The 243,929-nt window shown below is 40.4% G+C and overlaps 1 protein-coding gene and 1 long non-coding RNA gene across 8 annotated transcripts; one reads left to right on the top strand and one right to left on the bottom strand.

The window, feature by feature from the left end:
- Positions 1 to 4,144: 4,144 nt before the first annotated feature.
- Positions 4,145 to 108,662, bottom strand: GRM3 (glutamate metabotropic receptor 3). Of its 4 annotated transcripts, none has more exons than XM_054631389.2 (7): positions 107,924 to 108,662; positions 69,651 to 69,758; positions 49,948 to 50,548; positions 36,231 to 37,086; positions 14,806 to 15,872; positions 11,129 to 11,303; positions 4,145 to 4,691 (listed from the first exon to the last, which is right to left on the bottom strand). In XM_054631389.2, exons 3-7 carry the CDS (start codon positions 50,443 to 50,445, stop codon positions 4,618 to 4,620), a joined length of 2,670 nt encoding a protein of 889 aa, XP_054487364.2. In that variant the 5' UTR covers positions 50,446 to 50,548; positions 69,651 to 69,758; positions 107,924 to 108,662; the 3' UTR covers positions 4,145 to 4,617. The 4 variants fall into 4 exon arrangements, with proteins under 4 accessions (XP_054487364.2, XP_077035313.1, XP_077035312.1 ...); XM_077179198.1 differs by having other exon boundaries at positions 69,657 to 69,758; XM_077179197.1 differs by having other exon boundaries at positions 69,661 to 69,758.
- A 385-nt stretch (positions 108,663 to 109,047) lies between these two features.
- LOC143694171 (uncharacterized) lies at positions 109,048 to 165,162 on the top strand. Of its 4 annotated transcripts, XR_013182502.1 has the most exons (7): positions 109,048 to 117,736; positions 117,879 to 118,015; positions 127,680 to 127,858; positions 130,398 to 130,507; positions 132,449 to 133,247; positions 156,881 to 157,624; positions 164,266 to 165,162. It is a non-coding gene; the product is annotated as an uncharacterized LOC143694171 (long non-coding RNA). The 4 variants fall into 4 exon arrangements; XR_013182503.1 differs by lacking the exon at positions 164,266 to 165,162 and having other exon boundaries at positions 130,401 to 130,507; positions 156,881 to 158,243; XR_013182501.1 differs by lacking the exon at positions 164,266 to 165,162 and having other exon boundaries at positions 156,881 to 158,243.
- Positions 165,163 to 243,929: the final 78,767 nt, after the last annotated feature.

Here is a 243,929-nt window from a genome sequence, read left to right as displayed (position 1 = left end):
GATGCTTCAGTGTAAGTGTAGAAGCAGCTACAATTCATGCTGGCACACCAGTGGGCATTTCCTCTTCAGCAAGGAATGCTGCTGGTTGGTCCATATCATGAAGCATGAAGGATTTAAATAACCATTCTAAATAATATTTGACAACTCTCTGAGAAGCACATTCCAGTCCCTCACCACCACCCTCAGAGTGTTTTCTCCTAGCATGTAATCTAAATATCCCTTGTTTTGGTTTAAAACCATCCACTCTTGTTCTGTTGCTGCCTGCCCATATAAAAAGTAACTTTTTTATAAGCCCCCCTTAGGTACTGGAAGGCTGCAATGAGGTGTCCCCAGACCCTTCTTTTCTCAGTGATAACCTCAAGAGAACTCTTGTGATGTTCTCCTTATCTTTGGTGGTGTTCTCTCTTAGTCTTTCCCCTTGTGTGCTTCATTCACTGAGTTCCCTTGTTTTTATTTCTTGTTGGAGACTTGGGAACTGTGCTGCTTTGGTGAGATCTGAGGGGAGAGGAATAGAAATAAAAGGAAGTCAGCTCATCCTAGAATATGCAGTGTGTGTCACAGTGTGCAGTGACATCCCCAGTCACCTGGCTGGGTGTGCCCACACTGAATTCATGCAGCAGGAACAAGGGAGACACAAGGATAGAGGGGATTATAGGCTGCCATTGTGTTTTGGTTATTCCTCAGGATACTGTACATTAGGAGCTCATCAGGCAGAATTCTCTAAGGTCCATGTACTGTGAGGCTGCTGCTGTAACAGCACCTAAAAGCCACAACAGGGTTTTGTGATGTGTATTTGCTACCCCATCCTTTTCCTCTTGAAGAACCAGCCCAGCCTGGTCCTGGCCTTTTCTTCTTGCAGCCAGAAAGCTCAGTTTTGCCTCTGTTTGTGTTGCTGAGAAGCTTTGAGGTGGCTCTGAATAAACAGAACCTTCTGCCCTTTGTCTTGCAGGCATTAATGAGTAGGCAATGGCACCATGGACATCAGACTATATGTGGTGATGAGTTAAGAGTTTGCTTTGGTCTCCCTTACTCTAATTGTACTAATTGGGTGAAAGATTGCAGTGGAAGTCTTAAACAGAGCTGAAATTTCTGGGTGTGGTCAGGGTATTTTGGACATATTTTTTCTGATTTCCAGAATTTGTTCCATTCTGGGGGAACATAATATATTTTAAATAGCTTTTGATTTTTCTATTTGAAAAGACAATTCATTTTTAAATTGGTTTGTCTATGAGTGAAACCATCTGTGTTCAATTAATTAAGGAAAAACAGTTGCTGGAAGAAAAAATAAAATATTTTGGTTTTCCACAGTAGACTTTGGTCTTGCTTTCAAAATTCAATGAAGATTTAAAAATCAAACAACTCTTCTAGAAAAACCAAACCAAACCACCAAAAACCACACCCAAACCCATGAACAAAGACAAAAAACCCCACAAACCTTGTTTATTTTAGATTGGCCTGCAATAAACTTTTGAGTCTTATTTTTCTACTCTGCTAATAAATAAAAAGTGATCAGTTGTTCACGAACCTTTCTGCAATTGTGATTTTTATCAGACAGCTGAGGTACTTGGAACTTATGACTTCTGAGTAAAAAACTGAAGTTTTCTTCAGCTTCCAGTTAGGCATTGCAGATGCTGGGTTAAGTTCTCATTCACAGCATTTCCTCTGATTTCAGCATTTTACTCCCTGGTGTGCAGGGCTCAGAGCAGTGTGATTACTCTCAAGGCTCACAGTCAGGGTGCTTGGGATGAACTGTGATGGGATCCCTTCTGCTTTGAGGTGAATTGCTCAAATCTTTAAAAATGATGGGAAAATAAAGATACTGGAAAGGGTTTGTACTCAAAATTAAAGTTTTACATAAATGGGTAAAAAAACTATAAACTGTTATAAATAGAGAAACTAAAATAGTGATGTGAGACAACAGCAAAGGAAAAAAAATGAAAATTCCCTTTCTCAAAAGGTTTCCATGCCTGTATGTTGTGGAAAACCCCTGCTTTGTCATTTTCCTTTTCTGTCCTGTTGAGTTTTGAAACTGGATTACTTCATCAGGCAATACCAAACAATCTGCATCTGTGGACATCCAATGGAAAGTAGTAAAAGGCTTTCAAGACAAAGCCAAATAAAATACAGGAATGTCAGGAACATTCAGTGGGGATGGAAGTCCAGAGCTCTGCATCTTTTGGTTGTTGGGTTTTTTTGTATGAAAACCCCACATGCAAGTGGCTTTCGAGCCAACTAAGTATTCATAGCAGGTGTTCAGAACGCAGACACTGGGTCATTTTCTCAGTAGTGCGATCAAAATGAAAGAAAACTCCAGCCCAGTGAGATCCTCACCTGCTATAAATTAACTTCAGTAATGTCAATTTTGATCCTGGGGCTGGAATTCATCTGACACAATGCCTTAATTTTCAGTGCAAGCTCTGTGATATGAGCAAGCTGTGCTCGCCTTTATTTGGAGAGCTTCATCCCTGCCTGAGAGAAGCCAGGGGAATTATGCCTACTTCCTTCCACTGAGTACAAAGGGAGAGGGGCTGACAATCTCAGATGTAGCCATTTACTTAGTCCTTGCAAACAGTGAGTGTTAGATGAGGTGCATTTGACCCTGGTTGTGGCTCTCCATAAAAATTGAGAAGAAACTCTCATTGGCCTGGGCATTTTTAAGAGCTCCATAAAGATGAGACGTCAGGATTATGGTCAGATATTCTGACTTTTTGTCACATGTGACCAGCCTCTTAGTCCACAAAAGAGCACACCAAAGTCAAAGTAATGTAGCTGCCCAACCTGAGGTGCTTTAAGAGGTCTGGATTGGAAAGGAAGACTCCCAGCCTGTGAAAACTTGATCCTGGGCCCTGCATCAAGGTGAGAATCAAGCCTGAAACATCAGGCATGCCAGAGGTTGTGGCAAGGAAGAAGCTGAACACAGAGCTCTGCAGGTAGGGTGGGCTGATCTATGGGCAAAGTCACAGGGATTCCTGTTCTGGACAGCTCCATGATGCAGAGGTTTAAATGGCTGCCTCTGTCATGGAAGTGTTGACATCAAGTGGTCTTTGCTGGTGGACATGTGGATGTTTAGAAAATACAAGCATCCATCTATAAGTAGAAATTTTAAGAACCTCCGTCTTTAATTTTTGCATTCCCCAAGTAACAGCCACCTCCTTTGCCAGTTCAGCCCTAAAGGAGTTGCAGCTTTCCAGAAATGTGCAAGGGCAGGAGAATTGGGCTCCAGAGAACATGTACATCCCACACCATGTGTCCATGGTCTCTGACTTTCAAGCCTCGCTGGTGTTGCCTTTGAAGTCAATGAGAATTTTGCTATTGACCTCATCTGGAATGAGATCAATGGGAACAAGCCCTTAGGTAAATACGCTCAGACACATTAATCAAAGGTGTGTTTGTTTCCTTAATGACTTTTTAGACCTGGCAGAAGGGAGGATTTCAGATTGTTTCAATAGAGTGAGGGCAGCTTTAAGAGTGCAGTTTCAAAAGCCAGATTTTAAGGTATTTTGCAATTGTCAAGTAGGTGGTATGTATGTCTTGAAGCATTTGGTTTCAATGTAAAGGTCACCCCAGAGACATGTGTAAATGTCTCCTGCATTTCTCTTTTTTGACTTTCTGGTCTCTGTGGTGCTCCAATTACCTTTCACAGCACTGTTGATGCAGACAAGCTGAACCAGCTTTGTTTTGGCTGGAGATATTAAACAGTCTTAGCTAATTTTCTGACAGATTTTCTTCCAACCTAATCTAAATTCTCTTTGTTTTTATATGCTACCAATCTATTCTGTGCATGACAGCATTTAGTTGTGCCAAATGTGTGAACCAGGAGTCAAAAATTTTTTGCTAGTATCTCATTAAGATGAAATTAGACATTTTCCCTTTTGAAAATTACCCTCTATTTTAATAACAGAAAATGAAATTGAGGAGCTTTAATAATGTGGGCGTTTTTTAAGAAGAGGGAATTTCTATGTGACTTTGAACAAGCATTAATCATAAGCACATATATTGTGATATGGATTTCATAACACAGGCACCCACCAACACACAAATACCTGTGTACACACACTCCAGAATTTTTATCCTTTTTACCTAACCTTCTCTCTAGAAAAATGTAATGACCTTGAGAGAGTAAGAAACAAAAATGAAACCATGCTGAAAAACTTTTATCTTTTTATTATTGGTGCCTTTACATTAATACTGCTGTTTTGTGCTGAGAAAACCAACCTGTTACACGTAAGGTAACTGTAATATACAACATAGAAATGCAGTCTAAGTTAATTACAACAAGGAGCTACAAAAAAAATTCGTAGGAAAGAAGTCACCTAACATTGCAACCGTGCTTGCAACAATCACTCCCTTACTGCAGGACTATGCACATTGTGAACCATGGTTATTTACATGTCCCTTACAACCGTTAACAACAGAAGGGCTAAAATCAGTCTAAAAAGTTCCAGAACGTCACTATATACTGTACAATCCTCAAAAATAATTTATTACACTGTTTCTAAAAAAAGGTACTAATTTTGCTTGGATGTCTTTCGTTTTCTGGTGTTCTCTGGAGTGCACAACATGTGCAAAATTTTACCTAACAGTCTAAAAACTCAAGAACTGAACCACGAGCCACAATCACAGAGACGAAGTGGTGGAGTCCAGAACTTCCCTCCCGTTGCACATGGTTGGCACGTACATACTGGCAGATGCTGGAAGAGAAAGAGAGGGCAAAATCAGCTGACTTCAGCACAGCAAAAAGGGGCAACACACAGGATTAGAATTTGTGCTGGTCTGGGCCATCTCACCCCATTTAACCAAGGTGTCTAATGAAAAGTCGCTTTGTGTCAGCAGCAGAGCTGATGGAGGTGCTGCTTGCACCTCTACATGGCAACTCAGACCTCAGGCTGAAGCATCCTCTGTAGAAATCTGATTTCACTTTGCTGCCCATTGGGACACAGAGTACAGAAGTGACTACACTTCTCCAAGAAGTGTTGGAATAAAATACATGATTTTTTATTTTTTCCCCGATGATTCTGTACCACTGGGTCTCACTTTGTAGCACTTTGCATGGTAGTGTGAATTAATACAGCTATAATGGTATCAAAATACCTCAGTAGAAAAAAGTGAACCTTTGGATTTTTTGTGTTTTATTGGCAAGAAATGCTAAGGTCTGATCCTTTGAGCTTTCACATAATTGGAGCGGACATTCATGAAGAAAATAGATGTAGTTTTAAATCCAGGATATCATCTACCATATTAGATTTCTGTGTCAATCGCCTTTTAATTAATAAGAAGAAGAATTCTAAGAACATACTAGGTGAAGTGAAGAAATGTTTTAATAACTGAATTTAAAAGCAAGATTATTTCTCACCTAATCCTGGAATAATTTCTGCCTATAATTCACTTCTAGGAGCTCTGGATCAGGATTCAGTAGGCATCCAGAGGTGAGGACCAGATTCTGATTAACTTGTATACATGGTATAGCATTTTACACATCAGTTTTTCATTGCTTTAGTGTTATTAGGTGGCAATTAAATCTGAGTATAACAATCTGTTTCCAAATGTATTTGTATTTTGAGCAGAGAATACATTACCCTATTCTGCTTAAGTCTTGTGGATTTTAATTTAAAAGCAAATTGTTTTGCCCATCTTTGTTAAAATTATCCATTGGGCATCAGGAACATGTTTTCAGATACCCTGTGACATCTCTGCTCAGGGCACCATAAAGCTGCTTTTTGAAAGATACATTAGGTTAATGGTAACAGTGACCCAGAGAAATGTGATGCCTTTGTCAAAGAAAACACATGGCAAGCCATGACTTAGTAAACTCAATCATCCAGTGTAAAAAGCAATTTATGCAGCTGACAAGGGCATGCTCAATCTTCCACATCTGCTGCTGGCTGCACTCTCAGTTGCACACTGGTTCTGTAAAAATGCCCAGTATAATTTTTAGGAAAATTTGTTCTTTCTTCAAATCAGCTGGTATTTTTCATTCTTTCATTGACTGAATAAATATTTCATGGAAAACCGAATTGCTTTAACAAAAGAAATTTAGAGGCATCTACTAATAACTAATTTAGGGGACTAACCTACTACTCAGAGGGCAGGACATCTTCCTGAAACAGGAGACCTAAGAACGAGCAGCTCTTCTGGATTAGGTCAGTGGAATTTGATCTTTCACCACATGGATGTGTGCTGTAAGTCACAAGGGTGGAGGAGCTGTTGTATGTAAAAGACCACAGGGCATCATGACTGTGATTTCTAAAAATGAATTTGTATTCTGTATTCTGGTTTTATACTCTGTTTCTAACTGTGTATAATGTGGCAGCACAATGAGCTAAACTTTTTTTTTAATTGTTATTTTTATTTTCTACTTTTTGTTAGAAAATAGAAAAAATCAGTTCTGCTCAGGAAACCTGATTCAAATCCCTGTTCTACTGCAGTTTGGCTACAGGCAAAAGCATTTTGTTTCCATGAACATCAGTCACTTAACCAGAAATTTTTTAGCTTCAGGCTTTTTCTTTTGAAGTCCAACACACTGACAAGCATGAATAGCTCAAATACTATGGTAACTGGGTCAGGAGGATATCAAAATTGGACAGAAATATATGGTAGGCGAGAAATGAGTGCCCTTGCCTTTTAAGTTTCCAGGCTTCCTGCACAGCATGAAGCTCTCTTGCAGTGCTGGGACGCAGTTATTAACTCTGCTGGGTGGAGTAAAGTGCTCACACCGAGCATCCAGCTCTCCTGAGACAGAACAAAAGACCTTGCTTTTCATTACAGACCTCAGCAGTGTTAATCACTGGCCCTGCAGGGCTCTGAGCTCCACTCCGTGTCTGATAGCAGCCACCAAGGGCTTTCCTGGAATACTGCTGCATATGCAAGAGACACTTCACCTTCATTCTGTGTTGAGACCAAGGACAAAAGTGTGACATCAGCCGAAGTTGATTTGGCTCAAGTTCATGCTTTTGATCTCTCTTTTCCTGGCTGTCCCTCATTTTGCTTAGATAATCCAAGGAGAAGAACCAGAGGTACAATGCAAGAGCCCAGCACTGCCATGGTGACCTTGCAGCTTTGCCTACACAGCCAGGAACAGGCAGATCAGAATTTGCTGCCTGTGTGCCACTTGGAGCCATAGAGCCAGAGAATCTCTTGTCTTGGAGGGACCCACAAGGGTCATTGAGTCCAATTCCCTTCTGTGCACAGGGCAACCTCAGGAACCACACCATGTGCCTGAGTGTGGGAACTCAGCACATCACTCCGGATGTCCAGAGTTGCCAAGAGAACCCTTGGGGGTCTTGGAAATCCTGGAATGTTGCCAAGAGTGTTTGGTGGCTTGATTTTGATCCATCCACAGAAGTGACAGCAGTTTGAGGACATGAGAATCACTTTAGAGTGAAGGGTGTAAAAGGGACACATTTATAGGGTGAAATATAAACTTTAAGGTTTTTAGTACAGGGGGTTATGGAGACAAGATGGAGGGATCAGGGCGTGTCTCGTCCTTCTTCTTTCTTCTTCTTGTCTTCCATCTTCTGTGGTGATGTTGGCACTTGGGGATTGGTTTATGGTGAAGGTGCACTTGCTAACATGGGTGAAGAGTATTGGAAAATAAAGGTAAATATCATGTACGTAGATTTTAGTATAAAAAGACATGACCGCCCCGTGGGTGGTCAGAGTGCCCTTGGCTGCCTTGCAGGTCAGACCTCTGTTGGGCAGACAGAAAATTTTGTAGATAAGAAACAATAAACAATCTGAAGATCGAAAAGCTGAAGAGTCCAGACTCGTCCTTTGAAACGCGTGCCACCCAAGAACCGCCCTACCCGTGTCGGGGCAGAGACAGACAGCCGGACCCGACACCTGAGAGCCTTGTCTCTACTCATGCTCACAGCTGGACAACTGTGAGTTAATCTCTGTTATAGCAGGGCTATTTTGGAGCCAGGCCCAGGAAAATAAATTCAGAGGCAATAAAATTGCCAGTCTGGCTATAAACAGTAGGTTCAATTCCCTTTGTGACCCCTGTGCAGGCCACCTGGAGGAGCTCAGCTCTGTAGGCAGCTCTCCATGTGGATGTAACTTGGATGAATGACATCTGCATGTAAAAGCTTAGTCTGAATCATGAAGGTGCTTATGAATTCAGGAAGGTGAGTTCTCCATGAAGTTTTATGGGTGTTGAAGCCCATAAAAGAGGAAAACAGGGGAACATCCCAATGGGGGAGGCACTGCTGGGGCAGCAGAACTTATGCAGCACATAATGGGAATTTTCAGAACCAAAACAATGTGTACAAATATATACATTTCAAAACATGTCATATACCCAAGCACACTCTTACCCTGCCTCTGTTTGGCTTAAATCTGTACCCTTTTTCTAGTTCAGACTTTGTCTATCAAAATGATCAAAGCTCAACACTAACACTTAGACTACCCAAAAGCATCATGAGTGCCACCTTTTCTCAGAGTGACCAGATTTCAGGAAGCTGTGCTAAAAACTGTCTGTGTGTCACTTGCTGTTCAAGAGCCACTGTGCTCATGGCATTCGTGATCAATGGAGTGAAGAGGTGGTGGCAGCCCTGAGATGCAATGGAGGTGGCAATCTGTGGAGAAAGGAAAAGCACTGACCTCTAGAGCTCTGATAATGTTTAAGGGATGGCTTTTCAAAATTACTAGAATGCCCTAGAGCTAATTCTGATGAGTTTTATATTAAGAAGTTTCTGAATGATGAAAATGCCATCGAGACCAAAATAAAAACAAGCTGACTGCCCCAGGAGTAATGAGAGGAATGTTTTAGAAAAAGATTAGAACCAATTTGGATAGAAACCTTTTTGGAGTTTTATAAAGGACTACATAGTTAATAAAAATGATGGAAATTTATTTTAAATAATTTTAAATTAATGGAAGGGAGTAAGGGAAGGTTTTTCATCTTGAAAATATTGTCACTGTGATAGACAGTGTTATTTTCCCAAATAATTGTCCTAAATGGAAACTGTGGGGCTGTTTCCCTTGTATGCGATGAACCTTTTAGCCCTACTTCCATGTCTTCCCATGATCTAAAAAGCCCAACAAGGTGAGCAGCCCTGATTCAATTAGATGGAAGCAGTAAATGTAAATAACTGCAGCAACCTTTCCAGACAATGAAGTTGTAAGAGATTGTAACTCTGGATTTTTATGCTTTTCTTAATATTCTCAAGCTGTTCACAAGCCTGATAGTGCAGGTTTTAATGTGAAGAAGAGAACTGAGGATGTCTCTCAGTTGCCTGCATGCTTACACACATGTTATTCAGCCATTAAAATAAAAGTATTAAATTCCAAAATGAAATCCAGAATCCAGTAGAAAGTATTTATGAATCAAAATTATTTCTGACTAAGCTCATTCCATAGCATGAGAGTGTTAAAAAACTTGGAAAGACCACTTACACAAAATTGATAAGGAATGAAAAGAATCTCATGGGACTTACCATTTCAGCAAGGGACCACACTCCTAAGAGTTTTTGGGAAATGATTGGTCTTTTGGGAGTCTTCAGCACTTCAGGCACTTGGTGCCATCTCATTAAATTTTCCAAAATAGCAAGGAGTGTTTGCTCTCTGGTGTCAGGACCGGATGCAGTCCTGGCTGATGGCACTGGGGACCTATAGAGCCAGATGGCTGATGTCTTGTTAGGGGACCCTGGGAATTCCTGCAGTGTGTTTTGGGATGGGAGAGCCAGGAATGGCTGGGATCCCTTCACTTACTAATCCTGCTAATGTGATACACAGCAGGGTGCCAAGTTGCTTCCATGCTCTGTTTGAAATCTGAAGTGCCAAATCTTTTGAGACAATTTTGAAATTTAAGTGACACTCAAAAACCTCAGGCTATTGTTATTGTGAACTTGCTGGAAAAGCCTTGCTCTGTGCCCCCCCTTTCCTCTATTTCTTATTCCCCTCCTCTTTATAGTTGTAGTGTGCTTTTCAATTGGATTTCCAGGGTGGACATGCTGTCCAGAGAGCTCTGTGGATGGGGTGCTGTGTGCTCCTATCTTTGATGAGTTAGTTAGTTAAGCTAGACAAAGAAAAAAATCCCAAACAAATATACAGGAGACCTTTTTTTTTCTTCTTTGTAATCCATAAAACTCTCTGAGCAACTCACCCAAAAAAGCAGTGACAGCCTCAAAACAAAATCACAGCTGTGAACCTGCTTGTGATGAAGAGAGTGAAGATGAAGGGAAGAAGGGAATCAGAGCAAATGAGTTGTCCTTGCAACAGAACACTGATTGCTTCTCCAGGCTGTGGCACTGACAAAGGCCATTGATCACGCTCTGCATACAGATGCAGTTTATGGCATCTCTTGGATGCAATTTCTGCAGACTTGGAGCCTTTCCTTATAATGCAGGTGATGAGCCATTGAGAGCACGCTGTGCTGTGGCCCAGATCCTGTCAGTGTGCTGCTCTGACAGGAATTCTCCAAGGCAATCTGCTCCTGTCACACTGCCAGAGCCACACTGGGACACGGGGTCTGCTCGGTGCGTGCATCAGGCTGGAGCCAGTGCCTGCAAAAACTTCCTGCTGGCTTCAGTGAGCTCCAGAGCAGGCTCTGAGCTGACCCCCATGCCAGGGGGATGAGTTTTCCTCTCCAGACACAAAGGAAATGATGCTTTCACAAGGTTACATTGTCGCCGCATTTCTCTTCACAGAGAAAAGCAAGGCACAATTCTTCCCAAGAATATTTCTGGGTTTCACATTCTCTGAACCTCAGAGAAAGAAAAACAATTCTTACCTCATTTGCTGTGCCTGTGTTTGTGCCAAAGTAGAATGCAATATGGAGATTGTTTACCCAGAGTGATGGTGTTCTTTCCTTGGCCCATCAGGGCCAAGTGTGTGTGTGTGTGTTGGTACTGTTGGGTGACAGTCATGAGATTCAGTGCAGGTGTGTGCAGAGTTGAGTGCTTGGCAGATTCAGTTTAGATGTAATGTAGTATAGTGTAATATAATATAGAATAATATAGTATAATAAATTAATTAATTAGCTTTCTGATAAGATGGAGTCCTCCTCATCATTCTCTCCCCTTTGTCAGGGCTTTCCCTGCAAATACTACAATATTACATAGTTGAGCCCCCCTTGTCTTTACCCAAACCCAGCACACCCCCACAGAAAGGTGGCAGATTTGTTACTTACACTGGGAGTAAGTGGTCCCGGTCCCACTGACACTGAACCTGTTGAGGTGGAGTCTGTGAGTGACCACGTTCTTCTGGGGCTGGAAAAGGATGATGTGCACTTTGGGTGCAAACAGGCAGCCCAGCACAACAAAGCCACTGAGACTCACAGAGATGCACATGGTGGTGGTTTGCACCTAGGAGAGTGGGCACAAAGCACTGGGTTTCAGTATGGAGAGCTCTGAAATGCCAAATATCAGAAACATTGCTACATAACAGCATGAACCACAGTTCTGGGGGTTTGCATTGGTGCAGGCTGGTGTGAGCCTCTGTTGCATCCTTATCATGCACAATCCCACTCTCATGGGAATGAGATGCTGATGCTGGTGGTGCCCTGTGTCTCTGCATGCCAAGGATTTAAGGTCATCGATTGTGTTCTCCCTTGTTTTAATACAGAAAGGATAGATCTGCTCTCTTTTTCTCCTACCCCTGATCTCTAACTTGATGAGAGAACCCTCTGTAGTGCTTGCCATGCAATATCTGAGCAATGTTGGCTGCAGTGGGAACCAGCTCACACAGAGTGTACATCGTGTGGGTTTACATTAGTTGTCTCATGCAAAGCATCCATCTGAAAACTAGTTTAGTCTCTAGCTCCAGTCCTAATCAGAGAACTTGAGTAAGCCCTTGCAGAAATATAGGTGTGATTTGGAGTAAACATAATGTCTGGTGACTGTTTTCAGACTGGGTCTGAAAGGTGTCCTGATTTTGAGACATCACTTTTTGGGCTCAGAAATGAATTGTTTGTAAAGCTGCAGGATTTTAGAATAGTTGCCTTGGGGCATTTGTTAGTGCAGCTTTGCTGGCACTGTCTATACTTTATCCTTTTTATTCAATAGTATAACTAGCTGCCAGTTTACTGCCTCATTTTCAGTTTATATTCTTTTCTTTCAAGCAGATTCCTTAATTAAGATGTTGAATTAAACTGCTTTAAACTCTTTTGCTTAATTTGAACAATTATACATCTATGGCTCATTTTTCCTTAGTTATACTCCAGCAGTTCTTTGAGATTAGCTTTCTTCCATGGGAATGCTTCTCATATCTCCTTGTCAGAAATAATTGGTGCAAATTGGAAAACAGAGTAGGGAATGGACATTGTTGCTTTTTATATATACTGAGCACAACTGGTGTTTTGTCATCAATTAGGATAATTAATGTGGTCATTTAATAATGGCTCTTTGCACACTGTGGAAGTTACAAGCACCATGGAATGTGCTCAGTTTTCACAGGGTGAGTGAATATGGAAGATCCAACAGAGCCTGCATGATAAAGGGATGCCTTAGCTTCACATTCTCCTTCACTTCTCTCCATTTTGTCCACAGATTTATGTTGTCAGGTCAGGTGGATGTTGAACAGGGTGCTGTATGGGTAAGACAAGAAAGGAGTTTTCTCATAAAACAAGAGTAAATGAAGCTACCTTTATTTTCCTTAGTTCCAAGTTACGTTTTTTTTCCACTGTCAAAGCCCTCGTCCCCCACCCTGCTTTTCCTAGTGTTTGTGCTGCCTGGAGCAGCTCAGCTATGCTGGCATAATTACACACTCAATCAATTAAATGATTTGGGTTAAAAATAGCTCCATCCCAGAGGGTTCCTTTTAATCCAGGTCACTCTGGTGGTTCAGTGTGTAACGCGGCCTCACAGACTGGGCTGGTGTGCTGGCAGAGTGGAGGGAATCCCACTAGACCATGAGTTATGCTAAGGCACATGGAGAACAGGAAGGGGTTTTGGGACAGCCAGCACAGCTTCACCAAGGGCTACAGAGATGGCATTTATCTGGAATTCTGTAAAGCCTTTGATAGGTGCCTCGCAGCACCATTCCCTCTAAACTGGACAGATATGGATTTGATGTTAGGTGAATAAGATATTGGTTGGATGGTGACATCCAGAGGACAATGGCCCCGGAGTCCTGATGGGCATCAGTGACAAGTGGTGTCCTTCAGGTGTCCATATTTGGACCAGTGTTAGGCAATATCACCATAAATTACATAGATGAAGGGATCAAGTGTATCCTCACCAAATTTGCAGAGTGGGGCTGTTTCTAAGGCTGTTTATTGTGATGCCACCAGGCTAGGGCTGTGTTAGGATGGCACAAGCTGATTGAGAGTCAACATGTGACACTTCATGGAAATTAAATATGGGCTTTTCAAAGGAACCCCAGAAGTGTAGACTTGTCATGAAAGTATCAAAAAGATGTTAAAAGCATTTTCTGCTCTTTTTGTAGTACTTGAGTTGGTTTGTTTGGAGCCTTGTATATAAATTCAATGCCTACAAGTGGTTTTGAAAACTCCACTCAGGAAATAAGGCTGTAAAATTCTGCTTGAACAATCAAGTCATGCTCCTCTTGGCCATTAATGTCTGTACTGCCCACTCATGTGACTGTCTGCACTGATATTTCCCTCCTCTTGTGTCTGTCTTCCTGATTGCTTTGGGTGTCCAGAGCTGCTCCCTAGTGCCTTCCTCAAACTTTTCCTTCATTAACTTCAATCCATGACTTGCTATTCTAACTTCTCCTGAGACTGAATAATCCCTTCCTCTCGTTTTGTTGCCTTGAAATTATTTATGGTCTGTGATCACGTCTCCCTGGGTTTACTCTTGTCTAGACTAAATATATTTAGCTCTTTTACTGTCACTCTGCATGTCTCACTGCATCATTTGTTACTTATCCTTGTTTTCTAGAGGTTTTCAGTACATTTCAGTACATTTCCAGATGCATAAAATAGTACTAAATATATTATTCCAGGGTGGCCACATCAAAAATATGTTAAGTGACATTATTAACTCCACAGTTTTATATGCTGTTTCATTTACACACTATTGGCAATAACATCCCCCTAAGGTAATCTACCTTTCTTCTGGGCAGAAAGTTGAACTAATTCTCTGCAAACTGCTGCAAGGGCCAACTCCCACAGTCACTTCTCACATCGTAATAACTGTGAGATTTCCAGTGGAGCAGATCTGAATCTTTTTTTGGAGACAATTTCCTTCTGTTCAAAAATACGATTTTATTGAACTTGATGCTTTGCAACACTATCTGACAATTTAAACAGTTTAGTGTTTCTAAAGTTTGCTTGTGAAGGCTGACCAATATTTGCTGCTCAGTGAGGTATGTGTTTTATAAAGTGCAGAAAGAATAAAAAGTTCTGTACTTAAATAGAATGTTTGTTGAACTTTTTTTAAACAATCCTGTTTCATAGGAAATTTTGAAATTTGATCCTTATATTTTTATTTGAAGGAAATACCATGTTTTAATAGCAGATTCTTTTGCAGGGGAGACTAGTTAATATAGATTTTATTTTAAGCTCAATTTCTGTCAAATAACTCATTATGACTAATTTTAGGTAATTTACTGGGTTTTTCTGCTAGGACTATGACTTCAGATAGTGATGAACCCAAATGAATGCTTGATCCATATGTTATGCCTCTATTGCAATCAGACTAACAGTATTAATCCCTTCCAGCTCTGACTGCACATACTATTTTTGAAATTATAGTATGGTGAGCCAAAATCTGGTAACATAGAAAGACAACTTGTTTGCAAGGGACCCAGGGGCAAAAGGAAGTGAGAAAAAGCCTTTAGTGAATGCTGACATGGTCCTCTAAAGTGCTGCATATGATTTATGGAAACAGATGTCCAAAGACTTACTCTGTAGTCACTGGATGTCACATAAAATATGGGGAGAAAGGCCAGCCAAATGATGCACGTTGTGTACATTGTGAAACCGATAAACTTGGCTTCGTTGAAGTTCTCTGGACATTTCCTGGTTTTGAAGGCATACACAGTGCATAAAACCACGAGGATGACATCATATGTCAAGGACATTAACATACTGGAATCTTTGACATTGCATTTCAGGATGACAGTCTCCCTCTTCTCGGGAAGCGTGTATCGCCGCGTGCCCGGCGCCTCCAGGATCAGCCACACGGACACCACCACCACCTGTACCAAGATGAGACTCAGGCAGATGAACACCTGAGAGCTGGGGCTGATGAACTTGGGCCTCTGAGCGCCGTTCTTCACGCCATCAAATATCCTGGCGATGCAGTTCGTTTTGGTCAGGAGGGCGGAGTAGCAGACGGCAAAGGAACTCCCCAGCCCCAAACGGCGGAGGGTGCAGATGGCTGGAGAGGGCTTGGCTATGAAGAAGAAAGTCATGCTGTAAGACAGGAAGACCCCAAAGAGCAAAATGTAGCACAGTTCACGGCCAGAGGCTTTGACCAGGGGCGTGTTGTTGTGCTTGATGAACACTCCAATGACCATGAAAGTGCAAATAAAGCCCAGGCAAGCGATGGTAACGGGACCTATTGCCCAAGCATCTTCCCACTTGATGTAGTCTTCTGGTAGGTCATAGCAGCCAGTCAGGTCAGCTGTGGGCCATTTTCCAGGCCCGCAGTCTGCACAAGTGAATTCATCAGCCAGGTACTCATAGGTTTCACAGGGAATACAAATCCAGCAGCAGACATCTCCTGGTTGCATGTTCTTCATCTCATTGGGAGCGCAGGGGTCGCTGCACTGGGAGACAGGGACAGAGTTCCTGGACCAGTGGATAGAGTCTACCTCCAGTGACAAAGTTTCTGCCCACTGACCAACCTTCACGTAGGAGTATCTGTCTCCAGTGAACTGGAAATTGAACACGTTGTATCGTCCTATCCCATCCCCATAGGCATCAAATTTGACCATACTGTCTGCATCATTGGGAGGGTTGAATGGAGCTGTGGGGAAAAACAAAAAAAAAGAAAGAAATAGAGAAATGTTATTACCAAAGCTACATATGATATTTTTTTCATCCCTCTGTCAAGCACAGGCACCTGACAGCTTAGAGAATACAATTCAGTTGTCAACAGGTAAGTCAAGAGGTTTGTGTCTGTCTCAGTTTTGAACTTGGAAGGAGAGCTCAGATAATGGAGCTCTATTTCACTTTACATTTATAAATCTAAGATGACCAATGTCCTCACTTTATTTTGTCTTGGATATGAAGCAGTCCCATAATTATTTCTCCCAGTATGCATCACTGCTGCCTCTCACATTTTCTCTTGAAAGAAAGAGGTCTGCTCCTGAGTCTCAGCATTTTTTGGTGAAACTTGGCTGCCATGATATAAGAAAAATTAAACAGTTGGATCATTAAATGACAGTTTTGATGCCAACAGTCTGGAATGCAGTTGAATAGAGGATTAATTTTAAGATGGTGGAGAAATAACTGTGAAATCCTCAACAATTCCTTACCATGTCTTTTTGTCTTCTCCCTGAGTTGTAGGAAGTTTTGAATCCCTTCTATTTTGCTTCATTTTTACCAGTTTCTGATATTTCTTGGATGGTCTGAGGTCCCCAGCACATGCTGCTTTGGTCCTGTATCTTGTTTGGGGAACAGATGACAAAACCACAAACTGGATCTGGGACCTTCAGTGAAATCAATATTGTAACACTTCTAACTGGTAAGCTCTGCAGAGTTTTGTTTTTCTTCCAGCTGAGGCTTACCCAGGGAATGAAGAAATATTAAAAATCTGGGAGGAAATTGCATTTACCACGTGATTTATTGGTCATTTGCTGTAGTATTAAAGGTAAAAAGCTTTACAGGCAGGAAGAAAAAGGATTCTTTTTTTACCATTGATGAACAATAAAGGTGATTTTGTTTCCCAGTGTCTTTGGCCATAGAAGTGGTTCCACTGTCATTGCTGGAATAAATCTCTTTCCCTGCCTCCGTGTCCATACTGTGCTTGAGCTTGAGCAATATTGTATAAGGGTGTAATGCCTTCCTCCACTTCGATCTCCAGATACTTTGGATTTCTTTTGGTAGATTTATTTAGCTTCTTTAAAACACTGAAGCCAACTTCTTTCACCTTTATTCCTGCAGAGCATTACCTTATTTTGCAGTACTCTGGCTAAGGTCAGTAAAAGGGGCACTGGGTGTTGGCACAGAAGCCCCAGCTGGAGGGTTGAAATTGTGATCTGCAGATCCTCAGGTGCTGCACTTGGAGGGCATTTCCCCCCAGATTTCTGATTATTGTAGGGAGAATTAGAATATAATTTACAGTCACCTATACTCTCTTTCTGAGTCAAGACTCTGCTTGTTCTCATCCCTGCCCTCTCCTGCTCCTCCCCACCTCAGCTGTGTCAGCCACAGTGGTGGAAAGCCTTGGTTTGCAGGATTACAGAGTCGTGGAATTGCAGAATAATTCAGGTAGGAAGGGACCACCCTCTGATCCAACCCTCCTGCTCAAGCAGGGCCATCCCAGAGCACATGGCACAGGATTCATCCAGACAGTTCTGGAATATCTCCAGTGAGGGAGGCTCCAAACCCTTTCAAAACCCCTCCAAACCCCAACCTGTGCCAGTGCTCAGTCACTGCATACAAAAGAAGTTCCTTCTCATGTTCACGTGTTCAGTTCTGCCTTTGCCTCTGTCTTATTGCCATTGAGAAGAGCCTGGCTGCCTTCAGACACCCACACACACTGATGAGGTTCCCTCTCAGATGTGTCTTTAAAGGCTGAACAAGCCCAACTCCCTCAGCCTTTCCCCATAAGACAGGTGATTCAGTACCCTCATCATCTTCATACCCCTCTGCTGGACTTGCCCCAGGAGCTCCATGTCTTCCTTGTACTGTACAAATTAGGACTGGGTAGCCCAGGAATCTGTAAGAAGTTTATTTTATCTCTTTTTTTTGGTCACTGTTGGAATCTAGTTGTAACACTGTAGTCCAACAAGACCTCTGAGAGCACAAAAATTAAGAGCAGCATAATCCTCCCCCAAATGGCCAGTCCTGCTGGAAGTGACATGCTCTAAATTAAACAGGTAGATAAATTCAAAATATAGGTCAATAAGAAGAACATGAAGCAGCTTTCCTCCCCTCCCTCCTCCTCCTCATCACAGGCATGCAAGCTCCCTCATCCAGGAGCAGCATTAAAATGAAATCATAATGCAGCACTTAACAGCTCCTCAATAATGTGCTGTCATTGCCAGTGTCTTATTTCATTATTCATAACACTTATAGAGATTGTAGAAGCTGTTAACACAGCAGCCCAGCTTTAAGAGCCAGTTTATTCACTTCAGTGTGATCCAGGCCAGGTCCTGAGGTGGGCTGAGAGCCTCTGACTGCTGCTGGCACCAGTGGGGCTGCAGGTCAGGAAGACAAAATGCAAAGCACTTCTTTGACATCTCCTGTCAAGTGCATAGCTTGAAGGCCACAAGCATCCCAGTGCAAGTTACCTGAGGGTCTGAAACACCAGCACTTTTCAGGAAAGAATTCCCTCTGTATAACATGTTTAACAACTTCTTGTAGAAGTTCTGAGAGAATATTTGTCATTTAAATAGAGAAAAGTATTTTCCTTAGATTTTGCAGGTAGGTTCACAAGGCAAAGCAGGTAATCTCACACAGAGCTAGCTTGAAGATCAAGTATAATTGCCCTCCATAAGGCTGTTCCCACGCTACAAGAAACAAAAGATTTTTGTAGGACAACATGTTCTAAGTTAACCAAAGCTTGCAGCTTGAAACATTCATTTTTAGTGGCTGCTGATAGAGGAAAATAAATCACCCTCTTTCAGATGGAAAGGATTAAATCATTTAACCAAACAATGATGTATTAAATTATAGTATGGTGAGCCAAAGCCTACAAATGAGCCCACTGGGTGGCAGCAATTAATATACCCACTGATTACAAATAAAATCACTAAGGCATTTTAACATATCATTTATCAATGTGTTCTAGATCCTGTAGGAACACTTCCAAAAAGCAATGTTTTCACAAAATATGATGCAATAATAATCATAAAATTAAGATGTTTATAGACAAGAAAGATGCTTATCACAAGAAGGCAGGATCTTATGTTTTAGAGTAAAAATAACAGTTTTTGCAAATTGGTTTTCCCAGAGATGATGTCAGGCTGTCATAAGTCACTCTGCAAATTCTTTTATATATCTCAGTTTTTAGACCTGAGAAACCTACAATTTTTATAGCAGGTAATTCTGGCAGGTCTATTTCAGAGTTGTAGCTCAGCTCTTTTACATTCATCCCTTGGGAGAGGACGGACAAGAGTCCCTGGATCTCATCAGCTGCTAGCTAAGAGGCTGAGGGACAATATGAACTTTGTTTCCTTTGAGCCTTTGAATCTTCTCCTTCCCTTGCACTCCATGAAATGAATTAATCCTGTTGTAAAGCAGTTATACAAGAGGAATTTTGTAGAAGAAGTTATCAAGGAAAATAAAGGATAATTAGAAAAGGCCTAAAGCAGTGATGCTTTGTGCTCCAGCTTGCAGCATTTCAGTGATGAAGGTGCAGCAGCAGTGACATTTATAAGAGCAGGAGGGCAGAAGGCAGAAACCTTTGGAACCCCAGTGCAGGCAGCTGAACTCTGCTCCTTGGAGAAATCCTACTGGAGGAGAGGATTCCACTATGCAAGGGGAGGACAAACTCCTTCAGCTTCAGATAAGGGAGGAATAACTGCAGATTTATGACTGTTTTAGTAGCAGATACAGATAAGAACATATAATAACATCATAGCTTTTATGTAGTGAATTATGTCATTTGTTTCCATCTTCCTAAGTGGGATCAATTTTTCCAACATTCATATAACTTGCAAAAATGTGATTATCTGACTGTTGGAAGCAGGTGAGTTGCTTTTATTTAGAAATCTTTAATATTTTTGATGTCAGTGATGTACAGCTCTTGGTGACATGAAAAATTTCAGAAAGAAAGTTCTGGATTGGAGATTTATTTTATTTTTGGGCCAAACCTTTATTTCAAGAGGCAATATGAGAAATATATTTAAGTACTTCTAATTCTGCACAATGCCTCAGTTGAGTGAAAAACACTCCAGGATTTTTAACAAGGAATGAATAGATGAGGAAAACAAAGCAGTTTTCATCCTAATTAGGCACTGGAAATCTTTTAGGAGGCTGAGCAGCCTAGGGAAAGATCTGTGTCATCTTAACTGGCTTGGAATCAGACTGGGTTTTGTTTGTCAGCAACATCTTTGGGCCAGGAAGGATATTTTGCATAGAGTCTCTCATGTGTCTGGCACAGATTTGAGTGTGTAGATGCTGTCCTGTAGAAAACACCCTCACTAACACTTCCTGGTGGGAATGACGACAGATATCCCTACATCTAAGAACATTCTTCATGTCCACTGAAACATGCCTCTGTTCTTTGTTTGCAGAGTGCATTCTACCCAAACAAGGCACAGATCACAGAGGCACAGCCCCCTAGCTAGGAGGCAATTCATTATTAGCAAGGCTTGATGAGAGCACTGCAGCTTTTCAGCTTGGCAGTTGGGAGATTTCATGTAAAGAGGTGTAAAAAGGGCCATTGGGTGCACTGAAGGCACCTTCTTCCACATCATCCTGGCCCCAAAGACTATGAGGAGATCCTAATTAAATAGAAATGGAGAAATAAAGAGGGAACAGGCTGGAGTTTCTAAAAAGTTGAGTAAAACCTCCTTAGTCTCACTAGGTGGTGCTGCAAAAGCTCCAAACTCCTGATTTAAGGTTGAAAAATAAGAAATTTTTTTCTGAAACAGAAAAATATAGCTATCTTTTAATCCTCCCCTACTCTTCCTGTTACGTATCAAGGGCAATGCCTTTTAAAAACACTTTAATGGAGAGCCTAGATAATAATATAACAGGATATGTTGTGTTTGTCCAACAGGCTCATCTGTGTGTAGGATGCCTTATCTTGAAAAGTATCAGAAAAGACCCTGAGAATGCACATTTCTTTTAATTCTCTTTTATTTTTAGCTCAATATGCCTTGTTGAGGTCAAAGTGACATATTTCTGCTTGGCTGAACATTTAGACCAAGCAACAGAGACCTGATGCACCCACTCCTGTTTCAGCTTCAGCACAGCACAGCTGGTTTCATACATGATTGACAGAAGGCACATTGAAATTTGGCAATTTAGAAGTTAGCATGGGGAAAGATCAGAGGGAAGTGTCACTAGATGTACCTCTCCACAATTAACAAAATACTACCTTCCACAGAGACCAGCACTTTTAACCTCTGCACCACTGCCTCTGGATGTGTTTGGGTCATAGGCAGCATTGCTTCTTCTCATTTAAGAAATGAATGAGACAAATGAGACAGGTTAGTCCACTAAAAATGTCATTTTCCTATCTGTGTCTACAGATTTTCCATTCAGGTCTATGGTTTCTCTCTTAGGCTAGACACTTGCTGTTGGGAGCTTTAAACTAGTTGTAGACCCCCACAACTTTTGCTCTTAGTCAGAGACAGAAATGTTTTTGTGGCAAAGATCTATCAAGATATATATGTGGATGAGTTAGTCATCCCAAACTTGTGTCCTATAAAAGAGAATGAGTATTGACAATTTCTAGGGTTCACTTTAGAGTAGTGTCTAGAATAGCCCAGCCAAACTTTTCTTTTTCTGTTGACCACCAGGAGTGTGACTATCTGAAATACCCCCACTATTTATGTATCTGAAGTCAAGTGAGATGAATAGCACCCAAGTCTGGGACAGAAAGGCTCACAGCTGGAGCACCCAGTGGGTGCAGCATGTCCAAGCTCTCTGCAGTGCCTGAGAGCCGGTGTCTCACAAGCTGCCTGCACAGCCTGCTGTGGGGCTATCAGAGAGAGCAGCCCATGAACATTTGCAAAATAAGGTAAGAAGGATCTGAAAAATGGGGATAATTCCTTCAGCTGGTCATTATCCTCATTACCCTCAGCCTGGCTGAGCACAGAGCTCCCAGGCTACCTTTCCTGTGAATTGCTTGCCTCAAGCAGTTTGCTTTACATTTCCAGGTATGTGTTGTCCTCTTGCTTGTGCAGCTCTCAGGCATAGGTGTGGTCTTTAGGATGTGGCAAGAATGAAATAGATGCTAAGTTACAAACCTTAAAGAAAACTATGAAATTGCCCTTACTCCTTTTAAGGAAATTTAAGGAATTAAAAAAAGGATTTCTTCTTAAAACATTTGGATTCCGAGACATAGAAGATAAAAGCATGTAAAAATTCTGCACTCATTGTATTTCTCCTTAAAAATACAAACAATCTCCCCTGAAATTAAGAATGTTTCTTGCAGTTTTTCAGTTTAACTTTTAAATAGAACAAATATGTATGGAAAAATCATCCAAGGTGTTTTTCTTTTTTTTTTTAATGTCTGCTAAGTTGATAATTAATATGAGTAATTCCTGAGATTCCAACGTAGAAATGCCTTTCAGTTGATACCATTCTTTTAATTTAAGTTTATCCACTTAAGGAAATGGTTGTCACAAGAGGCAAAATGCATGCAATGTAATTGAAACCAGCAATCAACTTGCAATTACAAAGGAAATTAAACCATGACTTCAAACTGCCTAACTCCCCCCTCAGGCCAGCTCCCTATTTTGTACACAGAAGCAAGGGGAACCCACTCCCATTATGAAGAATTATGGCCACTGTTTGGGGTGACAGCACAGCTCAGGAGCTGGAACTGTGAGTTCTGGGCTGGCCTTTGGTAGCTTCTGGAATGTTTTGACCCAGGGAAAATTTGAGTTGGCTGGTGAGTTCTCTGTGAGATGCTGAATATTAATGTTGCTCTCAGAGAACATGATTGATTTTTTTGATTGTGATTTTCTGCCAGTTCGGGGGTTATGGGTGCCCTGTATCTAATTTGAACATTTACATTCCCATGTAACCTCAGAGCTGGGTACTGGTGCCATGTCTTTTACCCCTCTCCTTCCAGTACATCCAAGGTGCAGCTGGAAGAGATTGAAGCTGTGTTTTAATTTTGCTAAAATTTACTTTTTGGACTAAATCTGGGACATGGTTATATCACAGGGGCATGAATGTTTCTCTTTTTGGAGGCACTGTTCCATGAAGTGCTAATTCCACCCCCAGACTGAATACAAAGCTATCTAAGGAAGTGTTAAATATCTAATAATATTTTTGCCCTTCTTTGTCAGCCTGAAGGAAATTTGAATAGATTTAGTTATTAAGATATTACAGGAAGTTGGTTAAAACATTCTCTCCTCTGTGGGGACTAAAGGATTAGAGACGTGTTTCCAGACACAGCTCTGAATAATTTAGTTAGATAGTTTGCCCTTAGAGATCAGAAGCAAACGAACCATGAAATAGACCCTCTGACTGTTATTTCCTAATTGACTTGATATGAAGACACTCCCAAATCAGGTGGACTGACATAGATTTAATTACTTATACTGCAATGCAATTATTTAGTAGTAGTAATATTGTATCTGTGACAGTCCAAGATACAAGAAATTTCCAGTGTCTGAGAAAGGCAGTATTTCTTATTTGTCTCACAGATGGAAGGAGTGTACAGGCTTTCAGGCCCAAGGTCACTCCATTAGGTCACCAGCACCATTGCTCAGTAAATTTGACCTCCATTTATTTAGAAGGAACAACTCTGCTCCGAGTTTAGTATATCAGGTTTTTATTTCCTGCTGGAAACACAATTTCCCTCTGCAAACAGCCTCATTACTATCCATTTGCAGAGTAATTGCTGAAAGCTTTTTGTTCACTTCTTTAGAAGTATAGAGTTCAGAAACAGAAGGTCTGATCGAGATGCAAGACAAGATATGACAAAGAGATGTTATGCCAAAAGCTTCTTTTTTTTGCAGATATGTGGGCAGTCTAATAAAGGTATTACCTCTTCTTACAAATCTTATGACTCTGCTATTATTTTTGTTAAGGAGCTACTGAAAACTCTCGGCAATCACCCTACAAATTGCTAATAATGAGGTAATTTGCAAAATGAAATTGTATTTGCAGTAGGAAAATAAAACCCTAAGTAGCGAATTCTAAGGAGTGCATGTATTTGAAATAATTGAAGCTCAAATTTATTGAACGTTTTGTGGAAAAAAAAAGGAGCTGTAGAATGCCTCAGGGCTGGAATAAAGACACAATACCATAGTGAAACACAGGAACCTTTAGGCTCAGACACATTATCCAGCTCAGTTATAGCATTTGGCACATCTGACATGCAGGTGGAGGACAAAGAACTGGAGTACAGCTGGAAAGGTGAATGTTTCACACATCACATGGTGTAAGATTCTGGAGTGGACCAGTTTTCTCTAGGAATATAATACGTGAATGAAAAAAAGTGACCTATATTTCATGATCAGAAGTTTAATTGGAGTGTCTATTTTGGGAATGCAGTTTTCTTACAGACCTCCTATGGAGAGTGGGAAGAAATTGGCACCTCCAAAGGTGGGCTCTGGCTAATGTGAGATGCCACCAGGGAGGTGGGTAACTTCCTCCATCAATAGTTCTCCAGTTAAACTACAAAAGTGTGTCAAGGAATACTTTATTTCTCCACCAATGGAGAAATAAAATGAGTATTTTCAGTAAGGCCCATCACACACATTAAATATGCTCATCTTCTCTTGTAAAGGTATGAGTCTGGATTTTATTTTGACTCTTTTCCATTTAATAAAGCAGTGACTGGAAATGCACATTTACCGAAATTGCAAGTTAATTCAGTATTCAACAGAGTCCATCTCAGCTGACCAAATGCTGAGTCAGCCAGAGAGGGGAAAGGGGGCTTCTCACAACAATGAATTTCAGTTAAAAGAGAGTCAGAAAAAGGATAACTCTTGGCTTTTAAGGTTATTCCTGAATATCACACACAAGCTGCCAAGGTAACACGTCATCTCTCACAACATCTTCAGTGTTCATTTGCATGTGTTATGCTACAACGCACAACCTGCCTGTCCTATTAATACTTGCAAATTCTTCTGTTCTCAGGGATAAAAGATAAAGCTGAGAGCACAGAATCATTTTTGCTAATGCTTTTCTCCACTGAATCAGTTCAGCAACAGCAATCACCGGACCTCAGGGGAAAATGTAAAATGAAAATGTTGATTTATTTGCCTGTTTTATGGTGGAAGCAGAGACATATTGATAGGATTAGACTGATAAAATGTTTCAGAGATCTAGAAAAGACATTAACAGTACTGCCTCAAACCTTCCTCTGACTTGAGATAATTTCTTCTCCAAAGAGCCTTTAAAGATGGGCTTTTTATTCTTTCAGTTACTGGAGCATTAACTAGCCATTAGCTATTTATTCAAATGGATGTGCAAATGTAATAGAGGAAGTTTAACAAACTTTTTCAGCACATTTTCATCAGTTCCCAATACCAGTTTCATAGCTTTTTTTAGCCACACTCTGGTAGACACAAATCCTAGTACAGCAGGCCAATCTTTGACACAAAGCTGATCACTCAGAGCAGTGATCAGCTGCTGCTTTCATCAGGGCAACAGAGAAATGTCATGGAAAAATTTTACTTTTACAGAAACCACAGGTAAAATTTATTATTTGGGGCATATGGTGTATAGTTATTTATGTCAAGGGAAGGAACCACAAAAGCACAACCTTTTGCTGTTACAGGCAATGATATAATTGCTGCTTAGACTAGGAAAGTCAAGCAAGCCCACCCCATAAATTTCTGCATATGATAAGGCATGCCCTGGTGTTTTGAAATAAATCTAAGACTTCTGTAAAAGTCAGAGCCACAGAGAAGGTGTTCCCCATGGGAAGAGAGCAGGACAATTCTGTAGCAGAAGCACACTGAAGCTTGAGGCTCCAGAGCTCCACACAAAGAGTTTAGCTACTGATCACTACACAAATTAAACCTTGGGAAGAAGGGAAGATGTTTTTTAAGGCATAATTATAGAAAGAAGAGCATGTTTGCAACATGTGCAAAACATCCTGTGAATGGTGAGTAAACAAATGCAGTAACAAGAAGGTACAAGGCCAGTAACAGCCTCTCCAAGAAAATGAACTGGGTCTGTCCCCTGATGGTGGATGCTGGGACTCACCAATGTTGCTAACTGAACATCAGGAGGTACCCCCTTCCCTTTGGTGTGTAAAGAGCACTGATTTTGGATTTGCTGCTCACTCTTTATAAATGCAGTCTCAACACTCATACATCAAGTTTTATTTCTTATTACAGAATTGGGTTAAGCAAAGTAAAATTTTAAAGAACAGTGGGTGAGTGCTCCTGTGAATGTGCATGTTCATGCCTCTCTGTGTGTTTTCCATACAAAAAATGTGGTTAAAATTGGATCACAGAATTAAAGTGATATCAGATGTAGCCCTTAGGAATCACATTCCACCCTGAAAATCCATATTCTCTCAGCTGCAGAATTACATGGGATTTCTGTAGCACATAAATTCTGTGTGAGGACTCTGTTCAAGCCTGGGCTTCCCTCAGCTTTCTCACACCAGCACTTTCTCTGTTTCCTCTGAGCACAGTGCTTTCCCTTCCCTGAATAAAACTATGGTGTTTTCTTCACTGAGCCTCATATTTCACCCAGAACACTGGTAAATATTTCTTATGTACAAAGGAGTAGTTGCCTTAGCTTATTCCATCAAATTGTCTGGAATCTGTGTATAGCAGCAAGTAGAAAAATGTACTGCATGAAACCTCCATTGAATTGAGGAATAATTGCAGATACACAATTAAAAAGGGAATATCTCCCAGCCTTCAGAAATAGTCTTGAATTTCTCTTGTAAGAAGTGTGCTGGATGTATATGTGTCATTATTCTAGAAGAGATGAGGTGATCAATATATTGCCAAGTAGAAAGATGGGCTTGTGCAAGATAAGCAAAACTCTAGGAGATGAAATTCAGATGCAAGACTGAGGGCAGGGGCCTTCAGATTGTGAGGTACAATAACCTCTGCTTTCCATCTACTGGGTGTTTGCAACAACCATTCCCATCCCCACAGCTTCTGGCTCTGAGCTGTTCTTCACATGCATTCAGGAAAGAGTGAGTTTTTGTGTGGAGACCCTACATCCCAAATTACTGATCTGGGTAATTTATTTACAAAATACATGCCTTAAGTTTAAGGATTTCTATTTAGAATCATGGTCCTTTTCTGATGTAGTGCTGTACCCCTTTTCATCCCAACAGTGAGCAGGTGAGCTGTCCATGGATGGAGCAAAAAGCAAAAGAGCAAATCAAAAGATTGCTCCTGTTGCCATGCTACAGCTGGAATTTCATGGGCATTTCTGTTAGATATGGGCATCTCTGTCTCTGATATCCCTGTGCAAGAATTGTTCCCCTTGCCTTGAAGAATTTTAATATTCTTTGTCTTCACTTGTTATATGCTCAGACAAATACACTTTCAAGGCAGGAAGAAGGAAACAAAAGGAAATGACTCACCCAGATAACAGCAATGAAATATATTTTTTACATTATATTCTATATCTGCTAACTAAATAACCATAAATATTGCAGTGATGTCAAGGCAGATATTCTCTGAGATGCTTTTAGAGGTGTTTAGAAACTTGGCTCTGACAAATGAGGAAATGAAAGTCATGCACATTTGTCTGTCAGGTCCATCCAGTTTGCAGCTGATGGGAGCCGTGTAGAAGGTCAGTTTGTGAAAAGCATGCATGTGTAAAAGGAGTTTCTGCTCCATGAAGATGTAAAGATGGCTGCTTTTTGAAAAAATGGGAAGAATTTCGGGAAAGATATGTTGGTGGAAAATGTAAACAATGGCTGTTGTGAGTTTGAGTTGAGTTTCTTTGCCCCTTTTCTTTGTCCCTGTATCACTGAATGGTGGGGGTCTATTGCACTGAGAATCAGAAATGGAAAAGACAAACTTGAAGGGAGTAGTTCAGGCTTTGCAGAAAGCTGAAATAGATTCACATGCTCATCTGGACTGCAGTTTACAAGTACAAATACAGCAGTTGGCTTGGGACAAGTTTGTCTGCAAACTTGCTATGTGGAATTGATGTAGGATTCAGGCCATGATCTGTGTCTAGATAGCAATGCCAGGCTGGGTTGAGTGTCAGGGTCTCATTCATGCAGCTCTACTGGTCTTGTCTCTGTTTCTGTTTGACCTGGAAATATCTTTGCACTGTGCTCTACTGGGTGAAGTAATTATCTTCCAGGGATGTTGTGAAATTAAGGTTATTTAAAGGAGAAAAGATACTTTTCTATAGATTATGCTTTCATTACTGCCCTTGTAATATAATTATTAGCTGCCAACAAGGATATGGGTTTTGTAAAAATAACAACATTTAGTTATCTTTGGGATTAGACATCTGAATTTGTGACTTTCTGTAGTTTTCATCACCACCTTTGGAAAAGATGAGTTTTCTTGGAGATTCACTGGAAGTCCAGGGCAAACCTAGATTACACAAAAGAGTAAAATGGAATCACCTTCTCATGTGTTGTCCTCATCCTCAACACTTCTGTGCTCATGTTCTGAGCCCAGCCTTTGCCTTTGTCAGCCCCCATTGGAGTATCTCTGCATGCAAGTGAGACTAACTGATACCAGGTGTGGAATTGACAAAGTGCTCCTCTGTAGCAGGTGGTAGAGAAGAGTCTGGTCTTTCCATGGGCTTTTCAGAGCCAAATTAGATGCAAAAATGTAAGGGATAGGAATCCTGAACCAAAGTTTTCTTTCTCACCTGCCATCTTCTTCTTCAAGGTCACAGAAAAAAGCACACCTGACATCTCTTTACTTATGTGTAAACATTTCTCCCAGGTAAATCTGCATGAAAAATAAGAATATAATTCCATGGTATGTCCTGGGTTGCCCTCCTACTGTAAAACCCAGTAGGATTTGGAAAGGGAATGTGCATAGTTGGGGGATGAAAAGGTTGTATGACATTTCCTGCTCCTCTGAGGACTTGCACTGACCCTTGGTGTTAGGGGTTCACATATCATTTGCTGGCAAAACAAAAGATAAAATAATAACTATTATAAAACAAGCAGCAGGCAAACACAGGAGCCTGTGATTTAGAGAAATTAGGTTACCAAGCCTTCTGTCTCCCAAATATGTGCTCTGAAAGCAAATCATTGCTGTTTGCCAGTCATGTGTTTCTCCACAAACACAGGGTGTCTAATCTCATCCTCATTTACACACTCCCATGGATGCTGTGAAATCTAGGGATTTGTGGCTGCCTAAAGGCTACATTAGTAATAGGAGATAAGCAGCTGACTATAAATTACATACAAGGCATAGACTATAGAATTTTATGTTCAGTATTTCATAGCTCAGCTGAAGTGGTGGGTTGTTTAAATATTCAAGTAGAGGAAACTGAGATGGAGATCCAGTTGCAATTTTAGGGATGCCAAAGTAGTTTCACCTAAATAAGCCACTATAACAAGTTTGGGGCTGTTGCTGGCCTGTGGTTTCTTCAGGCTTTCCAGGAATGACACCCAGCTGGGTAATGGCCAAAGGCAGCATCCTTCCAGAGACTTCCTGAGGACTGTGAGGAGAAGCTGTTGCTGCTCTGCATCCTGCTAATGCTGCCTTTCCCATCCTTCTGTCCATGGGAGCTCAGTGCCCACGTCAGGCAGAGAGCAGTGGCAGCCAGCAGTGGTGGCACCAGGCAAAAGTACCTTACCCCAGTTGGATGGGGAGCAATGGCCCAGCACACCTTGGCCTCAGCTGCTGGAGCTTATCTCAAGGGGTGAAAACACAATTTAACCTCTGCCCCTGCTCACTCAGGCTAATTACTGTGACTTAGTGACAAAGGAAAGCATGAAACAGCAGCTTTTTATCATGGTCTCTGGCTTGATAGCAGACAACATCAGCAGGTAGGTCACTGACCTGCCATCCTGGTGATAGAAGTTTTAATGGAAATTTTGTTTGGAACATGTGCCCTAGAGATGATGGCACCTGTGCCCCTCTGCCAGCCCAGGTATGCAGTTCACAGGGTGCAGTGAGTGACACACAACACACCCAGAGTGCAGACCAGTTGCTTGCCATCATGAGACCTCAAACCTAAACTAGATGTTGAAAAGGTTCTAGAGTATTTTAGTTTCAACCAGTTTACATCTATAAAGGCCTGAGCAAATTAGTCTGACTACACAGCTGCCTTACCTTTCAGGAAGTTAGCCTAGAGACCATCCAACCTGCTTCATTCTTTAATTTTATGATTTAATATATTATGAATCTATAGCACGCACAATCAAAATCTATAGAAATGCATATATATATATATATATATATATATATATATACTAATATACAAAAATATATTAGTATATACACATACTAAAATCTTCAGGACAACTAAGTAGAGATATTGGCTTACTTACTCTTGGAGGGTAAATTTACCCAAAGTAAAAGAACAGCAGATCTCATGAGGCCTCTAAAGAGAGGAGGAAAGAGAAAGTAGATGAGGCCATTAGGATTACCAGGCCATCAAAATCTCACTGCAGCTCTCTGTGTATTTACACCAATGTAACTCCAATAGAGAGAGAATATGAGAAAATACTGTAGAGGTTCAACTGTTCCTCTGCTCTGGAACAGCAAGTCTCAAGTGTGCTTTCAGAGACTGTCCCTTAGCTGCTTGCAAGGTTTTAAACACTGTGACACATTTGTGGTCCCAGGAAAAGGCAGTTATTTTTTCCTACAAACCCTAGACATCTTTTTCATGTGCATCTTTAATTAGTATCTGGGGGAATTCACTAATTTTCCTTGCTTTTATTAGCTACAAATTCATCATGTATTACACTTTTACAACTTTTATGATTAACAAGTGGATGCCTTCTGCCCATGTGAGCTTTGCCTTCATCTGAAGGAGTGTTCTGGTTTATTCTACAAACATCACCAGGAAGGCCATGAGGACCTCACTGCTGACTGAGTGCTGAAGGCAATGATGAGAAGGAGCTCCTTAGGTGAGATGATGGAGCAGCAGGGCCATCTGCTGCAGAGCCTGGGCTTTGAGCTCTGGCTTTAGCCCTCACAGATGCTCCCTGCTGTGAACTCATAGCCAGCCTTTGAAGTTTCTTCAGCTGTAATCTGCTGGTGATAGCAAATGCAGCATTCCTTTGGTCTGCTCTCCATGCAGCCTGGCTGAGCACTGAGTTTTGAAGTGCACTTTTGACAGTAAACATTTATGGCTAAATCCCAGAGCAGGGACCATGCAATGCTGCTGTGCTCAGAAGTAAAGTGACATCTGCTTGTTGCAGACCATGACTTCAGCTCTTTCTTACTTGGATGCAACAGATACGGTGGAAATGGTCTGTGAAATTGTGTTCCCACAACAGAAGTCACCAGTGTTCCAGAATAAATGAGAAGGTGAGTTTGTGCTTCTGGTTCATATTATTTCAGTGTTGACTGGGGCAGAGCGAGGAGGAAGAGAAAGAAAATAATGAACCACATAGAAATGTAAGATCAGGTAAGAATAGAAGTTTTGTCATAAAGTCCAGTGGAAGAAAGGGGACAAATCAGACCTGACTTACAACCCCTTTCTCATTTGGAGTAGTCATTCTGGTTAGCCAGGGGAGAGGACTTGCCCAGGATAAGCTATTTTTGATGATATAGGCTTTGCTGTAGAGGAGAGGGATTTCTGATCACAAGACAGAAACATCCATGACAGTGACTCTGGTAACTCAGGAGGGAGAAAAGGATAGGAAAAGACACTGAGTACTTTAAATACACATTGCCTAAAATTTTTAATGATTTTTTTTCCAAGTCCACTACCTTAGCCAAGTTCCTACAACCATTAGCTGTGCAGGTTCAGAAATCTGCATGAGACATGTGGACATGCATACGTGCCAAAATCCAACCCCCCTCTGCTCATATGCTCCCACACTAGACTGAGGGCAGGGTTAGTCCTGTTACAGCATCAGCTCTGCTGAATGGAGTAGGAAAAGCTGGAGCCAAGCCCTACACTCCTGGGTTATCCTGCACAGCCAGATAAGGAACCCTGGAGCTAATGCTGGTCTTTCATTATCATGGCTGCCCTTCCTCACCCTCCCCTTCCAGTCCAATGTCCTGGAGGAGCAGCTGCACCAGACAGAAACATGTAGGGCACAGCTGTGCAAGACCCTGCCACTGTTTTATCCCAAATGATGGACACCCCTCTCACGCTGTCCTGGCACTTGTCAAACGTGAGGCTTGCAGTAGTGCTGTGGGCAATGACAACACTGCTTTTCTGTGTCCTGCTGGTGGCTTAGACAAGCTAAATTAGTCAGCAAAGCTGTTTGCTGCACTGTCCCCTCCACCCTTGTGGGGGAGCAAGGCTTCTGGATGTGTGGGTTCATCCCTGGATTCATAACCCTCCCACGGGCCCCTCAGTGTGCTGCCCTTCACCAGGCAACTGCTGGGTATGGTGAGAAGTTGAGTTTACTCTGTGCTCTCTGCCAGGGAGACCTGTACTTTTGTTCAGCACTTCTTTGTTGTTCTGGTAATACAAGTTAACAGCCTCTTGAACTGGCATCTCTTTACCAGCAGAAAACCATCACGATTTAGAACATCAAGAGCTGCACTTGTGCCCTCAGGAGGGAATGTAGAGGATGGGAAGATCAAAAAGATGAACCAGCCTATATCTCTTTGAAAGGCCAAACAAACACTGAAATTGAGAGAGTGCATTTATCTAGGGGCTGGACTTTGCATTCTCACATCCTGCTGCTGGAAGCTGGAATTAGGCACAGGTGTCTCTCTTTCCTTTACTATAAAGATTCAGAATATCCCAACATTTGTCCTATATGTCTTACTGACTTGCAAGAAAATTATGTGCCTGATGTATCTCACAGACAATAAGGAGTGAAATCTCACCCTGTCTTCATCCCACATTGCAGTTCTGTGGAGTTATTTCGATTTAATGAAAAAGGAGAAATAAGTAGGAACCCAGAGATATTAGTGAAATTACCTGTCACACAGCATGTCAGCAGCAGTGGCAACACAAGGATGCACAAATCCTGCTAGTCCCCTACAACCACCCTGCTGTTAGCTGGTCCCTGAGTATTTCCCTGTAAATCACATTATTGCTGTTCCTGGGAGTCTCACTTCAGGCTTTCAGCTAAATGGCAAAGTGAAAATAAACCTTAATCACTCCATGCTCCATATGTAGTCAGTAGCAAGAGATGTAGGGGCAAATCATACCTCACATGGGCTGGAGCACTCTCTGTAAGTGCTGATCCCCTCCATCAACTGTAATCAAAGACTAATCAAAACTAATTTGAGTGTGAAGGGTAACTGTCTAAAATTGCTCCATCTCACACCAGTCATAGGAATGCACCCAATCATTTACTCAGACTGGTGTGTGTGAAATTCATGTGCCAGCAAACTGGGACAAGACATTCAGGGCCATTTGCTTGGCTTCTTCCACCATTTCTTTGCTTGATTTCTATGCTTCCAGGGCTTATGTGACCCCTGCCTTTTAGCAGAGGAGGCATTGCTTATATAGCTGCTTGTGTGTTTGCAAATATGGTTATCACTGCTCTGTTTCTTGCCTGCTTCCTTGTGGTGGGTCTGGATGGCTACCCAGGCTAAAGAAGAGAGAGGATCCACAGCCTGACTTGGTTGCAGTGCAGCTGCAGGCCTGGCAACTTCCATGCCACCCTCTCTCTGTTCTGGGAAAACACTCAGGTGTGGCATTCACATTCTCTGGACAAATCCCTTCGCCCAGGATTTTTCCCCTGGGAAGCTGAGAAGCCTCAGAGAAAAGGGAAAAACCTCTTATCTCATTTGCTTCTCCTGTGTTTTGCTTGTCTGGAATGTGTTTAGAGTTTGTTTACCCACAGGTGATTGTTTCATTGGATTCTGCTGTGAGTTGTTTTGACTCATTGGCCAATCAGGGCCAAGCTGTGTCGGGATGCTGGAGAGAGTCAGGAGTTTTCATTATTATCTTTTTAGCCTTCTGTAAGTATCCTTTCTGTATTCTTTAGTATTGTTTAGTAGAGCATTCTTTAATATAATATAGTATCATAAAATAATAAATTAGCCTTCTGAGAAAATGGAGTCAGACTCACCATTCCTTACTTCATTGGGGCACCCTGCAAATACAATACTCTGGTTTGGAGGTGGAAATATGAGAGCATCATTGATCAAAGGTACCATGCAACAAGGTCCTCATATTGCATTAACAACACACACAAAAATTTTCTTCAGCCAGGAAAGAGCAAAGAATAATTCTTGGTCCCATAAAAATCAATGACAAGACTTATATGTATTAAAATCTCACATATGTATTAACTCTTCTGAAAGGAGGAAGGGATGGAAGATTTGCTTAATAACTCACTACATAAAAATCATTCACCTGCTTTAGAAATAACTTATATTAAAAAAGGGATTCACATTATAATGGAAGAACTAATAATAAAGAAATAAGATGAGCAAATAATGTTGTAAGCTGTTAAAAAATGTATATGGAACAAAGCCATTGGAAAAGAACTTGACAGGTTTCTTAATGTTTTAGATTGGAAATGAAAATTAATGGGAAATAAAGCTCTTCAGAGTTTCAAAGATTTCCATGCTGATTTTTAATATAATTAATTTGGTTCAAAAAACAGCTTTCTGTTTTCAAAACTGAAAATTTACAGGCTTCAATTTTTTTTCCAGCTTGAACAGCTTCAATTCCCAATTCATAAAAAAATAAAAGCTATTTCGGTCAAAATCAAAGCTATTTTTCCTGGCTCTAGATAAATAAAAAATTTCCTGAGATTTTGGTGAAAGAAAATCGGGGTTATTTTGACTTTATATCTAGATGTTGAGTGGAAAAATGCTTGGGAGCTAAAAAATATCTGCATGTTCGAAAAATTATTAAGAATCCTATATTTAAACAAAGGTTGCTTAGTCTTAAAGCTGGACTCAATAGTGTTTTCATTTAAGCTCATAAAAACACCTGTAGTGTCAGAAAAATCTTCAAAATAATTGAAGTTGAAAAGATTGAAGTGCCTACTCATTTAGGTGGTCATTACAGTAGTGAAGTATTTCCCTGGCAGGGACAGAAGCACACCCTGCCTTCCCTCCTGATCAGCATGCCAGGAATCAGCTCCCATGAAGTGCTGTCTTCCTAAAACCAATTGATTTCAACAATTTAAAGACATTCAAGTATCTCTGAGGATAAGTGCAGGCAAGCAAGAAAAGAGCTTCTATGTTGTAAGTGCTGTGAGGAAGAGAAGGAGAAAGGATTATTCTTAATTTCTAGAGATCGAAACCCAAGAAGTTTGTTACATTCTGACTTGAGTGCTTGGCTACAGCAGCTGCATCCCACTGGGAGAAGCACCAGGGATGTGGTTGGTAAAATCTAGAAGTGATCTGGGTAAAAGGCTGAGAACACTTCTAAAGGAGGGGAAAGTTCAAGCTCCAATTTGACAGTTTTATGTAGTTTTCAGTGTTATTAGCATTGTACAATTACTGAAGGTCTCTTGGGATTGAGCATGCTGCATCCTACACATGTTTATGCTTCAATTCCTCTTGGAGCTGGTTCTCACTCAAAGCACAGCATGATGGCTCCTTACTATCAACTCAGGCAGTTGAGAATATCAGTTTCATTATACATAGAAATTCAAGCTCAACCTAGATCCTTCAGAAGAAACTCAGACATGAAGAAACAAAAAGACAGGGTGTTCTATGCTTTACTTCTTTCCTCTGTAGATCTATTTAGCTTTGCTGAGGTGTAATATTGTTATGGCATAGTATTAATAAAAAAGCTAAACTCAGCTTTATGTGGTGGCAAAACCACAGAGATGCCATGTGCTGTGCAGCCAGTCCCCATGAAGTTTGCTTGTATCATTCCAGATTGATCGCCCTCCTCCACATCTCCTGCACATGTTTAATGTAACTTTTTTATACTTTGCCATCAAGCCTGTAGTTCTGTAACGCATGTAATGGCACTACCCCATATATTTAAATAGCTTATATGCATCTGGTTCTATGACAGGAATTATTACTTTACTATTGCAAGGACATTGGCCAGGGTCCAGCAGTTATGTAAATTTGTAGCAAAGCTGGGGAGAGAAGGCCAAGTCTTGGCATGGGATTAGCAGGCGGCTGCCTGGTGTAGCAGGTGGTGAAGGGACCATTGGCTTTCAGACATGCCCAAACTGGCTGTGAAATAAATGGGTGTTGGTGTGTGGAATTTTAGAGGATGGAGTACAACACTGTGAAGAACAGCTGTTGCCACCTTCACCTCTTCTTTCTGCTGGAAGCAGGAGGAGCATCAGCCTATTTTCTTTAGGATTCTCATCAAGCTCCTCCTCCTTCTCCTTTCTGCCTTCTTGTGACAGGAGTGACCTTGCCTGTGCACCACCCTGGTCTGAACTGTGTAAATAGTTGCTACCAGGAATTTGTCTGGCTGTTACCATAACTGATGAACATTTCCTTAATTACACTGATTAATTACATTCTGTAGGTACCAAAAGAGGAGTTATTACCTGTAAAATTTACTTTCAGGAGATAATCTTTGTACAGCTTCCTGCCATCCAGATGCTTCATGGCATCACAGAGTTTGGTGGTGTTTGGGCAGAGAGTCCTCTGCATTTTATGCAAGGCATGAGCCATTGCATACACAGCATTCACAACAAACATGATCTTGGACTCTTGCTCGTAGTTGGAGCTGTTGATGGTGAAGTGCTTTTCACAAGCCTTTCTGTGCGGTTTCCGGTTCTGCAGGTTACACTGGAATTTTTGCTCCCAGAAGTCCTTGAACCAGGGGTTGCGCCTGTTGTTGTATGGGCTGAGACTTTGGAAGTACCTGTCGAACTCTTTAACAGGGTGGGAAGCGAGCTCCAAGGTGATGGCCCCGGAGGCGATGTGCTCGTTGCCCTTGACGATGCTCTCCTGCGCGCCCCAGCCGTCGCTGGCGATCCAGGTGAAGGACACGTTGAAGCGGTTGGCGGCCGCGATCAGCTCCCGGGAGTCGTCACCTCTCATGAAGAGCACCACCACCCTGGCGTTGGGCTTCTGTAGCAGCTCCCTGATCACACCATCATAGGACTTCCTGATGTTGGACCGCCCCACCTTCTCGGAGGTGGCGATGCAGATGTTGCGCAGGCGAGCTTCCTGCTCGAAGGCCTCGATGCCCGTCTCGCCGTAGTCTCCCTCGGAAGCCACCGTGGACACGTAAGTCCAGTTGAAGAACCGCAAGATTTCAGCCATGGCTTTGGCTTGGTAGAAGTCCGGGGGCACGGTCCGTGCGAAGTAATCGTAGCGGGATTTGTCGCTCAGCTTGGCGCTGGTGGAGGCGTAGCTGATCTGGGGGATCTGGAAGAGTCTGAGCAAATTTGCCACCTAGAGACAAAGCGGGGTGCACGGGTTATTAAAGAGGGGTATTTATAAAATGGAGCAGAAATATTTAGGGAAAGGCACTGACAGTGTTTTTTTAATGAGATGTTCTGGCGATCACAGATTGAGGGTGTTGATAGAGGATGTTGATAACAAACTCCAGGGAAAGCATTGCACTGAGCATATGCACAAAACCTGTTCTGATGCCCAGTTAATTCCCTGGGTCCTGCTGGGACTGTAATGGACCTTTATTTTCATGAAACCCAGCCTGTTTAAACAACAGATGATTAGACACAAATGGACAATATATTTCAGTTTCAGACTGTGTTCCTTACTAAGGCCTGGGGATTTGCCTGCCTTTGCTGCTCATAGTGGGATTCATCTTCTCCAAGATTCATTGTATTTGATGACCAAATGCACTAATAAGACATAAGTTTCTGTTTTGTAAAAATATCACAAATATACAGGCCTTTTGCAGAACTTTCTTACCTCAGTTATTCAAGGTAAATCCTCGCCTCTCCTATTTTTTTACTTATTTAAACATTTTTTCGGGCTGCAGACCAGCTGAGTTGGCACATTTGTTGCATGTTAGTACTCTTCAAGTATTTCACAATGCCACAGAACCACAGAATCACAGAATCATAGAATGGTCTTAATTGGAAGACACCCTCAAGGATCATTGAATCCAACTTATAAGTGAGCGGGCCATGTGGGAGCCAAACCCACGACCTTGGAATTACAAGCACCATGCTCTGTCCAACTGAGCTAATGTCATGTTGACCTACAGTTTTTAATAAAAAATAAAAATTTTTAATAACCTCTATTTGTCCTTCCAGTTTGATTTATGTGGTCCAAAGTCCTGCTTTTTTTTTTTATTATTTGGCTATGTCCAATACTTAAATATTTCCAAATCCACTCTGCTGCTTTCACAGAAGTGCAACTCTTGATCACATCTGGCAAGAAATGAGGAAAGGTTATGGCATTCTTTTCCTATTTTAGTTTCTTAAATGACAAAGAGAAGATTGGTGACTGGAAGTTCTGTCCAGTAAATAAAATTTGAAGCTAATCTTAGAGTACAGCCTGACAAAACCGTTTTAAAAGCATCCGTGTGCTTGAGATTTCTGCAGTAGTGTACTTGAGATTCCCAAGGGAAACTTACTAAAAGTTGCCCAATCCTTTAATTTTTTTAATCTTCCCCAGATGTTTCTTTGACCACAAATTGTCTGTAAGAATTCAAAAGCAAAGGAAAAGTTTTGAAAAAAATACTGTAGAAGAGGCAAATTTTGAAGGCTCAGATGTCAGTAGCAAATTAGACAGTCTGGTAAAAAAAGAAAAAACCCATAAAAAAACAAACAAGAATTTTATTGCTTTTCAGCAACCTGTATGACTTAGGATTTTATAGATTTAGATTCTGTCTTTTCTGTGCTGCAGACACTGAACTAGTGCCCTTGTAAACTGGTGTAATCTCATCTGGGCCAGACTCTGCTGTGAGCCATACATGTACAGGGACTTTCTGGACCACATGGAACTGAGGACCTCAGGAGGTTCTTATCCTCCTGCTCTTCTGGAACACCAGGAAAGAACAGGTGTCCTGGCATCTCAGCTGTAGCTGTTGAGTTGAAGTTGGTCTTCACAAAAAAAACCAAAAAACATTGGTAGTGGTTTATTTTATTTTAAGCCAAAAAACCCTTTCCTACAGCGCTTGGAAGGAGTACCCTGGGTTTTAGCTGACAGTGCAGTTGTGCCAGTGGGTACAGGCACAAGGCTGGCAAGTGCTGCAGCTGAACGAGTTCCTGTCCCACAGAAAGCAGCTGTTGTGTTCTCAACCTCCCTGCTGGATGGTAACAGTCATTAAACCGCCTTATACTGGAAGTGTGGGATTTAATTTGCATCTGGTGATGGAAATGAACAGCTTTAAAGCAACAGGATGGGCAGAGAGGCTTGTTCTGCCACCAAGGTACAATGGATGCTTTGAGCATGGTTCAGTCCCTGTGGCTTTGTAAGTTTGATTACATGCCCACATATCCACATGGTTTGGTTCACATGTCCTCTCTCAAGAGCACTCCGATTTGGTAATGAGAATGTACTCCATGTAGCTATTCTGGAACATTTCCTGCAGAACTGTGTGGGCTGGAATTGCTATTCTTGTCTCAGTTTATTCTAGCAGGAGTTATTTCATTTGTGCTAAAGCATAATGAAGATATGCACACATTCCATTCTGCATTTCCCCCCCTCAAATTTGCTAAAGAAAAAGTCAATTTTCAGCAGCTCAGGTAATGCTGGTCAGTGAGTGGACAAGCCTTCAGCTCACAGAAAGGTGCTCCTAACAAATATTGCAGCTTTATAGCTAGTTTTGTTTCTTTTTGCTTTTTCCTTTTTGTTTGTTTGTGCCCTTTAAAAAATTTTTAAATATTTTTTCTTTTAGTCTAAGCAGCAAAAGCATTCATAGAACTACTCTCCCAGTTTACATGGGGGCCCTCAGCTTTGGAGACCACTCCACTTCCAGGGTCCCTGCAAACACCTGTAATTCTCATTCCTGTGCTCTGGGAGAAGAAAGTTTTCATGTATTTACAGCTGTTTGCTGTAAAGCTCTTCATTACAAAGCTGTCCAGATGGTAGATTTTTCATGGACTAAAAATTAAAAAAATACAAGGAAGTCTGATTAATCATAAAGAATAGTGACTCAATCATCCCTGAGAACTATTACTGCTCATGGAGTTCAGTGAAGTTGTATCTGTTATTAATTCAGATCAGGACACTCTTCTTGAAATTCTCAAGTGGGGATTTTCTGGAATATTGTAACATTGTGATATTAGGGAATTATTTTTCAAAAAAGCTCAAGTCTCAGGCACTTAGCTGATGCAATTGATTTCAGAACAGTCCCTTTTTCCAGCCATTTTCATGTTGATCTGAGCATTTGATCATGAAAATATTATCCTGGTCAAGAGACTAAAAGAATCTAGCAGGTTCTGCAGAGGAGCGGATATCTAAGACTGTGTCAGCTCAGGGAAGTAGAGGACAGTGGGATGTAAAGAGAGTTATGTGCACTGAGATTGAGCCACCTGAGGCACACCTCCAGTGTAGCTCCACGCTGCCTTGGCATGTGTGGAACAGCTTCAAAATTGCAGTGCAGATCCAGCTTTTGCTTAGTGAAATAATTTATTCTGGCAAAGCTCCAGGGAGCAATTTAATCAAGCCGTGGTGCATGCAATTAGTGCCTGAAATCCATATGTTGGCACTTAAGCAGCAGTAGTAGCCAGGTTTTTTCACTGTCAAAACTGGTGGGTTTTGCAGACACCTTTGAAGAGAAGTCTGGATGTTCTGCATCTGCAAACTAAACCAGGCACTTAGCAGAGCTTGCTGTGAATAAAGCATGGGGATGGAGTCTGCATTCAGAGAGATGGGAAACCCTTATTTTCTCTCATGCTGCTGGGCTTATTAGTGCAGCCACTCTCCTGTGGTCAGGTGCCACTCCCCAGGCAAAGCTGGCTCTCACTCAGCTGCTGGGGTGGTGATTTGGTGGGTGATTTGTTGAGCATGGCAGTAAGTCCAGTGCCAGCCACAGGGACACACTGGCACCAGCAAATCCTGCAAATGGAGCGGCTGTGGCAGTGCCAGGGGGGACCAGTGTCCCTCTCCCTCTCTACATCTGTCACTTCTGCTTCTCTGAGCTGCAGAGACAGGATAAATGCTTGTGGGATATTGCCAATGTTGTTTAAAACAACATTGAAAATGGCTTCATAACAACCACCTGCAAGGAGCCGTGAATTAGCTACAGCTATCAAAGACATGAACCTGGTTTCTGGGTGTATTTGTGAACAAGAATCCTGCTGGTAAATGGGGACAGATAGGCAACACCTCTATGTCTCAGTAACCTTGATCTATCTTATGATTTTTTTGAATCTCATAAAACATTTTCTTTAACATTCATAAGATTTTAATTTTTGCTGGCAGTAGGATTTATTCTGATGTTTTTGTTAAAAATTTCCCTTTTTAATGGCCCTGAGATTATTACATGGATTTTTTTTTTTAATGTGTATGGGACTGGAAAACACAGAAAATATTTTGGAGAAAAGAAGGAAAGATAAATCTCAAAAGTGTTAGAACAAGTAGGGTGTTTTTACCACAACTCACAAGTGTGTATTGCACATTTGTTGGACAGAGAAGGCCCTTGTTAGATGACAGTGCTCTCTGCCCTTCTGAAATTTAACCATGCGAGAGTCTCATGGCACTTAACATGGCTTAATGAATCTAATTTCACAGAGCTCCTTTGAGACAGGGAAGAGCTACTCTGAACAGACAATAAATTAGGCTGTGGAACAGAATAACATTAAGGTAAAGGAGTTTTTTCTCTCCTGAGAAACTGGGAAAATTTCTGTCTCTCTGAGCTGCAATCTGTCCTAGTGGAGATTCTTTTGTTGCCTTTGGTCTCCTGAGAAAGTCTTTCTATTTCTGGGAATAAGTTGCAAGTCCAGATTCCCACAGCAAGACCATGGCAAAGCCATGTCCCAAGGTTTTTCATAATTTCATTGCTATAACACAGGGCTTGAGCTCTTGCTTTGAAAAAACATGGACTGCAGCTAGAGTATGTTTTATCCAGTTCCTAAATGATGGTAATCCACCTTGTTGCCTTTTTGTTACTATTTGGGCAGTTGGAAGTCAAACTGCGTCTAAAGCATTTGTAGCAATATATAATACAGGGTTTTTTTTTTTCCTGATTTAATTTTTTTTGTTTCTTAAATATAAAAATACACCAAAAGTTTGGCAGAAAGAGCTATTTTAGAAAGGCAGGAAAGAAACACTGGTTCTGAATGGGCTGTGATGTGGGTGTGTGGTAGGTGGCAGACATTAACCTAAGGTAGAGACTAAATGAGGCACCTCTCTAGCCAACAGTCTCCACTGGCCTGTGTAGTCTCCCCATGGTCTCAACTCCTGGAATGTACATTTTTTTCTCAGGTTAAAATCTACCCTTTTTCCAGTTTATGAGTATTTTCTTCTATCCTCTGGTCCTGCATCACGTTGATAATGACATTTATTATGTGTTCCTGAGAGCAAGCCTGAAAAGCTGATATTAGTTTCCCACCAAACCTTCTCCAGGCTAAACATGTGCAGTTACCTCAATTTCTTCATGTAGGGTTTGTGCTCCAGATTCTCCTCCCCATTATTATATTTGTATTTATTGAATCATCCTTTTACCTTTTACAAGGGACCCAAAATTAGAGGTAGCATCCTAGATGTGGTCCAATGAGAACAGAATAAACAGAAATATTTATTTCCATCTATGAACTGGCTGTGTTCTGCAGATACAGCCCAGCAGGCTCTGAGCTGCCAGACTGCATCACTGGCAATAAACATGAGCAATACTGAAAAGCTGGGCCCCACCATAATTTTCCCTCTTCTCTTGCGATTTAGTAGGCTCCTACCTGGGGACAGTGTGACCCTGAGTGACTCAGTCTGGACACTTCTGGCACACTCACATAATTTGGGAATGTGTGAGAGGAGGAGAGTTCAGTGATGCAAATGCAGCTGCTCACCTTGGACCCAAGAAAAAATTTACTCCAAGCTAATTTGTTTTCAAGGAGAAATGAGGACCTTAAGGGCCTCAGTGCTTTCAGAACTGAAAAACCTTTATCAGCCTGGAACATCATCTCTCCCTAGCCCATTTTTAAACTAAGGGTGCCATCTCTGGGATATCAGAATAAGCACTAATGAGGGCAGTGACTGCACAGGGGTTGTGTCAAAACCTGCAGCAAAAAGCACCAATTTGGCTTCAGCAGAACTCCAAGCACTGACCCCAGAAGGTCACTGGGAATGCCAATATCCCAGTTCTTTAAATTATTAAAGGTCACTTGTAAGGAACTCAACCAGATGCGGTGAGGTTATTTAGGACTCCCAGCCTGGCTTGTTCTCCTGTGGAATCACTGCAGGACTGAAGCAGTGGTTTCCATCAGCTTTCACACTCTTTGGTATTAAGAAGCCTGTTTCCTACTTTGTAGGTATTGTTCCTTAAAAAAATTGCTTCCAAAAAGTAACTCAGGAAAAGATTCACTATCAAACAAATAAAAAATGTCTGGCATTTTTTGTTAGCAGGAAGAAGGGTGAAGGAAACATTATTTTTAGTCTTGCTCTTCTCCTGAAAATGAGGAGCAATGAAGCTGGGAAAAATATAGCTAAATGTTTGCAGTGGACTCAGTAGCTGCCACACAGAGAGAAGCAGTGTTTGAACTGTGAAATAACTTCATCTGCAAAATGAACATCAGAAATAAGGAATACTGTCAGAATAGCAGCTAGGATTTCTGCACAGGGCTTGGGAATTTCTTTTTGTATTTGTGTCTGTCCTGTGCAATAAAAAGTAAACCGTGGAGGGCATGCAGAGAAATGTTGTGCTTTGAAGGAATTGTTTGGAAATCTTTTTTTTTCTTTTTTCCTGCAGGGGATGGCACAGTGAGCTGTCACACATGCACTCTCCCTCCACACAGCATTACTGTTGCAGTGAAGTAAGCTGAGCACCAAACCTCCACTCTGAAAAGAGACTTGTGCAGAAGATCTTGCTTTGCCTGAGAGTGCAACTCTTGTCTGGGACTTCATAAACCTGTCTGTGACTCGTGTCCCGTTTACACAGGACCAGAAAAGGTACTAAAACTGGGGCTGTTGGTTCTAAAAGAACATGGAATTGCTTCTGGAGTTAAAAGAGCTATCGGTGATAAATATGGTAATTTGAGACTTGTTAACTGATGAGTAAATCCTAGTCAGAAGGGGTAGAATGAATGCAGAGTAAGACATAGTCAGAAGGGGTAGAGTAAGTATAGGTGATGTCTAGGTGACCCTAGCTAATTCTTATTTTTGGTCACTTTCTCTTGTAGTGACATCCTTTCCCACGTGGAACAGTTTATTGCTCTCTACAACTCCCTGAAAGGAGATTACAGCAGGTGAGGGTTGGTCTCTTCTCCCCTAACAAGTGATAGGACTAAAGGAAAGGGTCTCAAGTTGAGCAAGGGGAAGTTTAGATTTGATACTAAGAAAAATTTCTTCACTGAATTGGTGGTCAGGCATTGGAGCAGGCTGCCCAGGGATGTGATGGATTCACCAGCTCTGGAAGTATTCACAAAACGTAGATGTGGCACTTGGGAACATGGTTTAATGTTGGGCTTGGCAGTGCTGGGTTAAAGGACCCACTCAATGATCTTAGAGGTCTTTTCCAACCTCAACAATTCTATGATTCTCTCATTGCATGGTAGAGCTCCTTCCTTCTTACCTGTGAGCTCAGTGGTTACTTATCTATCCCTGTAAAATCTTACAACTTCCCCTTAGCAAAAGGACAAAATGCACACACTTAAGAAATAAAAATTATAGCCCAAAACCAAATCAAAATGACTACAAAGTAATCAGTTACTGTGGGATTTTCAGAGAAGCCAGAGGGAGGTACCCATATTCCTTTGAAATCTCTAGGAAAGAAATGCTCAGTGTTCTTTGGGCATCTGAGAACCTCTGCTCAGTGGCTGCTCAGGTTCTGAATGTGGAATAGAAACAAAGAGAGGAACAAACAGCAAGGGTCTGGCTGAGAGGTGGTGGAAAGAGGGGAAGAACAGAGATAAAAGAGGAGAGAGTTTAAAGGAGGCACATGGAAGCTGGCAAGTGCATGTGTGGCTTTAATGCTGGTGGTAGGTGGTCCATCTCACAGAATGGATTTTTTAATAAGGATCTGGTTTACTTTCACAAGCACAAAATCACCAGAGGCTGTCAGTGCACAGCACAAATGGCTTGTGTGGCCTGGCAAACCTCTGAAATCCCCTGCACGTCTCCTGCCCATATCCCTGGGGGATCCATGCACAGTGGGACAGAGCCCCATGTGCTATGTTTTGTTTATTTTTTGGTTCATTTAAGGATTTTACACTATTTTCAGTGGTGATGGAAGTCAGAAGCTATTGTTAAGACTCTGGTTGAAAGATGGTTTATTCTTGGAGGAAGGAAATGGAGGTGATTAACTTTCAGGCTCTATGAGCCCTTGGCAGACTTTTGTGGCTAAGGAGAAATGACAGCCAGGAAAAGATTGCCAGTAAATGAGTACATATTTTGAATTTCATGCCAGATGGTCACTCACTCAGGAGTGGCTTTAGCTTTTGTGATAGCAGTAATGCACCGTTAAACCTGCCGCAGTGGTTTTGTTACAGTTTACTTGAGACACAGCAAGGAACTGAAGAGAAGACAGCAGGGCACTGGTTTCTGTTCTGCCATTTTTTCTAGATGAGGGTCTAAATTGGAAATAACTTTCATGGTCATGATCTGGAGGTCTTGTGGGTTGACAGCCAGGTGACAGCCAGTCAACAATCTTTATATCCATGTCAATATAATATACATAGACATTAAAAATCCAGCCCACCTAAAGGAATATTTTAATTTTTCTAAGAGCTGACCGCAGGGAATGCACCCTAGTCTTCATTTTCAGAAGAATCCAGTTTTCAGAAACAGGGAAGAACAAACCCAGCACTTGAATAAAGGTGTTCCTGCTTCCACATGCATATTCCTGAAAAGAGCTGATCTAAGTATCTCAAACATGGAATTGGGGTTGGCTATGCAGGTGCTCCTCTGCAAATGAATACTGCCTCTTTTTCTTATTATCTTTACTGTGTCAATCTCTCCAAGGAAAGTGTGTTTGAAAATTCTGTTGTAAACTAAGAAAGAGTGGATAACCTGGCTCAGATGAAAAACCACAAGCCCAAAAGAAAACTCTCCAAATTTGGAATTCTTCACTTCCTGATGCTAGATTCAACTCAAGTCAGAATTTTATTTCATGAAAACAGCTTTTTAAATTTTTTTAAACATGAGCTTTTCCATTGACTAAGAATCCTGGCTTGAGTTTTGAAGAATCAAATGCTGTGCAGATTGGGCTCACTGCTAATTTAAACACAACATCTAAAAACTAATTATCCAGATCATCATTAACGATAATAGCCTAGTCTGACCAGAAAATAATTAAGCATTCTGCATTCTCTTGTTGTTTTTAGTCTCTGCAAAAAGTGCCTATTGCACATACTGACTCAGTGGGGAAGGTGTTCATTGCTGATTTACCAGCAAAATCTTTTATTCCTTAGTGGAAGGGTAATGAAAGAAGTACAAATCTGACAGCAGGAGCATCATGAAGTGATTTGGCAGACAGCTGTCCAGAAAAAAGCAGGAGAGGGAGGGTGAAGGGAGGGGAAGAAAAAATATTGAAATATAAAGACAAATTCACAGGAGGGGGAAAAAAATGCCAGAAATAATTTTTGTCTGAAGAACTCAGCATGTTTTATTTTAAGACTAAGAAACTGCACTCTGGACTTTATGGTGTTTACAGCTCTCAGCTAAAGGAAAATGCTTGCCAGGGCTACAGCTGGAAGCATCCAGCACCCTGGATGCTGCCTGAAAACTCAGGCAAAGGGGGTGATGAACACCCCTGGTGAAATATTTTGACTTTCAGCAGTGGTGTGATCCCAGTTGTTACTGGAGCTACTCTGTCCAGGTGACTGGCTCTGAAATTGGTATGACACCAAAACGCTTGCTTTCAACACTTGAAAGTCCTTACAATTTCAGGCTTGAGTCTGCAGTGTCTATTATTCTTGACAGGGATTTTCTTTTGAAAGAGAACTTGTGACTGACTATCTTAACAGGATGGGCAACAGGAGTCAATGGCTTAATTATGTCTTCCTAGGCTTAATTACATTTTTTTCAGTGATGTAGGATCTAGAGGAAAGCTAGAAAAGAGAGGCTGAAGGAAGGCCAACACAGTTCATGTAAAGAGAAAATAAACAACTGAACACTTTTTTCTAGGAGAAAAAATGGAAGATGTTTGATGACAAGTTGAATGATTTGTGAAATTATTTGTTTTTCTGAAGGACTGTGCTAAGAAAGATCTCACGTTTGAAAAACTATTGACAAGTCTAGGGAAGATCATAGAGTAAAATTAACTATAAGCATTGTTCCATCATCCTCCTTAGGTTTTGAAAATTGGATGACCTCCAGATTTCCAAAGACCTATATTATCATTTTTTACATGTACTGATTGAGAAAATCTCTAATCAGCACTTCCAGTTTCCACTGGACAGCTGCTCCAAACCTAAGATTTTGGAATATGAAACATCTATATACACTCATCTATGTACACACATTTATATACATATATAAATAATGTATATTTGATGTGTGCTGCATCCAATCTACTGCCTCAGATATGGATTTAGTCTTAGATCAGTGATCACCAGAAATGGGCTTCAAAGGGACAGGCTGACAGATGTTGTGCAAGAGGCCACAGAGTACTTTAGAAATATGATCTGCCTCCCTCTGGGTGTCTGTGAGGGAATGAAATACCTGCACAATCTCCTCTGCTGTAACTACTTTTATAGATATGTCTTTTAGGCTACCTTATATCTTCATGTCCTTTGGACACACTTGAACTTGGGGTGGACAGAGGAATACACTGACCACAAACCAAAGGTACAGCAAAAAACCTCCCACTCCTCCACCAGTGGGATAGGGCAGTCATATGATGCTTCAAAATGCTTTGCCAGCCTTCAGACAGTTGTAGCTCTGGGAACTGCTGAACCACAGGAGGTATCTTACAGAATTTCTTCTTTTTGTTTCTAGTCACTTCTGGAACTCATTCAGCTTTTAGCATCCACAACAACCTACTATTTGCTGGTTTCATTTGATGTGCTCTTTGTGTGATTGGAAGAGACAATGAAAAATGATTTCCTTAACAGTTTGTGCTGCCCAAGGTTCTGTAGCTACCATTTTCCCCCTTCAGATGTCTCTTTTTCAGCCTGAAACTTGTTCTTTGTGCTCCAAGTGATCAGACCCACAAAACTGGTGAAGGATACATTCCTGCTCTGCTAGCTGGTCCACAGAGGGGAAAAAAAACCACTTCTACTACAAGAGATGGTTGAGGTTTTGCCCTGCAAAAACTGTTCTCTGCAGTTTGGGTAAGGATTTGCCCTTATATCCCCTATGAATACACAGATGAGTTACACACTGAAATACAAAAGGAAATAAAACACAATTTCTTTAAATTCTTTGTGTGCATGTCGTGTTCTTGCATGTCCTATGGGATCTGACCATGCTCCCAACTGATGGGATTTTATGCCTTCACAAGAGCAGCAGCCAACTCCCCAGAGTAATTCTGATTGAAATGAACATTGGATGAACTCTTGCCCTATTTATGTAAAGGAAAATGAGGTTCTGTGGGCTTTCTGTCACTGCTGGGATAGTCTGCAGTACACAGGAACTCTTATTGCTGTTGACACTGGTGCAGCCATTAAGGCTTGTGCTCAGTCTGGAAAAATGTCCCACACTGAGTCTGAAAAAACATGCTGCACTGTCAAGACTTGGTGCCTTTGGAAACCTGCAGCTGACCATGAAGAAATACCAGATGCAGGGTCTTAGTCTGCATCAGACTGGGCTTAAGACAGCACCTACTTGTGATTATGAGTCATGTGAAGTGGCTTGCTTTGTTTGACCCAAAATAATGTGAGCACAGAATCACAGAATCATTTAGGTTGGGAAATATCTCCAAAATCAGAGTCCAGCCTTTGACTGATCACCACCATGTCAGCCAGACCTTGGCAGTGAGTGCCACATCCAGTAATTTCTTTAAAATATCCAGGGATGGTGACTCCACCACCTTTCTCCCTGAGGAATCTGTTCCAATGCTTAACAACCCTTTCTGTGAAGATATTCTCCTGATGTCCAACCTGAACCTCACATAGTGCAGCTTGAGGCCATTTTCTCTCAACCTGTCACGGGTTGCTGGTGAGAGGAGGGCACCCCTCATCTGGCTAACTTCCTTTCAGGTATTTGTAGCTATAAAGTCCCCTCTGAGACTCCTCTTCTCCAGGCTAAACACCCCCAGCTCATTCAGGAGGAGACTCTTCACCATCTTTCTCTGTAGACCCTTCACCATCTCTGTTGCCTTTCTCTGGATGTGCTCCAGCACCTCAATGTTGCAATGAGTGGCCCAGGACAGGGCACAGGATGCCACTGTTGATACAAGCCAGGATTCCATTGGTTTCTTGGCCACCTGGGCACACCTGGTTCATGTTCAGCCACTGTCAGCCAGCACTCCCAGGTCCTTTTCTGCTGGGGGACACTTCCCAGCCACTCTTCCCCCATCCTGTTGTCCTGCAGGGGATTGTTGTGACCCAAGTGCAGGACCTGTACTTGGCCTTATTGAGCCTCATACCACTGACCTCAGCCCATTGATTCAGTCTGCAGAGTCTTCCTACTCTCCAGCAGATCAGCACTCCTGCCCAACTGAGTGTCATCTGCAAACTGACTGAGGGGACACTTGATCTCCTCACCCAGGTCATTGATAAAGATATTAAACAGGTCTGGCCCCAGTACTGTGCCTTGGGAAACCCCACTAGTGACTAGAAGTAAGAGAAGGATTTATTTTTTAATTTTAAATATCTGTTGTTAAAATGACAAATGTTATGAACATGCAGCATGGCAGGAACACATGTATTCAGACACGTAGGTGGTATCATTTATGATTGATGTGAACAAATATCTGCACTTAGAGCTGTAAAAAGTGTCATGAAATGCAAAGTTCAAAATAAATACTAAGACTTTTGGAAACTTCAGATGCCTTCAGGATACACCATAGGAAGTGTAGGATACACTTCAGAAGAAGTGGACAGCTGCTGGAGGTTTGAAGTACAGTATTTTAAAGAGTGAATTGAACTAATGTAAATTCAGTAAAAACCATATGCTAGCTTGACCCCTAGGGTAAAGTAATCAAGCTAAGACTTGCTTTATTGGCAAACTTAAATAAGCAGTGGTTCTCTCACTGGAATTGCAGATAAACAGTTCTCACCTGGTGGGGCTGCTGTGACTCACCTGTATAGAGACGCTGCTGTAGGAACCACCAATGACTCCTGCAATGAGCAGTGGCAAATTCTCCTGGATGGCATAGGAGCCGTCAGGGCACATGTACTCAGTTTCATCCACTTTAGTCAAAGATGCCCTGACAAACTCCAAAGACTGTTCTAAGGCATATGTATCCCTGGAACACGTGTCCAAGATGTGAACTCCAAGCTTAATTCCCGGCAGCAAGTAATTGTCTTTGTTGATTTCATCAATTGCAAACAGCATGGCCTCCAAGCGCTGGATGCCTCGGTCTTCATTGATTCTCCCACATTCTTCTATCCCAGTGCCTTTTTCCTTGATTGGGAATAAGCCTCCCAAGACCAGGTCTCCTTCTATCTTAATTTCCTTTCTGACAAAGCTGTGGTCACTTAGGGAAAGGAAAACTCCTTTGGAAAATAAAGCTAGCGCAAGGACTTGGAGTCTGGTGAACATCTTCATTGGTCCTGTTTTAGCAGCTCTAAGAAACATTGGTGGGAGCAAAAACACTCTTCAGTCCTTCTGATCCATTGCCAGATATGAAGTGCTGTCCCACAAGCCAGTCAAGAGCAAGCCAAGTCTTTCCACTGGACCTCTAAAGAAGAGATGGAAAGAATTAGAAAAGGCAAAAGGAGACACAGGGATGTGAGATGCCCTAATCACACAACCATCCCTCCCTGAGGCAAACAAAACTCTTCCAAGCAAATTAAGGTAAATACATAAATAAATAAGAGAGACATGAAAGAGGAGAATGACAGACATTACAAGAAGGAGTCTCGTGTTTGATGCTTGCTCAGGGCATGAAAATGCTTGCGGCTGGACTTTCTCTCTTTAATGTTAATCGCAGCTCAGGGCTCAGATCAAAGGGAGAACACAGCAGTGATGTGTGTGCTTAGGATATGATTTTACTCTCACTAAGGTTAGGACAGTTTGCCAATGACCTGAAAAGGAGAAAAATCAAATCTCAGAGTGAAGATTGCAATGTAGTAATTTTGTAAATAAATACGCACATGCACAGTCTGTTTGTGCAACACAGATGCATGACTTGTCCATAGACTCCTTGCCAATTTCTCTTCAAATTTATCAAAGTGGCTGCCTTGATCTCCCAATCCTGAGATGAATTGTGTGGCAATAGTTAAGCAGAACACTTTAATAATTTATTTCTGTACTTACCTTTTCCTTAACAGAGTATATACTATTAGAGTTGCAGGGTTATCTATAATTTAGAAAAACTTAGCACAAAGAAATTGAAATCAGCAACAATTAAGATTTAACACTGAATAATGAATGAGCATGCATATTGCAAGGCAGTTGTTTATCCTAGTACAATTTCAACATTGCTGTACCAAATTGAGTGAAAGGATAGGTTTTTTGTTCATATTTATTCCAACATTGTTCTCTCATAAATCAGTAATGGGTCAGATGCACTGTTAAAGGTCTCCCTCTGCTATCTGAACAGTCTGAGCTGTAGACTGTCTCAGCAGAATTTTCCATTCAGAAATGTCAATAGAAAAAAGGCCTCCTCATCTCTAAATGATCTTTAAGTAAGCTAGTTTGTTTATCACATGTGGATTATTAAACAGGTCCAGAAAATATATTTTCTGGTAATTTTTAACAGAAGAAATGATGTTGAATGTATTCAGCAGTGTTTTCTGTATCAGACTTACTACTCTAATTTACCAAGCATTATTCAAGTGTATACAGGGCATGTAAAATGGTGGTACTATCCCATTGGAAATCATTATCAGACAAAAAGGTGACACTTGTCACATAAATGGCTGTGTGGTTAATAATATAGTTAATAGATGAAAACAATAGTTCCATTGTTTTCATGAATAATCCACTGTTTAGATAAAAACAAGACTTGGGATTTTTTTTAATGCAATATCCATTTTATTTACCTCTGTGGCTTCTGTTGCCACTGTATCTCAGCAAACATTCATACATTAAGCTTTATAACAGTGGCAAAATATTTGTTTTCCCTGTTTCACACTTGGGAGAAAGAGACACAGAGAGATGAATTGAGATTCTCGGAAGATTCTAAATTCAGATTTTGATTTGCTCGGCACTCACAGTCACTATCAAAATTTGGAAAGGTCAACTGTGCCCTAAACCCCCTGGTTCCCACTGAGTCCCTGAGTCTGAAAAACTTCCTAACCAAGTTCTTCCAAGCCTGTTCTTGAGTGATTTACCTAAAGTCATCAGCACAGCCAAGAATCAAACTTTGATCTTTCCCAGTGCTCCTCTGATACCTTAGCAATAAACCTCCCTTGTCTCCTATTGCTCCCTCTGGCTTTTATGTGAGTCTTTTATAAGGTCATATTAAACCAATCTGCTTTCAACAGCTCTTCAACACTACCAGGAACAACTGAATTTCCCCAAGAAAAGGCTTTAAAATGGGGCCCTCTAGAAGGTTTTCTAAAACTACCCTGGGACAGACCTAGAGCTACAGCAGGGAGGATGCTCTCATTCCCTTGAGTCCTTCAAAATTGCTAATTTCTGTAAATGGCACCACCTTCCACCTTGCATCTCCTCTGTGTCTCAGGAATGTGTGAGTCTCTGATACATGAGCAAGAAAGGATAGAAAGGTACTAAAAATTATTTCAGAATTGCACATGGACAACTGATTTCCTCAGCAAAGAATGCAAAGGATTTCTGTGTTCTGTCACCTATGCTTGTTACAGTGGTACTGCTGAGGGAAACTGGAATCAGTGATGGGATCAGTCCCTGCAGAACCCAAGGGGCAATCTGACTAGATGAGGATTGGGAATGACCATTTCTCAGATTCTTCCTTGCCACTTTGTGCTGACAGCACTGGTCTGAAGGTGTCTGGGGATGTGAAAGGAGGAGGTGGTGGGAGCCTCATTCAGGTTGGAGAACACAGGTGACTGATCCCCACAGTCCTGCTCTATCTGGGGACACAGAGCTTGGTGAGGGGTGTCCATGGGTGGGGACCACCCACCTGCACTGATTGTCTTACCCTCCCCAGGGCCTGTGGAGTTCTGAGCTTGTCATGGGGGCTTTGAGACTGCAGGGTGACACCACAGATGCAGAGTCCTGGTTCCCAGGAAAAAAACATCCTATTTTATGTGTTCAAATCCTCTCTTTATAAATGGGAGACATTAAAGGAAACCACAGCTTGTGGTATAAAATGTGCTTCTCTCCTTCATCAGACTTGGCAGCACTGCTGTCCGTGCAGTGGCATTGCAGTGTCCTGCTGGGCACCAAGGATGCAGAGCAGAGGTTCAGAGTGAAGGTGTTCATGCAAAGGCTGATTTGCCAGGGGAGGTTTCCCCTTTGGGTTGTGAGGGATGGGTGCCTGCAGGGTTTCTCATGGGTGGGACTCCTGGAGGAAGCTGTGAGGCAGATTTGGGTGGTCACTGTGGAGACTCTGAACAGGCATCTTGGTGGGATGGAGACTATTTTAAAGCAGATCACAGAGATGGGCTTGCAGCTTAGTTCCTCTCATGTTCTCTCTGGTGTGCACCTCCCACATGCTTTCCCTGCAGCTTGTGTAACTCAGGACTATATATACAAACATTTTGTACCTATTCCAGGCTGATACAGCCCATATTCCTCCTCTTAAACATGGTGAAGATACCACTGATCATATCCTTCCTGAAGTGATTTCTCTATACTGACCACTCCTATTGGCTTTTGCAGAGCTGTCTTCTACTTAAAGCATGTTTCTGGGATATTTCAAAAAGAAGTGCTTGCTGACCAAGAAAGATTTTTTATTTTTTGTTTATATTTAAAGTCTTAATGTCAGCTACCAGCAGGGTTGTGTTGTTCTAGGTGTTCTGTTAGTACTGCATTCCTGCCTTATAGCCTTTGGATCTCTGGTGGAAATAGAAGTAGAGTCTGGGTGTAGAAGCAGTGTAAATATCAACATGGAAAATAAACAGGCTGAAGGAGAAAAGTTTCCACATCTGCATCAGAGGGTTTCTGCCAGCATGCTCTATCTGAACTTTAGCCAGAAGCACTCAGCTTGAGAAGCATCTTCATTTGGCACTCCAGAGCCCCTTCTCTTTCCACCACAAGAAGCCCACAAGGGGAAGCTGCATCTGCCCTTGGGGGACACTCAGCACATCCCTTACTGAAAGCAACTCACTTGTGTACAATAGCAACTGTGCTGCTCTCTCTGAAAATCCACTTGCCTCTAGGTCTGAATCGTCAGCTTTGGTGGATTATTTCTCCGTGTGTGAAAAGCTGATTGCACAGATTTACTATTTCTTGGTGTAAATTTGCTTATTTACTAAGGATGGGCACATTCTTCTTTCTGTGAAAGCAACAAAAATGAGAAAGAGGTTTGGGGTTTGGGGTCTGGGGTTTCTGCATTCAGTATCCCACTGATATAATCTCCAAAACTAAATCTGTCTTCCAGGGCTATATTCACATGTCTGCAGCTCACAGAGCAGGTCCACCTGTGCTGTTGGTTCAGAGATGAATTCTTATCAGACTAAGCATTTTCAGCCTATTTGTCTTGTAGGTGTCAAACTTCAAAGAGAATTGCAGTTGAATTTTTCATTTAGCCAGATGACTTATAAATCAAACATTCTTGCTCATACATGAGTGGCAATTTTGTCCATGCCTTCCATCATACCAGCACCAGTGCTTGGTACTGGCAATCCAGCACCCAGCAGCCATGCATTTTCCAATCTGCCATTTATGAGGATGGAATGGGAAGCCTTACAGAGCTGAGGCACTTCAGATTGCCTAGCTATTTTTCAACACCATTAGCTAATGAATAGGGCAATCTACATGACAGGGCTAAAACTCTGGAGAGGTTTCCTCTCCTCCCTACCATGTGCTCTATCCTAAATTTTCCCACATTTGTTCCCCCTCACAGTGTTTTGCAGGGCTCATCTGTTTATGCAGCTTCCTGACAAAGGATGCAACAAGAGCTGACGTGGGTGCTGGAGAAGATTATGTTTAGCTTTATTGTGGGTGGCTCCCCCTTGGCAGTTGAGGATTTATACTGCATTATTCAGAGCTAAAACGTGGTATTGTGGTGCCTGGAGCCATATGCCAGCTCGGTATCACCTGCTGTCCTTTGTCAACTTTCTTTGGAGGAGAACCATGCCCAGTGTAAGGTCACAGAGGAGCTTCCCAGCACACCTGTGCTCTCGTGGCATTTTATAAATATTGAAGCTCATAGTTTCATCAATAGATCTTTCTCCAAGGTCACCCATCAGAGAAGTATCTTTCCCTGAGCCCTTGCTGTGCCCTAAAATTTTGTCTTAGGGAAGCAAATTTCTAAAACAATTCAAATTTCAGCTCAAAATTCCAGTGTGTCTTTCAAGAGTGACACAAGAAGCTGAATGCCAAGATTTCTTTCTCTCGGAGATCATGGGTAACTTGCACAGTAGCACAGATCATCCAGCACATTTATCACATTTATATGTGCCCTGGCAGAGCTTGACCTTAATACCTGATGAGAACTGCACTGAAATATAATGTCTTATTTAATCAGAAAAAAGTGACAGACAAGCTTGGGTCTCCTTGCCAATTATAATTAGAGGTGTTGTCACCTCTGGAAGAGAAATATTTGTAAAGTGATCCAGAGCTTACAGTGACAGACCTGAGCCAAGCACAAATTGCTCACACCCTGATTCTGGCTGGCTGAAATCTGGTAGCTTAAATCAGAACATAAAGAAAACAAAGAAACAAACAAACCAGGGAAAAGTTGCAGAACACATGTGAAGTAAATTTCTTCTATGGAAATGGAGAATTTCCTTCATGAAATGTTAATCAGGTACTGACATATAAATTTGCTAAAAATTAATCAAAGTGCATTAAATTTCAATTGTTGACTGTTACATCTCAGATTTTTTTTCTTGCCTTGTGAAAAATGACAAAAATGGCTTTCCAATTAGGTACCTTTTGTGAATTTCACTTCATCTTGAAAACCTGTACATGAAAAACATTAATTATTGCAATTAGCACCAGCAGCAGCATGAGGCTACAAACCATACAAATTCATGCCATATCTAGTATATTGTAAAAGAGTTTGAAAAGCCCTAAAAATTTAGGGGAAATTTCAGTATAAAGACATATAAAGCAAGATATAATACATCAGAGTAGGAGTAAATCACCAGTCTTAAAATAAAAACTTATATTCTGTTGCTTTAGAACAAGAAGAAAAATTCAGAACACTGTGTTACTATTTGCACTGTGTTAGCATCAACATCTGATGCTTTATGTTTTCTACAATGTCAACACAGAGCAGATGCCTGGCCCTCTCCTCAGAGATCTATGATATCCTGTTTCAGAAAAAAAGGATTTAAAATATTAATCAGAGGGGAAAACAGATGTCTTTGACGTGTTACTCTTTAAGTTTCCAGATATTAAATGACTCTATAGATGAGAACTAGAGGTATTAATTTAGCCTGGTGAGGAACAAGAAGCCCCTGAAGATAGTCAGACATTAATATGGTGTGGAAATATGAGTCTTTGTTATTTGTTAAAATACATGAGAGCATTTGGCACTGTCTGAGTTCTTCCAAAGTGAGTTTGGTCTCAGGAGAAGGAGTTACAATGAGCAGACACCAGAGGCAGAGCTCTGGGTCAGGCCATGCAGGCTCCTAAATCACTGGAGTTTCTCCCTACTCCGACAATGAGTACATTCAAGTGCACTGAGCAGTCCAGCCGTGAGCCCGAGGCTCTGTGCCATCTGGACAATTTGTGCTGTAATGATCTTGATGTAATGCAGGGTTAGACCTCTGAAAGTCCCACCATCTTCCCTTCTGTCTTCTTTGGAATCAGCTGAATCCTACTGCTTTTTGTCCATCTGCTTATTTCTTCCAGGCTCTGGTGACAGCTGAAAGCCCACCAGCAGAGACTGCAATGAGCAGGCAAGTGCTGTGTGCTTATTGATTGTGTGTTAGTTGGCTTCAGTCTCAGCCTTCACCTGTGATCCCAGAAAGGCATGGAAAAGGAAAAAAATGGGAGTATAGAGTCTTTGGGGACAAAGGAGCAGCTGGCTTCTGTGACCTGTGGGTGTCACTGCAATTATTCCTCCTGGGTGGTGTGGGAGCACCAGCCCCAGGCTAAGGTCAGCAATGTCAAATGTTGGGTGAGAGAGGTGATGGCACAAGTGTGGAGCAGTCTTGCCCAGAGTAAACCATGATGTTTTCAGTGTCATGTTGGGATGAAATATTTAGCTAAGAGAAGCTTTAACACTTGTGCTTAATGCAAGTGAGGCTTAACTAAGTGAAGTTAACACCATCCAAAGTATAGCCCCCCAAGGAGTATCTGTGCATTTACTCTTTAGACACGTATTTAACCTTTCCCTCTTAATTGATTCTTAACCATCTATTTTTTTCTGCCCACACAGAGATCATTGCTGCTTTGTGCCCCTAATCACTTCTCAGCTCTCTGCAATGCCTGCAGGGTTTTCCTTGAGCCTGGATCTCCCCTGAATCTGTGCTCCAGCTGAGGAGCTCTGCCTGGGCATTCTTGGCTCACTCCAGAACGAGCTGCCAGATTTCATTCTTGCTATTGTGCCAAGATGTTTTCCCCACGTTCTGGCAATACAGAAAATATGGCTGGGCCTCTGCATATGTGGAGGGCAGAGAGTCCTTTGCTGCTATTGTTTCTGCTGAGGCTTTGGCTGGCAGCACAGGCAGCCTCAGAGTCACACCAGACTCACAGGGCAGCAGTGTGCATGCACCCTTTTTCCTCTCTGGCTGTATGTGTGGTGACTTCTGCTGCCACCCAGCTCTGATGGGACCCAGTCCTGCCTTGTACCCCCAAGTAGCAGCACTCAAACCTGGCTTGGAGCTCTCCACATCACTGTACAGGATGGGAGAAACCGGGATAGTGGAGGTGATGGCAAGCAGTGGGCAAAGTCCCCTCTGTGGCTTCTTCTCACTGCCCCAATTTAGTGATGAGTCAAATAAAAAACCTTCCCAGGCTGGTGCTCCCATCCCTTTCTGGTCTGAGCTGTATCTCCTAATTTCCCACAGCCATACCAAACACTCAGCTGGAAATTTTCCAGGTAAAGATGGTTCTTCTCATTTGATAGAGGCAATATTTCTCCCTCTGACATATTCACTGCAAGCACTTAGAGCAGGAGCTGCTGCCTTGCCCTTGCCTGTGCAGGGCTGAGCTCTTGTCTCATCACCCCTGACCAAGCATTCAGTGATGAGATTCCATCTGCTCAACTTGCTCACTATAACATGGCAACATTTCTGATCTTCTCCAGGAGAATCTCCTGCCTGTTCTGGTTAAGCAAGTCACCAGGTGTCTCTGGGACCCCCGAAGGCACAAAAACATGTCTAATGAAAATATAGGCTTTTCTTTGGGTTTGCCCAGCATCTACAATATGAGGTCAAGGTAGGTTCCTGATTGCCCTGACAGGGTTTCACCTACTGGCCACTTGTTTTGTCGTGTTCCTGGTAACAACACAAAGCAATAGAAAGGGATCAAAACATGGAAAGAATATTCAGGTTTTAAAGACCTATTTAGCAGTGGATTGTAGCTTTTTGATGTTTAGTTGTTTTCTCTCCTTTTTTTTTAATATAAAAGGATTAAAAATTTAACAACAGTAGCCTCTGTTGAAATGATCCTTTCCTGCACCCTCCCCTCCAGAGCCCAGACTGGTAACTCTTCCATCACATGAATGTTACCTCCAGGCAACAGCATTCAGCAGAGTGTGAAATCACAATTAACAGAGCAAGTGTTTTGTAAGTGAGCAGAGACGGCCACAAATTACATCCTGCTATTAGCTGACTTCAGATCAACATTGTTGAACAGCTCCATGATTACTGGGCTGTGGCGTGTATTAAAAAAACATTAATAAAACATAATTGATCGTGAATTGTGCTTACTGCCTTCATAGTTCTAATCACAAAAGTCTCAGAAGTTTGCTGGAAACAAAAGCTGCCCTCAGCTATTTGTGGGAACTGGATTGTACTAAAAATTTTACAGAATTTGTTCTGCAGCTGTTGTAAATCAGTAAACTACTGAAGCCTGTGGGGTTTGCTGGCTGATAGATCCTCTTTGCCTTTTTCTTTTCCAGTCAGAGGCACAAGACTGTCTCACCTCCACCAGAAAGTACCACTGGAAGTGGGAACAATAGCTCAGTCTGCCATGCACCAGGTGTGTCCTTATGTCACCAACAGGGAGCAGGAGCTGGTGGCTGCTATTTACTGAGAAACAGGCAAATACAGAGCTATACTTCAAAAATACTCATATTTATGGCTCTCTTTTGGGCCCCAGATTATTTTCAAAGCTTAAATCAGGTATTCTTACAGGAATCTGGAATGTTAATTCTGATTCATGACCCTATCTGGGCTCATGGAAGGACATGATATGTCACAGAAGTTTATGGCTACATTATCAAACTCGGATGCCCTGCTATGAATTTATGGACTTGAAAAATGCTGTTCACAATCAGTCAAATGTGGGACTTCAAATGTGACACTTGAGGGCCCAGCCAGTGAACAAATGGACTGCTCCTCTTCATCAGTTAAGTGCTTCAGGTACCTAAATCTCACTCAGGATGAGAATTCCCAAAACACTTCAGACCCTGCCTGCACTTGCTGATCAAGGTGATGCTTAACTCCACTTCTAAGCCAAATTTAGTTGGAGGAAGATGGAACTCTGCCAAAGTCCTCAGGGAAATGGGCTCAGGGATGTGGGCAGGATCTTGCCCTAGCTGTAACTATTTAAGAAGTTTCCTCACCCAACAGAGAGGTGGCATAAAGTGAGGAATAAACCTCACAAGTTCTGAATCTCTCCTGTTGTGACCACTAAAAATGCTAGTGCTAGGAGTGTTGAAAAATCTTAGAAGTGTGTTGAAAAATCTTAGAAGTGGATCTAAAATTAGGTAATATATTGCCTGCATTATTTATTGACTTTTTTTCAGCCTGTGCCCTGGTAAATAAACTTGTATAAACAGTGGGAGTAGATTGCTTAAAAGCATTTCCTGTTAAAGAGCTAGCAGCAAGAGTTATTTTTAATGAAAATAAACCAGAGAAAGCAAATTTTTCCTGTTCCTGCAAAAATTTATCCCATGAAGGCAGCAACGAGTGTGCTTTGTCCTGAGCAAGGGAGTGACTTGTACTGCTAAGAAATGAAATGCCAGTCAGTTATCACCCAGACTCATTTCAGTTTAGTACTCAGCCCTTCGAAGGTGCATCCTGGAACAAACAGCTCCAACCTGCACCAAGCTCTTCTCCTCTTTCCATACCACCTGTCCCTCCCTCAGATCTGATGCAAACTGCTTGCTTGGCTCCTTTCATGCAGCTCCACAGCAGTGTGTGTACATGCAGACATATATTTTTATGAGAGAAGCCAGAACCTCACACCCCCAACACATACCCTGCATTCTCTCACTCTAAATGGCCATTGCTATGGCAACAACAGCTTAACTCAAAATTTAGAGAGGCATTTAGCACAAATTATGAAAGAAGAGATGAGACACTGGGTAAAGCCATGTGTGGTTTGGTGGCTCACTGTGTCTCCATTCACTGATTGCTTCGGGACACCCTGGGGACCTTGCCACTTGTATTCTGTCACCTTCTGCCCAGCACTGTCCAGGAAACAGCTTTCTCTAGCACTGCCTTTGTCTTTATTCTTTTCTGTGCTGACAGTAAATGGACTTTCAGCCATCTGGTTGGCCACAGAACTGAATTTGCAGTCCACCCAGCTTGGCCCTCAATCCCTCTGCCAGAATAATTCATGGCCTGGTAGTGTGATGGGGAATTCCTTGCTAATGAAGGGAAGGAAAGACACAGGCCCTATTTAGAGTATCTGGAACAGTGCTAGTGCTCTGAGGAAGGCCCAGCTGGGTTGTTGGATGAAGCACAGTGCATGTCTGTGACACTTCTCCTTGCAAGGAGTTGCTCTGTGGTGCCAAATCTCCGACATAACGACAAAGCAGAGGAAAGACAAACATGAATGACCTCAACAATTCCTGGTGAATTCTTGTTTTTCTAAAGCCTGTGCAAACTTTGTCCTATGTTCTTCTATAAGGTCACACCTTATATAAGCCAATATCAAAGGTCTACAGAGAGAGGGACATTTCAGAAGGGCATGACAGGGAATAGATTTACATTAGATATAGAAATTATTGCTTGTGAGAGTGAAGAGGCACTTGGACAGGTTGCCCACAGAAGCTGAGGACTCCCCATTGCTAGAAGCATTCAATTTGCTGGGGCTTGCTAGGGGGGTTGAAATTAAATGGTCTTTAAGGTCCCTTCCAACCCAAAACATTCTATGGTTATTCTGTGGTGATGATCCTTTGCTTTGGACGAAGCACGAAATTAGCAAAAAATATTCAGAGAAATTCTCATATCTAATTTTAGCCATCTAAAGTGAGGGTCCTCCTTTGGAACCTAAAGCTAAGCAGGATGAGCCCAGCTGTTAACTGTGCTCCTTTCATCCCTCACTAGAGGCAGACAAAGAGTTTTGGTGAAGGAAGAGTTAAAACTGCTTTGCATGGATGTTTGTATAGAGGTTTATAATTTCTTGGAAGGCACAGTCCACAGTAAGGATGTACTCCTGCCTCACTCCAGGAGGAGTTAGATCTGATTTATTTTGGGAGGATCAGGACTGGATATTCTTTCTGTGTGGCCTCTGTGCCTTGCAATAACAAGCTCTCTTGTTATTACAATTCTCATTGTAATCTAAGATTAATACTTGTATCCCAAATTTCACCGAGGCCAGCATGAATGAATAATAATCCCATTAAGGAATTCAAGAACTAGCCAAGAGTCACTAGTTGTATTTGTTAACAAAACTGAACCAGAGGTGAGTATTTCATTGCTTTGCTTGCACTTTCTGGCTTTGACTGGGGAGAAACTTCATGATTGCCAACATTTCTACTGACCACAGGAAGGCAGAGCCATCTTCATGGCAGCAAGCATGCAATAAAAGCCATTCTGTGATAATTGCCTCAAATTCTCCTGTCAGGCAGCAATTGAAAAAGGAGAGCTGAGAAACCACAAGACCAGGTGCATGAGGAAAAAAAGTAGGTTAGGAATTGTACATGCCAGATTGTGAATCAGGCTGCACTCCCCTCAAGGGCATATTCTTCCAGTTCCACAGCTTGTTTCATGGAGAGGAAGATGATGGAGAAGAACCATCTCTGGAGATTGTTTTTCCCGGGACTGTGGTGTTACTCCACATGCCAGTGTCGTGCCTCTGGAAGGCAAAGGGCCCTACATCCCAAGTGATGAACTGCAAAGGGAACTTTGAGCAAGGAGAAAAATCAGGGAGCAAACAGCAGCCCTGGATGTGGCTGTGCTGCAGCAGTAGCTGAGCAGTGGCTCAGGGTGTGCTGAGAGTGGGGACAAGTTCTGAGGGTCTCACTAAAAGTGACTGGGAAGAAGGGAATTACAAAAGGATAAAAAGCTTCGAAAAAGTGAAGGAACTTGAGGGGAAATTTTGAAATTCATTTTCTAGGGCAGATATCTTTGACAAAATTCCAGAACCTTGAAGCTCCATGACAGCTTGCAGGGAGAAAGAAATGCAGTTCCCTAAGTTTTAAATTGAATGACATTAAGTGCTTTTTGGGGCTATCACACTCAGTTTGTCAGCAGTGAAATACCCTCCCTTCATGGCTCAGGCCCAGCTACCTTTTCTCAGGAAAGCAAAATCAGCATAGCCAGCATCTGCCTTTCCCTATTCCACCCAGGAATACACATGGAAAACAGGGGAGGCCTGTGAAAGCAGGTGACAAGATTTAAAATGGGAACTCCTATGGCATCTCTCCAATATAAAATGAAGACAACACTTGAGTAACAGCCTACTCTTATCACAGGCTGCACGTTTTTGGTACATCCTAGTAGGTTGTAGAAGTGACATCTACATTTGCAATAAAAAGGTGTCAAAGATGGCCAATACTCCTGACCACTGGAATTTTCACTGCTTTGGATAAAGTACTGACTGCTTTAACTGTGCCCTACCTGTAACTTCCCTGTCTAAAACAAGTCTGCAAGGCGTGAAATCAGGGTTTGCTGAATTCAGAGCCAAGCTTTCCCTGATGTCACTCAAACACAGGCTATCCCCAGGTGACACTTGTGCTCCAGTTTGAGTGTATTCTTTCTGACATAGGATAAGACCAGGGCATTTTATTTTTTCCAAGACAGATACATCATCTGGCAGTTTCCAGCTGATGTAAGATAGGTTACAATAGTGATACAGCCTATCTGTGGAAAGCCTCTTTTCCTGTGGTTTCCTGCAGGGGTTTTTGGTGTTTGCTGTGTGGCTGAGCTCACTCTTCAGCCTTTCTTTATCAAGGGTTTTTAATCACGTTTTTCATTCCTTTATTCAGCCACCTTCCTTTCCCCAAAAAAGGAAACCTGTAACAAATTAATGTCTTCAAAGTCTGTATTTTGTATGATTCTGGTGACACTGGCTAGCATTCAAACTTCATTGGAATTGACAGTTAATGTAATTGCATAAGCCCTATTTCCTTAGGAAAACAGCCTTCAAAAGACCAGGGCATGCTGCAAGAACTCCTCTATCCTTTCAGAGTCTCAGGCGTTAACTTTTTAACCTCCCCTATTGTTATGTAAGCACAGCTTTATTCCTGGAATTTGTTAATTATAGAACGTGATTCATCAAATATATTGTAGACACTGTAATAGGATGAAATAAATTGCACACTACTGTATCTATTTCTCTCCATGGACAATGAACAGGTTCTGTAGAACTGGGCAAAGGAATTTCCTGGGTGGAGTGGACTCTTTAGATTCTCCTTTAGTCAGTGAGGCCAACATGGCCAAAAGTTGTTGGCATGCAATTCATTTCACAGAATCACAGAATCACAGAATCAGTCAGGCTGGAAGGGACCAGTAGGTCACCTGCTCCAAACTCCCTGCTCAAGCAGGGTCATCCCAGAGCACAGGATTATGTCCAGATGGTTCTTGACTATCTCCAGTGAGGGAGACTCCACAGCCTCTCTAGGAAATCTGTTCCAGTGCTCAGTCACTGCTCAGGACAGAAATTCTTCCTCATGTTCAGGTGGAACTTCCTGGGCATCAGTTTCTGCCCTTTGCCCTCTTGTCCTGCTGCAAGGCTGAACAGGCTCAACTCCCTCAGCCTGTCCTTGTAAGAGAGATGCTTCAGTCCCTTAAACATCTTTGTGGCCTCTGCTGGACCCTCTCACTCGTACTGAGCAGCCCAAAACTGGGCACAGCATCCAGATGTGGCCTCACTAGGGGTGAGTAGAAGGGCAGGATCACCTCCCTTGAGCTGCTGGCAATGCTTTTCCTAGTGCATCCCAGGATATCATTGTCTTTCTTGACTCCTGGGGCACATTGTAGCTCGTGGACAGCTTGCTGTGCCCCAGAAGCCCCAGGTCCTTTCTATTTTAGGCTGATAGACACCCTGCACTCTATTGACTGTATTGATGAAATCCACATATAGTCACTCAGGTCACATGAGACATCAACAACAAAGACATCTCCATGGGAGGGACTCCCCTTCATTCTCAGATTTTCAGTGTAGCAGGGGCTTGGTCCCTCTGTCACATTATTTGGATGTTATCAGCCTTGGTAGTATCAGACCTTGTGCCATAGCACTAAAAGCTCTCCTCTGTGAAAAGGAGCAATACCATATGAAATAGGGAGAACTCACATTTTGCAAATCCATTTTTTCTGTGGGCAGTGTTTCAGTTTCATTCTGGGATCATTGATTTGCTGGCTTTGAGCTGTTTTCTTCATCAAGCCCAGAGGATAAGCTTTTTTTGCACTGCATCTTTCTCCCTTCGGTGGCTAATGCTAGTTTATTCTCCTTCAAATCTTATGTAAAGCTTTTACAGGAGAATGCATCTGTGATATGCTCTTCAGTTGTTTTTTTGGAAAAAATATGAATAAACCAGAATAAACTGGAAGATTGTCAGTGTATTTTGCAGATTATCTGTGTTCCAACTCTACTCACAGGAAAATGCAAAGTCGATTAAAACCCACCAAGTGTAATAAATATGTTTTTTGATTCTGTCAGCATGGCTAAAGATAAAAGCTAATGGCAAATCCATAATACAGTCATACAGATCAAATGATCTATCAATCCATAAGCTTGCATCCATGACAGATAAATGCTCTTATTATCTTCACAGCATGCCCCAGTTAGTCCAGCATGAACTTGGTGAGTTAACTTGGCACTCTGCTGTCAGGGTGTTGGCATGCAGGAAGTTTGTTTGCTACAATAGCATTTTAAATGCTGAAAGCTCCATTTCTTCAGTCTGTGAACTGTTGCTTTCATTGATTACTGCTCAGCTCAGCCTCTCAGCAGCTCCCAGGTGTATCCTACTCCTTTTTTTCCAGTTGTGACCTCTTTGTGTTCCTCTTCCAAGCCTTCCCCCTCTTCATGCCAGCAGCTTCTTTCTCCCAAGTTATTGGTGCACTGAGCCTCAAGGAGAAAACACTCTACATTTCCACTCACCTAGGGCTTGAGACAACCACATGATGGGAAATCCTTGAGGCACCACAGTCAGGGAAAACTTGTACAATTTTCAAGATAAATTCAAGAAGTTGTGTCAGTTATCAACTGACTATGAGACTTTTGTCTGGTCCACTGGTTCAGTGGGTCAAGGGTATTACAGACTTGAACTACAACTTCTCCTGTATGAACAGACTGTTTTGAGCTAGGACTCTAATCACAAGGAATAAAACACTGCCTAATGCAATGGCCAAATCAAGTACCAGTGAAAGAAACTCCATTTGTGTCAATCATAGTTATCTTGTTGATGGATCTGTCCCATTGTTAATGTTAAAACCCTTTTTGTTCTCTTGTTCCAGATATTCAGAATTATTCATTCATCCTGAATGGATATTTTGTGCTTAAACTGAATCTTAGAAGCTTATTTAGAACCACTTAAGATCTTAAATTAAATATGAGTGTAATGTGGGGAGGCATAGAAATGAAAGATCCATAATTTTTCAAGTGTAAAATTAAATTCCTCCTCCTTTCCTCTCTGATTTTATGCATCTAGTACAAAGTATATGGAATTTGAGTAGGTGTACTAAGAAATTCAGAGAGTTTTGATAGATATCTGCATGTGAGAGATACATAACTATTGTAGGTCCACAGAAATATATCAATTGATTAGTTTTTTTTCTGATAGGAGTTGCAGATTTTCTCCATTTACATTTAAAGGCCAACAGAACTGACGTATGATTTTTTTCCTATTTTGTCTATTGCATCTCAGGACCCACAGGGAAGAAATTAAAAACTCATCATCTGGCCAGCATGGAGGCTCAGAGCTTTGATGGTTTCAGCTGTTAAGCCTGCTGTTCCACAGAACCCATTTTTGACTCCTACTCTGCTGCCCAAACCGATGTGCTGAGGTTTGGTTGGAAGTGCTACAATTCCAGACAGGGTTAGCAATTTACAGAATTTCCATCAGGCTAAGCATAGCAGTGAGCATATATGTGCATGCATGCATGTGGGCTTTGTTGCTGTTTTCAGCATTCAGGAAACAATTACAGGAGGGCATTAGCTGTGCTTCAGTGCAGTGAGTCCAAAGTAATGGCATGATCTTCACTCAGGGACTGAGAGTGTCCCAGATGGATCAGCAAGGCAGCAGGGAGCTAAACCTGCAACACAACTAATTTTCTCCAGTTTTGAATGCCTAACCCTTACACTCAGAATTTATTTTTTTTCCCCCATGGAATTATGATCAGCTCTCTCCTTTTCAGCAGCTGAACCAATAAACAGGATTTTGTATTTTTCCACAATTACAACTCCCTTTATTACAGGGTATGATGCCATCCCTGTATTTTAGCAATGAGAAACTGTGGAGAAAACAAAGTATGGCCTGAATCAATGGCAGAAGAAGCAAAGATCACTTCTTTCCTGTGTCAGCATAAAACTCTCAGAGATCATGAATGCCTAAGAACAATGAAGAGAGCAAGAAGCTGCAGGCAGTGGGGTATTACCTTCATTGCAGCCCAGTCCATATACAAGAAGAAATGGTTCCTGTTAAAAGACTGATATAGCTGCTAAAAGTAAACACCATATAGGTTACCAAAACACTTTTTCAGGTCTTCATCATCCAAAGCTAATTTGTTTCCCCTCAAAAACATTCACTGAGTACCCATTTCTCTTTACCTATGCTGCCTCACTTAAACTAGACAGCTATGGCCACAGTGCTAGTCCTTTACGAAGCAATTTGTTCATAAAGATAATTAATTTCTGTGGGGAAATGCATAGCCAGCAGCAGAACCAAGAGAAAAGAGCTCTGTGATAATAGGTCAGAACAATTTAAAGTGCCCTGAATACTTATTGTGTTGTTGATGAGAAGGAGCAAACCCTGGAATTTTCTATGAAGATGTCTTTCAGCACTTTTTGACTGTATGACAATCATCTGACTTAATAACTGACTTCCCCAAATCTCAGAAAAACTCATGTACATGACATATTTCCTACACTCATTAAAGCACACAAGATTATTTTTTTCTGTGTTCAAAATATAATACACAAAATCCCCTCCCAACTGCTGGAAAGGCTTCAGTCTAGCAGATAAACCAGAGCACTGAAATCTGGTTCCAGTCTCATCTCTGTCTTGAGCTCACCTCTCTGTACCTATAGAAAATAGAAGATAATATTACTTTGTGACCTTGCAGCTGTGTCCTAAGGATTAATGCTTGGAACGCTCTACACGCTCCCACAGTGCACAGCAGCCGGGTCAGTGAGTACACTCTGTTCCTCTTTGCATGGAGGTAAATTAGGTGTGCCTCTGATGGCAGCAGAAATTTGGCTCCATTGGATGAATCCCCAGATCTCCAGGCTTTAGAGAGGTTCATTCAGCTGGCACCATGCCTCAGACCTAACTTCAGTGCTGTGACATATCTTGCAAGGAAAGGTAGCTTCTGGGTTGTGGGAGAGGATGCTGATGGGTAAAGCAGGAACTAGGGGCATGCTGGTAGAACTGGAGATACTCTCTGCAGAATTTTATCACCTGCTCCCTTCTGAAAGGACTGGTGGAAGAACAATTCAATAGGGCATGTGGGGTCATCTCTGCTGCAAGCACATAGAGAGAAAACCATAAGCCAGCAGTTTTTCTGGAGTTCCCTCTACTTTCTGGGCACATGGATGTTCCTTAGGAATATCCCATGGGATTTTCTGAGAATGTGGGTTTGGCTGCTGCTCCAAAGTGCTTTCTGGAGAGCCTTTCTAATGGCTGTGGGGAAGAGCAGGGAAGCCAGCTGAAATATGAGGGTGTCAATAACACCTATTGATTGAGCCTGAGTTCCCCTGGGCCGGGGCTGCTGCTTAGGCAGACACCGTAGGCAGAGTGCTTGGCAGGCTGACTCTGCCCTCTGAGGCCAGGCATCATCCTACAGCCACGAGCAGGGTGCTGCTGGGAGCTCCTCACTGCACTGAAAATAGCCAGCCCCGAGCTCATATTGCAGCCTACAGTGTGTTGGGGATCTGGGCTACAAGGGAGCTCTCTCCCCAAGCAACCCTTAGTCCATCATGCCTTGCCAAGCACCAACTAAAACCTCAGCATACAGCAGCTGGGCAAGAACCAGTTATTATTTGTATTAATTATTCATGTATTTCCATTTTATTTAATAACTGAGTTACAACTATTCATATTACTGTCTCCTTACTCCAGCACTTACACAGACTCAAAGGGCAGATGATGAATACATTTAATACTACCTCAAATGCAAATGTTTTTGTTTGTTTTTCCATGTTTACTTGCTTGACTGGAGAATTTCACTTGAGCCTCATACCCCAGTTAGTTACAGCAGACTGCAAAGTGGGATTCATGCCTGGGTAAAGGTAATTTGCTTGCTTTACAACACCAAGATAAACACTGGTCTGAAGCACCGTCATGAGGTCAATCAGGTCTGAGATTTTAAATGCCAAAAGATTTATAATTCCATCCTGACAGCCCCTCTGCTCCTCCTCATGTTTTCCACAGCAATAAGACTCATTTAAAGCTTTAAATATGGGAAGCAGAACAGGAGTCATTAATTTTACTTGCACAACAGCACTCACAACTTGTAAAGCTTTGACAGCTTCCTTAAACCCAAAGGAATTCAGATAGCTAGGGCAATGAATGCTTACCAATACTTGCATTGGAAGGACATAGTTTTCAAGGCTGAATACATATTTTTGTCCTGCAGGAAGCTGACAGTGATGAGAGTATGTAGGATGCTTTACTACTACATTCACATGATGCTACTTAATTTCCCATTTCATCTTGTTCAGCATATTCCCTTTGTGTTTCTTAAATCAATAGAACTGCAGTGAGCCAACAGATTTCTTCAATATTTTGTAGGATGCTCTGCCCTTATCACCATACTTATTACCTATTGTTTTCAGTAAGACAAATAAACTCCTTAAATGTTATATTTGCTACATAGAAGGAAGTTGGCTGTGTGTTTTGGAGGATAAGAAATTCAATTGCAGAAAGCTAAACACATATGTGTGGAGCTGAATGCTTTTGGAAACAAATTCTGTGGGCTCTCATATTTGTATCACTGTCATGATTTTGGATGGAAAATGGAAAACTTGTGATGAATGCATAATAGGCCATTGCATTTCCATCTGAGACAGAAGGAACGTGTTCACTTCTTCAGAAGGGAAGACTGATGAAGGCAGGCAAGCTGCAGAATAAAACAAGAATTAAGTGATAGCCTCTTAATGATCATTGTTCTGCTATCTGTCCATTGTCTGTCTGGGTGTAGGTAGCAAACACCACATGAATTTAAATAAAACCCATTACTCACACTCACTTACAGACGTGATGATGGGAGTTGCTTGACAGGTCTTACACAGGAAACTCGGATGTAATTGAGCCCGGTGCTCTGTTGATTCTCCTCCAGCAAATTCTCTACCTGTGCAGGAATATTTTAAGACCTCACTAACTTTGACAGAGTGTTAGGGTTTTGGGTTTTTTTTTTTGCTTATTTGTGTTTTGTATCATTATTGGGTCTCTACAATAACAGATGGTGAAATCTCCCGAGTAAGCCAAATGCCAGTGATTTTCCTTACAGGATGTCATGCAAAAACACTAACAGCTCGGTTCCTATTAGTACTAGAAACTGATGGGCCAGCTCCAGCACCTTTTAAAGTTCCTGGGTGTCTTTGGATCAGCTCCATAACACAGCTGAATGAGGCAGGCAATCTGCTTTAAACACTCCTTTATTATTCCCAGAGTTTCTGCTGAATATCCTATCAAACAGACTAAAAATCTCTCTTCAAGAACACTTTCTTTTTAGAATACACAGGTTATTTTAGAGATAAGTAAAATCAGGACAGTTTGCAGGTAAATTTAAAATACCCATTTGTTTTTTCTTCTTGAATCAGAGACTTCTCACTTCTGAGATAGCCACTGCTGGTGGTTTGTGTTTGCTGGCAGCAAACAGTTCTACAATTGCACTTGGCATAGGTGACAACCAGCTTGGCCAGGCTTCTCTTTCCTTGGTCTTTTCCCTGTGTCTCTTGCTGTGCCATATTGAAGGAATATTTCTTAATTGCTATAATGGGATATTTACATCTATTTCATGCTCCTAGAGCTGTCCTAATTGACTCTTTTCTCTCATCATGATTAACTTATCATCTGCTGATCATGAAATCTCAATAGAATTCATAGTTCTCTGTCAAGTGTGATTGTAGGGACATTTTTTTGCCCCTCTAAGTCCCATACTCCCCACTGGTTATGTGAAAAATATTGGAATCCTTTCACCACATTTATGGGCTTTGAGAGTAAGTTTGGATGTATTTATGAAGTCCACAAATTTAGATCGTCTTCTATTTATATCTAACTGCATTTCATGTTGAAATTCTTATTTTCAACTGCACATATCTATTTATGATCACTTTTAAAATTACATTTCCTGTTGAATGAACTGTTGGTGGTCCCCTAACAAAGAGGGGTTTGCTTTGTTGGATCTCTGATCTGAACAGGTCCTGAACTGGGGACCAGGTCTGAGTCTTTTCATTGTGCTTAAAGAAAAAAGGGGAAAAATGCTTCTCTTCTCCTTCCTGGTTTCTCTGAAGAGATAACTGAATGTCTGACAAATACTGTAAGCAATATGTAAGTGTAAGCAGGGGTCCTAAAGGGGTGACATGCTCCCTGCAATAGGCTTCATACCCTTGCCAAGAGGGAGTCCTTCCCTCTTTATCTCTGGGACTGTCTCCTGGAGAACAGTCAATAGCCAGTAATGGACACTGAGTGACACAGCAGCAGCAGGGACAGGATGTCTGTCAACTTCATACAACCCTAGTTATGTGCAGATATTTGTGAGTTTTGACTTTCATTACTCTAGGTCCCCTTGTTTTTCTGAGAGGTAAGTCCTGAACTTATCCACTTTGGCATTTTCCATGAGAGAGGAGAGAGGTAGCAGAGACAGAGGAAAGAAGGCATTTCTTATGAAATGGCTTCAAGGAGAGTTAATTTTTTTGACTGATGTCTGTGAAGTTTTCATATTTATTCAGAAGGAAATCATGCTCAGCAATTGTCATTACCTCCCAGAGAAGTGCTGCATTCTTTGAAGGTGTATTTGACACATATTGTGTCAAAGCTCACGGTCTCTCAGACATGACATGTGACAGCTGAAATTATTTGACATGCTCCAGTTAAAGGAATTGAGAACCAAATTCCCAGGGGCTGTGGACAGTTTCTGTACATAAAGCTCTCTTTAAGTATAAAGGAGATTTTTCAAAAGCATTCAAAATCGGTTTTTCCTGCTCTCATAGAGTTAATTCTGGATTCTTTTGATCACCAAGGTAGTTCTTCAGTATATCTGAGCCAGTTTGGCTGAAATGATCTTAGCAAATCGGATGGGTCATGGACCACTCTGATCTGGATACCATCTGACACAGCTGTGCTGTGCCATTTCAAAATCTCTGGAGCTCCAGAACTAGAAGGTTCCATCCCACAGATCTGATGTGAATACTGCTGGGGCTAAGATGGCCTCCTGCCTCTTCCCAAGAGCTGTGTTGGGAGAGTTAAATTGGTCAAACCTCTGTGGCTGGAGACTGTTTAGCCATTAAATGATCATATTCTGTCGTCTGTCACTGTTTAGGAGCTGTGGCTGCACTCTTTGAGCTCCTCTGCCACCAGTACAGATGAACAGAACTGTGCACAGTCCTTGACACGAGGAGCTGCAGCCTCATGTGTATGGCTGTGTCTGGTCTCACCAATCAAACCTCTGTGGGACCACCCTGAGGCAATGAGATCATTAGGCCACAGTAGTGGGCACTCATCCAGCTGCCTCTGCCAGCCTCTGGAAAAGGGGGCCCACGCTGGAAATGCATCTGGTGAATGGTCCCCACTATGTGCTAAGTCCCCACACATGTCAATGAATTATTCAGAACAATGCCACATCCCAAAAGAACTCCAGGGATCATTCAAGCTATTCCTCAGTTTGGGCAAATCAGGATTATATTGTCAATGTCTTTTCACTGGCACTGTTTAGCTCATTAGTAATACAAAAAGTCCCCACCACTTCTGCTGGAGAAATCTTTCCTGATGTATCCCAGCACTCAATTTGCTTTGCTAATAGCTGCATCAAGATTGTCCCTGGGCACCATCCCCCAGTTGAGAAAACTCATGTGCCTCTTCCTACCAGGTCTCAAATATAAACTTCCAGGTGCTAACAGAAATTCCTCGTACTTTCCTAAAGTTGAAAGCTCCCCAGTCAGTGAATACAACTTCCAGAGTAGAGACAGAAATGGTATTTTCTGCAGGTGCAAGGTGGTGTTTCTGCCATTGCACAGGATATAATTTGAAACTTGTTTATGATCCATGTATTGTCAAAATAATAATTGAAGTAGGTATAGGTATAGAGAAGGACTACTGCAAAACACAGGGGGCTGATGAGGCTGTTTTAGGGCAGAACAAATGTGGCTTCACGTGTTTAGCTTAGTGAAAGGAAAACTGAAGTTTTTGACAGCTGTCCATGGACACCTCAGGGGTCTGAGTACTCTGAAGGGAGGAGAGGAAAAGACATTTCTGGAATTAGAACAAATGGCTGTAACCTGGTCCTGAATAAACAGACAGTAGAAATTATAAAGAAGTTTCTAAGCAGCAGAGGAATGAAGTTTTGGAAAAGCTTTCTGACTACAGGAATAACAGTCAAAAAACCCAAAATTTACGAGGGAGCTGAAGAATTCCAAAGAAGGGATAATATGACCTGATGGTTCATGACAGCAAGAACTGAACTCAGTGACCAAACTCATCCCTTCAGGTCCTATCTCTGACAATCTGAAAAGTATTTAAGACCATGTCCCATAGATCTGCAATGACAGAGAAGGTGGAGACCGAGTCTCAATCTCTCCAGATCTAAATGCAGCATGATACCCTTGAGCAACAGTCCTGCCATTCCATTTAATAGCAAAAGAGCCCAGGAATAGCTTCTGTGGTGACAGTAACTTGATTTACCACAGTTGTGAAAGAATGAACTGAAAGAGTTATTTTTCCTGAGCAGTAGTATCTTTTTTTCCTGGATATGCTATAAACATGAGAAATAAATTGGCAGATATCAAGATACAAATTTTAAATCAATGAGATCTGAAATGCAAGAGCTTTTGTATCCAAATGGCTGTTTCATGCCCTAAATTCTCTGAGTTGTGCTTAATTCTTGCAGCACATAAGGCATGTAAAAACCACCCACTCACTACTTCAGAGCCATTTTTCTTCATCTAAATGAAATTTCTTTAGTTCCATTCATCTTTAAAGCTCATTCAACAGGTCCCTCTGCAGCAGTGAAGGGAAGCATGTTTCAATGTGCTAATCCAGCTCGGAGATGGATTAATTGACTCACATGCCCCTCTGATCGCTAGCCAGATGTCTCTCCCCAGCTGGCAAGCCTTACTAATTTTCTTGTTGTTGTTGCTGTTAATTCTGGGTTTCCAGCCAGCGGGGGCTCAATCAAGGGCAGCATGCCCTCTGCCGACATTTTGTATTCTTTGGTCTGCTTTCCCTTGGGCAAAGACATTCAGCTGTGACCCTCCTTCCCTGGCTCCTTGTCATCTGGCCTGTGGCCCCTGGAGAGAGCTCTGCTGGTGCAGTTGCACTTGTGTATCCGGCACATTGGGCCACCACAGCGCTGTGCTGGGAATATTCAAGGTGGGTGAAGGAGGCACACGGGGCTCAGAGGGCCAGTTCCAAGAAGTAACCAAAAATTTTGGGTCTGTGCATTGAATATTTTGGGGGAAAAAATAAAAGACTCATATCAAGAGTTAGAAATATTTCTTTTGTCAGGCTACGAAAGGAAATTTCTGTGAAATTATATGAGATAAAAGTCAAGAATGCTTAAGAGGGCATGACTAGACCAGTTGGGACACTAAACTGGGAAGCAATGTAACATAAAGGGTGGTTTGAAGGTGGGATGAATGTGTGCTCCAGGCTTTACTCCAGAGAGAACTCTACCCTCTACTCTTCTGTTATTGCCCTGATGTCTTGGGCAAGACACTTCACTACTCTGGTACTTTCCAATTCCTATGAGAGTTTGGGGTATTTTTAAGGCACTTGCTAATGAGCAAGTGTGAAAAATATAATTTGCATCACTGAACATACAGCCATGTATTTTTAGTGTGAAGGCTTCTGCAATGACTTGCAGTCATTTGGCCAAAACCATGATGTTACCACATGGAAAGGTGTCAATTTTGACCAGACTGTAGAACACTGTTTCCTCTTATCCCATTGCTTGTCTTGGGTCATCTCAGTGATCACATTGAGTAGAAACTTAATGTACAAGAATTGGACTGGATGGTAAAACTTTTATTCACCTCAGCAGTGAGGAAGTCACCCACTAACTCACACACAGGTTATCAGCAGTGGTCACTGAGGGAGGGCAGCTGAGAGCAGAGGCAGCAGTAGGAATATTTGAAGATTTGTACTATTTAACACCAAGACCCTGAAATTCAGCTCTGCACACAGCTAGAGCATTCTGTGAATTATAAAGGTGGAACACTGGTTTTCTAATTTTTCATTAATGGGGGTTATTTATCCCAAACTGTAAAAAAAAAAAAAAAAAAGAATTCCTGGATTATACGAATATATGCCTTTTCTTTCCCTTTTCTTTTTTTTTTCTTCCCTTTTCCCCTCCCAAAATTAGTTCAACGAGATAGAAAAGAAAAGCAAACACTTCTCCTTTCTTTTTTCATTAGAAAAGAAGTAGCAAAATATTGTTTCATGACAAGGTCAGAGGAGCACAGCTTGAGAAGAGAGAAGTGAGAAGTTCAACTAAGGTGTGAACATTAAGAATTCAGCTGCATTTCTATGGGCCCAGCACTTACTACTCCTACTAAAATTGTGGATGAGCTCATTTCTCCAGCATCTGAGCAGTTGCTTACAATTCATAGGTGTGCAAATAAGAAGACAATCCCACTCCTGTAATTTAGTATCTTTGGTCTTTTTTTAGTTTAAGTATGTGTCTTGTATAAATCTCTTTCCAAAACCACAAATTTCTTCCCACATCAGGCATAGCCCCAGGGAAGTTGTTTTACAGGGAAATAAGGCTTTGACCTTTGATCACTGTAACCTGGCTTCTCACAATCCTGAAAACAAGTTTCTAAAAAATTGAAATGTGAACAAGACACACCATCAATATCAATTACTGCATTGTTAGGTGGTAAATTTTCCCCACAGGGGGTGAGCAATTCACTTGATGTACTTGGCAAAGGGTTTGATTCTCCTCCCCACTGGCAGCGAGGTGGTGCTGACAATCTCTCTGTTCTTTGATGGGGCACAGAGCAGAGTAAGGGAGAGCAGAGTCAGACTCAAGGCTCTGCGAGAAAAGCTGGCTCTGTCAAGAGAGGATTTGTGCAGTCTGAACAGCGAGCTGCAATCTTTGAAGAAAAGACTTCAAAGAGAAAAGGAGAAAAGAAACAATGTCTAATCTTCATACAAATGTGCTCAGGGGTCTCTGAAATTCAGAAACTTCTAAAATCTAAGAATTAATTATCACTTGCCAGAGGGAAGCTTTATTCACAGGTAACAGTTACAGCAACCCGAGTCCTCTAGGTGTAAAACTCATGCAGTTATATTGAACTAAAGCTCAGTAAATCACCTGACTTCCTTTTGGTGTACTTGCACACTTTCCAAGTGTTTGATGTTATGCTTCACATTGTTTATGTGTGACACATGACAGCAGCTCCGAAAATTTTATCTTTGAAAGGAGATGCACTTGGAAATATTTTGGTACGGGAACTGTGACTCACAGGTTCACATAAAAACGTGCAACAGAGCAATGCAGCTCCTCAGCTCCTGTAGAGCAGTGCAGCCCTGTTGGCCTCTGTTTACTGCAGGAAAAAGACAGGACTTTAAGTCATTTTGCAGCTCCACAGCTGCATAAATGACGAGGAGCACTGAGGGTGACTAAAAGCAAAGCACTGCCACTCCAATTCCTCTTAGCAGAATGGGGTGTTTAAAACGCCAGGTGTCCAGATATCTCAGCACCTCATAGATTCTCATTTCTGTTCTTATATTACCCTTTTGTGTAAGCACTCCTCATATTCATTTTACACTTGAAGTCTGAAAGCTAAGGAGGTGGTATTGCCCATGGTTGCAGGGCAAGTTAGTAGTGAAAGGAAGAATTAAGCATTTAAATATCTGGAGAACTCAGTTACATGATGGTGTTACTGTGCTCAAGAAATTGAATGATTTATTGTGGATGTCTGACCAGAGTCATACTCAGGCCATGGTGATGTGCAGTTTAAATCCTGCATTCACTGAAGCTGAGGGTGTGAACCCAGCTGGCTGGTGTGGCTCAGCTGCTGCACAGAAACACATTAAACTGCAATAACTTGATTGTGAATCCCAGCCCTCTCTTTTTAAAGGTCTGTCTGTCTTTCATCTTTAAGACTTCAATGAAAACAGCTGTTGCAGAAGCTCACGAGAGAGCTGTACCACAGCAGGGAAACAGCTCCCTGACATGAGCAAGAAGGTCTTCAGACCCAGAGCAGCTATATCTGGTATAAAAATAAAAAATCACTCTCAAAATATCAGTAAGCCAAGACACCTGTACTGTCAGGAAAGGAAATGGAAGACAGAGACCATGTCCAATGCAGCTACTTTGAAATAATGAAACCCTCTGCAGGATTGGAATTGCTTCATTTTATGTTTACATCCATATGGCTTTTGAGGTTAACTAGAACGTGTCCTGATATTTGCCCACCAGCAGTTGGAAGGTGTCTGTGACTTTTCTCCCTTTGCAATGAATACTTTGCATCCCAATAATAAGTAGACCCAACCATTGTACACCACCAGCATTACCAGAGATTGCCAAATGGAGTAGACATGTCTGTTTGTGATATGGTTTAGTGGGTGTGGTGGCATTTGGTCAAAGGTTGGACTTGATGCTCTTGGAGATCTTTTCCAGCCTTTAGTGATCCTATGATTCTATGATCTGCTGCCTCTTGGGAGTCACTGGCCATCCCAGAATATCTAAGAAACACAGGGGCATTGCATTATCCCAAGTTAGCATCCAGAAGGATGTAAAAGGACAGAATTTGACCCTGGTGTTGCATTACAGGCAGGGCTGTGGGTGTTTGTTTTCACGGGAAATTTTCTTCTGCGAACAATCAGAAAAATCCCAGGCAGTCTCCTCTTGCTGGCTGTGGTAGCTCCCAAGACAACAAAACCAAAGGTAATCTGTGCTGCCTCTCCCTCCAAATGGGAAATGTTGATAGATATCTCAAGTATTTGTTTAACTGTGGATGGTTGACACAGCTTGTGAGAAATTAATCCGGGAGGAAAGGAAACCTCCCAAACTTTTCCACTTCCTTTGTCCCCGGCTCCTCTGGGCTCCTGCTGGGGGCTCTGAATCAGCCCTCCAGGAATGTCCTTGCCAGGGCAGAGTCCTGCAGCCCTTCCTGGAGGCTGGAGCTCTCCTGGAGCTGAGATGCAGAGGATGCAGTGTCAGGATGTTTAACTTGTCAGAGTGACTCTGAGAAAAGTTAGAAAGTCTCTTTTCTCAGCTTGGCACTTGAAGAATGAGTCAGAGCTCTTAATTTCTTGGTCTCAAGGTTGTTTATTGTATCTAATCTATAAAAAAATTTTCTCTTGCTTTGCTGAGGTCTGTCTAGCAGGACAGTTCCAGGCACTCTGCTTGCCCCAGGGCAGTGTTATCTCTTTATACTAAAACTACATGTACAATGTTTACAATTACTTTCCAATACCTATCATCTATGTTAGACAGTGAGCTTCTGCTCTAAACCAATCCAAAAGTGCCAACATCACAGCAGAAGATGGAGGCCAAGAAGAAGAAGGAGATAGGCTGGACATGCCCAATTCCCTCCATCTTGCCTCCTGAACCTCCATACCAGAAACCCCAAAATCTACTTTTCCACCCCATGATAACTTCACTATTATTCTACCTAAACTGTCGTGGCTTGCTGATCTTCATCTAAGGTTGGTAATTTGCTCCACAGGTCATAATCAAACCCACAGGTGTTTTGGGCTCTGTGCCAGGGCTTCTGAGCCCCCTGGCAGGGGTCCTGGCCATCCTGGACAGCCAGAGGGATGTGCTGGGTTCCCACACTGCAGGGCTGTGCAGGGAGTGCTCAGGTCTCCTGGATCAGTGGGACCGATCAGGGACCAGCCTGGGTGGGGGAACTCGGGCACATTCTGGCCCTGAGTGAGTTCCAACCAAACCTGGCAATCTGGTATTCAGCTATTTTTGCCCAGTGGGGGATATCTGCTGTGTTTGTTGGAAGATTTTTGGTGTCACTTATCACACGCTCGTTGTAATGCATTGCCTGAGGCATAATTAAATTCAAAGGGCATGTCTCTGTTGAAAGGGAGGGCTGCAATTTGTTGCTGTTAGGATTTTTCATTAAAAACCAAGCAGTTTTTCTGACTGGCAGGAACAATGGTTGCAGAACAAAAATGCTATTAAATAAGGAGAAGGCAAAGGCTTTTCTGCTTTTCTTTTTTCTTTCTTTCCCTTTTTTTTTTTTTTTTAATAACTACCTGCCTGACATCTCCACACTGACTTTGAATAAAGTACAGCATTTAAAAATAGTGGGACAGTAAAAGGAAGACAAGGCAGAGAAAAGAGGAGCCTTGACATTAGGAGAGGTCTGGCAGGTGATAGGTATATTATATATACCAGATTATATGTGTATATCTATCAATACACAGAAATATCTGTATCTATCTGTGTGTGTGTATGCGTTTTATCTACAGAGGAGAAATTTGCCTTTGCTGCTGAAATTTTCCTGAAAACTCAGTTAATTAGTTCTCATAATACCCATAGAGGCAGACTTTAGTATCATTCTCATCCACAGATGAGGAGATAGGAAAGAGCACAGAGAGAAGGATGCACAGAGAGATTAAGGGATTTCTGCTACAGTGGATTCAGTGTAGAGCTGGGAATTCAGTCCAGCAGGCAAAATCCTCACCCTATTAAAAGCAATGGGAGACTAACTTATGAGAAGCCTGGATTTGGCAATTTTTGCTTGCTTTGTTCAAACCTCTCTGATCTATTCACAGCTACATGTGTCCTAATGATGCTTTCAGAACAAAACTACACCTGTGACTGTGTACAGCTCCTGGTCAAATCTCAGCTGAGTCCCTCAGTCTCAGAGCTTCAAAACAGGGGCTGACTGTTTCTTTGAGGGACTCTGTACCATACATTTACATGTATCTTAAAAATAGTCTGGAGTGATAAGTGAAGTAATTTAAGAGCTTCCTAAATAGAATACTATATTCTCCCAGGCCACCAGGGTCACAGAACTGAAATTTTACATCTCTAGTTGCTATATTCTACCTCTCAGTGCTCTCAAAAAATGACTGGAGGGTTTCAGCTAAACAGATGAGCTACTTCTAAATTAGATTGTGTAAAGAAAGCTCATTAAAGAAAAAAAATAAAAATGTCCTCGTTTTATAATGGCTTTGTTGCCTTCTTCCTTATATACTTGTTCCAGGGCATTATTTTCATGCTGTTAGGGTGTTTTCAGCTCTTATTTTTAAGCTCACTTCATTAGTGTTGGTAGAACACTTTGAAGTAGAAAATGTGCTAAGTGGTATCACTGACACACTTTCAAGGCAACGCTTTTGCCTTCCCAGAGGTCATCTGAAGCAAACTTGTCACACCTGCAAACGTGCACAGATTGGTGCTGGCAGTGGAGGGACAGATTTCCCTGAAAAGTGCAGCAGCAGCTGTGAGCTGGCTGCAAGTGCCTGGAGGAGGATTCCTCTTTCCAGCAGGAAGCTGGGGTCTGCCAGCCTTGCCGTGAGGAGTCTGGCAGTGAGGCAGCTGTGGAGCAGAGCTCCACTGTCTGATACTCGTGTGCTGGATAAAAATTCCCTAAACTCATCTGGAAGTCTCCCAATGGCTCCTCCACAACCAAATGTGCAATTTCTTTTTCCTCAAAAGCACTGTAATGGAATGAGGAGTGTGGGAAGGAGCACAGGGTTTATGTGGGAATGGCTGCTGTGGTGGGCAGGAGATGGACCTGCTGCAGCATCTTTGAGCATGGAGACAGTTTCAAAGAATCACAGAAAGACTTTGGTTGAAATGGACTTTAAATCTCATCTGGTTCCCATGCCCTGCCATGGACAGGGGAACCTTTCACTAGACCAGGTTGCTCAGAGCCTCATCCAACCTTGCCTTGGACACTTCCAAAGATGGGGTGTCCATGGATTCTCTGGGTGACACTCAAATAAAGAATTTCTCCCTAACATCTAACATTTATATTCTGGGGCTTGTCCACTGACCAGAGGTTTGCCAGTGGTGCAGTGCTGTTGCACACCAGGATTTACTGTTCTCCTCCCTCCTGCCTGGAGCATCCCAGGGCACAGGACAGGTTTCTAACCCGAGGCAAGAGTGGTACCTAAAGAGTCCTATGGCATGTTTGAAAAGGCTGTTGCATCAAGGTTAATTTTGAAAATCACTGAAACCATGGCCTGGCTACCTGTATCCCTTCCCCACCACCCCCTGGAGTGTGGGATCACAGGAAGGGTCCCGTTGGCCTTGGGTATGGTTTGGACACAGTGCTGCTGGCAGTGTGAAATGGGAAGCTGTCCTGGCACTTCCCTCTAACTGCAATAGCACAGCTGCCCTGCTTGCTTGTGGCTCTGATTTATTACCTTGTCATATTTCAAAAGCTAAAGCAGGTTGAGCTTGGTCAATGTTTAGATGGAAAGGTCTCCAAGGAAAACACAAGAGCTAGAGGAAATGTTCCCTGAGTCAGAGTCAGGGCAATAATCCAGCGTGGTGTTAAGGATGTTGCTTTTGGCCTGATTGCAAAATCAATGTATGGACCACTAGTGGTCTGTGGGGAGGGACTGTAATAGCCAACATGACTGGGCAATAACTGGCTGGTCTTTCTTTTCCTATAGGGGTCAACTCTACAGTGGGTGTAAATTGGATGAAATGAAGATGATGAATCTGGCTGATTGCTTTCTCTGTTTTGTCTCATTACTTGGATTTAGAGGTTTGGTTGTTTTCCTTTGTCACCTTCCTTTGTATGTTTCAGAATTCCCTAAGTGGCATGGAATGACACAAAATACAAACATGTAGCAATTTTTTTTTTCCTAATAAATTTCCCAGCTTCTGGAAATCCACAACTTAAGGGTCCTCTTAAAGGTTTGGGCATTTTTTTCTGCCTAAAACTATTGTCATGTGGGTTTGAATTTTCCCTCATCACTCCCACAGAATTGTCTGAAATCCCAGGCTGCTCACCACTGTCTGCAATGTTGGATCCATTATCTACCAGTTTCTTATACTGAGCATCACCTTTGTGTCTGGCCCTCAAAGAAAACCAGCCACATCTCTTACTATTATCCCTGTAGATGTTGTGTTTCAGATACTGGACTCTGTCTGCCAGTGTCCTGGGACAGTGCATTTTCTACATTCATCACACAGCTTTTCTGAAATGGCATCCATCAAGGAACATGGACATTTTTCTCCTGCAAAGCAAGGTGCATGTAATAGAAGTCACAATCCCTTTTGTAATAGTAAAAACTATATTAAAAGAGCGCTGATCTGAATTTAGGAGAAAATGAACAATTTCATCCATACACCAGTTTGGCCTCTCATGTTTTTAAACAAATACTTGTTTTTCATCTATCCTCCACTTCTAGCACAAAAAGAAATACTTTTCCATGACATGATTGAATTCAGATTCAAAAGCCATGTTTTCATCTCCTAATTCTTTTTCTGGTTTAACAAACTGCAAATTTGAAGGATGAAAGGTGCTAAATAATCTCATACTAAAAACTGCAAAGTAAATAGATCATCTCTACTCATTCTCTTATTTTGGGCGGTCATTTCAAGAAAGAGCCTACCAGGCAGTTTTGAGGATGGCAAGGTGTTTTAAGACCCATTATGCAAAGACTCTGTGACTGTAGTAATGAGCTGTGGCCCTCCACTGGGAAAACAGAGCCTTGATAAGCACACTACAAAACCCCTGTCAGGAGTACAAGTGCTTTGAAGAGAGTATTGAAAGGAATTTTGCTTCAGAATATAAGAAAGTATGTAATGTGAGATTTCTCAAAGGAGAAGATTATGCTTTATTTGGGCTTTTCTGTACAGATTGAGGAACAGAATGTGAGAAAACTTCACAACTTCTTTAGGAACACAGATATTTTCAGGCTGGACTACACCCAAGTCCAATCTAGCCCAGCATCTTGTGTCAGAGAGAGGCCAGCACCAGATGCTGCAGGAGAAGGTACAAGAGCATCTGAACAGGTCATGTTTCCACAAGTGGGGAAAACATCTCCCTAATTTCCAGTTATTGCTGCTGCTTTTATGTGTAGATTTATTTTCTTTCTACAGCACAAAAATTAAACAGAGGTGTCTATTTCATACTTTGGAGATCATTGCCCAAAACATTAATTGCCTCCTCCCAGTCATACACTGAATGACTATAATGAAGCCAAAAAACCTGACTCCCAACCCTGCATTCAGTAATTCCAGTGTCTATTTCCAGTAGAGATCCCCCCAATCTAGGATGTGGCATGGAAATGACCGTTCTCCTTTGGCCACACAGCAGTCAGGGCAAATGGGAATCTACCCAGTGGTTCTGAGTGAGGAGCAGGACTTTTTCAGCAGATCAACACTAACCTCCCCCAGCCCTCACAGAGGGGACACAGAGGAGGTGTGGGCCAGGCTGGGATTCTTGGTGGGGTTGGTGGGGTTCTTATTGGTACTGGCTGCCTCACAGATACTGTACTGACTGATGCTGGGCAAGCTGTTTCTCATCTCTGTGTTGTCTCTACAGAGCATTTCCCTTATTTGAAAAGCAGTGTGATTGACAGCTGTGGCTAAAAAATAACTGCAGAATATACCAGAAGAGATTGTTTCTTAGAACTATCATCTCCACCACTGAAACTTCTTAAAACCACCCACAAAACTCTTCTGTAGACAGAGAAAAACACATTCACCTCCATGCAAAGCTGTTCCTTCTGTTCCTCTTTCAGAATTAAGCTGAACCTTTGGCTTTTAATTCTGAGCTTTGGCTTTTTTGTTGTGATTATTACAATTATTGAAAATACACAACGTAAACTTAACTGTGGTCAGATCCCTCATTGAGCTGCAGTGGAGGAAGGGCATTTGTACTGGAAATTAATATGGTTGGCATGTCTGCCTTGTTTTGAGGATAGTGTTTTCATGTTCTTTTCCTTTCTTCCCCAGCTTTCTTCTCTTTTGTATCTGCCTGCCTCTTTCCCGTTCCTTTCACAGCCGCTATTTTTGCTCCAAGCAAAGAACTCAGTCATGCTCCCACTCTCTCATGGGCTCTGTGTACACTTGAGGTCAGGCTAGCAAACCTTACTGGAGCCAAACTTTGCACCCTTCCCTTGCCCTTTTCATACCCTCTGCCTCCTCGCAGTTTTCTGTCCCCCAGGTTTTGCCTGTGCTCGAGGGCAGCAGTGCTGGCACACCTGGCTGGGCTTTGCTTGGCTGCTCCCAGTGGCTCCAGTGCAGTGCTGGACACTGGGCCACTCATTCACCTCTCCTCCTGTGTATTTTATCTGTTTCAAGCACAGGATTCTCAGGGAAAGGGACAGTCTGTCACTCTTTGTCATTACCCACTGTAGCACAGCAGAGCTCCCCTGAGGTCCAAGGCACCATATGCTTCTTTAAAAGGCACAATCTCTTTGATGTGCCCTCACATTCCTCTGAACTCACTTCACCCTCATGTCCCTTCTTCTTCTCTCTACTGTTCTTTTAACAATGTCTTCCTTCTCAGCCCTGTAGTCCTTCTTCCTTTTCCCCACTATCCCCTTGCCCTCTTCCAGGGCTGTGCTGCCAAGCCTGGGGCAGCTGTCCTGGGTTGGAGATGGGGCTGGGACCAGGGGACACCCAGGATCTGCAGGAAGAGTTGAGCCACTCTGTCTCCTCTCCCTTTTGAGGGAACAGGGATTCCTATGCCTGAACCTCAGTGGGCAGGGACCTAAACAGACCTCAAAGAAGAGGCAGAGCTCAGCAGAGGTGGCATGGCTTGTAGAAAAGGGCTGCGTGTGCAATGGGGAGCAAACCTGGCTGGGAGGGGTGTTTAATGTCTGATCTGCAGAGCCTCATAACTTGGAGGTCTGCAGTAATTTTGTTCACTTTCATTGCCTTCCATTTTCTCATATCTGCCCTAATCTGTGTGTTTCCCTGTTGCCACATTTCTCTTCACAGAGAAAAGCAAGGCACAATTTTTCCCAAGATTATTTCTGGGTTTCACATTCTCTGAACCACACAGAAAGGGAAAACACAATTCTTATCACTTGCTGTGCCTGTGTTGTGCCAAAGTAGAATGCAATATGGAGATTGTTTATCCAAAGTGAGGATGTTTTGTTTCCTTGGCCTATCAGGGCCAAATGTGTGTGTTGGGACTGTTGGCTGACAGTCACGGGATTCTGCGCAGTGTGCGCAGTTGTGTGCAGAGTTGAGTACTTGGCAGATTCAGTTTAGATGAAATGTATGTAGTATAGTAAAATAAAGTAATTAATTAACCTTCTGAGATCAATGGAATCAGATGCATCATTCTCTCCCCTTTGTTGGAGTCGCCTTTGTTTTACAATATTTCCCTTTATAAGGTTTTGTCCAATTGTATTCAACCTTCTTCCTACCATTCCCATCAGTGTGGCCTATGGGCTGCTTCATTCCAAGCAGTGTTCCTAAAGTTCCTTGGGAGGGGTGCTCCAGTCAGGCAGCAATTAATTCCTGTATCTGTAATTTGTTTATCTTTTTCTATAGAGTCTTACAACAAGCCTCAGGAGAGGGATATAAATGATGAATGCAGGTTAATAACACGGGAGTCTGCGGAAAATTGCATTAAAATGGCACAGCAATAATGGATATAAAAACAACTGAAGCATGTGGTAAAGTCCCTACTATATAAAAATATTTCCACTGGTAATATTCATTATAGTTTGTACTAAAAAAATCTGAAATTTTAAAGTGATAAAAAATTAATACCTCCAAACTTCTAGTGAGAAGAAAAAGGGTTAGGTAATTTCAGCAATTCCAGTATATTGTTACCATAGGTGAAAAAAATAAGCAAAATGGGTGAACTTAATCCTATTTAATCTTAGTAATTCAAAGGCCTGGAACCTAGCCATGTGTATTAACAGAGCTCCCTCTGTCATCAGTGCAGAAAAGCAGAGATCTCAAGGGAGACAGGTTCATCCCAACCCAGAAAAAATGCTTAAAAAGCAGGGACACTGGCTCTCCCTGAAGTGGAGGAGATTAATTCATCTGGTTTTATGTAGGCAGGAAGTCCAACCCTTCCAACAGCTACACTTGGGACCTTCCCCCTTCCCAAAGCTGCTTTGAAAAATGACCTCAGGTCACTATGGCCAGCCTAAGATTAGCAGAACTATTTGTAGTTTCTGGTGTTCCAAAAAGGAGGTAAGAACAATTCTTTTGGCTTAATTACACAGAGGCAGCTGATGGATTCCACTGGTTGCATGGGAAAACCTCTGCCAGATCTGAGGTGTTGGAAGCTGAGCCACACACTCATCAAGATGTTCAACAGCCTATACATCATCTCTGTGAACATTTTGTGTGCCTGCATGAGCTGAGGGGAAGCTCCCTGTGTGAGCTGATATCACAGAGGGGTTTCAGGAGACCTGCCACAGATCTTCAATCAGGCAAACAAACTGGTGGAGTTTTACCCTCTCATGCCAGTTCATCATTCTGCTTTAACAGGTTGAAAAAAAGTTGTCAAGTGATGTGGGAAGCCATCACACTAATATGGAAAGGGAAATCTACTTCATTTTTTCCCAGTAATAAACAGAATGAGGACTGAACACAGTCTTGGGGGCACCAACTGGACAAATGTGTAGGACATCCCACCCAGCAATCCCAAATCAGGCCATGTTCTGTGTCAGGACACAGGCATTGTGGAGATGTAGCTGCCAGGATGATGGGAAAAAGATGGGAGCTACCTGCTGAGCTAAGAACACAGGAAGGGTGTGTAATCATAGTGAGATATGTTTCTACTGATACACTTCATCATAAATAGTGCTGATGGTTGTTTTTGAAAAGATAAAGAGGCATTGGGTAAATCCTTTGGCTGGAGGTGCATTCCTAGGGAGCCAAGAGTGCAAAATCCCACTTCAATAGGATAATGTACTGCAGAAAAGTATTTAGGTGAAGAAAAACTTAATCCATATAGTTGTCTGTTCTTCCAAAGCATTAGCCAGAAATCCCTCTGAAATGCTGTTTTTCAGTGTGTGTTCTGATAGCTCTGCTGTCAGTCTGCTTGTAAGGTTTTGGATTTGGTTTTGTTTTTTTTTATAGCAGTAAAATTTCAGTTTTCAGCCTGTGGGTCTGTGATTCTTCATGGGTCCATGATTAACTTCCTGATATCTATGCTTTTCTATTTTTTTGAGAAACACAATCCTAATGATAATATATTTTATTAATAAATTATTTTATTAATATATTTTCAGTAGACTCTGCTTCCAGAGGGAGGAATAGGAAAGTTTTGGCAATAAGGAGGGAAAACCACAAAGGGTTGTTTTTGAGCTCAATATGAGAAAGTTGATAAAGATTCCTCTGGGCTTTTTTTTTTAATGACAACACCGTGATTAATGGAATATCACCTACCCTTGTACAAGGAAAGATTGAAGTGAAGAGAAGGTAGATGGTGATAATCAATGATAGTGTCAACAATGACACTGTCATTGTCCACAGAGTAGCGAGGAAAGTGCTGAACTGGAGTCAGACTGCCATTTTTATTGCAGAAAATAAAAAAGTGGCATTGAACCCTGCAAGTTCCCAGCAGGCTGTTCTTAGATAATCATGGCATCTATTTTAGTAAAATGCAGATTTTGAGCGTTCTTTATTATGCAGCAGGATGGCTGGTCTATAGAAGAAATGTTGCTGGATTTGCCACAGCAATCTGCAAGACACAATATCACCAGCCAAGTGGTAAAAATATGAGCACATTAAAGATATTGAGGATTCCAGCTGATCCAAGATGAGCCTGCAAAGTGCATTTTCTTTTGCCTGTCTTGAGTTTGCTCAGTGGAATAACAGTCTGTGAGGTAAAAATAGCTCACAAAAAGAGAAAATGCTTTCTCCTCGGTGTTGTCTCTGTTCCTCGCTTCCTACATGTTGAGATGAAGTTTGTGCTGAATATCCAATGGAGAATTAGCAGGTGGAATAGAGTTCAAAGTCCTACCCTGCTTAATATCTGCAGCATTTCTCAGCTCTCAGAACCAAACCAAACTACAGAAAAAATCATCCAGGAAATAGAGTGTCAAATGACCAGATAAAACCCACAATCAACAGGAACAATGAGGCAAAATCCACATTTTTGAGTAAATCACGTGGAGGATCATTGAAATCACAGAGCTCAGATGTATGATACAAGCTACAGGTAAAACTTTATAGAATTACAGCCTTTGCTGTCATCTTAATAATCTTTAGCTGCTTGTTAATCTGTATTTGTGGAAAACATGGCCTTAACTCTTTCAATTAGTTATGCTAGTCTCTTTTTAAAAAGATAGTAACATCTTTAATATTCTACTAGGGCTGTTTTGCTTGACTATGACATATTTATTTGTCAAAGACAGATGTCCAGAATTATGAAATGCCTAGCCTAATTCACAATTTTTTTAACACAACGTGACATTAGGAACTGAATAATTTTTAGAGTTGGATTCTGTACCTCTAGTCATCCACTGACAGTTGGGATTTATTTTAAAAATATGTTAACTCTGGGCTGGAGCAGTTTAAGAACAGTTTGGACCTAGTAATATATGAGTCATAAGGAGAGTTGTTTCCTGGTTCTGTGAGTACTTTTTGACTGATTTAAGCAGTAAATATGAAGCCTGGTGAGACATAAACAAAGGTTTATCAATAAAAACAGCCCTCTTAGTCTACTTAACTACAGCTATGATCACAAGAGGGCGGGTACTAGTGGATTTGTGAATTCAAATGGTACAAAAGAATAACTTGGTCTGCTTCCCTGATATTTATGGTGCTTTAACTCAAAAGTTATTCAGTGAAAATCAGTGGAGATCCTTCAATTTCATGCCAGAGATATATTTTCAGCTGTAAAAACAGGAAAAAAAAATGGCATTCCTGGGGCACAGCAGGAATATGTTAATATTAAATTTCAATTCTTGTAATTCAATTCTAGATTAGGAAAAACCAAATCATCAAAAACACTAATGCAACAGCAACATCCTGGTAGGTCAGTCCTGGGGACAAAATGTAGCAGGGTCAGGGCTAAGAGCAGTCCCTGTGCAGGTGCAGTGGCTGCCTGTGTTGTAATTAGTCCTCTGCCACATTAACAGATATTGGGGCAAAGGTGTGTGATCATAGACCCTTGGTACAAGGAGAGAAATTTTCCCAAACCCCTGAACCCTGAAGTTTGACACACCCAGGCTGTGAGGCTGGAGCAAAGCAGATGGTGTGCTCTTTTGAGGTTCAGCAGGGGAATGTCCTTGCAATTGTTGCTATTACCTGGTTCAGCCACACAAAGCCAGAGGAACATATTGAACTAAGCAGCAGGACAATTTTAACATGTAAAGGAATGAACTATTTTAGCCAAAATCACATCCATTGAACAGAAGATGGATGTTATAAAGGCCTTGTCCTGATCTTGTCAATATTCCTGTCTTTTGGGGCTATAAACTGACTTGGTGAACAAGTAGACAATCCAGCAGGTGGGGAAATCTCTCCAAGATTATGGTACATGGGAATCTCCAGGAAGCTTTGACAACACCAGGAATGAGTTCTCCTAACTCTAATTGAGCCAGCTTCAGAATGAGAGACACTGCAAAGTGCACCAGAGGAGGAGGAATAAAAGGTAGCTTTGAGAAGGAGAAAGGAGTACATGAGGGAAATCATGAGAATCCACTCCTGGGGGCTATAGGACTCAGATTCCTGCTGTTTTATGCAGAAAAGGCAAAGTTGAGACTTTAATCTGGGACCTTCAAATGCATGACAGATTTAACAGAAGGCAGCAAAGGCTAAAGAAAGAAAAGAAAGAACTCAACCCACCAGGCACCAAATTTAAACTAAACTAAACTCTGGTGAACCCTGTCAGGGAATCTGTGCTCAAAAAGGAAATTAGGGAACCCAAGGTCTCAGGGGCTCTTGACGTGGGGAGGAAGAACAGGTATTTATGATACTGCAAACGCCTCTACATGAAAACTGCAGTCTAGCAGAAGTGACTTTCTGACAGCATCACTTGGAAGGAAATGTATTTGCTTTAATTTGTGCAGTGCAACTTCCTCCACACTCAAACCACAGAAGCTCTGAGCCCAAATCAACTTTATGAACAGGAAACAGTGTTTTAGTTTAAGAATGTTAAATTTTTTGGCTTAGGAAATTGTTGCTTCAGTCTTTATTATAACCAAGATGAAAGTTATCACATATGGATAGTATATAAACTGAGAAGAGTTTGCATATATGAGTACCTTAATATGGGACCAGTGTGTTGACACTATGAGATGATTGAAAGAATAACTTAATGTTTTCTGAAAGGTCTGAAATGCAAATCTTTCAAATCAACAAGATCAAGATGAACAGTGAGCTTAGACTTGAATCCTTGCTAGGTTTTCCTAATATGTTTCCTTCTCACTTTAACAGAGTTTTAATTTGGCATCCCTGAAGATTATGGATGGCTAATTCACATATCTACTAACTAAAGGCAGGGGCCATAACTGACTTTCCAGCTTGGCCTCTTGAATAATGCAAGCAAAAAGACCTCCCTGTATTAATTCCCTCTTCAAGACTAACAGTTTAGCACTAAGAACTTAGGGAGCTTTGCACTGGGTTAAAACAAAGGCTCCTGTAGCCCATATCTGCCATCATTCAGTCTCTGAGAGAGGTAATCTGTGTGCACCTAAGGAAGCATAGTTATAGCAGTGCAAGAGATCCCCCTCAACAAAAGCAAGTTGTTGCTTTCATGTGTGGTTAAAAAATCAAACCTCAGTGGAAAGGCAAACTCTGAATTCTGGGAGAGAAAATTCATTTTGCAAGACAAACTTATCTCCAAATAATAAAGATGGCATTGTGGGATGTCAGACACATATTGCCTTCTTCCTATGCATTGCAGAGAGAAAAGTGTCTCTTTTTGGAACAGAAACAGAGCAGACTCCTGTGGAAATAAATGAGGGAGGACAACTTGGCAAGGACCAGAGAAAAAACCAGCAGCACCATGTTTTCCTCTCTCGCTGACATTGCACCTTGTTTGAGTTCAGTTACAGAGCAGGATATGAATAAAGATATGACTAAAATTCCAGTCCTGTGAGAAATATGGATAAAACAGCCTGAACTGCTGGAGTCCCACCCTAGACATTTAGGTGAGATTCTTTTAATGAAACAGTCAGATTATATGGTCGTGCATGTGATCTGCTTCTTTAAAGGCCCTTTTATAGTCACTTTATTTAAATTAAAAAAAAAACACAACAATTTTTGAACATTATTTCTCTCTTCCTAGATGTTTTAGACGTCTAAAACAGGTCAGTTGAATCCCTCCTTAAAAATGTAATTCTTCTTTATCATAATGAAATATGACTTTCCAAAGATGTAGACCTCCACACTGTGGCTGCAGGTTATGTCTGCTGAGATAAATCCCACCCTCAAATGTTTTTTTTCCCCTTGTTTTGTATGGAAAAATGAGGCTGTGGAATGAAATGACCAAAAGAAGCACTAATTCCTTGGTAGTCACAGAAATGGTGAAAAGTACAAGAAGTCACTACAAATACTTCTCTCTCCCCCTGTCCCCTAAAGCTCACAAGCTTTTTCTGAAAAAGCAAGATTATCTCATAGAAAGGGCAATGGTGAGAGGCTGCTTGTTGTTCCCAGCATCTGAGTGGGAGTTAAGAGAGTTTTGGTCTTTTAGAGGGACATAAGGCAAATTAAATATTACTTTCACTGTTGGTGTTAATCACAAGCAAAAGGCTCCAACAGAAATCTATTCATTTGCCTTGAAGTGGAAAGAATTACTTGCCTGCTTAGCAAAGGTTTTTATGTGGTGTAAGTCTGAAGTGTCTGAGATGAGCTGCAAGTATTTGGTTAACTGTGAGGAGTTCTCAGGAAAACTAAAAGATCCTAGAGACTCAGAGGCAAAATGATTAACATAGTTGTGTAACCAGCTAAGCCTTTGCAGTTGCTCTCCACACACTTTGTTGGGCTGGAGAAACACACGACCCCAAGGGCTTGGGGCACAGGGTTCTCAGCCTGCAGACAGCAGGAGGTTTGTGGGCAAGAGTGAGGAGATCACTGCCTACGTGCCAGGCACCAGTCCAGATCCTCCCTACAGGCCCAAAGGTCCTCTGAGACATTGCAATTTTACTCCAGAAGAATGTGCTTGAGCTGAGAAAATAACAGTGTTTTGTAACAGGTATTCTTGCCTGCTACCACTCTGAAGAATTCAACAAGGGTCTTAGAAGTTCAAGAGGACCATCCCCTAAAGATGCAGGAGGCAAAAAGGAGCTTGCTAGGGAATCTGTCCATACTCTGAAGGCTCTTGGAAAATTTCAGGGAGGAAAGTGGCTTAGAGACACCAGAAGGATGTTGTTAAACTGTGTTCCTGGGTTCTGCAGTGGAATGGGAGGATTAAACAAACAGAGGAAGAGCTCCAGACCCTAAAGCATGGCTGATAGTCAGCAATGAGGATGAGAGCCTTGGAAAAGTCATCTCTGACCGCCAGACAATGCCAAGCTCCTTCCCTCCATCTCAGAAGAAGGGAAGTGAATTGATCCTGGTACCAAGTGAGGTTGAGCAGGGGCCAGGAAAATGCCACAGTGAATCTTCTCATTGTGGAAATGCCCCCCAGCCTGAGGTTTAGCCAAGGCTGCTGTCTCCAGCTGCTTTGCTAGAGAAGACCGAGTCCCAGTGAAGAGCAATGAACAGGGGGGATAAAGTGTTATCAGTAACTGTTTACTCAGGAAAGCTTTGAACCAATTTGTTTCTGTTGCAGTAATCAGCTTAGGAAGCACTGTGACCCTTGAAGGAGTTTTTACTGATCATAGCAGAATAGGCCATTAATAGAGAAGAAATTATCAGAGAAAAAGACATTTCTGCCATTCTCAATGATGTTTTCATCAAAGCCCTTTTCACCAGCAATAGCTCTTTCTTTTACTTATACTCTATTTCATTTTCAAACCAATGCTATTTTCTTCACCTAACACTAAGTCCTTTACTTTGATAGAAACTAAACATTTCCTTTAATGAGCATAAGAGATAATAATGTTAAGCATTAGTTGGAACCATAATGCAACAAAAACTCCATGCCATTTAAAACCACTTAATACGCAGGCTGACGTTTGTCATCTCACTAAAGAGCACAAGATTAGAGGTGCTACAACTTAGAAAGAAAGCATTATCCCACTGATGAGATAGTACTTTCCTTTGTACTAATCACACAGTCTAAAACATGGCTTTGTATCTATTTGTTATGTTAAAAACCCTAACAGAATGTTCCTGTAATAAATGACAAAGAAAAAAAAACAATCCTAGGACTCTTTTTTTTTTTTTTCAGGAGCATTACTTTGGCTCTTTCCAGAGGCAATGAATGTTTCATGGCTTGATGGCCAGTTCAGCAGACTGGAAGATCTCTCAGACTGAGAAGTGTGCCAGTTTTAGACCTCTAGAGAAGGCATAGATACACCAGCCTGAGACTCACAGTTTTCCAAATCCAATCAGCAGTCTCAGGTTCGTCACAGCTGTGGCCAGACCAGATTGTAAGCAAAGCTGCATCAAGCTCAGGGTGTGAGAAATTAATTGGGATGAAAGAACTTTGGTGTCAGTCATTAGCTAAAGCAGAAATGAACTTAAAGTGTAAAAATAAATATAGAGGCTAGACACTAGGGGAAAATGTTCTCATCATAAAGGTACTGAGGCACAGGGACATGCTGTCTGGGAGAGTTGTGGAGTCTATACCATCACAAGATTTCAAGAAAAAGTAACCTTTTTTCCAGAAGTGACACAATAACACTGACTCTGCTTTGGGGCAGGAGATTGAATTGTCTCTTCTGGCTTTATTTATGTTGCACAACCCCTATATTTCCTGTATTTACAAGCTATCACTGTCCTTGGAGCTTGTAACAGTGCAGTTACACTGATTTACACTAGTTAGGGGATTGGGACACGTTCATGACTCATGTTCTCATGCCATCAGCTCCTCAGCAGCTTCCTACTGGTGATGGCCAAGCTCAGAGTGCAGCAGCCACTCTCAATGAGAGGGGCAAGTGAGATGTTTTATGTTTTATTACAGTGTAAAGATTTTGCTGCAAAGTCCTCTCTACTGCTTGAGTAAGGGAAGGAAGGAGCTGACTTTGAAGACCCAAAACTGCAGATGTTGTTACCTGTTGAAGCCATTAAATGATGGAAGTGCAGCACTGCTGACAAACTGAACAGCACTGCCAGTTGCTGTAACATAGACCAGCTCCACTGTTTCTTGCTAATTTATCACCATCTAGTATTTGACCCACTGAATTCTGAATTAAATTTTTATTACATCTGTGAACTATTTATACTGTATGAAAAATCAATATGTTTTTGTTGTTCACCTGATTTAGGGCAGATAAAAGGAATATTTCAGTATTCTCTAGGGTCAATGCAGAGAGGCCTTGAATGATGAAAGATACAGTATCTTTAGAATGGAAGGAAAATTTCAGGATGGAAAAGAAAGAGTGTAGTGTAAATGACCTATCTTTCCAATCCATGACATGAATATTTTTTCACAAACTCACGATGAAACATAGTGTCCTTTTAGAAGACAGCATCTAATTCTTTATCTCTCTTTAAGAAAAAATTATTAATTTGGAAAAATTTTTCTTTCTGAATTTCTTTGCATTTTGTATGAGCCATAAAACCTCAAAGGAGTTATTTGAATTTCAATACCATCTCACACTTTTATTAAAATATACTATAACCCTGCTTCAGTAAATAACATGAGGATAGGACTCTTAGTCTAAAAAATGAAATCTCTCTGTTATTTCAGATTTTCCCTAAGTATGCTTTTGATTAAATAATTACAGAACAGCAGTGTTAACAATTTTTCTATGATAGAGGGCATGTCACAAATTTCCTACTCATGTTCCTGCAGTTTATGCTTTTGCTGATGTGCTTTATGAGTATTTATTAAAGATGAAGCCTTGAGTTAATAACATAAACTACCTACTAGTTTCATAATCATCACTGCAGTGCAGAAAGCTTCAGAGTTACGGTAGTTCTGCATTGACGACGTCAACAGATTTACTGCATTCATTTCCTTATGCAAATATTCCAGAAACATAGATAAGTTTATAACCTTCTATAGCGTGCTGCCTACACATGAGAGGGTATCAAAGCCTGTGAACACGCAGAGTAGACTTTAAAGTTGACAGCACAAGTCATGCTGCTCCTTCCTTTCTTCTTTCTCTGTTGTCCTAATATTAGAGCTCATTTAGTGCTTGGTTCTGCAGACACACAGGGACTTCTGCACAGCCCCTAGAGTAAGAGGGGAGGCTCCTCATGGTCTTTACATGATGTGTCTGTCTTTACTGAAGTCACTCATAAGGAGTCTGTGGGGGAACTAAGCAGAGTCTTGTGATCCATTCTTGCCCTGCACATACATGTGATTTTCCCCTGCGTGGCAGAGCTTGCCTCTCTCTTGCAGGACAACCTTGTTTGCTCTTGCAATTTGTCCATTTTCCCCTCTTTTCCCCTAGAGGAGTGTGATGCTCCCTGCTCTGACTGCCTCTGCTGCACCTCACCACGGGATGTTTGCAAAACACAGACCCTGGGATAGGAGCCCTGAATTATGTTCAGGTCACTGAGAGAAGAAGAGGGTTAGAAGGGACCCTGAAACCCCTGATCCTGATCTTCCTTTGCTATTACCCAAGTCAAGATCAATTTTATTTATGTCCAATCTAACTCATGTCTTGGGTAACTTTTTTTTGGTGACAGGAACTTCCTTGATTTCCCAGCAGTTTATTCTGTCTTTCCCATTCCTTCCAATTAAAAGCTTTTCCTGGGGTCTAGTCTTCTGTGTGACAGCTTAAGCCTTTTTCTTACCTGTGACAAATCTCCTTTGTTCCACACAATTCTCCATGTTGATATTCTGTGCACTCCAAGAGATTTATAGTCTTTCTTAAAACACAATTCTCAAAACTGGGCACCATGCCCTCAAAGTGGCCCTACTAGTGTTGAGTAGAGATTGGTGTTTACATTCTGTACCTTGAAGACAATATTCCTGTTAATTAATCCTAGCAGAAAATTTCCTTTTTCCACAGCAATATGATACCATGGTGTTGAGTCATGTTCTGCTTCTGAACTTCCATAGCCTTAAACCTATTCCTGTTGCACTGCTACCTGGCCCGTGGCTCATTTCCCATATTTGTGGTAACATCTTTGTGAATAATTTTATGATGTCTGTTTTCCTCCAAGGATTATTTTGGGAGCCAGAATCTGACTATATTAATGTGTAACTGAGCTGAAAAAAAAAATTACTTTTTAAAACTTGGAAGACATGAAGATCAAAAGTTAGCTATCAATAACTCTCTGTCTACTTATCTGGCAAACAGATAATCAATTACACATCAAAATAGTGTAAAAACGAATACATCATAATAGTCAGCAATCAGCAATAAATTTTAGATCAATTCTTTTGGTCAGGTACAGTCTGGACCACTTTCATTGAACACTGCATAGAGCTATGCATAATTTTGCATAAAAATATGTCTTAATTAAACATGGGGAGTATCTGGAATCAATACAGATGGAGAATGCACTCACATTAATCTTATTGAAAGAATTTACATTTTATTTTAGGAGAAGAGCAGTACAGAGAGTTCCAGTCACATCTTGAACTCCTGCTACTGCTATCATGGAAGTTTGGCTTGAGAAAGTACTATAGGATGCAAGACCTGCATTTCAAGTGAGGTTTTGTTATTAATAAATAATCATAGGTGAATTAATACATGCAAAATAATTTGGACATGGATAATAATGGAAATAGCTAGAAAAAATATTGAATGGATTAGCACACTTAATTGGTCTTAGGTTGCCTAATGAACAATTAGCCTTGTGTTTAATCCCTCTCAATCCATTAGTCTTTGCTGCTCTTAGTCTCTAAAGATAAACATGGATCATTCCAAATGTGCTTTTATTTTTGAACACTATTTATATTAATATTTAGTTATAATCATTGGCATGGAAACCATCTCATAAATGACAATGGACAAAAATGGGACATGCTAGAGGACCTATTACCTGGCGCTTGAAAAAAAGTGTTGCAAAAAATTGCAGCACTCTAAAATACAGTGAGATAAGTCCTGTTGATTAAATAGAGATGAATCTACCTGGAAACTGTTTTTTAAGGCCTTGGGAACACACTCTTGGCCATTCAATAAGTGCCACTACAATGCTAGGCCCTGCTGACCATGATCAGACAGTGTATCTTAGGTACTGGATTTATTTAATATGATCTAGCTTCAAGAGCCAACATATCAGATGAGTATTTAGAGTTCCCTATACTTCAAATGGAGAGAAAAAAAACATCAAGATGCTTTCATGGGTTGCCTGAATATGCCTCTCTGTGTCTCCCTACCCCAGACTGTAAAACATTTCTCTCTCACATGGACACCAATCTTCCCTTTCACCCAGTGCATCCCAGGAGTGATTATTTAGCTGTCCAATGTGACCAAGTTAGACAGAGAAAAGGGACTTCCCTCATACATAATGGTGGCTTGTGCTATAATTGTGCTATAATTGTGGTAGAGTCAGGCCAGTTAAATCTTCAAAGCAGCTGCTTACCTGTTCAGGGGGAATTCAAGGCTTGGAAGTTAATGGTCAGGAAAAAGTGAGTTGGACTGGATGTGCTTTAATTCACTGAGGTATATTAAAACAGCATGTTGATTAATTTGAAGGCTAGAGGGAACATTTTTTTTTGGACTATTAAGGTGGTCCATGAATTACTACAGATGCGTGAGCTTTTTATTTTTTCCTTCCTGAGTCTTTTTCTCTTTTTCTTTTTCTTTTTCTTTTTCTTTTTCTTTTTCTTTTTCTTTTTTTTTCTTCTTCTTCTTTTTCGTCTTCTTATTTTCTTTTTATTCTCTTTTTATTTTCTTTTTATTTTTCTGTGGTTTTTATTTTGTTTTGTTTTTTAGTGGTAACTAATACTCTGCTATGCATGAACCTAACAGATGTAAAGGGTTCTCTAAGGAGCCTTTGGGGCAAGTGCCTGTGGCAGCTTCATTAGGACCTCTCTGACATTATCCGTGTCCTGGACATTTTGGGAAATATTCTAGTCCAGGGAAAAGTTTGAGTCTTAATAAAAGAAGAGAAATTAAACAAGTGAGGCACAAAGTGTGTCTAGGCATCATGAAGTTCTGGATTCTTGCCTAATGCCACATTCATCAGGCTTAATGTAGATGAACTCTGTGTGGGTTTGCCAGCAGCAAGGTTGAACATCTCATTTGAGACCTCCTGGCTCTGTGATTTTGAGCCTGAAACCTGAGCAGCTTCTGCCTTTCCATGGGCCTACAGCTGGAATACTCAAAGGAGCACCCAGCACATACCTGTCTCCATCACTCTGCAATATTCATCAGTATATTTTATGCTTGGAGTTGGTCTGGAGGCTTCCCCTCCTGCACATGACACATGGTAGACAGTGGAGCATCCAAGCATCTCCTCTCTTTAGCAGTGACTGAGCCAAAAGAAGCCACACAGACCCTTCTGGCAAAGACAAAGCAACAGATTGTTCAAAGTGCCTTAAAAATTTTTCTTCTGAAATATTTAAAGTGCATGTGAGGGCTGACAGTTGGTTGGAGGTGGATGTGGCTGCAAACTAGGAATGACCACAAAAGGTCAAGAAAAAGATATACCAAACTGAAACAGGACAGGACAAGGGCATCACTATGGCTCTGTGCAGCTCCTGAGGGTTCTGTGGGCAAAATGCTGGCTGGAGTGAGGCTTGGAGAGCAGAAGGAAGAAATGGTACAAAAGATTTCTTTGAGAAATGCTGTATTCAAGACAAGGGAGGTCAAGCCCTTCATTGTCTGTACTCATCTTTTGGGTATGGGTCCAGACGAGCTACTGGAGAAGGCAAAAAAGGCAAACAGCAAGAAAAACAAGCTACTTAAAAAAGCAAATGTCAAAAGAAAACCAGTTATTTCACTGAGTCAGGAGGAGATGACTGAGGGGAACATTACCTAAATGAGCATTTAACAGCCAAAATCTAATCCCTTTGCAATATAAAAGGCTGGAATGGAAAAGAAAATACTGAATTGCTTCAAATTTCCATAGCAGAGAGGATAAGAGTGATAGGCTTGGTTGCAAAAAGTGGGATTCAGTTAAACTTTTGGAGACCTTCTGTCCATAAGAGCAGTGAAGCACTTAAGGCATTTGCTTTTGCAAGAGGCTGTGAAATGTCTGTCATTGCAGATTTTAAGGAAATCATTCAACAAGTATCAGTTAATAAAGACTTAAGGACAGTTTATGCAATCTTTGAAGGGGGAGATGGATCAGATGAGGTCCTTACTGGTGTCATTATCTGTGGAACTCTAAATGCTGCGTTCAGGCAAAGGGAACACTGTGTACAGTCTTTGAAAATGAAGAATCTTACATAAAAAGGGCTTCTTTCCATCCATTTCTACCCTAATGGACACTGCACTCTCTCAGGATAAGTTCTAATTGGAACCTTGTGCCCTTGCCAGGAAATCACAGGACTAAGAAACCCTATTACTCTGCAGCTGCTCCCTGGACATTGATTTAAGGTAGTTAGGTTTAAGTGGAACTATTTGTCTGCTTCCTTCCTTAGGAAAATGTGAAATAGACAAGCAGATAAGTAGCAGTAATGTAAGACTTGACTTCATCTTACCTACTGGCTGAAATACCCACGTTTTAGGGAGTGGAAGCATCTCTCAGAGATAAGCATCCAACAGGGCACAGCTGGGACACACCCCTCCTTGCTACTGTAAGCTTCAATTTGCATTCCCCCCTTTGGCCAAAGACCTGATATACTAATTAAATCTCAGCTCCCAGGACCTGCTGTTACTTCCAGACTAAACTCATCCTTTCTCCATGCTGAATAATGCCACTAGGAATATGTTTATCTGAGCTTGATACTCAAGGTATTAGCATTAATCACTAAGCTTTGTCCTGGATATCTGCTTCTGGGAAAAAAAAATCTTGTTTAGATGAGTGATATTATTGAGAATTTCATAATCCCTAGAAATCTCAAAAATGTCAATGACACAATAAAACTAAAGCATCAAACCTTATTCCTCAGAACCCTCTAATGCTGTTGAAGTGTCTGATATTTCTTTCAGTCTCTGAAACTGTTAAAATAGAAACACCTTTCCCACATTTTCCTTCTCTGCCTTTAACAAATGATGATTCTTTTAACCTCCTTCTCCCCTCTTTGTTTGCTCAGAGGATCAAAGCCTTTTTATTTATTTCTTTTTCCTCCCAAGCAGTTTCTGGAGTGTTGAAAAAGCACCACCAGTATACTGAGTTTACATTATAAACAAGTTAAAATTCCCAGTCTGTCAGAGCTTTTCTCCTAGGATACCAAGGAAAGCAAAGTTCAGCTAAACTGCACAATTATTTGGAGATCACTTCTGAGTGAAGAAGCAAAGATTACTTTAAGCAGAGCTATTCTCTTCTTAGAGATTTAAAGTCCACTTCAGAAAGGAAAGTTATTATCATCTGAAAATTATCTGATTTTATTTGTATTCCTGGAGTGACTCCATTAAGTCATGCTCTCTTTTCACCCTTAAAATCATCTTAATGAATCAGCTGTGGGATTTGCCATATGTAAATGCACCTTATGACAGCTACAGAGTCAAGTGAATGGATGAAAAAGACATGGGCTGCATGTTGCTTTTGTTGGAACAGCAGTGGGGTTTGTTCTGCTTTTATAGACCTGAGGTAGACAGTTTATTTCTTTTCTTGGTTATGAAGCAAATGCCTTTTTTTTTTTCTAAGGTAAATGCATTTTGTAATAATGGTGCAATAAAGAAGTTTATGGTTTGGGAGCTGTATGGTTTGGGAGGATTTTGCTAAAACAGACTTGAATGTTGCTCTACCATTCCCACACTCCTTTTCCTCAACTTCTGAAAGCAAAGATTTTCCTGATAACTCAACCTCATCATCAGTCAGTGCAGGATGAGCCTGCACCTGTTTAATAAAACACATTGTCTGCTGATCTCTGGTATTGTCTGGGCTCTTCTAAAGCCATGGTGGCTGCAAGGAACAAAATGAGCAGCACAATTAAGAGATCCCAAGGGAGCACAATGAAATGCTTGCAAGATAGATTTAACAAGTATACTTTAGTGTCTTCTTACAGGGCTTGGAAAATATCTAAGAAGATTCTTATGAACTTTGCAGATTTTCTAGTAAAATATTATTTTATGGACAAGTATTTCATAAGAAGGAAAACAAGAAACTTAATAGTCTCTATGCAAATAATGCACTGTAATGCCTATTAGGTGTTGTAAGGTGTTGTAAGGTATTCTTTTCACATGATTTTGCCAAAGTTTAATCCAATATTGCTACATTGATGCCCCATGTGGGTGGCTTTTTGCAAGGCAGAGTTAAATACTGGTAAAATAAATATGTTACAAGGTAAAATCAAGACAATTTGTGGTATTACAGAAACATCTGGAAGTTTTACAAAGGAACCAAATGCAGTTTCAGTTGATACACAGTGAAGATGTCTTTCTGACTGACTAAAGCTTTGTAAAAATGCCATTAAAAATCTATGATAAAAAGCAAAGAAGTCCATAGTCATATTCTTGACTAGTGACACTGAACAATAAAATGCACACATAATCTCACAAAAAAATTTAAGGAAGCTTTTTGAAAACTTTTTGATTTGTTATGGCAAGACCAATTATACTTTTTGCATAAAAATATCAATTTTTAAATGATCTTGCAGAGAAATATAATTTTTGACATTTCTTAGCCACATGAGCTGATCCATACATACTCTTTTAATATCTCAGCACTGAATCCTACATGTGTTACTGCACAATATTTTTATCTTTGTTTTTCCTCCATCCTTTTGTCTATTTATCTGCTTTCTCTTGTCATGAAAATACAGATAAATAAAAGGGAAAAATTAATCATTCTATGAGTTCTGGAATTCTCCCCAAAATTTACTTCTTGACTTTTGTCACATTTCTTGTTATGTGAGTCTAACAGTAGGGCAGCCAATTTCTGCTAAGCATTACAAATGTAATATTTTTAAACACTAGCAGAACATGTCTTCTCATGTTTTCCTGGCAATTTCTTCACTAGATGATGCAATCAATGTGAATTTAATTAGTAATAACCATATAATGCATAATGATTATAAAGCAATACAGAATTTGCAAGGCAGTAAGTACTGGATCCAAAAATACCTCAGCCAAAAATCTCTTACAAGACACACATGTAGAAATGTTCCCTCAAGCACAGCTGCAGGTGCCCCATTGGGGAGGCCTGGCACACACAACCTGGGGACAGTTTGGGATCTAGGGAGACTTAATCATAGCTGTGCTATGGAAAATAACCATCCTGATGTCCAGGTGAGCTCTGCTTTTAACAGCTCAAGGTCAAAAAGGTCAAAAAGGTCAAAAAGGTTTAGGAGGTTTTCAGAGAACCCCAGAGTATCTTCCCACAGGGCTTCTTTCCTCCCCAGGGAGAAGGAGTGTGTTTAACCTGCATTCCTACAACAGAGACAATTTCTGTAGCCCTGCTATTACACATCTGTGGAGCAGGGAGTCACACCACTGATGGAACAATATTTAGGAACTTTTGGGGCTGAAAATATTTAGGAATATATTTGGGGATAAATTTTAGGAATTTAGGTGTGAAACAGTATTTTGTAAGATTTTCAAACCCTTTTCCTCTTGCATCCCATCCTACACCTCACCATCGGTTTGACCACACAGTGTTCAAAGCCTGTTGCAAAGCCATTAATGTCCCTTTAGTGTTAGATTTGGCATCTGACACATTAATTTTGCTGGAAGCAGTTTAGAATCTCTCAATATAATCAGACAGCCCCTTGTTGCCCACTTATCTCAGCCAGCTTCTCTGCAGGGCTCATGCCAGAGAAGAATCCCAGAGCTGCTGAGTCCCAGGCCCGGTGAGCTGCCTGCAGCATCCTCCTTGCCAGAGCACAGGGCAGGCTCTCTGTCAGCTCAGCCATGTGAACTTTGGGGGACCAGCACCACAGCCACAGGGGCTGAGGCTCTGCAGAGCCCCAGCTCGTGCAGTTGTGTGTCCCTTCTCCAGGTGCACCCTTCTGGTGACACAAAAACTGTCCCTGGTTTGTGTGTGGGCTTGGTAGTGGAGCTTTTCATGGGAGTGGAAGCTAACATATGTTTTACTGTATTTCTCAGCTGAGGTTGCTGTCGTTCTCTGCATTCTGCACATTTTCTCTTCTCCCTGTCTTCCACCAGCATGTCATGCTCTAGACAAAGGCTTTTCTCAGTTTTCAGGTTCCCTTCAGCTCTTTCCTCCTGGCAAGCCCAGGCCCCATATCCTCCTCTGAACCAGTGGGAGATGACTTTTCTGTACTTCCCACACCCTTTGATACTCTTTTCTTTCTTTTTTTTTTTTGTCAATCCCTTCTTCCAGCCTTTGTCAGTGCTTTTTTTCTGATGTCCTGCCAGTCCCCAATCCTTTCATTTTGCTTCCCTATTTTATTCTTCCCTTTGTTCTCTCCTCAGGCACTTCTCATTTCCTCAAGAGCATTTCTGTTTCTTCTCACTGGCATACTCTACCTCACCTATTGAGCAACCCTTCTTTCAGGTACCCTGTTCCTTAAAGGGTACTCTAAACTAACATGTTCATCCTTCTTCACATGAAAAACCAATTATCCCATGATTTCTCCTACTACAGTTCTCTCCAATGAAATTCCTGGCTTTGTGGTCTCCCCCTTAGCTTTTGACTTAACTCTCTCTTGTGCAGACTTGCTTGATTTTCCTCTGGAATCTGACAATGTCTCCATTGACTTCACCACCTTCATCTGCCTTAAAATCTCTTCCCACAACTGGCTTATCATTTAATTTACTTCTCTTCCAACTTGAATAGTCATTTGAGTGTCTCTACTGATAATTTTTTCCTTTTCTAGCAAGCAATTTGCTTCTCTTTATTTTTCCCATTTTGTCTTGTACAGAGCTATTTTCCTCAATCTTTTTTTTTTTAATGTTTTCACAACTTTTTTCCCTCCTCTATTCACTTTTCTAACAGAGAATTTCAAGGTCTGACAGCATCCACCAAAAGCCCAAGTTCCCATTTCATCCATGAAAAGTTTATCAGTGATTCCCTCTCTCCACACCTTGCTTGATGCATATTTGATCTAGTTTTTATACTTGGTGATCATGCTGTATTCCTTTGGATGCACTGGGAAAAGGACTTTGAAGGTCAGGGTCATCAGTGCTATCAAGTTCAAGCCTCTTGCCAGACTTTAAAGTGTTCTGAAGGAAGGCTCCCTCAGTAACTGGGGTTAAGGCCATGCTTTTCCATGTGGGTCTTAGACACTTTGGAAAAGCTGCTAACCTGACTCTTATATTTTTGGGAAAGCCTGTTGATTTGCAGGAGGAGCCCATATTTCCTCCACAAGCAGTATCACTGCTGACTATGCAAATACTCCCATATTCTCAGCATGGCAATGAAAACAAGCATGATAATTGTTCCAACTGCATCATTTTATATTAGAGGACCAATATCAGATAAAAGCAATAGAGTTCTACAGCCATTTTTTGGGTATCATTTGCTGTAGATCTTGTAACTTCTTTTTGGCTTTGATAGGTTCACAGTGATTTACCCCCCTATGAATATTTGCTGTATTACTCTCAAAAAGCAGCTGGAAACAAGACTGTATATTTCTTGCAGTATTTTTTAAAATCTGCATCCCTGAAAACCTCCTAAGACAACAGATAAACCAGCAAATCCATTGAGATCACATATGGCATTCTGGGCTTACCTGAAGAAAGAGACCAGAAGAAATTTCACTAATCTGCAATAGCTGAAGCACTCTAACAATGAACTGTGGTTTTGTCCCAGTGGAAACACCTGACAATTGCATTGAGGCTATTCCCAGGCAGCATTGTGCCTTGGAGGAATTTTTTTTTGTCATTTTACTCTTACTGCTAAATTAAACTCAGGATTTTCAGTCAATCTTTATTTTCATAAAATGAAATATGGTCCAAATTTTTTTCTGCCAGTTTGGGGCTGAATTATTAGCTAGAACTCATAGCAAGAGACACTCACAGGCGGAGACTTAGGAGGATGGCATCACTGAAGGATACTGCCCTCCTTTCCTGCCACCTTTGGACCCCAGGTCCACCAGGGTTTTACTCTGCAGGGGCAGGGTGGCTGATCCTCCCTCTGGTCACCCCATTTTGTTGGCTGTGGATACCCCTGCATTGCAAATGCAACCCACTCAGGGATTAAAGCACAGACCTATTATTCTCTGTACTAGTAGAGAGCAAGAGGAAAATTTTCTCTTTAACTCTCTGACCTGGACTAAACTCTTGATTAAGCTTTAAACCATCTCTCAGTTTTATACCAATAAGCAGGAAAAAATGCCCCAAGAGTGAATGTTACATCATCTTCACAACAGCTGATGTAGCTTGCCATAGTTATACACATTCCCACATAAATAGTGATGCTATCTGACCCTGGAGAGTGTCAAACACCTTGGTGGTGTTCTGGGACATCCTGAGAGTGACTTTACCAATGACAAAAATTCATACTAACTGATCAATAACTATAGTACAACAAGCTGGAGCAAACAAGGTGCAACAATCCTGATGAAACTTTATAGGACTTTGGAGACAGCTTTCAAAAACTGATCAGAGAGTGGAGTCCCTTCAGTAGGGTGTTGTTGGCAAATTTAACAGCCTCAAAGACAGGTTCTCACACCCTGTGAAATTTGAGGCAGGATTCTCAAATTGCACTGCTAAACCAGACTTTTGGTGGGTGCACACCTCATGTGACCCACCTGAATTCTTGTAGGCAAACAGAGAATTTAGCCCATGGCTTTAAAAGTAAAATTGTAATTTGACCCCATAATGTTGCAGAAGCAACATTAGAATCAGGTCTTTCATGTCTTATAGTATTCCATACAGGACTCTGTGAGCCACAGGACAACTTATGTTCTGTAGGACACTGCCATGGGCAAATTGTGTTCACAAAGAACATCCAAATTGTTCTTTCTTTAATGCCACTACATGCCCCTACGCTGCCTTCATTTCCAAATTCAGCTCCACTTATGTAACACAGACCACTGAACTGAATGATAGCATTGTTTGTAATGTATTTCTTTTATTTTGGCTTTCCAGTCTGATTTAGTACTTTGCTTTGTCACATTTATTTAACTGTAAAAACATTATGTGAATCCAGAAAGATACTTTATCCCTGCATCTTGCTTTAGATCCAGTCTTCCAATGATAAAATTAGAATCTTACTCCTAGACAAGGTGTCAACATTTGCCTAAAAAAACTTTATTCCTTTATTTGTAGAAGCTTATAAGTAGGTCATCAACACAAGTAACCCAGGCAAACATCAACAGTGACTAGAAAAGCATCTCGGCTCCATGATGAAAGTCTAGTTTTAATGTACTTGATACCAATGCCATTTTACTTGTCTTCAAATTATAGAGCAGTAAAGCAACCAATATTTTTTCTATTTTGGAGTGTGTTTTATGTTTTATATATAATGGAGGGCTCTAGAGATATTGAGAGTAGTGGAGAGCAGTATTCTTAAAACAAACCCTTAACAAACAAACAAACAAACAAACAAACAAGAAAAAACTCACTGAAATTAAAGTATGAAATATTCTAGTAGGGGAAGATTAGCTTGCATTGCTCTTCAAATAATCAGTTCATTAAGAAGGATTTGCACGAATTGTTACTGATTTCACTCAAAGGATGATCATTACAGAAGTATAATTTTTCTATTACCTTAACTATGAATAAAATTAGCTTAATGTGCAATCTTTCCCAATACAACTGGAGTAGTTACCTTCTCTTAAAATACATTTATCAACATAAATAATAGCATAAGAATCAAGCATGATTTAGGTGTATTTCAACAAAATGAAAACCATAATTTTTCTAAAATATGTATTTGATCAGGTGGATTGTGTGATTTTCAAATTGTTTTCATGAATATTTAATCAACATGAGACATATACTTATGCAAGCTGAAATAGGTACCAGTCTGTGTCCCAGGCTGTTCTGTTTCACAGTCTTTCAATTGAATGTTTTTTAAAGCTGATTTAACTAATTAAAAAAACCACCACCACCAACAAAAAGAACTAAAATCATCTTCAGCAGGTGGCATAAACTGAGAAGCCAAAGAACTCACAAACTACCAGCAAACCCTTAGTTCAGTTCAATGCAGTATTGGTGAGATGCATGCCTAGTTTTTTATCAATTGGTTGAGTTTTATCAAGATTGCTGAAATACACAGATGTGTACATAAAATGATCCATTGAATCTCTGTGATATCATGGGGGGATAAAGCCCCCAAAATCCAACTCTCCCCCCAAAATCCTACCTATAGCCTGGCACAGAGATTCACTTTCTCACACCCACATGTGCGGCTGGCACACACACGGATGGAAGGTACGTACCCACACACCTCTAGGTCTACAGAGGGTTAGATAAACCCTGCCTGGGAATAAAAAACACATTCCCATGAACCTGGACATGTAAAACATCCACATGAACCCAAGCAAACACATAGGCACAGATACACACACCTGCACACCCAGAGACACAGGGACATGGGCAAGGCACATCCACAGGCACAGACAGCTCCAGAGGCACACACACCCCTGCACAGCTCCTGTGTACTCACATGGACACACAGATTGTATATCTGAGGAAGAGTTACTATGGCTATATCATCCCTGCTAATCTCTCCTTCCTTTTTGAAATAATCCAATTTTAGGATCCTGGAGCGAGCCAGGTCCCTGCAGAGGGGATATTCCCAGAGGAGCAAAGCACTTCCAATTTCTTTAGGGTTCTCCACCTCTCTCCCCCTCTCTCCCAGCAGCAGATCCAGGGAGATGAGCTGGGCACTCAGCACAGCTTTCCCAGCTGCTGGCTTGGCACTTTTCACCCCAGGATAAGAAAGGGCATAGGATGGCAAGCTTAAAATCTCATCCCTTCACCCCCAAAGCCTGTGGGAGCAGGAACCTCTGGGCAACATCTGGACACAGCTCCTTTCTGCACACTGCCCCGACCCCCCAGCTGTCGACCACAGGGGAGCCCCTTAACCCTACCCTTGCTCTGCAAGTGTAAAAACCTTTGTTCTCCTCCTGCTCCCCCCTTCCCAGTTTCTCCTGCCCCCCAAATCCCGTCAGGAAACCTCCTTGCATTTTGCCGCTCCAAACTTTTTCCTGGCTGCACAACCCGCAGCCCCCGGGGCAGCGGCTGCGTCTGGTCCAGGGGGCAGAATGGGGCGGGGGTGGGCTGCAGGGACCCGGGATGCAGGGATCCAGGCTGCAAAGTGTGCGATGCAGGGAGCGGGATGCGAGCGCTGAGATGCAGGATACGGGGATGTGAGGACCGGGATGCGCGAATTCGAGACGCAGGATGCAGAGGGGGGATGTGGGATGCAGGGACCAGGAGGCGGGATAGCAGCGCCCAGCTTCTTACCGTGCAATGAGGGTAGGTCCTGGTGAGGGTCTCCAGCTGCCCCCGGGCATCGCGGGCTTCCCGATGTGCTCGTTAAACATCCACCGGGGAGTCTCACCCCCCAAACTTGTGTGAGCCGCTTCCTCTGGGAACAATCACCCTTTCTCCCCCCCGCCTTGGATCGGATCCCGATGGAAACTCATCAAGGCCTCCTAAGTGGTCAGAGGTAAGCTGTGAGGGAAGGAGAAGAGGGGGACAACGGGACGGAGAGGTCGCGATCACCAAGCGATGATCCCTTTCCTTGCCCCGCTCCTCTGGAGCACCCGCTTCCCGTTCCTCTGACCAACTTTGGCTCTGCTCAGCCCGGCAGCGCCTGGGACCGGCGCTGTCAATTGGGGTCCCTTTTCGCAGCCTGGCATCTTTCTAGATTTCCTCTCCTCTCCGGGCAAAGGGGATTGGTGCAAAGCTTTAAATTAGGAGGCGACCTAGAGTTGCAAAGACACGGAGTGGGAGCTGGCTGGCGTTCGCAGCCCGCCTCCCCCGGCGCTCGGCGCTGCGCGGAGGGGCCGGCTGAACCCTATCCCTACCATTTATTCATTGACTGCCTTCCTAATTCTCACTCCGGAGCTGGCTATGGCTCCTGGCACGGCCGGGAGCAGGGCTGTGGCAGGAGCCCTGGGAAGGAGGCGAGCCCCATGCTGCGGGGCTCCCCGCGGCTGTTTAACTGCGCCGGCAGCGCGGGCAGAGCGCAGCCCGGCCCCGGGGGGAGGACGGGGCTGGGGGGGGACGGGACACGGGGACGCTGCTGTCGCCTGGCAACCCCGCATCCCTGCCCCGAGCATCCCTCCCCCAGCGCCCTGATTGGACGGGGCCGGGGCGGGGGGAGCACAGGCGCTCCTCCGAGGATGCTGCGCCCCGGCACTGCGACTTGTCGCATCCTCAAAAAGCCGGGAGCGGGCAGGGTGAGCACAGAGCAGCCGGGAGAGCCGAGGCAGTTCAGGGCGTTGTAGCACCGTCCTCCTGCCTTCTCGCTTCCAGCTGGCTTGATCAATTTGCTTCTGCTCTACATCTCCTAGAAAAAGAATGTATTTGTGTGTGTATGTATGTATGTATGTATGTATATATGTATGTTTGTGGATGGATACATAGATAGATGGATGGATGGATAGATAGATAGATAGATAGATAGATAGATAGATAGACAGATAGACAGAAAAAATACCAATATATGCACACAAATATACCTATATACACATATGCATTTGTATATACAGATACATGTATATGTATTATCCATAGTCTTTATCTTATCTCTCTATATTCTGACTCCTATATGGGAAGAGAGGAGAAAAATAGTTACTGAGAAAAGATCACTTCAGGGTGCAGCAAAGCTGGATGCAGAGGGAAAAAGAAAGCAACTTTTTGGCTTGTATATATTTGAGAACCATAGGTTTACATCAGCTGGAGTTTTAACAGAAGGTTGTGGTCCTAAAGAAAGAATTAAACCTGGTGAGGTGAGTGAGCTGTAAGAGTCAGAGAGGATGGATGCATTGACTTCAGAGAGGGTGAGTTTAAGCCATGCTGCATGGGGCATTGCTGGTGTTTTATGTGGCTTCATTGCTTATTCTCTGCTATGGGGGACAGTGAGCAGCTGCTTCCTGGTGGTTGGGTGTAGTCTGGAGAGGATGTCTGTAAAATCCCAATACCTTCCTTTCCATGCAGCTCCAGTTGGGACACTGTGAATGTCTCATTCTTTAGCAGGGAGAAGCCCATTGTCCACTTCTCCCTGAATGTTTCCCTCCACCTTTGGACATAACCCCAGGCAGCTCCCCACGAGTGCTCAGTTAAAGCAAGGAAAGAGACACTGCAGTCAGGAGCTGCAATCCAGCAGCTCACATGGGGCCACTGTTGTTTCATCAGCCACAGTTCCAGTAAGGAGTTAAACCAAAGTAAAAGGAAATAAAATAAAATAATCTGCTTCTGCTTTGTAATATTTTATGTTTAGTTATTTAACGTCAGCTTACTTTTGTGATCTACCATTATATTTGAGCTACTTGGCTAATCCTATGAGTTTTTTCTCTCTTGGAAGCCAAGGACATTTGCAGAGATGTGCCTGTTATAACTGTTTCATTAAGGACTGAAGTTAAGCAGGGAGCAGAATGAAAGACAGCAGTTTCTCTCAGGTTTACCCTACTTTAGATTAGATCCAAATGTACATGAGACATTGCTGTAACATAAGGGTAAACTGGAATGAATAGGAAATCAGTCTCATGTCTTTTGAATCATATCACAATTTGACAAATAGGTTCAGAATACAATTTTTTCACAGTCCTGCAGGCTGATTGTCAGGAAAGACAAGGGAAAAGAATGATCTGATTCTGCATTGCTTTGTACCTAGCAATCATGTCTCAAAGTGAGTATGAAAGTAACTTTTTCATTGGGTAGGATGTAAAACCCACTGTGTATGAAATTGGCTACCACAGGCACCAAGTGAAATTTGGCTGAGATGTGTTGTCTGGTTTGCAGCAGGTCACTTAGAGCAGGGGAGGTGGCCCAGTCATTTGTTCTGTGCTTCAAAAAACATCAGTGGTACCCATGGTTCACTCCCTTTCCATGCCTTGTTGCTGTGCAGTGTCTGGTATTAGTCCCTAACGTTGTTACTACTTGCATTTACTACTTCATGGCTACTGAGAAACAGGAAAATAAACCTGAGCAGGCAAACAAGATGTAGGAAAAGGCAGAAGGGTTTAATTCCCCCTTTCTTCCAGGGTTCTTCCTCGGCCAGTTTTCCTGGCACAATAGGGTCTCATTTTTAGCCATAAGACACCCTACCCCTGTCTTTCTAAAGCAGGATTTCAGGAGATCTCCCAAAAAACTCACTTCCTTTTCAAACCAGGACAATGACCCTGGAAAACCATGTGTATTTTTGTAGGGAACACAACTGTGCCTCGGTTCTCTTTTAGGATAGCAGGTGGTGCATCTGTGTAAGGTGCTCTGAAGATGCAGCCGTGTACTGAGTGTGTGTTTTCAGTCTGTCAGAGGTTCAGGATTACAGGTACACACAGTGGGACAGTGCAAGGCAATACAAAGATCTCAGGGAAGCTCTGGGATAAGCTGTGTTTGGGTGCCACTGGCAAATCATTCATTTCAGGCTAAACTGAGCCCCTCATGCTACACTTAATTGTAGATACACCCACGGTTAGACACAGAAATGAGGCTGTGTAACTTCTGCCAGGGGACAGCTTGGAGAAAACAACCAACAGCCCTCAGTGTCTATGGCCTGGATCCAAAGAAAGGGTTTTAATATGAAATGTGTTTATTTTCTTCTGCCTGTGAAACAAAGATGGTAAAGCAGCATTACATTTTCTGAAATAGGAATATTTTGCCTTTGTGAATTATCTATTAGTGCAATAGTAGTTATATCTAGCTGAAAGATCTATTTCTTTCAAATTCAGATCTCACACAACACCAAATTGAGTTCATAGAAAGCTTTGATGAGCTGAAGAATTTGTTTTTATAAAATTTGTGAATGTGATTAACAGGCTTATCACCACAAATAAACAGATGCATGTCTTTTCCTGCACAGAATTTTAGCATGAGCTTCAAGACTGTATGCATGGGAACTTTCCAATTTTACATTTGATAGGGAGATACTGTTCCAGCAAAACACTTTGTAGGGTTCCCTAACTTGCTGTAAGCATCTGTTTTGGGACACACTCAAGTTATTTGCTGTTTAAAGACTAAAGCAAAGCTTTAGAAAAATTGCAAATGTGCTTGTGCAGCCAGAGAGTGACCTATGGATTGGGCCTAGCCTACCTGAATAATTCATGAGGTTTTTGGTCTTTCCTCCTTTCCTGGGGACCTTACAGAAATGGGCAGGAATGGGGCCATAGATCAATGAGGCTTTTTCCAGCAAATTGCTCCCTGCCACCTGATTTCCAACAGCTCTGCATGTCCTTCCTGTGTGGAAGTGGCGTGTGAGTGGGCAGGATCCCCTTCTGTGGCTCTGCCTGAGCTGTGGTCATCACCCCAGGGCCAGTCCTTACCTCTGTGGTTTGGGGCACATGTCAGAAGCACCTAGAGATGATACCATGTTCTCCTGGTAGTCTGCCAGTCTCAGGGTGCAAAACCCTCTTTGGATGGTAGAAGTCCAGGGATTTGGATGTGTCTCCACAACCCTACAGCCATGTCAGTCTCTGCCTCCTGAGACAGAAAGGCAAAATGTTCCTAATGGTTGATGCAGGGATCTACAAAACCCCGCACTCTCTGACTCATCCCTACCTGCCAGTTGTGAGGGACATGGGCATACTCCAAAGGAACAATCCAGTGGCACCTGGCTTTCAGAGGAATATGGGATCCCTAGGGAACATCCACAGCAATGAAGAGTGTAAGGGGTGTTGCTCTGGCATTCTCCAGGACCTCATGGATTGCTGTGGAAAATTATGCACTGCTGTGGTTGCTGGCTGGACACCAGCACCCAACAAAGCCCCTCTGCTTCCTCAGCTGGGCAGGGTGTAGAAAATACAACAAAAATAGACTCTTCCTTTCCTCTTAACAAACAACACTGATGGTCTTCGTCATGAAGCTCATCATCAAAATGGAATGTCTTCCTTTCCCATTGTTAAGTGGCTTTGAAGAGATTTTAGGTCAATACACATGGTGCAGAAAGTCCTCTTGTGCTGTTTCTCTTATGGCTGATTCATGTGGCATCCCTTTGGGCCTTCAGTGACATTGTTATTCCCTGTCAGATGTCCTGTGATGTCTTCCTTAGCTGGCTGAAGGGATACTGGCCTAGTACCAACAGGAAGAATATGCCATTGCATGCTCAGGCTTTTTTGGGGCATTCTGAGCCTTTCTCATGCCCGAGGACAGTGGCAACTCTGGTTATAAGGCTCAACACAATAAAAAACCTGTGCTTCATGTGGTATGGTCTGGCACAAGGAAGAAAGACTTCATTTCACAGTCTGTGCACATGTAGCAGCATCCTCCCTTCTGCCTCCATCTCCCATGACCATCAATGTCATTACCTGTCTCTTCTCCTCACCTTTCCTCCAGTGAATTTCCCATTCCCTTCAGTCTCCCTCTGCCTTTTTCACCTTCTTCTCTTTTACTCTTCAGATATCTGGCTGCCTGCTCATGCCTATTACCCATGCCTCCAGTTAACCCCAAGTTCTCCTTGCCCTTTCTCCACAAAGAAACCTCTTTCCATGGAAAAAACCCAGCAGCTGTTGTTCATCTTCATCAGCTACAAGAGGCAAAAAGTTCTGGCTTCACTGTGGGAACCAGCTGCCCTCTTTCCACCTCTGCTTCCTTCTCAGAAATCAGGTTTCCCAACATACTGCTGGAGACACATGTGACATCCAGATGTTGTCCAAATGGGGCTCCTTCATAAAAATACATGAGCAGCAAGGGAGCCTCCAGGTCCCTGCAAGATATACAAGTGTACAGACTCCACTTGCATCCTCCCTAGCCCTTCCCTAGCCAAAATCCTGCTGCAGTTTGTGCAGGTGCAGGGATGAACATAACACAGGATCTGCCTGACACGTGCAGGACACTTTTAAATCTGCACCAGCTCATGAGTATGGCTCCAAGGTCCACCACCCTTCTGCACCTCCTCACTCCATCCTTCCATGTCTCTGATATAGGAGGTGTTATCTGTCTTCTTGCTTGTTGTATTTGTCTTCTGAGAGGATGCTCTAGACTTTCCCAGGTGGTGCAGGGGACAGGGCATGGCACAGTAGCACATTCCAATCTCTGCCATATTAAAAGTGATATGAACAGATGACCCCATTCTATAGAATACTGACTGTTATCTCTTTTACTGTGTGAATAACTGGGTACCAGGTACCAGAATTTCCTACATATTTTGCTTTTAAGTCACCTTTATGTTTCTGTGCATTATTATTCTCTTTATTAGCGTCTGAGCTGCTAGCAGTCTGGCTTCTTCAAACTACTTTTCCTCCTCCCTGAAAATCCCCTAACACTTCCTCTCTGTGAAACACTTTCCCTTCACCCGTGGCTCTTCTCTGTAGGAATTACTGCATTTACATATTTTGTTCAAGGTGCTTAGGAATTATTGGCAGGTTTGCCTTGCCCCTGGGGGCTGATGTGACACAGTCGAGCTGTGAACCACTTAAAGCATTGAGTGGCTCACAGGAGGGATTACTTGTGACTCTGAATTAGGGCACGGGCCAGGAAATGTAGCACAGTGCTGTCAGGGGCTGTGGCACACAGATCCATTTCCTCTATAATCCCATCATATCTATGACCTACCACACAGAGAGCAACGTAAGACATCTACATTTTCCCATTAGCACAAGATCCAGGCTTCCTGTGAAATAAATTTACTCACAGTCCCTACACTACTGCTTTGCAAGCCTGGAAACCCTGTTTTTATTATGTCAGTGAGTTTATTTCTGAATTCTTTCACACTGAGAATCCATCTGGATATACTACTTTCAAAGTGTCCTGCTGAGATTTTGCTTTGCCACTAGTTAAAAATGAATGGATAAATTTATAAACAGGAAGTTTATTGTATTTTTCAGCTGAAAGATATTCTAGAGTTTATCTTGGCTTAGATTTTTATTAGTGGCATTTTGGTTTTTATTGTGTTGTTTTTTTATTCTTTTTCCCAACCATTTAATTTTGCTAGCACCCCTGGAAGGAACAGTGAGTCCAGAATTAGAAAGCTGAAATAAAAGGAATGAAGTTCCTGGAAATGAGACTGGAACAAAAAAACCAAGAAATCCAAATCAGTCACAAGCTAAGGATTTTGACTTTCCCTTAACAAAGACAAACCATTTTCCAACAGGAAAGACATACCTGGCCTTGGAAAACTGCTAGTAACATAAAATATAATTGAGCAGATGGTAACAAAAATAGCACTTGAGCTGTTTAAAAGCCTGTTATTGAATGTCTCTTCTTTTTTTTTTTTTTCTTTCCCTTCCAGAATGCTGTTGTCCTCTCTAATTTAAGAAAAGACAAGAAACACAGGCAGATTGTGAGATCTGTATGTTTTTCTTCACCTTGTTCTATTTAAATTGCACACCATTAAATGTGTTTAAGGGAATAACTTAAAAGTTGCAAAGCAATGAGAACAAACATTGATAGTGGAATCTTAATTCAGCTCCTTCATGCATGTGGATACACTCTTCAATTGGTTTAACACTATCTTTTTTTCTCTTTCAGAAAATCCTGACACATTCAGCACCCTAAAGAAATGGGGTTTTGTCAATAATTTGATTTCCCTGCACTGCTCGGTGACTCTGCCTTGCCCTTTGTGTACTGTGCACTCATCTTCCTCTGCATTACAGGGAGAATGGTCCATTTCTTTTCAGAAAAAAACATTCAAGTGTTTTGAAGCTTTTTTGTTTCATTTAGATTTTACTCCACTCCTGAGGTAGGGCTCATATGTTGGTTTTCTGTTTCTCAGGTAAGATATATGCATTAAAACCCAAAAGTGTTAGTGACTTAGTACCTGATTTTTCACACTTAGGAGCTCTACACTTTCAGAATAGCTTACATGATACCTTGAAGCAGTGGCTGGTGCTCACCTTATATTAAGTTTGTGCTCCCAGCTGTTGGTTTTTATCTGGTCCTAGAGTCTGACTAGGAGAACATTATGGTTTTCTTAGACTCATTCTCATAAGTAACTAAATCTTTTTGTGTGAAATTATGCAGAGAGGCAGAGAATCAACATGGGAAAGTCCATCTCAACAACAAAATTTTAGCAGGGGTGTAAATTGTTGTAAGCTGAGCTTCATTGTGGGAAATGCTCAGTAATTAGACTACTGCTTGGTATTAATCCTGGAGTTCTAACAGAGAGAAGAGAAGAGAAGAGAAGAGAAGAGAAGAGAAGAGAAGAGAAGAGAAGAGAAGAGAAGAGAAGAGAAGAGAAGAGAAGAGAAGAGAAGAGAAAAAGGAAAAGAAAAAAGAAAAAAGAAAAGAAAAGAAAAGAAAAGAAAAGAAAAGAAAAGAAAAGAAAAGAAAAGAAAAGAAAAGAAAAGAAAAGAAAAGAAAAGAAAAGAAAAGAAAAGAAAAGAAAAGAAAAGAAAAAAGAAAAGATCCCCAAAGTAGAGATTCTAGATGGATTTTGGCCTGGTAGCTCTCTTATGGTGTAGAAGGAGCACCTCATGTGGTGACAGCTATCAGATCCTGGCCATGGAACAGAAGCAGCTTCTCAGAACAGTTTTGTGGTCACATCAAATGTCCATCAAGGAGAGTATTTTCTGTTAATCCTGGTCAGTAGCATGTACTTAGAAAAACTTGGGGACTGGACAAAATAGAACATTTTTCTCTTGATATACCACTTATGGCTTCCAGCAACCTGTGCTTTAGGGATTTTAATCTTCTTTTGATCCCATTATTCTGTTTGCCTTTACAAAAACCCTACTGTGGGGATTTCCCTCACCACAATAGTCAGTGTGTGAAAAGCGCTTCCATTTTTTCTTAATTTTAATCCTGTCTCAGCAAGAATCCTGATCTACAGTGTTCTGGGAAACCACAAATACTTTTTCCTTCCTCATTCTCTTCAATCCATTCATGGTTTTTGACATTTTTCATACCCTTCCCCTGTATAAAAGATAAAAAAATCTCAGACTATTCAGTTTTCCTTTCTCATGATTTGCTTCTGTCCACATTTCTGCCCTTCTCTATTCTTTTTGAGCTTTACATTCCCTTTTTGTGAGATCAGCACACCACCATTTGGAGACCTCCAGGTGTGGGAGAAATACCTATTATTACAGTCTCATAATGATGATATTGGCTTTCTATGTTTTTTCCTCTTCCTTCCTAAAAAGTTCTAACATTTTCTTTGTCATTTTGACAAAGGAAAGCTGAGCTGGCATTTTCAGAGAAACTGTCATAAGGAGTAGTAGTTAATTTAGAGGCCATTGTATCACATGCAGAGCTAGGGGGTTTTTTTTGTCTAATCTGCAGTTTTTCACATTCAATGACAGTGATTTTCATCTGCCATTCTATTGTCCAGTCAGTCAATATTGTGAGAACATTTTGTGCTTTGTAGCTGCTAGTTTGTTTTTTCACTATTCTGAATATCTCTGTATAAGTAAGTCTCATGTCTCATCAGTCAACCATTTTCCAGATCATTCCAAACTGTGTTAATCAATATCAGTCCCAGAACAGATAACTGGGGAACTCACTGGGGAGGGAGGTTTTCCTTTATAATGGAAATAGAATATGAATCCCTTCCCTTTGCTTCCTCATTTTTCAGGAACCTTCTACCTGCTCTTGTCTTTGCTAAATTTCCTTGAGACTCTTTTATGAGGATGTTTGTCAGAAATGTTGCAAAGATCCAACTAAAAGTCATATGTATCTTATAGGGTCAAAGTGCTCCTGCAGCCATGTGCAGCACAGCTTTCCCCATAGGGAGAACCTATTCCCAACAGCTTTTTCCTCAATTACCAAAGGCCATTCCTCACTAATTTCTTAGCAATTTTCTGGTGTGACAGACAGGCTTATTCATCTCTTTTTCTCCAGATCACCCTCAAAATACTATTAAACAACAGCTGACTTATTCTACTCTGGTAACAGGGCTGAATTAAGAAAGAGGCTACAGATCACAGATCAGCAGTTTCGTATCTGAATGCCTCTATCGCTTGGGACTCAAAGTTTTTTATTGTTCATTTTATCACTTTTTTTATATATTCTTGCTCTTGACAGCTAGATTTGAGACAAATCACCTTTAAAGAAAGACTATGGTGAACACTGATGCAAAAAAATAATTTGTGTTTTCTGTTATAGCCTTAACATCCTTCAGTGCTTCTTCTATACCTGGGCTATTTATTGCTCCTCCAACTCTGCCAGCTTTTTTCTGAGGTAGTAAAGTAAAAAAAAAAAAAAAGCCATTCATAGTTGTGCTTTTTTTTTCCATATTTCACCTCAAAACTCCTTCCTGTTTAATGTTTGACACTGAAGCTTTTATAGATCATAAAGCAATTGCCTAAATCCTATCTCTAAGACCAATAGGCAGAAGACTGCAAGAAGAGGGAATGATGTAAATGAGCTATACTGAAGATGAACTTCCCAGCTGTTTGTGAAGACAGGGATATTTGTGGCCATTTGGATGGCATCTGAAGTGACTTGGATAAGTGTGAGGTAGATACCAGAACTCATAAGTTCAATTTAGTGGAATATCAAAGTACCCTTGCAGCTGCCTCTTCCAGCAGTCCACAGGTTTTACTTCATCAATTCCTATGTGGCTGTCAAGGCTTGCTGTGGAAAGTCTTGTGGAGAAGTAAATGGGAAATACTTTGCTGACACTGCTCAAAAGAACTCTTATTTCTTGGACTGGCAATTTCATTTCTGACTTCCTCACCTTTCTGGTCATACTTCTAAATATTAAAAGAGTCAGAGATATTACCCTTGCAGTAAAACCCCCCTTTTTTGATTCTCTCTCTGTTTCATATTTCCTGAATTGCTTTTATGGGAGCAAAACAAGAGAATATGAAGTGAAATGTCTAACCTATTACACCTGACTGATCAATATATGTCTTTTTTTGAACTACAGTAGAAAGATGAAGTTGGCTTAGGTGGTTTCTCAGCTTACAACTAACTTTCTTTACTTCAGTCTAGGCAGACCCAAAGGAAACTTTTGCATACTAAAGAGTAAAGAAGGCTTGAGGACATCTGCAAAAAAAAAAAAAAAGACACATCCCTCTGGTTTCAACTCAATGGGACTTGCTGACAGTTCAACTAGAGAAAGAAGAAAACTGGCACCAAGTGCTTGCAGAAGGCCTGACAGATTTATTACAAACACCAACTACCTGTACCCAGCATGTAAACACATATTGCTGAGTACTTGAGACAGCCCCACGCTCAGAGGGTGGCTGTCAGAATAACTTTAACTTTCTGAATTTGCTAGTCTAGATAACACCTGCTACTGATGAAACAGATGAGACAGGCAAAGGAAAGATTTGACTTGCTGTAGATTATGATGAAAGCAACTGAGACAGAATGAAAAAGGTCTGAAAACCTTTAGACACATCAGCTGTGAGTTGTGGCACAGAAAATAAGACCTCAAGAGTGTGAAATATCTATGGCATAAATAGGCAAAGTGGATTGGCCACTTGCAGATCATTGGCTATACTCAATGGAGAGAAGCAACAATTATTTTTTCTCTTTGTTTTAATTTAAGATCTATAATTGTTCTTACCCATTTTTGACAACTCTTTTTATATGTAGGGTGTTGGATGACTCACATCCTTAAGCTGCCTGTCTCCCTCTGCTAATTGTGAAATGAGTCTTGGTTGCACCCCAGACATTTGGCCAGATGCACACCTCTGCAGATGTTGTAATTGATGGTGTCCATCTGAGTCCTAAAAGTGTCTGAGCCCCAAATGCCCCTGGTGGAGGGCTCAGAGGGCTCTGCAGAGGGCTCCCCATGGCAATGCCCATCCTCCCCTCATGTCACCTCAGCAGCCCCATGGTTCCCAGCCTGCAGCTCCCACAGCACAGCCACGGATCCTTCCTTTCCTCTGCAGTGCTGGAGCGCTGTCAGTCACTGAAACTGAGAGGATTAGGGAAGAATAAAGAAAATCCCCACTGCTTTCTGCCTTGGGGCAGCAGAGGGCTGCAGGAATGGACACGCCAGGATCACCTTGATTTATAGAGTGGCATCCTAGTTGTTCTCATGTATTTAATCCTTTTGTGCCAGCTGGAAGTTGAAAAGTCTGCACTGTAAAGTTGAATTGTATACTTATAAGTCTAATTAAAAAAAAAAAGGAGATTAAAAAAAAAAAGTCTGGTTCGGGTTTGTAAAATCTAAAATCTACTTCCATGTGATAGTAGATGTTTCTATAGGAAGTATGAGAAATAATAATATGAAATGGGAAATAAAAGCTACAGATAGAATGTTTTTTCGAGTTTTTTTTTTGTTTTATTAGTGTTAGAGAAATAGAAGAAAATATTTTTGTGTACTGTTTTGCTCTGACTGACACATGCTCAAATTTTAATGTTGCTATCAGCCATTCTCTCAGCAAAAATATATTTTTGTGAATAAATTCTCTTTATGTTATTTCTTACAGTGCTAAAACTCTGTCAAATAATTATGTTAAATACATACCTGTGATGAAAGATGAGTGAGATAGGGTGCAGGTGACTGCATGGAAAATGAACTTTGCAGCCTTTCACTTGCACTATTTCCTAATAAGTTTCTCTCATACACCAGTACTGTAAACCTCTGAGATGCTCCTTATACAGCAAACACAGCAAAATAAAACTGAACTCTTCTCAAAAATAAGTGACTTTCTATTTAATAAGCATTCTTCACTTATTTCTCTGCTCCCAAAATTACAGTTTTCTCAAACACAAAAAAGCAAGATCCAGCACAGCCCCATTTTACCTTGTTTATGTTTATTTACACATGCTCCCCTATACAAATCCTTCCAGTTTCATACTTAACTATCTTTTTTTTAACATGGAAGTTGCTACCATGGGAAACATGGTAAAATGGTATGATGTTATGATAGAATTTACTATTCCATAGAATCATTTAGGTTGAAAAAGCCCTCTAAGATCACAGACTCCAACCATTAACCCAGCAATGCCAAGTCCTCCACTAAGCCATGTCCCCAAATGCCACATCTGCACATCTTTCAAAAGCCCCCAGGCTTGGTGACTGCATCACTGCCTGTTATTTTAGTATAGGAGACTTCTAACTATTTAAGTTTTAAAGGCCTTGACTTATTCAAATTAAATTAATTTTGTGTGTTTGGGGGATTTGGGGATGAGATTTGCAAGCAGATACTAAGGCTTTGAAGATATACAAATGTTATCTAACGCAAATTCCTCTGGTATTCATAAAATCTCATCTCACTGCACCTCATTTTGGATGTGTCTGGAACCTGCTGGTGCACAGCGTGGAATAAGCCAGCCTCCACCTCCTGGGAAAGCACCAATGAAATAATTATCTGCTTGCTAAACATTTCCTGCCTTAGCTGTGAAGCCTCATCCAAATCTGCTTTGCCTGTGACCTTTCACAAATCCATTTCTCCAGGGCTTTTTACACCCGATGGATGCTACAGGGAGCTTGTGGCACGTTCACTCTGCTCCTGCAGATCCTGCAGACAGAGGGATGGCAGCTCCCACATCACTGAGAGGTGCAAAATCTGATTTCTCTTGGGTCTCTGGGTCTGAGCTTCTGCTTGAGGACACTGTGAGGATAGGCAGGATTCATCTGATTAAAGACAGATATTTATAATGGAGGCATATTTGTGAGCTACTCACCTGAATCTTCCTGTCTATATGTCTGCCTAAGGATGAGGTGAAGAGACTTCTGAGGGTGCCTTTTCCTCTCCACTGCTTCCAAAGGCAGCCTCAGGCAGCCAGCTCAGGTGAAAATGTCTGTCCTGCAGGATTAGGAGAGGTGGATCCATCTCTTCTCCTGTGTGTGGGTCACTCTGTGGGGCTGCTCACATTTTCAGGGTTGCCCATGTGCATCAGTGCTTCCTGCAAAGGCAGGCAGATCAGATCTGCCCCTCTCTCCAGAAATGGGCTCATTTCTGCTGTGTTCAGGATTGCCCAGGGAAGCTGTGGAAGCCCCAAGCCTGGAAGTTCCAGGCTGGATGGGGCTCTGAGGAACCTGAGCCTGTGGAACCTGTCCCTGCCCACAGCCATGGTTGGAACCAGAGGATCTTTAAGGCCCCTTCCAGCCCAAACCATTCTAGGATTTGTGTGGTAGTTCCAATTTGCTCAGAGTCACCTGAGAACTGCACAGAAATTTTAGCCACTCAGCAGCTGCTGAATTTTCAGATGCCACTATATTTCAGTGCCTGATTCGATGTCTTGGACCTTGGTGTCCTCTTTCCTTCCTTGTGTGTCCCAAGATGATCCAATTTGACCTAGAATTTTGAGGCTTGCCTTTAAGGTCTGGCACTTTAAACTTAAACATTGAATGCTTGTTGTTCAAATCCCCTTGGATTGCCTGAGAACATAGTTTTTCAGGCTTCCCTGTAAGGAGTACAAGAGGTGGAAGAACTACAAAAAAATGGCTCTTTTATATAAACCAGTGGATCACAAACAGCAATGGATACATCAAAGTATTTGCATGCCTGATTTCTATTTCTCTCAGAGGGAATGCAAGCAGGTAAACATTTTCCTAGATCTGGCCCAGAGGCTAAACAGACTTTCAAAGGATATATAACATTTGGGTGTTTTGTAAGTAAACAGCCTTTGTGTGCTGCTGCACTGGAGCAGCCTGTGTTTATTTTTCACATGCAAGAAAATTTCAACTCATCCTTTTAGTCACAAATGTGTGTGGTGGTAAGTTGGATAAGATGGCAGCCGAGGAGACTAAATTACCCAAAAATTAGTTGGACAAGATGGCATCCCAAGAAGACTCGATTACCCAAATATTTCTATTATGAAAGGCAAGTGGAAATACAGCCATGAAACATCCTGCAGACAATAAGCTCCAAAGTGACCTCAGAAGTTTTTTGGTTCCTATTTCTGCCTGCAGACAGGAACTATTGTGTTTAAATCAAATCAGGCAACTTAATAATGACATCTAATCAACAAAGAAGATAAGGAGGAGGCTACTGTACTCCTTCACCTCATCTTAAGACCTTTTTCTGATCCTACTGCTGGAATGTACAGGCCACACCAATTTGACTTAGTCTGGGATTACAAACTGTGTTAGTTCAAATTGAAGCATATTTCTACTTTGTCCTTTCCCCTGCTTTGTTTATGGTTAATGGCAGCTGTTCCTCACGGCCTCAACAGAAAAGCTACTGTGTTCAAAAACCAGCACACAACTTTATCTGTAAAATTGCTTCTTGACACTTTTGACTTTACAGCTTTGTGTATGAATAATCCCCTATTCTGTACAAAAGGTTTCATAGGAGGTGTCTGAAAAAGCCAGCACCTAAACTCTTATTTTCTGAGTTTTATTCCAAAGCCTGAAGTGTCATTTTTCTAGAGCATTCATCAGAGTGAACCTGCATCAGGTCCTTCACTCCTGAGATGGACTGTACTACCAGAGGCTGTTTTTGCTATGCTTGCAGTCAGCAGCATCCCAAGCTGGAAGAGTGAGAGCTTTCAGTGCTTCCAGCATGGATGGCTACACCTCATTGTGCAGCCTGTTTATAGGGAGGAGATGAGTTCCTAAGTGATGTTTTCTGACCATTTGCAGAACTTAATGATGGGAGGACTCATTTCCTTGACTTCATGAGCTATTTTGATTTCATGACCTCCTTTGATTGGGAGGGTAGATTAGATAAGTGTTCTGAATGTAGGCACCTGGGGTGTCAGTCACATAAATGCAGGCATGGAGTGACCTTTCAGATGCCCCAGAGCATCTGAACAGTGCATATCTACAATACACAGGAATTATCAGAGGCCCACAGCTCTCTGGAGCTGCAGCTAGAAGCCAGTCAGGATTCTACAGTTTTTTGTTCAGTTGATTTTCACTCTATCCTGCAGATATGACTCACCTTGAGCTCAGTCGAGAAGAATCCTTGTGCACACCTCTACAAATTAGAACCATTATATAAATACAAAAATTGACTTCTGCTGTTCTCTTAGCAATGAAATGAGTAGATGCTTTTGCTTTGGTTTTGGGATGTTGTTCAAAAAAAAATCTCAGGCAAGCAAAGGAGAAAAGGTCTTACCCATCTCTTTCTATCTAAGGTCCAACTCTTGGCTTCATCTTCAGCTATATAAACTCTTGTGCCTTTGGTCAAAATCAATGAATTCATGCCAGTTGACTTGATGGGGAAATGTCCAAAGCTTAACTAGATCATTGACTTCAAATACAGCAAGAAGACAATGACTGCATCTGTATCTTTCAACCTTAAGATCCACAAGCACTAAATTAAATTGTGCAGCAACTAAGAATAGTTGTGCCATTAAAAATGTTCAGAGATGGTTAAAAGCCGAACTGCTGCCCATGACCCAAATTCAAAATGGCCTTCAAATTTATTTTAGGATGCGATATGATGGTGTTGGTTCCCCTTTCCCTTGACCTGTTGTGTAAATTAGACCTGTGGTGGAGGAGCAGTGGAGATTTTGGTGACAGATGATGTTCCCAGAGAAGTCTCTGGGATGAATTTCCCTCCAGCTTCTAATGGTGTGATGTCAGAAGTAACCATTATGCCAATTAATTGAATTACACAAGTAAGTTACATTTCTGTGGGAGTATACCCTAGGCAAAAATACTTCTTAAATTGCACCTGGACAGCAGTGTTAATGAGGGCAAAAGAAATTTGTGGTACTAACAAGGGAGAAGCTTGATTAATAACTCATCCATAAAATATGCATGATATGAATGATAGTGAATTCCTTACAGAATTAAAACACAAACAAAAATTCCCCTCTCTGTCCTCAGGGATGAGACCCATGACATTTAATCCATGTAATTGTCAATCTACCATGTAAACATTCTTTTAAAAGTCTTTAAATTTGAATTTAATTGCTACCAGCTCTTGATTACATACAGACTACACAATCTATCATTGAATCAAATAATTATTATTGCTGTTGGGAAATAGAGAATTATGCAAAAGCCTAAAGGAGAACTGCATGGCAGGTGAGAAACAAACAAATGAGGGTGGGGTAATCAATCTCTGTACCATAAAATGCTAATGCTGTCCTAATAAATATGAATTTTCTTCCAATGCTTGATATGCTTCCTACCAAGCGTGTCACTTAGCCTGTGGCATGCTTTAGTTTAGTTTAAAGTGGCACTACTATTAACACTTCAGCAAAATTATAATAGTTGCCTTTCATTTTCATAAAAGTAATTAAACTTATCAGTTTTCTTGTTATGCAACAAGCCAACCAATAAATGGACAAAAGGAGTTCAATTTGTGGCATTTTAGAATTAGCATCCCATGCACCAGGGATTATTCAGATATGAGATTCTGAAATAATAATTTTTCCAAAATAAATTTTAAAAAAAGAGGAAATAAGAATGATATTGGAAGAGAAGCATTCCTGTCAGTTCCTTCATTGACAAAATTATATTAACTACAGGATAGCTGCTAATACTTCATTGCAAGCTCATCATTTTTTCAGATAAAGCTAATCTGGTGACTCCAAAAGGAGACAGAAATTTAAATTGCATTTAAATAAACAAATACATTATCATGGTGAGAAATACATTGTGTGCTCAGGCAGACTGGACTTTTTAAGGTACACTGAACCCAGAGGATGCACTGAATGGAAGGATGCATTCTTCTCATGGAATGTAAATTAAAGAACTCTGAAAAGAACTGTGCCATGAAATCTGCTCAGAGATAAAGGAATAAGTTGAGAGAGGAAGTAATATTCTTGGAGATTTCACAATTTACATTGGCCAAATTTCAACCCCTTCATGAATAGAAATGCTTAATATGTTTTAAAACCAGTCCTAATATGTTATTCAGAGACAAGTGTAGAAGTCTGAATTTGATTTATGACCACAAAGAATGAAAAGACAGAAAGATAGGCAGCCCCCAAGGCTATTTTGTCCAGGTGATACCTTCCCCAGTCTGATTTACAGTGCTCCATATGATGAGATTCCCTGTCCTTTGAAGGTCAGTTATGCTGGAACAAATTCCAGCAGGGATGTTCAGCTTAACTTCCAGGAAAATGCTGGCCTGCAAGGGGGACACCTGCAGACTCCTCACTCTATAACCAGGAGAAGAAAAGAGAGAGATGTGTGTTAGACTCAGTGGATTTCAGCTCATTACACCTGGCTGCAAGAAGGGCTGGTGGCTCGGATGCGTTGTCCCTGTCCCTCTGCTGGCAGATTAGGGACAGGGACAAGGGAGCTGAGAGGTGGAAACCTACCAGGGTATTTCTGATCCCAAGCTTCTGAGAGCTAGGAAAGCTCATGTGAGTGTTGCCAAGTTTTCTGAATAGATTCTTTAAGACTTTCTGACTCAGGAAAGTGATCAGTGAGGATTTTGATTGTAGCAAGAATTTATTTTTCCCTTTTGTCCATGACACTTTCATAATGCCCTTTAACAAAATATTGTGCTCTTTAGTCCTGTGGGTAAGATGCTTGATGTGATATGGGTGACACAATCTTTGTTCCGTCACAAACCTGGTCTTGGACCAGACCTTCAAAAAGGTTTAGACCCCTAAGTGCATGTCCCACCAAAATTTTTAAGTCTTCTAGCTTGAGGTACTTTCACATCCTCGATTTTATTCAGGCTTATGTACTTTAGGTGCCCATATATATGCACAATTGAACATCTCACAAGGTGTCTATCAGCCTGCTTTGCCCTTATTTTCTCAGTGTAACAGCTGTTTTTAGCTGATCTTAGTCTTTAGAAAATGAGCAGGATAGAAATTATCTTTCTCTTTTTACACACATATGCAGGCAGCACAGCATGAGCAGGCAACAGGGCTTCTGTTGTAACAGTGAACACAGTTCTTACACTTAATTGGATGATCATAAGATTGGAAAGCAAGAAGATTCTCTCCAATCAATACCATTTCTATGCAAGTATTTTCAACTGCACTTTCAGATTTCATGAATTGGAAATGAAGAGACCCCTCTCCTTTGGGGATCTGTGACCTCAGTGGGTACTGAAACAAAAGCACATCAGACAACTTTAGAAAACATTTACAGAGTAGGGCTTTGCTTTCACTCTCTGGCCACATCTGATGGCAAATTGCATTTTTATTAATTTATGTTCTTTAATATTGTGGGCAGGAAGACAAATAACTGTCTCAGTATATAAACACTTCCCTGGAAATGAACAGATGAACAGATTTCAAACCCAGTTTTCCTCATGCCCATCTAATTAGCTTCTTATATGAGAGGTGGTGGTATTTCAACAAGTAAAAGATGCTGATTTTTCAAGTGAAAGTTTGCAGCTAATCTTAAATAAATCTGTTATCTTGTTTTGGAGACATATGGAACAAACCTTAGATTCACCCAAATTCCTTTAATTCCTCAATATATTTAAATCATATAATCATTTAGCTTGTAAAAGACCTCAGATCATTGAGTCTCAAGTAGCTGGACCTGTGTGACTCATGCAAAGTAACACATGAGGACAGGAATAAAGTCTGGATTTTGGAGTCCTAGTGCAATGTTTTCAATAGCAGGAGTCTTGACATCTCTTCAAACAAACACCTGGGTTTTCCTGCAAGCCTCTGACACCTCCCAGACCAGCAGAACAGTAGCAACTACTGCCTGTGCACTAAACTGAAGTGACAGAGAACACAATGAAAACAGCACATTTGTCAAAGAAATATTTGAACATTTTACAATATTTTAAGAGAGCAAATGAATCTGTTTTCCCACAGCTGAAAGGATTACTCACCCCACCACAAGTTTTGATGTCTGTTTTAGTGATAATCTCTGCTGCTTTGAAATACACAAAATAATGAACAGCTGCTCTGGCTGATGAAATGCAGAAGCAAAGTTGAGGTACTAATCTCTCATAAAAAAAAAGTTTATTGCATCTGGAATAAAAAGGCAATAAGGGATTATTGTTGATGCAGAACAAACCATAATAGAGATAAGAACAAAGTAAATGTATTCATCCCCCTCCTTCCTGAAATCTGACTTTGCTACCTTTGTAACACACATTTGGATGGTGTACACATCCATGTGGTTCTTGGGAGGGCTGAACTGCTTCACTTTCCAGTGCTGTGTTTTGATGCAGTGCAGAAACCTGTCCTGGTTTCATCTGGAGAACAGTTAATGTTTTCCTTAGTAGCTTTCCAGTGCAGTATTTTGGATGTAGTGTGAAAATTATGTTGATAACACACTGATGTTTTAGTTGTTGCTCAATTGTGCTAAATCCAGGGTTTTTCATTTTTCCAGGCTCTGCCAGTGAACAGATATATAAGAAGCAGAACAGGAGCATGGCCTGGGCAGGAGACTGGAACTGGCCAGAGGGATGGTCCATACCATACAACACCATGCTCAGTACAGAAACTGGGGGGCTGGCCAGGAAATGACAATTGCTGCTCCTGGCTGGGCTGAGCATTGATTGGATCATGGTAAGTAATTGCATCGTGGCTCACTTGTTCTTCTCCCCATTGCAAGTGTCATTATCATGATTATAACTAATAGATTTGACTTTATTTCAATTTTTAAATAACTTTTATCTCAACTCATGAGTTTTACCTTTTTTTAAAAATTTTCCTCCCCATCCCACTGGGGAGCCAGTGGAGAGCAGGGTGAGTGGCTGCATGGTACTTGGTTGTAACTAGGGTTAAACCACAGCTCTGCACTCAATTACCTATTGGTTATGTTTTTGAACTACCAGAGAACTATGTCTCTTTTTGTTTTTATACCCATTAGTTATTGTTATTCTAGCCAAAGCTTGCAAACTGTTAAGCAGAGGAGTGTGCAAGGAATCTACAAGGAAATTACTTGAAGAAGAAAGAAGAAGCAGCAAAGGCCTGTGAAATTAACCTGGCTGATCTAAGCCACTCCTCATAAAGATTCCCTTTCTAACCCTTCACCATCTTGGTGGCCCTCCTTTGGGCACTCTCTAATAGCTCAGTGTTTGTTTTTTTTATGTTGTGGTGCCCAAAACTGCGCAGTGGACTTGAGGGCACCAGAGCACAGAGCAGAGTGGGACAGTCCCCTCCTTGCCCTGCTGATTCCCCAATCTGTCCACACAACCAGGGTTTCCCTGTCTCAGGAGCAGAATCCAGCACTAACCCTTGTTAAATTTCATGTGGTTTTAAAGGGACTGACACCCCCTGAGAAAGAGGTTGCTGCCCAGAGGGCAGAAGTTACAACAAACACAAGTGCTGAAGTGAACACACTGACTCATTGAGCTCTGCAGACATTTCCTTGCTCAAATGCAGTGCCCACATGGGTTTGGATTCTTGCTGACCTACAAAGAATTCCCACATCATGGCCAGTTTTCAGCTGGCATAGATACACCAGGTTCTTCCTGCCCTCACAATTTGCTGGGGCAGCTGGAGGCAGGAGATGGGCACAGTGCAGATCTTTGCCATGCTTTTAGCTGGTTTAAGGGTCTGTTGGTTCATGCTGAGCAATCAATTCAGGCAGAGGGCTGTGACTTCTCTCTTTTCCTGCGCTGAGCAGGAACTGGGGACAGGGAAGAATCTGTCTTGTGGTTACCAAGCCAGGGCAGTGGAAGTGAATTGCAAAGGATGACTACTTTATTTGAGAATTTGATTTATAATCCTTTTTGTTACATTGTTTTTAAGAAGATAGTTCACATATAGTTCACATATAAATCTTTATAAAGTCGTGAATGTCCTATAAATCATCTGTGTACATGATGGCTTCTGCAGAGAAACAGATACTTTAAGACTAATGTAAAAGCTTCATTTAGGAAAGCTCTATGTGCACATTTTATACTCTAATACCTACTGATTTATTTGAAAACCATTGAAATAATGTAAGAAAGAGAAAAAACAACACCAATGCTTTTTAGAATAAGCCTTGAATATAGAAGATCAAGCAAACATTGTTGCACTTGGGATTTTATCCAGGGTTTCAAACCCATCAGGATTTAACATTTATTAGAGATTAATGGAGGGATGAGGGGAAACATGATGGTGACTCAACCAGAAGCCAGGCAATTGTCAGAAGGTGCTCTCTGTGCATATGTGTAGCACGTCACCTCCTAGAAGGAATCAATCAAAAGTGAAGGCCACAGAAAATACAATCCCAAATAGCATGGTCCTAACTGCAGTAGGGCTGGGAGAGAACCACAGGTTGTGTAAATTTGCAAAGCTCAGTGATTTTCTGAGTTACAAAAACAGGGAATCTACCTATTTGAAGTTTATTTTTTAAATATGTCTTTGCAAATGACAGAAGTGTTAAGTTCAGTGTGCCTGATTTTCTTCTCACTTATGTCAGTGTCAACCAGGGATATCTTCACTGAATTTACTTAACACACTTCTTTCTGCCCTCTGGCTTCCCTGTAGCTAGTCCTAATTAGAACTGTGCAAAGAGTTGGCTGGGTAAGTCATTCCCTAAAAAAATAAGATAAAAGAAATGTTGAAAAAAATCTTAGATTGAATAAAGGGACTGAGATGCCATTTTGTGCCAAAGAGGTCTTGGCTTGCAACTCAGAACATGTCTACCTAAGTAGCAAAGACTCAAATGACTTTCAGGCTTGAGTGGTGTAAGGAGAGATTCAGAGAGGTCCTATCTGTGCTCCAAGTCAGGTAAGAAGCAGTTTGGATGTGGACCTCCCAGACAATGCATACACACATCTCCAGTATCTGAGGTGTTTGCAAAAACTGGGAAAATCTGCTTTGGGTTTGTTAATAGTACCTATTTCTTTAATGTTGTCTCCCAGAAAATAATGTGTTATTGTGGAAATGTCAAAACAAAATATTTCAGTGTTCTAAAAAGTTTTTTGTTTCTGTTTGTTTGGGTTTCTTCCATACATAAATGTTGTAACATTTATGGTGATGGTTTGTTTCTCTGAAAACCTCTTTCATGTAGGACAAATAAGTAATTTGCTAGGGTTGTGGGTTGTTTTTTTTTTTTTTTTTTTTCCTTTTTTCCCCCCCTTGAGTAATAGTAATTTGCATCTGTGTAAAGCAGAAAAAAAAAGTCAGGGCAATGAGATTATGCTGACAAGTGCCTGATACAAGCAGGAGGAGGATGGGGACTGACTGACTGATGGAACTAGACAGCACCTCTCAGCTCAAGTAAGTAAATGTCCATTATTCCTGGGCTGCTGCATCAGCAAAGCAATTAAATTAAGGAATTCTACAGACTTCCCACATAGTTAAAAGGAACTAAACCAGATTGAATGTAGATCATTACACACCAGGGGAGGACAATAAGAAGGGTGGGGTTAGAAAATGAAAATCCTAGGGCACAAAACAAAGAGGAGTAAAATGCTCAGCAAGGCCAAGGAAATGATTATTATGATAGTGAAAAAGAAATGTTATTACTGTTTGGAGGATTTCAATTCTATTTTATGAACCCTGGTTTGTATTTATGACCTTCTGAGATCTCTGCTAAGATAACTGTGCTCAATTCTCCATGTACCATGAAGTGTTTTCTTAGACCATTAGTGCCCATATGGGTTGAGTCTGTTGTTAGTAGTAAGGGTGGGGATACAGAAATATCTGGCTGTTCCATAAATAAATACTGTACACCCTGTTTGGGGGACTGACCAATATCAGCTTTTCTCTCTGAGCTGTGAAGCTGCAAGCATCTGCCTCCAAGCTGCATGACTCCTTCTGGGACTTCTCTGAATCCAAGTAATCTCCTTGAGCAATGGATTCATTTGATGGTTAACAGTATTGCTGCCAAGAAAAGATTTGTCATATCTTTAGGCTAAGAGGAGGAATTCTGCAGTACTAGCTAACTCCTCTCCACAGGGGAAATCAGCATATTCTTCTGGATATGCTGCAGTCCTGTGATCAATATATTTGTTCACGTTTAATGCTACATGTGAAAAACAGCATTCTCATTTTGAAAACAGCTGCAAGCAAACAGTGACCTATATATAGGATTTGTCTTCTTTCCAGCTTTATTCTTAACAGAATTTATGTGGAATTAATTGTAAATAGCTGGATTTGAAGGTGTCTTGTGTTTTTTTGGAGGAAAGTTGGCATTTAAATCTTCTGCCTAACTAGTCAATAACAATGTTCTTAGCTTCTGAAACTTGGACAGATTTATAGCTTCAGCAAACTTTCACATTGCCATTTTTAAATACACATCATATATTTCACAGATCTTCTCAGCAAAATTTTTAGACATGCCAACGCAATTTAGAAGTCTAGAGTATATTTAAATATGACTGAAGCATTTGAGAAAACAAACCCCAAAGACTTCCAGTAAGATTTAGACCATCCACAAGTTAATTTCCAAAATGTCACATGTGCCTGGATGTAAAAGTATCCAATGCTGTGATACATATGACAAAGACATTAATCTTAAGAGCCCATGTTCTTAAACTAGTGGATGATTGAAGACACTTATAACTCAACTTCCTGCTGCAAGATCCTGTCAAGTCCATATATTTGTGGTATTCAGTAGATGAAAAACCAGTGAAACACTGACAGTGCTGGGAAAATCCCTGAATTTTGTGGCTGCACATCACCTGGGGTAACAAGCAGAGCACAGGTATCTAACCCAGCCCAGTGTAGTAGCAGTTCTCACATACCCACATATAGGAATAAGGAGCAAGAAAAGAAAAGATGAGGTACAAAGTCTGTTCAGGCTCTAATGCCCCCATTTGCTGAGAGAGAGGACCTTAGAGCTGTCATGTGTGAGGGATTTTCAGTGCCACCTGGAAAGGGATCTCTGAACTCCTCCTTCTGAGGGTTGTTCGCTGCAAATGGGAGCACTATGAGATGACTGAGATGGAAATAAACAGCCTTTAACTCAGGTAGCTAAAGCAGATCTGAACAGAACCCTTATTCCAAACCTTGCCTTGGGGATGGGGATCAATGTCTATTCACAAAGAAATGGAGTTTGTTTTGAGGTGCCTCTATCTCCATTGATGGTTTCCAGGCTGCTGGGTTGAAGACCACCGCCATTGGGTTCCAGAGCCCAGTGAGTGCTGCAGCCAGGGAAATTCTCCTTCAGAAGTTACTTTTTTCTTTCTTTCATTTCTTTTTTTCTTTCTTGTTTAGGGTTTAGCTTGGTGCAGGTTGGGACTAAGCCTGTGAGCTGTCTGCTGGATGTTTTTGTCAGTTCCACAGCTGCGGTAAGAGCTGTAAAATGATCAAACACATCAAATTTCTCACAGTGTCCACAAAGACTACTGAAGCTCACAGCTCTTGAAAGCTTTCAAGGACCCTGGAAGCCCTGAAGATACTTGAATGGAGCTAGGCTTTAGACTGAACTGCAGAAAGCCTCAGTTGCTGCAAACCCACTGAAACCTGAAAGTGCCTTTTTTGCTGACTGCTCCAGACTCTCAGACCCTGGGAGCCTGTCTCATGGCTTCAAGCCACAGCTAAACAGCATAACCCACCTGGATGTTTTAACAAAGCTGGCTGTTTAGAAGTCATAAGGCCTAGGAAGACTGTCATATTCAGCTCTAGAGATTTCCTCCTTACAACAGGATGTTTGGGCAAAATTTCTGCAGCTCAATAAGTACCAAAAACCTATTTAAACACCAGGCCCAAAGTTTTATGGTAAAGCTGGACTGCAGCTTATTAAGTTGCAGCCACCCTTATAATGCTGCCTGATGTCTTTCATTATGTTTTCACAGCACTTATTCCAGTGGAAAAGATAAGAATTGGAATGTATACAATGTGGGATAAAAAGACTGTAAACACTAAGCTGACCTATCCCCCTTCAGTTACCTTCGTAATTTATGCTTAGTGCTAATTAGTTCTAAAAATTTCCATATTTCTACCTGCAGGATGTTTTGGAATTGCCTTTTCCTGTAGATATTTGAATTGGATGACTGCTCAAATTACACAGCATGTAAGTCTCTCTCTGAACTGTTATGAATTAATGGGAATGTGGACAGGACTGTGCACTTATGTTTTTCCTCAAAGTTAATTTGCACAGCCTTTATCTTCCTGGGATCTTTTCTGAATTTAGGTTTTAGGATCACAGCTAATCCTGGAAATAATTTCCAGGTACAGTGAAGATGACAAAACCATTAGGAGTAGTCAGCAAGGCATCACCAAGTGGAAGTCATGCTTTCCCACCATCTGTGGTGAAGTGACCAACTCTTGGATGAGAGGGAGGCAGAGGGCATTGTCTGCCTGGACTTCAGTGACACCTTTGACGATGTCTTCCATTAGACCCTCACAGAGAAGCTTCTGATGTACAGGCTGGGGGAGCAGAGAGGGAGGTGGATTGAAAACTGGCTGAATGTCTGGGTCTAGGGGGTGGTGATCCACACATCTAGCTGGAGACAGTGGCTTGAAGAGTTCTTCAATGACCAATACTGGGTCCAGTCCTGCTAAACCTCTGGGTGATGGGGCAGAGGGTAGCCTCAGCTGGTTTGCTGGTTACACCAAACTGGGAGGAGTGACTCTTACACTAGAGGGTCATGCTGCCATCCAGGATGACCCCAACAGGCTGGAGAAATGGGTCAACAGGAATGTCATGAGGTTCAACAAAGGGAATGGTGAAGTCCTGCCCCTAGGGAGGAGCACCCTCATGCACCAGTGTATGATGTGGCCTCTTCAGTGGAAAAAGGCTTGGCAGAAAAGGACCTGAAAGTCCTGGTGGACACCAGGTTCAACATGAATCTCTCAGTATCAAAGTAAATATCTGTACATATTCCATTTAGATATCTATTTTAAATCCCACATTTTTTGAGCTAGGTGTAAATTGACCTGAGGGCCATCATTCAGTCCCCAAACCTAGATAACATTTACTGCATCTTGGTTTTCATGTCCAGCTCTTCTGAACTTGCTGTTAATTCCTCCTACAAGTTTTCAGAAGGAAAGGCCTTTTCTTAATAAGAAAATACTGATCTGAAAATGTTTCATAATATTTTTTAGGGTAGGATAACTTCACCTGGGCATGTTCCAAGGAAACTTTTCTTGGATGAGTTTCACTTTTTAAAGCGAAGAATCGCAGTGCAAATCTGTTTCATCATCTAAAATTTAAAGACCATTTACATAAGGATAATCAGGGAAAGGACAGAGTGATCAGGATTGCAAGTGTCTGAAAATAAAGATAAGACCAGATCTAGATCTACTGGTATGAGCTTTCTGTGTGGTGCATCTCAGATGATGGAAAGCAGCTGTAAGTGGTACAGCCAGCATTTGTGATTCACTGCGTCAGTGGAGCAATGCCAAAGAGTTCTGGTGTATCAACAAATCCAGGGCAAGTGGCAGCTGCATCCTTCTAGACAGATAAAGCTTCTTCTGCTGCAAGTAGTGTGAAGGAAACATTTGCATGCACACAGCAGGGTATTTGTTTGCATGTGAACATGCATGGGTGTTTACACGTAAACACAATTCTGTGAGTGTGGTGGGCCTCCCAGCTGGTGTTAAATTACCCATCATCTCTGCTGATAAGAACAGTTGCCTACAGTCTTGCTAAGTGTTAGTCAGAAAGCTGAAGTCCTTCCCATCATCAATAATCCTTTTTGGACTCAGGCAGAATAAAGGAGGAAAATTACAAACAAAACAAAACAAAATCCAGATGCACATATTAGGTAAAAAATTCTGGTGTGCCTGGGCATGTGGAGGAGAGACTGGAACAGATTGTCTCTAAGTGGATGCTGGGACTGGGAGGTTGTGTAAAATGAACAAAGTACCACGAAAGGATGGAGGTTCAAGGAGTGGGACAGTTTGGAAAGTTGTTGCAAGTACATTTGTTGGCGTACATGGGGGTAGCATGAGAATCTGGAATCTGGAATATGTACAGATAGGATGGTTTAGGGCTGCAGATAAAATAGAATAAGATACAACATAAAAGTACAATAAAGAAAGATCTTAGGGCAGTAGGGGAAGAGACAATCATAGCAGGGGTTCAGGGAAAAAGATTGGCCCAAAAGACCAGGAAGGGGAAGGAGGTGTGGGGTAGGTCAGTACTGGATGGGCTGTGGTCCCATAACAGCCTTCAGCTGGGTTCAGGTATGTGAGAATGTAAAAAAGAGGGAAATGTCAAGGAAGAGCAAAGACAAAACTGATTGGTCAAGGAGCTAGGAAGCCTTTGAGTCATATTTGTTTGCTTTGTGGGAAATGAAGGATGGGACACTGAAGCACAAATTATCCTTGCTGGGACTAAGTATGCTCAGGAGAGAGTGCTACTGCTAATTTCAGTTCAGAATAATCTCTCTTAATCATCCATGAACTGTTGGTTTTTTTCCCCTGAGACTTGTAATTTGCTCATCTCCTTGTAGATTTTCTTATATACAGTGAGTAGAAGAAACCAAATTTCAAAACCCTCCACAAAATATTCTAGAACTATCTAATCTTTTTAAAAAACATGTTCTTCATGTTTTTTTCCCCCCTCATATTGAACAACAGTATTCTCAGTACAGGCTTAGCTGTTTTGATTTAAACAAATTAGTTCTGACTCTGCCTGGATAGCCCTAGCAGGGAAAAACCCTTAATCAAGATGTTTAGCAAAGTTATGAGACACTAATAAAAGATCCTGAAAAAGGGAGTATCACGCATCACTAATTACAGGAAATGCTGGAATATTTATAGACACATACAGAGATATTTGTAGCACAACCTCTAGGCTTTAAACTTTCCTGGCCTAATCTCAGTGGAGAGACCCTTTCAAGTGATAACCTAAATATTTTGGTTCAGCATGTTTATAAGCAGCCCATGGATTTCCTTGAAAAAAAAAAATGAATGGAGTCTGGCACATGTTTGGGGTTGTGGCTGACTGTAATTCTATTCATTAGGGAGTATATTTTGCTATAAATACTTTATTTGTTTAGAAGGAACTGCATTTTGACTTTTATTTTTTGAAAGATAAAGCTGAAGCGATAGTTTACAGTCATGTTTTATTATCTGCTGGAGCTTCAATTATGCCTAATCCAATGATTGCTGAAAACACTTTTGATTCAGAAACAATTTATTTTCTCATATTACCAACAATGTGACACTTTGGGGAGTTCTTTGCAGCAGAACTCAGAGAAGTCACACTAGAAGAAATCACACTTGATTTAGGTTTTTGAGCATTAGAACCCTTCATATTGACCTAACAATTATCCAGGGTAATTCAAAACATATTTAAAATGGCTGTAATTTCACATTCAGCCCTAAAAGCTGCATTTTGGTTTGATGTATGGTATGGAAACACAAATCACCAGCTATGGAACGCCAGTGATGTTGTGGTGATAACCAGGTGCTTAAAAAACAGTTTACAAGCAGAACTCTTATTCACAGAAATTACATTCATTTTCCAATTATATAAGAGCTGCAAACCTGTTGTTTTAAACATTAAATCTTATTATAGATTACTGTGGATTACAGAAAAAAAGAGCCTGCTTTCCCTCTACACTCAGTTTGCCTTCTTGTAGGAAAGGAATGCTGTTATTCACAACCATTTAAGCCATGATGATGATGATGCCCATGGATCTGTAAACTGCTGTTCAAGCCCAGGCAGCAGGAGAGGGGCTGTGTTGATCCCTCTGGCTGCAGGTAAGGGCTGTATTCCCTGTCACAGAACAGCCTGCTTGCTGCACACCAGCCTGTGCCCCAGGAACAAGCTCTGCTGCTGAGGCACATCCTCAGGCAAATACTCCAGAGTCTGACATTTACTGAGGTGTTACCAGGAAATGACCTCTTAGGGCATGAAACCTAAGGATAGAAAAAAATATCCAGTATTAAAATTCCAGCTTTTTGGACAGTCTTAACCCTCCACTGAAATTTGTCACAATGTCCCTTTACACCATCTGAAATCTTGAACCGTGGCCTTTTAGGGTAGGCATCAGTTTCTCTAAATTGCTCACCAAGAGGAAGCCCAGCACAAGATTTGCTGCTGCTCAGCCAGGTATTTATCATGATACTCTACTTCAGCTGTGTCCTGCTGCTGTCAGGCATCATATTAATGCTTCTTTTTACCCAAGATAAATAAATTGGTGTCGTCTTGAAGATTTAGCTGCAATTGCAGTTTATAGGTAAAAAAAAATGAAAGCTTGCAAGCAAGTTTCTTAAAGCAAACAAAGCCCCAAAACCCTCATAACACTCCCAAATTATAAACCTCAGGAGAAATTAATTAAAAATAGTAACCTATAGCAGTAGTGAAAATATTAAATCTTGAAAATATTAGAAGTCCCCTACTATTCTTTAAGTCAAGCAAATATAGGAAAAAAAACAGGCATCGGTGTTTCTTTTACTGCTTACATGAGCCATAAAATAAAATGCTTGGAAAATACCCATATTAAATGACAAATGAGGTAATTTACAGCACTAATAATATTTATTTATCAGAAGTGAAATAATATAAATCAACCCTTGCACTTCTGTATCAATCTGCTCTTTGGAGTAAATAGAAAAATAAAATATTTCCTTAAAAACACTCAGATGATTTGTTTCAAGGCTCATAAACATCTTTTATGAACAGCAGTTTAGTAATACCTAATGTTAAGTAATACCAGTGGTGCTGTAACTAATCTAGACTATGCATGCCAAAGAAATAATGTTTAGAGAGTTTTATTAGACTGATCTAATTGAAAAATGAGATCTGCTGTGGGGCACAGAAACGTAGTGAAGCTTGTCTGTTTTTTTTCCAAACTGATGCGATGCTGTTGTTGCGTATATTGCTTTAAAAGGCACAAAAATGCTGAGGGCAAGCAAAATGTCCCTGGGCTTTTTGAGGCTGGGCTGAGGCTTTTTGAGCTCCTGTGTGCACCCAGAGGATGGCCAGAGCAGGTTTGCAGCCATTCTCAGGTGTGCTGGGCAGCCTGGCCACCTTCCCCTTGTGCAGTGCAGCTGCACACTGGGTGAAATCTCCCTCCAGGGGATACATGCCAGGAAAAGTGAGTGGGGTTTCTCCTTTCACTTTGGTGCTCTCAGAGACCTGAGTGAGGAGGTGGGTGGATTGAACCCCTTCATGCTTGGAGGAGTGTATTTGAACATCTGCAATGCCATTTTCTGATCCTTCTTAAAACAGCACTTTGTCATGATGCACACATAGGCTGGCTGTAGTTACACTTTATGTGCTGTGATAAAATTTCATCATTAATTAACAGAGTCCCTTGCTATTCTGCATTCTGTCCATCCACTGATTCCTGCCCTATATTTTATACTGTATCCTTGTAAGCATCTATTTACAGCACTTATGCTGAAATCAGGGTCCATTACTATGTTTCCTACCTCAGTGACTTAGGAAACAGCCCTAACACTGGTTTTAAAGGCACTGTGGTGGTTTCAATGACTTACTGTGCTGGAAAGTCCAAAGCAGAAAAATAGCCATGCTACCCAAGACAGGTTGTTTATGCTGGGATTAGGATTCAACTCCTTCTAAGACAGATTTAGAGTAGGAAAGACTAAAAAACCATTTTTTTCTCTCCTCTTCTGAGTATGAACAATATGTTTAAAATGTGCCTTACCTAGATGCCACTGATATCTGCTTGTCATTTTGTAATTTATTGCATACAGAGCAACATATGTCATCTCCAGCAAACAAGATATTTATTTATCAAATAAATGAATAAATATATCCATCACTATTCTTTGAAAAATACTGGGACATTTAAGTCAGGCACTTGAAAGCTGCATTATAGTAACAGAAACTGTAAGCGATAGCAATAATGCTGGAAAGCTTTTATCAAATTAAGTGAAGGGTTTGGATCAGCTCCCAGCAGCTACAGCTTCATTTCTCAGAAACCAGCAGCTGGTTACCTGCAGCACCTTTGCTTGCTGCTCCAGCAGAGTCCTCATGTCTTGAATGGATGCTGGGAATTGCTTCCAGGCTCTGATCAGTTCTATAGATTAAGACAGTCTTACACAGCTGGGCATGGGTATGGATTAATCCTTTCATTGAAACACTGGGATTTGAAATAGGAGTTGCTAATTTTGTTTGGCAGTATCTTGGCAGAGAAGAGACAGGCAGATCCCTTCTTCTCCATTAGTTCTTGTTTCTCCTGTTTTATTAAAACAGCTCATCATATTTGTAAGCTTCAATGAACAATTCTTCTTAACATACTCCCACACAAGGATCCATTGAACAACTTGCATTGTCTCAGCTATTTTAAGGATAAACATTTCTTCAGGAGTGCTCATGAAACCTGCAATTGCTGAAGTTTTAAAACCAATAAATATCACCTTCTTCAGTCCATTACAGGGGGTAATTTCTTTGCTACTTTTTCAGATACAAATTAGGAGGAATAACTTATAAACAATGTCAGAAAACTAGGGTAGCACAGTTGGACCTTGGCTCAGGAGTGTATTAAAATTCTTGTTCATTCCTGGAAGGAATGTTAGATGAAAAAATATTAATCAGTTACTAATGATACAAGTAACCTTTAAAATGAAGGAATCACCTTTCTCTGGATTTTTATGGGGTTTTTTTATACTACTTAAGCACAAATAATATTTATCTAAATCAGACAAGTTGTTAAAAGAATTCTAATGGATAATACAGAGAGAATTTAGTAAATAAAGATTATGTAGAGACCAATTTCCTAACATGCCTTGCTCCCTTAGGCTTATTCCTGCTTTAAAATAGAATTCAGGAATGACTTAGGCTTTTGGGAGCCTCGCATCTCTAATAATTTGTAGGAGTAAGGTTCCTCCATCTCTGAAAGTGTATTGCATTCCAACTGCCTTAGGTAGCTCTAATGTAATTTGCTTGGATGCAAAAAGCAGTATAGTAGCTTTGCATGGCAGTTTGCCCAGACTAATATAGCAACTTCTAGATGTTAATTAGTCACAGTGGAGCTCCACAATACAGCTTGTTTGTTCAGCACTTGCTCAGGTATCTTCATGCTGCATGGCTTTATGGCATATAGGTATAAACCTGGGTGCTTCTAAATTTGTAATTCCTTGCCTGAGAGGAAATTGATGTAGAAATACTCATGCAGATTCCATGTATTTGTGGCTGCCTGCTGATTTCCAGATGAGGTGCTCTCAGTCAGGACCAAACCTCCCTGGAACACCTCACTCCATCAGCAGGGAACTTTTGACAGGACTAGGTGTGAGATGAAACACTTAGCTCTTGCCATGCCATGCTGTTAAAGTGGGAGTCATAAACCCCAGCTCTGTCCTACATTGCTCTGTTGATGTTGCAGAACTAACTTAAATGAAGCATAATTTAAACATGTTTAGAGGAAAGGTTGCCTTGAGTAAATGATTCCCAGCAGAAGCTGTAGGAAGAACCCTCCATAAATCCTTTCTATCTATCTTATAGCTTGAGGAATACTTGTAGACTTCCTTCAGGGCTGTACTCAGACTCCAGTTTGGTAGCAGAGCTGCAGATACAGTGGGAGGCTGTAGAGATCCAGTTTTACTCCAGCTCAGCTCTGTTTGGGATGGTTCAGTTGGGAGTTCAGCTTCTCCACTGGAGTTATGGCTAGATGCAAATTCAGAGAAGCAGTAAGTGACCCACATTTTTCACTCCTTTTTTCAGCTTTCAGAAGCCCCATCTGTTCCATTTCCCTGTTCATTAAGCTAGGAATAATAACAGGTGTAAATGCTTTAAAAGACAATATTTTGAGAAAGAGAGGGCAATTTCTAATTGGCCCTTTGTCTTGTGTAATTCCACATTTCTCTTCTCAGTGTGTGTAGCACTGGTGAAAGGTGCCAGACTGACATGCTTGGGGAATGAGTAACTCTTTTTATGCACAGTTGGTGTCTGAGTACATCAGAGGTTTTGGGTTAGCAAATCTCTTTAATCCTAAGAAGTAAATCGCTAAAAGATGTTGTTGGTAAATATTAATTATTTTCCCTGAGATGGAACTCAAAACCAGAGAGGAAGGAGATAAAGAAATATGGACATGCCTGATAATTCTGAACATATCACCAGGAAAGACTTCTCTGCCAGGTTGATAAGGGAGTGTCCTGATCTCTCATCTTGTCTTGAATATGCCAACCAATTTCCTATCAAATGTCACAGCCTCCAACCACTCTGCAGCTAACCCATGCAGTGCAAACACAAAACTGCAAAAACTTAGCCTTTAGCTCCTTGGTGGTGCATTTCCCTTAAAGACAAAACAACTGTGACAGTTTTTCTTAAAATGTGAATTTTCTACTCATGAAAAACAGCAGTTCAGATTTCTAAAAATAACAGTCATTTTGCATGCCAGAGCTGAGACGTCTAAAGGAATGTGCCAATTAATTGACTAGGGAACTTAAAAATGGAAACCTGTCAGATGGATGTGTCTGGACCATAGATCAGGAGGAAAGGAAGGTGGAGAGCAGTGTGTGTGCTGGCATTTCTAACCAATCATGCAGCTTGGGGTAGGCACTCTGAGCCAGGTGATACTAATGGGGAAGGAGCTGGTGCTCCCCATCTTCTCTCCTTTGCCAGTCTTAACTGACTCATTGCTTTGGAAATTCTTGGCAAACATATTCATTCATTTCTCACAGAAACTAAGTGTTGCAGCTAGAAATAAAACAGAAAGCTTGTAGCGACATATCTATGGAGAATTCATAATGCATGATTTCACGTCTCAGAAACTTCAGAAAAGTTATAATTTATTCCTTTTCCTGCTCTGCAATATGTCTAATACTTCTGGTATAAAAACCTGCGTGATCCAACTGCTCATGTTAACAGCACTGTTGAGAAATATTTAGTGGTTATGAACTCTTCACCCCAGCATGCACAATACCCAGGACACTGGGACCAGCTGCACACCTGATGGAGGAAGAATGGGCCACCCTCATTACAGCAGGGAGACTGAAGACTGATTTGTTTGTTGCCTGTGCCCTTAACATTCTCTCTGTACAGCTCACACATATTCTAGCTCCATCCTGGTTCCTCTGCAGGTTTTCTGGGTGAATAGAAGGCCATGTACTTGCTTTTCAAAATTATGAACTCTTGAATATTGGAGCAGTACCTGTGTAGAGTGGCTCTGGCTTCCCTCTCTCCCAGTGCCTAAGAAGCTGAGTTTTACCATGGTGGTGGAACAACTTTGAGTCACTTACCTATCTCTACCAACATTTTTTATCAAATGCTTGTGAATCTATCCTTGGACTAGATTACCACCTGTACTCCAGTAGAATTAAGCAGCTTTTTAGCAGACTAATTCAGCATCTCATGTATTAGATTCATATTTTTCTGAGCAGGTGTCGGAATGTTTTTTTCACGTCAGACACTTGGACAGCTTAATACTACCTTTGATGACAATTCATTGTTGTTCAGCCCAGAAAATCCCTAGCACAACTTTTTCTCCTTGCAAAACTGACTTTTTAAGAGAAGCTTTTTACAATACACATCTACTCTAGATAGGTAACTTTGATATCACCTCCAAAACAAATTCCCCATCAACCCCAAATATTTTGAATGCAAAAATTCTTTCTGGCAGTTGTGATTGATGGTGTCTGAATGCAGGTACCTTTCTTTATGTCTCCTTTACTTTCAGCTGACTGCATTGCTGTCCATCAGCTGACCATCAGCTCCCATAATGAACAGTCCTCAAGAGAATGGGTTTATGATCCCTCACAGGAGTCAGTTTGCTCTAAAGAGATTTTTTGCAGAGGAGAAATGTACCAAGAATTAAGGAGTCACTTCCCAAAAGGCACTGCAGGAATATTTCTGACAAAACCTTTTTTTCACTTGAGGAAAGTATTTTAAATTTTGGGGGTAGACCCGTTTCTGATATCCAGCCAGCATATTTGTGGATGCTTTTCTTATTAATTATTCTGTTTTCCTCTGCATCCTTCTTGCCAGCAAAACTCTTAGGTTGGAGACAGAAATCTGAACGCTTTGCAAGGACAGTCTGCACTGACAGCATAGAGAGCATGATGGAGTCAGCCAACTCAACCAGCTGCCATAGTGCTGAGCTGGCCACAAACACAGAAGCCTTCCAGAGATGGAGTTATGAGTGCAAGAGTCTCACAGTCAGCGTATTCATTTGGTTTATTGGACTAATGTGTCTGATGCCATATGGTGGAGCTAATCTTGTTTATCACTGCTTCATTGCCCCATCCATTTGGTTCATAGTAGGAATTCTCACACAAATAGCTACTGCTGAGACCTTCTGCAGAGACAGAGGCAGGTGTGAGTGGTCTGGGGAGGTCTCAGGAGAGTGCATTTGGAGGCTGAATAGAGAGAAGAAAGCTCATCCTTTCTGAATTACGCCAAACCACCCAGCATGAGATAGATAAATAGCTCAAATCTAAAAGAGACTTCCAGTGGACCTAGTAAACATTTCACCTCCAGATTTCTAGACTTCAATCAGAATATTTTATTAATTATGGAAGGTTTGTCTCTAATGGATTTTTTTACAAATGCCTATGTACTGATGCATATTGAGTCCAGTCTAATTCCTTAATGATTACAGATTTCCTATTCGTGCCTGTAAGGTTAATTCACAATGCAGTAATTATGTTGCCTCATCTCACCAATAACTTGCCTTTGCAGTAGTTAATGTTATTTCACTGCCCACCTTGGGCATCTCTGCTGAATTTGATGCTCACCTCAGTTATCAGCAACAGAAGATTAGCCACTGACCACAGAAATTGCCTGTGAAAAGTCCATGACTTGATATATTGCTTGGCAAAATAAATGCTAGACTGGGTGTGGAAACAAAAGACCTTTTTGTGGGACCCAACAAGTCTTTGAACACACTCAAAAGGGCCAAGTGGCTTTTTGATACAGCCTTGAGTTGGCAGCAGAGTTTCATCCTCTACAATTTTACTGTCACCTTTTATTCTCATGTTTTTCAAGAGGTGCAGGATTACTCCCCATGTGAGGTTTGCCTCTGACTCCTCTGAGGGCAGGCACTTACCCTCTGTGGTTCAGCAGCCACTGCAAGAGCGTGTCAGGGCACCTGCTAGCAGAGGCATGTCAGCTCCTTAGTTCCATCAGGAACTGGTGTGTGCAGCAGCTAATTTACTGCTTGAACACCTTGATTCAAATGGGTGAACCTGTATAAAACCTTTCTTTTCACACTCCACCGTGAGTCATGTTAGGAAGGCTGCAGGGTGCCAGCTTTCTAGTGTCTGTGAGAAGCAGAGCAGTGTTCACACTTCCCAAAGCATTAGTCATTCAAATCCACCCTCAGTCTTTCTCATGTCATACATTTATTTGTGCATGAGCAGGTAAGCTCAGAATAAGTTAGAATCTCTTCTTGGAAAGAGGGAGACATGCAAGACAAGTCTGCACAAGGTTTAAAATAAAAATCCTGCAACTCCACTGTTGTGTGTTTCACTGCTACCTGTGGCACCTGTAAAGCTATTAGGTTGGAAGAAACAGCAAAAGCTGTTTGCATGCTTTTGAGAAGTTTTCCTTCTCATTCTTCTTATAAGGAAGAGATGGTTCCAATATTTGAGAGGGAAAAGGATAAAGTTCAACCATGCAAACCCATCCTCCTCTTTCTGGCCTTCTTGACACCCACTTGGATTTCACTCCTGAAGCTTAGCTACAGCTGTGTAATCACTGCACACAACACACCAGCTGCAAAGAGAGCCTGGATAGCTGCTGCTCTCCTGTGCCAGGACAGGGTGAGGGTGAGGAACAAGAAACCCAAGAAAAACAAAGTTGGATGAGGGGGGACATTTTTTTCTTCCCCCACAAACAGTGGCTCTCTCATGTCAAATCCCAGAGAGTGAAAACACAGCAGCAACTTGAGCTCTGTGGTGCAGCTCAAGAATGAGAAATGCCATCAAACCTGCCTGCTTTTGGGTCTGATTCTGCAGGTTTTACACGTGTGTAAATATCAATGTGCACATGTATGTGTACATCACCTGAAGACAGTCAACATTGTAAAAGATGTGCAAAGTCATGAAGGGATATATCTCATTCTACATTGTTTGGAATTAGACTGTTAAGGAACAAGGGTTAAAATATCTGCATAATCCCCAATCCTAGCACCAGGTTAAGCACAACAGTAATCTTTTCTCTATCAGCACAGAAATGCACAGAAAATTAAAGGACTGGCAGTACCCTGCCAGAAAAGTGCTTTGTTGCTCAGACTAGTTTTTGGAAGAAAACAAATTCTAGAAAAAGAAGATTGATTTCCTCCAAAATTATCTTTTCTTTCCATACACACACTGACAAGAAGTAACAAGAAGTCCTCTAAAATGAGGAACAGAAGAGCAACACCCATTATTTGGAAACAACACAAGATGAAGGAGAAATTGTACCTTCAGCAATCCCAAATCCCTCTCCAAGTGTGAGGAGGGCAAGCAAGCAAAAAACTCTTTTGCAATTTCTTCTCTCCCCCTCTTTGCAGTGCTGGCATCACAGAAACAAGCAGCCATGATGTCTCACAGGCCCAAGATTATGTTGTGCCCTAAACCTCCTCCTTCCCACCTCTGGAAACTTTGTTGTGCTGGATGCACCCATTCTCACACTGAGACATCAGTGTCAATGGATTTGAATGAATGAATGAATGTATGAATGAAATTTTGCTCTCATTTTCTCAGACACATGCATTTGAGAGATATTTATTGGACAAAGGAGCAGGCAGGACCCAAAAGATTCAGCACCAGCCCATCATCCTTCCCCAGCTGACAGCTACAGAGTGGTCTGGTGGTGGGAAGAGGTGGCTCCCAGCATCCCATAGCCCTGCAGTCCATGCTGACTGCCAGTTTTTCCTGCTCCTGATCCCTTACCCTCCCAGCTCCAGCCTGCACACCAGCTGTCTCTCACCAGAAAGGAACTCTTTTCCTTGACCTCAGTGACGCACTTCAGTGAAGAACAAAATGCCACAAAGCTTTTTTCTTTTCCAAGAAGCACAAAAGAAATGTGACAAGGTGGCTTAAAACTTTGTCCAAAATCTTGTTTTCTGTAATTAAACTTGAGTGCAGATGCTCATTGTAATTTCAGGAAATTACTTAGGCTTATTTAGCTTTACCAACCATAGCTCTTTTATGACTATGAGCACTCAGAAAGTTTCTCCTTAAAACTGTCTCCCACTGAGGACTACAGACGGTGAAGTTATTTTAGAGTTGTCAAAGATAATTTTCGTGGGTCAGATGATATATAGCTCATTGTCTAAGCCATATCTCCAAGCTTTTGATTACCTCTTGGCTAATAAGGATTTCCTCACAGATATAAGCTAGAGAGTATTGTGTTAAAAAGAAGAATGAAATAATGAGCTAAAGGAAATTCATGGAAATGGTGTAGATCTTCTATGTTTTTTTCTAGAACACATAAACAAAGGAGAAAAATATTTCTGGCTTAAATAATTGTGAAAAGCTTACTCCCACAAGTCTCACTGAAAGAAAACTTTCATCTCTAGATTCAACCTCCATTACCTGACAGATAATGGAACTATCTGCAGGAAATGAAAAGCCTGACAAAGATTAAAGGTGGGATTCACCTAATCTAACTTCATCTCCTTGGAGTTCAGGTGACTAAATTAAAGACATCCTCTTGGCTCTCTATATTGAGTACAGAGTGGGAGAAATACCTCCAAAGATAAATTAATATTCTGTCTTCTAGTCATCTGTCTTACACGGGTATGAGTTGCCTTCAAGAGGGGTGTCCATCTCTGCTGACTACTGAAAAAAATCCTGACAGGCTTGGTAGAAAATTCTTGACTATGAAAGGCCAAGTAGGCTCAGTCCCATGGGTCAGAGAGTGAATTGGTCATGCCCAGGGAGAGTGGAAGGCAGTGGTTTGTTTTGACTTGGAGAATACTCTAGGACTGGGCCCAACACTGATATGAAGGCGTCAGATACAAAGCACAAACAAATTATTATCCTTTCTCTGCTACTGCCATGAAATAAGGCATTTTTTCTATTAAAAATGCAGTGGTATTGTCTTGAAAAATAGTTGTCTTTATGAAAACATAAAGAGAAGTTCTTAATGCAAATACATAGACACTGAGGGGTTTTCTTCCCCCTTAACTCACTGACTTCATTTTTTACTGTGAGTGGCAAAGCAAAATCCCTCTGTAGAAACACTGACTCCTACAATGTGTTATGGATTTCCAGTGGTGAACTATTAGGTGTTTTGCAATTAACACAGCATGAAAAAACCATCACTTCTATGGATCTCTGAGTTCACACTTTCCTCTAATGAGAGCCAAGATAAATTGTTTCAGTTTCAGTTTATTGGCTACCAAATTGACCCTGATCCATAGCTCACTTCAGGCTTAGGTAATTCCAATAATCTTGCAGTAAGTTTGAATCCACCAATTGAAAATGTCTAAAATTCACTTATGCTACTCTAGGAGCTAAAGCCAGAAGAAAACCACATATATTCTTCTCAGGTTTAATTTTTTTTCTTCTTTTCCTGTGAAATATAACACCATTTCCACATCCATTTTCACTGGTATTTTTCCCAGAGATGAAATATTGCAGAACCTGACCTGGTGCCTTAAGGCAATTCCTTAATGATGGAATTATCTTTATTAACAGATGACATAATTTCTCAGAGTGCAAAATGCAGAGTAAAGAGAGGTGAAGGGACAGAGGCAACTCTCTTTATGCCTTCACCATATTTAACAAATCTTGTCCATAGAGGAGACTGACAGTGCACTTTCTATTCTGGGTCCATTTGTATATACTCTTCAGAAGAGGCAGCACATGAGTGATGCTGCTGATTGCTGCTGTCAGTGTTCAAGGTGGATGCTAAAAAAGAATGGAATGGATATTTCTCTGCACATCAGCACCCAAAACTCACCTCAGTGATTGCACACTGTAAAATGATTGTGCTCATGCTGGGTATGTAGCACAGCATGTGGAATTCCTGGGTCAGAAATCTCAATAGCTATGGGATGGGGCTCTGGGAAGGTTTGAGGATGTGGGTCATGTATTTCACAGGTCCTACAGAGCAGCTGGTTACAGCTAGGTCCTGAAATGGTGACTATGAATAAAAACCAAAAGGTGATTTTACCTGAGATCCTGATCCTGGTGAGGAGGGATGAACTGAGTGCCACCCACATGGCAGGAGCTGGGAGAAACGATTGGCATAATGGTCTGTTTGTATTCTCCCAACTGCCCTTGGAGAAATTCCATGTAATGAGATCCAGAGCACTGGGGAGATGCTGGAGGGCAATTTGTACCTGAGCCCTGTCTTGTGTGAATGGCATGGAAGTGCTACACCAGTGGGTTTTAGTTACATCAGAGAGAGTCATCAAAAGGTTGGAGGATGGGAATGGCTGATCAGTCCATCACTGGTCTCCAATATCTGATGCTTGATATATCTCCTTTCAGAGCCACATTAAAGATGCTCAGAGCACCCTTGTGCCTCCTGGAGGTCAGGCCTGGCTGCCAAGGCTCAGAGTCCCTCATGCTCCAAGGTGACCAGGAAAAGCCCAGAGCAGCCTTTGGGGAGGTTACCATGAGCAGACCCATCCCATTTCAGGGCACTGCTCTTTCAGCTCCCACCTGTGCCACAGACCTAGCCACATCACAGTGAAATATTGAGCTGTAACAGGGAGCAATTCGTGAAGAGCTGTCAGAAGAGATATATAACAGTATTTTTGAGTTTTTTTGTAGAGTCAGATTCTTCCATATTCTTGCCAGCCTGAGACATTTTTATAGGAACTTTATCCAAACCAGGACTGCCTCAGGAACTGAAATTTGAAAATTTCAATCTTGCTTGAGACACAGCCCTCCTTCCATCCCCCCTCCCCCACGTTTGTGCTATGTGTTTTCCTTTGTCTTGATGTTTTAAGGTTACATTCTTTGGCTTTGAGATGCTGATGTATTCTCTGCCTGGGGCACACACATGGAGCAAAGGGGCTGGAGACAAGAACCTGATTTGGGGTGCAGCATCCCATTCTCCTCTTCAGGCCCCATCTTCCACTCAAGGAAAATGAGATCATTGTGGCAATAACCTGATTACCAACCAGTGCACCAGAAATCACTTGCTTCACTCATCTCTGTGAACTACAATATCCTGCAATATCTTCCCACATATTCAGGCATCACTGTTGGATGACACAAGGCAGGATTCCTTTGCAGAAGGAACTTAATGGGTAGGAAAAATACTGCCTTAGTGTGTAGCTTCCTGTTGATTTACAGTGGTATCTGGCTTCTCCCAGGGTGTTTTGTCTCTGAGGAAATTTGAAAAAATCTCTGTTCATGCTAATTTTGATATCTACTTTATGTTGTAACACACCAAGCAGAGTTTGTCATTTGTGTTACTGGGAGCTGACCAACAGCTGGCAACTTTGCACAATTGACCTCCAACAGAAAGGAAGCCAAATCCAGCTGAAGTTTGAATAACACTTCTTGGAGCATAAGAAGTAAGTTAGTTTATTTCTTCAACTATAAGCATTAGATGCTTGTTTAATGAAAAAAGAACAATTAGTTAAGGGTGACAATTTTTCATACATGTCTTTAGAAAAAGGGTAATTATATCAGAGCCCATGATCTCATATATCATAAATCTTCTAAAAGTAAACCTGGGAAGGATTTTAATTAGCCTCTTAATCCCACACCCTGCACTGAAAAAGGCAAGTAATATGTACTGAGGGCACCTCTAAAAGATATTTGATTTATAATCTCAGAGAAAACCAATTCTGCAGCTCGTCAAGGCAACTTGTAGTGTTTCCTTATACTTAGTTAGGAAGCTTTCCCTAGTATCTAACCTAAATCTTTGTTTCTGCAAATTAGGAGAATTACTTCTTGTTTGACCACTATGGAACTGTCTGAAAAACTGATTGTTCTCCTGTGGTGTTACTATAAAAAAAAACAAAACTACTGGAAGATTAGAATCATATCTTTGTTTAATCTTTTCTAGATTAAATAAATCCCATTTTTTAGTATGTGCTCCTAAACCTCTTATTGTTTTCCAGTCACCTTTGGACTTTCTCTATATTATCTATTATCTCAATCTTTGTCACACTCTTACAGATTTAATGCCCCCATGTTTATTTTATAGTCAAGCCTTTATTAACACGTCACATAGCAATATGCCTTTTGTAAAATCATATAAAATTTTCCTCCTTAATAAGTATTTGATTTGCTGTATTCTTTCAGATATTATACTGGTTTGTAGCTGAAGCTCTTTTTAAATTCAGTGCTGGATTTTTTTCTTTCAAATGGAGCATCCTTCATGCTTTTATTAAATTTCATTTGCTTATTTCAAACCAAACTGCCAGTCTACTCAGATCACTCTGTATTTTGTCATCTGAAAGTACTATTTCACAGATGAAATGCCTTCACATACTGCTGTGAAGCACCACTGACCTGAATAAGTCTTCATTTCAAGGGCTTTTTTATTGAGATTCTGGATGAGGTCCAGGTAAGAAGTCATTACATGGTCAATTATTTGCCAGTCTGCCACAGCAGTGTTTCAAGCACATGTACTGGTACTTTATGTGTGTGGGAAATAGCATGAAGAGGAAGAACTTTAAAATACAAAAACTGACATTTCTGCTTTTCCATAATACTTTAGAAGAGTTTTTATACTTCCATTTTTATTTATATATATATAAATGAATGTGTGCACCTAACATTGATTTGCCCACACAATGTTTGTTTAGGTTTTTGCATGTTTCTGACATTAAACAATCCTTCTCTTCTACTTTTTGGTTTTCTTAGGCTGCCTCAGGGGTCTCTTGCACATAAATAATATTTTTTCATATGGTCTTTTTTCTTCTCCCTGCAATTATCTCTTTAGACTAATGAGTACTTGAAAGTGAATTGTATTTGAAACCAATGGAGGTCAATAGCGGTGACTCAGTATTATGCTAATTTAGTTATTGGGTTCTATTATATATTGTCCAGTTCCATTCATGTTTAAGAGTGAAGAATGGAAGCTTTTGTGTTTCAATGTTTGCATGAGTTTTCCCCTTTTGCTGATGCATAATGGTTGATATTTGCATTTAATTAAGATTTAACTGGAAATGATACTGGAGTTGGCTTCATTAGGCTTGAAAGATGTCCTTGAAGCAAATAAATATTAACATCACAGCTAAGGGAGAAACTAAAGAAAATAACAGTGATGAATAAAAAAACATAAAAAAAAGAGAGGGAAAAGAAGAGAGAAATATCTTTCACACATCACAGGGTTTTCTGCAGATTTATCACAAAAATGAAAAGCACTTTGAAGATGGGAAATTGCAAATGCAGAAACTGTGTCTTCGTATCTCCAGTACGTGTAGCCACATGCTTCAAATGAATGTGACTGATAGAAGTGTTACCAGAAAACTGCAGCCAAGAATCAAAAAGGGACTGCTGGATTTTAAAATGTGTGATTCATTTTCATGTTATTAAGACTAGAAATGTGTTTTCTTTTTCCCCTTCTCTCTCTGGTTTTTGAACCATTCCTTCTCCTCCTTTCTTTGGAGGCACATGTAACCTTTGGTGTGTTTTACTGTGTTCAAGCACCTGACTAGGAGGGGAAAAAAACGTGATTTCTTTCTTTAAATGCCAAAATGTCATGAATTCCCACCCTCACATATTGTCTCCACTTCTGAAGATGTTAGGAGAGGTTTCCTTCTGAATATTTTCCTAGAAGATCTGTGCAAAAATAACTGATTTAAAAGCAGTAAGATATACTTACTCTGGTAATGGAAGACAGACAGTTTTCAGAACTTTGACATTTACTAGTTTGGCAGAGAGCTTTGCCTTCTAAAAGATACTGATTTTCAGAGAATTCTATATTACAATAAATAAATCCACTTCCAGGCAGCTCATATTAAACATCAAAACTGAAGCATGTAAAGTGTGAAGCTGTATTCACAATCCTTACTTAGATACCAGATTTCAGTAAGAATCCATCTTGGTTGCCAAGGTCTTAAGACCCATAGTACATCTGATCAAATTTGCTGTTCATGGGACAAATTTCCTTTAATGCTGTTGTTGGTTTCCTATCAGCTGAACCATTTCCCCAAGGAATTAATCAACAGGATGACATTCAGAATAAGCTTCTTGGCAGCCTGGAATGAGAGGAATAAGTGTCAAATTGGAACTACACAAAAATTTGTATTTAATTTGATTGAGATAAAAAAATAATTTAAAATATTTTATAAGTATATTTTTATTATTTATTTACTATGTTTATTATCTTTTATCATTATTATTTTATGTATAATTTTAATTATGTTTTTATTTATTCATAATTGTTTGATGGTAGCAACAGATCCTAAATTTGTGTCAGAGTATCCAATACTTAGGAATCCTTAGAGAGGAAATACAATAACACCAATTGACTAATTTATTTGCTATGAAATAGAAGACATTACATTAATCTTTACTGGACTTTAAAAAGATAGTCTTTGTTCTTGTAAGCAACCTGAGCAATCAAAGAATGAAATGCAAAAGTTCTGAGTAGAAAGCTGCAGTCACTACTCAGCAATGCAAAGTAGAATGACACATGCAAATTAAAGTGCATACGGTATTTTTCAAGCTCTCAAATCAAATTTGTTGGGATAAAAATGGTGAGAAAAAAACTTCAGACATGCTCAAATCCCATTTTCTGAATTGATTTGAGAATCACGAGGCTTGAATCTCATTTTAGGTCATTGAAACTTAAGAAACTGAAGGTCAAACTGCAAATGCCATCACCTGTACTTCCTAACACCTAGAAATGGGAAATCCAGGCTTACCTGTGATGTTTCACAATGACTCAGATCACCCTTACTGCTTCCAAGGCCTCTTTCATGTCACTGCAGAGAGTGTGTACCCTTGGTGAGGGTCTTTGTCAAGGGCACAGCTGATGAATATGAAAGACAGCTGACACAAACCAGCACACCAGGTACTGCATCAGGCTGGAATTCATCACACCCTGCTTTGAGTGGGCGCCTGGAATGTGCATGGTAGTAGCAGATCATTAGATCATCAATTAAAATAATCTTGACCCGGTCCTAAGCTGTCATGGGGTTTGTTGTGGTCTCTTCAGTTACAAATTTATCCAATGACTTTGACTCATATTTCGTTCAATGCTCTGTCCAGTGTCGATTTGATGAATGAATAATAATTAACCATGGTTAAACATAATCACAGAATACTCTGAGTTGGAAGGCACCCACAAGGATCATCAAGTCCAGCTCTGAAGTGAACTGCCCATATGGGGATTGAATCCATGATTGGTGATGTTATCACCATGCTCTTACAAACTGAGTTAATCTCACAGTCATGGAATTGACTTTCAGTCGAGTTATTCCTAGTTTCTTGTTCTAGTTTCCAGATGATATTTGTCTCAGTCACTAATGAGACCAAAATTTGCTTAGCCAAAGAACTACTGTGTTTTTTAAAAGACATTTTAAAGAAGGCAGTTGTAGACATTTCTGCTTACCCTGAGGTTTCTTTAGCCTGGCCTAAGCATTGAGGGTATTAATGACTTTTATTTTAAACCTCTTTCATATCAATCAGATTCCCAATGCTTATTAGCACTGATGTTTCCCCTGAGCAAGAAAAACACACAAAATTTAGTTTATATTCTCTAATGTATTTATGGTGCCCATTTAGAATTATTTTGAAATACCAGTCCTGGAGGCAGAATTACTCATGACTACATGGAGAGAACTTTTATACCTCTTCTACAGCGAAGTAGCCTGATTTCTAATGATACTATGATTTTTTTTTGTGTGTGTCCCTGACCTAGGTAAGGCTGGTGTTGTTTTGCTACTCATTAAATGAGGAGAAAATCTTCACATTTCTAGATGGTGCAGCAACAGTGCTGGAACTTTCAGATTTGAAGTACTCATTTTTACAGTCGATATTTGCTGAATTTCCATGAATGTTAAAACTCTTCTTTGAACTCCAGAATCTTGAAGAAGATTTTCCATTGAGCACATGACTGTGTTTCTGTCTGTTGGATTTATTTTAAGAACATGGCAGTGGAGGGGACTGAGTAAAGTGAAGAAGCAAAAACAAGCAAGGAACAAATCACAGCAGGTTGGAGGAGTGTCTGAGAAAAAGTTTAATCCACAAAGTGGCAGCATTAATGCATCAAGAGTGGAAAGGAACCTGAGACAAATACCTTGGATGGTGGGAGGTGTCTGGAAGCCCTTGTGAATGATGGTAGACAGCATATGGTGTGTGGGTGTCCACTGTGATCTGTTTCCCCCCAGCAGCACATGAACGGTGCCCAGTCTCAAAGTCATATTTCCTCTTGGTTATATTCTATATACTCTTCATTTTTATCCTTCACGCCCGCTTGAAATGATACATTTGAAATGGTTTCTGGTCTGTTCTAAGCATTTAATTCCTAGAAAGATATCAACACACCAGAGGGACTTGTAAGAGGAATGAGAAAGAAAAGCTGTGGAGGTGATTCATAGTGAAAGAAAATCTTCACAATAGGTAACAATGGTAATTGTGATAACAGTGATTGCTGCCCATTGCCCAGGAGCAATTTCAACATGTGTCCTCACCAGATACCTTCACAGTATCTATTTTTAAGGGGACATTCTTTATTGTGTAACAGTGTGTTTGTGTATTTAGCAAGATATAGAAAGGAGAAAGGGGAATGGCTGTAGGTCCTGATTGCTAGAGCTTAGAAAATGGAGAGAGGAGGGGAGGAGATAAAGTGTTTTAAATGCATGTGTTCAAGAATTGCCGAAAAAGAAAAAAGGTGGAAGAAATAACAATAATATTAATAGTATTTATGAAATCCCCTCCATTTTGAATGTGGAAATGGTGGATGAAAAATTACAGCCAGATTAATGAAAGTCAGCTGGCTAGAATAAACCCTGAACTCCAATTATGCAACAGCAGAATTTTCAGGTCTTGCTCTCTCACTCTTACATCCTTCAGGACAAAAAAATCTGACAGACATTTATCCTGGTGCCACTGAGATCACATTTTGAGAACAATGGTAGAATTGAAAAGGAGATTAGGTCACAGTTTGGCTAACACAACCTCTGTTGTCACTGGTGTTGTCAGAAAGAAAGACCCCCTGTCAGAAACCAAAGTGGCTCTGAGTGAGTGGCTGTGAGGGAAAGCTTGTTTTCCATTTCTATGATGAGAAAATCAAACCTGACAGTGAGAGAAGCATAATAAGTAGAGGAGAGCAAATAAAAAACCCTCATGTTTTGTAGATTCACTGTTTACAGTGGGTACTAAAATCCTGCTATTAAGATTTATAATTGTTCAAGGCTTTATTGTTTAGACACTTAGAACTCATCCACTAACTCATAGGTTTTAATTTCAGAGTAATCAAATAGAAACTGAGAAATCTTCATAAACTAAGGAGCGCCTAAACTCAGAACATTAAATCACAGCAAGATATTTTGATTTGAGCATTCACATCTTGAACTGATCATAAAGCTCTTAAGAGACCTGACAATATGGGCTTTACTCTTAACCCAAGAGCAGATTCACATAGTTATCTTTGTCTTGTTTGTAAGGGTTATTATATAAAGGGTTATTGTTATAGATGAGTGTGTACTATATTGTAAACCATAATTAACTAGCAGAGATTTAGGGGGAAAATATTGAATTTTGATTAATTATTACTTCAGGTGATATAACTAGCATAGAAATATAGCAAGGGATTTACTCTATGCTTCTGGATTCATACCTGAAATTGTCACTAGTTTACTGAAAACACTGAAGTTGTACTTGCAACCACTGAAAGCAGCAGACAGTATGTTTGCTCTACTGATATTTCCAAACTGTGCTTTTACCACCACTTGTTTTCTAAGCCTTTCCTTTAGTTTTTGTTCAAATCTTGAGATCAAGTTCCATCAGTGCCTATCAAAACAGGAATGACATTTCTGGGCAAAACTTATTGAAGCAGTCATTTAGCCCTGTCATCATATATTAGAGAGTAAACCTTAATTTGTCAGGTAGCAAACCTGCTTAGAAACGCAACAACACATGGGGTATGAAAAACAATTTAATATAAATGATGCACCTAAACTCATGACTATGCATTGTGTTAGCAATGTGTGCTTTGTGCCTCTATAGAGTTTTGACTTCAAAAGATGCAGCCTGTGTCTTGGCAGGGTGTGTGTATCAATGTGTGGAACACTTGATGTGAAAAACAATCAGTTGTGACAATCAGCCAGTCAGCAATCTTGAACACTTTCCATCTCTGCTCCATTTATGGGCATCAGTAAATAAAGCTCTGTTCTTAAAGCTGTGTTTTCATTTATTTTTTTCTGCCAGCTAGTGCCAGGCAACTTAGTGGAGCCTTCCAACATTGCCTCCATATGGAAATAAATTGAATCAACATTGTATTTTTTCCCGCAGCATAAAATGTTCCCTCTCTCTTTCGCACTCCTTTTGCTTCATGAGAAAACAGCTTCAAAATAAACAATTAGAGGGCCCCTGTAAACTTTGCTATCAGTTACTTTTGTGTTTCTTTTTTAATAAATAGTTACATTAAAGAGGAGAAGAGGGAGAAAATCTAATTCTACAGCTCCTGGTCCTCGGTTCATTCTCAGAAGAAAAGTAATGGTCTGCAGATAAATATTACGGAGTTCAACCTTTGAGGAGAGATGTGCTTCAATCTGATCCTTGCAACTTGAATTTGGATTTTAAAATGGTCTCTTTTTTCCTAATATAAATGAATACTTGTTTTTTTCTGTGTAATTTTCTTCTTGGTTTACAGTTGGGTTCAAAAAATCCAGTGGGTGATTTTGCCCCTGTGACTTCCCCTTCTTTTCTTTCCAGTTCTTTCATGAAGAATGACATTTTCTGTCCATACGGATGAATGTTTTCAAAGAATCTCAACATCTGTAACAAAAACAAACCCCCCCAAAACGACAAGAGCAACAACAACAACAACAACAAAACAAACAACAAAAAAAACCCCCAAGGACCTTGTGAAAACATTCTGGGCTGTGGGAGAGAGATCCTATAGTTCATGTCCTGCCTTTCAAATGCGCTTTCACGTGTGACTTTTGTAAATTACTTGATCTCTCTAGCTCTGTATGTACATGAGCTCAGCAATATTTTTTAATCTATGGATACACAGGAACTAACAGTCTTATCAGTGCTGCTTTATTCTGTTACAGTTTAGATAAAACTATCTTTATAAAGGTTTAATAGTGTTTAAGACAAAATGGATTTTATACACAAGTTACATTTATTTCAAGAAAACAAATGGAAGAAGAAAATATCTATGAATTTTCAGCTTATCTGGACAAAGACTTTTATTAGCTGTTTCCTGGGTAACTTTTTTGCAAGAAACCTTTAAAGATAACTTTGCTTTTGGGAATAGAGAATCTTGAAATATGACAAAGGCTACTGAGAAGTCTTAATACAAATGCACCATGTATGCCACAGAAGCTTTCATGATGTCACCTCTACAGCTGAATCTCTGAGGGAAAAAAAAATACTCTGCAAAGAAAAGCACAGCAAGAGAGCAAAGACAATCAAATGTATTAACACCCAGAGTTAGCAACATCAAAGCAGGTAGGTCCTGGTTTGGTTCTGTTGGATGTGCTTTGGGTTTTTTCCTGAGACACTACACTAAGGTCAGTAGCACTGCTCCAGATGGAGACTCAAGAGCAAGAGGGAACATTTTGCCTTCCTCCACAGCAGCATTTCTGAAGTAGATTAGATGTGCCATGAGAGATGATGCAGGGTAATGTGTAGGAGATGATACAATTAACAACAACCAATAGAAAACGGAAGCAGTCAATAAATATTTCTATTTCATAACTGTAAACAGGCAAGAATAATGTACTTGCACAACACAAAGATAAAGTACCTTCCAGTTCACACATCATCTACTGAGGATAAACAATGAGGAATTTGTGTGACTTAGATGACTTGTACATCACAGCCCAAATTTGTGATGAACATTTTGACAAATTGTGAGGAGAACTCAGAAGAAGCTCAAAAGAGTTACAACAATCTGTAAGAAGTATTCAAAAGCGACATTTCATGAAAAGTTTTTGCAATTTTCTAGGCCAAAGGAAAATAATGTAATTTGATTACTGAAGATTAAAAACTTCAAATTTAAGTAATGTCAATGTACTTTATGGCTCAAAAAAAAGAGAAATATTTTTTGGGACATTAGTTTTTGGAAGCCAAAACTACCCGAATTATTCAAGTAATTATTAACAATTACATTAATAACTTAGAGTTATTAATGCAATTATTAATTATTACATTAACTACTTAAACTTTTGTAAGGATTTAGAATCTTGTGACATGCTGATTATTGCACTCTCTGAATTACCAAGGATGAGCTGATGAATGGTATAACTGACAAATTAGGGATAATAAATAAGGAGTTTTTATTCATGGAGAATTTTAATTATAGGTTTTCCTAGTGGGAAAAATCACCATGGAAAATCTACCTCATACAGATCAAGATTTTTGTCCATGATTTCATAGTAAATATAGCTACATTGTCAATAAAGCATGACTGGCACAAAGAGTAGAGGAATGGTGAAAAAATGATGAAGTAGAGAAGTCAGACACAGTGACCAAGACTATCTGGTGAACTGATGTATTCAGCCAAGATGCTTTTTCAGTTCAGGTAAATGAAAAAATGTACCCATGTAAGTATAGAGAATGGAGATCATTTCCTACAGCAGAAGAATTGGAACTACAGAAGATATTTAAAATATACAGGGATAATAGCAGAAAAAGAATCAGTGGATTCTGCAGTGGTTTTCTTCATCAAAAACACTCATTCCAAGTCTTGTATGTGGGAGCACTTAAAATAAGAAGCATCTTCTTACATAGTACTGAAGAGATTATTATTATCATACTAACGGTTCTTGAGCTTACAATTTTTAAGAATTATTAGAAAATTGGAAAAGAAATCTATTTTAGTTATTCAAGATATGGGGAATATACATTCCAGTCAATCCTACTGGGGTTTTCAGCCTTTTTTTTGTCTAGCAGGGAAAGCCCACATGGATGTCATTCTGTTCGGTCTAAATGTCATTCAGTTCGGTCAGACATTTTTAATACAGTGATTATTTAATAATTAAATGCAAATGTACTCGAGAATTATTAAAGATTGTGTTGGATTCTTCTCTACTCATTTATTCATACCAGAGGGTATATTTTGGTCACAGACTATTGCCTCCATAAAGGAATAATGTGGTGAATCATCAATATCTGAGATAGGAAGAAGTTTGGACGAGATGAAGATATACTGCTGCCTACCACAGAAAGAGATGGTTATGGGAAGGGGAAGACTGGCACTGGTGCCAACCCAACATCTTTGCATCAGATCTTGGCTGTGTCAAATTTCAACCCAGTTTGAACAGTTTAGGATTGTGACAAGATTTAAGTCAGAGTAGCAGGGCAATAATTCCCAGTGGCCTATCATCAACATTAATGTGATTTCCACATCAACAGGAATAATATCATAGAGATAATAGAAGTTACATTTATAGAAAGTGCATATTACAAATTCCTCCCTCTCTACTCATTCCATCAGGAGGAGAGCTGTTTGTAGCAGAGCTTTATAGCTATAACAACTGATATTTTCTCTGTAGAGGTACTAAGTTAAATCCCAGCAATATCACCCAGCAGAGCAGCTATCACAACATCAGCTCCTATGCTGGCAACCAGAAAATTTTCTTTATAGCACTCCTGAGTGTATATTTTATGTACTACAGCTAAAAATATCAATTTTATTCCTTCTTTAGTAACCTCTTCTAGAGATCATGCATCAACTTGCATATCATATTTCAGAAATAATTATCTTACAAGGAAATTTAACTTGGTGTAAAAATAAAATGTCAATCCCATTTTTCTTCTACAGAAATGTCCTTATGCCAAGACAAGATGAAACCTTCACCATATGCTCATAAATGAAAGAGAAAATATGTTATCTAATGATTCTATGTTAGCAAACTATTCTAATTGATTTATTTTTCTTAGTAATTGCACTGCTAGAATGTATCTGTGTTTAAACTGCCACCAGCTCTGTCTAACATCTCCTATTTTAAACACTGGGCAATGAATGCAAAGAATTTATCATATCTTAACAGATGACGAATTGGGGCTTTATATTTTTAATACTGTCTAAAATGATAACACTTAAAAAAAAATCTTAATTCTAAAAAATGTAGATATTTGTTTGAGGTTGGTTATTAAAACAAAAAAAAAATGGGTTAATAAAGAATGAAGACAATGTACTTTCTTTTTGTCCTCTTCCTGGTTTTATGAACATATACAAAGAAGTTTAATATTGCAGATACTCATATTATTCTTGCTTCAAAGCTGTGAGGATGATTTTTTGGACTGATATTCCCTAAAACAAGGGATTGAAAATCATATTATACCATAAAAAATTGAGATAAAAGAGAAAAAGGAGGGAGATAACAGTGAAGTCAGTAAGCAAAAGGTTTTGCTTTCAAATCACCAGGACAAAACTTACGACATAGGTGGCCTCCAACATTTTTCCCTTAGCTTGTCTTAGTCAAGTGTTCTATAGAAAAGCAGAGAGGAAAATCTGTACATTTGCATGTGAGCCACCATTCTTTCTAAAATCACAAGTATTTTTAAAATACCCAATGAAATATTAGGACGTTTCATCAGAGCAAGAATTAAGTCTGAATATAACAGTGAAGTTTTATGGTGTCCTGAGAGTTAAGCTGAAAATCATGGGAAGTCAGACCATATTCTGTTCCTGGTACTTGTGGAGGACACAGTGTGGCACGTTACTCCCTCATCATCTCATCCCAATCCTCCAGTCTGCTGCAAAAGTGTCTTCACAATTATGGTCTTCAGGGCTGCTGCCCACTGAGATGGAAGAATTGTTACTCAGCAGTGTCAATATTCAGGGAATGGCCCAGCTTCATTAAAAAACAGCTCCCAGGAAATGTGTTATAAATGTGGATTATGGCAAAAATTATAATTTTCCTGAGTACAGTCATGATCCAATACCTATTCCAGTTACCAACAGTTTCCATGGACTTTGTTCAAGCACTTAAATCCTTGTCAATTTGTTCTTACAGCTGGATTATATTGTCCTTATTTCCCATCTGTGAACATTGCTTATTTGAAAATCAGAAAAATCTTTTGATGGATTCCTGCTGGAAAGGTCAAGCCATATATCCCCATGTAACTTTTATTGACCAAGTTTTATATAGTGAAAATGGATGGGGAATCACCTGTTGGAAAAAATGGCCTGATAATAATGGCTGGAAAACCTTGAGCCCCATTAAGAATGGATCTCCTCCCCTGGTGATTCCACACAGCTGTGCAACATGACAACAGACTGTGACCTATCATTCAAGGTGTATAATTCATTATTCACAGAAACCTGGTTTAGGCATCTAGGAAAACTGTTTTTCCTGTCAACAAAGCAACAGCAGGAAAATGATAATTTGAAGAACGCATTGAAGTTAGCCACGAAAATAGATGTAGGAAGAATCAAGCAAAAAGAGCAGAGAGTGTCAGTTAACCAGCTGCTGGTTGTGAATTGTCAGTATTTAGCTTCCTTGAAGCACTCAAATTAGGAAGGATCTCTGGCAGGTTTGTAGTCCAATGCTCAAGCAGAGCAAATTGCAAAGTTAGATGAGGTTGTTCAGATTCCTGCCCAGCTGAGCTGGCACAGTGCCCCACTACAGCCCCTACAGGGCATCCCTCGGATTGAGCTGGGATGGGGCTCTGAGGAGCCTTGTGTAGAGGCTGCCATCCCTGCCTATGGCTGGGTGTTGGAACCAGATGATCTTTAAGGTTCTTTCCAGCTAGAGAAGGAATTCAGGTGGACTAAACCTAACTCAGGTGGATTAAACCTAAGATTGCATTTACTGATCTTGGTAAATAAGAAGTAGCAATTAAGAATTACTTTCTTGTCTTTCATGTACCTTCCACAAATCATGTTTTCTTTCAATGCACTAATACTTGACCTTTTTCATTCTCTTGTTTTATTCTTTTAAATTTCTATTCAAGTCCATAATTGACAAAACCATAATGAGAATAATAACACATTAAATAGAATGAACTAATCATCACTTCTCATTAATTTGGAGTTTGAATTGATTACATCTCAAAGACGTACATGATAATCAGGAATCTAGCTTTAAATGTGTTTAAAATATTTTAAAATCATCTGTAATTTTTTTGTCTCTTGAACATGAAGAATTACATAGTCCTTTCCATTTCCATTTTTCCAAGACGTGCCAACATATCATGACATTTGAGATTTTTAGCCCACATTTTTCAGACTGAGATATCAAAATCTTAGCACCTTGATCCAAAGTCATCATTCAGAAAGCAATTTGATTTTCACATGTTTGGCCATTCATTTCTGAAAACGTCTTTAATTTGCTTGTGTCTCAGTCAGTTAATTCCCCTGACTTGGTAGGAAGCAGACTGAAACTAAGTGTGATTTTCAAACAGCTTTCTGAACTGCCAGCAGACAGGAGATACATCTTTGCTCTGTGAACAATCTAGGCCAGATATTTTATGAGCAGCTTAGCAGTGAATGGCTCCATATTTCATTAGCAATCTCTAGTAAAATTCTGTTCTCCTTGTGCCTTTAGCAAAATGCAAGAAATTACAAGGATGACATGAAGTGCAGGAGAGAGGAACATTATAAAATGAACTACTTAGGAAGTGAGAAGTGGCAGTGCTCACTTGCTTAATATTTGTATAAAAACCTCTTGAAGATTAGAGGAATGGCAGCATTCTGTTTGTTTTTGGTTTTTTTTTTTTTAAATGCATTGGTGTGTTGCACATCCTAATTGAAACTTGTGGAGCAGAAAGCTGATCTTGCAGTAATGTTTGTGGATACAATTATGGAAATCCTTTGAGTGTGATTAAATTATACAGTGCCTGGATATTGAAGTAGTTTCAATAGTTATGTCTGTGTGACAGTCTGTGGCAGAGTGTGAGGTGACATCTCCCTGATCAATCTGTTTAGGAAGGACATAATGTGCAGCAGTTTTCCAATTAGCAAGTTTTTTCCAGCAGCAAATAACATCCATAAAAGAGTCAGTTCTTCATGGTCTATTGGACAAATTTGAACACAAATGATGTGAAGACATCCTGGAACGACCACTGAGAAGAAATGATTAGTATAAAATGGTCATGTAACAGATGAACAGTCATGTTTTAATATTAATGGGAGTAAGAAAAGTTTTTAGTTTATTATTCATTGCTAAATCCAGGTCTTTTAATGCCTTTTACAAATCTAGGTTATGGAACTTGGTACAGTTATTTGTTTGAGATACAGTAATTTATCCAACTCCCCATAAATATAGGTTGATTTAGTTCTCATTCATCTCAAAGAGGTTGTTGATTTCTTCTCATAGGTAAAAAATGTTTTAATTTATTATCTGTTGTGAATACCTGGACCAGAGTCCAAAGATTCAGGATTTGTTGTTAATAAACAAAACTTGAGAATAGACAAAGAAATGTTTTGCACAGAAAAAAAAATGGAAGTACTGTCTAACACAAAGATATACTTTAAAAACAGTGTTTCCTGAGAAGAAACACAGTCCATCCAAAGTATTAAAATTCAAATGCTTAACAGTTCTGATTTTATGAAAAATCACTTAACTCCAGAACAATGTAGGTTTTCTACAATATTCAGGCTCTTAAAATTCACCAAAAAATAGTCAGACTAAAGCCTGGCTTCCCAAAGCACAAATTTCCTTTAGCTGCTTCCTTGCTTATAGAGAAATTAATTTTTAATGCCATTATCAATATGATCATCTTCATAACTCAGGGCTAGATTTTACCCAGGAAATGTTTTAATCACCCAGATAAGTTTCAGTTCATTGCAAACTCACTTGATTCTCATTTTGGGTGAGAATCACCTGTGATCTAAAGGCTGGTGGAGGAAGGCATATATGCCATGTCTATTAGTAAATGATTCAAATGGTTAAATATGTTCCTGATAAAAAATTGCATCTCATTTCCAGCTTGAAGATTTGGCTCTCAGCCACTGGGTCTTGTTATCACAGATGAAAGAGCCCTCTGATATCAGGCACTGGTCCCTGCGTAGGTGGAATGTTCCCCATGTTGTCCATATTAATCTGATTCATTGCTGCTACTACATTATCTTTCATCAGTTTTTCTAACTGTCAATTTTCAAAATAGTGCTGGTTTTGATAGGCTGCTTGTTTTTGCAGCTGAGAAGCCATGAAATAGCTGCAGAGGACTTAAAAGAGATCTTCATCTGGATGAGTTATTACTGATGGGAAAAAAAATATCTACATCTTTGAAGGATGTCTTACACTTCGAACTACAATTTTCTGGCAACTTTCACCACAGAGGTCTCATGCTTGCTTTAATAAATGACTGAAGTGCGTAGACATTTATTTTTCTATGTCTGGTTCCCAAAATGGAAGCTGGAACTCCCATGGTAGGCACCTTACCTCAAGTTTTTCTAGCCTAATTTCCAGCAACATCCTCATGATTCCTACTAGCTACGTGCCCTGGCAGTGCACATCTGGCCGAGAAGAAACACAAGGCAGGTGGATTTACATGGAATTTAGGAAAGGTCCCAGTGCCTGGAAAGTGTTTGCCACTGCAGGATAATCCATGCAGTATAGCAGATAGCCCTTGGGAGCTGACTGTAAAGCTGCTTAATATGGTGGAGTGTCTGAAATTCTTCCTCTCCTCTGCAGCTTAGACATATGGCTTAGGGCTCATGGAAAAGAGATGGATTCCAGCATCCAAAAACCTCTGCTGTGAAGAAGCCTACAGGAACACTTCCCAAGAACTCAGAAGAGATTGCAAAAGAGACATTATTTTCTCTTTTCTCTCAAACCTCACAAGGGTTTCATGCATTGGCCTAGAAAGTGAGAAAAGAGGCTGTTTTCATCAGATTCTCCTGGGCTAGCTCCAGAAAATTCTGTGAGCACAGGGATGAGGGCCTTTTTGTCAAAGGTGTACAACAGCATCCAGAAATATCACTTACAGATCTCTCAGGTTCCAATTAACCCCTCTTTCCCAGGAAATTGCACAGTTACATTTACTACATTTACTTTCTTTTCCTTTGATTTCTTTTTTAAGTGACTTACTGAGCCATGACAAGTATTTTTTTTCCAAAATGTAAGAAAATTTTGTTTATTCAGAAGCATTTACTAACTCAAAAATCAATGAAAAACAAAATACTGCTGTCATACTTGTATTCAAACATATCCAATACACATTACACCCTCATTTTTGTGGCAAACCTTTCTCCTTTGTGAAAAGCTCGTTTTAGAAAGTAATGGAAAGAATGCTGAAAAGAGTGATTTGTCAGAAGCTGTGCTTCCAATCTGTTTGGAAAGGAGTGAAAGTTTTGGCTGGTTGCTTGCCTTGAAATTTTTCAAGATGCTTTTTGCTCAGATGAAATCACAAGTAAAAGCTCAATTTGGATGTACTGCTGGTTGGTTGAACTTATATTGACTATTGCAAATAAAGAAACTACCCAGAGGCCATAGTGTGGCTTCATTTCCATCTAGGAATATAAGAAAAATTGTTTACTCTTGAAATATATATTGAAGGATTAAATAGTGCCTCATTATCTCACCTACTCCCACTTTTATTCAGATTCTTTTCTTGTCCTTATCCCTGTCACTGACCACACTAAATACCCTTCTAACTGAGAGAGAATTAAGATGTGAAAGGAGGCTCAAATAATGTGTGCCTCATCTAGAGCTGGTGGGTGACAAGACTACAAATGAGATTAAAGTCTGGGGTTTTACCTCCATGGAGACTTCAGGGGAATGCAGAAAGAAAAAACCCAAAACTCACTAATTTTGAATGCCCTCCAGCATTTGACAATTTGATTATTTTATTTGCATTTCTGTTTACAGACTTTGAAGTTACTTAGTGAGGTAGTCAGAAAGAGAAAATTTAGAAGGTAAATAACTGAAAGAGTTGAAAGAAGTGACCGTCTTTGGCTGACAGGATTCTAGGGCTCTTGGAAAAATCTTTGTTTGATAACTGTGGCCCAAATTTGTGAGCAATCTGAGAAAGATGAGGATATGCTGCTGTAGCACTCCAGCCTATACCAGCAGCATACACAGTCCTCTGAGTAATCCTGAAAACACATCAGAACAACCATGGAATTTAGTTCCTCTTTAGGGATCAAAATGAGCAGCAACTTTATCAGGATAATGCAGCATTCAGAGCCTGGCCTTGGACAGCATAATGTGAACTGACAGCCTTTCTGAGGAATTTTGTGGGTTTGGGTCTCTCTGCAGTAGCTTCACATTTCCAAATTTGGCTCTGAACACCAATAAGAATTGGTGTTCTGCATTTGGTTCTGCTAAATGCATAAATTCTGCATTTAGCAGAACCAAATATTGGATCCAATTATCTGAATTAAAGTCCATAAGACCATCCTTCTTCCTAGACTGAGACATTTCACTAATAAAGGACACACAGAAGACATCCCTGATACCTTTTTAGAGTCTGCATCTATTATAATCTTGTCATGAAGACGGGAAGCAAAATGTCAGAACAAAACAAAGGAAAATTATCAGTTGATAAAATTCAAAAATATCAAATCTGTTTGCTAAAATAAACAGATGGAAAAGGCAAATTATCAGAGAATACTTGTTTTCTAGCAAAGCTACTGGGAGAAATAGAAGGAATATGAGCAAGTAAATACACACAGCATTCCTGAAGGAGAAATAAATAGGGATCCTATTACACTGCTGCTTATGCACAGCTTGGAAACTTCACTATAAAAGCTGCAGGGAATAGAAATACACTGTATGCAAGCAGAACATCCTTGAACTGTTTATGACACTACATGTATGCCATACCCTGAGGTTCCTATAAAATACTTATTATTTGCCAGTTCAAGCTGTTTGGCTTAGCTGTGATTTGGGTAATATTTTTCTCCACTGGAAGAAGTGCAATGCTGCTGGTATAGGCTGGAGTGCTACAGCAGCATATTCTCATCTTTGCTCATAAATTTGCAGGCCGCAGTTATCAAACAAAGATTTTGTAAACTACAAGTGACTCTGCCTGTGGATTCATAGAGCAGGGAATATATACCAAAATTTCAAATTTATTTGTTCCTCCATTTGCATGGCTGTGTATTTCTTATCACAGATTTCAAATGCATTAATTTACCTGGACTTTGACATACATGCAGAAGTCTAGGGAGATCTCTGTTAATTTCAGGGCAAAATACAACGCTGAATAAACTCACAGGCTTTTACTATGCAAACCCAAGGTTTTTCTTGGTTTTGTTTGGAAGGATTTTCAACTACTTCAATCAAGAAAAAATTTGTAAAAGGACAGAGAAGGAAAGGCAAAACAATGACAAAATTTGAACTCTTTGACAGAGAACAAGAAAGCTTTTGATTAAGGGGAAGACAATTTGAGAAAACTTTCCTTTCCTGAGGCTGCACCTACAATCAAAGGAAGATTGCATCAAAACAAAGGAGTTCTTGGTGAGTGGACAAGGATGGGAGAAATTCCGTGGGCTAAGCCTTTAAAAGCTTCAAGGACATAGAGTCTGGAATGAGGAGGGCATACAGAGAAGCTCACTCCCAAGGATAATTCCCACCTGTGTGAGGCTGGAAGGCAGCACTGGGGAAATCTGCTGCAGTGTGTGTTAAACCTATCCTGTTAAACCATGCCCTACCACACTGCTTTGGCAAGTCACATTTCTATTGCAGGGCTGACTTCTCTGCCACTGTCACCATGGGCCAGACTTGGGCACACACAGAGCCCACTGCAGGCTCAGGGGCCATGAACAGCCTGAAGGCTCAGTCACAGAAGGGCTGGGTTGGTGACTCTCACCTCAGAGTGGCCAGGCCATCAGCTTTTTACCTTTAAGGATATCTTCAAAGGATTCCATAGCTTGACTGTCCATGGGAGAAGGGAATTTTGCTCCAAAGGGGTTCTTCTCTCTTTTTCTTGTAATATTAAATATTCTCTCAGAGTAAACAATCTATTTGATGATTTTCCAGTAACTGATACTTAGCTCTGGGAAAGGACAAGCTCATTTTGCCAAAATTGCCTCTGGATTAGGGTGTTGCATACCCCATTGCTAGGGACATGGCCTAGTGAAGAAAACATTACAATTTAATTATATTGGTGAATGCAATATTATTTGTGGAATAAAATTGCCTTTTTCTGATATTTAGCTTTCTTGGATCTTTAGAGAATCATTAAACAAAGTAATTCCCTATTACCTCAGTGAAAAGGAATTAATGAAAGAGCAAAGTTACAAGAAAGGTCTGAAAGCAAATGATTATGAGTTAATAATATTTCAGGAATTTAAATGTAAAATTCTGCTAATAATCAGAAGAAATAGCTATGCAGGATCAGACTATCATGCAGAGCTTCCCACAAAGATTTATTCATTAAAGAAAAGGAAAATTATTTTCCATTACTCTAAAGACTAACCTCACAGTGAAAAATAAATTGGCATTTATAGTGCTTCATCTCTAGAAGTGAACAGAAAAGATTTTTGTGACTTGCAAATAAAAGATTTATTTCTATAAAAAAAAGAGTAGTTCAATTCACTTTCCTGGATACCCTTTTCTAACATGTTCATACATTATCCCTCTGTGTGATAGAAGAATTAAAATCTTATCATTTAGGACCATATTCTAATTGAAAGCCTTGGAATTATTTCAGAGTTGAATGGTTGTTCTCAGCTGCATGCAAATGTTCCTCTCCTATGTGACTAAAAGATACTGGTAAATAAGTTTGGGTTTAAACCTCCAAATTTTTCTCTTATTCTTGAGAATTCTTGGAATTCTTGGAAAAATCACTTCACAGTCTGATGTCTGCACATGGGAAGCCTGCGAGACTAATAAAGGACTAATGTGTGATAAGTTGTCAAAAACGGAATAATACAGAACTCCCTTCAAGTAGTATGAAGAAAGATACCAAATGAATCTCTTTGGGTGTTCTACATCATCTAATTTCAGTTACCTATACTTAGACTGTTACTGTTCTTTGAGATATCCCAGATCATTCAGGCTTCTACAAGAGACAGACAAATGCTCCATCAGACTTAAAGAAGAGCAGAACTCTTCCATTTTGAAAAGCAACTATTTGGGGCAATAAATTTTGGGTCATGGAATTCCACCCCTACATTTCTAGGTGTGGGGTAAGTGTCTGAGCTTCTCACAGATGAGCAAGCTCTAACCAGGACAGTCCATGGGGCTGCTGAACCTTTTGGATGACCTCTTGCCAGGTCTTCTTGACAACATGGTTTTCCTATAGTTCCTGTGTTGTGTGTGTCAACTGAATGGGAGCAAGGTTCAGATGGGTTATCAATAGAATTTTCCTCTCTAATCAGGACAGCCAACAGTGAGACAAGTTACTGGCAGGTGGTATAGTTTCTATTTGTGGAGTTTTGAAAAACTTGGTGAGACAAATAACCCAGAGAAATGTAAAAGGACCCCACCAGTGACTCTACAACCTCATAGATAAACAGAAAGTTGGAACAGAGGCCTCCTGAGGTCTCTTCACACCTGATTTATCCCATGATCTCCCAGTCCTTGGATACTGTAGAACACTTCAAACAACACTAACACCAAATGTTGGCCTTCTGGAAACTGCATTGAGCTCTTGAGCAGCTCTGGCAGTAGCTGGCATTTATACACCCAGACCACATACTGAAATTTATGTATTGCCTACTGAATTTGGATCCTAGTCATGAGATGATGAATCCTGCTTCTCACATGATAGTTGAGCATATTTAAAAAAAGGCAGGTTTCACCAGACATATATTTTTTCCATTTAATTCACAGTGTGTTTATCCATGTGTGAATGTGAGACACATCATGCAGAGATACTAGAAAATACTATGCCTGATTTTCTCTATCTTTTGAAAAAAAGTTTGGTTGTCTTCTGTGCAATCAATTTTCTTCTATTTAAGCCTAGGAATAGACTAGAACATAAGTATTCTTCTTTTATTTAAAAACAGAGTGAATAAACTGTTTTGGTTAAAACAGCATCAAGGGGTGCTTTATAGTGAGGATTTAAAGCCTTCAAGTTCTGAAGCTCATTGAAGAGAAGACGTAAAAATGCTGAATACTCTATTCCCAAGTCATTTACTCTAATTATCAAGGAAAAGGGGAACAATCTCTCCTTCTAAAGAGATTTCCTTCAGAAAAGCTGTGACTGTTCTTCAAGTTTTTAATTTGGAAAATTGGGAATAGAGGTGATTTTAGAAGCTTTCATTTTGAATCAGTTCTCAAGTACTTACTGAAAAAAAAATCAGAATGCTTTTCAAGTAGCTTATCTGATTCATAAACCCAAGAGCTCTGAATGCCAGTGTTGATATTGAACTCTCCATAATAGTGTCCTTCCAGAATTTTGCTGCAACTTAAGCCAAATCTAGAAACTCCATAGACTGTGCAGCCAAGTCTCTTTTCCTTTGGTTGAACAACTCTGTGGCTGGGCTACTGAGTAGCAACTCATAAATAGTACAAAGTTCTGTGTACAAAACTCTGCCAACTTTGAGGGATATAAAGGAAGCATGAGGGGAGAAATACATTTTAGTAACTGTCTTCACAACACTCCTGTATGGAAGCCAAATTTTTTCCCCAGTTGTACAGATGAAAACAAAAAGTGCATAGGTTCTCTCTTCTGAGCTAGTCATCTAGGGTTTCACTCATATATCTAAAAACAGGAATACAGTGTCACTTGAAGGCCCCTCACAAATCCATGCTGTCTCTAGCTGCCAGACCAAAAAGGCAAATTCTCCCGAAGATTTGGTGCCGTATATTGGTCCTGCACAGACATCTTGGATTCTCCTGAATCCATGTCACTAGACACATTTGTGCAGTTAACTAAATAATTGACTATTTAATCCCTCCTTGCAGTCAAAAGAAAGTGGTAAATAACTCCAAGATGCAGCTCATGACCTTGTTCAGACATTTCAACTGTTCTAATTCATTAAAAATGTAATTCAACATGTCTTTTATAAAGCTATGAAAGACTGAATTATATTCCATTTATAGGCAGCTACAGTTATTTTATATTTATATTATATCAGATGCTGAATTTAAACCCAGTACAACATAAGTGTGGTCATATTGAGGAATTCTTCCTGTAACACATGTACCACAACACTTCAGTTTTCTCCATAGGCACATGAAGCTGCTGAGTGTGATCAGATGCTGGCAGTGAGGCAAAACACCAGCATAGAGAAGCATTTGAACTTCTCCAAATGTTTTGAAATCTTTCCCAAAAGTGTATTTTAAATTGTAGAGAAGTGTCACAGAAGTCATCCTGGGATACTTCTTCCTGAAAAGAGGTTGTTGTGAGTTGGGGGTAGGTTTCTTCCAGTAACTAAAAGTGATAGGACAAGGGGATATGGCCTCAAGTTGCAGCAGGGGAGGTTTACTTTGGAAATTAGGAAAAAAATTCTTCACTACAAGGATCATCAGGAACTGGATCAGGGTGCCCAGGGAAGTGATGGAATCCTCTTCCCTGGAGGTGCTTAAAAGATGCATAGATGTGGCATTTGGGGTCATTGTTAGGTATCGAGCTGGACTTGATGATCTGGAAGTTTTTTCCATACTAAGTTATTCTTTTTTGTCTTCTTTTAAAGAATCTCAAGACTCCCACACAATCAGAAAGTCTCTGTGTTTCTGAAGGCTCCCATTTTGCCAATCACAGGGAATGCTGAGAGCTGACATTGAATGAACCTGATACAAAGCACAGACATTTGCCCATAATTGCATGCATCTGTGGTATCTGCTGGAGTGAAATACAAATCTTTCCAATTCTCTGCCTTTATCACATATTCACATAAATAATGGAGTTTTTTTCAATTTTGACCTTATCAAGGTCAAAAATCTCTCTCCATCATTACTAGCTGTTTCTAAATTAACACAGTTTTCCTTTAAAATGAAACACACAGAAGTTTTATTGATTTTTTTCTCAATAGAGACAGTTTCAATGGTATATTATCACATCAAATATTCCTAACACTAATGAAAAAAATTACTAATGGATAACATGCTCTTTATTATCTAGAGAGCAGAGTGTCACCTCAAGTAGATTAATTTTATTATTTAAATTCTGTGAACTGCAGGACAGCTCATCTAGAATCTGATATGGATGAAATTAAGAGAGGTTTTGAAAAAAACAACCACTAATTTTAATTTTAATGCTCACCAGTGAAACGAAAAATGGCATATAGCCATTTAATTTCATCAAAAACAAAGATTATTTTGATCTATGATGAAACTATAGCCTTTGAAAAAGGCAAACGAACATTTTAAAATATACTTCTGAATTAAAATTACCATTTTGAAAAGAAGAAATTATTTAGTCTACTGATTTGGTTTTTCTCTATTTTCAGTACAAAAAATTCAGAAATGTGAGAAATTCACAGTTTTAGTGACATTAAATCAACACTTCCCAAATACTGACACAAACCTTTAGACAGAAAGGATCACTGAGTTTAACTTTGATGACTCCTAGCTCCCAAAAAAACCCCCTATCAACAGACTGTGATTGCAGTTTCTTGAGCTTATCACTGACTTTTATGGTTTCTCACTTTCCAGAAGGTCTTTGTTTCACCTTCCAGATCTTATCTTTACAGGACCCTCTATTTAATTGAAAAGGCTGAGTTCTGCTGCAACACAGTTTTGTATGGATCCCTGAAATTCACCTGGCACCTCTGGTTTGGAATCACAGGTGTCCACACCCCAGTTGTACATAGGTTTTAAAGTTTACTGCATAATGGTTTTTTTACAGCAAAGCTGTCACTTTTATGTACTTAAAAGCACCTCAGGTGCATTAGCAATGTGCTCCTCTGGGGCTAACTGGCTTTAATAGGTGTGTAAGCTATCATAGAAATACACAGATTTATGCACTGTGCAGCAAAAATAACACTTACTGGTGCATATCACTGTCCACTTTCATGCTCTGGACAAGAGTGTGGCTGTACTCTCATCTGATCAAGACCATGGTGGTTTTGAACATACAACAATGCAAAGGACTTGTGGATATTTCCTACTGAAGTTTTGCAGGAACAGGTAGGAGCTGCAGTTTCAGGACTGGCACAAAAATAACCAAGTCAAGTCTTACCAGTGCAGCTGGTCAGCTCAGCAAAGACTTTCAGATATGGTTCACCATAATGCACCAGAAGTCTGCTCTGAGGCAGCGTCATCCTGGCTGCATTTGAGAGCCTGGGGGAGTTTGTGCCTTGGAACCTGTCTGAGAATGTTTTGGAAGATGGTTCCCTATGAAGAAAATGAGAAGAATAATCAATATTAAAATTCATCTCCATTTGTAATACATATATTTAGCTTCATATATAATAGATGTATTGTCCAGGAACAGGAGAACACCAAATCAACTTGTGGTTAATGACAAAGATAATCCAAATTTAAAAAAAAAAAGATTCTGGAATGCATATGACAGATGCAAAGCAGAATATCTGTCTGGCAGAAGAGACAGCTCCTGTGACTGAATACACAGCATCCAGCCCACTACACAGTTTCGTGTTTTGAGAACCATCACCACCAGAATATGACACACATACACTTCATGAAAAATCCCCACCACAATTAGAATTTATGCATTTAATTGCTGCTTTTGAAAATACACAAAAAATTCCCTTTTTGCCAAGCTCAGAGAAATGAGTGACCTTTTCAAGCCACTGCCTATGCAGCCAGGGAAGAAACTGGCAGAAAAAAAGAAACGACCTCTGTATATACCCTTACTACTGTGCTGTTTCTACAGTGTAATTTTTTATAGTGGCTGTTATGATTGTCATTATAGAAAAGCACATATTGCCAGTTATGCATATCTTTTTATTTTGCTACCATGCATAGTAAATATTATAATCAATAGTTGACTACCACAATCATAGCAATTACTATGCAGCTTTAATACTGAATCACTGCCAAGAATATTTTTCAACATCAAGACTGTCCTACTCTTCTCTCTGTAAACATAGCAGATTGTTCCTCTCCAAACACTGCAGACAGGGACAACCTTTGTCCAACTCCTCTCCCATGGGATTCAACAATTTAGGTCAAATCCTAAACACACATAAAGCATAAAAAATAAGAGAATGCTGGTAAATCTAAAAGCCTTTACAGACTGAAGTTACAATGAGGTGTCAGGACAAACCAAGAGATGAAGAATATTTTATTATTTAGTTAGTATTTTATTAGAATTTTATTATTTAGTTAGTATTAAAATACATTCTAGTAAAAATATATATAATCCTGCAGGAATACACACATACATACACAACCATTCACACACATGTGCACCCATACCCACAATCAAGCAAAAATGTATGCGTGTACGGACACAGACATAACTTTTTGCATTATAGAAAATTTAAACCTTCCATTTAAAGATATTAAACCTGAATGAAAAAATAGCAGAATAAATTATTGTTTCTGAGTGTATCTCAGTAGCTGTATCTTTTCACTGTAGGACTCCCCTCTCAAATTGTTTTGACAGAGATAGGATTACTGCAAAATTGGTCATGAAAGAAACTAATCTTTTATTCCTACCCCAACTGTTAGTATATTCTTATCTGCATTGGCAGTGTTAAATCTGTAGGTAAATATGAATTTGCTGGCTACAGTATAGCTTCAAAAGATCAGCCTCCTGACAGGAAAACCAATATAGCCTTGATGCTAATCTTTATTTCTACAGACAGTTGCTAAGTATAAATACACTCTATCAGCTATGCAGCTCTAATCTAAAGCTGTTTATTGCCACAACAAAATAAGAAGTGGAGTAGAAAGACTTTGAAAGCAAACCTAAACTTCAGAGGATATGTTAATGATTGATGACATTTTCTTGTCAGTTGTTATTTGTATGAACAGATAGCACTACTATTTTGGAAAAGAAAATCTTTAAAAATGCATAGGGGTATTTGAAAGAGGAGCATTTACGCATCGCAGGGTCATACGTGGTAAAAGAGATGGGATAAAGAGATGATATTTTATCCAGTAACAGAATGTCAACACTCAATAGAGCAGTAGGAAGAGTTCAGTATAGCTCTGCCTTCAAAGACTGCTGACTGCAGGGGCTGGCACAGGTAGAAGTATCCCAGGATGACTTCTGTGAGACCAGGGTACAATTTAAACAATTTTTTTTTTTTTAAATATTTCAGAACATTTGGAGAAGTTTCAATGCTGCTGTAGGCTGTTGTTTTGTCCCACTGTCAGCATCAGATCACACTTGGCAGATCGATGTTGTCATGCCAAAAGCTGGGGTGTTGCAGCATGTGCATTAAGGGAGGATCCCTTAACAGGTATTCCATGACTCTGTGGTGAGCTGGGGCACCACTCTTGTATGTCCTGACTTTAAATTCAGTATCTGATTTAATATATGAAATAACTACAGCTGAATATAAATGCAATATTAATCAATCTTTCTTGAATTTATTGAAGACATGTCAGCTAGCCTTATTAATTTCTATGGAAACATTTTGAAGACATTTGGGAAAATAAACAATGTATTCCCATTTCTTCTTTCACAATGTTATGCAGAGTGCACCTTATCTCATTCAGTCATGAGATCGGGATAGGCTACAGAGCTGGGCAATAAAGAGCTGCATGAAATTTAACAAGAGTAAGTGTTGGATTGTCCCTGGGATGGCACAACTCTGGTTACACGCACAACTGGGGTATGAGAGTCTGCAAAGCAGAACCATGGAAAGAAAGATTTGGGCAGATGGCAAATTAAGTAACAAATTACTAATAAAAAGGGTCAGCCTTATCCTGGGGTTGATCCAGCACAGCATCCATCACTGGCTGGTCAAGAGAGATGATTGTCCCCTTCTACTCTGCACTAATTTGACCTCGATTTAAGTGCTGTGTGCAGGTTTGAGTGCCTCAGAGTAAGAAGGATGTAAAGGACAGCTTCTAAAGGAGGGAAATCAACATGGTGAAAGGCCTGGAGGGCAGGACTTGTAAGGAGCATCTGAGGTCTCTTGCTTTGTTCAGCTTGGAAAAGAGAAGAGGCTGCACCTTTCTCTGAGGGCTGATCTCCTTCCTCTGGTGACCAGTGTCAGGACACAATGAAATGCAATCAAGATGCATCAGGGGAAATTCAGATGGGACATTGGGAAAAGCTTCTACATGGAAAGGTGATCATTCCCTGGAACAGGCTACCCAGGGAAGTGGTCACCCATCTAGGAGGGTCTGGACAATGCTCTTATTGTAGGGTTTATTTTTAAGTAGTTTTGCAAGGAGCAGGGAGTTGTACTCAATGATCCTTAAGGGTCCCTCCCAACTTGAGATATTCTGTGACTCTATGATTTTAAATCATAAATTACAATCACCACATATTTGCTGGGGGCTTTCACTGCCACTCTGCAGAGGTTCATTATCACTTATACACTCAGCCTGGTTGTGTTCAGCCTCTGCTGCAGAGGAAGACAAAGTTTCTTTCAACTTTAGGGGTAAAAGGCCTTTGGGGCACTGGGGCAGATTCAGCTTCAAAACTGATTGGGCTCTTTCAGTACTTGGCTCCCTAAATCCTTACAAGATGAATGCATGCATGCATGCTAAGTTCCTCATAGAAAATGATCTTGGTCTCAGAGATCATGTCTCACATTTTCTTCCTTACTATTTATGTTCTGCTCTGAAAGTAAATGAATACTAAATTGAATCAGCAATTCAGGCTTGCTACATTTCCTTGATCTATGACAGATCAGAGCTTGATGCTGAGCTAATGTGGCCCCAAGCATCAACCTTTACCACTAATATGGTTTTAAAATTCTCTGCTCAAGTCTATTTATTATGAATGTAATCTGTTTTAGAAAAGCACCTAAATCTCTACTAATGATTCATTCAGTTGCATGCACTGTCCTCATTTAAAATGTCCAGGTTAACCCTGCTTTTCCTGATTATTTTAATAGTGCACATTTTTCTATATTACCTGGTTTGCTTCCACTCTCACTCCTTTTCAGATATTTTTTGCCTGACTCCCACAGATGACAGACTGGGATGATTTATTTCCTTATGCAACACCCTTTGTATTCTATAGTTATTTTTTGCCACAGTAACACTTTATTACCTTCCTCTTCCAGCAGCTCACTCTCTGAGCCACAAGTAAAATTTAGGGAAGTTTTCTGAAATTTCTTATGATCTGCCAGCCAACATTTTATCTGGGATACTATACCCCAGATTCTTAACTCAAAAAAAATTAGTTCTGGACCTCAGTGCTTCTCCAGTGATTGTCATCCATCAACACTAAAAGGAAAGTGAGTGAATTCAGCCTCCTGATGTCAGCAGATACAGTTCAAAAACATTTACATTTGTCATCTGGCTTGTCACCTTCGATAAGTCCCTTCTTTACTCCTTCTACTTTGCTTATTTGATCCATGGCATCCCCTTCAATTTCTCCTTACTTTCCTCGTATGTGCTTATTCCTCCCAAGCACAAAGCAGGGAAAAGGATGTTTCTGACTATTTACTAAATAGAAAAATAAAACCCTGTGTTCAACTGGAATAGTAATATTTTGGTTCTTTATTTAAAAGGGCTAAAAACAAAAGCCAAAAAATCTCTAATATATTTTTGGTCTTAACACTACTTGTCAATCTATTGTACATGATACTTCTTGGGATGTACTACTCTTTATTTTATTATATTTTATTTTGTTTTATTTTATTTTATTTTATTTTCCCTTAAAGAGTAGTTAATTTGTCAAACAAAATGCCAAAATAAAACCTAAAAGAACATTTCCTCTTGAAATGCTTATATAATACATTTCAATATTTTACAATGGAATCCTTTGTTGAAAAATATTGGCCATAATTGGACTTAAATGGTTTATCAGTACAACTTGAATTCACAAAAATATGAATTTTTTCAGTGAATTTACTGTCCATAGAAAATTTCTGTCCACATCTACATACAAACAATAAGTAACAAGATATTGTTAGTCCTATTAATGTTGTATGCTCTGGCTTAAAATTTACACTGTCTTGTTAAAATAATTTCAAAATATGTTCTGATTTCAATAAATGCCCCTAGTGCTTTTGATGGACAGTGCATTGTCTGCAATCAACTTTGAAATTTGAAGGCTTTGGATTTAATAGGGACATTCCAATTAATTCAATGTTAGATATATCTATCTCTCTCGTGGAAATACCTTCCATCTCTTGAAATTTCTCATATAAAGGCTAAAAATAACAAAGTAGATAGTCTTGCAAGATCTCTATTGGATAGGAGAAATATTGCCAGGCTGGTTGCTCTCTTGAGGGTTTGTTTCATGGGAGATTTCAGGCTCAGCTCAAATTTGCCCTTGAACATAAATGCTGTTCACCATTTGACTGTACACCTCGGTTTTATTTATCTGAGTTCTGGTAGGGCAGCTCATTGTTTCAGAGGAGTTAAAAAAACACCTGAAAAGTCATGTGCATCTCAGTTGTGCATTTCTTCTGGTTGTCAAGGAAACCACCCCAGGATTCCTGGCAACAGACTTCATCTCAATCGGTAATGGAAACACCACAGGTATTAGGCAGTCAGTCACCTCCCACCAGGTGCTATTTTGGGAACAAGTCAGTAGATCAGATTCTCCTCTGCCAGCAGCTCTGAAGCTGTGTGAGGGTTTGTCTTGTGCCTTTGTCTCCATGGGGCTCAGCTCTCTGGCAGTTTCTCTGGGCACAGAGCCATCCTAGAGGTGAGGCTGTTAAGCTCCGCTCTCAAGGTACAAAAAAGCCTTCAAAGCACTATGGTAAACCTATCTCTAACTTTCCTAAAGTCTGGAGTGAAGGCTGAAAATTATCAGGGGGAAGAGCAAAGCAAAGTTGCCTTTGCTTCAGATGGACACTGTTTCTCTTCATGTAACAAAACTGTAAAAAAAAAAAAAGGGTTTACATTTACAGCCTTAAAAAAAAATGCATATTAGAAATGGATACCTATTTAGTCATTAAACATCCTGAAGATGTTGACTGAGATCTCCAGTCCTGGGAATGGCAGAACATTGTGGTTATGGTTCTGGGGTCACCTGTGAGTGCTAAAGGCAGTCACACAGACTGAAAGTCAAAGTGCCCCTGCAACGAGCCTGTTCCCAAATTGAGTTTGTCCAGAGAGCATCCAGAAGGGTAAAGTACTTTATCTCCATGAGGGGGAAGGTAAAGCTTTTGGTGTGATTGGGGATGTTCATAGGAAATGACAGAACAAGCTGGAAGAAGGTTACTTGAATTCAATGGGGAGAAAATAAGACAGGATAATATCTTGTTGTCACAGTAAAACTGTGATGCACATCTGAAATGAATATGTAAAACAGGGATTGGAAACCTGTGGGGTGAGAATGAAAGAATGATAAGAAATGTCACCCTGGGGAGAAATGGTTGTGGACAATTGAAATATCAAGGACAGGGAAGTTATGGTAAAAAAATGATTGGGCCTGTGCCATCACAGGACTGCAAGGTGTTTCTGTTTGCGAGGGGAAAATCTGAGGTAATTTCTATGCAATTAAGCATTTTAGAAGGAAAATCTGAAGTAATCTGTTGGGACTAGAATGAGCACTGAGGGAGAAGTGGGTGCTCCAAGTGATGCTGAGGGCATAATTGGCCACTCAGGCCTGAATGAATTGTTGTCCTTTGGCAGAAGCCGTGGGACAGTGAGGCAAGAGGGACCAAGAGGAGTGGCCTGGAGCCAAAGGAGTGCACGAGAGGCCCTCTGGGCAAAGGGCATTCCTGGCATACCTAGGACACCCTCTCACTGCCAGGGCTGGCTTTGAACTGGGTGATCTCCCTGTAAGCAGGGCTGAGTCTTTGCTGTGGTTGCCCTTTTGCCACTGTCTTCCTAAGGCTGCCCAGAGAGAGGGGCAACCCTAAAAGGAGGGTGAGGAGCCCCTCTCTTCACCCATGAGGGGGGAAATGGAGGTCTCCCAGCCCCCAGCCCACCCTGTAAGCAGGCCAGGGCCTTTCCCAGCCATGGCAGCTCTCTGCCTACTGCTGGCCTCTGGCCATCCTGTCGCCCTGTCCTCAGGATACATCACAGTTGACACTGACATATTTTATGAAAAATCCTTTCACCAAGATTTCTTCTCCTGGGAAGCTAGGAAGCTTCACCTTCTCCATGTTGCTCCTCTGGAATGTGATTTGGAGAATTGTTTACCCAGCATGGGAATTGTTTTTAATTAACGGCCAATCATAGCCAGATGTGTTGGACTCTCTGAGTCTGTCATGAGATTTTATTATTCATCTTTTCTAGCCTTCTGATGTCTCCTTTCTCTTTCTTTAGTATGGTTTTAATGTATCATTTTCTTTTAATATAATATATATCATAAAATAATAAATCAGCCTTCTGAAACATGGAGTCAAGATTCTCATCTCTTCCCTCATCCTGGGGACCCTCAAACACCACCACACACAGCCATTGTCCCTGTGCCACCCCTGAACTGCCTCAGTGTCTAGGCCCCTGTACTCTCCCCATGGTGCAGGGCCAGGTCTGGGGCTTTCCTCTCCCACTCAGCAGTTCTGATGGCTCCCCAGCACACTGACAGCACAGTCCTTGCCCCCTCTTCTGGGACTATGTTCCCCTCCCCTGTCTTCCCCTTAGTTGGAGTGAGTGAGCAAGTGAGAATGTGCTTTAGGCCCCATTTAGAAATTGAGCAGTGTAGATATCCCAGGAGGGAAAGAGGAGCTCTGTGCAGCCATAGACGGGTCCTCAAAAACACATGGATGGAGAAAATGTCTGGCCTTGCCCCTGATTTCTGAGGACAGAGGGAAGCCTCTTAGCAGTAGTGTGGGCACCATGACCCTCCTGTGGCCAGGCCCTGGGTCTTTGCCTATGCTGCATGGCTGCCAATCCTGATGGTGACCTGCCAGCATGCTGGCCCTGTCCTTGGGCCATGTGTCACCACCTTGTGGAGCCCTTAGTCCCTGGAAGCTGCCCTAGGTTCCTCTATGCAGAGAATGGATTGGAGGGAGGGGAATTAAATAAAAGAGAGAAAGAGAATATTCTCTGGGATGGTAGTATTACCGTTAAGAGAAATCTAGCCTTAGAGTTTGGAGAATCATCTCTTTGCTTCTTCCAATGCTGACCTCATGGGAAAGCCTATGCCAGAGGTAAATGCCAGAAGTAAATGCATGGTAGATGATCTCAGCTAGGCTACTGGAAGTCCCAGAGTTTCTTTTTGGCTGAAGAGGAATCAATTAATTAAAAGCCCCTCTTTCCTCTGGCAGTGGCTGAGGAGAAGTTCTCAGTAGACACATCTAGAGCAGCATCCAGTCATATTGATGACATGTGCTCTTTGTTCTTTCTTTGTACTTTCTTCTCCCCATGTGGGAAAAGAAAAAAGTAAAAAGAAAAGATAAGTAAAAGAAAAGAAATGGTAGTGTTGAAGTACTCAGATAAACAGTGATTATAAAAGGAAACAGAGTAATCATGGTACTACTTGCAAATCTTTGCAAGGAGCTTTACAATCAGTTGAGTTCAAAGTTTGTGGAAATCAGTTCCTGGAAGGAAGAGTTAAACAAATAATCACATTCACCTGTAAGTCATCAACAAAATAACAGCCATAAACAGAATACGTATAAATAATACCAAATTTAACCTAATTTCGTCTCTTTTAGAGTAAAAGGACGTATGGAGAATGTCCTACATTACGTACCTCAGCTTCAAGAGCAAACTGCTTGATAGTCTTTCACAGTAATTCATAAAAACAGAGGAAGGAAAAATGTAAGAAAGTAATTTAGTGCATAGCATAGGGAAACATGCTTTGAAATTATGTGTAATGATGCAGTGTTGAAATTGAAGGATGAATTTAATGTTGTCCCTTAAGGACCAGTTTTGAATCTGTTGCTATTCAGTATTTTTATTAATGAGCTATTGTGATCTTTGCAATTTTGCAGGTGGCATTGATTGGAGAGTGCCTGAAGAACTGGAGGGCAGGAATCCAGGTGATGCTGTGGAATTGGGAGTGAGAATTGACAAAAATGCTGATACTTCATGACTGGGACACAGATACTGTTCTTAGGCAAAACCAGTCAGGTTTCCTAATGCAGGCTAGTGAAGAAATAGTTGGGTTGCAGTTTTAAAGAAAAAAATATTTTTATTACTCACAAACGACCATGAAACACAATGACAGGCTGTAGGAGAGACCTCACAAGTTTCAAAAAAATCAGTATATGCAGGAGTAAGCCTCAATGCTATATGATCCTGAATATTGATTGCTCTGTTTTCAAACCTAGGAGAAAACGTGTTTCAAAGACACAAAGCTAAATTTCTTTGCAAGATGGTGTCTAAACTGCAGGAAACCAGTTTGGGAGATCCATAGACAATGGATAATGTGTATGTTTGTACTTATCTCTGAAGAAAAATTCTATGGAAACTTTTTAATTTTCTGTCACAAAATGGGCAGGGCTCACATAAAGGAAAAATTTTTGTATTGAATACATGTGAGTTGCCTTCATGATTGGCCCTCCCTGTAAAGCGGTGAGCATGACATGGTTGTATGTGCTATGCCAACTTTAAAGTTTAATCTTGCTGGTTCAAAAGGCAGGCTAAAAATAACCCCTCAAAATATTGCTTGAAGTAATAATTGATAGCAACAAGGAAAAATTTACAGTTAACATAGTGAAAGAAAACCAGAAAATTTTTAAAAGCTTAGTAAAGGAATGAAAGTAGCTTACTACACTCTTATAATAAGAGTCCCTTCTAGTCGAAAAGAATAACAATTATGTAATTACTGTTAACTGCATTAGATAAAAGCACCAGAAGATCATGAATAGAGAAACCAGTGCTGTGTTAATGAAGTTGGAAAGAAACTTTGCTCTTTACACTGTCTATTCCCCTGTAATTTTAAGAATTCCATATGTATAATCTTCTTTTATCAACCAAAGAAATAGATTTATGCCTTTTTAAATTTATCTCTCCATCAACTGCTAATTGACTTTTGAAAACTTAAATAACCTCACAGTTTGCTTGTGTTTCCCTGCAGGTCTGCATTCAGACCCTCATTTTGTAGTCCCCTCATTATTGTTCCCTGCATCCATATCTTCCTACATGTCAGCCTCCTAAGGAGAAAGTTATGGGAATTTTTTCCAACAGTGGGTTTCATACTAAGAGATGGAGATTTGTTCTTTTAAAGGCTAAAGAGAATTTCATGGTTATTAACGTGCTGGTTTTTTCAATGCAACTTCTCTATGTGCTTATTCTAGGCAGGGCTGCAGGCATTAGCTTTTATTAAGCTTATTCAAAACCTTCCATTGTAGCACCCAGTTTGCTTATAGACTTGAGAAAGCTTTCGTTATTTCAACCCAAATTTGTCATGTGAGTTTGAAACTGTGATTTTATATCTTTCTAGACTTGAAACACTCCATTAAATTTTGCACAGATATAGGAAATATGGACAAATAATAGCAGACAGAGAAAACTGTTTTACATCTGTGACCTTCATCTGTGTAGACCAAGAAGGAAAAAGAAAAAAATACCTGGCCTGAATTTTTTTGCAGAGGAAAGGAATCTTTTTTAACCCCTGAAAGAGCAAGGAAATGACTCACCACTCTCACTTGAGGTAGGAAGCAATGGCACAGAGGGTCCTTAGTGTTTTGAGGCTGGATGTCCTTTGAGAAGGAGGAGAACAGACTTGGGTTAATCTCACTCAAGAGTTCTCAGGGTTCCCAGGACACCTCCAGGAATCCCTCTTACTATAGCACTGAAGATACATGTGTTTCTCTAACACAGAGCTTCAGGACCACAGGAAAAGAATTTAAATTGAGTTTTCCATAATTCATTTTTAAGACAATCAATAGATAGGAGGAAGAAATATCAGGGAACAAAAATGCTATAGAGGGGGAAGAAGACACATGTTGTACATTACATGTTGTAAATCCTAATACAGTGTTATTCAGAAGTTTATAGATATTTATGTCTTTAGCCACAGATGAACACTGATTTATAGGAAAGTTGAAAACTCTTGGCAACTCAAAACTCAATGAATTGGAAAAGAAGAATAGGCCAGATGCTGTCAGAGTGATCCCAATGATAAAACAGAGCCTGGTAGGAGTACATTAACTCAGGTTAGTGCATGGTAACAATGACAAATAAGATCATAGAGTCAAACCGTGAACCCAGCATTGCTAAGACCACCATTAAACTACATCCCCAAGTGCCACAACTGCATGTCTTTTAATTCCCTCCAGGGATGGTGACTCCATCACTGCTCTGGGCAGCCTGTCCCAGTGCTTGACAACCCTTGCAGTGAAGAAATGTTTCCTAGCATCCAGCTAAACCTTTTGGCCCAACTTGAGGTAATTTGAGCGCATTTCTGTCCTATGTTCAGTCACTGTCAATGAACACCCTCAGGGTCCTTTTCTACCATCAAGTTTGCCAGTCAACTCTGCATGGTGTTGGTTGTGTTCATTTGCCTTATTGCACCTCATAAATATGGCCTCTGTCCTTTAAGCCAGCCTTTCCAGATCCATCATCCCCCCTCCAGCAGATCAAAACTCCCACCTATCTTTTCATGTACAAACTCACCAAGGGAACGCTCAATCCCCTCATCCAGATCATGGATAAGATATAAAACAGGCCTGGCCCTAACTCTGGTTTTTTACCCAGCAAACAGTGCACCAATCTACACTATGGGAAGCCAGTTTCTCCAGGAGAATGCCATGGGAAATGGAGTATGAGTCTTTACTAAGGCCTAGGTAAACGACGTCCACTGTCTTCCCTCATCCTCCAAGTGGGTCACCCTGTTGTAGATGGAGATCAGGTTAGTCAAGCACCACCTGACTTTCATAAGTCCATCCTGGTTGTCCCATCTGATGATCTGCTCCACACCTTCTGCCATACCAAGGTCACACTGCAATGAGTCAGATGGCATAAAGGCCCAATGGAACTTTCATATGAAGTTAGAAAATCTAATCTAATCTGATGTGCCCAGCATGGGCAGCATCAGTGATATGAGAGGTTTTGTACATGATACAGTCTCTCTGATGAAAAGACAAAAGTTTTATTATTCACAGAAATACCTGAGCTTTTTCAAATCCTTCTGTAAGTCTTAGCTCCATTTTACCTTGTGACAATGACTTGTACAGATTAATTACTTGACTAATAAACCACTTTCTCCTTTTCAATATAAAACTTGCTTTAAAACTGTATGACACATCCACATTACTCTCTTTACTATCCATCACATCTTTTATTTGTCATCTATTGAAATGCGAATAGCTGAAATGACACTGCTTTGTGCAGATAGTTTTTTTTCATTATTTTAATAATCATAACTGTATTTTTAAAAATTTTTCTTTATTTATTTGTTTTATTCTTCCATTTCTGCCATATCTTGGGGGCAATGAACCTTAGAAAATCTATAAAGTTGTCCTTCAAACCACAGTCACTCTTTGCTATGGCTTATACTGTTTGAGCAGCTAAAATGTTGCTGATAGTTTTACGTTTTCTTTCTCAAGAGTACTTTGCTTGCAGTTTTCCTATCAATGTAATCATAGCTTTATTTTCAGATTTGATTTTTTAAGGTTTTTGGTGAAGATACTGCTTTATTGTCTAATTCTCTCTCAAGAGGCTGAATAAGTAGGGCCAGTACCACATCTCCCTAGTTAGAGCCAAATTTACTAAGTTCTCATTTCTTTAAACAATTAGAAATAGCAGTGGAAATTTGTGTTTATTAGAGTAGTTTTGATCAAAAACCTACCCTCTTGATGAAGACTATAATGTCAGCTGGTATTCACTGCTTTACTGCTGGTGAATATCAGTGCCAGCTGGATAGACTGGGTAGTGTAGAAGAACTTCAGAAAAATTCCCTTGCATTTTTCCCAAAGAGAAATAAGGGATTAGGAGCTGAAACCTCCATTAATAATAACCAGTTCCATGTACAACAGTCCAGTTGGGTGTCTCATGTGTCACAGACAAAATCATTTTGTTTGCTAATTTGTTAGATACATTAGGTAATTCAGGTTTATTTGAATAAACAATATATTTTAGCTCCAGCAATGGTATTGTATTTGACTGGACCAACATAAAAACATATTTGGTCTTTTGTCTCATCTGAGCAAAGAAGTGCTGATTAGTGGGGAGAACTTCCTTGAAGTTCTGACAGAAGAAAATGCAAAGATTTTTAATATATAAAAAATCTTCTAAATCCAGTTTATTAAGCAGCATCACTCAGAACTTTATTAGATATTAAAGTAAAAAAGTAAGAAAGTTTGCTGAACAAAGCAACCCTATTAAGTTTTCTAATTCTCCTTCATAGTTTATTGACATGAAGGTAAAGTCATTACATTAATACTCCCTTTTGCAATTAGCCTTATTGTCCATGACAAGTCTCATAAAGACATAGCACTTCATTAGTTTCAAGATGCATTGCTGTACAGAGTGTAAGGGAATCAGAGCTGTCCCAAACTCCTGTAGACTCCATATGAGTGAGATAGTCCTTCAATTTCATTGCTGTACATTATTGCCTTAACTAGGGAACCAGTTGAACAAGCATCCTCTTTCTAACCTCAATGTTTTCTGTATAAATTCAATAGTGTCACCACTTTGCTTGCTGTCTCCTTAGAGACTAATTGATATTGAGGAAATTTTTAAGTACTTTTCCCTCTCAGTGCAAGTGAAAGGTACCACATGACTGACAAATTCTCAAGTTCTGTCTGCATTAGTTAAGTTCAATCAGGAACAGTGGCAATGCAGGAAAGTCAGGGTAGCTGGTAAGTCAGATGTATAATAATAGCAAGGCACATCTTTATTATTTTTTGCTGAGAAGTTATACAAGTGAGCAATAACTGCAGTGTCTTATAGATGGAATAACACAGGCTCAAGACCAGAAAGTGGGATTTACCTTACTTATTTTGGTATTAAAGACCTAAATATCGAAGTATGAGTGAGTTATACTTTAGAGTCAGTGGAAAATAGTAGGCAGTTCAGATGAGCAACTCACCTGAATCATCTTAGATGCCTGTTTTGAAGCAATATGAATTGCATTTGGTGCTTGGATTATTAAAAGTTGCAATGGTCTAAGCCCAGCCAACAACTCAGCACCCCAAAACCACTCCCTCCCTCCCCCACCAGCAGCATTGGGGAGAGAATCAGAAGGGGAAAAGAGAGAAGGCTCATGGGTTGAGATGGGAAGGAAAAGCTGCCCACAAAAACAAAATAAAGAATTCATTCACCACTTTCTATGGGCAGGCAGGTGTCCAGTCTGCCCATAGAAAGGTTTCATCTCCAGGTGATTTGGGAAGACAAACACCATAACTCCAAATTTCCCTCATTTCTTCCTTCTTCCCTCTGCTTTGTATACCAACAGTGATATATGATCTGAAAAATCCCTTTGGTCAGTTTGGGTCATGTATCCCAGTTGTGTCTCCTCCCCACCTCCCATGCACCCTCAGCCCTAACCAGCATAGCAGTATGACAAGCAGAAAAGGACTTTGTTCTGTGTAACCTTTGTTCAGGAATAACAAAAACATCTCTATATTATCAACACTGTTTTCAACATACATCCAAAACATAGCCCCATGCTGGGCACTGTGAGGAAAATTAGCTCTACCCCAGTCAAAATGAGTACAAGGGTTTAGGTAAGTTGCTTAAATTTGTGCATTCAATAGCAGCTGCATAAGTGTACTGAAAGCTTGCAAAGAGCTGGCAGAGGAATTGTGGGAGGTATGGCAGAATTTCAGTGTGTTCATCTATGAGCTACATCTCACCCTCAGGTTAGAAGAAACACTCCCAAAGTGATAAAAATTTCTGTTTTACCTCAAAGTTAGCTCAAAGTTAGTCCAAAGTCCGAAGAAGAAGAAGTTTCTCTCCAGAGATATATTTATCCCTTTTCTGAAAAGAAGTAGCCAGGAAAGATCAGACAACCCATAGCTGAGTGGGTGTTTCTCCATTGCTTAAAGCTAGAACTTGGGTCACTTAGTGCTTGCAAGTACTTAGCTGCAAGAAAAAAACAACCAAAAAAACATATATAGGCTAAGAGTGAAACAACAGGAGCCTGGTAGAAGCTGTCCCACTGGTCCTATTTAACCTGCACTCACTACAGCCTTTGCACGAAACTGCCTGTGCTTGGACAGCCCAGGAGCAGGTTTACAGCTAATATAAACCCCTCAAGTTTGTTCTACAACATTCCCATTCCCAAAAGTTTTCCTTTTGCTAACCCATGTTGTTTTAACTAGAAAGGGACCTGTATTTTTCAAATTTTGAATATACCATGTACTCTTGAGCACCAAGATCAATCAAACCATGATCACATCAGTGAAGCCCAGCAAATGATAGTCAGACAATATTCACAATTCACATAAATGGAAATGGTCACACATATTTTTTTTTCCTTTTAGGTTTACAGCTAATGAGACATTTCCATTAGAAAACCAGACAGGGTAGAATAGTTCCAGCCTTTGTGCAGGTTTTTTGGAAGGGAGGCCTACTCTGTAGGGTTATTTAGCTTTTCACCTTCACTATCATACAGAGTATCTAAGGAGAGCAGGTTCCTAATTTAGATGCCTTAAAACTAGGTGGGATGAATCTGGGAGTATTTGTTAGGCTACTCCACAATGCTTTAGTACCAAAATCAAGGAAAGCAGAGCCACCAGAAGGAAAGGCAGCACTATCAGGTTCCTGCTATTTACTAAAAAGAGCATTTCATTGACATGCTGCAGGTATTTCTCTAGATTAATTCAAGAGAGAAAATTAACAGTTCCAACCAGCAGCTACAGAATCTTGTCTCTTTATCTGAAGCTGTAGCATTTTGCATTTCCTCTTTAATATAGACAGCCATAAACTGAATATTATTAAGATTTCTTCACAGGGGGAATAAGAAAGTAGAACTCACTACAGTGTCCTGTGTTTTTTTAATTTCACAGCTGAATTACCAGAGACTTGCTTAAAGAGGAAAATCTACAAGAAAATTCAGAGCTGCTGGAAACATGTATATGTACATATAAATATGTTCAACCCCTTGGGTGTTATTAGAGTGGAAATAACATCTAGTATATGCTAAAGCTATGTGCAATGAAGAAAGGGGGTCATGCATTTTTTATTAGGAAATGACAGAGGGCATTTCATCACTGCAGAACCATGTAGTTTTTACTTAAGCTAGTTTTAAAATAGTAGCTTAGCTGGTGGTAGTGGAGAGCTCTAAAGATGCTGAGAAAACTGAGCATTTACCTTGTTTTCTTAAAGTGTGGTGGGAGGTCTTTCAGCTCACAGTGACCTCCACATGACTGACATCTAAGCCAGCTATCATGAGTTGATCATCAGTTTGATCAGCTTATGATAGAAAAACCAGGAAGGATGTATCGAGAATTTGCAAACCAAGCAAAACTTAAATGCTCAAAGGCTTAGAACATTTGATCCTTTGACCACCGGTATGAAGCTGTGCTTACTTGAAATTTTTTGACAGATAGTGTCCTAACAGATGGGACTGCAAGTCTTAGGCGTGTGAAAACAAGTAGTGGACATGACTGCCAGACAGCTCACCCAAGACCTTTGAAGACAGAATAAAGACAGCATTTAGCTTGCTCAAACTTCCAGATATTAGAGACAGAATTGATTGTAATGAATGAAATTTGCTTAAAGCATTAAAGAATAAGTTGATTCCTATCTGTGCTGTTTTCAAATTCACCCCTTATTGGAGATGATTATCTTCTGTCAGCTTCAAAGAATGTATTTGCCATGGTTCTTGGGCAGAAGCTTTTTTTCTGAGATAATTTGTCCAAAAAGGCAGTACAGACTGCTGATGAGAATCACCATTAAATAAGCACAAGTGGGCTTATTTCAGGGTAGTGCCATGACAACATCCATACCTACAGTACAGTGACAAAACAGGTGCCAGGGGATCTGTCAAGGACCCAGCACTGGTTATGGCAGCAAGGGAATGTACAAGGCCCTGACAACCTCCCAAAGACACTTGCCAGGCTCTCCTGTATGCTCAGCACTCCAGGGTTGTGAGAATGCTCTGTTTTGGCAAGTTTTGCAATCATAGAACTGTGGTAGTGTGAGAGACTATACTGGGGAAAATCAGCAATTGTCTCTCAGGCTTGGTTTCTCGCATTCTGCATTCTTCACTGCAACACTTGTGATTGCACTGCAATGAATTGTGACCTAAGAGCTCTGGTGAGAGCCAGGCTTCAACACAGTCCTGCAGAAAAAAAGAGCACCATGAAAGTGTTTTGTCAGCTTATTAATCCTTTTTGCTGCTGTTGAGCTGGCAAGCACAGTCTGAAAGTTATCTGACTGCATGACTACTGTGGCTTTGAGTCCAAGTCAGCACATCAGTCTCACATGTGGTGCTTGCTGCACCTTAAAGGGCTTCTGATGATCTGGCCATGTTGTTTTTCTGTCTTTCTCTGGTAATACTGTATGACCTACATTTCTCTCCCTATTTAATACATTTGTGCCTGATTTGGGCCCTAGTTCTGCCCCTCCTGCTTGCTCTCCAAATATCATTACTCCTTAACTAAATCTAGATGGCGAGAATTAAAGTCTTCCTCTGCTGATAATTATTTTATTTTAGTCAGGGAGTAGCTTTCTATCTTTATCTGGGTCAGTATTAAGCTTAGCTTCCAGTGTTAATTTTCATGCTAAATATTCTTAATTTGTTCCTCTTTTATAAGAAGCTCCTTGATCCAGTAAATCTTGTCCCTCCTACAGTGTCTCTAGTTATGAATTGTCATGATTCAGTGAATCTACAGAGAAACTATTTTAATTATCCTCCCTTTCTCTCTGTCTTCTGCCAGGATGTCTAAGCCTCCTGTGGAGGGAACATTCCTATCCTCCTTCAGCTCCCCTGAGGCAGTTGGAAATTTTTCATGTCAAGTTATCTTTTTGTCTCCCAAATCATTACTGGATAAGCAGTTCTTAGTGCTGCGATGTTGATTTCTGTAGGGAGATTCCAGCTGCAGGGAAAGGAAGACATGAGCTCAGGAGACACTGCCAGAGAAAATGGATATACAGTTTTTGTGAGACTTGGCAAAGCCACAGAAAGGCCTGATCTGCTGCATCGCTCTCTGGACTTCAAGTGTCCAGATTTCTGCTTGATTCAGTGCAAGAAGGAAAATCATGTTTGCATGATTTGTAGCTGGTATGTGTTTTATTTTTTGGATTCTGAACCCCATCACACTTTTGAGGAGTGGTAGGAATGGGCAATGGGATAGAGAATCTCCAGATCTTAGATGTTTTGAATCCATCCCAAATAGCAGAGCTGTCTTTGCTCCAATTCCAATAGTTCTGAAAATTGGTTTCCAGGCATCCTAAGATGACAGAAGAAAGCATCACAAACTTTGCAAAATATTAAGGCTTTGCTTCATGGTCTGACTAACAAGGCAATCACTTAGATGGCAGCTTAAGCATTGGTGCAGTTAGCTGAGAAAAATTACAAAAGCCTGGATAAAGTGCTTCCCTCTCAGGCTCAGCACTGTCAGTCATCCATTCAGGCTTCAGAAGTTCCCCAGTGCTCTTTGTTTAGCAAGAGGCTTACTGGAACCACCACACACTGTGTCAGACTACCAGGAAATCCTTTATCAGTTCATCCTTTTGAAACTGTCATTGAAGTGTATGGACCTAAAGAGTGATAAGCATTAATAATACCATGTTCTTTTTATCCATGTGTCGCAGTTTAGTCTTAGTTGGCTTTATCTTAAGCTCAGGATTTGCAGTCCAGGCTAGTCTGCTGCAACTCTCCACCTCCTTGTCCTTTTAAAAATGGTGCTTAACCCATCACATATGGATACATAAGACAAAAAAAAAAACAAACAAATTTTTATCTAAGTCAGAGGTTTATGCCTATTGTTTGTAACTTGGACTTCTTTTGGCAAGTGCATCAGCATCCTGTCCACGGTCTACTGGGCTAAGTCCCATAAGCAGCACAGCTTGTCAAAGTGATAGTGTTGATGTTTTGCTTGCTGAATTTTTAATTTTATTTGGGGTTTGTTTGTTGGTTTAGGCATGTCTGTTATGTAGCATTAACCAAACAAGTAATCAGAGATTTGAAACTGGATCTGAAGGATCCAGTTCATAAGGATTCATAATAATTCCAGATCATAAGGATCCGAATGGTTTCATGTGAATTTCTCATCCTGGCATCATCAGCCCATAAGAGCATTCATACAGACAAACCCAGTCATGCAAGCACAACAGGATCCAGAGGATCCAGAAGGATCAGCTGAACATCTGGGTACAAATCCCATTGCTCACTGTCCAGCACAGTTTCACTTCCCAGTGGTTTTATCTTCTCTTTTTCCAGGATTGGACCAGTATCCAAAAAAAGCATCTGTGGAAACCCTCTTGTAAAGAGAACTAAACTTGCAGACCAGTGGGTTGTTTTTACATGGTATGAAGAATCTGGGTGTGTTTCAGCAATACATTGCCTGCCATACATCAGGGATGGCTTTGGGGCAGCTATCATGGAATGACACAGAAAGGAAGATGTAGTTCCTGCTCTTGGAGGTAGTAATAGATAATGTATGTGCTAATCAGAAATATGAGTGTAGACTTAGCCAGAACACTGCTAAAGTAAAATCACTCTGCCAGAGATTTTACAGTTTTCAGCAAGGTTGCTTGGTTAAATCAGAAAAAGAACATAAGGATATAAGTGTAACATTAGGCAGCTAAATGCTAATCTGTGTTCTATAAACAGGAAAAAACCCAACATACATAGAGCCTATGAGTGCCCTGATATATCTGCTCTGTAGATATATTGACAGTCTGGAGCAGCTAAACACCCAGTTCACAATAAATCCTGCCAGGTGTTGGGCTGGCTCTAACTGTGCTGCCACTTACCTCACGAAAAGCCTTTCTCCAAATATACACAATATTGGCTGCAGAGATAAACACAGGGACTGGAAAAAAATGCTGTTAGTGACCATAACTTTTTAGGTCAGAATAGGATGGAACAAAATAATTCCAACTGGAAGTGACTTAGAACAATCACCTAGTCCAATTGCTTGATCACTTCAGGGTCGTCCAAAAGTTAAAGCACATTTTTAAGTGCAGTGTCCAAATGCTCCTTAAACACTAACAGGCATGGTACATAAAACACCTCTCTAGGAAAGCTGTTCAGTGTTTGACCAGCCTCTCTGTAAGAAAGTGTTTCCTAATGTCAAGTTTAAACCTCCCCAGACACAGCACTGAACCATCTTCATATGTCCTATCACTGGATACCACAAAGAAGAGATCAGCATCTGCCTCCCCACTTCCCCTCCTCAGGAAGATTAGAGGGCAATGAGGTTCCCTTCCATCTCCTATTCTCTCTCTAGTGATGTTAGTGCTTCAGTGCTCAAACACTTATCTATCACTGCCCTTGAACACCCATCTCAACTCTGTGGTGACCCTGACTGGATGCCTGGTACCCCCCAAAGTCACTCTGTAATTCCCCATCACAACTGGACAGAGGAAAGAAAAAAGAAAAAAAGGGTTCATGTGTTGAGATAAGGATAGGCAGAGATCATTCACCAATTACCATCAATGGGAACAATAGACTTGACTTGGAGATATTGAAGTTTTTGCCAGCCAAAATCAGAGCAAGATAATGAGAAGCAAAGCAAATCCTAAAAACACACTTACCCTACACATCCCTCATTTCTGAGCTATACCTCCTCTCTCTAGTGGCACATGGAGATGAGGAATTAAGGCTATGGTCAATTCATCACACATTTCTGCTGCTGCTCAAGGAGAAGAATCCTTGCCCTGCTTCAATGTGGGGTCCCTCCCGTGGGAGACAGTTCTACATGAACTTCTCCACTGTGAGTTCTTCCCATGGGCTACAGTTATTCCTGAACAGTTCCAGCCTGGGTTCCCCAGGGTGCAGTCCATCAGGACCAGCCTGCTTTGCCATGGTCTTCACCACAGGCTGCCGGGGAATCTCAGATCCAGCACCTGGGCCACCTCCTCCCCACCTCCTCCACTGACCTTGGTGTCTGCAGACTTGTTCCTCTCACATATTTTCAGTCCTCTCTTGTCTGGCTGCAATTACATCTGCACAGTAACTGTTTTCTCCTTCTTAAACAAGTTATCCCAGAGGTGCTGCTGCCATCCCCAATGCATTTGGCTTTGTCCAGCAGAAGTTCCCTCCTGTAGCCCACTGGTGCTGCCTCTGTCGGACATGGGAGAAGCTTCCAGCATCTTCTCCAGCAGCTGTAGCCTCTCCTCAGCTACCCAAACCTGGCCATGCAAACTGAATACACACACAGAGCCACATCTTTAAAATGGCTGAGCTGACTCTGAAATCAGGCTGGATGGAAGACTGTTCTCATTCCTTTGTGTAAGAACAATGGCATCATTGGAGTGCTCATTTAAAGAGGGGTGGAAACGCAAGCATAGTCTAAAGCCCGTGGGTTACAATACTTGCAGAAATGGATCTGGTGTCCATTAATGGACACCACATGGATTACAGTAAAGAAGCAAACAGTGGTTTGAGGAAGATAAAGGAAAAAATGATTTTGAAGTTTTGTTTTGTTTCTAAGGTTATTGGCATGACTGAGGGCATTGGGAACTCTGCAGTGATTTCACTGCTTGATTTTTCCTTTTAAGGAAAGATTTTCCAGGAGGTAGAATTTAGGAACAGAATGATCTCCCCATGGGTCAGCTGAGAATGAAATATCTGACAGCACAGCCACATAGCCTCCCCTAGCACATGCTGACATACTTATAGAAGTTGGCATGCCTAAAGGCTCCTTATTATTTATTCTGCCTTTCCTACAGTCCCTGAAGCACAAATACTCAGAAATCTATGAGCTCTTGCTATGCTCCAGCTCTTTTGCTCCCCCATATTATATTCCCTAGGGTAACCACAGGAGCAAAGAACAGCATCTAGAACTCACAGTAGCATAGGAATTAATTTATATACATCCTATTGTTGCAGACCCTTGTCCATCTTCTTTGAGGATACCGGATCCTAGCCAACAGAATATATTGCTGTACAATAATGCTGGAAAAGTTCATCAGGTTCAATGTGCTAGTTATATAGATTTTCTCTCCCTGACCTAAGAAAATAAAAATAAAAATAAAATTTAAAAAGGCATTCTCTTTCCAGGGTGTAAAAATTTGTTATTACCTATGTGGCAAACTTTAATAGGTTTGGTAAAGGTTCCTAATAAAATATTTGCTTTAGCCATGACCCAGTTTTGGAAAAAGAGCAGTTTTAGCTGCAAAGGTGCAGTCCTGGAAGAACACAAATATGCATGGCAATATTTCAAACAGAGGTCAGTTATTAATGAAATTTAAGGGCTTGTCTTTAGCCTACAGTTATGATAATATTCAGTATCTTTTCCATGTATAAAATGTGCTTTAAAAGCAAAAGGATTTTAAAAGAAAATGAAAATGATATGTGAAAAACCCTAATTTCTGGGTCTTGCTTATAATTAACATCTTCTGTAGTATTTATGTCTGTGTGTAAAGATTTACTTATGCCATCACTACCAACAACAGTTACTCCACAGTTTGGTGAAGCATTAATTTGCTGCAAGTCTATCCCAAAAGGGACACCTTTGACTCTTCCATAGTGCATTATCTTGCCCCACACTGAAGCTGATGGTACCAAGGAACCAGAAGAAGCTGAATGGTACCAAGGAATGGACAGTTCTACAGTTCTTTCTCAGGCATGAATTCTTGGTGCCCTCAGAGTGAATTGTTGTCTCTCATCAGCCATACTGTTGGGACTGGTACCACTGCAACTTTCATGTAAATCAGGTAGCTCTTCCTAAGCTGCTCTTCCATTTCCTCTGATGGATTTCCTGACCAAATCCAAATAATTTCTCATTGTGCACCTACTCCTGTTTCCATGCTTACTGACATTGTTTCCCAGCCCAGCTCATCCCTGTGTTATGCCCCAGTACTCCTTCTCAGTCTGCTCTAGGTTATAATTCCATGTCTTGGTTTGGAAAGACAGGAGTCTGCTAAGGAAGGCAGGAGCCCCTCCTGAAATGGAGAATGTAAACCCTCCCCCCCCCCCCCCCCCCCTTCTGAATTGCTGTAAATCTTAAATTAAGGGGCTCTCAGGCAAAAATATGGGAGCAGGAAATAGCAGTTCTTTAATAGGGAAAGGGAAAAAATAAAAGGATAAAATAAACAATGCAGTACACTAGAACAACACTGACAGAGTCAGAACCCAACCTGACACCCTGTGGATCAGGGTGTTGGCAGCAGTCCCATTGGAAATGTGGCTGCAGCCCTCCTGAAGTGCCAGGTGTGGTTCTGTTGGAGCAAGGGGGATCTGTAGAGAAGGATGTATTCTTCCTCTGAAGATCCAGTGGAACAAGAGGCAGCTGCTGTTCCTCTGGGGAATCCCGTGGAGAAAACTGTGCTGGTGTTTCAAAAACCTCTGGATTATATCTGGGTAGCAATGCTTGGCTCCTCCCTCTGGGCGGAGCATCTCACAATGGGATGTTATAGTTCTTATCAGTCATGCAGTGACATTCAATAGTCTGTTATCAGCAAATGTCCCCTCCAGAGGGAGGTGTGAATGTGGTCACTCAAAGAGAGAGATAAGGCAAACTGTCCACCTGACAAAGGTAATCTGCCATACAGATGGTAATTGAAAACTTCTTGCATTGAAATCTTCAACATTCCACCAATTTTTTTGACAGCAGATTTTCCTCATACAGACCCTGGAACTGTTCTTTGCTCAGTTTCCTGCCTTATATTATCATACTCCAACTCTTCTTTGCATTCACATCACTGATCCTGATATGTGTGGGTAACCGTATTGGTGGGTGTAGAGAGACGGAATTCATGCTCTCCAAAACTGCATAGAAAAAACATCTTTTTCCTTCCAGCCCTTTCCCTGAATAGACAGAATAGAGAGGAGCTGGATGTGAACCATCAACAAGGATTTGCTGACTAACATTATTCCTTAGCAAGGTGAACACGAGGACAGTAAAAAGGCTGATATAACAGTGTCCTTCCTTGCCAAGTCTCTAATTCCTGTTCTACAGTGTAAGGACACTGGATCTTCTCAAAGGTTAGCAGAACTTTAATATGGATAAAACCAACTTTTTCCCCTCCTAGTTATATTCTTGGAAACAGCTGAATAAACTTGGTTATAATTACAAAAAGCAGCCAGAAGCAGATACCAGCATAGAAAATGTCACCTTGAACAGTCAAATTTAAAAACATTTAAATTAGTAAGTGAAAACATGAGAAATATTCTTATAAGAGGAGGTGCCATCAAAACCTAATTATAGATTATGTTTTCGTTCTTGATGTAATATGATTTAAATTCATTATCCATCTGTAGTGAGAGAAAAGATGCATTTTAATTCACATGCCTCATCTAGCATTGCTGGGTTCAAAAATCATGATGGCAATGGATTAGAGGTCAGTCTCACTAGGAGGAGGAGTTACTGGTTATCAGTTTGGTGAAAAAAAACCCAATAAAACCCTTCCAAACCTTCTGAGAATTCTCTTTTGCAGGGAAATCTTCAAACAATGTCATTAATTCTCAATGAGAGACCCTAATTTAATAAATACTCTTTTACTTTCTGAATTTTTTGCATATGGATAGAGTTGTGTGTGATTACAATACGACTATCTAAAGAAATGACATAAAGAGGTCTTTAAATTCCTCCAGAGTGATGGTCAGCTATATTTGTTAAATTTAAGAATGATGTTTGCCAGCCTGTGTGGTTTAGAAAACCTGGGTGCTCAGTGCAAGTATCAAGCCTTTGCTAAGCTATATAACTAGTGTAACGTTATTTCTCTCCCTCACGGGCACATTCTTTTGAACTGAAAAATTTAGTCCAGCTGTTGAAGACTGTTACACTTTCCATTACAAATTACTTTAGAGACCATAACATCTAGGTACTTTTAAAATGGGATGAATGCACTAAAAGCGACACTGCATTAGCATAAGCTCAAACTATTGTTTGGAGGTTTTTTAGCTATTTCAGCTAAGAAGTCTTTGTTCTTTTCTTTTCTTGTCTGCTTAGCCCTTCTCTTAGCTATCCCTCAGTATCAGTTTCTTGAGCTGATTCAAAGCATTAACATGAAAACCAGACTGGACTAAAGCAGTGCACAAACACCCCTTGGAGATTTTTAAACTTTTGTAATGAAATTGAGTTTCAGAATGTGCTACATATAGTCCTGTACCACAATGTACAGGACTCTCCCTTTTATGTCTTTAAGAAAATATTTTTTATACAGATACAAAATATTATGCAGTGAAAACATACACGTGAGCACAAACAGACATAAACATGCAGAGTTTAATTGCTTCCTTATGGCCTTTCAGTACTTAAAGAAAGCTTATTCAAAAGCTGGAGAGGGACTTTTCATGTGGTCAGACAGTGACAGGACAAGGGGGAATGCTTTTAAACTAAAAGAAGGAAGTTTTAGATTAGAAATTAGGAAGAAATTATTTAGTATGAGGGTGGTGAGGCCCTGGCACAGGTTGCCCAGAGAAGCTGTGGATGCCCCATCCCTGGAATTGTTTGAGACCAGACTGGATGGGGCTTGGAGCAATCTGGTCTAGTGGAAGGTGTCCCTGCCCATGGCAAGGGAGGTTGAACAAGATGATCTTTAGGATCCCTTCCAACCCAAATTATTCTGTAACTATGATTTTACAGAATATTCTGCTAGAGTTTATCATGAAAATCTCTAAGATAGACAAGATATAGGAATTGACATAAATTCTGTTATAGATACACTTACATCAGCAGTTCAGAGACGATTTGCCCTAATGCGACATCTGACTCAGAAATCCACAGAAAACGGGAATAGCCATCTGGAGAAACAATACAATACATACCCTTTTTTCCCCCAAAAAAGAGCCAGAAACTACAGCATCCAAAGCAAAAACAAAACAGCAAATCTTCCCCACCCAAAAACCTCCCCCAACCCAATATCCAAAAATTAACCACATAAAGCTCTAAAAAACAAGTAACCAATCACCCAGTGTATGGGGGTTAATATCAAGACAGCATCTTAAAACAGGAATTTATCTATTTTTGTAATATAATGTCTTTGGATCTGAGTGTTGTGGTTTGAGAGGAAGTAGGTTTTCTGGGATATGCTGTGGTCACCTATAGGTGTTGAGATTTTAATACTGGCACCTGGTGTGGCCACTGGGGACAATGGATCCGTCTCTGAGAACACAGGGGTTAAAAGCAGAGCACTCCCGTGGGAAGCTCTCTTGGGTTCCGGTGAGGAAAGAGTTCGGATCTCTCCCCCATCCAGCTGCTGCTGCTGGGCGGGGTAGGGCAGCCATGCGGCCGGGTGAGGTAGGCCGGGCCTTGGACAGAGAGGGAAGGTGAAGAGGCCCTGGCATGGAAGGGTGGGAGAAGCACCAGGAGGTATAGGGCAACCACCCCAGGAGAGAGAGAGAGAGAGTACAGCCTGTGCCTGAGACTGCTACCCTGAAACTTGATAACATGTGCCGGCAGCACAGCCAAGAAGGAGAAGACGAGGGTGCAGCGAGAAGGTGTCCGGCTGCTTGTGGGAGTATCCGGGCGGTCAGAGCCCGAGCTTTTAACCTTTTTTTGGACAATGAAAACATTGCAGAACATTAACCTTTCCTAGAAGAGAGATAGAGATGAAATGGAAGAAGGAAATGTGCAAGTGTGAAGGTCTGGGCAAGTGAAAGATGTTGGAAGAGTAGAGAAGAATCTTAGGTGGGAAGAGATGATGGAGTGGTTTTAACTGGACTCTTCTTGTCATAGCTGTGGACAGAACCCTGTTCCTTGTGACACAGAGACTGCATCCAGGGGGAGGCTCAGGGCCAAGAGGGTTCAGCATTGAGACCCCTCGGCCCCAGGGGGTGAAATTTGGGGGGGGACAGGTGTCCCAAAGAAGAGACTGTGCCTTTTTTTGGATCGGGACAAAGCATCCTTAAAAGGACAACCCTAGAAGCAGCTCTGGTCCATGTGCAGTGGTGAGAGCACTGGACATGAAAGGAAGAGGTCACGATGGCAGATGTACTCCTGGCAGTGCCATGAGTGACATGGAAACAAACGAGGTTTCAACTGTGTTTCCAGGGGAAGCCCATGGTACAAGAAGGACTCCTCTCGATGAACTGAGGATTGATTGTTTGAAGGGTGGTGATGGACCATGAATTGGTGACTTGGGGGATAGATATATTGGAAATTTAGGTGGGGGGAGGAGGAATTGTTTTTGGAAAGTTTTAATTTTCCCTGTGTGTTTCTTGTTACTTAGAGTTGCAGTTTAGTTAGTAAAGTTTTCTTTTCTTTACTTCTAAGTGGGGGCCTGCTTTGCTTATTCCTGGTCACATCTCACAGCAGACACCAGGGAGAATGTATTTTCATGGGGGCACTGGCATTGCACCAGCATCAAACCATGACACTGAGCTTTCATTACCCAGTGCAAATAAAAACTCAGAACTAGTAGCTGTTCAATAATGATCTAGACAAAGCTATACAATTAGTCCAACACAGGATTCCATCAGAAACAGTTGTCAGGCCTCAAATGATACTGGGCAAGTAAGGACTTGAGAAAATAAGGGGGAATGTGGCCAAGCCTGTGTCTGTTTAATCGAGCACAAGATGAAGTGAAAGACACAATATGAGCCAGTTGCTGCTCAATTACTGTTGAAGTTTTGTTAAATGAGTTGACTGCTATCTTATTTACATAAGAAAATCTCCACTCATGCTTCACTGAGTACAGACTTCTTCAGACTCGGCCAGACCTTAATTGAGAATTTATGGTTGAGTTCTCTGTGGAGGTGAAGAACCAGAACGTTAATTCCAGGTGCAGTGATTGGCCTGAATTCACATTCATGACCCTGATGAGCAGTGTCCATTCAGTCAAAATTCCTGTAACAAGCCAACACTTAAGCTGAAATTAGACAAGCAGTTGCCTATAGTTTGAAGCCAGGCTTGAATGCATTTGGATTTCCCTGTATTTATATATACAGCAAAATTACATTTTCCCTGGCATTTCTCTGGCTCATCTGTAGATGCTTGTACTGAGAATTTTTTCAAATTAGGTCAAAGCTTTTTTTGGAAAATTGTCAAACTCGCCACACTTAACAAAGAGAGGGGAGGTGGTTTGTTGCTGTTTAAAGTGCCACACAGGTTACCCTTATCTGTTCTGCATTTCATATATAATGTGGGTTTTTTCCAAGGAGTGGTAGAAGGACCATTTATCTCACAGTGAATTTTGATATGCTCAGGAAGTTGTTTAACCCTGTTGATAGCTGAACCATGGGTTGTTTGGGTTCAGTTCTCTGCTGTGACAGTCTTTCCTGAGTGGTCTTTGGTAAACTATTCAAGACCAGCACCCCACTTCCCTCTCCAAAGTCAGGAACTTTGAGAATGTGCATCAAAATGAAGCAAGTTTTTAGGTTTTTAAATATATGTAAATTTTTTTTCCCTAAACAACTCATTGGAGTAATTCAATCTAAATTTAGTCTTTGGCATGCAACCAATTACCAGAGAGCCAAGTTTTTATGTGCCCTGCAATTGTTGTGTTTGGGGCTGATTTTTGGCTCAGTTTCTAGAAGATGAGTTGTGCTTTCTGGGGTCCACTGGCAGGAGCTGGATTCAGTTGCTGAACACAGGCTGAAAGTTTGATGCTTTTTCTGACTTTATCCATCACAAGTTTTCAGTGGTTAAGGCTTGCAAAACAGCAAACACATACATGATACCTGATCCCAAGCTTGAAACAGGGCCACAATATAGAAGAAACCCTTGGAAACCCTTGGACACTCATACTTTTACTCTCTGACAAGGTATACCCAAAACTCACTAGAAAGTTAAGATGAAAAACACAGCTGCAAATATGACACAGAAGCCCATTTTGGAAATCACTGAGTTAATGAGATCAAACAGCAGAGCAGTGAGTATAACAGAGAGAAACCCATATTCTTTCCAGTTATGGTAAAACTATTGAATTTCCTAAATATTCCACATTTTTCCCTCAGAGATAACATTTTCTTAGCAAATATACCAAACATAATTATAGATCTTAGTGTTCTTTACCAGCTGAGATTAATACTGAACCTACAAACTTTTCCTAGTAAGCCTGGTGTGTAGTTGACTAGAATTTTATTCTTAGATCAGCAGCTTGTTATGGCCCTAAGACAAGCACACTTTCCTCCATCTATTCCCCGAATCACCTCACCCCATGCAGCAGTCAGTGCTCCTGTGTCCATCTCTGGGGCAATCTGTTCAGAGCAAGCTGGCAGGCATGTTACAGCCCTCAGAGGCTCAAGTACCACAGGGAAGCTCCAGGCACCTGCAGAGAACAGGTGTTCTCTAAGATGGCTATTTGCTTATAATAATTGAAGGAAGCAGAGGGAAGAAGAACCTATGGAAGGTGGAAGAAAGCTGCCTATTGTGATTTCAGAAGGTTGGGATTACCTTCCACTGCCAGTGACTGGAATAATGTCACATGCAGAGAGACAATTGAGTATTGGCTTTTTAGAACAATTTAATTAGGGTTTTCTATTTGCATGGGGTTGATTATGCTACATGATGGGCATGGAAGAAGTACAGAAAAAACCAGAAAATAAATGCTTTCCACTCTTCAGCAAATCTCTATGAATGTACATAGGTTGGACTTTATTGATTTCTCTATCCTTGGGAATACATTATCTCTGGGGATACCTCAGTGCTGGAATATTTTGCTTGGATATCCACAGTACTCACTGGAGCAGTTCTCTTGAATGAGGAATCTGCTGTCCCCAAAAGGCTGTACTCCACCTTGGCTCTGCAAGTTCCAGGTCAGAAAACCTTCCATATTAATTGAAAAAACCTCAGGTAGTGGGAAGTGCCTGGGGTTCTGCTTTAATTTTTTGCTCACATATCCATTTTGAGCCTCCCGTGCCTGGCTATCAGTTATATCCAGAGATTAATTCCTGCTGGAAGAATCCCTACACAGCATCCCACCTGTCACAGCTCATGCCACCCATGTTGGCACTGCTGTGAATCTCACAGCAGCCATGCCTTAAGAATAGGGAGCAGAAATCCCAGGACTATCACAGGCTCTATGGTGAACTCCACTGAATTCACTGGTACCTCGAGTTGCATCCAGAAACAGCACTTCTGCATTTGTGGAGCACTGCATTCACAAAATAATTAAAACTATTTGCTCAGGTTTTGTAATCAGTTCAGACGTCTGCACCTATGGCATAGAATTTCCTTCCAGCAGCTGAATCTTCTACACAGTTGTCAGACCCAGTTGTTCAAGGTCTGAATGCAGATGTTACATTCACCAGACCGAGGAATTTTGCCTAAATATTGAGGGCATTGCAAACTGAAACCTCTTGGATCACTGCTGTGTACCAGGGCACAAGGATCTCCTCCAGAGCTTGGTTCCTTCAGAGCTTCATCAACATCTATGGATAGAAACACAAATTTCACATTTCAGTTGCAAAATTAAAAAAGGAAAGCTGCCCCCTGGGAATTGCTTTGCAGAATGTAGTATGTGAGAGAAGAAAAAACACCAAAAATTCCCTGCCAGGTGCCTTTCTTTTAATTGTAAGATTTGTACTCCAGTAAGACTTAGTCCTGAAATATTATCTTGGCATTCACACAGATATAACCTATGAATCTTACATCATACAACTAATACCCTTAGCTTTGATCTTCAAGGGGTGAAAAATGCTAATACTTTATACTACATTATTTAGGGGCTTCCTAGAGTTCAATATATTAACACAGTCCTGCTATTCAGCCGTGAATAGATTTCCTCTTCAGGAAGGTTATATTCATCTATGCAGGAGAGAATGTAAGAAATATTCCCCATCCTGTCAGGCAATTAAAGCAGTATTATTCTTTGCAATTTTAGGTTTTAATTTACTGTATGAATACCTACACTATTAAGTAAAATATTTCTATGGAAAAAGTCAGTGAAGTTCCATGCAATAATGTTAAAGCCTAACACCTCCTACATATTCTTCATTATGAGCATATTATGGTATGGCAGAAAACCAATGTACTTCAATATTTAAACAGAAATTTAGGAAATTAGCTGTATTGTTCTTATAGACAAATTAATTACTTAAAGAGGGTTATTTTATTGACAAAATTGATAAAAGGTACAGTTAAGGTTTAAATGTGATTTTTGTTCTCAGTTTCCCTGCTTTTTCTGCTTTTAATTTCAGTCAGTCATTTGTAACATTTTGAAAATTAAATTGTGAACTGAAATTTTCCAGGCCTATTGACAGCTCAGCAGCAATTCTCAGGAGGTGTGATGATCTGAGTAAAATTGGTTTAGATGCTTATGACTTCAGACCAAAAACCAAACTACATTGAAGAATCAGCAGATTGAGGTACCACAGTCTTGAGTAGATTCCTTTAATGACTTCATGGGTTTATGGCTATAAGCATACAAAAACATAGTTTCACAGATGCACAGTATAATTTTCTGTATGAATTATTTTTTAAAAATTGATTTTTAGCTATGTTTCAACAATGTGTAGAAGTAAATTCAACTGGTATTTTCTTATTATATGGTCATACATCAAAAATACATGTTTCAGAAAGAACACATCAGTTTTGAAAAATTTTGCTCTCTCAGAGAAGCTGGTAAGAGTTTCCAGTTTAGAGGAAAGGCTATAATTAGCCTCATTAAGTAAAATCTTTCCCAGTGTCTATATCTGAATGAGCAAGCCTCATCCTTCTCTAACCAGTAAGAGAAATGCTGCTCCTAAGGCATGAGTCAGATAAACAAAAAGGAGATGAGCAAAACCACTAATTTCCCATCATCAGTTAAAAAAAATGAGGGTCAAATTACGATGCAGGTGTTTAAATTGTATGTGTGTGTTGGGTCGAATACGCCTTCCAAAGATATTTTCATTGTCTGAAAATTTATTTGAAAAACAGAGCAGCAAGTGTTCAAGTCCCTGTTTCAATAAACATTTTATGTGCAAAGAGGATCAGACTGACAAACCCCAAAGCAGCTGGATATGAATAATGCTTATGTGGGCTAGGGAAGGATCAGGTTCAAAGAAAACATGCAAGTGGATCAGTCTTCAGTGCTCCTCTGCTTCCCTTGGCCACAAAACACTTTGGGTTTGCCTGAGAAGTGGTGGAAATCCTCCCTGATCTTTGAAAAAGGGAAGAGGGAGGGATGGGATTAATACAATATAAATAAAAACTCAGGTGAGGTGGTATGAACAAGAGTTCTCCTAGAGATGTATTAGTGATATAAAGACACTGTAAAATGGTGCAGAGATTTTTTTTTTTTCAAATGCTGGCTTCTCTTTGTGACATTTATGATGAAATTCTACATTACAGTGTAGTTTCCTGCTGTGCTTACCTATTTTGAAAATGTTGCTACCTCTCCATTAGGGTAAATAAAGTGAATTTATTGAAAATGTTGCACCTACTTTGACACACAAAGAAGGAAGACCAACAAAATCAATATACCTGTCATTTTAACTTTGAGAACATGGTAGATACTAGAACAGACTGTTAAATAATCAGTAGGTAAAAACCAAGAACAACATGCAGTACTTGAAAATGTCCAGTGTGGATGTATCAAATGAAAATCATGCCAAACCTATGTAAGTTCCTTCTCTGATGAATTGATCTTGTTTAGCATATGGGAGAGAAGCTGCAAATGTGAAATGTTCTGACTGTATTAAGCTTTTAAACATTCTATATCAGCAAAATTAGATATTATAGCCACAGTGTGCTGTCAGAACACAAGAAATTCCTCTGGCTGCCCTGGAGGACTCGAGCCCCTGCCCAGGGGGCTCAGAGACCTTGGCACAGAGCCCAAGACCCCTGTTCCTTTGATTTAGCCCTTGGAAAAAACAATTAACAACCTTATATGAAGAATTACAAGCCACGACAGTTTAAGTAGAATGATACTGAATTTATCATGGGGTGAAAAATAGATTTGTAAGGTTATTAGAATGGGGGTTCAGGGGACAAGATGGAGGAATCTGGGTGTGTCCAGCCTTTCTCCTTCTTCTTCTTGGCCTCCATCTTCTGCTGTGATGTTGGCACTTTTAGATTGGTTTAGAGTAGAAGCTCACTGTCTAACATAGGTGATAGGGGTTGGAAAGTAATTGTAAATATTGTATACATAGTTTTAGTATAAAAAGATAACACTGCCCTGGGGGCAGGCAGAGTGCTTCTGACTGCCTTGCTGAGTGGACCTTGCCTGGACAGGAGAAAGAATTTTATAGATAAGAAACAATAAACAACCTTGAGACTGAGAAATGAAGAGCTCTGACTCCTTCTTCAAGCGCCAGGCTGGGAAAACAGACTTTCTAACACATCTTGGGGTCACTCTGACCAGCTAGAGACCCCAAGAGTGTGTCAATGTTCAACTCACTAAAAATGGCATTTAGGGAGTGATTTTCATTCCTTTCTCTATCAAAAGAAGAAGGTAGGTTTTGCAGGGCACCCCCAAGAACTGTCTTGGTCCTAGTCCTGGTTAATCTTTATATTTGTGGCATGGATGAAGGAGCAGAGCACACATACAGAAGTTCTTAGGTGAGGAGGGTTGTGTGTTCTTTGGAGGAATGGATCAGAATTCATAACCGTGCTGTTAACTGCAGCCAGCATTTGAACCATGAGGATGAAATTCAATAACCACAAGTGCCATGAATAGTAATGCCTGTGGAGGAAACCTGAAGTGCACAAATACAAATGGGAGAATAACTGGAGGAACAGCAGGATGGGAGGAGAGGTCCAAGGTCATCATGGCTCACAAACTGTGTCTGAGTTGACAAGATAATGTGGTTGCACAAAAGGCAAATCTCGTGCTGGGCTGTATTAACAGCATGACAACGGAAGTAATTATTTTGCTGTACTAAGCAGTGATGAGACCTCAGCTGGTGCACCATTCCCCAGCCTGAAAACAAGACAGGTGTAAATAAACTAGACAATCTCTAACAGAGAGAAAAAAGACAAAAAAGAAAGCACAGTTTATGTCAAAGGGCTGGAAAAGTCTATGTATTTAGTGAAAACAATATCAGGAAGAAACATAAGGGTATATGAAATGGAATGAAGTATTTTAAGATCATGATGGCCATTTTTTTCCTTCACATATTATATATGTGTTGCAAGAAATGGTGATATAATTCAAACCAAAATGTTTGAGGCAGAAATTTCAATACAAAGTCTTATGACTTTGAGAGATAAGGAAAATTTGTCAGCTTTGTAACTGCTGTTTGGATAAACTCCTTGGTCTCCTGTGCTGGAAATTTATAATAAATGTTGGAGAAGATTTTTAAATATTGCATGGATTTATATTTTTCTCCTTCATAGGGAGAGAATAAATAACTGATCACTCAACATTCTGTAACTCTTATGTACCTATAAAAATATTGCTTAAACAAAAATTATTGTAATAGAATATTTAATAAGTCTATATGCTTTTGGTTTTGTACCTAAAAAAGAACATGGATAATTTTCATGGCACAAAAAGGGTTCATGAAAATTATGTTAAATTTGCACTTTGGGATGTCAGAGTAGGATTATGTTTTATTAGAAAATGTCAGTATAAACAAACAAGCACACAAAACCTCCAAAGAATAAATTGCCTTTTTAAGTAGAAATGTCACATTCCCCAAACAAATTTTTAAGAAAGAGTAAAGGCTTTTGTAGAAATAGAATCTTTTCTGAAATATTCAGTGGAGCTGAAAATACATTTTTGAAGAGTTTTACCTGAAAAAGTTTTGAACAGTTCTCTTTAGTAGTGAAGAGATTGGTATTTGCAGGCATGATCCTGTGGGGCAACGATTTTGCCCTGTTTCCAACCTTTCTGCCTTTGAATTAACAGAGCACTTTGTTCTTTCTACAATCCTTTTTTCTCAGGGTTTTTTCTTTCTTTTGCCTCACACTACCCCAAATAATTCTTCCTCTAAATGGCAAAGGGAAATTTAAGAAGACAAGTTCAGACAAGTAGATAACAAGAAATCATGGAACATTTCCACAATGGTCCCTTTGTTAAAGCGCTTGGAAATCTGTCCTTCACTTCCCAGAACATCCCATCACTCCTGGCAGAAGGGATGGTGCTGGGGCAGGAACACTTTGTGGTGTGAGGTACTGAGGGTAATTCAGAAACAACAGAAAAGTTTGAGGGTAGAAGCAAAACACCTGTCAGGGAAAGGATCAGAGATGCTGTACCTTGAGTCAGAGGAGTGATGAAGCCAGATGCCATGAGTTAAAATCTTACTTGTACTGTTAGCATAGTTAGCCAGATGCCATGAGTTAAAATCTTACTTGTACTGTTAGCATAGTTAGCCAGATCTTGCATCTTTTGCAATCTCACTGCTGTCTTTATAATCTCAAATGAATCAGTTCCCACATCCACAGTAAATTATTTGCAATAATTTGCAATAATTTTTTCAATATTTTATCACAGTCCCTGCTACATTGGCTCCAGGCTCATTAAGAGATTTTTGGTGCTCCTGTAATATGAATAAATATCTTTGAATATATTAATATTTTTTTAATGTTCATATAAATATATGAATAAAGCTTTATCTCATCAGAGTTACACTAACTTGAAGTGGAGCAATGCATGAGTGATTCAATCAGACACTTATTGCTAGCTCATCTTAACAGCCTTTGTCTTATCATTGTTTCCATTTTTCTGAGTCTCGTTACATTTGAAAAATGAAGGGTGACCTCTTTTACAATTTTCAGGGGTGCAGTGGGCTTCTGAACCCCAATTCTCTCAGCTCCAAAACCCTAATGGCTGACCTGGGCTTTCTCCTGAGGTTTTTTTTGCCAGAGGCTCCCTTGGAACAGTGCAGAACACATTTTGCACAGTTTGTTTCTGTCTGGACTGGCTCAAGAGCTACCATACAAGCTCTCTCCTGTTTGAGATGCTCAAAGGCTTCTTGTTGCTCAAGGGCCCACCCAAAAAAGCTCTTCTTTTGGGTCATAAACCAACTATAACCTGGAATATGTCATCACCAGAATCCCACAAGGCCTAGGAAAGCTTGTGCTCCCTTGGCTGGTGGAGACATGGTTACAACTCTGTTTATCACATCCATGTGCACATTACATCTGAAGGGACTTTATTAAGATACTCAAATCAAACTTAGTCCAAATGTGCACTCCTGAATAAAGAGAACTTTTATAAAGTGGGCCAGGCTGAGCCTCTGGAGGCAGATTGTAGCAATAGGTGAACAATTCCCATGTTTCAGCCAAAAGGTCTTGTTTATGTTTAATTATCCCTCGGCAGAATAAGGCTCTATCCTCTTTGCAAAGGTGATATACCATTTGTTTTCATGGCAAGCTTATCCTGCCAATCTGCACATCTTTTAAGTTTCTAAATGTTTGTATTTACACATATCTGATATAGGTGAAAACATTCATTATACTGTTTGAGTGATTAGGAACTTAAAGCATAGACCTTTTCCATGAAAAATCATTCCTGAATTCTATTAATTTTCAGAGTAAACAATTCAGGTTTTAAGTCATGGCCATTACAAGGCGAGAGATTCTTGTTATCACTAATTTTAATGCATTCATGAAAACTGCAGCTACTCAACAATATGGCAAAAAATTATTCAAAATGTAAATCTACTGAAAAACAAAGTTTTATCTAGCTGCAAAAGAACGATTTGATGGCAGTCATTCTGGTTAAATAGCAGCTATTAAACTTTTAATGGTTTTATGCTTTAAAGAATGATAAAAATCTTACTAAATAGTACTTCTGGACTGGTTTTAAAATCAGCTAATCATGTATGATTAGGATGATAGCATTTATCACCATTGTAGCTGGTGACAGTAGCTCCTACTGTATTCTGCATTTCCAATGTCTATCAAATCCTTAGAAAATACAATGAGATAAACAATGTATCATTACACATATTAGAACTTCAAAAAGCTGCTCAACAATGCCATATGCCTCATGTCTCCATCATATCACTTATTCTCATGATTCACATTTGATATTTTCTGAAAGCTTGAGTTTTTAGAGACCTAAATTCTAAGACACTGTCTTTTTTATGCCAGAAATCAAAGTAGAATGATAGAGAAAACCTTAGAAACATGAACTTCACTCCATATAAAAGCAAAAGTATCAAATCTTTTTATTAGGAATGAATAATAAGAGGATATATAATTACCATACAAATTAATGTTTTTGTGGCTTTAAGAAAGATATTAATAACTCTGATTTTCACAGTAACATGAAGAAAAGCAAAAAAATTGCTGCTTATTTATTCATGTCTAGCATTCCATGTAGTTTTCAGTCCAACACAAGTTAGCCAATGTGTGTATGCAGACGCGCTGTCCTGCTAAGCATCTCTTTAATTTTTCAATTTTTGATGAGTCTTGGGTAAATGCTGCATTGCAGTACACTACCAGGGCTCCAGATCTATAGAATGAAATTTTTTTAGTATTTCAGTCTATGCTGCTAATTTGAAAAGTGGAAAAGATGTTAAAATGCTTTAAAGACAAAGAGCAGTGTTTGAGCTGATCGATTTTTCTACTTATATTAAAAACCAAAAGAAGCTTCTAACAACTGCATCAAAGCTGCTAACAGCTATGGCTAATTTTCTGTCTCAAATCCATTGGGCTTTTTCTCCAGAGTTTAATTGCAGTTATCCACTTGCCTAGAGAAACCTCAGTTCATGTCTCATGGTGCTGCACAGAGTCTTGGCATCTTTGTGATTGATGAGAAAGGTCTGAACAATGGACATTTATTGTCATATATTTTTACACAGAGCACTGAAATGAATTCTTGCAGAGTTGGCTTGGGTTGGTATAAGCATATTCCTCATATTCTGTGGCAGGATAGATAACTCCATGTCAGTTTTAATGCAATTAGCTCTTCAGACAGGACGTACAAGAACCACAGCAACACAGACACCAGAGCAGGCAGCAAGAATGCTGTGCAAGGACTATTGAACATGCTCATGAGGCCATTCTGTACATACTTGAACATTGTCACAGCCAGCTTGACAAAGACATGCATTTGGGGTTTTTACTTTGTGTGGCTCCTATGCCTAGATCCTACCCAAAGATTCAGAGGAAAGAAATCAAGTCGAAGGTTTCTTCTCAGCTAAGATCATGTAGAGCCTTTTATTCAAGGGTGAGCAAAATTGCCATCATCAGGCAATGAATCAACAAGCAATCTTTGCAAATGGTATGGCTGTGCTATGAATGAGGATAAACAAGTTTCTGTGGCCCTGATGCTGCTGCATCACTGCCCTCTTCATTGCACACTGCAGAAGGTGGTGTAGGAGCACTCAAGCCAGAAAAAAAACATGTTATAAGCAGAAGAGAATAGCCAGATACTCACAAAACTATGACCTTGCTAATGAGCTCTGATGAGTTTCAGAGGCTTAGGTTCAGGGTCATACTTGCCTGACATGCTGCATTCGAATCTGAGTTGGCTTCAGCTCATTTAGAGTCACTAGCTGAGGCTGATGCTGGGCTTGGGGCTCTGCAGTGTACTCTGCTGCTTGAATTCATGATTTCTGAGCACACTCCCTCAAGCTTTAAGTTTCACTTCTGCCTGTCTGAGAGGGGAATATCAAGATTCTCCCCATTACAAACTGAAACCAAGGCTCAGTTTCCAGTTTCAGTGAGATATTGATACATAGCACTGCAGTCCTCTGGTAAAGAAAAGAAAAGCAGTGAAAAAGCAACCAATGCTCTTTTAAAATGACAGATTAGAAAAACCAGTTTCCAAATGACAGTGTTTTTAAAATAAAACTGCAGTATTTTAGAACAGAGCAGAAATTGAGAAACCTCTTCCTTAGGGTCAGTTCTAGTCTTAGAATTCACTCCAGCTTACTTGGATACATCACCAACACGTGCACCTTTTAATGGATAAGGTTTTACTGCATTCAGTATGAAATTAGAAATTGTCCAAAGTACCATAAAGATGACTCTCAAAACACAAATATGCTTCAGAAACTGCTCTGAATGCCACTGACATAGCTACTGTACTCTAAACTGATCAGCAAATGGCAACTAAGAGGTGGTTGTAGAAAGCAGAATAAAAACTCAGGCAGTTTAGTTGTACCCTTCTTCCATGACAAGTTTTCTTTTTCCTTTAAAGCCAAATCAGACACGTTACGTGATCTGCAGTCAAAAAAACACAGAACCCCAGACCAGTGGTATTGTTGCTATGTCCTTTGTGGTCTCTCTGAGATCTGACTTCACCAGGTCTTGTCTTCTGCATGACTGGGATTCAAAACCAAACATCTCAGAGCAGCTGGGCAAAGCACTGCTGGTGTCAACAAGCAGTGAGTCACAAGCCAAAGGACAGCATGCTTCCTTGGGAGAACGATGTGATGCTCTACAGGAATGTCAGATTAAAGTCAAGTATCCTGCCTTTCAGGGCTACCAGAGATGTAAAATATTCACCTTTGTGCATAACAATCAGTATCAAAGTCAGAGTGAGAAAGGGAGGGGAAAAGTTTGTGCGGATTTCATCTCTGACAGAGCTGTTTGTTTTATAAATGGGTGGGAGAATCTTCTGGAAAAATCTCTCCTGATTTGGCTCCTTTCCTCTTCTTTCTCTTGCAGTTTATACAATAGGCAAGATAGAATGGAAATAGAGGGAGGCTAAATGATTGCAAAACTGGAGTTATTTTGCAGAGAGAGGAAATGAGTAGGCAGGCCTGACTGCTTTCAGTGGAGTGTAGGCATTGTGGAGAATCCAAAAGGTGACTGGAGAGGAGGACTGGAGCACAGGTGGGGCTAGGACAGCTAATGGTACAGGCACTAATTAGTAGGAAAAAGAGGGGTGACCAAATCTAAAGCATTTTACATTATTTAAAGTCTTTCTTTTTGTCTTGCACAGGTGTGGCATACACATGAAGACAGATTTTCCCAAAGAATTGGACTCGGTTTTGCTTTGCTTATGTGTCTGTCCCTGCTGATGTTTTTTGAATTGGTTAATTCCATCTTTGACTGAGGGGGCAAAAGACATCACAAAGGCTAACTTTGATTAATCAACCCTCCTCATGGTACATGAGACATGATGGTCAGGAGTGACAGAAAGCTTCATAGTGCCTCCAGACTGCCTTCAAACATTATTAGACCACAGAGAAACTGCTCTGGATGCAGTTCATCAAGCAAAGCTTGAACCAACACTTGTAATCAGCCTTATCTAGCTTATTCAGTTCTGCTGCTCCTGCTAATGTTTCCTAGTGGGACAGATCTCCCATTCATTTGTGTTATCAGGATTTGTTTTTCCTCCTGTTACCTTCCCATTCTTTTCCTCCATAGAGGAGGTGTCTTTTGTTTGACAACAAGTGATTCTAATTCATAATTTTGTGCTGCTTTTTAATTGTGCACCTCTGATTTCTTTGGGGAACTGGCTATAGGGTTGAGCTGAAGTGGCAGTGAATTGTGAATGCAGGCTCTATTATCTGTAACAGCACAAAATGTTTCTGCAGAGTGGTTTGAAAATTTAGGTATTCCTTCCTTCTGTAATATGCTATGCTTGCTTAAGTCTTTCAAAGAAATGTTCCTATTATGTGCAATGAGAGGTTACCCAAAAGTTAAGAAGATGATTATTCAAGCAGTGGAGCATTATAAGTCAGAGGCTAGTCTACCATTATTTCAGTCTTATTGAAGATTGGCATTATTATTATTGTTATTAATACTCGTAGGATGAATTTAAGAATTTTATTGTATGCAGCGACTGAATATGATTTCATAGTCATAATGCTGAGTCCTCTGACTTCCTTGAAATTTCCTGCTGTTCCAGTCCAGCAAAAATTATTTTCCATTTATGTAGACCTGCCAGGATAACATAATAACATATGAACTCATATAAATCATCTAAGCCATGTACTGTTAAAAGTGAACTGTTAATACAAGAGGTGTGAGTCCTTGTAGGAGTAAGAGCTATCAGTATGATTTTTATGCCTTGATTCAAGCTGTTTATCTAATTCTGACTTTGTACCAAAGCACACTGGAGTGTGCTTCATATATCTATATATATATATAACTATCCAGATACACATATAGAGAAATAACTACAAAATAACTACAGGTAAAGGACCTTTTCTCAAAAGGGATGTGAGCTTGAATGTGGCACTGTACAGCTGCGTGGCTGCTGCTGTGGGATCTGGTAAGGGATAAATACTTTCTCCCCATATTGCACTGCTCCCAGCTGTATCAGTGAGGATAAAAGAGAAGTTTTTCCCTGGTAAACATCCAGTTCTTCAAGCTCTGACTTCTCTAGAGTAGGAACCTTCTTAAATTTTTGAATCTAGAAATGTCTGTGTATGTGCAGTTTATTCTGGTGCATAACTGAAACATCGAGGGATTAACAGAGTACAAATACTAATGAATAATGAACCATAAAAAGCAAACAAGATAGCTTTAGAAATCATAAAATCATAGAACATCCTGAGTTGGCAGGGAACCATCAGGATCATCAAGTTCAACTCCTGGCCCTGCAGGAGACACCCCAGGAATCCCACCCTGTGCCTGAGAGCACTGTCCAAATCCTGCATGAACTCTGTCAGGCTCAGTGCTGGGAGCACCTCCCTGGAGAGCCTGTTCCAGTGCCCAACCACCCTCTGGGTGAGGACCCTTTTCCAAACTAAACCTCCCCTGGCTCAGTTTCATGCTGTTTCCTCCAGTCCTGTCACTGGTTGTGAGAGAAGAGATCAGAGCCTGCCCCTTCGCTTCCCCTCGTGAGGACATTGAACACCACAGTGGTCCAGGTCATCTCTGTGTTCCCCTGACAGAGCTTTGCACACCTATGGCAGTGTGTAAAATCTCCTTTACTCCTCAGACCCCATGTAGAATTTGGCTTTAGTATCGGTCATGAACTTAAGCTTTACATGTTTTGAATGGAAACATAAACATTTTCAACTGACATATTTTTCTCTTGGCTAAATGTTGTTCTCCCAGGTGAGCAGCTGAGGTAAAGGTAAAGGTGTCAGGTTGACTCAGGAACTAAGGGAATAGTGATGTGGCTGTGAGGCTGATATCAACATAAAAACTTCTGGGATTTTACTATCTTGACAATTTATGATACTTTCCTGACAAAGGTCAGCAGCCTGGGAGCTTGTTTGGAGACCGTGCTGCACAACTGATGAAAAGAAAATGGCATCTTTGTCTCTGAAGTCTCACTTTCTTATACCTTTTCTGAAATTATAATGAAGGCTGCAAAGAAAGAGCTTAAAAAAATCCAGATAGATAGATAGCAAGGGACCAGAAATACAAATCCTTGTTTCATTCTTTAAAGCCATTAAGCATAAAATGACAAAATGAAAGATATTTTCTGAATATCTAAAACATCACTCATTTACTATAAATGATCTGCTGAACACTTTCAGTGTAAGCAGACTTGGAAATATCTGGAATCATTTTGTTGGCTTCAAGTTTATTAGAGGGTTTTCCTGCTGGATCAAGAATAAGGTACACAGGAAATTACAAAGTTGCTATTGTTCCATGTTAGTGTAATTACTATTAATCTAATAAATATATAAACAATTTTTGTATTTGACAGTAAGGACAGATTAACAACAAAAAGCAATGGTGTATAGGGAATGATAGGATTATGTAGGTTGGAAGAAACCTCTGGAAGACATCTGGTCCAATCTTTAGCTCAGAATAAGATAAATTTTGATTACACTAGAATTGAAACATAAGTGGAACAAGTTTAATGTTGCAAAGCACGTCTGTAGTGATGGTACAGATGGAAAAGATGGGCTGCAGATGACAATTCCTGCAGATGACAATTCCATTGCTCTGCGTGGCACTCAAGTCCCTTTGTGTGTGTAGTCTTGAAGCCATCCTGCATGACTGGCCCCCATGCTTTTAGGCAAATTGAACCCTTGTCAGATGTAAGAACTAGAATTGATTAGGTATTATTCAATGAAGCATTTTTGGTCTTTAAATCTCATTTTTAAGCTGTTTCAGGACCAGGATAGAATTTCTAGTGGATGGTTGATTGAATCATCCAGTCCACTTCAGTAGCACTAAGAGAGAAGGGGAACAAAGAACAATTGTCACTCCCTGTGTCACTTAGGTAATAGAAATAATTGGAAACAGCAAATGTTCAAGGAACAGAATCTGTTGGGTAATGATATTCTGACCTCTTGTAACTCAAAGGAAATTTTGTCATTGAATTCTCTAGGACTTTGCTCCTCCCTTCATTTCATTTGAATAAATATTCATTTCATCCTTAATAAATCTTTAAATTAAATAGTGAATTTGGCAAAAAATGTATAAGGTGCAAAATGTAGACTCATCTGTTCTCTACTGATGTTACTTGCTTGCCCAAGCAACAGAGCTATTTTAAAACTACATTTTTCCATCTGTGAAGGGATTATTAGGGATCTCTAAAAATACGCAAGGACTGTCATATTTGCTGGTTCAGTGGTGTTCAGTCCTTGTTCCACTGAATGTTTGGCCAGCATTCATGTAAAGATAATTTTATTGGTGTCCTATGTTTAATGTGCACGTAAGACAGCAATTTCCAGTCTATATAAAAGATATGAATATATCAATCTTTCTAAAATAAGCATGAAACATTCCTGCAAACTAATTTGGGTGATCTCTATGGGTGAATTTATGTTTCTATGAAGTATCTTTAATTATGAGTAGGGTGGAATTAAACTATATGGCTTATAATGTCAGTATCTATCATTCTAGAGAGGAAACTGAGAATCTGTTCAGTTTTTTTCTTGAGTATTCAAGCCCTCCCTCTGCCCAATGCTCTCTGCAAAGTTGAGTTGGTGATATGGTTCTGCATGGTGTTCCTGGGATTCTTTTTCTTTTCTTTTCTTTTTTTTTTGCAGACAGAGAGATTCAGACCTCTCAAGTCAAAGAGCTGGAACTCTGAATTACTCTTTGGGAACGTTCCCCTCTCTTCTCTCTCTGGACTATGGCAATAATTCAGCATGACTGCACTCCTGATTCAGGAACCTCCAGTAGCTGTCCAAAGGAAAGTTAGCCATTGAGACTACCCAGTGAGTGGCTCTAGAAGAGTATGTTGATTTATGTTTTCCTTCTCAGGGATGACAAAATAGTAAAGACAGTTCTACTGAAGAGGAATTGCAAAGTATCTTCAATTAATGAAAAAAATATCTTTATTTTTGGAAGGTGAAGCAACTGAAGTGTTGCTGTGGCAGAGTCATTATGCTGCTTGCTATAGCACTGTGAGAATAAAAGACTTTGGAAGGAAAGCATTTTGTAGATTTTTGATAAACACTGTGAAACAGTTTAAATCTGAACAGTGCACACTAATTAAGGTAAAGAAATATAGTGGTTTCAAAAATAAAACAAAAAAAACCCCACCAAAACAACCAACCTAAACTTTAAACTCCTCCACAAAGATTTTTTAAAATATTGTGCTAAGCTGTATTCAAATAAGATATAGAACTGAAGTGGTGCAAAAAGAAAGCATCAGGAAGATCAGCTCATATGGAATAAACCATTTAATTACTGCAGATTGGGGTTGCTGCTCCTTGGTATGACATCCCAGCACAAACCTCTTTCCATGAAGAACAGAAAACTCATCAAACAAACAATGAGATCTAGGGACTTTTAAATAATGGCTACTCCTTGTCAGATCATGAGAAGGGGCAGCCAGAAGGGAAAAGAGTGGGAGCAGTGGGTGTATTATTGACCAGTTCAGTTTACAATAAGCAGCTGAGAGCAATTTGTTCAGAATTTAAGAGTGGGAATCCAGGCTCAGCAGATGAGCTTAGATGAAGACCAGATGAGACATATGGGCCAGTAAAAAAAAAAAAAAAGAAAAAGAAAAAAAAAGAAGCAAAAAAAAGGATATCTGATCTCAATAGAAGAAGTAAACAGTTAAGACTTGATCTTTCTAAAGCAATATCTGAGACTTTTTGGGTCAATTCCAATTTGCTCCATGGAGAAGTGAAATTATTTTAGAAATGGGGTTTCCTTGTTGCATATTTAGATGTTCAGAGTGGTTTTCTTGTTCTCTGAGTTCTCTGAGATTTCTGTTTTCTGTCTTGCTTCTGACATATAAATGCTCCAAAGCAGATGATCCAGAGCTCAGCTCTGCCATTTACAATGAGTCCTCAGGGAGAATCCCTTTGGCTTGCAGCCTTTGGCTGCCACTGAAGCTCTGGTAACCCAGCCAGTGCTTCAGGCAGTAGATCCTCAATTTTCAGTTCAAAAGAAGACATTTGATTTTTTACTTCTTGTCTGCAGCATCAGTTCCAAGCAATTGATGTCTGCCTTTAACATTGTCTGAAATAAAAAACACCTAAATAGATTCCAGTGTAAGATAGATACCTGTATTAGATAGATGATGATAGATAGATGAAACGCCTACATTAATTAAAAGGTAATATGATAAATTGCAAATGACCAAACCATATGGCAGTTTGACATAATGGTGGGCTAAATTTCACATTCAATGCAGCTGATTTGTACCATTGCTGATGGAAGCAATTTTCCTTTTTCCCCTGGGTCTCAGCCAAGCACTTGGTCACCCACTTTCCTAAAGTCAGGACATGTGTTTGGTTAGTCAGGCTGGGGCGTTGGAAGTGTGGCTGAAAACAAATCCACTTTTGTGGATTTGTGAGTGTTTTTAATCAGATGGCCTTGTGGGAAGCTCTGGGAAAACAAGGCTGAAAAGGGGAGGAGAGGCAGACTCACCCCTTTTTCCAGGAACCCATCCATGCACTGGATTAAAGTAGTCATGAAACTGCACCCCCAAAGTGAAAAGATTAGCTAGCCAGCTAACAAGAACTTTATATTTAAAGAAGTCAGATTCTTAAACTCTAATGAACTCCCAGGGATTTTGATGAGAATTTAATCAAACTATGCATCTTGAATCTCTTGCTCTAAGTTATTGTATCATTTTTCTCTCTTACAAGGCCTGGTCTGATAAATACATTTTATTAAGGAAAATTGGCTTTAATACATCAGTAAGACAGATTAAAAAAATGAAGTGATTAAGTTATTTACAGCTCATAAAAATAAATCCAAATAAAAGACAAGGACTTTTCTAACCTGTGGGGAATGGTGCACACATTTAGTTTTGATGTAGCAATATTTTTTCTCCTTATGGATCTTCAAGCAGCTACTAAAAAAATATAGTTGAAGGTAACCTTACATTTTTCAGACTTTCCTTTGCAATACCTGCAATGCAACAGCACAGGAAAATAAAAAAAACCCAGTATTTCTGTGTGGGTACCTTTGCTTTGGACTGGCACTTTCCATCATCCTCAGCACAGAAATAGCACACAATCTGATGGTATTATACTGACACCTTCATTCCTGAATGCTGGGATGCCATTCAGAAATAAAGACATGAGCTAATGTATTCTCTTTTGCCTTACATACTGAAGAGCCACAGAAAAGTAAAGCTGATAACATGGAAATACAACTGCAGGAACTCTGTTTTGGCTTAATTGTTAAGATTCTGGACACATAAGTGGCATAATTTGAAAATAATTCAAACTGAACAAATACTCTGAGCAGTTGAAGGATGTGTGAATAAGATGTGGGTGGAGAGCTACTATTAGTTCTATTCCTCCATGGCTGGCCTTAGACCTACTGAGTGTACACAGCAGAGCACGTTCCTACTCCTTGGCATGGGAGTTAGCTGTGAAATCTATACATAATTGGAGGCTATTGGCAAGGGATAGATCATCATACAAGGGAAGATTTTTTTTGACCAGAGAAATACAAAGTATGTACAGTGCAAGGTCTTTAATTTAGAGATTCATTGAATAATTTGTTCTGTAGTGGTTGGGTAGCAACAAAAGAAATTAGATATCTTTAGGATTCCTGTTGCTCTTGAGACGAGTATGAATTGTTAGGGTGGTGAGGTCATGCAAAGATATAATACAACTATTGGGTGTATCAAATTAGAGGGTTTATTTACAACAACAAGATTTTAAGTCCACTGCATAAACCTTAAGATGGCTTGATGTAGAACCATGTATGTAAATCACATATCAAGCAGAGTCTATCAAAGTCTCTTTGAATGATTGGGGAAATACAAAACACACTTTAAAAGATTAATCAGCAGTGCTTGGCTTATTTAATTATGTGAGAAGAAAATTAATTACTTCATGTAAGTAAATACATTTTGGCATGAGAAGAAAACATTTAATAGTAGCAATAAAGTAGAAATACTTATGTTAAATGATGATTCTGGCAGAAAACCATATAGGCAAACTTATCACAGATATGTTTACACCAAAAATTAACTGACATCACAAGCATTGAAATAGCTTCCCAAATAAGACAGATAACGTCTGAATGCTGCATTATTCCAACATGAAGCTAATTAAACTTATGGGGGAAAATCATAGGGGAGAGGTGCACCCAGAATAAAAAATTGAAGTCTATGAGAGGACGTTATGGATTTTTAATATGTTGATATTCCCCAAAATGCAGGCAGGAGGATATAAAGGAATGCATAGCTGTGATTTACATGGTAAATCCAAATTACTGCTGTTTGTCTCCCAAGGCCAAGAATATCATTTCTGTCTTTTTAATAATGTGACTGCCATTAATTTTTCCATTCCTCCTTTAGAAAGAAGATGAGTGGCAAAGCTGAAGACACTGAGTGAAGAGTCCTCCTGCTTTTAGTGTAAATGAGAAGTGTCCCATAATCATGGCCAGTGAGATTTGCTCACAGTAACCTCGTTACTCACTGGATTTTCCCACCAACAGACTGTCTAGTGGTCTTCTTGCATTTATTTCTATGGGATCTCAGTTCACCCTACAAATCACCTGCTGTTGCAGGAGTATAGAATTTTGATGATAACAGCATAAGATATATAACACAAGTCTTAATATTTTGTCTCTCATAGCAATAGTGGATGCTTGGTGAACAAGGCATTAAATGTTTCCCTAGCTATGTTTAGGAGTTTCCTGAGAAAGGATTTTTATTCTGCAATAATTCTAAATGGGTATATCCTCTATTGTCTTTGAATCAGAAACACTGTAGATTTCTTAGGCTTCTTTCCAGTTTTGGAATACAGTGTTTTTTATCATTTAATCCTTTGTGGAGTGATGGCTGGCTGTAAGGCAGAAGGTGTGAGAAGGACTTGGAGTAGATGTTTGAAAGACTCATCGGAATGAAGACTGCAAGTGTGAAGGGATCTATGAGTCATACTCATCCTTTGTTCTTGCCTCATTTAAATCAGTCTTCAGGCCACCCACAGCTCTTTGTTTAATAAGGGTTAGCAGAAGTAGTCAATAGTTAAAGAAGATCAATTAGAGAGAAATAAGGACACAGATTACACCCATAAACATGTGGCTCAGGTGTAAAACTTGCAAAATTATTTTGTATCTGGCCAAAAACAAGCTGTGTACAAGAGATTTGATTATAAACCCATCAACTAAGTAGCTGATGCTGTACATAATAAGAAGTGATGAAGTGTGACGGCAGCATATCTGGTACATTATCATAGTAATTTGTAGACACGTTGGCTGGAGAAATGCATTGAGTAACAAGGCTGCCATATCTGAGTGAAGAAAAGAGCTGTGAGAGTGTTTAAGGGTGATTAGGGCTTTTGGAAATCACTGCCTTTGCAAGGCTGCACAACGGGCCCTTCAATAGCAGGATCGTGGGTCTACACCAGTGTGAGCAAACTAGCACCTGTCATAACTATTAATTGTCCTTCTTTCTTTCTTGCTGAACAGAAATAAATGTGATTGAGTTTGTACTTCAAGATTAGTCTTTAGCCAAAAATGTACTGCAGTTAATACAGTAAAAGATTTAGAACATAACAAATGAAAAAATCATTTTATTGTCTTAAAATTACAGGCCTTTTCTTCTAGCTCCATTTCCCCCCTTTGAATTTCAAAGTTCTGAGGAAAAGTAGGAATGTAACGTTATCCAACAATTCCCTGCAAAAATATTTCCCTCTTTATTATTGCATGTTAAATGTCTGTGACTGAAACAACTCTAATGGAAGTGAAGCCTGGCCACCTGTCATTCCAAAACTAGGCCAGATATTAAAGATCAAACAAAGTATAAAGATGCCATATTATCCAGCTGGTTTTGTACCTTCTTATTTAACCTTATATTTTGCAAGATGAGCATGTTGCTGTCTCTTCATTCCAATGCAACCAATTTTTAAGCAGAGTTACCCCAAGTTTTTTCCTCTGTATGGCTCTACAACGTGGTACAATAAAGTCTCACTAAGAGAAAGTCCAACCAGTAAAGATTTAGCAAACAGACTCTGCCTCATTTGTGCCCAAGAGGCTCATGGTGCCCATCAGTTCTTTGTTCATTTGCAGCCAGCTCCAGGAGGAGCAGCATATGGCTTTTACACTGCTGACGTCAGTGAACTTAGTCTGTGTTTACACTCATGCCAATAAGATCAGAATTTTTTCTTAGTATTCCAGAAGTGAAAATCCCCAGACATCATAAATAAATTTTCTATACAAGCCCCAAAAACCTCAGAATGCTTCATCTCAATAAGACACTGGGATGAATTTCAAGAAATGACAGATTATCACAGACTCTAAATAACCGGTTTAGGCCACAGCAGTGCTTTTCTCCTTAGTGAGAGTTTCTTTACTAAATGCAAGTAATTAGATAACCAAAAGTGCTGTTAACTCTTTTAGGAACAGTATAGGGACCAGTTAATACTGAGCCCCAATTCTCTCTCTCATCTTTCCCTTTTACAATACTGCTTGTGCTGCTGGGCAATACTGTAAGAAATTAGCAGAGGCATTTAACTGGTTCATGTGAGTTGAAGAGTTGTCATTAAACATATTCACTCAGAAAAATTGTCAACTGAAATATGTGCATGAATGAGACAGAGTACCACAGGCAGAGAAAATTGAGAGAAAAGTTTGTCTATGCCAGTGCTACAGGTTTACTGTATTTACAGTTCATGGTAGTTAGTGCTCTAACTGAAGATGTTGAGGACTATTTTGACCATTTAAAACTCACAAAAAAGCTGGTTTTGTGGGGAAGAAGAAAGTGTTTCTAGATCCTTGGTATCTTTAATTTATATTGTTCCCAAGTCAGGAGATATTTTTTTACTTCAATATCACCAACTCTTCTTTGGTTATGGATAACATTGTCTTCTGTATTGAAAGCTGAGCTGAGTGCAACAGGACACAAGTGGCAGGAGGGAAAAGGAATAGGAAAAGGAAAGAGAGAAGGAAAAGGAAAGAGAGAAGGGTGAGTAGAGGATAGGGAGGGAAGGTGTGAGGGAAAAGAAACAGAGGAAATGTGGTGTTTTTTAATAATATAACTGAAGTTTTACTCTAGAAAAAAATACAAGAGTCTTGCGGTTTTGACCTCAGCATATCTGAGTCTTCAGCAGTTATATCTCAGCTTTTAGTTACTATAAATACTCATCTAATGCCTAAATCATAAGACTGTTCTGAGACTTTTTTTTTCCCTTAAAATGTTCTTTCCAAAGCAGGTGAACAGATCCTTTCTGACTAATTCACATTTGTAAGAAAAATAAGTTTACTGCCCTGCCTCTGTTTCTCCATGTTTAGTTTGCCCTTGCTCCATGTCCTTCCCACATGCAAAGTGGTACCATTTAGAGGAGGAATTTGTTTTTGTCAAATGCAATCACAAAGCACAGAACAGGCCTCCAGCTTATTAACAGTAGTTAAACATGACAGACTGAGTCACAGAAAGACCAAATGTTTCCTTTAGAGGAACTACACACATATGAAGAAAGAAACATGTCTTCCAAGCACCCAACTCACTGCATCATCCCCTTCTTCTCAATGGATCCCATTTTTTTATAAGCTGGTCACAATCCCTCAGTTTTGACCTCAGTTTACAGGTACATGTGTCTGAAGGTGAGAGACATTGGGTATTTCAGAGTAGGTACTGACTAAGTACAGGTACTCTAAAAGACATATTTGAGAGACACAAAGGTTCCAGATTCAGACTGAAAATCTACCAGTACTCTGAAACTCCTATTTTGGGAAATTAAGGTACAAACTGACATACTGCCCATGCAAAATTGCCAGCCTTTGAGCTGCTTAAGGGGTGTCTTGGCCATTTGTTTCATACAATCTGCAGGCATGTCTGTACTGCTGTGTTAGATCTGTCCTAGAGTTCTGCCTGTGTTCTCAGATGTCTAAAATATAGCTCACTCTTGTCTGTGAATCATTTAGCTGCATTATCATATCCATTTCATATGGAAAATTTGGTCTCGGCCTGTGGCAGTAAGAATGAAATGACTGTGCCTGCAGAGGAAACCAAGGATGCAAATAGCTCTTACACAGGGAAATAGATCCCTGAATTTCCTCCATTTTTCTGTTTACAGTCTCAGTGAATATTCCTTGCCTTTCTGTTTACAATCTATTCCCTGCCTTTTTTTTTTTTTTTCCTTCTCTTTTCTTCCTAGTGGTCTGAATTAAAACCAGTCTGCTCCAAACATTTGGTGTGTATCTGTTTGGGTTTTTTGTTAACGTTTGTTGCCTGTGGCATCACCTCTTGCAGGCACAGATGAAGGCTAATACATCATTATCAGCATGTGGAATGAAGAGGCCTACTTGTGGAATTGTCTAAGTGATACACCTGCTTATTTGTATTGTAATAAGGCATGAAGACAAAAACCCTCCAGGTCACTCTGTCTGAGTCTTTGCAGAATGTTAATATATATGGCTGTAATGAATTGCACCTCGTACAGGATGTTTGCACTTGGATGCAAACCATTCAATTACTTCAACAACCTTTAGAGGCCAAACCCCAACTGTGCCCTTCCAGAGGCTGTCAGTTCTTCACTGAGGTTTGAGTCAGAGACATATATACCATGGGATACCTCACTGCTGGAATTTTAGGACTATGTTCATTCAAAAAAACTGGAATAAATACCAATAAAACTCTGAATGCTGGGAATAATATGACACCGATGAATGCAGCATTGGCATTAATTTGTCTTAATTTTAAGTACATAGATTGTCCACAGACATGCCTGTGATAGTCTTCTGGATTCCCTTTCTTGTCTACTAATGGAGAGTCACTGTTCTGATCTTCTCTTGACAGCTGAAATAGGCACAACAAATTACACTTTAGAAGTGTCTATTTGTGTCCATTGAGTGTAAAGGAGTCCAGAAAACCAACTCTAATTTAGACAAATGCATTGAAAACTTTTGGAGCAAGATGGGACAAATCCCACTTCACATCTTTTGAAATGAGACTGGCACCTAATTTTTTGTATTTCTGCTGTATGCTGTCCAGACCATTTGCTCTCTACAATGGATGGGACTCATTTCACCCAACTTTAGACAAGCCTGGTGTAGACATCTATGTATAAATGGATCAACACAGGCTCCAGTTTTCATCCATGAAATCAATTAGACACTTGCACTACAGATATTTGTATATATCAGGTGAATTGGACACAAGGAATCTTTATTTGCCTGCTGTGTCTGTTGAGGTTAGGCATCCTGGAGAACAGAAAACTGATGGGCAGGCAAGTGCAGATTCCTACAACAGAAGGTTGAAGAACCATAAGATGGTGCCATGCACTCTGAATGCATGAAGAAAAGATCAAGAGGCAGGTGTCAAAAGTGGCAGCAATGAAATCCTGGTTATAAATAAGGAAAAAAAGCCTTCACTTAGGACATTTAATCTAGTCTGAGAGGTTCACAGAAAATACTTTGTCACTGGAGCCGAAACTTTTCAGCTTTTTGTACAGCCATGCACAAGGGGGCTGGGGGTGCATGAGAAGTTTTGAGGAGAGAGCCAGGACAGGTGACCCAAACTGACCAAAGGGATTTTCCAGACCATATGACATTGTGCTCACTACATGAAGTGAGGGGAAGAAGGAGGAAGTGGGGGAGTGTTTGGAGGGGTGGTGTTTGTCTTCCCAACTCACCATTATGCTTCATAGGGCCCTGCTCTCCTGGAAAAGGCTGAACACCTGTCTGCCCATGGGAAGGGGGGACTTAATTCCTTGTTTTGCTTTCCTTGTGTTCACTGCTTCTGCTTTCCCTATTAAACTGTGTTCATCTCAGCTCATGGGTTCTCTTTTGCCCTTCAATTCTCTCCCCAATCCTCTGGTGGGAGAGGGAAGGGGCTGTGTGAGGCTTGGTTGCTGCCTGGGGTCAAACTACAACAGCTGCACTCTCTCAGTCTCCCTGAGATAAATAAAAACTGATCACAGAGTCTTAATGCACAGGCTCCAGGAGAGGCAGTTGTGTTGTGCCTCAGAGAGTCACTGGGCACCAGTGGAGCTCTGTATTGCTGCTGCTTTAATTGGCCTGTGGTTGATAGTAGGAAAATGAGAGGCTCTAAAGTGTGTTAAATTCCAGTTCATCCAGTGCTTGTCAGATTTATTTTCTGTTTGCACCCTGCTGCTGTTTGCTGCTGGCTCCTGCCCAGGGCATCCCCTCTGAGTACAGGGAGTTACACAAAATGTGAGCTGAGGCATTAAGGTTGCCCTTTGCTTTAAGGGCCACATGAACCTCCAGCCACTGAGGTTCAAAGCAGTATGAACTACTTAGAGCATCAAGAGCTGCTGGCAAGGGAAGGGATGGGTTGTGTGCAGCACAAAGCTTTATTGTTATGACTTCCAGGGACTGCTATTTATCAGTGGCCTACCAGACAGCAACCTCTCTTTTATCTTCTGTTCCTGGATATTGCAGAGGAGGTGAAAATGGGAGTTGGATTTACCTGACTTGGCAGTGCTGGGTTAATGGTTGGAGTCAGTGATCTTGAAGATTCTTTCCCAATCTGAATGATTCTATGATTCTATGATGCAGAAAATCTGATTTGTTTATCAGGAGCTGTGAGAAATGGGAACTGTAATTTGTGCACCTCACCTAAATATGCTGTTTTTTGAGGGCGTTAACTAGCACATTTTCACACTGCATTTTCAATCTCCCCTCACTAAACACATATGAACTTTTAAATTCAGATGGTTTTTTATCGAGAATTACACCTTAAGGATGAGTTTGTTGGGAAGAAGACCAACCTTTTTAAACAGAGAACTTTGGCTGGAACTCAGGGAAAATAGGAAAATTTATGGCCTTTGAAAGAAGGGGTAGGCAAGTCAGGATGACTACGAAGATGTTGTGAGGCTATACAGGGAGAAATTTAGAAGTCTGAAAGCCCAGTTAGAATTTAATCTGCCTACTGCTGTAAAAGAGTATAAAATATTTTTTCTATACATATATCACCAGCAAAAGGAGATTCTCCATTCTTTATTGAATGTCTTGGGCATAGTGACAAAGGATGAGGAAAAGGATGGGGGTGTTTAATGCCTTCTTTGTCTCAGCCTTTAATAGCAAGACCAGTTGTTCTTTGGGAATCCAGCCCCCTTAGCTGTAAGACAGGGACAGGGAGCAGACTGAAGCTCTCACAATCTAAGGGAAAATGGTGAGTGACCTGCTACACCACCTGGGCATGTCCATGGGGCTGGGTGGCCCTGGTGAGGCTGCACCTGGAATTCTGTGCTCAGTTTTGGGCCCTTCACTCCAGGGAAGACATTGAGATGCTGGAATGTGTCCAGAGAAGGACAATGGAGCAGGAGAAGGGTCTGGACCACCAGCCTGATGAGCAGCTGAGGGAGCTTAGATTGTTCAGCATGCAAGGAAGCTTGGAGGGAACATTTTGCTGTGCAGTTCCCTGAAAGGAAATTGTAGCCAGGTGGGGGTTGGTCTCTTCTCCCAAGTAACAAGCAGCACAACAAGGGGAAATGGTCTTGAGGAAGAGGTTTAAATAGGATATGAGGAAAAATTTCCTCACCCAAAGAGTTATCAAGCACTGAAACAGGATGCCTGAGGAAGTGGTGGAGTTACTGTCCCTTTTTAAAAGCTACTGTATATCTAAAAGGTACAACATAAATAAAGTATTTAAAAGATGTGTGGATGTGGCAGCTGGGGATGTGGTTTAGTGGTGGACTCAACAGTGCTGGCTTAATTTGACTTGATAATCTTAGAGGGCTTTTCCAACCTAAATGAATCCCTTGATTCTATGATGTATAATTGGCCAAGAGATTATGATATCCATAAATCAAAAAGAATGGAATGAGACCTATTCTTGGAGAAGATACTGTTTAATGGGGCCATATAGGAAAGGCTGATATGAAGACAGAATGATAAAAATCTGGCATTTATCTTTGATTTCAAAATAGCCTTTTATTCATGGAGGGTAGAGTTTGATGGAGAGGGATAGCCTGTTAGCTTCCCTAGCTGCATTTCCCTCTCTGCCTCTGACCCACCAAGAGGAAAAAGTCACGGGTTTTGTTCCCCTTACTGATTTATTTGAAGCTCTAGAAGCTGAGGGAGGACATCTTTCTGCCCTGTTCAACACTACATGAAATCCTTGTAGGAAACAATGAGCAATCTATTGTTTTTCACAGATGCCTTCCTCCTACATAAACCCTCAGTAATTAATAGCAGCATCTTCAAAGCAGCAACGTGTGAGATAAATCAGAAGGAACAGGAATGACAACGTGATAATACCCATGTGTTTTGATGCAGAAGTGACATGATAGTAGTATCAAAACAGTTCATCATCCTCTAAGATCTTGCTGTCACTTATACCAGTGTTCAAGTTTCACATGTCACACATGCCTTATGTGCACTGCATCTGGCTGCTCCCACCACCACATTGCTCTACCCCACTGCCAGGATTCAGCTCAGGGCATAGGGAGAGGAGAGGAGAGGAGAGGAGAGGAGAGGAAGGATTCTTTTCCCATTGAATCACAGAATTCACTGGATTGGAAAGGATCTTGAAGATAATCTAATTTCATCTCTCCTGCCACGGGCAGGGGCACCTGGTTAGACCAGGTTGCTCCAAATACCATCCAACCTGGTCTTGAACACTTCCAGTGAAGGAAGTTCTCTGGGCAGCCTGCTTCAGTGTGTCACCACCCTCACAGTAAAGAATTTCTTCCAAAGATCAAATCTAAATCAACCCAATTTCAGTCTAAAGCCATCAGCCCTTGTCCTTTCACTACGTGGACTTGTGAAAAGCCCTTCACCACCTTTCCTATAGGCTCCCTTCAGAAACTGGAAGGCTGCTCTAAGGTACCCCTGGACCTTTCTCTTCTCTTGTCAAAAGAAAACCTCTCAGCCTGTGGTCATTAGAGAGGGGCTCCAGCCCTTTGGACATCTTTGTGCTGATCTTCTGCAGCAGTTGGTTCTTCATTTTCTCAGTCCCTGTCTTGGCCTTCTGCAGCTTGGGCAGTGTGGCTGGAGCAGCCAGTGAACACTGAGGCAAAAAGTCATTGAACACCTCACTCTTCTCTGTATCCCAAGTAACCAAGACTTCCATTTCCTTCTGGAGAGGGCCCACATTTTCCCTAGTCTTCCTTTAATCAACAGTGTACAATTCCTTGCTGTCCCTGACATCCCTGGCTGAATTTTACAGAATTAAAGAAGATAATCTACAGATATTTGTGCTCACTGAACAAGTTCATCTGTTTCTGAAGCTGTACAGCTTTGTACAAAATGTTCATAAGAGGATGTTCCTTGCACAGCTTCCCTCAGTGGTGCAGGAGGAAAACAGACAACAATGCGGCAAAATAACACATCCTAAAATTAATGTATTCAGTGCCTGTTGCTCTTGACTCCTATTTATCTGAGACAAGAATATTGACATATTTAGGTCCATATAAACCATATTAATTAAGTATACGTACTCAATAAGTTTTCTTGACTAGTTTTTATAGATTCTAGATCAAAAAATATGGAGAGTATGGGGCTTACTGAGTTTTCAAGTGGATATTATGTCAATTTAATATGTAACAATGTTCATAGGCTTTATCTTTCATTTTCCACATTTCCCTGAACTCCCTTATCACCAAAAAAACATTTGTGCTGACAGACTGTTGAAATATCTTTCTATATCTTACCAAGTTTACATATTGGGTTATATTTCTCCTCTCCAGTTCTCAGCTGGAGGATTGAAAGTAAAATCCATTCTGTACCCATTTAGGGAAGAGGGCAGTTAGATCAATAATCTGTGGTAGCTTCTTGGCAGAAAAAAACAGATACATTCACAAAAGTATTGATTCCATTAATCCATGTTCCACTGCAAACTGCCAGAAGGTCAGGTCAGTCACATTTCTCCTCATTGTATTGAAAACAAATTTAGAATAGATTGCAAGGAGTAAGGACACTTTTGTCAAGGCACCACAAGAAGTTAAACCACAGGATTTGTGTTCTCCCAAATCACAAGGCTCCCTTAAAGCTTGTGATATTTAGAATTTTGATAAATGGTGTCCTGTTCTCTTGTGTGTGTGTTTGTCCTCTGTTTATAAACCTTCTGGGTTTGCATATGTCTCTTTGAGAAACCAACCGAATAGAAAAGATAAATGTCAGGCCAAAAACCCACACATAAATCTACCCTGGAGTTTGTGGTTTGACTCTTCCTTCTCTCTAGGAAATTCTGAATCTGCATACCCTGCTCTGGCTCTTGGAAAATGTTTTCAGCCAAACATATGTGCTTCTGCCTCGCCCTTCAGCTTACACTCTCCCAGTTTGAAAGATGAGGAAAAGAAATCTTCTTTCCTAAAGACATGCAGTGTGTTGCCTTTCACCACCACCACTTGCCAGTTCTCATTATTGCTGTGCCTATTCTTTGCCTGGAGCAATATTTTTTTTTTATATTCTGTTAAAAAGCTCTTGACATCCTCCAGGAAAATAGAGAGTCTGAACAACAACAAAGTGCATGTGTGTATGAGCATGTGGAGATTTCTTGGCAGCTTCTGTGCCTATTGCTTTACTTCTGATCATGTCAACATTATTTCCCCTTCAAGCAAACAAAGTGCTTTGAAGTGATGCCTCCCTTGACAGGGTGAGCCATTGACAAGCTGTCAAGAGCAGACAATAGAGAAAAAGGGATGCATGTCATGTGTGAGGGAGCTGTGCCACAGCTTTGGCAGCCAAGTGAAACTCACAGGGACCATCACATGTGTGTGAAGGACATGGTGGTAGTATCAGTGGGAAACTCTGAACTGCCATTTGCTGTATAAAAAATATTCTGTTTATGCATGGAAGAAGTGAATGGGAATCAACCAAACAAAAGGTTGAGATACAGAAGATGCCAGACAGAAAACAAATAGCCAAGAGAGAAACTGATAGGTAAAAAACAATTGAGTAATTATTTTCTCTTAAAATTTATAGAATCTTTAAGGTTGGAAAAGACTTCCAAGATCATAGAATCCAATCATTGAACTGTTAACCACTACTGATGGAGCTGGCAGATCTTACTCTTTCATGGATATTTCACAATTGGAAACTTCCTCAGAAAACAGGAACCCTCAATTCTCAAAGAAATCACAAACAAATGGATTTTTTCTCTTTGTAATTAATTTTAAATAAAACCTACTGCATTTTTTTGCCATTTCATCTGAATGTTAGACAACTCTCTTTTTATAGTGGCTTCTATTCCTCTCAGAAAAAGAGACTATAAACCCCCCAGCCATGCTGCAGCAGACAGCTCCTCATGGCAAGCAATGGACTAAAGGGGTACCAGCCCCCTCCATTTCTCCTATAGCATTTGAGTTATTGCTCAGATTGCTGCCCAAAAATTAATGACTCCTAGGAAAAATAGTAGATCAAGAAGTAGATAGCCTTACTTTGTGGTTTCATCTATTTTATGGCAGAAAAAAAAAACCCCAAAACCATCAGATTTTATGTCTGAATAACCCCTAGCACAAGCACTGGCTCTTTCCCTGGGCTCAGGGAGGTAAATGAGTGAAGAAGAGACTAATCCTGCCCACTGTCAGGCACTCAGCAGCTTGAAGGTTTCATAGCTTTGGGGATTATTGCGAACCCAGGAGCTGAAATGTGGTCACCCGAGACCTTTCTGCAGTCACAGAGGTCCCTCTGGGCTTGGCACTGGTGATTGTGTGGTTCTAAATTTTGTACTTTCACAGCCTAAGTGACAGATAGGCATAGAAACCTTCTCGGAGGCACTTCAGCCTGGGCACTCCAGTTAGTTGTCAGCAGTTCTTTCTTCATCTATTTACAGCAGATGACACAATCTTTGTGGCAGAGAAGGTCCAGATGATGAATGTATCTTAACTCTCTACACAGAAAGGCATGTACATTTAGTTGGTACAATAGAATTAGCATAATTCATGAATTAGGTCAATTTCAATTACTTATGTATAGAAAGTAGATTTTGTCCTAACAAGATGAATGTAATTTAAAAATCCAATCACATCTCTTTTTTCCAAGAGATGGAAAAATGGCTATTTGCTGTTATCAGATGTGTGAAGCAACATCACTGTATATTTTCACATCTAGTTGATTACTTAGCCATCTGTTCTCTTCAACAACAGAGGATACAAGATGGGAGGAAGAAAGAGGAAGAGAAATAAATGGAAATACCACTGTGATTGTTTTCTAACCTATCTCTTAATTTTTCATTTGATCCATAAATCCCAGGGTGATTTTTTAACAGTGAGTTAAAACAAGGTCTATATATATATATAAACAAACCTTTTATAACTCTTCCTTCTTTCTTTGTTTCTTCCCCCCCCCCCCCCCCTTCTTTTTTTTAAATCAGAATAATGTAAACGTTTCACAATTTTCTTCATATCCTCTGTGGATGACTATAAAATGGAGGTGGAGGGAGGAGAATTTTGTAGGCAGAACATTATGTGCATTAGATAAAAAATCAGTTATTTAGTAGCTCATACTTAAAAATATTCACACTTAATTTAACTCACTTCATTCTCTAGAAGGAATGTGGGTGTGTTAATCTTTTGAGTTGATAAAAATCATTCATCTAGATGGACAGTTTAGAAATTGACTTCAAATTTTCAGTTACCTGTGTTCTAATGTGTCCTCTTTGGCTTAAATTTATTTTTCAGACATCATTCAAAAAAAGAGCCCCATATTTCATATATTGGGTTGAATTACACATTTTTAATTATAGACCTTGCAATTGTTAAAAAACCTCACCAAATAACCTTACAATATTTTTTCCCTGGCATTTTCCCTCAAATTCAAAACCAAGACCTCCTTCATTTTGATAGCTTTGTCAAGAACAAGTATTTTACCATCCCCTACTATGTTATTTTCCTTTATAATTATTGAATCGGGTTGCATATAGAACTATAAAAAAAAAAAAAAACAACACAGGAAATCTAGAGATTGCACAAAGGATTCTGTAATCACAGAATCTCACTGAACATGCTTAATATACAGGTGATACAGCATCCTTTGAAACAGGCATTGTGTACATATAGACATACATATATATATATGTATATACACACATATATGGAACACAATTGCCAAACTCATAAATAGCCATTAGAGATGCTTCAAACCAAAAGCAGAACTTTTTCTCATTTTCTTGGCCAGCCAAGTTAAGAAATCTGAGTGCAGGTCAGAGAAAAAACCATGCTATTCACATGCTAATCATACAGAGGCATTCCTTGCAGGAATAAAAGTTTCCCTATGTTAAAAGACCGACAAAAGCTAGTGATAACTGAGGTTAAGGCAAACCTGAATTAATTGGGTTTTGGCTTTTACCTAGCTAACCAGATGCCTGACTCTTGCAGCTTTGGCACAGTAAATTACCATCAAAGGCAGCAGCAAACTGGAGTAATGTAACTTTCCAAATGGTATCTCTGGCTTGAGTGACTGGGGAAGTCATAACAGCAGTGCCCTGTGAGTTGCCTGAGGCTTTGGGATGCTCAAAATTCTGTAGATGTTCAGAAACAGCAAGTTTAATGCTAGAGAAAGTGCTTTCTTGGTGCCTTTATGTTCACAGCTATTTTCTGTCCACATAAAATGAAAGGAGTGGTGTGAGATTTCTCTTTACCTGCCAGATACTGAACAAATGAGGTGAGGAAATCCAGGGAGATTTTGGTTGTGGCTGTAGGGGCAAGATGGGTGGGAATCACAGCAGGGAAGATGGGAAATATAAGAGATTCCTGGGATTAAAAACTATCATGGGGTGTTACTTGTAACCCTTTCTTGTTCCTTTAGGCACTTTGATGGTTCTCTGCCTAAAAAGTGAAATAATCTAATTCTTATGCAGTAAATCCTACATTTTGTGTTTCTTTGAAAGTTCATTGCTGAGAAGGTCTGGACAGAAACACCTCAATGTTTTAGCAAATGTTGGATCTTTCTGTGCAGCTTTGCTGGAATGGACCAGCAAGGTTGATGTCAGTGGCTCTGAGCAGACAAATCTGTATTGGGAGAGAGAAGGAGCTGTGCCCCCAGCACTGAGGGACCAGGTCTGTGTGTAGAGGAGTGTGTGACAGGGCCCTCTGCTCAGAGTCCACAGAGAGGATGAGCAGGAGAATCATGGAATCATAGAATAGGCTGGAAAAGATCACTGAGTCCAACTGTATTTGTGACACTGCCAAGTCCAACACTAAGCCATGTCCCCAGGGGCCACATCTACACATCTTTCAAATGCTTCCATGGATGGGGACTCCACCACTTCCCTGGGAATCCTGTTCTAATGCCTGACCACCCTTTTGGTAAAAAGTCTTTCTGGATATCCAATATAAACCTCTCAATGTGCAACTTGAGTTCATTTCCTCTTGTGCTTGTTATCTGGGTAAGAAGACTGACCCCCATTTCATTACACTCTCAAATAGATGTAAAGAGTGATAAGGTCTCTTCTACCTCTCCTTTTTTCCCAGCATACTGGAAATTAATGTACTTTCCTTTAGTTCAAGCTATTGATGATGTTTTCTACATGTTTTGAACTGGAAGCCCAATTTTAGTTTCAGCTTGGTGGATTAGGAGATGAATTTGATTAGCAAGCTTACCTATCAGCCCTGTCTGAAAATGCCTGCACTTGCTTTGCATTCCTCCAGGTATAATACTTGGAAAATAATACTTCCAAGAGTAATGGCTGGGTTTTGCTTTCCAGAAAAACCCTGCCACAAGTCTGTGGTTTAAAGCCATAAGTTAGGTTTGCAGCCCATCATGTTTCAGATCAATTCACTACAGAGAGCTGACACAGATCCTGCATGAAGACAGATTGCACTTTCAAGGGAATTTCATGCCATTTAAAAATGGAATTAAGCAAGATGGAAATGCTAAAAATACATGAAAGATAAATTTTAAGCCACTAAAGGAAAACCCTGAGTGTTATTCTGCTTATTAAAAGACAACAAGATGCCATAAAATAAATATTCCCTGCTAATTAGCTAATATTTAATCAGCACAGTGCTCTGTTCTAAAAAAAAAAGCTTCTGCTGGCCACTTTTTGGTAGTGGTCTTTTACAAAGGTAGATAGAAAACTCAAGCATGCTGTATTTATATTACTTTTTTCTTTTCTTCTATGCAGTGAAGCAGGAGCAGGCTCTAGTGCTTCTCATAATTTTATTTATGACCCCATGCCCTCAATCTCAGAGAAAATGGAGGTCACGCTGCTTCTGATACGTGTTGTCATGCAGATATGTGGGTTTTTAAATGGGGTGTTTACCTCTACATTTCAAGGTAACATATATTTTTAATGACTTCCAATTTGGCTTGCTTTTTTTTGGTTTTGTTTTAATTTTTTTACTCCACAAATGGGACTCCTGGTGCGTGTCTGGCTCATTGAATGTGGAAAGGATCTGTCTGCTGACTGCATGAGATGCTAATGTGCTGGGGCTGGGCAGAGCTGTCTGTATCTATTTGCACCTTAGGGCCCAGACTCCACCAGCAGATTACTGCAGAGGGAGGGTAACAATGGAGGAAGGGCAACAAAACACACGTTGATAAGAAGAAAGGAGATTCTTCCAAAGAGCTGCATAAAGAGTGATAAAAACCGGCACAGTGGTAGGCTGAATTTTGATAAATTGCCTTCCACTTTGGCACCTAGGTTTTTCCCACCTTTTCAGGTTTCAAATTGATCTCTCGATGAACTTCTGAAAAGCCAGAAAATGTCTAATTTCCTATTTACAGCTGTGACTGGTGCATGAAAGAGTATTTCAAGCTGTGCAAAATATCACCACGTGGATAAAATTTACCTAACACTCTCCCTCTGCAGTATACTCTTTTTCCCCCAGCAGGCCAAAAATTTAATGCTGCTTCTCTTGCTCTCAGTGGATTTTGCACATCCCATAGTATTGCATCAAGGATGAAAGGGCTCTGGTATATTATTTAACCTTTCAATGATATGCTGGAAACTGAATTAAGAATCTCTTCTTCTAAAGCACAGTTGCCATTTACTGCATAGAGACAGAGATACAGTGATGTGCAAAAAAGTTATAGATCCTCCACATGAAGTGGTGCAACAAGATCACTCTGGATGCTGCCTTTGGGCTGGAACAGGGTTCTCTGTGACAGTACAGGACATTTCCTTCCTTTTGTTCTGTATCTCATCCTTCATCCTGAGCAGCCTTCCATCCTCCAAGCACAGAAAGTCTTAGTTTGTATTTCTCAAAAGCAGATCCTTGATTATTTTTGGAGGCTTTTTGTTCAATCTTCTGTGAACTACTGGAGGATGTGGCATCTTCTGGCTCCAGAGAGCTTCCTTTGAAAACCAATTATTTGATCCTGAGTACAGCTGTTGAGTTTTATGATTTCCCTTTGTATCCAGACTTGGAGAACGATTACATTTTGCCTTGTCGGAAAATGATAAATTTAACATGCCCAGAAAGGAGTCTGGTGATACTTCAGTTTTTGTAGAGGTGTCTTCTCATTAACATTTCAATTTCTTTGATTTTTACCTAGACAAATTCATGAAACTCTTATCACCAGTCAAAGACAAAAAGAGGTTATAGGGTCAAAAGGTAACATATTTGTAATTGGAGGTAAAGTACATTTGTGTTCCTTGCCTTCTCTAAAAGCATTTTTGTACCCTTTACCAAAATTGCAGGTCACTGGCACTAACCATGCTCAGGTGTCACTGGGAATAACCATGTTCATGTGTAGGAAGTAATTAGAAAGGTTTAAAGTTGTGCTGGAATGTGTTTGTTCCCTTCAGGATTGTTTTTGGTGTTTTCAGCTAGAGATTACAGATCCTTTAAGCTGTAACTTGACCAAGTATAGCCTCCTGGACATGGAAGATCAGATGTGTTTTGGGCGTGATATCAGGCCTTTAAATGACAGAGGAGGTGCAGGGACTGAAAGCAGTGAGATTTGAGATCCTCTGAGAGCCTCCCTGACCTCCAGCTGATGCTCTAGAAGAGCATGGTCCTTCTAAAGGTCTGTTATGTCTGCTGGCTCTCACCAAAACTCCTGCACATTTACACATAAAACAGAAATAAATGGATGTTTCTGCTTGCAAAACTGAAGCCTGTCTTAGGTGTCTTCTTTTATGATCTGAAGTGTTCCCTAGGCCCCAATTAGATTACATTAACTAGATTTACATCAGCTATAATGGAGTTTGGATAGTCTACTCATATAATGACAGCTGCAGATAGACACTTAAATTATGTCTTGTCTTGCACCAAATCCAACCCCAAACCAGTCATCACTAGGAGTGAAAGCAAGAAGTCAGCTACAGTCAGGGGAGGGCTGTACAAATACTCTTTCAGTTTTTCTCTTTTATCTGTTGTACATATTTTTAAGTTTGGTGAGTTAGTTGTCCTAGCTTTTACTCTAGCAGAGCCTGGCTTTTTTTAAAATTTAAAAATCTTGAAATAATTTTTTTAGGAGCTCCTTATAGAAGACTGTCTAGACTATTGACCTCAACATCAGATCCACTGTGTATGTGAAATGTGTTTGTACAATGAACCTACGACTCTGGTGTTCTCAGCTTCCCAGGAGTCTGACTTCCATAAGCATATCAGGCAGATGTCATTTCAAAGAAAAGAGGCTGGAATCGAGGCATCTCCTGTCCACAGACCCTGTCTTGGGAGCAGTGGGATCTTTGGTTCCTCTAGCTGATGTTGGCTTTTGGATCCTCTCTGGTTCATCCCACTAGGCAGAGTTCCAGCTTTTCGGCTGATCCCCATTCTTACAGCCACTAGCTCCTGCAGTAGTGAGTCTGAGTAAGAGCACAGATTTTCTGGAAATAAGTCTTCACACTGCCCCTTGATATCCAGATAAAAATATTCTTTCAGCCCTTAGAGTCTCATACAAACCTGGATATTATAACTCTTTTTTCCACTACTCTTCTGTCTACTGACTGAGATTTGCTGTGTAATGTTGCCTGTAATTTTTCTAGCTTATTTTCAAGTCTGCACTTTTTTTCTCATTCATGGGAGGTTTCCTGGTTGCAAGCTCTCTAACCCTTTGACAGACGATAATCTTCAGTATCTTGCACTGATTCATAAACTGTGTTACCTCCCAAATGCATGTTGGTTGAGCAAGACTCCTTGTTAAGCAGGGTACAAATCAGCAAAAGTGATGGGGTTAGAATGAGACTCTTCAAATGTAATTATTACAGAGATACAAAGCAGGGTGCCAGATAAGATTGAAGACCACCTATCACAAAACCAGCTAATCTACTTAAATAAAGTATACCCACTTTGGTGCTTAAGTAGGTATAAATTCACCTAAGTACGTATAAATTCACCTACTTGATTGCTGTTACTGTTAATACTAGCACAGCCCCTATTATGGGCTGTGTTACCCTATTTTGGACTAGCCAAGAAAGCAGACACAGAGTGTCCTGGTTGATGAATCACCTAGAGACAGACTAAAGAGTAACAAACTTCTGAAATTCACCCCATACAAGTAAGGAAGAGTAAGAGACAGCAGGTAGGATTTCCCCCCATAATGGTACTCGCAGCCCCAGGCATGCTCCAGTCAGACTTCAGAGGATTAATCCCAGCACTTGTGTTGGTGTCAGAGATCAATAACTCTCAGGATTTTATTTATGATCTCTTTACTGAAAAGCTCTGTGGCTCAGCTCGTGTTGTTCTGATTTCTGTTCTCTTGTTCCTGTGAACTCCAGTTGAGAAGTGCAGATAGAGAACATGCTCCAGAGAGATGATGTACCTTGAAACTCAGGATATTGAGGCACAGATTCTAAGCAGTAGTACCCTATTGCTTTTTCCTTTAAAGTTTGTTTATTGCGTTGGATCCATGGGGAACTGATCTACATTGCCTGTGAGCTAGAAAAAGTATGTTGGCATGTGTACAAAAATGATTACAGGTGGATGCAATGCTTTCCAGCCAAATAAATTCCCTGACACAGCTGAAGGGGTGGCAGGCATGCCCCAGGACCAAGAGTAAATGCTGTGGTGGAAGGAAGGAAAAACTCCTTTAGGCGGTGCTGCTGCTGTGCCTTCTGTGTTTTAAACAATTCCAAAATCCTTTATTCAGGCACAGTCGTAAATATGAGAGATCTAAAGATTCTTTTTATACTAAATGCAATATACATCCAAAGGGAGGGCATTCCCTGTTTGCTAAGCAGCTACAAGTTGTGCTTTGGGATTTGACACACACATCTGCCCGCCAACGTCTGTACTGTTTGCATGGCATCCTTGCCACGTTTGGATATCTTATGACTTACAAATTGCTTTCTGAAGCAGATTTTATAAGGTTTCTGTCCTTTAATTGAGGTTGGGGAAGTTAACCTGCAAGTCCCTTGTTCATAATTTGATGGTACAGATATTCTAACACAGATTTATTTAGTGTTACTCATCTAAGAACAAATCTGCTGAAGCAATGAGGACTCCTTTGTAACTTGTTTCATATAGTGTTTATATTTGCTGGTTTTGGCTGTGGTAGAGTTAATTTTTTTTCAGAGTAGCTGGTATGGGGCTGTGGTTTGGATTTGTGCTGAAAACGCTATTGATAACTGAAGGATGTTTTTGTTACTACTGAGCAGGGCTTACACAGTCAAGTCCTTTTCTGCTCCTCACCCCAACCCACCAGCAAGGAGGCTGGGACTGTGTCACTATAGGACATGAAACTACACAAGTGGACACTGCTGCTCTCAAGGTGAAGAAAAAGAGAAGTTTATTTCCTGACTCTAACATTTATAGTTTTCTAAAAGTGACAGCGGATTGGAGGGTGAAAGTGCTGCCTCCCCAATGACACTGGACAAACCAACAGTCCATCAAATTTCTCCTCTTCCATAAAAGAATGCAAAACAATAATTTATTTACAGAAAGTGTGTGAGAAAGTTTGCTACAAGAAAGTAAACAACAGTAACCTTAGAAAATCTTAAAAAATCAGAACGACAGGACCGCACAAGGATTTGGGAAGGGACACAGAGAGCACAGCTGACCCCAGCTGAGCTAAAGGATGTCCAGACTGTATCATGTCATACTCAGAATGCAAGGCTGGGGAAAGAAGCAGGAAGAGGAGACCATTCAGCGTGATGATGTTTGTCTTCCTAAGTCATCACTGTTATACATGATGGTGTCCCGCTTTCCTGATGATGGCTGAACACCTGCCTACCCATGGGAAGTGGTGAATGAATTTGTTGCTTTGCTTTGCTTTTCTCTACCTATTAAACAGTCTTTATCCCCACCCATGAGTTTTCCCACTCTTACCTTTCTGATTATCGCCCTGATCCCGCAGGGGCTGGCCTGGAGTGTGCAGCCATGTGGGGCTGAGCTTCCAGCTGGGGTTAAACCAGGACTGTTTGCATATTATTTGTAGCTGCATGATGAAAAAAGAAGGCAGGCAGTAGTTGCTGAATATGAAATATGCCCTAAAACCATCTCAAAAAAAAAAAAGACTAGATACTATCCAAATGTATTTGGCGTAATAGAGGAGACTGCTGACAGAGGCTGTACCAATCCTATACAAGGCTTGTAAAGGATTTGTTCTTTGCAGAGGCTGCATGATAAACTCTTGACTTTGCAAAGTCAAGAACAGGAACAGCTCCTTGGTCTCAAGGTAGGCTCTGTAATTAGATGGTTTTCAGATACTTTAATTAAGCTATGTGCAAAGGAATGCTTAAAAAAGTGTGTTGATGACTATTTACAACACACTTAACAAATAGAGCAAGCACAGCTCTTTAGAGCGTGAGTGCAAAGTGGGATTCTGTACAGTCTTCCATGAGCCAAGAGGAAAAATTCAGGCTGTTTAAAACAGGCTAAACTGAATTTCCATTGGTTACAGGGTAAAACAACTTTCATCTCAGGTGGTTGTTCAGCTACAAGGTTTAGATAAAAGAATTGTTTAGTTATCATTGCAATATCCACTGGATGACAAGTTGGTTGCTCTGGTAGCTCGTTATTTAATGTTTGAATGTTGATATAAATAGCAACACAGCATATCTTATATGTCATGCATTATCATGGAAAGTGATGCAAGAGGTGTCACCAAATTCAGTGCTGAGATTTCTACAAAGTACAATATGTTGATACTTGCGTGTGTGTGAGAGAGAAAGGGCTCGAAGTTTCCTTTTTTAATAATGCAGTCCCAATGTAAAGGCTGCATAGAAATATTTCATTCAAGTGACACTTTGAAATGTCATCAGAAGTTTCTTTCATATAAGGCCACAAGAAATTAAAACAAACAAACAAAAAACCACAAATCTCTACTTTCCTAAAGTAATAGAATCTGTTCTGTTAGAAATCACAGAAACACTGCTCTCCAAGACAGCCTGGCTTTTAAGAAAAACTAGTCCAAAAGTTTCATTTAAAAACTAAAATGGAACAAGTAAAATAGATAAGTAATAGAAATGAGATCTTGATTTCCCATTTAGTTTGGTTTGGTGAAGAGCTGGGTACAAAAGCAAGGAAGAAGAAAGAGTAATTTTAATAATAAAATGTGCTCAACTCTCAGGATGGGTGTGTGCCACGATAAATGATTTCAATCTGTAACCTCTTTAGTTCTCAGTAAAATTGTTCTTTCCAGACAAATCATCCACCACTGAACTGAATTTCCCAAAATTCTCTGAATCGGTGATGAGGGCCCAAATAACAGGCTCTGAACACGTGCCCAGAGAGTTTGGTCTACTACTGGAATTATTAGAGGTTATGACAAAGTTTGTAGTCTTATTATTAAGACATTATGCAAAGTTAAAAGAGACCTGGTTAGACCCTAAATATACCCTAAATACCCTAAAGGGATCCTTTGTAGAAATGGTTTACAAATAGTATCACTCCTCCTGGGGAGTTAGCAGGGTTAGTGGGTGTCTCTACGCTGTACAGTCCATTCATTGGACACAGCTGAGAGGTAATTATAGAAGTAAATTATAGATGTAAATTATACCTGAAGATGCAGGTATTTTACAGTGCTCTGTGCAACTGCTCCTCACTGGTGACTGAGGTGGCTGAGTACCTGAGGTGGCTTTTCATAACTCAGTACTGAGATCAGCCTGGAGTCCAGTGGTGGCCAGCATGTCTTGAAACTTGAAAATTGAAACCAGTTTACCAGGTGTTTCTTGTAAGCTGTGTTGAATTTACCACAATTAGACTCACACTTCCCCAGATCAGTTAATTTTAAATGTCATTGTTTTAGCTACACAAGCTCTAGTCACATAAATTATGGCGGTGTAACCTTTTATAGAGTGATACAACCAAAACAACTTGTGGCTATATTATTGCTTTCCCAGTTAAGTTGCATCCATAGAATTGAGGTGTCCAGCTTCTCTGTGACTGCTTCAGGAGTAAAAAAGTGTTCTGAGACAAAAAAATGTCCTTAAGTTCATTCACTCTTCTCATATTTTTTGGGTGTTAAAAAGTAATCACAGACAAGTCAGCTCTTGTTCTTTCAGCTGCAAGGGAAGGAATTCTTTGGTTTCCAAACATACTCCTTCCCACGGTACTTTGTGCCTCAAAATGTTCACAATAGTAAAAATAAAGATGATTTTATAGCTACAATGTTTCCTGACAACTTGTTGTGTGCAGCACATCTTTCCAATGAGTCCTTTGATGTGAATGTGGTGGGAAGGTTAGACAGCACAAAGGTAACTCATTTAACTGGAGCTTATTTATTTCTTCTTTTAGCTAGAGACAAACTAGAAAGTTAGAATCATGTTTCTAACTAGCAGGAAGTAAAGGCAAAGTTGGTCAGCCAATTGCAGCTCTATATTTACTTTTCCTTTGTCAAGCACGAGAAAATCAAATGAAGGAAAACATGGAAAATGCAATGAGAAGAGTGGGTAGCTGACTTCTAAGCCATATTCTAAGACAGCAGGAGGGACTTTAAAATAAGAGGATGCAGGCAGAAATCTGAGCATACTCGAGAAGACACTGAGCCCTGAGCACAATCTGTCCCCTTTGGCAGCACAGCAGACTGTCATTCCCTCAGTGTGGGACAGATTCTTTTTTGTATGGAAATGTATTAGACTGCTTTAAAAAGGGGCTCCATATAAATAATTTCTAGGTCCAGGAGGTATTTTTTGGAAAACTTCAATAGTACTGTTCTTGCTATCCACATTCATTCCTAAGAGGATGGATTACATTGCTGTTTGAACTCATAGCTCAACACATGAATGGCATTTTTTGAAATATACACAGAGTTCCCTGGTTACAGCAATTCCTTTTGTTACTCATTCCACATAGTAACTTGTATATCCATTAGTGGTAAGATGCTCCAAGGGAAAAAGTTGTAATTGCAAATATTTAAAGGGTACATCATTTACCTTTATTACAACTCTAGTTGCAGCTGTGGTCTCAAAAATTATCCCAGTGTGCACCATGCTGGTGCAATTAGGAGGGACTGGTTCTTTGTCCCTATAATCCTTCTCTGGATGAGAAATAGGAACATTGATAGAACAGAGAAAGCATTGTGCTGTATTATAACTCAGTAGGTCAGCCTGGCCCCACGACAGTTCCTGGAGTAGTGAATCAGACTTGGAGAATAGTTTGGGAATGGAAACCTCGTTAGAGTGTTTGCAGTAAATATAAAAGCTGATGTGTGGGTGTTGCAGCCACAAATCCTGTTATATGCTAATATGATTTATGCACATAACACCCAAATATAATTATCAGCATTAACCCCTGTGTACCTGCTGTATTTAAAATTAAAATGAAGTTATGCTACTTGCACTTTCAGAACAGTTGATCTATATTACCCATGGACATTTAATAATTTGGCTTTTTTTGCTGACTGAATACACTGTGCCACATTCTTTCATTTGAGCAGTGATTTGCATTCTTCTTGAACCTGATCAATCTTGAATTCAAATAAACTATTTAATTGCAAATTCTTTTTAAAAAAATATGAGTTTTAATGGAGGTATTCCTTAGCCAGGGAATGAAGGATATCATAGGAGACAGTTTGATACATTGTGCTGTGTGAAACTGATGTTTAGCAACAACTTTTCAACACAACCTTAACTCTGGAGTGAATTCTTAGTAAGTGGACATGAGACCCCCA

The sequence above is a fragment of the Agelaius phoeniceus genome, chromosome 5 (assembly GCF_051311805.1).
Source record: "Agelaius phoeniceus isolate bAgePho1 chromosome 5, bAgePho1.hap1, whole genome shotgun sequence".
Taxonomy (NCBI): domain Eukaryota; kingdom Metazoa; phylum Chordata; class Aves; order Passeriformes; family Icteridae; genus Agelaius; species Agelaius phoeniceus.
This window is presented reverse-complemented; position numbering and strand designations above follow the sequence as displayed.

Excerpts from the sequence above, each read along its gene's own strand:
- GRM3 (XM_054631389.2), bottom strand. The coding sequence starts at position 50,445 with ATGTTTCTTAGAGCTGCTAAAACAGGACCAATGAAGATGTTCACCAGA. Across the intron at positions 15,873-36,230 it reads CCTGAAAGTAAATTTTACAG|CTCCATTCAACCCTCCCAAT; the intron begins GTAATAACTCCT and ends TTTTCCCCACAG. Across the intron at positions 4,692-11,128 it reads CGGGACCACTTACTCCCAGT|CATCTGCCAGTATGTACGTG; the intron begins GTAAGTAACAAA and ends TTTCTCTTCCAG.